This window comes from Rhinopithecus roxellana, chromosome 4, assembly GCF_007565055.1.
Source record: "Rhinopithecus roxellana isolate Shanxi Qingling chromosome 4, ASM756505v1, whole genome shotgun sequence".
Lineage (NCBI taxonomy): Eukaryota > Metazoa > Chordata > Mammalia > Primates > Cercopithecidae > Rhinopithecus > Rhinopithecus roxellana.
Genome location: NC_044552.1, coordinates 163,200,958 through 163,444,750, shown reverse-complemented (window position 1 = coordinate 163,444,750; position 243,793 = coordinate 163,200,958). Strand labels below are relative to the sequence as shown.

The 243,793-nt window shown below is 37.0% G+C and overlaps 1 protein-coding gene and 1 pseudogene across 1 annotated transcript; one reads left to right on the top strand and one right to left on the bottom strand.

The window, feature by feature from the left end:
- The first annotated feature begins 16,166 nt into the window (after positions 1-16,166).
- On the top strand, positions 16,167-131,341 carry FRK (fyn related Src family tyrosine kinase). Its single transcript, XM_010358153.2, has 8 exons — positions 16,167-17,090; positions 75,049-75,170; positions 111,815-111,978; positions 112,840-113,008; positions 117,709-117,867; positions 128,449-128,630; positions 129,677-129,842; positions 130,243-131,341. The coding sequence occupies exons 1-8, from the start codon at positions 16,747-16,749 to the stop codon at positions 130,452-130,454; spliced, it is 1,518 nt and encodes a 505-aa protein (XP_010356455.1). The 5' UTR covers positions 16,167-16,746; the 3' UTR covers positions 130,455-131,341.
- Positions 37,434-38,500, bottom strand: LOC115896887 (annotated as a pseudogene).
- Positions 131,342-243,793: the final 112,452 nt, after the last annotated feature.

The window sequence follows — 243,793 nt, the reverse complement described above, 5'->3', positions numbered from 1 at the left end:
ACCTAGAATTTCATATCCAGCCAAACTAAGTTTCATAAGTGAAGGAGAAATAAAATCCTTTACAGATAAGCAAATGCTTAGAGATTTTGTCACCACCAGGCCTGCCTTACAAGAGACCCTGAAGGAAGCCCTAAACATGGAAACGAACAACCGGTACCAGCCATCACAAAAACATGCCAAAATGTAAAGACCATCGAGGCTAGGAAGAAACTGCATCGACTAACGAGCAAAATAACCAGTTAATATCATAATGGCAGGATCAAGTTCACACATAACAATATTAACCTTAAATGTTAATGGACTAAATGCTCCAATTAAAAGACACAGACTGGCAAACTGGATAAAGAGTCAAGACCCATCAGTCTGCTGTATTCAGGAGACCCATCTCACATGCAGAGACATACATAGGCTCAAAATAAAGGGATGGAGGAAGATCTACCAAGCAAATGGAGAACAAAAAAAAGCAGGGGTTGCAATCCTTGTCTCTGATAAAACAGACTTTAAACCATCAAAGATCAAAAGAGACAAAGAAGGCCATTACATAATGGTAAAGGGATCAATTCAACAGGAAGAGCTAACTCTCCTAAATATATATGCACCCAATACAGGAGCACCCAGATTCATAAAGCAAGTCCTTAGAGACTTACAAAGAGACTTAGACTCCCATACAATAATAATGGGAGACTTCAACACTCCGCTGTCAACATTAGACAGATCAACGAGACAGAAAGTTAACAAGGATATCCAGGAATTGAACTCATCTCTGCACCAAGCGGACCTAATAGACATCTATAGAACTCTCCACCCCAAATCAACAGAATATACATTCTTCTCAGCACCACATCGCACTTATTCCAAAATTGACCACATAATTGGAAGTAAAGCACTCCTCAGCAAATGTACAAGAACAGAAATTATAACAAACTGTCTCTCAGACCACAGTGCAATCAAACTAGAACTCAGGACTAAGAAACTCAATCAAAACCGCTCAACTACATGGAAACTGAACAACCTGCTCCTGAATGACTACTGGGTACATAACGAAATGAAAGCGGAAATAAAGATGTTCTTTGAAACCAATGAGAACAAAGATACAACATACCAGAATCTCTGGGACACATTTAAAGCAGTGTGTAGAGGGAAATTTATAGCACTAAATGCCCACAAGAGAAAGCAGGAAAGATCTAAAATTGACACTCTAACATCACAATTAAAAGAACTAGAGAGGCAAGAGCAAACACATTCAAAAGCTAGCAGAAGGCAAGAAATAACTAAGATCAGAGCCGAACTGAAGGAGATAGAGACACAAAAAACCCTCCAAAAAATCAATGAATCCAGGAGTTGGTTTTTTGAAAAGATCAACAAAATTGACAGACCGCTAGCAAGGCTAATAAAGAAGAAAAGAGAGAGGAATCAAATAGATGCAATAAAAAATGATAAAGGGGATATCACCACTGACCCCACAGAAATACAAACTACCATCAGAGAATACTATAAACGCCTCTACGCAAATCAACTAGAAAATCTAGAAGAAATGGATAAATTCCTGGACACTTACACTCTCCCAAGGCTAAACCAGGAAGAAGTTGAATCCCTGAATAGACCAATAGTAGGCTCTGAAATTGAGGCAACAATTAATAGCCTACCCACCAAAAAAAGTCCAGGACCAGATGGATTCACAGCTGAATTCTACCAGACGTACACGGAGGAGCTGGTACCATTCCTTCTGAAATTATTCCAATCAATAGAAAAAGAGGGAATCCTCCCTAACTCATTTTATGAGGCCAACATCATCCTGATACCAAAGCCTGGCAGAGACACATCAAAAAAAGAGAATTTTAGACCAATATCCCTGATGAACATTGATGCAAAAATTCTCAATAAAATACTGGCAAACCGGATTCAGCAGCACATCAAAAAGCTTATCCACCATGATCAAGTGGGCTTCATCCCTGGGATGCAAGGCTGGTTCAACATTCGCAAATCAATAAACGTAATCCAGCATATAAACAGAACCAAAGACAAGAACCACATGATTGTCTCAATAGATGCAGAAAAGGCTTTTGACAAAATTCAACAGCCCTTCATGCTAAAAACGCTCAATAAATTCGGTATTGATGGAACGTACCTCAAAATAATAAGAGCTATTTATGACAAACCCACAGCTAATATCATACTGAATGGGCAAAAACTGGAAAAATTCCCTTTGAAAACTGGCACAAGACAGGGATGCCCTCTCTCACCACTCCTATTCAACATAGTGTTGGAAGTTCTGGCTAGGGCAATCAGGCAAGAGAAAGAAATCAAGGGTATTCAGTTAGGAAACGAAGAAGTCAAATTGTCCCTGTTTGCAGATGACATGATTGTATATTTAGAAAACCCCATCGTCTCAGCCCAAAATCTCCTTAAGCTGATAAGCAACTTCAGCAAAGTCTCAGGATACAAAATTAATGTGCAAAAATCACAAGCATTCTTATACACCAGTAACAGACAAGCAGAGAGCCAAATCAGGAATGAACTTCCATTCACAATTGCTTCAAAGAGAATAAAATACCTAGGAATCCAGCTTACAAGGGATGTAAAGGACCTCTTCAAGGAGAACTACAAACCACTGCTCAGTGAAATAAAAGAGGACACAAACAAATGGAAGAACATACCATGCTCATGGATAGGAAGAATCAATATCGTGAAAATGGCCATACTCCCCAAGGTTATTTATAGATTCAATGCCATCCCCATCAAGCTACCAATGAGTTTCTTCACAGAATTGGAAAAAACTGCTTTAAAGTTCACTATGGAACCAAAAAAGAGCCCGCATTGCCAAGACAATCCTAAGTCAAAAGGACAAAGCTGGAGGCGTCACGCTACCTGACTTCAAACTATACTACAAGGCTACAGTCACCAAAACAGCATGGTACTGGTACCAAAACAGAGATATAGATCAATGGAACAGAACAGAGTCCTCAGAAATAATACCACACATCTACAGCCATCTGATCTTTGACAAACCTGAGAGAAACAAGAAATGGGGAAAGGATTCCCTATTTAATAAATGGTGCTGGGAAAATTGGCTAGCCATAAGTAGAAAGCTGAAACTGGATCCTTTCCTTACCCCTTATACGAAGATTAATTCAAGATGGATTAGAGACTTAAATGTTAGACCTAATACCATAAAAACTCTAGAAGAAAATCTAGGTAGTACCATTCAGGACATAGGCATGGGTAAGGACTTCATGTCTAAAACACCAAAAGCAACGGCAGCAAAAGCAAAAATTGACAAATGGGATGTAATTAAACTAAAGAGCTTTTGCACAGCAAAAGAAACTACCATCAGAGTGAACAGGCAACCTACAGAATGGGAGAAAATTTTTGCAACCTACTCATCTGACAAAGGGCTAATATCCAGAATCTACAAAGAACTCAAACAAATATACGAGAAAAAAACAAACAACCCCATCAAAAAGTGGGGAAAGGATATGAACAGACATTTCTCAAAAGAAGATATTCATACAGCCAACAGACACATGAAAAAATGCTCATCATCACTCGCCATCAGAAAAATGCAAATCAAAACCACAATGAGATACCATCTCACACCAGTTAGAATGGCAATCATTAAGAAGTCAGGAAACAACAGGTGTTGGAGAGGATGTGGAGAAATAGGAACACTTTTACACTGTTGGTGGGATTGTAAACTAGTTCAACCATTATGGAAAACAGTATGGCAATTCCTCAAGGATCTAGAACTAGATGTACCATATGACCCAGCCATCCCACTACTGGGTATATACCCAAAGGATTATAAATTAGTCTACTACAAAGACACATGTACACGTATGTTTATTGCGGCACTATTCACAATAGCAAAGACTTGGAATCAACCCAAATGTCCATCTGTGACAGACTGGATTGAGAAAATGTGGCACATATACACCATGGAATACTATGCAGCCACAAAAAAGGATGAGTTTGTGTCCTTTGTAGGGACATGGATGCAGCTGGAAACCATCATTCTTAGCAAACTATCACAAGAACAGAAAACCAAACACCGCATGTTCTCACTCATAGGTGGGAACTGAACAATGAGATCACTTGGACTCGGGAAGGGGAACATCACGCACAGGGGCCTATCATGGGGAGGGGGGAGGGGGGAGGAGGGAGGGCTTGCATTGGGGAGTTATACAAGATATAAATGATGAATTGATGGGTGCTGACGAGTTGATGGGTGCAGCACACCAACATGGCATAAGTATACATATGTAACAAACCTGCACGTTATGCACATGTACCCTAGAACTTAAAGTATAATAATAAAAAAAAAAAAAAAAAAGAATAATTGCTGAAACTCATCAATTAAAAAAATAAATATTTCTCTAGTCAAGATCATTGCACATCAAATTTCTGTTACATGAATTAGTGCTCCGTTCTTGAATTTGTAAGTCTAAAATTAGAAGTATACTTGGCAGAACTGATAAGACACATTTGGAAGTCCAAGACAGCGAAAAGAAACTTACTTAGAGCATATAGAATCTGAAAAAAGAAACTGGGTGTACCAAGCAGATGATCTTCTCACCTTAATATATCAGCAGGACCCTTTCTTCTTCTTCCCAAAATTCTGCAATACTAACTCGTAATTAAAATCAGGGTACAGTGGAGACATTGATACGTTCTTCTGGTGCCACTCTTTCAATATTTTAAATGTCACACATACACATAATGCCTTTTTATAATTACATAACAAATGTCCTCATGCAAACACATTACATTTTCTAGCATCCATTTCAGAGGGATATTTTATTTTCCAGGGAGCACCCCACGCCTTTTGCTAATCTTACCAGCAGTTTACTTACTATTTCTTTGGATGTTTTTCTTCCTTGTTATACTTTCCACAGATATCTCACCTTATCTAGGTTATCAGTTAGTATGGGTTAGGTTAAACTCCTACAAGAAACAACCCTTAACTCTCTGAGGCCTAAAACAACAAAGGTTATTTTTCAATTAGGTTATATGTACCTATCAGGTCAGTGGAAGCTCTTCCATGTTTTGCTTAGCCAACAATGCAGGCTAATAGATCACCCCTCATCTGCAACATTGTCATCATGGTAGGGGAAGGAAACATGTGTAACTGCACATTTCCTCTGAAAGTCATCTGTGTGTGTGTGTGTGTGTGTGTGTGTGTGTGTGTGTGTGTTTAACCTGGAAGTGAAGTAATCAGTTCTAACATTTTATCAGTCAAAGCAAATCATGTGTCTTTGCTTATCTTCAAAGGGATAGGAAAGTACAATTCTACCATATTTTAGAAGATGAGAAATGGAAATATCTTTGAACAGCAAGAATGAATACCATGTCTAGTCATTTTGATTAATATTTTTGTTTATAAAGAGTGACATTTCTTACCCCATCCTCAAATTCAGTACTCAATCACTCAACATATATTTATTTAAGCATCAATTTTTCAGTGTTCTTTTCCAAGCTCTGTGGGTGATACAAAGATGAAACCAGTATAGATCTAAAGACTCTTGTGTATAATAGAGTGCAATAGCCCTCTTATAGCACCTGATACTTCTGCTTCATAGCTCTTAGCAGGATAGTTATTAATTATTTCTACAACTATTTGTCTAATGCTATCTAATGCTCTACTAGTTTTACAAATTCTATTTAGGTTACAGGCTGTACCTCTTTTCATGACTACATCCTCAACAGCAAATACCCTGCCTGATACCTAGCAGGGGATGTTCGACAATTATGTGTTGAATAAATTATAAAAGAAGAAAACTACTATGGTAGTCAGAGAGGGAGACACTGTTTCCAAACAAATGTATGCCTTCTTTAGATTTGTACCTCCTTTTGCACTGACAATATTTATCTGGTCACATTATTGTTTGCAATGAGAGAGACTCTCCTTGTATAGGAGACACTATGCTTGTTTTATTTAATTTTATATCCCCATGCACTAACCTAGTGCCTGACACATAGTAGGAGCTCAATAAATATTTGTTGAATCAGTGAAGCAAAGGAGGTAAGCCTCAAGGACTGCTGAAATAAATACTTTTTAATAGGCACACCAGAGTGTGCTTCCTTTAATTGGTCTATTAATAGCATGTGATTTAATCATTTTTAAGAGCACTGACAGACTAGCTGATAGGTGTTTTTGTTATCAAACAAATTCTGATTGCATCTGTTACGAACTGGGCAATGAAGTTTCAGCAGATGACCCCCAGTGGCTGAAGATGGCACATTTGCTGGAGGCAAAAGTGGAGAATGATGAGGTTTTTCACATTCTATTAATGTAGGGCTAGGTTTGTTGAGTGGATTTGTAACTCAATTCATATACTTTCTTTTAAAGTTGATATTCTGAAATTTCTATTGACCGTGAAGGTATAAAAATGTGTACAGTCAACCATCTGTAATAAATACTTTCCTTTGTGAAGATGAGTAGAGCACATATTACAGATTTTCTGTGCTAAAGCGAGCCAAATGCATACATATCATTGATATGTACAAAGGGGACAAGGCATGACTTGTGGTTTAACTTTGAGGAACAGCAAACTGCCTTGTAATAGGCTCTTATTATATACTGACCATATTGACGTTGATAATTCACCAAGAAACAATAAGCTCCTAAGACTCAGTTACTTTTCCAAAATGAGCTACTCTATCTTCCAAGGCCCAGGACACCAATTACATGTGTGCCATACATGACAGTATGCATTATAAGTTTAACAGATTTTCAATAAAAACATTGCTAAAACATCATTATTATGAACTTAGTTATTAAAATACCAGGTACTTAAAAATGTCCAATATCAAAATTAAAAATGCCAAGTATACTTCTTATGTATCAAGAGACAAAAAAAAGGCCTAGCTGGACAAGAAATTCTTGAAGCTCTATCCAATTACTTGGCATGGACATAGGAAAAATCTTAATCTGGAAAACTTTGGCATAGGAATTTTTTTCTTTGTTTCTATAAAAAACCATGTATATATAAGTAAGAAATGGTACATTTGTTGTTGCTAATGACTAAAATTTTTACAACATGGGTGATAGAAATTAACCTATTACATATCTCTTTTAACTGGAAAATACTGATTGGATATATGACTTTTTTCTTCTTCTTACGTTAGGATTTTTTAATACTATTGAGATTTTGCAAAAACTGCATCCTAAATGCAGCATTCTGAGAAAGGAAAGCCCGTGGTTCAGGTTATATGATTTGTGAACATCATAATTCAAAGGATACAAAATAAATTGTTGTTAGCACAAGATAAACCTAGACTGAGAATCAGGAGCCTGGGGTCCTAGTCCTGGGATCTTGTTTGGGTCACATTATATGTAAAAATGTTCTTTGGCTGCATACTTTTCTTCTTCCACTCCCTGAGTTCTTTACCCATGCAGCCCCCCAACCCTGCCACCTATGCTAGCCAAGAATTGTCCAGAATCTGCTTTTGACTGAACTTTTTGAGAAGAAGCAGCTGTGTAGTAAAGAGAAGATTCTCTTGTACAGGGTTGGTTATTTCTGATTTTATCATCACCAATAGCTGTAACCTAAAACAAGTCACCCTAGCAGGTTTTTTTTTATTTTATTTTTTATTTAAATAATGGGCTGTTTTCTTCATTCTAAAATGAGATAATTAGATAAGTTGGTCTTTAAAATCTTTTTTCAGAGTGAAAACTCCAAGGGATTAGATGACCATGCTTTCAAAGGTGGGTGATAGTCAGTGAGGATTTGCTGATCTCTCTCACTCAGAGAACCAAGCTATAAATTGAGTCACTAAATTCCTGCCACACAAACTGTGGTCCTAATATCAGCAGTATGGACATCATCTGGGAGCTTGTTAAAAAGGCAGACTCTCAGACTTTACTCCAGAGCTACTGAATTAGAATCTAAGTTTTACAGGATCCCTGGGTGGTTCATGATGCTTTGTGTCAAAGGTGAGAGAGACAGGAGGAAGCTCAAATCCCCAAGGAATTTCCCCTGACCATCTGCAGGTCTTACCACCCTGAATCCTTTTTGTTTTCCCCTGCTCTAGTGCAGAATGGCATTTATCCTTTTTTGTTTGATCCATGAAACTAAGCAGAATTAATCCACTTTTATACCTGGATAAGACCGTCTAGGAAAACCAAGTGAGATTGATTTTTAGTTTTTAAACTGGTTAGAACCCTTGGCCTCAAATGATCCTCCCACCTCAGCCTCCCCAAGTTTTGGGATTACAGGTGCAAGCCACCATGCCTGGCCAAATGCACATTTTAAAAATATTTTTCACAGTAATATTGAATAATATTAATCTTTTAATAGGAGTTAACTGCGAGAGAGGCATGACTCTGCTCATCTTGCTTTGCACATAGAGTTTGGAATTAGCCAAGAAACTTGAAGATGAACAGTAAGAACTATGCTGTCATACTGCATATCCTCATGTTCAGTCAGTCCAACCACAAATTTTATATCCAAATTTGGTGAAATATCAAAAGAGAAATGCTAGAGAAAAAAATCCCCAGAGACTTCAGGTGCTTCTACTTTCTGTTATTTTGGGGAACTTTGATAGTGTCTAACAGATTAGAGAGGCTCTGTGGCATTGCTAAAATAATGTTGCTGCTAGGTAGATGTGAATCTTGATTGATGAATTATCTGCTTAATAGGCAAGAACAAATCACCTAGGTAAACCATGGATAACTATATTTTAGGAAAGACTTATCAGCTGCTTCTGGGAGACTGTATATACAAGAATATTCAGTCTTTTTGGAAAGCAAGTTCTCTAATCCCATTTGCGGGTATTGCTAGAACTTTTTTTTCCAGTGTCTTACTGAAATCTAGATATACTATGCCTGTTTTGTGTCTTTGACAGTGCCAAAAATGAAACAAAAAACTTTAAAAAGTTTTTTTTTTTTTAAAGCTGAATTGATATACTTACAAGTAAGGGAACTCAGATCAGTAAAGACATTTACTGAGTAGCTGTGGTTCATTGAGAGTAAAATTCATGGGTTTTCAAATATAGAAATAGGGTTTCATGATTATGCTCCTTAAGTATTGAAAACACACCTTCTGTATAGGAGAGAACGGGTCCAGCATCCCGTGTTGGCTGGATGTTTAATGTAGTCCATCATCATTGGTCAGGAAAACTGCTACGGTTATGAACATTAAGTACGTGGCATGCCAACACCCCTCAAAATTCATGTTCTTCAACAGTTTCAGCTGGTTAGATAGAACCAGTTGTAAAATACAGCATTTGGCTTTGACGTCTTCTAAGTTCTGAAGTAATTAAACAATTTTTTATTTACAATAGTGATTCTATATGAAAAAGGAAATTGAGGTTAATTCGGCATCTTTGTTTTCTTTGTAAGCCCATATTGGCTTCTAATAATCATTGCTTTTCTTTAAATTCCAAGATTTACTCACATATATCTGGTCTTCTTTTTCCAGTCTGAGGATTATACTCTTTGGCCAAGAAAACTAGAATAAATTTAGAATTAAGTTGTTGCCATCTGTTTCACATATTAAAGGCCATCTTTTCATCATCATGATGATCATCGTCATTGTTTTCCTCTGATTATAACTTAAGAGCTCCATATTTCATTTCCTTTCATTCGTTTTAACAGATTCTTGTCATTTCTCCTAGTGTCAGGCTAGTGTTTGGTCCTACAAGAGATGACTAAAAGAGGGATTGGTGAAGGTTAAGATGAAAGAGATGGAGGATCCCAAGGTACCAAGCTGTGTTATAGCCAAAGGAAGTATCTAAATTTTGTCTGGAAGAGAATAAAACATTAAGCTGATGCCAAGACTCTAGTACAAGTGATAAGATGAAATTGTTTGGGATCTGCTTATTTAATGCCATCAGGGAAGATAGCTGAAGCCTGAAAAAGTTTCCATTAAACCTCAGAATAATATACATCCCATCAGCAGCCTCTCAGCAGTAATAACCAGACATTGTCATTCAGCCTTTGGTATAAAATAATCTTTAGAGACATTTCACTCTGTTCTATTATAGAAAACAACAACAACAATAAGACTCTTACAATTAGTATAAGTGGCCCCAACTTTCCTTCTAGAAATAGGAATTTTCCACTGAAATAGCAGTGTCTTTGTATCTACTGCATTTGTAGTGATATTATTTTATCAGTAAAAATATGTTTTTTTGGTATTTTTACCATTATGTAATGATTATTGGTTGTCTATTACAGGTTAAGCTCTAGGGACATAGCAGTGAAGAGGGTAGATGAAGCCTCCATCTCACTGGAACATTTTCTAGTAGAGGAGACTGTACTCAGAAGGCAAATAAATAGAAGACGTAAGTACAGAGTGTGATGAGTGCTGGAAAAAACAAAACAAACAAACAAGCAAAAACCCATAAAAATAGTGACATACTATAGTAGTTCTTTTGGGCTGCTGTAATAAAGTACCAAAGACTGGGTGGCCTAAAACAACAGAATTCTATTTTTCCATAGTTCTGGAGGCTAGAAGTCTGAAATCAAGTTGTCAGCAGTGCCATGGTGTATAGCTAGCCTCTTCTAGCTGCTAGTGTTTGCTGGTGTTCCCTGGCCTGCAGATGCATTACTCTGTTCACACGGCTGGCTTCTCTCTGTGTATCTTTGCAGGTGTTGTTTCTGTGCCTGTCTGTGTCCAAATTTTCCCTTTTTATGAGGACACCTGTCACACTGGATTAGGGCTCACCCTGATGAATTCGTTTTAACTTAATTACCTCTGTAAAGACCCTATTTCTGAATAAGGTCACATTCTGAAGTGCTAAGGGTTAGGATTTCAACATATCCTTTTGGAGGACACAATTCAACCCACGAGACATGCTAAGAGAGAAGCTAAGTTGGGCAATTATGCTACTTTAGACAGAGTGGTTAGGGGTAACCTTTTTAATGATATGTTATTTAGATTGAGAACAGAAAGATCCATCCAAATGAAGAATCTGGACAAGAATGTTGTTGATTAGAAGAATAGTGAGAAAGAATCCATGGTCAGAAAAAAGGGCTTGGCTGTTGCCTTGCTGAACAGAAAGGTAGCCACTGTGGCTGGACCATGGAGAGCCAGAAGAGTGGTGTAAGATGGAGGGAAGGGACAGGCTGGAGACAGCCCCAGCAGAGCCTTGTTCCCAAAGATAAGGAATTTGGAATTCATAAGTGCAATGGGAAGCTATTGAAAAACACATATCTGATTGATATTTTACAAAGATTATTTTGGCTGCCATTTGGAGAATAGGTTGCTGTATTAGGATTCTCTAGGGGCAGAACTAATAGGATACACACACACACACACATATGTGTATGTGTGTATATATATATAAAGGGGAGTTTATTAAGTATTAACTTACATGATCACAAGTTCCCACAATTGGCTGTCTGTAAACTTGAGGAGCAAGGAGAGCCAGTGTGAGTCCCAAAACTAAAGAACTCAGAGTCCAATGGTCGAGGCAGGAAGCATCCAGCGCAGGAGAAAGATGTAGGCTGGGTAGGCCAGTCTCGCTTTTTCACGTTTTTCTGCCTGCTTTTTATTTGCTGGCAGCCAATTAGGTGATGCCCAACAGATTAAGGGTGGGTCTGCCTTCCCCAGCCCACTGATTCAAACCTTAGTCTCCTTTGGCAACACCCTCACAGACACACCCAGGATCAATACTTTGCATCCTTCAATCCAATCAAGTTGACATTCAGTATTAAACATCACAATTGCAATCGAACAAGAGTGAAAGTAGGGAGAGTTCCTATGCATATGTCAGATTCTAGATTTTCCTTATGATACAGAGAAATATAAGATATATTTCTCTGCCTAGGATATAATCCTCTTTTCTGTGTGTGGGGGAATATGTCACTGTGTGAGTTGGGGAGACAGAGTCCAATTTTCCTTTATGATCGCTCTCTCCAAGGCCTAGTGCTGAGGCCTAGCAGGAGTTGGGGATGATTAATTTGTCCTACTATAAAACTGAATAGCTGTGGGATTTTCTGTAGCAGTATTCAGCATACCAGGTATAGGAGTATGGTTCAATTCATTTAATATTGTGTATATTAGGAGTGGGGATTGTGGGAGCTAGACAATTCAAGGAAGACAGAAGTGATTTTTTGACTGGAATGGTTAAGGATGGTCTAAGGAGGTGAGGGATTTTTATTCAGACCTTGAAATGCAGGCAGGAGTAAGTAGACTTACTGGGATGGGAAGTTAGCAGTGGAAAGAATACTGAGTAAAAGAATGGCAAAGGATACAGGATCAGATGTGGGAGCAGATGAGGCATATGGGAGATCTAATAAACCAGTCTGGCTAACATAAAGCCATAATGGAGGGGATGTTGAAAGGGTACATCTGATAAAGTTTGGATAAAGTACAAATTCCTTAGCCTTGAATTCTAAGTCATATCTTCCAGGCAATGAGGATCTGTTGAAGGGTATTCTGTAGGAGAGTGATTAAGATTAATGTGGTGGCTATAAGAACGAGAAGAAAATTGACTCCAGGCAGGAAAACTGGTTTAGGAGGCTGGCAAAGGAATCTAACATTCAGGGAACAATAAGAGAGGAAAGAAAGGGACTGAGAAGCAATAGACAGAATGTATTCTCTCCTCTGTGCTTCTGGCTCTTTTCACACTATAGAACTTTCACTCTCAATCATGAATATTCACATAAATGTTTATCTCTCCCCAGTGGCTTCTTCCTCCCTCCCTCTATTTCCTCCCCGCTTTTATCTCTGTCTCTTCCACACTGTTTCTTTTTATTTCTGTGTTAATTATTTAATTCATCAAATACTTATTATTTACATGATGAACATTGTACAAGACACTAAAGGTTCAGAGAAGGGAATTCTATTCTCCTTGGAAAACAAATAAGGAACCAAGAAGGGCTCAGCAACAAACCAAGTAGAAGTTTCTGCCAGAATTTAGGGGTGCACAGAGGCCTTTCATCTATTATGACAGAGAAGGCGATGCATGAACCCAACCTGAAAAATGTCAAGGAAGTCATCAGGGGAGAAGGTAGAGGAGGATGCAGAGGTACAGCAGGGAAGAGGACCTCAGAAACTGCTGGTCATTTGCACACTATGTCACAGGACCTGTGTGCAGGAGTGATGAACCGTGATTGGAGAAGTTAGCAGGGCCTTGTGTGTCATGCTGTAAAACTAAGGTTTATTCCAAATGTGTTGGAGGTTCTTCCAGAATTTTACATAGAATAATAATATCAGATATTTTTAGCGTCAGCAAAACTGAGGATTTATATACTGCCAGGCTCTGGAGTCAGATTGAGAACAGAATGTTACTCATGGTTAGCCACTTGGTGGCTCTGTGACCTGGGACAAATTACCTAGCCTCTCGGTCTCAGTTTCTTCTCTAAAATACTTTTTTTTTTTTTTTTTTTTAATACTACCTTCTTTGTAGGCCTTGTTTTTTATTTGGTGAGAATTAAATGATATATTATTTGTAACATTCTCTTATTTTTACCTGATATTGACAAACTATTACTGTATATTTTATGGGGTACAAAGTAATGCTGTGATACATGTATACAGTATAGAATGATTGAATCAAGCTAATTAACATATCCATGGTCTCGAATGGAATACTTATCATTTATTCCTCCTGTCTAACTGAAACATTGTAGCCCTCAGCCAACATCTCCCCATTCCCCTGATTCCCCAGCTTCTGGTAACCATCATTCTGCTCTCTGCTTCTATGTGTTGGATTTTTTTTAGCTTCCACCTATAAGTCAGAACATGCAGTATTTGCCTCCATGTCTGGTTTATTTCATTAGCACAAAGTCCTTCAGGTTCATTCACATTGTCACATATGACAAGATTCCTTCTTCTCCTTCTTCTTTGAGGCTGAATAGAATTCCAATGTGTATATATGCCATATTTTCTTGTCCATTCATCGATTGATGAACGCTTAGATTGATTCCATAACTTGCCTATTGTGAATAGTGCTGCAATAAACATAGGAGTTCAATATCTCCCAGGCTTCCTGATTTCAAATCTTTTGGATACATACCCTGGAGTAGAATTCCTGGATCTTATTTCTAACATTCTTAGTACAGTGCCTGGCACATAGAAAGCTTTCCAAACAGATATTTACTTTTACTAGTAATGACTAGGAATGTCTTATCACCTCAGTCATTGTTACTATTATAAAAACTGCTTTATAAACTATTATGAACACCACTCATCTTGGTGTGCAGGAACAGCCAGAGGCAGGAATAAGCTGGAGGAAGGGAGATCAGTTAGGAGGCCTCTGGAGTAATTTAGGAAAGAATATTCTGTTTTCTGTCTGGTGCCCAGCTGTCACTCAGAAGGAGCTTAAAAAAAAGTTTGTGGAATAAATGAAAAGGAAGACTGAGCAGAATTCAGTGATTGATTAGCTCAAAGAAACCAGGGAGCAAATAAAAGATGACTGCAAGACTTTGAGATTGGGTGACTGGAGGATTCTGGTACTATCGACACAAAGAAACCCTCTCTCTTTCCACCCCTTGGCTCTGCGTTCTCAGGCCATTGCTCACCTGACATCTTTGGATGGTTGGCCGCTTTTTGAATTTCACTCACTTGCTCAATGACTGTGGTGTGCAGGTCTGCTGCTTTGTCTTTCTCCAGAATGCCTTGTCATAACCATAGCAAAGGCATATCCGAATTTAGAACTCCCACAATTCAAAAATCGAAAACCCTACTTACAAATTGGGTTTCAATACATCTCTCAGGTTGCTTCCAGATCTTTTTTTCTTTTTTTTTTCATTTTTAAATCATGTAGATGTCTCAGGAAAGACTTCAGCATGTGTGCCTCTGTCAGGGGCACTAATAAAATCCTATGCTTTTACATCCATTATTGTATTTGGAACAAAATGTCCTTTATGGTCATTTGATATTATATATTTTCTGTTTTGTATATAATATAAAATTACATATACATTCTATTTTAGGTCTCATCTCATTAAAAAACAAAACAACAACAGCAACAACAAAAACTGGGCTCAGCTTTTGGCTTTTCTACTTCTGTCAACTTGTTATTTGTACTCTGACTCCAAAGACGATTGGAGAAACTTGGGAGCATAACACAAGATTTTATTTTTACCAATTGATCTGTCCAGTGCTATGGACTGATTTTTGCACAAAGTAATAGCAGGTTGGGCTGATGCCATGGTTCTCTGATTTTCTTTCTTTCTTTTTCTTGAGTTTGATTATTCTGATTACTAAATGCCTTGCAATTTGACAAAGAACAGAAGTTACGAGCTTGTACTAGGAATAGGTTAGCCAGGTTCAAGGAACTCACAACATTTAGAAAGATTGTTTTTAAGGAAGAAATTTAAAAAAAAAAATCTTATAGGGAAATCAGTGACATATCATAAACAAGTTTGCAATGCTGTCTACTAGTATAAATGACTGCCAGACTCATTGTCCAGCTGTTTTTGTGATCCAGGGCACATATTTGCGAGACAGCTGCCCTGAACTAGGGAAGGTCAAGCAAAACCCACTGCCTGTCTAGAGATGGCTGTCCTGATGTCAGTCTCATTAGTTCCTGAGTCCTTGCCAAGGAAGCTAGCAAGAACTAGTATAGATCTGGAGGTCAAAGTTTAGCAGAAAGAGTCCCCACAGCAGTGCTCAAAGAGCACTCTGCCCTACTCTTTTTTTCTCTACTGGTCACCTAGTTGGTGTGGTGTGGTGTGTGTGTGTGTGTGTGTGTGTGTGTGTGTGTGTGTGTGTGTTTCCAAAATAGTACTTGAAGGATAGGAAATTAAATGTCTGTGGGAAAAAGCAACGTTTTGGGTTCTCAGCGTTTTAGTCAGCTGCTTTCTTACTTTTCCAGACTGTGACTATTCTTTGAAGCTATTAAAATCTATTCTTGGTAATGAGAAAAGGGAGTGACTTGATGGTTCTTTTCCAATTGCTCTGTGTCTAACAAGAAATACCTAAATAATTTGCCGTTTTAAATTTCCCCTAGTGGTGGCAAAACAATTCTACTCCTATTTGTGGGGGAAAAAAATCTCTGCCGTGAATTTCAGTGTTGGGAACATAGCAAGACAAAAAGCTACCTGGGCTAGCCTGTTTCTCCAGGATGAAACAAAAGGAATATAGATTTTGGTGGCTGCTTTAACAGTTTGGTAAAGGATCTGGTCTATCTTGGGTGTGGGAGATGGGAGGGGTAAAGAAGTCAGAATCCCATTTAGATCACAGAAAGAAACCAGGAAGTAAGGGGAAATTATTACAGTCTGTTCATAGCTCAGAATGTTAAAGGCAACAACCTCTGCTGGTTGGTTATTCATTAGCAAAAAGGAGAGAGCCGTCCAGATCCGGACTGGTCCAAAGACAGGAGCAGACTTGAAACAGGGAGAGAGCTCCTGGCGAAAGCAAGATGTGGAGGTTTTACCAGGGGTTAGTAGCTTCCTCTTGCTAACTTTTTATTGGGACAAAAGGCAAGATGGCACCATTCTGTTCTCAGATATTTGTCTAAATAAAGCCCTTTTAATTTTATTTTATTTTTGCTGTGGGATTCTTAAGCAGATACGAAGAAAAGACACCTTCCTACTGAGCAGCTGCCCAGCTCCTGCTCAGTTTTGCTTGGGAGTAGCAGCTCCGGCTACAGAGAGCAAGCCGGTAAGTCTCTCCAGGTAGGACTTGCTGCAACCCAGCTGCTGGACTGATTTGAAATGGGACTTTGCATACTCTCCAAAGTATGGTGAGTTGGTGCTGACTTCAAAGTTGCCTGGTGAAGGAAGAGAAGGTGGATCGCAGAGACTAAGGGGAGAAGGAGAAGCCCTGCTCCTCTTCTCCCCACCAAGGCACAATGAGCAACATCTGTCAGAGGCTCTGGGAGTACCTAGAACCCTATCTCCCCTGCTTGTCGACGGAGGCAGACAAGTCAACGGTGATTGAAAATCCAGGGGCGCATTGCTCTCCCCAGTCACAGAGGCATGGCCACTACTTTGTGGCTTTGTTTGATTACCAGGCTCGGACTGCTGAGGATCTGAGCTTCCGGGCAGGTGACAAACTTCAAGTTCTGGACACTTCTCATGAGGGCTGGTGGTTTGCCAGACACTTGGAGAAAAGGCGAGATGGCTCCAGTCAGCAACTACAGGGCTATATTCCTTCTAACTACGTGGCTGAGGACAGAAGCCTACAGGCAGAGCCGTGAGTAGTACAAACTTCTATTTAATTTCTGAACTGTCTGAGGGCTGGGTAATGAGCTTTCCTTTCTACTTCTCTACAACCCCCTAATGCCCAAAGAGATGAGGAAAGTATGAGGAAGTACTGGCAAGAAACCACTAATTGAAACACACCTCCCCTGCTGAGTGAGAGTGAAACTGGTGGGTAATTGTTGTTGAGATGACTTCAATTACAGTATGTACACACACAGGCCCAGGGTGTATTTTCAACATTAAACAAACGATGTGTTTAATACTCTTACCTTCTTTTTGGCTGTGAAATAACTCGTGCCTCACTTTAACAACAAAATTGCATTTTGTTTGAAGGTAAATTATAGGACTTCCCTTAAGGATGCTCTCAAATCTAAACTTCAGATCCTTTTCTTAAAAAAACTTTTGAAACATTCCAGGGTAATATATCAACTCTAGCCCTAGCTCTCATCCTAATCCCTTTCATTCTGATGGGAATGCACAGGGCTAACGTAGAAGATAACACTTAGAAGATACTAATGTTCTCAGTGAAATCATGATATAGACTTTTTTTTTTTAAATTCCCAGGTCCTAAGATATGCTACCCAAATTGTGCTATCTTTTTGTTTTTATTATGATTAGAAACTGGCCAGCTACAGACATTTACTAAGTTTTGATAGGAAAAATGACAACATCTCCTTAGAAGAGGAGATAAAGACTTTATCGTGGTATTTGAATGAAATATGAATTATAGTGGAACAAAAGAGGAAAGTTTTTACGTACTTATTCACTCATCCATCCATCCATCCGTCCGTCCATCCATCCATCCATCCATCCATCCATCCATCCATCCATCCACGCATCCATCCATCCACCTACCACCCCTCCAAGTGCCAGGCATAGACAGTAACGGACTGAGTCGGGGAGGGTAAAGGAGGTTATTCTAGTGGTGACTGAACACAAAGTGAATAAAGCATAGTCTTGACAATGTATACTTGGGGTCTGGTGGGAAGCAAATGGAGACTCTTATTGGTCCTGATCTCATTGCTGCCTGGATCCAGTGAAACCTTAGACTGGGAATGTCTCTCAGAAAATGGACTCATTTTATAGAATGGTTTCTTAATAGGGAAACCATTGGAGATTCTCTTATGTTCTCATGTAAGTGTTTCTTACTTTTATGTGACAATCCCTTACTGGTCCAGGGAATAAAATAATAATAAATAGCCATAGAGCATTGTTGCTACTTTCCAAACTCATGCGTCACATATGAAGGGAGGTTGGATGATTTTTGATTTTTGAGATTCTTTTCAACACCAAGAGCCTATAAATGTTTAGAAGGATCTTAATTTATGCTTAAATAGAAAGGAATTGAAATATACTTTTGATGAATGGAATTGATCAGTTATCAAGTGGGAAAATCACCTGTATGAACATTTGCTTTCTGTTATAATTTACAGGAAATATCTTTATACATTGGATACACTTATGTGCATTTATGTGTTTTCACTACTATATGATTTCTATGTCCTATATGGCATTATGCATATTTTATATTTGGCATAATATGTATAGAATAATAATATATTATTATTATATATTAATATATAAATATTTAATATTAATTAATTATTATATATTAATATATAAATATTTTATATTTAGCATAACATGTATATAATAATAAATATATATTATTATTATTAATGTTTCATGCCTTGAATTCATAATCTGTTAGTTTTAAATATATTCAACTCATATAACTACTTAGGACCTCAATTTCCTCATCTGCAACTCCCTGGGGTTGCCAAGACCAGTGGATTTCCTGACTATCTGGAAACAGGAGCTCTTATGTTCATATGTAGTGGTTCAGTTACATTCATGCTTGACTGTATGAGAAATGCTGAGGAAAGCAAATTGACTGAAACAAGTCAAGCAATCCGAAGGTATCATATTCTGGGTAAAAGGCTTAAGAGCAGTGTTCTTATTAATTTAGATTTTCCTTGCGTACAAACACAAAATAAAGCAACTAAATTATTATGGCTATTTTTGATTCTCAGAGCCACTTATAGCCAATATTTTTTCCCTCTGCACATTACCTTGACCTTTCTTCTTGGAATTGGTTCTCAGCAGCATTCCTACTTGTCACTACCATTCTAGATCTCTGTAGTTAGCTTTCCTCGGGATCTTCACATCACTGGAATAAAAACATGATGCCCAAAAGATGCTGATACTCTGCCTCCTGGCTGGAACAGGCTACTTCTTTTCTTTTAAGTGCACACCACGGTCTTCACCTGTGAACCTAGCTTACTTCTGAAGTTTCTTGTCACCAGAAGGCAAAATTGCTTCAATACTCCTAGTGCAAGTAGCTGTAGCTTCTAGAATTCCCCTCCATCTCAAATAGAAGCGATTTTTACTGAACAGCCTTCTGTGTGAGCGTGCCCAAGTGGCTCACACAGTACTTTAATACTTGAAATATTATACATAAACACCTTATTTTAATATTTTTCTTCAGTGAATTTTTTCAAAAGTGTATTTTTTTCTCATGAATGTGCAAATTAATGTAATTTTTTAAAATCATGAGCTCAGTACATAGACTTAAGGAAACATTGTTGTTTATATCCACATATATGGGATGAGTAGGCAATGGGAAACCAATGAAAGCTGTCGTCTAATTCCTAATTAGACCAGTTTAATGCAACGTATGTTAGTATTTGTGTTTTTATGTCTTTATTCTTGACTTGGATCTATAAGAAAAAACTACAAATATTTCTGGAGTTATTGGTGCCAGGGAAAATTAGTTTAAGGCTTTAGTTTGCAGTTTATTTGTTTTCTTTATACTTGGAAGTAGAGATGTTGAAAAACAAACTTGTTTAAAAAGTCTAATTTACTAATTCTTACTCCACTTAGAAATGCTTTTCACCTTTACTGAATATCTTACACTAAGTGATACAGTAAACCGAATCTTGAAGATTTATTTTGTCTTTATGAAGAATCATTGAATTTATCTTATCTTCAACTTGAATTTATTCCTAGCTCATTTTAGAGATGAGTCTTTTCCTTCAACATCTTCGATGTGAAATCCCTCGAAAACCTTATCCTTAAGGTCTTATTAATCAGAACTTTCTTTAATATTTTATTCATGGTGTTTTTAAGGATATAAAGTTCACATAAAAATAATCATGTGGAAATAACATATAAATATTAGAACCAAAAGTCATGGCTTTAAATTTCATTGCTTTAATTATAAAAAATTCAAATATTACAAAATATTGATAAAAAGCAAAATGATCAGCAACAATATTACACGCAGCATCATTTATCAGCAAAGAGTTTAAAAAGTTTTTTGCCTAAGGAGGATCACCTGAGTCCAGGAGTTCAAGACCAGACTGAACAACATAGTGAGACCCAGTCTCTAAAAAAAATTAAAAAATTAACTAAGCATGGTGGCACAAACCTGTAGTCCCAGCTACTCGAGAGAGTGAGACTGGGGCAGGAAGATTGCTTGAACCTGGGAGGTTGAGGCTGCAGAGAGCTATGGTTGTGCCACTGCACTCCAGCCTGGGTGACAGAGCAAGACCCTATCTCGAACCCCCCCGCACCAAAAAACAAAAACAAAAACAAAAAAACCAAAATGAACAGTTGTTTGCTTAATTGTTTAAGTGTACCTTAGGTGTTCTCTAACATACTTTTGTGTTCAATTGAACTAGGATCAGAGATGAGATCCGTTTAATCTCCCAGAAAGGGGATTGGTAGGAGGGGAATAGGGTGGACATAACCACATAAGCCAACCACTGATGATTTCTGCTTTGCCAACTTGACCACGCAAGCCAAGGGCAGCAGTTGAGATAACTGATTTGACTCCCCTTTGGATGTTAAGTTTAAGTTATGATAACAACAATGAAATGTGCTGCTGAACTTCTGACTCCATACGCTTCTCAAAGACATAAATGAAGGTTCTATTAAGAAAATTAGATCACTAGAATGATCTCTAAAGTTTGTTGTTTATTAAGCTCCACATTTTTCTAGGTCATATTCTTATGTATGTTCTTACTTGTGAATCAATAATTTTGTCTTAAGTCCATTCTATAGGCCTAGTATTGTGCTAAGTGAATGACTCAGCAAAGTCAGAGGAATTAGTATTTGCTTTGTTTATATATAAAATTTGGCTTTATGTTAAGAAATATTTCCACACTTATATGTGAAACAATAAAGGTCATGAAGTTTATTTCTGCCTCCTAAATTTGAGGATGGCATACCTTCGTGGGTAGGGCTAGAGGAGCCACCCATACTGACCTACAATGGTGTCTTTGTATCTCTTGTTAGCCCTTTAGCAGGGGAAGAAGCAAAGTACTGGATTTTGTAGAAAGTTTTTCTTCTCCTGTTATTACTGTGAAAGGTAGATAATTTCCAATTTCTTATCTATTCATCATTTCAGTGGCTTCCTTGAAAAAGAAAGCAATAATAAATATTTGTAACTTGTAGTTTTGTTGGTAGTTTATAATTATGGGATAAAAATGTTAGAATGTTCTGAAGTATAAAAGTAATAGGATTTTCCTCCTTGTATTTAGGCCATATTTTCCTACTTGCATTCCTCTTTAGTGTGTCAGACTAGAGTTCTTTGAAGATTTTATCTAACCTATGATGATTGCCATTGTCGGGCTTGAAGAAAGCAGCATGGCAAAATAAAGTGGTATATTCTTGGAAAGATTTTTATATCACTGTTTTAAAATAGAGTGAGGCTTTGCTATTTTGTCATTTGAATACTGTGGAATTTGATAATTATTGAATACAAATTGTACATAGTGTTTCTAATCATTTTCAACTTAAATGTCAGCAGATTTCTTTCTCCGCTGGGATATGAGACCAGCTTTTGAATCTTAACTTAATTATAGGTATAGAAACAATGTGGTTTAAAAATTAACATTACCCTTAATATGTTTTAAAAGTCATCAGAATATTCATAATCCACTCGACATATAGATGTTATCTACTTTGAGAAGTTTGAATCATTAAAAATCACCTGTGTGCAATCAATTCCACAATTGTTCTTTATCTAGATCATTTATTGTGTTCCCTTTGTGTAAGTTTTCAAGGAAGACTAAATGCCCATGTGTCAAAATGAAAATAGTACCTAGTAACAAATGCCTGAAAATAATGCCTGGCATTTCTGGGTTCTGTCCTCTAAGACAAAGTATACTTACTACAATTTTAGAAACTAAATAAAAAGAGATTTATATATATAAATAAAGTAAAATACATTATAAATATACTATAAATATACTATATAAATATATATACTATATAATATACTATATAAATATATATATACTATATAATATACTACATAAATATATATATACTATAAAAATATATATAAATATACTATAAATATCCAACTATGGTTGTCTATCAAGTGTTTTGGATGAATCAAGATAAAAATTTTAGCACAAATCATTTAAGTCAACCAAAAGCATATTTAAATGCCATGAGATTAATTAGCATTACTGTCCCCATCCTTTGAGTTATTTTTCATCATATGTTATTTATGATGATGTAAAATAAGAATATGACAAATACGTTTTTAAAATAATTTATCAAAAAATTTCATCTCAGGTATAATATTATATGACTTTTCATGTTAATATAATTGTACTGTTTATGTTAATATCACTCTAACTCAATTTGTTAAATAAATTTTTGCATAAATTGCCACTATTTTAAGAAAATAATAATTAACTACTAAGTTAGAATATATTTTATAAAAATAATAGCAAAATCATAGATGTGAAGAAAAGAGCAACCAATTCAACTATGTTAAAATCCCAGTTGAAGTTTAATTAATAGCTGTGTAAAGTAATTAATAGCAGTAAAACTTGATTACGTGCATCTCAAAGTACCTTTGAGAACCAATGAAGTGACACAGTATGGCATCATTAAAATGAGTTAGGAGTCTTTTCTAGGAAAAGTAGCAACATGGATAATACTTCAAAAGTTCCAATTGCAATATGTCATTCAGAAACACTCTCTCTTTAGTAAAAGTATTGATTAGTTTTGCTTTTCAGGTTTTCTACAAATTACTAGCAACGGAAAAAATTTTATGTGAGTGAAATAAATCATTAACTACTGAGCTCCAGTCTTAAAGATTAGAACCCAAATTTTAACTTGATCAGATTTATTCTTTGAGAAGAAAATGTTCTATTGGATTCAAATTGGTTTACTTTTTTTTTCAAATGAATTAATTTAAATCCATGGTTTGTCTCTGCAGATACATCCTAGTGTTGCTTTTTGATGAATAGAAGTCAGGAATCTCACCAAACTGACACTGTCAAAGTAGACACAACCTTCCATACAGTAAAGTAGGACTAAATTCTGTTAGCAGCTACTATATATGCTGTGTACTTTCATTGCTCTTGTTAATGTAGCTCTTGAGGCTATCAAAAGAGGAAAAACAAACAAAACTTTGCCTCAATTAATTCTTGTTGCAGCTCAGAAAGTTCCCTTCAGATTTTTTAATGATCAATACAACCGTGAGAATCTGTATGGACAATATAAATCAGAGCAGTCTTTGGGTTCTTCTGCTGAATGTTTCAACTAGGTCCAAACAGTGGTATAGAGTTTTACTGAAATATAATGCTTGTTACCCTTTTTGACCTAGCCTATGTTATGCCTAAGAACATAAAATAAAGGCTCAGATGATCTAGATTTGAATTTGACTCTCTAATGTCTTAGCTGTGTGAGTCTGAGCAAATTACTTGACCCCTCTGCCTCAGTTTCTCATCTGTTAAATAGGAATCACAGTGACACCTATCTTATAGGATCGTTATGTGATATAAATGAGACTGTGCAGAAAGGGTGCACTGTAGAGAACCTGACACACAGTAAGGTTTAATAAATATTATGTTTCATTTAGTTGGCAGCTCCTCTTTTACTTCTGTCTAAATGGATCATACTTTACACCCCCATTCTAGTCTGAGCTCACAATGTTCTTTCCCTATAACAGATATCCTGCACATTGAGTGTCTTTCAGTCTTCGACAGTTCTGCACCCTCCCTCACCTGCAGCCTTGGTCTTCAGATGGGCTATTCTCTCTGCCTGTAACCCTCTCCTTCCTCTTTTTTTTCCTGACCAGCTTAACTTATCCTTCAAGTCTCACCTTATTTGTTCCTCCCTCCCCAAGCCTTTCCTGACATACTAGACTACATTAGGTGTTCCTGCCTAGAGTTGTTAGCACCCTTTGTCATTACTGCTAATTTGTTTTCTGCAGTGCTATAAACTATGGATGTGGGTAGTGGAAAGGTGAGCAATTGCTCCTCCCAGAGCTTAGTGTGATACCTAAGAATAGTAAGCACTGATTGGGTAGATGAATAACTAAATGAATGATTGCTTATCTACAAATCTCAGGTCTTTTTTAAAGAGCAGCCCACAGAGCCACCTCTTCTTTAACTGTTCCCTCTGAATTGCATTTTTACCTACCAGAAAATTCTACATTAAAGGCATATTTTTTATTCATTTCTCAATGAAATTGCTCACGCCTTAATTTTTGGTTAGACTCACAGTCATAAAAGCATAATTCCCAGGTTCTCAGAAACTAGTTGCTCTAATCCACCCCGGGGAGAAAATACTTAAGGGTCATAGACCAATTCAAATATTCTTTGTAATGTAGACTGAATATCAAGTCAGGAACAGACTGTAAATCTCATTGACATGGCATCTAAAAATCACATATACACATATTAAACCATACTATGGTTATATTTAAAGTAGAGGATTTACTGGCCAGAGCTTTTAAATGGCCAGCAAATCTAAATCCAATTTACAGAATTAATGTTGTGGGGCCAGACTTGTAATTTCAGTTTTTATGCTCAATATACATAATTTCTTATTATTATGTATATGAAATATTTTTCAGCTTACATAAGCTGAAAGCCTGACTCTTTACTGAATATTAATAGTTTTTACTGTATATTCTAACATTACCAAAAAATAATTTTATCTTTTTTTTTACTAGTTTTCTCACTAATTAACTACTAATTTCTCTGCAGCATTCTCTGACTCCCATTTTAAATATGGGTTCTTAGCTCTTCTTAGCATTGAAAAGATTGAGCCAGTTTCCCTAGGGAAGGTAGTTATACAGATTAATAGCAGTTTTAATGATATTGCAGGGTTCCTTACAGCTATTTTCCTAAAGACTGAAACTTTAGTATTAGTTTATATGGCTGTTCCCTTGAAGATTAATGTAACAGAAGAAATTTGCTAAAATGCATAGATGCAAATGTAGATCATATACTCTGGATCACCTACTTTTCTGCTTATTTGGCTAAATTCAGATACTGTCATAGACTGTCCCTTGTGTAATAAATATCTTTCTGTCATGATGCCATTTTTTTCTACAAAGATTTTTAGTTGAATATTTTTCTATTTACCAATTGAGTTGATTGCATGTCAGATTCTTTAATTTTTTAATGTCTTTTTAATATTCAGATGGCACGTTTTATAGTGCCTTTAAATTCAGACTAAATTCTCAATCAAATACTTTTTTCATGATTTCTGTGCCTTTTTATGGGTAAAATAAAAATGCAATTCAATAAATTAATAGGAACTTTTGAACTTTATACTAGGTATCTTACTTGAAAGGCATTTAGAATACTATTTCACAGTAAATATTCCTGTTAACACAAATGTTGCATACCACATTGGCAGCATGATTTGGATGATTCAGAAGAATCCCATTTTAAGGTTCCTCTAAAAGGCCAGTATTGTCGATAGATATAAGGTAACTGTAATGCTAGTTTGATCTCACATATATCTTTTTACCATTTCTGAATAATGATTAATTCTGACATACCAAGACGCCACCCTGCAACTTCCAGCATTGTGCTGCCTGCAAAGTCACTGCTAGAGCATAGTTTCTTGATACTCCCAGTTGCACATCTGAGAAGCAGGATTCGGGACACTTTCTCCAGTGTCTTTTTACCATTTCTGGTCATTGAAGAAAATAGTTTCTATGAGATTCAGTTATCCATTCAACAAACTTTTTGTGTGTATTTACTCTATTAAAGACATTGTTTTTGTATAGTGGGAGACATGAAAATTGATAAGACAATGCTATTCTCCAGAGAATTTTACAGTTTCAGCAGGTAAGATTAGCAAGCCAAGAATGTTGTGACAATGCCCTTTGTCAAAAGTGCATCAGGAACACATCTGTAGTGTTTTATTATTCATTGCAGGGAAGGAGAACACACACATTGAGAAGAGTAGAGCACCTCAGTAAGAAGGTGTTAGATAGGACCCACTATTAGATCTGGAGATGTGACTTTGGGGAGATTTTAAGGAAGCAGGCATTGCTTTGTTTTGGATACTGTTAAGAAATGGGAATAACTGTATAATTAGGTATTTAATAAATCTTATTGAGAAAGATGGAAGACTAGTTTGGGACTAAAGCTAGAATTGGTCAAGAAACATCAGTCACTCAGGTTAGCCAAGATAAGTAGATGTTTGGTCATTCTTTAGGATGGACAATATCCATGTTTTTGTGGGTGTTGAGACTTGATTATGGAGTGATCTGATCTTGTTTTTGTCTCAATCCATCATAGTCACGGCGTGGCCTTGTCTGAAGTTGATGTTTTGTAAGATTGTTTACATTCAACAGAAGACAGCAAGGTCCAGCCGTAAGTGCTAGTCTAGGTCCAGGATGTCAAGAGCTAATTCTCATTTCCTCAGTTAGCATAGACAGATACTGATAAATGCCATGAGTATCACAAACTGTCTGCCATGTAGTATGCACGTAAAAAACAATGCTCAACTCATGAATGAAGACACAAATAGTTGGAAGAATGAGTGCAGAAATAGAAGAGATCAGTCCTGATTTGGGGGAAATCATACCTTCCTTTCAGGGTTCAGCTCATATGACCCTTTTCCTAAAAGTTTTCTAAGCTTCATGGAAAGAATTCATAATTTGTTTTGTTTTCTCATGATTTTGTATTTATTGTTAGTGCAGCAATGGTCACTGACAACTGACATTTACTGAGAGCTTGCCATTATGTTACCTACCATACAAATAACTTCACTTGCATTGTCTTACATCATAATCCTATGAGAGATGCTTTTATTACCCCCATTTGCAGATGAGGAGACTGAAGCTGAAAGAGTTTAAGTAAACTGCTTAAGTCTACACAACTAGTAGATGATGGAAGTGAGATTTATCTGGTTGCTCTCAGAGCCTGTACTTTTATCATATAACAGCTAGCTATAAAAATTCTGTCTTATGAGGCTGAAAAGTCTTTGATTGCCTGGGAAACTATGCAAGACTGTTTGTGCCCCAGAGAATTTATAATCTCAGAAAGTGAGATTATCTATTTTCTCCTGAGATTGTAAATTTCCTGAAGCAGAAAGACTGTCTTATTTAGTTTTACTCAATGCTTACCGAACTGAATTTCTAAAAGCTTAGAGAGATGAACAATTCAATACAACTCCTTGAATAATATACAGGAGGGAAAGTAAAAGTGTATTCAGGGAATGACAAGTTGTAGAGTTTAGTTGAAGCATTCATGGAGAAGAGCAATGGGAAGCAAATCTGGAAAAATAGCCAGGAACAAGTTTTGGAAAAGAGCATGTATGATAGTTTAAAGAGTGGGTTTTATCTAATGCGAAATAGAAATAGATAGAAAGCAGGGCTTTGAAAAGACTATGAGGAGGTAGGAATGGATTAGAGAAGAGATAAGCTAGTTATAGAAGTATTGAGAAATTATTTCAAAGGTCCATGGCATGAGATTATAAGGGCTTAATTTTAATTTGTGGTACTGTTAAAAAAAAAAAAAAAAAAAAAAACAGAAGTGTAGGGATGTGAACAATCCCAAGAATGAAGAATCAAGAAGACTTAAGGGGAAGAAAATGACATTTTTGAAAACATTCAATGTGCTAAGCATACAAAACTAATTTAATCCTTCTAATAGCTCTGCAAGTCAAATTTTCTTATCACTGTTTTTAGGGTAGGGAAATTAAAGCTAAAATTTAAATAAATTAATGTATTCTTATTTGGTAAATAGTAGAAGTAAAACTACAAATTAGATGTAGAAGAAGAGAGGAAAAAGAGACTGACATAAAAAATATGTACATTGGGGGCTCAGCTCAATGGCTCACGCCTGTGATCTCAGTACTTTTGGAGGCTGAGATGGGAAGACCACTTGAGCCCAGGAGTTTGAGACCAGCCTGAGCAACATGGCGAGACCTCATCGCTACAAAATTACAAAAATTACCTGGGCCTGGTGGCGCTCACCTGTAATCCCAGCTACTCAGGAGGCTGAGGTGGGAGGATCCCTTGAGCTGAGAGGTCAAGGCTACCGTGAGCTGGCATCATACCACTGCACTACAGCCTAGGTGAAAGAGCAAGACCCTGTCTCAAAACAACAAAAAATGAAACTTGGGACCAGGTGAAACATTAAGATAAAGACATGTTTTATATGGTAATTTTTATTGAAGCAGACAAGAAGGGAATGACTGAAACAGAGAGGAAGACAATACATTCAATTTTAGTTCATGTAGAATTTGAAGCCCTAGTAGAACATCTCAGTGAAAATGTCCAAAGGAAATTTAGAAACACAAAAGGCAAGGCAAAGAGCCAACTCTATTCTGTAAAAATTGATTTTGAATTCATTCACACCAAGGTGTTGTAGATGTCACAGTAATATAAGAACTGCAGAATATTTTAGACTTCACAAGGATTCTAAGAACCAAACAGTGAGAGTCTAACAGGAACAATGAGGCAAAGATCAAATCTTTAGATTTAAATAGCTATAGTTTAGATGAATAAGTGGTGTGTAAGTTGTAGTAATTGTCCCATCTTTTTGTGCTTCCTTGCATCTGCATTCTTGGGGTAGTCTCCTCCCACATTCATTCTTGGCTTTGCCAAATCACTTGCTTTGGCCAATGGGACAGTTGCAAATGTGACAGAATTGGAGACTTAAAAAGCACTTGCACATTGGAGTTTTCTTTCTTAGTTCTCTTGGAGTTCTGCAACTGCCATAAAAATCCGAAGCTAACCTCCAGGAGGATGTGAGACTATGTGAAGAGATGTCCTGCTGGCTCAGCTGACTCACCAGCTGACTGAGCAAGCCCAGATAAGATCAGTAGATACTATCCCAAAGTGGTAACCTTTAGACTCATGAGCTAATTAAATAGTTGTGATGGAGCAAAGCCTAACTAATACAGGGAAGAAAAAGGACCACTGAAGAAAACAATGATGAAAAATTCATCAAAGTGGAAACAAATCAAAGCATCTTTTTCAAAGCAAGGAGATAGAATGTCAATAAAGAGTTTTTGAGTTAAATACTAAAGAAAGGTCAAGGTACTGAGAAGGAGGGAAAGACCATTAGGTTTGCTGGATAATTATTTGGTAACACTGAAAGCAGTTTCATAAAGTAATGATGGGTGATAGCCCGTAGAAAAGAGAGTTATAAAGGGCAACTGGCTGCTCTGTCTGGAACTCTTCAGTGGGACGTTTAGGCTGAGTTGAACCACAGGAAAATAATTGTATGGGAGGGCTTCACATGTGGAACTTAGGTCCATCCTGATAATCAAAGCTGAGAGAAAACAAAAGCAAAAGAGGCAGTGAATCCCAGCACTTTGGGAGGCTGAGGTGGGTGAATCACTGGAGGTCAGCAGTTTGAGACCAGCCTGGCCAACATGGTGAAACCCCATCTCTGCTAAAAATTCACTACAAAATTAGCCAGGCATGGTGGCACACACTTGTAATCCCAGCTACTTGGAGACTGAGGCAGGATAATCACTTGAATCCAGAAGATGGAGATTGAGTCACTGCACTCCAGCCTGGGCAACAGAGCGAGACTCCATCTCAATAAAAAAAAGGAAAAAAAAAAAAGGAGACAGTGGAAAACAGCTGCCTTCATCTCTGTGTAGAGTCTGCAGGTTCCTAAAAAAAAACTGCACATGTCTGGTTGTGATTCATCAAAGGCTTGACCCTTTCTAGGGCATCAGATTTGGTAGGTATTCAGTATCCCCTGGTGGGTTGGATATTTGGAGGTTGGAGTAGAGTGAGGCTACTTTGAAGGTTCATCTTTAGCTCCATGGATTTGGCCTTCCCAAATGTATTAGAAAAATCCATAAGTTTTTCTCATGGGTGACCTCTCACATTTTGAGGTCATGTTGTGGGAAGAATGAGTTCAGTCCTAGGTCTTAAAGTAGAGGTAGCAAATGTATATATATATATATATATAATTCATGAAGAAGTTTGTGAAGGAAACTTCACAATACAGATATAGGACAGTAGATTATGGGGGCATTAGGATCACAACTTGGAAATACTGAGTCAGGTGTACTTGAATATTTAATTATAAACCTTGTATCTACATTTTAAATATCTTTCCCTCTCTCTGGTATACTAGTAGTATAAGTTAATAAAATAAAAATAATGCACTCAGATGTATCTATTCAAGGAATCTTTTTTTAAAATTATTATACATTAAGTTCTGGGATACATGTGCAGGTTGTGCAGGTTTGTTTCATAGGTATACACATGCCATGGTTGTTTGCTGCACCCAACAACCCATCACCTACATTAGGTATTTCTCCTAATGCACATTAGGTATTTCTCCTAATGCTATCCCTCCCCTAGACCTCCACCCCCCTACAGGCACTGATGTGCGATGTTCCCCTCCCTGTGTCCATGTGTTCTCATTGTTCAGTCCCTGCTTATGAGTGAGAACATGCAATGTTTAGTTTTCTGTTCCTGTGTTAGTTTGCTGAGAATGATGGTTTCTAGCTTCATCCATGTCCCTGCAAAGGACATGAACTCATCCTTTTTTATGGCTGCATAATATTCCATGGTGTACATGTGCTACATTTTCTTTATTCAGTCTATCAACAATGGGCATTTGGGTTTGGTTCCAAGTCTTTGCTATTGTGAACAGTGCTGCAATAAACATTTTGTGTGCATGTGTCTTTATAGTAGAATGATTTATAATCCTTTGGGGATATACCCAGTAATGGGATTGCTGAGTCAAATGGTATTTCTGGATCTAGATCCTTGAAGAATCACCACATTGTCTTCCACAATGGTTGAAGTAATTTGCACTCCCACCAACAGTGTAAAGCATTCCTAGTTCTCCATATACTCTCCAGCATCTGTTATTTCCTGACTTTTTAATGATTGCCATTCTAACTGTCATGAGATGGTATCTCATTGCGGCTTTGATTTGCATTTCTCTAATGACCAGTGATGATGAACTTTTTTTCATTTGTTTGTTGGTGGCATAAATGTCTTCTTTTGAGAAGTGTCTGTTCATATCCTCCACCCACTTTTTGATGGGGTTGTGTTTTTCTTGTAAATTTGTTTAAGTTCCTTGTAGATTCTGGATAGTAGCCCTTTGTCAGATGGATAGATTGCAAACATTTTCTCCCATTCTGTAGGTTGCCTGTTTACTCTGATGATAGTTTCTTTTGCTGTGCAGAAGCTCTTTAGTTTAATTAGATCCCATTTGTCTATTTTAACTTTTGTTGTCATTGCTTTTGGTGTTTGAGTTGTGAAGTCTTCACCCATGCCTATGTCCTCAATGGTATTGCCTAAGTTTTCTTCTAGGGTTTTCATAGTTTTAGGTCTTATGTTTAAGTCTTAATGCATCTCAAGTTAATTTTTGTATAAGGTGTAAGGAAGGGGTTCAGTTTCAGTTTTCTACATATGGCTAGCCAGTTTTCCCAACACCATTTATTCGATAGGGAATCCTTTCCCCATTGCTTGTTTTTGTCAGGTTTGTCAAAGATCAGATGGTTGTAGATGTGTGGCATTATTTCTGAGGCCTCTGTTTTGTCCATTGGTCTATATATCTGTTTTGGTAGCAGTACCATGCTGTTTTGGTTACAGTTGCCTTGTAGTATAGTTTGAAGTCAGGTGGCATGATGCCTCCAGCTTTGTTCTTTTTGCTTAGGATTGTCTTGGCTATACGGGCTCTTTTTTGGTTCCATATGAAATTTAAAGTAGTTTTTCTCTAATTCTGAGAAGAAAGTAAATGGTAGCTTGATGGGGATAGCATTGAATCTATAAATTACTTTGGACAGTATGGCCATTTTCATGATATTGATTCTTTCTATCCATGAGCATGGAATGTTTTTCCAGTTGTTTGTGTCCTCTCTTATTTCCTTGAGTAGTGGTTTGTAGTTTTCCTTGAAGAGGTCTTTCACATCTCTTTTAAGTTGTATTCCTAGGTATTTTATTCTCTTGGTAGCAATTGTGAATGGGAGTTCACTCATGATTTGGCTCTCTGTTTGTCTGTTATTGGTGTATAGGAATGCTTGTGAATTTTGCACACTGATTTTGTATTGAGACTTTGCTGAAGTTGCTTATTAAACTTAAGGAAATTTTGGGCTGAGACAATGGGGTTTTCTAAATACACAATCATGTCATCTGCAAACAGAGACAATTTGACTTCCTCTCTTCCTATTTGAATAGTCTTTATTTCTTTCTCTTGCCTGACTGCCTTGGCCAGAACTTTCAATACCATGTTGAATAGGATTGGCGGGAGAGGCCATCCTTGTCTTGTGCCAGTTTTCAAAGGGTATGCTTCCAGCTTTTGCCCATTCAGTATGATATTGACTGTGGGTTTGTCATAATTTACTCTTATTATTTTGAGATACATTCCATCAATACCTAGTTTATTGAGATGTTTTAGCATGAAGGGGTATTGAATTTTATTGAAGGCTTTTTCTGCATATATTGAGATAATCATGTGGTTTTTGTCATTGGTTCTGTTTATGTGATGGATTATGTTTATTGATTTGCATATGTTGAGCCAGACTTGCATCCCAGGGATGAAACCAACTTGATTGTGGTGGATAAGCTTTTTATATGTTGCTGAATTCAGTTTGCCAGTATTTTATTGAGGATTTTCGCATCAATGTTAATCAAGGATATTGGCCTGAAATTTTCTTTTTTAATTGTGTCTCTGCCAGGTTTTGGTCTCAGGATGATGCTGGCCTCATAAAATGAGTTAGAGAGGAGTGCCTCTTTTTCTGTTGTTTGGAATAGTTTCAGAAGGAATGGTACCAGCTTCTCTTTGTACCTCTGGTAGGATTCAGCTGTGAATCCATCTGGTCCTGGGGTTTTTTTGGTTGGAAGGCTATTAATTACTGCCTCAGTTTTGGAACTTGTTGTTGGCCTATTCAGGGATTCAACTTCTTTCTGATTTAGACTTGGGAGGGTGTATGTTTTCAGGAATTTATCCATTTCTTCTAGATTTTCTAGTTTATTTGTGTAGAGGTGTTTATAGTGTTCTCTGATGGTATTTTGTATTTCTGTGGGATTAATGGTGATGTTCCCTTTTTCATTTTTTGTGTCTATTTGATTCTTCTCTCTTTTATTCTTCATTAGTCTGTCTAGCAGTCTATGTATTTTGTTAATCTTTTCAATAAACCAGTTCCTGGATTCATTGATTTTTTTTGAAGGGTTTTTCGTGTCTCTATCTCCTTCCGTTCTGCTCTGATCTCAGTTATTTTTTGTCTTCTGCTAGCTTTTGAATTTGTTTGCTCTTGCTTCTCTAGTACTTTTAATTGTGATGTTAGGGTGTCAATTTTAGATCTTTCCTGCTTTCTCCTGTGGGCAGTTAGTGCTATAAATTTCCCTCTAAACACTGCTTTAGCTGTGTCCCAGAGATTCTGGTATGTTGTGTCTTTGTTCTCATTGGTTTCAAAGAACTTATTTATTTCTGCCTTAATTTCATTATTTACCCAGTAGTCATTCAGGAGGAGGTTGTTCAGTTTCCATGTAGTTGTGTGGTTTTGAGTACGTTTCTTAATCCTGAGTTCTAATTTGATTGCACTGTGGTCTAAGAGACTGTTTGTTATGATTTCTGTTCTTTTGCATTTGTTAAGGAGTGCTTTACTTCCAATTATGTGATCACTTTTAGAATAAGTGCAATGTGGTGCTGAGAAGAATGTATATTCTGTTGATTTTGGGTGGAGAGTTGTATAGATGTTTATTAGGTCCGCTTGGTCAAGAGATGAGTTCAAGTCCTGAATATCCTTGTTAATTTTCTGTCTCATTTTGGTCTGTCTGATATTAACAGTGGATGTGAAAATCTCCCACTATTATTGTGTGAGAGTCTATGTCTCTTTGTAGGCCTCTAAGAACTTGCTTTATGAATCTGGGTGCTCTTATATTGGGGGCATATATATTTAGGATTGCTAGCTCTTCTTGTTGCATTGATCCCTTTGCCATTATGTAATGCTTTTCTTTGCCTTTTTTGATTTTTATTGGTTTTAAGTCTGTTTTATCAGAGACTAGGATTGCAACCCTCCTTTTTTTTTCTTGCCATTTGCTTGGTAAATATTCCTCCATCCCTTTATTTTGAGCCTATGTGTGTCTTTGCACATGAGTTGGGTCTCCTGAATACAGCACCTCAATGAGTCTTTAATCTTTATCCATTTTGCCAGTCTGTGTCTTTTAGTTGCAGCATTTAGCCCATTTACATTTAATGTTAATATTGTGTGAATTTGATCTTGTCATTATGATGCTAGCTGGTTATTTTGCCCGTTAATTGATGTAGCTTCTTCACAGTGTCGATGGTCTTTACAATTTGTTATGTTTTTGCAGTGTCTGAAACCAGTTTTTCCTTTCCATATTTAGTACTTCCTTCAGGAGTTCTTGTAAGGTAGGCCTGGTGGTGACAAAATCTCTCAGCATTTGCTTGTCTATAAAGGATTTTATTTCTCCTTTGCTTATGAAGCTTAGTTTGGCTGGATATAAAATTTTGAGTTGAAAATTATTTTCTTTAGGAATGTTGAATATTGGCCCCCCACTCTCTTCTGGCTTGTGGGGTTTTTGCAGAGAGATCTGCTGTTAGTCTAATGGGCTTCCCTTTGCTGGCAGGCAGGAATGTATAAGTCTGCTGAAGCTGCACCCATAGCCGCCCCTTTCCCCAGGTGCTCTGTTCCTGGGAGATGGGAGTTTTATCTATAAGCCCCTGATTGGGGCTGCTGCCTTTCTTTCAGAGATGCCCTGCCCAGAGAGGAGGAAGCTACAGAGGGATTCTGGCTATAGCAACTTTGCAGAGCTGTGGTGGTCTCTGCCCAGTTCAAACTTCCTGGTGGCTTTGTTTACACTGTGAGGGGAAAACCACCTACTTAAGCCTCAGTAATGGTGGATGCCCCTTCCCTGACCAAGCTCTAGTGTCCCAGGTCAACTTCAGACTGCTGTGCTGGCAGCGAGAATTTCAAGTCAGTGGATCTTAGCTTGCTGGGCTCTGTGGGGGTACAATCTGCTGAGCTAGACCACTGGGATCCCTGGCTTTCAGCCCCTTTTCCAGGGGAGTGAACAGTTCTGTCTTGCTGGTGATCCAGGCACCACTGGGGTATGAAAAACACTCCTGCAGCTAGCTCGGCGTCTGCGCAAATGGCCGCCCACTTTTGTGCTTGAAACCCAAGTGGCATAGGTACCCGAGGGAATCTCCTGGTCTGTGGGTTGTGAAGACTGTAGGAAAAGAGTAGTATCTGGGCTAGAGTGCACCATTCCCCATGGCACAGTCCCTTACGGCTTCCCTCAGCTAGGGGAGGAAGTTCACTGACCCTTTGTGCTTCCCAGGTGAGGTGATGCCTCATGCTTCTGTTTGCCATCTGTGGGCTGCACCTACTGTCTAACTAGTCCCAATGAGATAAGCCCGGTACCTCAGTTGGAAATGCAGAAATCACCCACCTTATGTGTTGATCTTGCTGGGAGCTGCAGACCGGAGCTGTTCCTATTTGGCCATCTTACGCAAGACTTGATCCAAGATGCTTCAAGGAATCTTTTATACACAAGAACAACACATGATCCTCTTTGCACTTTCCTAGAAGACAGATAGGGAATGAATTAGGAAGCCCTGATTTTCTTTTCTGGTATACAGTGGTTATAGAGTATTCCTCTGTTTAGCCTTAGGCTGTTATAATCCAGAGAATACAGTGATATTTCATATAAAAACAATAAAAAAAGCAACTCAATACCTTGCATTTGTGTTATGCAATAGTTTATAGCAAAACAGACAGGTACTTGTTTTGATGCTGAATCACTTTGAACTCTGTGCTATCTTATCAAAGTCTAACAGGGAAGTGGTAGTTTAGGAAAATGGAAAGTCATGCTATTGATTTCGTAGGTCCTGGGAAAATGATAGAAAACATTGTTACATAATAATTAGTGAAGACCAAAGAATCCCCATAGATAATTTTTCACTTTTGAAAATTTTGGTGTTTAAAGAAATTTCTACTATCTTTTAAAGCATGAATCTCCATTATTCAAAATTTTTAGTATTATAAAATATTCTAGTTTATTAATTTTAACTTAAAAATATATTTTATAAATACAAAATAATATATGTAACTTTCAGGTGGGTTCTAAAGCATAATAATTAATGAACATCCATATAACCAGCTAGCCCAAGACTTAGACTATTACTAGTAGTGAGCCTATGAGTTCTTCCCCTGTTTCCATTGTCAGAGTAAAACCTTTTTCCCAGAAGATGTTGATAACACCTAAATTTCTAATAGCAAAATACTAGAATCAATTCAAATGTCTATTAATCGGTGAGGAATAATTTATGGCTTATTTATTGAATAAAATATTATACAAGATTAAAATAATGACTTGAGTGATGTATAACAACATGGATGCAATTTGGAAGCATAATGTTGGGTGAAAAAAGTTTCAAGAAACTACCTGTAACATGATTCTATTTTTATAAAGTCCACAAATAAGGAAAACCAAATAATATATTGTTTGGCAATGTATGTTAGTAAACTATAAAATATAGTAAGAGAATTATAAATGGATTGCTATTAGATTTACTTATTTGAGTATTATAGATTCTATACTTCCATAGGACATTATTAGAAGAAATTATTAGATGTCACTTACGCCATGAAAAATAAAGGTAGCTAGTATGCTGGCCATAAGGTCAAATATAGACATTGTGATTGCACATATGTAGTTCATAACTTTACCTTCTTTACACAATTATTTTCACTAAATTATCCCTTAATATTATGCTCTCAACATAAATAAGAAAGACATAAAAACAGGTTTTGCAGTTTCTGCTGTCATTATTCACTATGACTTTTAAAACTTCCCCCATGTCCATTCTAATGACAAGAATCCTTAATATGTAGATCATGGACTCCTAGAGGTTCCAAGGATAGGCTTGAAACAGTTCATGAATCTCTGAAATGTCTATAAAATTTCTGTGATTTTCTTTTTCCTTTTTTTTTTTTTTACTGCCAGGTGTTTATTCCCTTACATGTGGGTGGTTCACATACACAGCACACACAGGTGCGGACACTGTGGGAAAGGGCAGCACTCCTGGCTTCAGAGGGGAGGATCTTAGCCTCAGGGTGTAAGAAGGGAGAGGATGGTTTCTCTCCTGCCCTCACTAGGGCCTAGGGGACCCAGCAGCAAATTCCACCCCTTCCACCTCTCAGCCAAGGAGAAGCCACCTTAGTGACATCTAGTTCCAAGGTTATACTAAGCGTAGAAGGGAGTGGCCTGGTCCCAACCATTACAGGGTGAAGATATAAATGGTAAAGGAAGGTATAGTTTGGATGAGGCCACAAGAAGGGGCAGATGACACCATCAGAAACATGCGCAGGAGAGGGGCAGTTACTGGGTTTCTGGGCTGCTTAGTCCCTGGCTTGGGAGGAAGGACAGGGAAGATGGATGGGGCTCATTGGCATTGATGATGTCCACGAATTTGGGCTTGAGGGAAGCATCACCCACGAGGAAGCCATCCACCTCAGGCTGGCTGGCCAGCTCCTTGCAGCTTGCCCCGATCACAGAGCCTCCATAAATGATACCGGTGCTCTGAGCCACCGCATCAGAGACGTTGGACTTAAGCCGTTCTTGGAGCTTCTCGTGTATTTTCTGGGCCTGCTAGGGTGGTGCAGTCTTGCTGGTACCAATGGCCCACGTGGGCTCATAGGCCGGGATGACCTTGCTCCAGTCCTTCACGTTATCTGCGATGACCTTCTGCTCGAAAACTAACTTCTCAGTGATGCCACTGCCCTTTCAGCTAGCTTCTCCCCAGTGCAAGCGATTACTCTGAGTCCCTCTGCCAGAGCATGAGTCACTTTCTGCTCAATCAGCTCATCTGACTCCCCAAAGACATGCCACTCTTTGAGTACCCCAGGACCCCAGACTGGCTTCGCAGTCTTTGATCATGCCAGGGTGATCTCCGCAGTAAAGGCCCCGTTAGTTACTTTGTAGCAGTTCTGCGCAGTCACAGCAATCTTCAGCTCTGGCTTCTGGGGCAAAGTCGATATAGGCAGCGTGGGTAGCGCAAACCACCTCAGTGTCGGCCGGCACCTTGGCGGCGATCAGAATGCCGATGAGCGCCACCACTCTTCTTCCGTCCGTTCATCTTCCAGTTCCCCCAGGAAGAAGTTCCTGGAGGGCGCCATGGCGCTGGAGCTGAGGCGCTGAAGGTCAGTGCCAGCCTTCTGTGATTTTCTAGGCTGGGGATTATAGGTTTCATGATATTCTAAAAGGAATCATGTTAAAAAAAATGTAAGAACCTGTGTTGTAAGATTAGTATGGACAAAAGTTTAAAGTTCGTTTCTCTTGAAAAATTGATTTGCTTCCTCATAGCAGATACTAAAAATTTATTACACATCACAGTTTTCTTTATTCTTAGCCACTAGGAAGCTCAGAGTTCACCTAATGCTTATTCATAATAACCATATTTGTCTTTAAGTCTGGCTTATTTTCTTCCTTTTCACACTTCCTTTTTTTTGAATTCTTTTAAATTCTTATTCTATAGAACATATGTGGAGTTTTATAGGCATCTGCTGTTTTAACCTGCTGTAATACATGAATAATAATGATCAGTCTTGACATGTTTTACATTTTAGAACCTTAAATTATAAAGAAAAAGGAATATTATATCTTAATCTATACACTAATTAAAAAATACATTTTTAAATTGTCTTTCTGAGCTTGGTTGGAAGACTAATTGTAAACCAAACATGACAGGCTGCTTGATAGAATTGTAATTAATGAATGTTGGCCAGAAACCTCCTCTAGCTACTTCCTTACTTGGCTCCCATTTTGCTTCTCTGGCTCTCATGCTGGTTGGTGCTGTCTCTTCTGCCTCTTACCTTGTTTATCCCATTGCTTTTCAATTCTAACTGTGCACATCTTTGCTAGAGAATTTGACACAAGCTCCCTGCGCCTTTCCCTCATTTGTGGGTTTGTACACATGTGTAGCATTCATTCTGTTTTCCTCCAAATCTGCAAAGCAAGGCAGGAAAGTGCCTTCAGTTGGGCCTTTCTTTACTCTACCTGAATGAGACCCAGGTGCAGTAGAGGAGAAATACGAGGTGTAGAGAAAACAATCAAGACAAAGAAAAAGAGGAGACACATTAGCTTAAAATGTGATTTAAAAAGGCAGGTGAATTTTTAGTAAACATCAGAAAAGAAGATGTTTATTAAACAAATGACCCCAAAGGCGAAAATAAAAGAAATAAGCTAATGTTTAAGGAAAACGAGTAAGGTGAGAATGTGTGAGAAACTATAGAGAATAAGAAAGGACTTACTAGTAGACAGATAATAGTATGCATTAGCTGAGGGAAGATTGGATATGGGTATTGTGCTCAGTATGGAAATAAGTCAGACAAATATGGGCATGCCAGAAAGTTCATGATTCTCTGCTTACATTATTTTAATTATATTTTTAAAATCCCTAGAGCTTTTGCTCCTTTACTATTGGGTCTGTAGTGTAGAAAATGAAATTCTAATCATTGTCATTGAAAGTGAATTAAGCCCATTTCTTTCCTCATTCTACTTTCTTTATATCAACCAAATGATCTATTACACTTTGGTGTTGTTTATCTTTCTCAATGTAAAAAGAAAGCTATGCACAAAAATACAGACACCTATTGTACAGGCAGTGGAACCAAGTAAGAGACTTCAGGGACCTAAAATTGAATTTGTTAAAGCAACTTAATAGTAATATAAAAAATCTTTTACATTTGCTAATGGGAAATTGGCTGTACAGGCATTTTAAAGGCAGTAAAACTAAAGACTTCTGTAGGGAATTAGAGTAAGTTAATAGCTTTGCTTGGCTGAGTGATTAAGAAAGTCTACAAAGAAAGCACTGATACATTTGGGTGTGCCTGACATTCTCCATTAGGACAAACCTGAAGTATGTGTTATTTGCTGATATTCAAAGAAATACTTGATATTCAACGAAATACTATGTTAATAATACTAAAAGTAACTTTTTTTCCATTGGCATGCTCACATGTACAATATGAAATTGCTTTTTGAGGAGTTAAAGGAATACATAATTGAACTCGGATTGGAGAAGGTTTATATGTTTCTGCACCGTTCCAATGTTGACATAGGACAGTGCTCATTGAATTTGCTCAATATATCTGTACATTTACATTTACAGTTAAGTACATTGATATCTATGTTTTAACATTGTTTTACTTATTTAATGAATATTTTTTTTTTCCTTTTCAAAAGGATATTACCACCTTGTTTGACTTTGAAAGTCACTTCCCAGAAGCTAATTTTCTCAAATGCAAGGGAAGACTCTCTCCCAGGAATCTTTGCGCAACAGTTTTGGGATGATATCTCAAAAAGGATTTTGTTTTACCATTTCTATCACATCATTGTACACTGACAGATCATTGAGCACACTTGGGTGATTCAATTTGGTACAGAGGATATTATGAGAAAAATGATCCCAAATTATTTTTCAAACTGATGTTTTTTGTTATCCATGTGACATTATATTTTACCAACTTTTGTTTACTATAATTTTGTACCACAGTATAAATAATGAATATTTTAGTTTGATCCAGCAGTAAGTAAGTATATTTGCTGAGGGCAATCCAAGTAATTGGCTCACTGCATTCCTGAAGCTTATCTTATCAAACAGATATCAGACACTGCTGAAAGATGGAGGTGGGAGGAACTATCCCTGTTACTCAAGGATTTGTTATAGAAAGAGGCTTTGTCTAAGCAAAGAAGGAAACTCTGTCATTTCTTCTTAAGTTGCTGATCTAGTTTAAGAAACAAAGTATATTTGCTCAAACTTATTTTTTAAAAAAGTGCAGGCAGCTCTCCCACTGTTTGTTCCTTTTCCGTCCAGACATTTTTCCTAGAATGGAAAACTGAAATTAAATCACTTTTAATGGAAGTTAGGGTAATGGTGATTGAGAAAGAGAGCCAGATGAAGAGAAAGAAAATAGATAGCATTACAGGATGGAGGAGAAGAAGGATAAGAATGGGGAGAAGGCAATACTTAAATTTCTATTATAAAAAGAAAGTAGCAAGTGTTAAACAATCTCTCTCTACTGTAAATAGAAACCATAGAAACAGACATTCACCTGCTCTCTATTTATTTGTGGGTAGTTGTTGCAGCAACTGAGTACTTGTTAGCCAGCGATGTTGAAATAAAAATGAGTACAGTAGTGATTAAGGAAAACATTTAAGAATTAACTCTACTAATAAGCCAATGAGTTGATAGTTTGATTTTAAGGAATGGCTACACAAAGTGTATAACAATTTTCCTTGCTTCTTCATTTTTTGATTTAGGCATTGGTTATATTTAATCCAAATTTATTACCTATCATGCGCTAATACTTTGCTAGTGAGTTATATTAGCAGATTATAACTTTGAAACAGAATTTTCATTCAATGTTATTATGTAGAGAGTTTCTGAATGTGTGTTTTTGATGGATATGTAGGTGTGAGTAATGGTTGTAGTTATATTGGGAAAGAATAAGACTGTTAGAAATTTTATAATGTGGATGATTCTTAAGCATTCTGTGACGTCAACTGAAGTTGGATATTTGTGTATTGATTTCTTAGAACAATTTTTGACCTCTCTTAAAGTCACCACTATAACTTAACTTCTGATTAGTAAAGAATTAAATTATTTGTCAGAACTAAATTCTTCTTGGAAGGCCAAGCAGCAGCAAACAAAATCGGTATTCTTAACTCTTAAAAACAACTCTTGACTCTACTTCCCCTCTGATTACTGCACGTGAATCTCTACTATACAGCAAAACTCTGAAAAAGTTGTCTATACTCAGGGTCCTGTTTTTTTCTTCTCTCTCTGATCCCCCACACCACAATTTTAAAATTTTTATTATAAAAAAGTTCAAACATATAAAAAGGATAGCGAACAGTACCACCAGGTACCGTTACTCAACTTCAACAATTCTCAACATATGGCAATCTTATCCCATCCTTATATTAGTATTTCTTCTTCCCACCCAATCTCTACCCACTATGGTGTTATTTTGAATCACATCCTAGACATCATATAATTCTATCTGTAAATCCTTTTGTAAGTGTATCTAAAATACACGAAATAATCTTAATAAGCAAACGTAATTATAAAACAATCACCCCTAAAAAGTAAAAAAAAAAAAAACCCTAATATTACCAAGTATCCAGGGTAAAACTTCTCACAGTTTTAGTTTGTTTTTTATGATTTGTTTGAATCCAAATTTTTGTGGGTATATCTTGTTGTTGCTTGTTCATCCACATAAAGTCCATTTGTTATAATTGGTTGATTTGTCTCCTTTAATCTCGTTTAATATGGATCTTCTCTCTGCGTTAGTTTCCTTGCAATTTATTTCCTTTGCCTGTGGAGTTTCCCACAATCTGAACTTGCTAACTCATTCTCTCTTGAGCACACTGCAGTTAGACTATTCTTACTACTCTGGGAAGCTGCTCTTATCAAAAGTCACCAAGGAAATTTCACATTGTAATACCTGTTGGTCAGTTTTTAGTCCTCATTTTAGTTATCTACATTATTCTTGATGTATAATAATTATACATATTTATGGTGTACATGTGATATTTTGATTCATGCATACAATATGGAATGATCAAATCAGGGTAATTGGGATATCCATCACCTCACTGATCGATTCTCCGTGTTGGGAACATTCCAAATTCTCTCTTCTAGGTATTTTGAAATATATAATTACTGTTAAGTATAGACATCATACTGTGCTGTTAAACATTAGAACTTATTCCTTCTGTCTAACTGTATGGTTTTACCCAATAAACCTCTGTTCATACCCTTCCCCACTACTCTTCCTGGTCTCTGGTAACCACTGCCAACATTGTTTACCACTTGATAACTCATTGTCTTTAATAAACTTTCTTTAATTGATCTCCAGTACAGCTGATCTCCAGGTTGCCTTCTATACCACTGGCTGAGACATTTTTTGCTGATTCTTTCTGTTTTACTACTAAATGTCAGAGTGCCCCAGAGTGCTAACTCTGGTTCTCCCCTCTCTCTGTCCTCACTTTCTTGGTCATCTCATTCAATTTGAGACATGTATACTCAATGATCTACTTGACATTGCCATATGCAAATGGAAGTTTTCAAATTCCAGACATTTCCAATAACTCTCAAACTGAGCTCTTGCATTCATTCCATGACCCAGTCCCGCAAAGTTTCCCCCAGCTCTGTCAACAGCAAATATCCTCCATTTGCTCAGGTCAAATACCTTGGAATCATTCTGATTTCCATTTTCTTTTCATGCCTCATTTCCAGACACATTGCTTTGCCTCTTCCTTCGGCAGTATCCACAAATGAACCGTCTCTTACCAGCTCCTGTCCCCATCTGGTCCAACCCACCTTGACCTTTCAATCTGGCTTAGAGTGATAGTTTCTGTAACCCTTATCTTAAATACAGGCTATGCTTAACCCGGCAGGCAGAGTGACCCCATTAAAATGCCAAAAAATTAAAATTACTTCTCTGTTCAAAATCCTCCAGCAGTTTTCTATCTGACTTAGAGCTGAATTCTGAGTCTCCTTGCAGGGACTTTCAAGGCCCTAGTTATCTCTCATTTACACCATCACTTCTCTGACTTAATTCCTCATTTCTTTTTCCTTGGCTTTTTCGACTTCTGCCACAGGACTTTTATGGGGCAGAAAAGTAGACACCAAGTTGAAAAATGATTTTTATAAAATTTGTTTAGAGCCTAAATTTTAAACTTTGTTGTTCAATAAATTTGTACAAAATAAAGAGAAAAATAACTGACTCAATTAGAATTTAAAAGCTGAAGAACTATTCTCATAGGTGTCATACCTTGCTCTATCCTGAACCACTGATCTATGGGCTTAGGCCAAATTAACCCTAAGTAATTTACTTTTATATTAGAGGGAAAATGTCTTCTTTTGGTCCATGTATATGTACATTTATCCTGAGGATATTGGTGAACATAGCCAGTTTCAAAGTCTATTGGTATTGTGGGAATGGCTATTATTCTTACTTAGATATTTGAATTGAAATGTAACCTTTTAATCACTTGTGCTGATGTTTCATCTCTGCCTGGCAGTTCAAATTGATTCTTATTAATAAGTGGCTGCCTGTGTTCCATCATACAGTGTGGAGAACACAGTCTTTCTTGCTCAAGGATGCTGAGTTCAAGAAAGGACAATCTGAGAGGTGAAAATAGTCTCTAGTATTTCTAAAAATGACATCAAAAGGCTATGTTATTAATAAACAGATTTCTAGATTTCAGTCCTAGGCATTTCACAACCCTCAATTGCATTTGTTTTTCTCTTTTTTCCATATTTTTTAAATTTTTATTTTTATTTTTGCTTATCACAGGCAAGAATTCCATTATATATGTCTGCAAAGAAGAATTTTTTTTTCAATGAATTGAATGCAAATATATACACACCTAAAAAGAAAGTTGTAAACATGGAAAAACAATGTGAATCAATTCTGTGGTGCTATTACATAAAATTGCTCTCTGTATCTCAAAGGTGTTTCTTTTGAGAAACACCTCAAGAAATTAAACATAGCCATGAAATATAAATGAATATGTGTTTGCGATAATGCTACTTGACATTTTAGTTGTAATTAACAGAACTTCCAATATTAACCAACATTAATTAACAATGTAAAGTGTTTAAACATAGATCGTAATAACAATGCTGAGTGGATTATGCACATTCATCAATACACCTCATGTTTATTAAATATTTCTCTTCAAATTCTGTATTATTAAGCAAACTTATTAAACCTGCCATGTGAATGTTGATTTTTTTCTATACTTATTCTCTAATGATCACTCCTTCCTTAGGATATTGTGGTGTTGGAGGTAGGCTGCATGTTTGCCCCTTTTTCTCTTGGATGTTGATCTTTTCTTATTTACATGTAAGAGAACATTGTAAAGAAAGCATCTCTTTTTTCTGACGTGTTGCAGATAATGTTTTTCAGTTTTAGCTTGCCTTTTGTCTTTTATTATGATTTTTTTGCTACACAAAATTTTAAAATATTTCTATAATGTTGTCTATTAGTCTTTTGCTTTATGATTTTTACCTGTGTTGATTTTCTCAGAAAAAATTTATTGTCTTACATATGCTCCATATGTGGAAGACTCTGAGAAATGATATACAGTTCCTGACACTGTAGGCCTTAGAATACAGTGAGGGATTCATTTTATTAGGAAGGAACCTTGTGTTGGAAATTTTTCTACAGCTTCCTCTTGTGTATATTTTGGATATAAATTTAGTTATAATTTCAGAATTATGGTGACGGTTTGTTAGAATGAAGTAATGATAAATCATTGTCTGTAAGTCTGGGAAAATCTTTTAGGAATTTAAAATTATCTGAGAGCTTGGGATAGTTTTCATGTGAATGATCATATTGTTTCTCAAAATAAATTTTATTCCTAATCTGTTGTTTCATATTTCACAGGTAAATTGGTTAAAGATAACCAAGTCATGGTGTATTTTTATAACACTTTCATCTTTTAAGAAACAAATGGACAGAAACCTAACCGAATCTATTTCTAGCTGATCTTAATGTAATTTTGATGTCAGACTTGGAGGTCATATGGCTTTGTGGGAGTCCATGGACTCTAATTCTGATTGACTAAGACATGTACAGATCCATTGAGTTTATTTCTTACTCCAAATTGGGGTGATGTGGAGTTTGGAACATAAATTAAAATTATTGTTCTGAATGTGTACTCGTTTCTCTGCCATCCAAATTGTTCAATGTCCAGTTTAAACCTAACTTCCTGCATGACATCTCTTCTCAACCATTAGAGCTAGATGTGATTTTCCTCCTCTCTGAAATTCACTGAAGTATTTTTGGCACAAAGTAATATGTTGTGTTATAATGACATTTTTGAATGTTACTAAAATATATTTTTCAGGCGATATATGTATAAGAAATTTATTATACAAAAGTAAAATACCTTAGTTTGCATATGCACATGTTTTCTGCATGAAAGTAATCAGTGTACATATTCTACTTTTATACTTCTATGCATTTTAAGGTGCTACCAAGTCTTCAGATTAATTTTTCTGATTTTCATATTTCTGTCAGTGAATGAATCATAATTTATTTAACCCTCATCTTAACAGTTAGCATTTAGACTTTCTTACACTTTTTATTTTTCTAATGTTTTGAATAGCATAGCAACAAATTTCCTTCCATATAAAGATTTGTCCATGTTTTACATGATTTCTTAAGGATAGAGTCCAAGAATCTGAATTATTGAGCCAAAGGATGAATGATTTAAGGCTCTTACTGCTTATTGCCAAATATGTTTGTAAAGGATCTTACTGACCCCACAGGTTAAGGACTTAGTCCCACAGGAGTGTCCTCTACTGCAGATACCAGCTACAATCCCCAGGTTGTGACCTATGCTTCTGACCAACTAGCTATAAATTGGGTGCTTCCCATGACCCACTCTTGGGGTTTGATTAGTTTGCTTGAGTGACTCACAGAACTCAGGGAAACACGTTTACCAATGTATTCCAAAGGACATTGTAAAGGATACAGATGAACAGTGTGATGAAAGAGATTCACAGGGTGAGGTATGGGCAAAGCAGTGGAGGGTTTCCACACTCTCCCAAATGCACTACCCTCCAGACACATCCACGTGTTCAGGGATTTTTTTATGGAAGGTTTGTCACTTGGGTATGATCAATTATTAGATCTCCAGCTCTTCTCTCCTCATGGCTTGTTCTTTCTGGTGACCAGCCCTGATCCAGGAGCCCACCATGAGTCACCCCATAAGAACAAAAGATTCTATCACCCAGGAAATTCCAAAGGATTAGGAACTTTGTATCAGGAGTTGGGGTCGAGGACCAAATATTAAAACAAAAGATGCACCTAGCACTCCTATCACTCAGAAAATGATAAGAGTTTTAGGAGTTCTCTGCCAGGAACTGGGCCAGAGACCAAATATGTATTTCTTATTACATCACAATATCACAGTTTCCAAGGTAGGGGCTATGCAACATAATATGAGAAGATTGTCTGCTAAGGTACAAAGACATTCAAGCCAGAAGTTACTTGAATACAAATTAATGGTACAGATACTGTGAGTGAACAGAATCCATAAACAGCACCACCTGGGAAATGATTTGGGCTGAGTTCTCGGATTCCCTGAAGTAAGTTGGCAATACCGTGAGTAGTCAGGCATACTGGACCAAGGGAAATAGCATTTTATGGGACATCTGAGGGATCATCCTCTCTTCTTTACCCCTGTCCCCCACTAAGGATCAAAAAGAAATTATTTGAGAGGGTCTGAACTGTGGAGTGGCTGGCTCATTATAATCTCAAACTCTGTTCTACTATGAAGCCAAGAAAACACCTGGCCTCATAGTTTCAGGTACCAACTCTATACCACAGAAATATGGATTATACTTTCTTCTGAGGGATCTGTGGCTCATAAATAAACACTGATCATTGTAGGCCATGAACAAATTCAATTTCAAAGAGTAAGAATTTATACAGTACTTATTGAGATGACTAGAAAATAGGATCTGGAATTAATAAACTAAAACAAACAAAAATACCAAATAATGGGAAAATAAAGTTTTCCTTAAAAATCAGACTAAAAAAGGAATTAAGGACACAATATCAGAGTATTTCGATTTTTAGATAGATGATGAATGAAAGAATCTTTAGATAGGAAAAGGGGTGACTGACAGATCTGGATTTGTATTCTAGCACTGTGGCTTGCTACTTTGACCTCAGAAAAGGCTTAAAACATCTCAGTTACCTTGTGTAGGAAGTGACTGTAAGAGCGCTTCCCTTATAGGGTTGTTCTGTAGAATAGATAAATAATTAATGTAAATAATTTGCACAGTGCTTGGCCCTTAGCTTATGCAATAAAATGATATTGAATTAAATTGATGATTTAGGAAGCTTTTATTCTGAAGAGCAGAGAGAATAAAAAAAGAAAGTGAATTTGATACGAATCACTACTACACAAGCAATACCTAAATAGGTGCTCAATAAATGTGTGTAAAATAAATAAGAGAATATTGAACTTAAACCTTAACACTGTAGTATCTCTCATAGCACTTAATCCATTGCATCATCATCATCTGAGCATGATTTTAGGCCCTGGGGATACAGCAGTGTGCAAAACAGACAAAAATCCCTATCCTCAAGTTGTTTAATTCTAGTGGGGAGGCAGACAATAAACAAAACAAAGAAGTAAGTTATAGACTATATTAGAAGATGCAAAGAATTTTTGAGAAAATTAGAAGGAGAAATAGGCAGTGTGAGATGAGTAGTGTCACTATTTTAAATGGGATAGTTAGGGAAGATCTCACAGAGGTGGCGAATTGAAGGATCTAGTGAAGAGCATTCCAGGCAGAGGAAAGAGAAGATGCCAAGTCCCTGAGGAAGGGGCTTGCTAACTGTGCCTAGGAACATGGAGGAGCTTGGTATGGCTGGAGCAGAGTGAGCAAAACAGAGTGGCAGGTCCCACATCTCAACTGTCTGCTCAGTGAGGGCAGGAACTGGAAGTTTCCTCTCTCCTTCCAATGGTTAGCATGAGGCTAAACATTGTAGGATTCATAACATAAATGTTCTCTGCCTAAATGTATTGATACGTGAATTACTGAATGCTATGAGTTGAAGTATGTTCCCCCAAAGTCTTTATATGGAACTGCTCCCCAACTGCTTTTACCCTCAGAATGTGACCTAATTTGGAATTGAGACATTGCAGATCCAGTTAGTTAGGAGGAAACCATACAGGCATAGGATGGAGCCCTAATATGTACTTATAGAAAGGGGAAATTTGGAGACTCAGACATACACACAGGAAGAATGCCATGTGAATGTGAGGCAGAGATTGGGGTGATACATCTACAAATTAAGGGATGCCAAAGACTGCCAATGAAACACCAGAAGCTAGGAGAGAGCCGTGGAATAGATTCTCCCTCACTAACTGCAAAAGGAGCCAACATGCTGACATGTTGGCCTCAGACTTGTAAACTTGAGAGCTGTAGGAAGATACATTTCTGTTAAGCTAACCCATTTGTAGTGCTTTGTTACAGCAGCTACTAGCTAACTAATACAATGAATGACTGTTTTCTTTTGATGGATTCCACACCCTATGTTAAGAAAAAAAAATCCAGTTTTTAAATAATTAAAAGACTGAAATTTTATTGGATAAAAATGCAATTAGTCAAGGAACATATGTAGAAAATTTAAATTTGTTAGTATAGGAAATTAAAAAAAAAAACTGTGATTTCCTGTCAGAAAAATTAATGATGGTACTGAGTAGTGACAAAGATTTTGTGACAATATAATCAGTTAACATCAGAACTGAGTTAAATTGTAGAACACCTGGTTGGTTTCTGCTGGTGAATTGCTTGGTGTGTGGGGAAAACCTTCTACACATCTGGTATCAGAAGTGGTGTATTTTATTGAGTGTTGACTGTGCAGTAAAAGGAGTCAGTTTCTACCTACCATATAGACACTTATTGTGAGCATTTTAATGACTCAGTTTTCTTTTCCTGTAGATACTGGATGATTTCTCCTCTGAACCCTGACTTTGTCTCTGAACAGTTCCTCACTTCCCTTTGGCCAGCATCTCTAACTGACCTGTCCACTTCTGTATATCAGCTTTTTCTTTTTTTAAACTCAAAGCTCATGTTTCATTTTGCATTTTTCTTTTAATATCTTTTATCATATACTTTCTAATCATATCATTTTTTCTTCTTTAAGCCCTTTTATAATTTTTATTTATTGAATCTGTTGTAGACGTATAGGACTGGATTACAAATGTTCTGTTTTCCCTTTTACTTTCGAATAGTTCTTACTTTATGCTATATTTATTTATCCTATTTTGCACATATTTACATTTTTGTGAATTATGAGCTATCAATTATAATGACCTTTTACAATTTGGTGCTTTTAGAAAAACTCCAAACTCCAATTTTTCTAAATTTACATTGTTGTGCCTAGTTTTTAAAAAGTTAAATTGATAAAAATTTATCTAGCACTGTACTTTGATAATTTCTGTATCTTTTCAGCTTTGGTGCCTTGATAAGAAATATACACTCAGATTCAATTTTTTAAACCAATCTTAAATTCTATGACTTAGAATTCTATGATGGGTGCATGTAGGCCACTTATATTCACTATGATAAGTATTTTCATCTGTCAACCTATTTGACAGTTTAAAAAATTATGGTGTCTTGTCTCTTTTCTGTTAAGACTCTTTATTTGCGACTATGTTTTTGTTTTGTTCTAGTAATATAATAGGAGGAAGTTATTTCATATTAAAGAACAACAGTTTGAACATTGTTGGATGATTTAAATATGCTCTCTCAGCCCTCACAATCACTATGTGAAGTAATTAGTAACAATTACTTTCAACTCATTTAAGTTTTCCAACACATCTAACATATCTTTCCTAATGCATTTAACAGTTTCAGATGGCCCACAGGCAACTCTTTAAGACCTGATCCTATTCCTGTGGGAACATGCCAAGTTATACATAAAGCAATAGCCAATACTTCAGAGATTTATTATAAATTCCTTATCATTTCTCCCCTACTTTATACCTTATTCCTTGCCCAATTTTGACACATCTTTCTTCACTATTCAGTTTGCCCCATTTTGGTATTCAGCTGATGACATCTCCAGGTGCTGGTTACTTGCGTCATTCACTGATGCTGCATTTCCTTCCTTCTGGTAAATTCTTTGTAGAATTAGTAAGTCACCTTTTGGCTTCTCAAAGCCTTTCCTTGTGGACAAAGCAAACAGCTCTCTCTAACTTGGATCCCAAAGAATTTTATTTTATTTTTTTATCGTCAGTTTAAAAAAACAAAACCGAATGGTGGGTGGGTGGGTGTGTTATGCATGTCTTTCCTTCCTTCCTCCCCTCCCCCTCCCTCCCTCCCTCCCTTCTTTCCTTCCTTCCTCCCCTCCCCCTCCCTCCCTCCCTCCCTTCTTTCCTTCCTTCCTTCCTTCCTTCCTTCCTTCCTTCCTTCCTTCCTTCCTTCCTTCCTTGTTTAACTTATCATGTTTTTCTATTGTGAGTCATACTTTTCGTGTCAAGTCTAGGAACTCTTTGCCTAGCCGGAGATCCTGAAGGCTTTTTCCTTGCTTTTTACGTTAGTACAATTTGATTAGAGAATTATTTGCTTCACACTTCTCAACTGAAATCAGAAGTCTTGATTCCAAAGTTCGAAACTATGTAAATGAACAAATGGATGACAGACTTAGCCATAGTCTATACAGCTAGAGTCTTTCCTTTTAAAAAATATTTTTATGGCATTTAGCATTATAGAAACACAAAATTCCTCTTCTGTGGGTACTGTCATGAAGGAGGGAGGAACATGGAAAGATAGGGCCACTGTTCTCTGTGCTTTATTGAGTTATTGGTAGATTACTTTATAGAGTTATTGGTAGAATCCAATTGAAATGTCAAGGAGATATTAAGGTGCTGAAATTGTTTCCATTCAATTCTACTTTACTCTTTGAAATAACCCTGTGAAGAATGTACTATTATTACCCCCTTTTTAACAGATGAGGAAACTGAGGCCAGAGGCCATGCAACATGTGGAACATACTCCTTTACAGTGAGTAAATGGCGAACTTTGGATTCAACATAAACAGAGAACTATAGCTTGTTTTCCTAACACTGTTTATCATTCTGTATTATGGAACCAATGACAGATAACTCATATTATTAACAGAGGATTATAACACACAAATATTAGTAATAGGAAGGACATTGTTAAGAAATAGGCTATAACAAATAAAGATATAACCACATATGTTGGGTGCTTTTAGGTCTTCTAATAAGTCTAGCTTTGTAAAAGGTCAAAATGACAAGAGTGTGGTTTCAAGCTTTATCATTTCTAGAAAAGACTTATTTAATTTGAAAATATATTTATGGTCTAGGTATAAGTTCATGATGATTTCACCATTAGTGGCAGGAATTTCCTTTTACTGCTGAAATTCAATAGAATATTTCATAAATACAGAGTATATTCCTTATATAGATTTTAAGATAAAATTTTAGTCATTTTTTGAATAAAGTAAAAGCAAGCAGTACATTTTTGTTGACTTTTCAATCTGAATATCTTTTCCAAAAACCTCAGCTAATTGGGAGCATAACTTTTCGTAACAAATATTGCCAATTAGATATTTACTTTCTTGATTCCGGGATTTAAGCTTCATCCAGCTGGTCTTCTGCAATGTGTGGCTATCTCTATACCTTTCTAAACAAAGAAGCAACGGCAGTCTATGTGATATCTTTTGACAGATCTTCTGGGGCCTCACTAATTCTAATTTCTTCCTTTCATGGGGCCTGCAATTCTTTCTATTCTTTGCTTTAAAGCCCTCTCTCCAGAGACCTTTTTTAAAAAGGTAAGTATCTTATCAGGAAAGCAGATATTCTCCCCAAGCAACTCACTGTCATTTCTATACCCCCCTTGATGGTAAGGAAGCAGGAGCCAGGAAAGTTATATTCACATGGGTCAGTCTAGTGTGTGTGTGTATGTGTGTGTGTGTATGTGTGTGTATGTGTAGGTTCTCAGGATTCTATGGCAGCAGATAAAAACTTTATGAAAAGATTTCTGTGATCAAACTTTTCAATGGAATTTTTTTTTTCAAAAGTCAACCTACTTATTTTCAAGTGTAACTAAGAAAATATTAGGGCTATAAAATTAAATGTAGCGTTGAAAAATTATTTTTTCTTAAGTACAGTTTACACACAGTAAAACAAACAGATTTTAAGCTTACATTTCAATGGAATTTGATAAATGTGTATCAAGTAACATGACAATAACGATGTAGAACATTTCTTGGTTATATAAATGAGAGGTTTCTATGTTGCCCAGGCTGGCTTCGAATGCCTAAGCCTCGCCTCCTTATGCACCAGGACAACAGGCCTGAGCCACTGTGGCTCCCAATGTAGAACATTTCTATTACCTCAGGAAATTCCATATCCCTTTCCAGATACTCTCCCTTTCCCTGCCCCTGTGATTCCATCACCATAGCTTAGTTTTGCCTATGCTGGCACTTCATATAAATGCAATCATATATCTATTTTCTGCGACTTGCTTCTTTGGCTTGACGTAATGGTTTTGAGGCTCAATCACATTGTTGTATGTATCATTAGTTTGCTGATTTTTGGTTCTGAGTACTAGTTCACTGTATGACTATATTGTAATTTGTTTCTTCATTCTCCTGTTGATGAACATTTTGGCTGCTTCCCATTTTTGTCTATTACAAATAAAACTCATATTAACATTTTTGTGCAAGTCTACTTGTGGACATATGCTTTCATTTTTCTTAAGTAAATACCCAAGAGTGGAATTCCTGCATCATAGGGTCAATGTATGTTTGACTTTATAATATATTGCCAAATATTTCTCCAAAGGCCTTATACTATTTTGACTTTACATATGAGAGATGCTCCACATCCTTGCCAATATTTGGTATTGTTAGTCTTTTTGTTAGCTATTCTATTTGTTATGAAATGCCATCTCATGTTGGTTTTAATTTGCATTTCCTTGATGACTAATGATGTTGAGCACATTTTCCTATCCTTACTGGCAGCTTCATATTTCCTTTTGTGAAGTGTCTCTTTAAGTCTTCTGCCCATTTAAAAATTCAACATCTGGACATACTTGCAGTTTGTTTCTGTTGACTGCCTTTTTGCCTGAGTATGGGTTACTCTTCAGTTTCTTTGCTATGCTGCTATTTTTGTGATTGGATATAGGACATTGTTGTTGCTACTCTAGATTCTGTCACATTCTTCGAAAATTACTGGTTTTTTGTTTTTTTTTAGATAATTAAGTTGCCTGAATCTAACTGCAGACTTTGTCTGCATCAATGTATATATAACTGCTTGTAGCTCTTGTCTGTTCTTAGTTTACTGTTGCGTATGATGTTAGGCGAAGGGTTTATATTATTGCCCCTTTTCAGAATGAGGAAGTTTTCTTCTATTTCAACTTCACTAAGTGTTTTTGTTTTTAAATCATGAATACATGTTGAATTTTTCAAAACTATTTTTCTGCATCTATTGAGCTGCTGATTATATAGTTTTTCTTTTTTTAATTCATCAACATGGTCAATTACAACTGATTTTCAAGTAGAAAAATCAACCTTCTAAATGGGATAAATCCCATTTTGTTGTGAAGTATTTTTGATGAATTTGATTTACTAGTATATTTTAGGGATTTTCGAATCAGTGTTCAGGAGAGGTATTCATCTGTAGTTTCCTTTTCTTGGAAAAAGATGATTGCCTATGATTTTGGTATCAGGGTAACTCTGGGTGTCATAAAACAAATTGGAAAACATTTTTTATTTCTGTATTTTCTGAAAGAGTTTATGTGTAAAACTGACATTATTTCTTCCTTAAATTTTGGTAGAATTTACTTGTGAAGCCCTGAGGGCATGGAGTTTTCTTTGTGTGAAGCTTTTAAATTATGAATGTAATTTCTTTAAAAAATATAGGGTTATTAATATTTTCTGTTTCTTCTTGTGTTATTTTGGGTACTATATATTTATTGGGGAACCTGTCAATTTCATCTTAGTTGTCAAATTTATTATCATATAGTTGTTAACAATATTTCTTTATTATTATTTTAATATCTGAGAATCTGTGATGGTCTCCTCTTTAATTGCTGATATTGATAAATTATTTTTTTATTTTTTTCTTGAACAGCCTTGTTAGAGGCTTATGACTTTTATTAATCTTTCTAAAAATATCAATTTTTGTCTTTATGCATTCTTCCCATTGTTTGGTTTTCCTTTGACCATTTTTTACTGTTCTCTTTACTATTTGTTTCCTTCTATGTCTTTTAGGTTTACTTTGTTCTTTTTTCAAAACGTGAATTGAAAGGGAATATATGGCTTTGAAAAAGCAATAGAAAGATTTGCATTAGGGCATGCTAAGAAATTTTATGTTGAACAGATTTCTTTTCTTTTGTTTTTGAAACGGAGTCTTGCTCTGTCGCCCAGTCTGGAGTGCAGTGACCCGATCTCAGCTCATTGCAAGCTCCTCCTCCCAGGTTTACGCCATTCTCTTGCCTCAGCCTCCCGAGTAGCTGGGACTACAGGCGCCCGCCACCTCGCCCGGCTAGTTTTTTGTATTTTTTAATAGAGACAGGGTTTCACCATGTTAGCCAGGATGGTCTCGATCTCCTGACCTCGTGATCCGCCCGTCTCGGCCTCCCAAAGTGCCGGGATTATAGGCTTGAGCCACCGCGCCCGGCCTTGTTGAACAGATTTCTTAATCATCTTATTTTTGTTATCAAGAGATTTTAAAGTGACATGACCTTTGCTGTAAATTTAATTTTAGATAATTACATACAATGGGCATGAAGACTGCAGGCAGCATAAAGAAATCACAAGGCAGAAAATTCTTGCTCTCTACTTGTCAAGCCAAGCTCCTATTAATAGCACTGTAATTTGAAGGTGAAAGTATAGTTATGTATTCCAGGCAATTGTACTGTATCGGTCCATTTACTCATAACCTTTGAATGATCAGCCATTATATGTGAAATTTTGTCTGCACCATTTGACATATTGATCATATATGTCAATTATGAAACATTTCCTCATGATACATTTCTCTTGAAATATATTTCTCCAGTTATCTGACATCAAAATGATGTATTGCATGCTCAAGAAGCTTATATTTTGTGACCTTTCTTTTCTGTTTATACTGATCTATTTTGTGTTTTTCCAACTATAATGTGAACTTGTAAGCAAGCATGGTCTTGTGTGTGTGTGTTTTTTTTTCTTCAGCTTATAGTAGGCCTCCATAAATATTTATTTATTTTCAATATATTTTAAAAACGTTTCTCAGCATGTAAAACATTTATAATTCATCTTTTTAGTTTCCAAAGAACAGAAAGAACTTGGTTTTAAAAGTTAATGGATCATAAAATATTACATTTAAAAACAAACATGAAGCCACTGAAATTTTATTAGTCCTTTTTTTCACTTCAATTTCCCAACAGAGGTTTAGAAATCAACCACAGTTCAGAAATCTGTATTCATGTTAAAAGTAAACCACAAGAAATACAATTAGAAAAATGATAATTGTTGCAGTTGGATGTTGGGTAAAGTGATTATACTATTGTGTCCACTTTGGAATATATTTGGAAAGTTTTATGGGGCAAAGTTAAAAAATACCTATTATGAGCTCATGTATGGAAACTCAAGGAGTTGGAAAAATTGTGTCTTGTCATTGAGATTTCCTGTTTACAAAAATATTTCTGAACACAGGTGAATCTAGAGGGCCTACAGAATATATAATTTGTAGAGGAAGCTCTCTTAAGGAAAAATAACACAAAATGATGTTTGCAAAATTTGTTGAGAAAAGGAACTTTGGCCCAGCGCAGTGGCTCACACCCGTAATCCCAACACTTTGGGAGGCCGAGGTGGGTGGATCACCTGAGGTCAGGAGTTCAAACCAGCCTGGCTAACATAGTGAAACCCCATCTCTACTAAAAATACAAAGTTAGCTGGATGTGGTGGCGTGCGCCAGTAATCCTAGCTACTTGGGAGGCTGAGGCAGGAGAATCACTTGGACCCAGGAAGTGGAGGTTGCAGTGAGCTGAGATCATGCCATTGCACTCCAGCCTGGGTGTCCGAGCAAAACTCCAAAAAAAAAAAAAAAAAAAAAAAAAAAAAAAAGAATATTGATCTAGGACAAAAGAAGAGATCACTTTAAATTATTTAGAGAATAATAAAATATTAATGAACTGTCTTTTAATAAATTTTTTTATGGTAGTCTTTGACTTCATTCTCTTTGGCTCTTCATGTCACAATGACTTTGTAACACTATTTTCTATAGATGGAATAAATAATTTGGTTTTATTTTTGAAATGTTTGATCAATTATGTTGTTGATAGTTTAGAAAAGTTTCTTTAAGATCATAATTCATTATTGGTAATATCTGCAAATTTAGGGTTGCTTTACTTATTTAAATATTTATTTGAATCTCATTTTGCTTTCTATTTTCAATTTTAATCCTTATGCAACCACCAAGCCTACCTCTAAATAACAAATAAGAAATAATGTTTAACTTCATAAACAGATATTCTGTTATTCTACAGGAATATTTTTAGAACCTGAAGTTTGGGTCTTAATAAGTCATAACTGTTGGCTATTTCTGACCCACTCTGTAGTGTGGTATGATTTGAGGACAAGTCTATACTCCCCACTTTCTATTCTGTACAATTTTAGTGAAGTCACATGTAACTGCTTTGCACATCTGCCAACACACTGGTTCTGCTTATTATTTCTGCATGACAAATCGTGCAATTTCTTTCATTTCTAGTTCCCTTCTCTACAAAGTGGGGATTTTGAAGCCCTTGCTCTGACTATTCCCAAGAGTTGCTATGAGAATGAGTGCCATACTCTAGGTGATGGCACTCAATTATAAAGTGGAATCCAAATGTTATTCTTTTCATGCTTGTTATAATTGTCATCTTCCTCACAGGACTGTGATCATCTGATTGGCTATGAGATTATTTATTACTGGTAAAACTGGACTTGTTCTTTTGCTCTCTGTACCAAACCTTCAGTATATTCTCTCTATATTCTTGTCCTATGTTTTGAAATTATATGGTCAACTTTTTAACTTTCAAGTGAAAGACTCACATCCTCAAATAATCGTCTGTTTATTCATTCAACAGTATGAATGCAAGTTTATTTAATACCAGGTGTTGTACGAGGCTCTTGGAATTCCAGTGATAAGTAAAAGATAAAGTTCCCACTCTCTTGAGCTTACATGTATAACAGGGAGTAGGAATTAATCAAATAATACTAAAAGCAAAGTAAACTAAGGAAAGGGCTATGAAGGAAAGGAACAAGGTGCTCAAACTCATTTGATCTGGAGAGGAAGACTTTCCTACCACAAGCCCCTTGCCTTGTCATCCAAAGGATGCATTGGAGATAAGTTAGAGGGGAGCTGGCTTGTGTAATGAATCCATTATCACTCACTTTCAGATAAATATGTTACTCAAGCTTACTTGAGGTTCTAATTCTAAAGTTTTAAGATGTTCCTTTACTGTGCCCTCTTTCCAACAGCAGGTCTCTTCAAATCTATAAGATTTTAAAATCCTTTCCTGGGTCACAATGAACAGGTCTGAGTTTATTATGCTCTGAGTATTTCAATGATTAAAAAAAATTATCCCAGGCAAAGAGCATAGTGGAAATGTCTTTGTATCACTAAAATTCTGGAAAAAATTTTTATTTGATTGCAACATGCTTATTAGTAAGGCAGTTACTGAGGCAGGGAATATTTCAGTTTCTCGAAACACTTTGTAAGAGAGCAAACATTTTAGTCTAGTTCAAAACATTTATAATTTTAATAAACTGAATTATTTAAAACACAAATATAACTGGAAGGACTCTGCCTTTCACCCTTGCTCCAGGGTATAGACTTGTTCTGGACCGCGAGAGGGTGCATAATTCTGTTGCTACCATCTGCTATGGATAATGGTGTGAGAGGTGCTTTGCCTAAGGATTTGATGTGCTAAAGAAAATTCTATTTTCAAAGCTCTGGCTGTTCGTGCTGCTGAGAATAAAGACATGGAGTAGATGGGCCTTAATTGAGCAGAACAATTTAACAAGTGCTAGGGTATGCTGAGGGAGACACAGAATCTAGTTTGGAGTAAGGGTTGGGTAGAAAATCAAACTGCTTTGCATACAGAAACATGGAGAATTTTGTTGTAAAATCCCTGGCACAGAGGAAGGAGGAAGAGGAGTGGATTCTCAGCAACCTGTTAGGGGACCCTAGGCATAAGGAAAAAAGTTTTGGGAAATTCCCTCTTCAGAGGAAAGGGCATTACATTTCAATGAACAGAAATTTCTGGTATCTGTTTGAACTTGTTTTCTACTCTGGATTGTACTTAAAGCTTTGCTCTTCACAAATTTTATACAACATTTGGATTGAATTTGTAATGTTTTGTAAGGGTTGAAAATAAAGGAGTGGGGTCCAGTGTGAGGCAGTGTGGGGCAGAGTAGACTGGAGAGAAAAAGGTGCAAGGTGGGCTATGGCAGGATGACTCACGATTTAGGAGAAGATGTTAAGAGAAAGTACCCCTCTTCCAAAAACAGCTGTGCTTTTCAAACTGCAGTACCTGGGTTACCTGCCTCCGAATTTCCTGTGGCACTTGGGAATCTACAGCATCCTGAGCTCTACCTCCGACCTTCTCAGAATATTTGCCCTGTACACACTTCCTGGGACAGTCTTCAGAAAATGGAATTTGAGAACTGAGGCCCTAGAGAAGGTTAATCCTTAGGTGGCGTTAAAAGAAAAACCTCAGACAAATTAAACTTAGCAGAGTTTAACTGGGCGAAGAACTACTGGCAAATCAGGCAGTCTCCTGTGCCAGAGTGTGCTCCGAGAGAGTCCAGCTTGTGGAAAGGGACTTATGGAGAGAAAAAGGAAAGTGATGTACAAAAATTGAAGAGAGGTACAGAAACAGCTGGATTGGTTACAGCTCAGTGTTTGCCTTATTTTGAATAGGATTTGAACAGTTGGCCACCTTTGATTGCTCAAAACTTGGTGATTGGCACAAGAGTAGGTTATAGTCTGTTTGCACATCCATTTAGGTTACAGTTCACTGTGTACAGAGAAACCTTTAGGCTGAACTTAAAATGTGTAAGGAGACAGCTTTCAGCTTGATTTAACAGTAACACTGGTGTGTGTTGGGAGGTAGGGAGGTGGGGGCTCTTTCTTCTCTCAGTCTGCCTTTTTCCACAACAGTTCTGAGGAATAAGCTTGTAATATATTTGTGCAACTGCTTCTTCCTGTAATTCTAAGCAGGAACAAGCAGTAAACTAATTTTCAGATTTCAGAAAAGTCCACCAGCGCAGGCAGAGCCTTCCTTTTGTTTCCTGACAAATAGTTTGTTGACACTGAAAACAAAAGATGTGTTTTCTGGCACTGTTTTTGGGCTGTCTGAGAACAAGCTGCTCTGTGGAAGTGTTCAGTTTCTACTATTTCAAAGTCCAGTGGGTGGCATTTACATGGGTTTTAAACAACCTTTAGTTATTAATATTGGTGTTATTATCGATAATTATTCATGATAGTAATGCTTAGTGAGTATCTGGGTATACAGGGCTAAATTATTAAAAAGAAAGAAAGAAAGAAAAGAGGAAGGAAGGAAGGAAGGAAGGAAGGAAGGAAGGAAGGAAGGAAGGAAGGAAGGAAGGAAGGAAGGAAGGAAGGAAGGAAGGAAGGAGAGAGAAAGAGAACATGTGTGCTTGTTCTGACCTTTAGCAGACCAGGTCTCACAGCTTGACTCTCTGGGGGCACCTGCTTCATTTTAATCTCCCAAAAGCAGTAAAACTAGTACATATCTGTACATCCATGTTTGTATGTGTAGCTACACACACACAAACACACACACATCCATCCACTCATTCACATATATGTGTGTGTGTCTCTGTGTCATGTATGGATTAAGATTAGACAGTATAGTTTTCAAAATTAATTTTTATTGGTACATTATAGATGTACATATTCTCTGGGTACATGTGATAATTTCATACATTAATATAATCTGAATTGGAATTGTAATATCCATTACCTTAAATATTTCTCTTTTCTTCATGCTAGGAATATTCAAATTATTCTTTTCTAGCTATTTTGAAAGGAACAATAGATTAATGTTAACTATAGTCACCTGACTATATTGTGCTCTGCATTATATGTTTGCCAAAAGTGAAAGATAATTTCATTTAAACATTTTGATTTTTATATGAATTTAAGAGTTATCTATGAAAAAATTCTACCTTAAACATTCCATAATAATTGACAACATTATTTCTTTTTATATATAACTATTTTTCATAAAACATTACTCTATTAAACAGATTCTTGCCATTTCTTTGGCTAAAGAACTGTAGCCCCACTGAAGAGATTCTTGGAGAACAGTTGTAGCTTCTGAGTATTTTGCATTTTCATGAAATGAGTAAAGCTGATGGGCATTGTTTATTTCTACATTAGAAATAATGCTAATTAGAAATAATTGCTAATAGATCTTGGGCAAACTACAGTTGAGAAATCTAGATGTTGGCTCCAATCCTAGAGTGGTGTATGATCCTCACTCATCTCCTCCTTTCAAAGATTTCATCCAATTTTTCTTTACATCTCTATTCTGCTGTTTACTTTGACTTTAGGAACTCATGGGAAAACGCTCTGGAATTCCACCTGCCATATATTGCTGCCTACTAAGAGCAATTAAAAAAATTCACTCTTTCTCCTCCTTACTTTGCTTTATTTTTTCCACTTTGCACCTTTGAACTACAGTATATTCATTTATTTTATCTGTCATCTGTCTTTCGTCATTGGTAAATGAACTTCAGAAATAAAAGACTTTTTGTTCATTCTATTTACTGTACTGCTTTATTTCTACCAACTAGAACTGTGCCTGGCATATAGTAGATGCTTGGTAAGTGTATTAGTCCGTTCTCACACTCCTATAAAGATACTGAGACTGGGTAATTAATAAACAAGAGGTTTAATTGACTCACAGTTTTACGTGGCTAGGGAAGCCTCAGGAAATTTACAATAATGGCAGAAGGTGAAGGGAAGGCAAGGCACATCTTACATGGCAGCAGGAGAGAGAGAGAGGGTATAGGGGAAACTGCCACTTTTAAGCCCTCAGATCTCATGAGAACTCCCTCAGTATCATGAGAACAACATGAGAGAAACTGCCCCTATTATGCAATCATCTCCCACCAGGTCCCTCCCTTGACATGTGGGAATTATAATTTGAGGTGAGATTTGGGTGGGGACACAGAGCCAAACCGTATCTTTCTGCCCTGGCCCCTCCCAAATCTCATGTGCTTTTCACATTTCAAAACACAATCATGCCTACTAACAGTCCCCCGAAGTCTTAACTCATTCTAACATTAACCCAAAAGTCCAAGTCAAAAGTCTCATCTGATACAAGGCAAGTCCCTTCCACTTGTGAGCTTGTAAAATAAAAAATGAGTTAGTTACTTCCAAGATACAATAGGGGTACAGGCATTGGATAAATGTAATTGTTCCAAATGGGAGAAATTGGCCAAAACAAAGTGGCCACTGGCCCCGTACAAGTCCGAAACTTGGCAGGGCAGTCATTAAACCTTAAAGCTCCCAAATCTCCTTTGACTCTACATCTCACATCTATGGCACACTGATACAAGAAGTATGCTCCCACAGCCTTGCGCAGCTCCACCTCTGCAGCTTTGTGGGGTACAGCCCCTGTGGCTGATTTCAAGGGCTGGCATTGAGTGCTTGCTGCTTTTCCAGGCGTGTGGTGCAAGCTGTCAGTGGAGCTTCCACTTTGGGGTCTGGAGGATGGTGACCCTCTTATCACAGCTGTACTAAGCAGTGCCCCAGTGGGAACTCTGTGTGGGGCCTCCAGCCCCACATTTCCTTTCCACACTGCCGTAGCAGAGATTCTCTATGAGGGCTTCACCTCTGCTGCAGACTTCTGCCTGGACATCCAGGCATTTCTCTACATCCTCTGAAATCTAGGTGGAGGTTCTCAAACCTCAATTCTTGTCTTCTGTGCATCTGCAGGCCCAACACCATGTGGAAGCCACCAAGGCTTGGGACTTGCACCCTCTGAAGCCATGGCCTGAGCTGTATGTTGGCCCCCTTTAGCCACAGTTGGAGCTGGAGCAGCTGAGACATAGGGTGCCAAGTCCAGAAACTGCACAGAGCAGCAGGACCCTGTACCCAGCCCATGAGACCATTTTTCTCTTTTAGGCCTCTGGGCCTGTGATGGGAGGGGCTGCCATGAAGATCTCTGGCATGCCTTGGAGACATTTTCTTCATTGTCTTGGCTATTAATATTTGGCCCCTGGTTACTTAAGCAAATTTCTGCAGCTGGGTTGAATTCTTCCCCAGAAAATGGGCTTCTCTTTTCTACCACATGATCAGGCTGCAAATTTTCCAAACTTTTATGCTCTGCTTCCCTGGTAAGTAAAAGTTCCAGTTTCAGATAATATCTTGGTGAATGCATATGACTGACTGCTTTCAGAGTCAGTCAGGTTACATCTTGGATGCTTTACTGCTTAGGAATCTCTTCTGCTAGATACCCTAAATCATCTCTCTCAAGTTCACAATTCCACAGATCGCTAGGGCAGGGATGAAATGCCACATGTCTCTCCAGTTCCCAATAACTTCCTCATTTCCATCCGAGACCAACTCAGCCTGGAATTCATTGTCCACATTACTATCAGCATTTTGATCAAAACTGTTCAACAAGTGTCTAGGAAGTTCCGAACTTTCCCACATATTCCTGTCTTCTTCTGAGCCCTCCAAACTGTCCAACATCTACCAGTTACCTAGTTCCAAAGTTGCTTCCACATTTTCAGTTTTTCTTTATAGCAGTGCCCCACTCTACTGGTATCAGTTTTCTGTATTAGTCCGTTCTCACACAGCTATAGAGATATTACTGGAGACTGGGTAATTTATGAAGAAAAGAGGTTTAATTGTCTCACAGTTCTGGATATCTGGGGAAGAATCAGGAAACTTACAATCATGTTGGAAGGGGAAGCAAAGCACATCTTACATGGTGGCAGGAGAGAGAGAGAAAGAGTTCAGGGAAACTGCCACTTTTAAACCATCAGCTTTTGTGAGAGCTCATTATCATGAGAATGGCATGGGAGGAACCACCCTCATGATCCAGTCATCTCCCACCAGGTCCCTTCTCCAACACATGGGGATTATAATTAGAGAGAGATTTGGGTGGGGACACAGAGCCAAACCATATCAATAAGTAAACATTGAATAAAAAATGAATGATAAGTGATTTTCAAGGTGGTAGGTTGTGGTTATGGCCTTGGCACCAGCTCTTGTAAATACAGAAGAAACACTTGGCCTTATTGAAGGAGTTGGTTAGTTTCTTTCATAGGCATTTCTGAGAATTTAATAAAACAATGGATTATCTCCCCAGAAAAAAAACACATGTACTCATTAAAACACCTTTGCCTGCAGATCCTTATGAAAATTTCTTTTCACCTCTAAAGTTTGGACCAAGTCTCTTTTTTGTTTCTAGTCATGGAAGAATTACTATTTGCTTTCACCCTCCACATCTCCATCTCATATTTGTTTGTGAAAGAATTTTTAAGGAACAAGTCACATTTTCCCCCCTCATAGTGCGGGTGCATGAGCTCAGGGCTTAAAACTCCTTTTGTGTTAAATATTGAGTGGAGTATCTTAAAACCCTTCTTTGTAGTTTTCAAATTCACCAAAGATCTACTTCTTTCATGGAGTTAGTTTCCACATGGAATTATCTGTAAACACCAATGGCCCATATTTCTTGTTCCCCCCCCCCCCCCCACCCAACCACTGCTGTTCATTAAACCAATCTTCTCACAAATACTTTTTGGTTTCTTCACTTGTGTGCATACCCTTGTCTTTCATTTTTTTCTATTTCTTTATCTCTTTCAAATCTGTTCAAAGTATATTTTTTTTAAAGAAGACTTCCATCCTCCTTACAGCCTACAGTTAATTTCCTACTACACACAGTTGATGATTAAATGATTTTTAAATTTCTCTTTCATCACTTTTTTTGAATTGGTTATGTAAAGTGGTCTTTTATCTCTTCCTTGATACTCTAAGATTTTCAAAGGAAAAGTTATATACTGTTCTTTTGCTTTATCTTTTCTCCCTATTGTTAGTATGAATTTAATGTTTCTAATGTATTTCAGCACATAGAAAATGATGTAATTATTACCTTGTAGGTAATGAAGTTAAGATACCTTCAAGAGGTTTACAATATTTTATTTGAGATAAGAGATTTAATGAAGCTCAGTGACATCATAATGCATCACTGAGTGTTAAAATGATGAGCCCCAGGGCTGAAATTTAGACATAAGCCTCTAGTTTTGCTGTTGTCTTTTCCGATGGTGGGTGTGTGTGCTATATCAGTCATAAAATATTTTGAATATCACCTCTAGTATAAGAAAAGAGAAGAAAGATGCTCCTTCTTTTTTACTTTTTGCAAGAGAAACCTGGATCCAGGGAATACAGAGCAGGCTGCATTTGACATTATTGACCCTTCTTGAATGGTTTACATGCAATTACTTTAGCTGACTAAACTCAAATTTAGTATTTGAGTTGGGACTTGAGTTTGGTCTTTGGTCTTTGGGACTATCATTTCTGAAATTAGTGTCCTGTATATCCATATGGTGTCCCATATAAGAAGTATACTACTGCCCCAAAGCTTATTCATATAGAGAATAAGAATGAACATTTGTGGTATTTTGTAAAATAAGGCATTTTCCTGGGCATCATAAGTCAATTGCATTTACTTTCTTTGGATGTGACAAAGTTAGAAATTAATGATTAATGCTTTCAACTCTAACCCATCTATATTCTTCTAGTTTCTGGGACAAACATTATCATAAATGTTGTACAAAATCAAAGCAGATGGGTTAAAATTTACATTTTTATTTCAGGCTTGATGATTGGAAATGTCATTATATAGGCACACATTTTGTTTTTTATTTTAAAAGAAAAATCAATATTAGCTGTCATTTCCTTTTCCCCAAATAGAGGATAGTTGTGAAACAAAAAAAGTGCCCTGAGATTGAATACTTATATGAACTTTGTCATATTCTTTGTAAACTGCTTGTGAGGAATTGCATACTTTAGATTACCAGACTTAGGGAAGTGGATTCAGACTATAACAAGATTCTTTTATAAATAGTCACCTCCCCCAGTGAAGAAAGCACAACTTAGTTCACCTTACTTCCCCTCTAAATAAATTCCTTCAAAATTTCCCACTTATGATGACTATAAGGGTAAACAACAGCAACAAAAAACTTTATCAAATGACCCAAGCAAAGGATTTCTATGTGACTACAAGTCCTACCTCTGATACTTAATTTAACATTGTCACTTTATCACAAATTTTTTACATGTGTGCAGCCCTGATATGCTTGTATTTTAAAGGACAGAAAAGTCAATTTCATTTTTGATATTTACATTCATATGAAAGTGTTCTCTTTGGGGAAAGAGAGAGAGGTCAGATTGGAATCTGTGATCTAAGGCCAATTAACATTAGAAACTGTGCTGCAACTGGCCCATAGCAGATAAGCCTTCTCCCATAAACACTTTATACTGCAAGCTATGTAGCAAGCTCAAATAAAAGACTACATAAAACACAGGCATTATCTAAAGTTCAATGTTCAGTATAAACCAGAAGACTATATAAAATGCCCACATTGAAGTACAATGTATTAATGTTTCATCAACAAGTATTTATTTAACAGCTCCACAGGGCATGTGGCCAGTGCTTCATGCCACAGATAGGTGAAGTTATCAGACTCTGTCCTTATGCTGAGGAGGTCTGTAGCCTCAAGTGTACACAAAGAATAATCTAAAAAAGAATTTTAAATGCAGCGCTAGCTTTTGTATTGCTACATATCAAAACAGAGGAGTAGTCACTAAATATTGTAGGATTCTGAGCAGGCAAGTTTTAGTATTGCCAGTATAAGTAGTGATAGGAGTGTGAATTAAGCTAGAACAGAGAGCTGATATAGGGAAGATAAAGTTGAAGAAATGGCTTGTGTCCAGATGGTGGAAGGCCTGAATTTCCAAGTCAATAGGGGTTTTATTCCATAAGCAAAATATCCCTTATTTATGTGTATGTGGTGAGACGATAAATCTAGTGGTGGTGATGTGAGCAAGGTGGAGAGACTGAGATAAATGCATGTAAAGCTTGTAGCAACAGTGCCTGCCTCCTTTTATGTGATCGGTAAATAGAAGTTGTTAATGTTAAAGAGAACAGGCAGTAAAATATTTCCATAATCCAAGAGGCGATGTTGAATTATACAAGGGTTATAGTGAGGGAAATGGAAAGGAAGGAATGAATAACAAAATAATTGCAAGCATTATTTTTTTTTGTTTGTCCTTATCATTCCATGTGAGTGGGAGTGGCAGGGCTAACTTCCTGGGAGCCAAGGGGGATACTGAGCCGAAGAAGGTTTTGGGAAAAGGGAGGGAAATGATTACCTTGACAGGAAGAACTCTCACAGAGATTTTCTTGGTAATGTTGTGGAAACACAGGTAGATGCAGGTGAGTCATACAGAACGATAATAGTTCAAGGGGCATGAATCAAGCCTTTCATTTAGATACCATAAATGACTAAATGTGATTATGAGTGTGCCCTGCAAACTGAAAGTGTTTTGCCAATGTGGGTGACACCGATGCCTGCCAAGTCACATTCATGAGGACAATAGGTGGTTTTACCCATTATAACATGTGTAACTGTGATGAAAACATGAAAGACACTGCTAACCCTGAGCTCCCACAGGGAAATCATCCTAGCTTAATTTCCTCATGATTGGTCAGGCCGAGTTGATTGACCTAGTTTCCTTTCTGCATTTTCTGGAAGGATGTATTTTTTTTTTTTTCTCCTGTAACTAGTCTTAAGAGTTTATTTTTTCAGGATCTGTCTATAGTACTTGAAGGCTGACAGCCTTGGTCTTAAGGAGACATTACAAAAAGAAGTCATATGTTAACTTTTGTAAATCCTAGCCAGCAGTTGCTGGGCATGAGTTTTCTCTTTAAAAAATGTAAGAGAAAATGATCTTCATCTGATGAGAAGTACGAGTTACCTAGGAACCTACTTTGTACATGTCACTGAGGCACAATAAGATTCTATTAGATGAAATGACAAAACCTTAATCGAGGTACCACATCTATTTACATATTGATTTCCCTAGATTTTGATTGATAGTTAAGATATTTATCTTATGTAAATGTTGGTATTCATTTATACTTTTTTTTAAGGTTAACTGCTTTTTTCATAAAATAAAGTATGTACAGTTCATCACAGGACAGTTCTCCTTTGCCTTTTTGGATTAGTAAAATAGCCTACTGCCACCTGGTGGCAGCATGTCCTAGTCAAGAACAGCAGGCAGGACAGAAGAGTCACTTGGGATGAAACTGTTAATACAAACAAAGAAATAAGGTCATGCTCACATATTTACATATTCACATGCTCACATATTCACCTCAAATCCAACATGCCTAAAACAAAATTGATAATATCTGCCTTCAATTAATTATCTTAAAATCTCTACTATTTATTGAGCATGAATGTGTCGAGATATCAAGCACTTTACATGCGTCATTTTTCTTAATCTCAAAACAAGGCTATAAGGAAATTTTTATTATTCTCACTTACAAATGAGGAGATTGAGTCATAGAGAGGTTAAATAACTTCGTAATGAGCTGCTGTCACTCTTAACTGTTATTATACTCTGCCTTCTGACATGTTACAGGGCATACTGTCCTTTAGTCATTCAGATTTGAAATCCTGATGTCACATCATCTCTTCCATCTGTTTCGCTGCTCATTCATAATCACTTGTTTCATATTCCTTTGGGATTTTTCCTGTATCTATCAATTCTAAGTGCCAAAGTTTCTAGTCCAGACATTTACAACATATAAATTTTTGTAGCATGTTCCTGATTGACCTCTTTTAATTTTTTATATTTAAATACATTTTAAAGTAATCTACAACTACATCTTATCGTAAACAATACAAATTATAGAGAAGAATGCAGAGTAAAAAGTGAAACTCCTCTGTCATTACTTTCATAATCTCTCACTAATCTCCAGGTAAGTAAGCACATATAATTTTTAGTTTGTGGATTTTTTTTTTTTTCAAGACAGAGTCTCGCTTTGTCGCCCAGGCAATGGCACGATCTCGGCTCACTGCAACCTCCACCTTCTGGGTTCAGGCGATTCTCCTGCCTCAGCCTCCCGAGTAACTGAGACTACAGGCGTATGCCACCACACCTGGCTATTTTTGTGTTTTTAGTAGAGATGGGGTTTCACCGTGTTAGCCATGATGGTCTCGATCTCCAGACCTTATGATCCGCCCACCTCGGCCTCCCAAAGTGCTGGGATTACAGGCATGAGCCACCATGCCTGGCCAGTTTGTTGATATTTTAAAATATAAATAAACCTGTAACACTCCTAATGTTTGTAATTTACCTTTTTATATACAACAATGTCCTACAGATCTTTCTGTGTTAGTGTTATATAATTTACATACAGTAGACACTTGATAATATTTACATAATTTTAGACTTAAATTACATGCTCTTTTCATCTATAACAGAAATTGTATTTTTTGTTTGTTTTTATCTAATTGAAGTATTTGTTTCTTCCAGGATTTCTTTTCATATGATGAGTCTAATCTTCTTCTTGATTATTGTTAATAAAGATATATTTCACAGCATGGTATGTCAATAAAGATTATTTCTTTAAATATCAATAAACTGTGTGTGTATGAGTATGTGTGGTATTATTTTACTGGATACTTTTTTGCATGTAAGTGCCAAACTCAAACATTCTCAGCTGCCTTGTACAGATTTCTAATTGGTTTCCTATTTTTATACCTCAATAGTTCTCAAACTTTAATGTGCATTAGATTCAGCTGGGGGACTTAATAAACCCCAGATTGCTGGGCCAACCCCCAGAGTTTATGATTCAGTAGGTATGAAGTGATACCCAAGAATTTCCGTTTCTAACAAGTATTAGCCTAAAGCTATCTCCTTGCATATTTTAAGTTCGAGCAGACAGTAACCTACTCTTGTGCCAATCATTGAGTTTGGCCAATCAAAGGGGGCCGACTCTTCAAACCTTGTTCACAATAAAGCAAACACTAAGCTGTAACCAATCCGGCTGTTTCTGCCCCTCACTTCTGTTTTTTTTTTTTTTTGTTGTTAGTCACTTTCCTTTTGCTGTCCATAAATCTTCCACCAAGTGGCTGCACTGTACTCTCTGAGCATACTCTAGCTCGGGAGGCTGCCTAATCCGTGAATCATTCTTTGCTCAGTTAAAGTCTGTTACATTTAATTTGTCTAAGGTTTTTCTTTTAACACAAGTTTCCATGTGATACGGATGCTCCTGATCCGGGAACCGCAGTTGGAGGATCGCTGATCCGTATGACTCTTTTGTGATGCTTTATACTCCTGGGATATCTTGAGCCCTTCTCAACCCTCTCTGTTTACTGCACATAAGAACTGTAGCTTAAAGAGAGAGCTGAAAATGGCTGTGGTGAACATCCAGGCCTAGGGTGTGTGTGCCCTTCCAGAATGGTGCCAGCAGAGGCTCTAAAAGGCAGACTTGACCGGAATGGCAGTCCTGCCAATGGTTCAAACCTCAAAATTAAGAAACAATTTTCATAGATGCAAAGGGTGAAACAAGCTATTGTTTGTCCATCAGTCTCTACAGCAGCATGTGCTCTAGAGACTGCAGTCCGCAGCAATTGCATCACCTTTGAGTATGAAGGATGATGTTATAAATGCCAATACATGCAGAAAACATTTTTAAATTTATATTCTTCACCTCCTGATCAGAACTCAGCTAAGCAAAATTCTAGGAGTTAAGTGAATTGATGCATTCAGTCAAATATTATATTTATTTCATGGTTACTATGGATTCAATTGTAGTGTGATTTGCCTTGTAAAGTGATTGTACCAATCTATTATACAAAAGTCCGAAATTGTTGAAACAAAGAAGGACTAAAAAATTTTGCTATAGGGTTTTTCTACAAATGTAGTAAAATTGCTTTATCTTTAACCATTTGATTTATAAAACCTGCCTGTTTATATATATACTGGACAGAGGAAACACATCATTTATAGACTTGATTAGCCAAAATACAAATGTAACATGTGTACATAAAACTTATGTAGTGGAGTATTTGGTTTTGAGAATGATATATAGGAGATATAATAATAATTCTGGGGAACTTAATCTGCTAGATACATTGTAATTCTTGCAAAGGCTTACATATTTATATTTTGTTTAAACATTTTATTTTTGAACCATCATCCCTTTATTTTTTCAAATAAAAACATACTTAGAAGTAAATTAAATATATTTTCTAAATACATGCATTAAAATTTATGTACCCCAACTTTCAAATGCTGTGTTACGTTTCTGAACATATATGCATTACTGTCACCTCTAGAAAGTTATTGAAACTATTAAATTGCCTGGATGGTTGAAGATTAGAAACATTATAGTCTATTAATAGGACAATGCCATTCTGAGTGATCTTTGGAATATGATACTTTATATACTAATTCAGCTTTACAACCTGAAGGTAGAAACCAATTATATGGGACAAAAACTGCTTTGATGTATTATTTCTTATCTAAGACACTGTTAAAATGCTCAAATCTTACTAGTTTAAAATAAGAAATGAGGACCAAAATACGTGGTGTTCTTTATCCTAAATTCCCTTTGCCTGGTGCAAAAATAATGGTTCATGTTTTATCTGAGTGTTCCCAAGCCATCCTCTTCACATTACACTTCGAGGTACCGCGGTGTGCGAAGAAGAAGTCTGGCTCAATTTCAGACTCAACCATCAGCTCTCCATGTGGTCTCAAGTTAATAAACTTTCCTGGGCCTGAGTTTCCTCATCTGTAAACTGAGAGCATGTGAGAGTGCTTGTAAAACATTATTTGAAAAGACTGGAGAGCAAGCATGAGTGAGTAGTGTCCATTGAAGGGTTTGTCCCAGTAACTAACTGGAGAGTGTTCATGCCTTTCATTCTGTGAGCTAGCAAAGATGGAGGGAAATGAACTAATGAAAGACATATTTAGATGAATAGGTTGCGTAAACATTTTAGTGTTGATGCGTAATCAATGCACTTTGAATCAGGAAAATGCATTGAGTTGATCAAGATATTTCATCCATGTTGCTCCTTTGCTTGAAATATTTCTGTGAAAAAGTATTGCCAGTTCTGGAAATAGTTAAAAGAATACATGAGTACTTTATTAGCTTTCACTAAACATGCATGTAGTCATAAAAATTATGTACAGTTTTCTAATGTGTTTTCTTAAACTGTATACAAATGCTACTACAATAGTATGTATCATTCTTTTCATTCTTTAACTTACTTTCATCCTTGAACAATTTATTTTTAAAAATTTAATTTATTTTATGAGAGATGGAATCTCTCTGTGTCACCCAGGCTGAAGTGCAGTGGCTATTCACAGGTGCGATCATAGTGCACTACAGCCTTGAACTCCTGGGCTCTAGTGATCCTCCTGCCTCAGTCTCCTGAGTTGCTGTGACTATAGGTGCATACCACCATGCCCAGTTATTGTTTTAATTTCTATATAGTATTCCATTTTATATCTATAACTAAGTTTATCTTTTCTCCTATGATGGACAGTTAGGTTGTTTCCAAATTTTCAATGCTAGAATTCTTTAATGGATGTTCTTGTAGTGTGTCTTCTTGTGCTCATACAGCATGTAGTCTAGAAGTGAAATTGAGTAGTACACAAATACTCAGCTTTATCAGATAATGCCAAATTGCTCTCTAAATTATTTGTACCAAATTGTATTACCACTAGTACTGTATAAAAGCTCTTGTTTCACATTTTCCTCAATACCTAATAATGTGAGCATTTTAAATTGTAATGTGAAAGTCTAACATAATATTTCATTGTGGTTTTATATGTAATATTCCTAACACCAGCACGTGTAGAGGCCATGTTCCTGTCATTTTTATTAATTATTTGGGGTTTCTTTTTATGTGAACTGCCCAATTATATCCAGGCATCTTTATATCCTATGCCAATTTTTCTACTGTGTTGTCTTTCTCTTATTGATTATAGGTCTCAACATAACGTGAATACTAATCCTATTTTGGGTTATATACTTTGCAATTATTTTCTCCAGGTTTTTGGCTTATATTCAAATTTTATTTCATGGTGACCTTGTTGGTGTAGAAGATTTTAACTGTGATGTAATAAATATTATCAATCTTTTCCCTAAGGTTTTTATGTCTTTTTGTTTTTGTCTTGCCTAAGAAAACTTCCCTAGTCCAATGTCCTCAGGAAGTTTTGAAGTTTGCGTTTTACAGTAGGCCTTTAATCTATGTGAAATTATGGTGTATGCTGTTGGTAGCATCAGTTTTTTTCCCATATGGATTATTAGTGGTACCAGTGTTATTTATTGAATCATCCATCCTTTCATCACTAATTTGTATATTTAGGTCTCAGTTTTTTACTGAGTTCAAGTCAGTAAAAAACTTGTATGTTCAAGTATTCTATTGACTAGTTTCTGCAATAATCAAAAACATGCATTTCTGTTTTTCTGTGAATTCATTACATGTCCACTTTGGAATGTTTCCATGACTTGCATGGTTTCGGTTGCATAAACAATAGTCCATGGACATTGATTTGCTCCTGATACTGACTCAATGCAGAGTCACTAGTATAGTCTACCAAATGTTTCCAATTTTCTACCTTCTGGGAAATGGTGGGATTGGCTCTTTCTACTCTCTTTATATTTAGGCATGACTATGAGACTTATTGCCAGTGGGTTCATTCCTGAGTAGAATCTTTAAATAGAAGCTCTAGGAACCAACCTGTGATTCGCCATGTTTTCCAATCCTGGCTCAGCAATCATGGAAGCATGGAGATAGAAACTCCCTGAGTGAGACTGACGTCAAGCAGAGCTCCAAGCAGATACAGTTAATGTCTGTAATTTACAATTTGATAATTGGGGAAATGATAAACGAATACCCTGCATTTGTTAGAAGGTAATATTTATATGTTAATGTCTCTCTTTTCAATTCCTTCCCCAAATGCCTTTCAATGTGTCATTCTTAGGGCACTCATATTCTCTAATACCCATGACCTGTCAATCAAATTCAAGTTAAATTTTGATAGCACACATTTTTTTTTTTTTTTTTCTCCCAGCCTGTATTTCTTCCCTCAAGCCTGCATTTCTTCTCTTGGAGTGTTTACATTTTTAAAGAAGTTACCTGAAAAGATCAATGTTTTACCTAAAATCTTTAATGATGATGATCATCTTTATGGCCCTACAGTGAGGGGTCATTTGTGAAAAGCAAGAATTCTCAGCTTCCTCTTATTAGGACAATTGATTTCTACTAACGTGATATACATGTGACAGTGGCTTTGATATTAATGATCCATAATTCCTTGTTGATGATGATTGCATTCACAAACTTGTGTGTTCAGTATCTGACTTTTATATATCTGGAATGGTAAAGATAAGAGGGGAAAAGATAAGAAGTGGAGGTGTTACTAAAAGGATATTTCCTGGACAGACGTATCTTTTTCAGATAATCTCTCCACTGCTTAAATGTTCCTTTATATTAATAAATTCCTTCTAGATATGCAAAATCATCTCATCTTATGGCAGGGTTGGACAGTGGTGGAGGTGGGAAAAGAAAGGAACTAATATCCAGAGAACTACATTTTTAACCCGTCATACTTTAACATAAAGTACATGAATCCTTTGGTTGGAATATTTGCCTCCTAACAGCTAGGAGGTGTTAGGGGAGGCAGTGGACGGTTGGATGGAGATGATGAGTCATTTTAGAGCCTGGGATGTGGCACACATACATGGCAGGCAGACAATGGAGCTTTGGCTTTGATAGAGGGAAGTCTCAGGACCTCTCAGAACATAGCTGTAAGAAGGGATGTACCACAGTCAAATTCCTGCTTTGTAGTTAAGAAAAAATAAATGTTGGTGTGGGTTACAGGCATTCTGAAAAATCATCTCACGTGTCAGAAGCTACCACTTATACCTGTAATAGTTTCACTAAAGAATGCCAAACATTTCTGATATTAGAATACTATCTTGCCAGGCTTTTTCCTCTTTAAAAAATGAATGTTAATTGGTTAATTAACATTTACGTATCTCTCTGTTTAGGTGGTTCTTTGGAGCAATCAGAAGATCAGATGCAGAGAAGCAACTGTTATATTCAGAAAATAAGACGAGTGCCTTTCTAATCAGAGAAAGTGAAAGCCAAAAAGGAGAATTCTCTCTTTCAGGTATGGGTATTGTTTTGTGTCATTCAATATGAGCTTGAGGGTCTGCAGTCATGAACTTTCTGTGTGAACATGGACATGATAATTTAAAATTTGCCTTATTTTTTTATCTTTACTGTAGCACCAAAATTAATACTAAACTACTGAAGAGTAATATAAAAATTAGCCAAAAGATACTGTCTATGGCTAGAAGTCTCTATAAACAGTTTCAAATATATATGCTCTAGATATGAAATGGAGAACATTTCTGGTGACATTTTCTAACTTTTGCATTATCTAGGATTCTTTTAGGGAAATGATAAGGAAGAAACAAAAACTACACTGTTGTCAAAATTAATCTTGCTACAATATATTTTTTTCTTCTAGCATTTCAATTTCTTTGTTAAACACAAAATGAATTGAAATGATTAATACAAATATATGTAGTTAACCCCATATTATGTAAAATTTGGTCAAATGTAGTTTTTCACCTAAGGATCAAGTACATGTTTACACTGCCCTAGGAAAAAAGAAGCACAGGGGACCTGAAAATGTACTCAGTAGTTACACGTACCTAAATATATGTCTTTGCTTTGAAAAAGCTATATTTTTAGGTATATTGCCAGGTTGCAGAATATCTTTCCTTAAGACTTCACACTAGGTCATCTCTAAATGTGAAGCTTTATCTCTTCTTGCCCCATTCTGTTCTCTGTATTGTCTAGACCTATCATTTGTGTTATCATCCCCTTTAAACACATATTATTCTGTTTCTCCAATTAGATGTGAACCTTGTGGAGGGAAAGGCTTTGCTTCCCTATGTTCCTATTGCCCTGGAATAAATGCTGATTAAACATGATGCCCATTTACCTCATTGTGTCTGCTGTGCTCACTGAGCTGGAAATCAGGGCAGTCGTCATGATGCCACATGAAAGCAGGCTGTAATTCCACGTGTATTGGAAACTTTGATTTGACCTGAACTCTGGCCAGGCTGTGTGTATTTGGTACACATTATCCTTCTCCACACCTGGTAGTTCCAAATATCAGGGCAGATGGGTTGGAGCTGGAGAGAATCAGGGGCAGTGGTTTTGAGGCAGGTGTTGCAGAGTTTCCATAATTCAGGTCCTGACTATGCTGACACTGAGTCAATGTGGTACTCCAGAACCACATGGATTCAACTTCACTACTATCTAATTCCACGGATAAGAGGTTAGAGAATGCTAGTTCTTATGCTCATTCTTGAAATATGATTATGTGAGATGTGTCAATTACCCCCCCCCCCTTTTTTTTTGAGACGGAGTGTCGCTCTGTCACCAGGCTGGAGTACAGTAGCACGATCTCGGCTCACTGCAACCTCCACCTCCTGGGTTCAAATAATTCTTCTGCATCAGGCTCCCAAATAGCTGAGACTACAGGCGCGCACCACTACACCCAGCTAATTTTTGTATTTTTAGTTGGGACGCGGGTTTCACCATGTTGGCCAGGATGGTCTTGATCTCTTGACCTCGTGACCCACCCCGCTCGGCCTCCCAAAGTGCTGGGATTTCAGGTGTGAGTCACCATGCCTGGCCTGTCACTCACCTTTTAAATGTTGTTTATACCCAAGATGATAATCAGAATATCTAATGACTGATATGGGATGGGCATTAGCCACTCAGAACAGATGCTCCACCCGGCTGGGACTTCACACCAGTCTACATCTGTATATCCAAGTGATATAAGTGAATATTTCATATAGCATTTTTTTCTCATTATGAAAGAAACATAAAACTTTTCTATAAGCAAACAGCTTAAAGAAGAATAATCTAGAATAAGACTTTCTAAAGATGCATTTTAAATATCGGAATACTTTTCCTGTCAGGATTTTTAAAAATTCTTGACCTATAAGTATATTTTTATGGACATATACATACATACTCAGACCCCCATACACAGAAAACCAAATTTTTGTTTTGAAAAATAGTGTTCTGAAAATGAATTTTCAGAGAGATTCTGCATCAAACATTAGCTTGTAAATAATGAAATACATGTGTGTTTTGTAAACAAAATTGAGCAAAAAGGAATTTGAAAGAAAGAGACTTTATTCCAGTGAAGTTTGCAGACCCAGAAGATGCAGCCTTCAGTGTAAAACAAAGGTGCATTCCAGACAACAAAGGGAGGACTATGGTTTCATAAAAAAGTTACCACCCAGGTTCCCAGTCAGGTTCATTTATGCAAATGAGGGATTAAAACTTGCTTAGTTCTGAGTGGTTAATACAGCTGACACTTGATTGATTGTTAAAGTTGAGTCCTGATTGGTTGATACAGCTGAGTCCAGATTGGCCAAGGCAGGTAAGTTCTGAAAGTCCCAAAGTTAAAGACCTGTGGATTTTCAGGAAACTCAGAGTATGTGTGTGACCTCTATCAGCAAATGGACCCTTGGTTCTATTTTAAATTTAGGACCAGTTAGCCACTTGGGATCCATCTTGAAGGACTGACTCTTTCAGGTTAACTTTTGTTAATAGTGTATATATCTATAAATCTATGTATATATAGATAAATATACACACATATGTATATACATACGTGTGAGCATGCAGGTATGCATGTATGTGTATAACATGGATCCAGGCTCCATTTTTCTTTTCTTTTTTTTTTTCAGACAGAGTCTCGTTCTGTCACCCAGGCTGGAGTGCAGTGGCACCTTGTCAGCTCACTGCAACCTCCGACTTCTGGGTTCAAGCAGTTCTCCTGCCTCAGCCTCCCCAGTAGCTGGGAATACAGGCATATGCCACCACATCAGGCTAATTTTTGTATTTTTAGTAGGGACAGAGTTTCGCCCTATTAGCCAGGATGGTCTGGATCTTCTGACCTCGTGATCCACCCTCCCTGGCCTCCCAAAGTGCTGGGATTACAGGCATGAGCCACCACGCCCGACCCAAGCTCCATATTTCTTATTTCTGTCTTGCAGTATCTTGTGAACATTTTTGCATGCCCTTTAATATTCTTCTACTCTATTACTTTTAGAAGTTGCATGGGTATATCATCATTTATTTGACTTATTTTATATTTCATACATTTTAATTATTTTGCTGCTATAAAATATGATACGGTGGACATCCTTACCGATATTTGAATATTTGAATATTTTTGTGGTAATATATTCAGAGGAAGAAAAATCTTTTTGAAATCTTTATGCTTAATAAGAACACTTATAAGAGAATTCCTTGTTTAAATATATCCCTGTTTGTTTATTTGTCTTTGGCAATACGTATCAAATTAGGTGGCAGTTATTTAGTCAAAAGCTAGATCAAATGTTTTTAGATTAGCATTAAAAATACAGAAGAATGAGGCTGGATGTGGTGGCTCATGCCTGTAATCCCAGCACTTTGGGAGGCTGAGATGGGTGGATCACTTCAGGCTAGGAGTTCGAGACTAGCCTGGCCAATATGGTGAAACCCTGTCTCTACCAAAAATAGAAAAATTAATGGAGAATGGTGGTGCACACCTGTAATCCCAGGTACTAGGGAGGCTGAGGCACGAGAATTGCTTGAACCTGGGAGGTGGAGATTGCAGTGAGCAGAGGTCATGCAATTGTACTCCATCCTGGGTGACAGAGTGAGATTCTGTCTCAAAAAACAGACAAACAACAACAACAACAAAATAATATTTTCATGAGGAAAACAAACTCAAAGCAGAATTACCTGAATTATGTCTTTGAATAATGTCCAGGCTACAGTGACTGTTCAGAATACTCTCTAAGTAGAATATTATGGAACAAAACAGCTTTATAGGCTTAGAACAAAATTACAAGGATATTGGCTGTTCTATGCTGTGAATACTCTAGAGCTTGCTTATGGATTTAGGAAGCTCTGCAGGCCTTGCTTAGAAACCAGCATATCATTATAAGTTTCTTTTCAATGAAGTCAAACAATTTAGTATTTTAAACAAATTATCTGATTGCTGTGTATTCACTGGGGGACAAAGTAAATGCATACCATTATGATCTACTGAAAGGAAATTTTTCTTATTAGCCAGAGGGAAGTCTTTACAGGAGAAAAATGGAAAGAAAAAGGGCTTTCAATATATCCACATTAAAACAAACAAACGAACAACCCAATTGCTGACTGCTGATTATCAGTAAGGATCTTCAGATATACCACTCATAGATTTATTTCTTAGTGCGGTTGTCTTCTTAATCAGTCTGAATTGATGGTCTTCAATTTTGCTGACTGCTTTGCTGCTAAAGGAAGGCAAATAATATCCCTTTTCTATCTCTTTCTTTCCCACATGGGTTTCCTTAGAAGTATTGTCTTTATTCCTTGAGCAACAATGGCTTCGAGCTGTCAGAGAAGACCTTCATGGGGGTGCATGATTTATTGATGCTGAGTGGGCTGAGAAGTAGCAGCCCAAGGTTGGGTGGGTGCTAATTGGGTTGTTGTGATCCCTGCATGGCTGTCTGCTCTTGTGAGGTCTGAGTAGATCTGAAAGGAGAGTTAGGGCCACGACACCTCTCATAACGGCAAGACACTAATTAGCTGTGAATTACAGCAGCGCTTTTGGATATTACATATTATATATGGTAGCCAGAGAATCTGTCTTCATTAGATGCATGACAGGTAGTTTTAGTGACCCTACTCTTATTTGTCATTGGCAGTGAATTGTTTTTCTGATGAAAAATACCAAATTCTAACTGCATGTCAACTGGTTTGGCTATTTCTTGATTTCAATCAATTACTTTAAAGGAAACTATTATTGTTATTACCATTAATATTAATTTGCTGGTTGGTATCCTATAAGCAATAGTATTATTCATTGTTTAAAGTACACTTTAAAGAAAATGCACTTTATGGTCTAAAATTGAGCTGCAGCTGAGTTTTTCAGAGGAGATTCTGCATTGAATACTGTGATTTTACTTGAGGCAACTATGCACGTAAAAGCCTGCAGAGTACTAGAGCTTTCAGATTTTTCATCAGTGAAACCCATTCAGCACTAAGTAATAATATATTGAAGATAATTGAAAAACGACTACATTGAGGACATAAGGCAAAAGAGCTCATTAATAATATTCAGGGTGGTGCATCTAGGAGTTGACATTTACTTATACCTTTGTTTATTTCTTCAATGGCGTTCAGTATGCCCACCGTGTGCCAGGCCCTCTGGTAAGTGAAAGGCAGCCAAGAGCAGCAAGGCACAGTCCCTGAACTCAGTCTAGAGAAGAACTACAATACAGTTATTTTGTTGTGAGACAAGAGAGGGCAGGGGCCAAGTCTCTGAGGGAAGTCAGGGAAGGTATCAATTTGTGTTATAAGGCGGCTGTGTATAAATGATTATTTCTGGCAAAGACAAATGCACAGAGATGTGAGTTTTTCTGGTGTTTTGTGGAGTAGTTGGAAGAGTGGAGGACTGTGCAGGTGTGTGGGTGCATGTGGGGAGTGGATGAAGGCGAGGAGGAATGGTAGAAAATAAGCATGGAAAGGAAAGTTGGAGCTAGACTGTTCACGACCTTATATATCACTCTGAGGAATTTAGACCTTGTTCTACAGAGTAAAGTTTTAGGCAGAAAGTAATTGGTGTAATCTGTTGGATATTACCTTTGATGTCGAAAATGGATGAGAGATTTATAGGCAATAGCCTGTCGGGAAACGAGAGGAACACACACAGTGGAATCACTAGTTGCTGTTTGAAATTATAGGTGCAAGATGAGCAGAGTCCGTCAGCATTCTGAAGAGAGAAGCAACCGACCCCAAGCTCAGCTGGCTGCACTGTCTCTGCTGTAGCAGAGGGTATGCCCAGAAGCATAGGGCCCCTCTGTTGCTCTTTATTTTTTATGGACAAGTATGGGAGTCGCCCAAGGACTGGGGATAAAGACTGCTTTGGTGCTAAGCAGTCTGAGTTTAGTTATCAGTTATTTGCAAGGTTCTTTGGAAAGCCCAGCACCTATGAGCTTCAAGTGCTGTGGGAAATGGCAGCTCCTTTTGCTCAGAAGAGGAAATCACTTGGCCTGTGGGAAGCTGAGTTCAGGTGCAGTCCCTCTGGGGTGACAGTGGGACAGGCCTAGTGAACCCTTTGCTTTGCAATCCAGAAAGAGTTCCCAGGGTTCTTTTCTACAGTCTCCTTTCTCTATAAATGAGAGCCTGAACCAGGACAGAGTTAGGAGGAATGAAGAGAAAAGAATAGAAGTGAGAAATATCTAGAAGATAAATAGGACAGGAACTGATGACTAATCGGAAATGGGGCAAAATAAGGGAGAATGAGATTCTAGAATGGATGTCAAATCTCTGACATGAGGGATTAGGGGATAGTGGTGCCTTTGGCCAAATGAGGTGTTTAGGAGGGGATGATTTACAGAGAGAGGGGAGGGAACCAAGGGAAATAATCTCAGAGGTGCTTGAGACACATATGAGTGAACATAAAAGTAGCCATTCTCTTTTTTTGGTTTGTTTGTTTTTGGTGAGGGAGACTTGTTTGTACTGATTTTGAGCAGCGTACTTTCTATGATAAAATTTCCTCACAGTGAACTCGGAGTTCCCATGGAGTGTGCAGGACTTTTATAATAGAAGTTTGTGATCACTGTGAAGTCAGTTCTTGAGAATATAATAGGCCTCTCTAGTGAATAATTTAATTGAAAAATAAGCATATTAGAATTTTTAGAACCAAATAAATGTTTTGCTCTTCAAAGTAATTGACTACCATTGTTCCAAGTATTGCACAAATGGTAGAATTGCCTTTTTAGAAAGACCACTACTTTATGTGATAATTATTTGATATCCCTTAGCTGGGATAATTATGTGTTCATTAAGGGCAGCTTTGATACTTGAAAGTAGGCAGAATAATCCAAAGCAACTTTCTGAATAATATGGATGATTAACTTGAATGATACTGTGGACTTGTAACTTTGTAAGTATTTCTGCATGCCTTGTGATTAATTCTAAAGGCAATTCAAAAAGTAATGAGAACAGTAACAGCTTCCTTAGGAAAATTGTGTCTCCTTTCCTGTGGACCTTGTATATCCTTCATGTTGAACTTACAAATTAAAAGACTCATTTAAATTTGAGAGGCTTTTTCACTGTAGGTAAAAGTGTGCATCTCAAACTAGATTTTAAACTCCTTGAGTAGAAGAACATGTTTTTATTGCTTCTATTTCATGTTTCTTCTCTGTCTTCATAGTTTACAGTAGAGTTGTGTAAAATCAGTAGCCACAGAAACACCTCTTTACATTGTAGTCTACAAGGCGCAGAGATAATCAAGGTCATTGTCACTGCCTTAAACCTTAGAAGTCTAGGCCATGTAAGATCACAAATAATCCTCCTATCTGTTGTGTTTCAGACTTATTTTAGAAAGACAGTTTCACATCTTGACAGGTCAGTTTCTTCCAGGTAATAAGACTTTTGTAGAGGAAACACACTCAGAAAGACGTATCACTTGTTAGTGTGACCCTCTATGTCTCCGCCAGGCACAGAGTTCAGTCCCAAACTCACTTTATACAGACTCTTCAGCTGCCACGATTCCATTCAAACTTTTGAGATCTTCAGAGTCATTCTAATGTGACTCAGTCCAATCACAAAATGTTCTAAATTTCATCATCAGTTCCTTGAGCCATTCATTCATTCTTCATTTAAAATTAATGCGAACATTGTGGCCACTAGTGTTTGTCAGCAATTCTATTACCATTAACTACAGATGTAAATACAATTGTATGTCCCAAGTAGAGACACGTATTAAATGACTGGAAAAACAAAAAATATTGCTGCTTGAATTTATTATGTACTGAAACTTCTATGGATTCTGGGAGCATTTTGATATTGGTTAAAGATGTTTTGCTTTTTAAAAAGTGCACATGCTGCAGAAAGAGAATGTTATGTTAATAACTCCAGTATCTCATATAAAATGTATTAAATTTTAAACATGTTGGTGCCATCTTAGAAAATGCCTTTTAATTAAAGTCATAATTTAGTTGTGTTCAGCTTAATTGCAAATATCATTGCCTATAATTGCAAGTGACTTTTTCTGTGAGTTATGGTATGTACTGCCTTTTCTTAACATTACTAGTGATAAGTTATATTTCAAATGTTTTAAATACTCTATAAAGTTAAATTAACATTTTATTATGTGCACATATATCTGTGTTTGCATCTGTACACACACATATACACGCAGATGCACAGGCAAAGAACCTTTTTCTCTAGGGCACTGGTTCATGAAGAAATCTTATATCTTACTGAAAATTCAAAACTAACATCTCTAGAAATATGTTTATAAGGCTTGTTCTCCTTTTTTTTTTTTTTTTTGCTCTTTTGCTTGTCTGTGAACCCCTCATATTGGCTTGTCTAAATTTTCTTTTCTTGTTTTGCTTACTTTGGTTTGTTAAAAAGACTTTTTTGTGTTGATATTTTGAGCAATTTGGAGGAAAACATAACAAAGAAATAATGCCTATTATCACCCTTTGGATGCTGCTTTATAATAATCCATTTCAGATATTAAATAAATAAGGAAGTTGATAAGTCATGTGAGAAATTGCTATCTTTTTGTAATTCATGATATATTCTACCCCCTTGATTTTTTGATTTTATTAACAGCTAAAGTAAATTGACCCTTTATTTACATTTTGTACTTTTAGATTAAGATGGTGGCTGGAGTTAGCATCCTCTTACTTCCTATTCAACTATTCAAAACATACATAAGAGATGCAGAATCATAGTAGCTCTATGAACTAAGTCTATCAACCAATGATTTCTTAGAAGCTGGGTAGATATTCTCACACCTTCAGTGTGAATGTAGGTTGAGATGTTAGGTGGCTGGAATAGACTTTGACCTGTGCATCAGATCAGTGCTAATCAAGTTGAAGATAGGAGGATGCTTTCATTCATGCTCTATTTTAGAGCATGTTTTAGAGAGGCAAGATGTGCAGTTAGCGGAAAACCTGGCAGCTTCTGCCCTCCTAAGTGGAACAAATTCAATGATCTGACCCTTCCCTAGGCACCACTTAACTCCCTTCGTTTCTATTTACAGATTTGTTATCTGGTGAGGGCTCTCTTCCTGGTTTGCAGGTGGCCACCTTCTTATTGTATCCTCACAAGGCAGAGACAGAGAGAGGGCTTTGGTCTCTTTTTCTTCCTGTAAGGACATTAATCCCATTATGGAGGCTCCACCCCCATGATCTCATTTACATTTAATCGCCTCCCAAAGGCTTCACCTCCAAACACCATCACATTGAGATTTAAGGCTTCAATATATAAATTTTGAGCAAGGAGCAAGGGACACAATTGCAATTGCAGGTCATAACATTTGCAAAGTATTAAATTCTGTTGCTTTCTTTTTTTTTTTTTTTTTTTTTTTTTTTGAGACAGAGTCTCGCCCTGTTGCCCAGGCTGGAGTGCAGTGGCGCAATCTCGGCTCACTGCAAGTTCTGTCTCCCAGGTTCACGCCATTCTCTTGCCTCAGCCTCCCGAGTAGCTGGACTACAGGTGCCTACCACCACACCCGGCTATTTTTTTGTATTTTTTTTTAGTAGAGATGGGGTTTCACCCAGTTAGCCAAGATAGTCTCGATTTCCTGACCTCATGATCTGCCCGCCTCGCCCTCCTAAAGTGCTGGGATTACAGGTGTGAGCCACTGTGCCTGGCCTAAATTCTGTTTCTTATTGTCAGTGGCCATACCTATAAAGAAGGAAAGATCAACTCTTTTTCAGGCAAAATCATAGGGATTGAATATTTGTTAGAAATTGCTAATATGTTTAGAGACTTAATGCATTTGCAGCCCTGCTGTGTATGAGTTAACAGAGGAAAGTGTAGACTCATCCAAATGCATAGCGAGGAGGACAGGTGCATGTTTTTCTAAGTACCAGGTTTCTTTTCATTCAAAGATGAGTATAATGACAAAAAAAGAAAAAAAAAAAAAAAAAAAAGCCGTGAGATCCTGGATACCCAATAATAGAATTTCCCAACTTATCTTCTAGGACCCCAATTCCTTGATAAGCCAACAGTGTTTCATTGGAAAGAGGGTTCAGCAGTTAAGTGCACTTGAAAGTACCCCATGTTACATTATCTCTGCTTTGACTTGACAAAGCATATTAAAGTCTCTGATAAGTCTTATGGCAAAGAAATAGAACTTTTTCAACCCTGAATATCTCAGACTACTTGGTTATAGAACTGTTAAGTTTTCTATAAAATATGGTTTGGGAAAAAGAATACTATAAGAGATGATAATAACGTGAAGATAGAGAGAAAACTCCTACATTTGAGATATAATTTACTGAAAGGAACAGTAGATAAGTTTTGAAATCATTTGATTTGAAATCTCAAAATACAAGAAAGCACAAGTTCTATGAAATTAAGCATAAAAAGCAGCATAAAAAGGCAATTGATGGGAGATAACACTTAGTGATAATAAAGAGCATACTTAAGATGCTCTTTGGGGAAAAAGAATAACAGATTAAAGTTTGTGAGGACAGACGATGCACAAAGAGAAGACATTTCTTTGAAATTTATTAGAATAATTAAATGCAAGCAATAGTTAAATATGTAGCATAAGAAAGTTTTCCTGAGTTCTTTTTTATTTTTCAAGAAAGCATGCTTACATTTGCCCTTAATTTTTTTTATTTGTATAAATTACAGGGTACAAATATAGTTTTGTTACATGAATATATTATGTAGTGGTGAAGTCAGGCTGAGCCCTCTTTTATATTAATATTTAAATTTGTGTTGACAGATTGAAAATATGCACAATATTTCAAGCAAAATAAGTGAAAATATTTATACCTAGGGTATCTTTTCAAGATATTATAATACCAAGGAAAAATGAAAAAAAAATCTGTGAATAACCAGGGAAAAAATAAGTTAATCACAAAAGAATGAAAATTGAATTGACTTCAGAATTCTTCACAGCATTAAATACCAAAACATAATACAAACATATAAAATCTTTCCTATTTTTCTCATAACTTATTTAAAAAGTTGATAAGTATACATTCTGCCTGACTGTTGATAAAGTTGATAACTACATACTTCCACCTAAAATTACTAAATGTTAACACTTTGTGACATTTACTTTCTCCCTCTCTCTCCCTTATTTGTATATCTACATACATCTATGTATAGGTTGCAGATATCATGTCACCTCTACTTTAAAAACTTTAGCATTTGTATTTATGTCCTATGAATAAAGACACTCTCCTACATTATTACACTAACATTATTAAACCTAGAACATTTCAGATGGATATAACAATATTATCTATTATAGAGTTCATACTCAAATCTCTCCAAATGTCCTTTTTGGTTCTCTATTTGCTTTTTGATATAATAGATAGAAGTTTATGCATTGCTTTGGTTACCGTATCTCATTCTGTTTTATTTAGAGGAGTCAAAAGCCTCCAATAGCTCTCCTTTACAAACCTCATACATTCCTATTTACCTTGACATTTAAACTGTTCATAGCCTTGCTAAAAGCCATTTCTTGCCTAATCGTTTGTATTACTTTAAGTCAAATTATGCTATGCTATGACATAAGCTATTGCATGATTAAGACTTGCACTTCTCATCTTCTAAAACTTTCTCTTTACTTTCTTTGAGCAAGGTACTCAAGACATAGCATGGTGTTTTGCATGTTGAAGTGTTTTTCTGACAACTATTTTCTTATAAAGGTTGAATTGTTTTAATAAGAATAGTACTTTTTTTTTTTTCCTGGCGTCAGTTTGTCTTTATATAGAAAAGACATTTTCAAAAATATTTGGAGAAACACTTTGAACTATTTTTAACCATTCATTTAATCATTGATTCATACATTTACTCATTTATCATAGAACTTTCATTTGTGTTTACTATGTGACATAATTATGTAAGCAAATAAATAGCTCACACTATGACAAGCATAATAATCAAGTTATATGCAAAGTAATTTAAGACCCAGAAAAGAGAACAATTACTTCTTTTGAAGGAATTAATAAGGGAGGACATTACAGGAGATGAGACAACAAATGCCACTGTACTTAGTAGAGAGTACAGGCAAATGGAAAATAGTGGCACATAATTTGTTTTTCTGTTAAGACGATGTTTATTATTAAGAACCTTTCTTACTCTGAAAGAGCAAAGGATGAATGAAATGAAAAAGTTATTTCTTTGAAAGGGTAAACAAAATAGATAGACTATTAGCTAGGTTAACTAAAAGAAAGAAACAAAAAGAGAGAGAGAGAAGATTCAAAGAAGCACAGTCGGAAATGATAAAGTGACATCACGACTGGGAAATAAATTTTTTGGGAAATAAAATTCCCAAAATAGACCAATAATGCATACTGAAACTGAATCAGTAATAAAAATATCTACCACCACCAAGAAAAAAGACCAGGACTGGACAGATTCACAGCTAAGCTATACCAGACATACAAAGAAGAGCTGGTATCAATCTTACTGAAACTATTCAAAAAAATTGAGGAGGAAGGATTCCTCTCTAACTCATTCTACAAAATCATTATCATCCTGATATCAAAATCTGGCAAGGATAACAAAAAAAAAAAAAAAAAAAAAACTGTAGGCTAATATCCCTGATGAACATGGAAACAAAAATCCTCAACAAAATAATAGCAAACTGAATTCAACAGCATACCAAAAGATAATTCATCATGATCAAGTGGATTTTATTTCAGGAATAAATGGAGGATGATTCAACATAAGCAAGCTGATCAATGTAACTCACCACATAAACAGAATTAAAAACAAAAATTATGCAACCATCTCAATAGATGCAGGAAAAACATTCAATAAAATCCAACATCCCTTCATAATAAAAACTCTGAACAAACTATGCATCAAAGGAACATAACTCAAAATAATAAGAGCCTTAGATGATAAACCCACAGCCAACATCATACTGAATGGGAAAAAGTTGAAAGCCTTCTTTCTAAGAACTGGAACAAAACAAGGATGTTTTGTTCCATTCCTATTCAATATAGTACTGGAAATTGTAGCCAGAGTAATTAGACAAGAAAAATAAATACAAGTCATTTAAATTGGAAAGGTGGAATTCAAATTTTCTCTCTTCACCAATGACGTGATCTTACACCTAGAAAACCTGAAAGATTTTTCCAAAAGACTCCTAGACTTGATAAATAAGTTCAGTAAAGTTTCCAGATACAAAATTAACATATAAAAATCAGTTGCATTTTTATACACAAACAGCACTCAACCTGAGAACCAATCAAGAATTCAATCTTATTTGCAATAGCCACAACAAAGGTAAAATACTCAGGAATGCATTTAACCAAGATAGTGAAAGACCTCTACAAGGACAGCTATAAAACACTGATGAAAGAAACTGTAGATGACACAAACAAATGGAAAAACATCCCATGCTTATGGATAGGAAGAATAATATCATTAAAATGACTATACTGCCCAAGGCAATCTACAAATTCAATGCAGTTTCTGTCAAATTACCAATGTCATATTTCACAGAATTAGAAAAAAAATTCTAAAATTCACATGGCACCAAAAAAGAGCACAAATAGCCAAAGCAATTCTAAGCAAAAGGAACAAAGTTGGAGGCATCACATTACCCAGCTTCATGCTATATTACAAGGCTATAATAAGTACAACAGAATGGTAATGGTACAAAAGTAGGCACATGGATCAATAGAACAGAATAGATAACCCAAGAATAAAGCCACATAGCCAAAACCAACTGATCTTCAACAAAAGTTGACAAATTCAGCAATAAGAAAAGGAAACCCTATGCAATATATTGTGCTGGGAAAATTGTGTAGCCATATGCAGAAGAATAAAACTGGACCCCTCTCTCTACATACAAAAATTACACCAAAGTGTATTAAAGACTTAAATGTGATACTTGAACCTATAAAAATCCTAGAGGAAAACCTAGGAAAAACTCTTTCAGGCATTGACCTAGGCAAATGATTTTTTTTTTTTTTTTTTTTTTTTTTTTTTTTTTTTTTTTTTTGAGACGGAGTCTCGCTCTGTCGCCCAGGCTGGAGTGCAGTGGCCGGATCTCAGCTCACTGCAAGCTCCGCCTCCCGGGTTTACGCCATTCTCCTGCCTCAGCCTCCCAAGTAGCTGGGACTACAGGCGCCCGCCACCTCGCCCGGCTAGTTTTTTGTATTTTTTTAGTAGAGACGGGGTTTCACTGGGTTAGCCAGGATGGTCTCGATCTCCTGACCTCGTGATCCGCCCGCCTCGGCCTCCCAAAGTGCTGGGATTACAGGCTTGAGCCACCGCGCCCAGCGGCAAATGATTTATGATTAAGATCTCAAAAGCAAATGCAGCACAAACAAAAATAGACAAATGGGACTTAATTAAACTAAAGAGCTTCTGCACAGCAAAAGAAGCAATCAACAGAGTAAACAGGCAACCTACAGAATGAGAGAAATATTTGCAAATTATGCATTCAACAAAAGACTAATGTCCAGAATCTATAAAGAACTCAAACCAATCAACAAGAAAATAACAACTCCATTAAAAAGTAAGTAGAGGACAGGAGCAGACATTCCTCAAAAGACACAGAAGCAACCAACAAACATATGAGAAAATACTCAACATTGCTAATCCTCAGAGAAATGAAATTTAAAACCATAATACAATACCATCCCACACCATTCAGAATGGCTACTATTAAAACGTCAAGAAATAACAGATATTGGTGAGGATGCAGAGAAAAGGGAATGCTTGTACACTGGTAGTGGGAATGTAAATTAGTACAACTCCTATGGAAAACAGTGTGGACATTTCTCAAAGAACTGAAAACAGACCTGCCATTTGACTGAGCAATCCCACTACTGGGTATTTACACAAAGTGAAAGAAATGGTTATCCCAAAAAGACACCTGCACCTGTATGTTTATTTGCAGCAGAATGCACAATAGCAAGGTCATGTGGTATCAACATAAGTGTCAATCAATGGTTGATTGAATAAAGAAAATGTGGTATGTATATACCATGGAATACTATACTAAGAAAGAATGAAATCATGTTCTCTGCAGCAACATGGATGGAACTGGAGGGCATTATCCTTAGAGAAATAACTCAAAAACAGAAAACCAATTATTACATGTTCTCACTTACAAGTGGAAGCTAAACAATGGGTACATCAACATAAAAATGGAAATAATAGACCCTGGGGACTCAAGAAAGGGGTAGGATGGGAAGGGAGTGAGGGTTTAAAAATGTATCTATTAGGTACAAAGCTTACTATTTGGGTGATGGGTTCACTAGGAGCCCAAACTTCACCATTATGCAATATATCAATATAACAAACCTGCATATGTACCCCCTGAATCTAAAATAAAATAGATTAATAAAAGAATTGGGAACTGTTTTCTGTGATGCACTTTTGAACCATTTAGGAAATAAAATGGAGATCTGTAAATTGTTAGTCTATTACCACCATTATGCTTGAATAACTAACAAAGGTACTGGATTGTATATGTTATCAATGTGGCCATGATAAATCCAATATGGATAGTTTTTTTTGGATAGCTGGAAAGTGCCAGAACTGAGATTGACTGGTCTCTCTGCTTCTCAGGCCTAGATATCATGTAGACATAATGATCTCAAACTGAAAAAAAGGGGAAGAATTTTAAAAATTGAGTGGTGGAAGACAGAGGGAGATGAAGAGATTCTTTGCTTCCTTCTGTCTGAAGAACGTTTGAGAAGAACTGGTGCCGAGTTTTGGATTGAACAGGAAATTAAAGCTCTTTGACCCTGGTGATGAAAGTCGGTCAGAAACAGGGCATCCAGTTCCTCTTTCTTTCCACTAGGCTTGAGAAATTAAGTCCAGTTTGTATTTCAGGTAAATAACAAATAAATAAATGTTTGAACCTTAAGGCTGCCTGATTCTTAAATAAGGTATGTAAGAAATTTATTTTTGTTATTCCAAGTGGCAAAAATATGGTATTGAAAAAATACTGTGAAATGAAGTCCAAGTAGCGTATTGCATAGACAAACAGGGACACTGTGATGTTGAGTGCTACTCAACTCTTCCCTCCATACTCTTGATTTACCTCTGTGGGCCACTGGAGGGCTTTCGCTCAGACATGTGCTCCCTCTTGTGGCATATCAGAAATAACATGCCATCATGTAGACAAAACACAGAAGGTTTTTGTTAACTTTTTTTGTTTTTAGTTTTTATGACCCATTAATTCATAAAAAGAAGAATATCTGATTTTAGTTGAAAACAAATGTACAATTTAAAAGCATTTTTAGTAATTTATGCTATAAATGAACCACTTCCATATGGTAGCAGTTTTGCTTTATGAGCGTCAAAAAATTGACCAAAGCTTAATTTTTCTTAATGGTTTAGGCATCTAGTTTTTATATGGTGATAGTTATACAAAATGTGTTCATGATATAAAAATGAATGAAATAAACACAATTCAATAAGTTATTATTTCTAATTTTAAACCATGTATCTAAAATGATACATGCACATTAGCTGCTTTAAAACTATTCATCAGCATCCTGTCAATCATGAAGTCATTTCTAATGCATTTTAGAAACATGCCTTGCATTATATTATTAGAAATTTGGCACAAGAACTGCAATCTGAGAAACTATTTTGTTGTCTTAAAAGCCTATGCATTGCAGGACTTTTATTTTCCTATTTGTTTCAGCAGAGCAGGGACTTTCTTTCAATCCCCTCTCCCTGAAGAGCTATCTCTTTACCACCTGCAGATGTTTGTATAAAAGGTTTTGTGAAAAGTAATGTAAGTAGGAAGCACAAGCATAAAAGAAGGAAAAATAAGCAAAAATTATACTTTCATTTTTATGTAATAATGAACAGCACTTTCTATACATCTGTTGTATGTATAGTCTCGAACAAAGAGATGATCCATACCTTAAAGAACTTGTGATTCACTCACAAACCCATCCATTCATTCATCAAATATTTATTTAATGCCTACTAAGTACCAGTAAGTATTCAGAGGGCTGGACTAAATGGCCAGCGACAGAGTTCCTGCATTGTGAAGCATATGTTCTAATTGACAGTGGAGGGGAAATGCCAACTAAATGAAAAGAGGCACTCATATAGGAAAGATATTAATTTGTTGTGTTACTCTGGTTTTTATAAGATAAGCTAACGGTCAAAATCAAGGAAAACATTTAATTTTATGTATATAATAATAATGAATTAGAGTAGAAATGAAGATTGCTTTCTTATGTCTTCAATTTGTAAGAAATCTGAAAGCAGAATTTTATGCTAAGATTATCTTGGTTGGAAGGATAAGGTCATCAGAGCTCCAAATGGATTCTGCTATTAAGAGTATTGCAGTTTATGATAATGAACTCTGCAGCCAGGGTGCTTGGGTTTCGGTTCTTTCTCTTACTAGAACTGTGGCTTTAGGCAAGTCACTTAGCCTCTCAATGCTTCAGTTTCCTTTTCAGTAAAATGGAAATAAAAAATAGTACCTACCTCTTGGTGGTGGTGTTTGGATTAAATGAGTTAATGCATGAAAACTGCTTAGAACACAGCCTGGCACATAGAGAGCAAAACAGTATTTGCTATTAGCACTCAAGCCCTAGCAATAAAAAGCCTTCATAGAGCTCAAGTCTGAGCTATAAAGAGCCTCAAGCCTGAGCAATAAAGAGCCTTCATAGAGCTTGTCCCATGATTGTAGCTTGGCATTCGTGGCCTATGAGGAGACTGAGATGATATGATAATTGCCTGTGGGGAGGAAGGAAGAAGGTACTGGATTTGTTCTTTTCTTTCTGAAATTTGTGATGTAGCTTGAGCGTTTTGTTTTGTTTGTTTGGATAATTTAGTTTGCAAAAAAATGAGAATTAGGCAAATTAATGGAGCTGCTATCAGGGGTAGAAGGGATGTCCACAGAGCAGAATCCCAGTGTCAACACACATTACTCCATGTATAACCCACCACACTTCCCTGGATGTGCCTTGTCACAATGATGAGTCTCTAGAATTTTCAGATTTCATCTAAATGTTTGTGGTTCAGTTTTCTCTTTCAGAAAGTAGAGATCATAATTTTTCTCCCCCACATTTGAATGTTATAACTTTATTTCTGTAAACTTTCTTGCTAGAATCTTAGAGGTAGAGAACTTGAACTGGAGAGATCACCTCATTAAAACACTGTTTTCATAACTGAAGGAATTAAAGGCTGGATAGAGTGTTACTCATCTGTGCTAACATGACTAGATGTGAGCAAATAGCTCTAAAACAGGATTGGTTGATTTTTTAAAACATTATTCAGAAGTCACAGTGCTTTCTTTGAAATGTCCTGTATTAATCACTTTTGCCCATAAATCTCAGTGGTTTAATCAAGCTATATGATGGCTGCTGGTTTGGTCATGGCTCGACTGGGCTCTGTCTAAGGTAGACAAGCCTATGGTAACCTACATATATCTTTCATTCTGGAAGTCAGGCTAAAGGAGCTGCTGCTGTGTGAGTCATGGGTTTCTCATGGCAGAGAGCAGAAGACTAAAAAGAAGCAAACCAAATTAGTTAAAGCTTCTGTGAAGACAGCCATCTGTCATGGTTGCCCCTACTCAGTTCACCAAAGCAAGTCATTTGGCCACATCCTGAGTAAGTGGGATGGAGAAGAATGTTGCATCTAATTGAGTCATGACAAAGACTAGGAGAGAATGAATAATTAACCCCATGTTTCACATAAATAGTCCCAGACATAAATTTGTACACATATTAATGGTATAAAAATAGCCTCAAATAACTGTTCCCCTCACCAAAAGGCAACATCACTGTGTTGCAAATTTGTCTACTATAAAATGTATGTATGATATAAGCACTTAGCATTCTAATCAGAATGATTTTGCTGCTTGTTGGGAGAAAGTATTGATACTTTCCTCTTTATCTTTTTTCTGTATCTGAAAATCACTCCAGATTGGAAATCAGAAGCTCTGGGCATCCACTGCGTGAACCTCAGTTTCATCATCTATAAAATAGTTGTAGGATCAGTCCTGTCTACGTTATTGGTTGATGAGAATAATATCTACAGAGTGCTTCCCTTGTGGTAGACACTGTCCTGAACACTTCTACATGTTTTAGCATATTTATGTGCAGTAGGTACCATTATTACCACTAATTTACAGTGGAAGAAACTGCGTCATGGAGCAGCTTGTCCAAGGTCACACAGCTAGAAAGTAAAGAATCTGAGGTTTATAGCCAGGCTATCTGACTCAAAACTTATGTGGACATCCACCCCATCACACAATAAAAAAGAGTATGTGAAAATTCTTTGCAAACTCTAGCAAAGAAATATAAGATTGAGATCTCATTCATCATTCTTTTTAAAAACAAACATTGTAGCATTTAAATATTTAAACACATTACTAAAAATTGTAGTTGCAGTGTTTTGCCCTCACCCCTGTCTCTATCCTTGTCTTATATCCTAGTCCCTGAAAGGAAAAGTAACCACCCAAAGAGAGCTTATGAAAGGGCCTGGCTTAGTAATGCCATTTGTATGGGGTTTTGGAAACAAGTAACAGTAGTTACTATGCATGGAACGCTCACCCTGATGTAGGTGTATTTATTAGAATCTTTACCATGATCCTGCAGAGAATATTCTTTTCAGCTTCACAGTGAGGAAACTGAGGCTTAGAGAAGATGAGTTAATTGATTTGCATGTAAGTAGCTGATCTCATTTCCAATCCAGCTGTCTGTGACACCACACCCACCATGCGCCTTTCAAGTACAAGGCTCAGGATGATGTCATTATAATCGTCAGATGGTATTCCACCCACAAGGATGTGCTTATTGAAGCTTTCTTGAATTGTGATAGAAAAATGCTCTGTGAGCTTCCAATGAAGATCTCTAAATTATCACCTAATCTGCACATCAAAACAAATTTGTTTCAAAAAGTAGGTCAGATTCATTCACTGAGCTTTAGTAAGTTCACAACAGAAGTGGATACTGATCATGTGATTCAAAGTCTAATTCAGAAGCTATTGGAGTTTTTTTGTTTGTTTGTTTTTGTTTTTTATATCTCCCCTTAGACTTTGTATGAATGGGAGAGGGAAACAGGTATAGAATATTTCAACTGAGATTTCAGGAAAAAACAGAAAAACAAGAGGAATAAACATCAAAACTCATGGAACAGGCCATGTTCTGCTTGGGACTTACTTCTGTAGATTCATTATTAGTGCATCCATTTGTTTATCTACCTATCCATCAAACATGTGCTGAGAACTCTTATTGAGTCAATAGATTGCAGAGTACAGACATCAAACTATTTGGGTTTCAGTCTCAGCTCTGTCACTTAATAGTTAAGTGGTCTTGAACAACCTGTTTAAGCCATCTCAGCTTCACTTCCCCATATCAGGACTGATGTGAGAATTCACTGAGATAATGTATGTGAAGGTCTTGGCACCATGTTTGACATACAATAAGAGTTCAATAAATATTAGTCATGATGATGATGAGAATGATAATGCTGATTTGAAAATTGCATGCTAAGTACTAGGATAATAAAGAAGGCATGGTCTCTACAATCAAATGACTCAAAGTCCAGTAGGAGAAGTACGGGTTAATTATATAAGCAATGATGTGGAATGAATTCAATAACAGAGGTAGATACACAATGGATACTAAAGACGAAGTGCGCTACTCTGCTCGCTTACACCAGGTGGTTTAATAAAGGAGGAGATGCGTGAGCTGGGCCTTGAAAAATGAATTACCCCGTAATATGTAAATAGAATGATATTCTACTTTAACAGTTTGTGAAAATGCACAGAGATAGAAAATACCATAGTACATTCAGGGAGCAACAAACAAACATTTAAACCCTGAGGATAAGATGCAGTGGAGAATTCTGTTATGGGGTCTGAACTTTAGGCAGTAGGGAAACACTTGAAGAGCTTTAAAGGGGACAGTAACAAGGTCAGATTTGCATTTTAGAAAGATGATGTTGGTGACTGGAAGATGGACAGTGAGACTGGAGACATGGAAGACAGACTATGAGCCAGTGAAACACTCTAGGCAGAGAAACAGCAAGGTGGTGGTAGTGCAGAGGACAAATGGATAGAGTATAATGCCGAGTCAGAGGTAAGAAGGCAGGAAGACAGGAATCCAGCTTTAATGTCTGGGTTTCAGAATAGTGGTGCCATTCACTGAGAGAGAGGAGTCAAGATGGGGAGGACACTTGGGGCATAAGATAATGTGAATTGAAATTTTGGTTTGTATCTGTAAGACTAAGGAAAATGGAGTCGTGGTATTAGATGGAGAAAAATACTATAAGAAGGTAGTGTGCAACCTAGTATTTCCCTTTAAGGGGTGTCAGTTGTGGAATAGACCTTATCCAAAGCATTATCATCATCTTGTTAAATAGTAGCTCCAAGGTTACTTGCTTTTGGAGCTGTGAGCAGTGCCTTGTGATAGCTGCCTAAAAGTACTTGCTGGTTGACAACAGAGGGAGACATGTAGGGATTAAGAGTGTGGGCTTCAGAGTCCCATTACCTGGTTTTGAACTATAGCACACATAGTTATTTGCTCTGTATCCTGGGACAAATTACTTGATCTCTTCATAAACTAGTTTGCTCCACTGTAAACTCAATCAGGTTGTTATGAGGATTAGACAAAATATTACATAAAAAAGCACTTAGCACAGTGCTTGCTTAGGTCAGGTGCTCAATACAAATTCAATAAAATTTTTTTGTTTCTTTTGAGATAGAGTCTCACTCTATTGCCCGGGCTGGAGTGCAGTGGTGCAATCCTGGCTCACTGCAACCTTCCCCTCCCATGTTCAAGCGATTCTTGTGCCTCAGCTCCCTAGTAGCTGGGATTAAAGGTCCATGCCACCATGCCTGGCTAAATTTTGTATTTTTAGTAGAGATGGGGTTTCACCATATTGGCTAAGCTGATCTCATACTCCTGACCTTAAGTGATCCACCCACTTCAGCCTCCCAAAGTGCTGAGATTACAGGCATGAACCACCCCACCAGGCTTCAATTGCTTTTATTATTACTCATAAAGAATGCTATGTTTTACACTGAAAGATGGAGCTGTTAACCCACCTTTCATTGGAATGTGTACTTTGAACTGTTTTTCTAGGAATAGTGATGGATAGGACTGCGTAATTCACAGTTGTTCACCTGGTTCACCCCTGAATGATTAAGGGTCATTAGGAAGATGATTAGCCAGCCTTCAATGTGCAGGCTGCAATTAAGGGGTGGTTTGTCTTTATGTGAAGTGTTTACTTGTACGTGACCTGACCTACATTTTCACCAAACAATGACAAATAAAAGTAAACAGAGTCTACCCTCTTTAATTGTATTAGTCAGGGTTCTCTAGAGAAACAGAATTAGTAAAGTATATATATGTGGAAATTTATTATGGGAATTGGCTCACAAAATTGTGGAGGCTGAGAAGTCCCATGATCTGCCATCGACAAGGTGGAAACCCAGGAAGGCTGGCTGTGGTGTAATTATTCAGTCAGAGGCCTCTGAAGGCCTGAGAACTGGGAGAGCCAATGGTGTGAGTCTTAGAACCCAAAGGCTTGAGAACCAGGAGCTCTGATGTGGAAGTGCGGGAAAAGATGGATGTCCACCAGAGAGAGTGAAGTTGCCCATCCTACCTTTTTTGTTCTATTCAGGGCCTCAATGGATTGTAGGATGCTGGCCCACATTGGTTAAGGGAAGATCTTCTTTACTAATTCAAATGCTAATCTTTTCTGGAGACATCTTCACAGATACTCCCAGAAATAACACTTTGCCAGCTATGAAGGTATTTCTTAGCTCAGTCAAGTTGACACATAAAAGTAACAATCACAGTAACCTTTGTCTAATCCTTATCTGAAATAAACAGCAGGAACATCTTATATCATGGGTCCTCATTAAATATGAAATTTCCAAGAAAGAGAGTTATCTGCTTGTAGAAATGAGAATTAAAATTATCAAATTACCAATAGTTGTCTTGCATATGTAGAAACAAGGTGAAAAAATGAAATACAGTAATCTGCTGTGAAAATAAATTAGCTAATACAAAAAATACTCCTTTATATTTCCAAAGGAGACAAAAATTGATTTCAAAGTATTTTAATTACCGTTTGTTACCTTTCTGTATGACTTTCATGTTTACCCTGTTCAGCATGTCTACTTATTACTGAAATTGGGTGGGGGAAAAAGAAGAGGAATTGAGTACCGAGATTTTCCCTCATTATGGGGAAGGCTTTTTGAGAGTTTTAGGAGAGTTTTGAGAGAGAAGGGAAAGATTTCACTCAGAAAACTTTGGAACATATAATATCCTACTGAGAAAATAGTAAGTTATTACCTTTTTTCTTTGATCAAGAAATAGGAAATTAGTGGTTAAAGGTTTCTGTTGTTTCTACTATCACTCATATGGCTAGACTTAGATTCCGGCCCTGAAAACAACTAACAGTGTACTTCAGACTTCTAGACTTTGTTTTTCTCATCAGGAAAATAACAAAAATTAAATCATCTTTAAAATTTCTGATAGTTTCCATATCATATTCTTTTCTCTCCATTTCTTTTCATTAATAGAATAAGAGAAGTTGTGAAGAATGTCTAGTCTACTGCAGTTTTGTCTTTGCTGAGGAATCTCTCATAATTCGAAGCTTCAAACCTCCCATAAACAAAAATCCCGGAGAATCAGCCTATTTTATTGTTGGGCAATTCAGTTCATTAGACATTCTTTCTTATGTTTAATAAGTGTGCCATGTCATTTGATTATCTTTTCATTTGTGCATGTATTTCCATATATCTCTAAAAGGTTTTAAGTCAGCGTATAATGCTGAAACATAATATAAAATATAGCTAAACATAAAAAAGACAAAATCAATGAAAAAGAACAGAGGAATAGATCCTGCTGAGCCTCTAATAGAAGATAATTATCACAGTTTAGAAATCAGTTTAGCCAGAGGTTCTCTGGCAGATAAGGCAAAAAGGGAAACCCATCGTGCATCTCACTGGCTTATATATATGGGGAGACACATTATAATTTTAAGGATTAAGTTCAAAGAGAAATGAGTTCATGAGGTCTTTATGTAAAGACCATCAAGTATCACACCAGACAGTGTCTTCAGCAAAATGTGCAGACATTGTCTTTAGGTTGTTAATTCTCATACTGCTTTTCTAAAAAAGCTGAAAGCATTATGTGTGTGTTTTTATTTTAAAGGCAGTATAACATTATTACAGTTGGTTTGGAAAGCAGAGGGAATAAAACATCCACAAATCTGCCAATCTAACACAATTATTTTCATGTTGGCAAATTTAATCATCTTTACTCATATGCAATTATGGTTTCCACAAGGAACCTCAGCTGGATTCCTTTAGCAGTAAAGGGCTCCAGGACATGTGAGCTGCCAGATGTATCCTCATGTTTCCATATGATATTCTCTTAATTTTGTAGCCCACCATTTCACTTAATACATTTTACATATTTTTCTTGCCGCTAGATAATTTTTACAATTGTATGATTTTAAAAACCAACTCTCAATTTTCAGATTTACTACATTTTAACAGTCATTTAATCCAAGAAAAATACTGCAGTGAACATTCTTGTGCAAATTGCTTTTCCTCTTCTGGGTGGCGAACTGCGTTGTTGGAGTTTCCCATACAAATGCCTTTATTGAATTCCCTGTTGGTAACTGGTCCATATTAACGGACATTATAAGAGTCAGTTCTTTGCAATGTACTGGTGTATTTACTTTTTTTTTTTTTTTGAGACGGAGTCTCGCTCTGTCGCCCAGGCTGGACTGCAGTGGCGCCATCTCGGCTCACTGCAAGTTGCGCCTCCTGGGTTCACGCCATTCTCCTGCCTCAGCCTCCGGAGTAGCTGGGACTGCAGGCGCCCACCACCTCGCCTGGCCAATTTTTTTGTATTTTTAGTAGAGACGGGGTTTTACCGTGTTAGCCAGGATGGTCTTGATCTCCTGACCTCGTGATCCGCCCGCCTCGGCCTCCCAAAGTGCTGGGATTATAGATGTGAGCCACCGTGCTCGTCTCTTGGTGTATTTACTATTAAGAATGTTAATGATGATATTGCTCATTGTATTTTCTGTGTTTTCGTTATGAGGACATATGTGATAAATTTCTCTTTCATTTTAATATCAGAAATACAGTCATGCATGACTTAACAACCAGGATCTGTTCTGAGAAATGTGTCATTAGGTGAGTCCATTGTTGTGTGAACATCACCAAGTGTACTTATACAAACCTAGATGCTATAGCCTACTACACACTTAGGCTCTGTGGTACAGCCTATTGCTCCTAGGCTACAAACCTGTACAGCATGTCACTATACTGAATACTGTAGGCAACTATAACACAATAGTATTTGCGTATTTACATCTAAACATATAAAAGACACAGTAACAACATGGTTTAAAATTACTAGAAATGTTACACCTGTATAGGCCACTTGCCATCAATGTAACTTGCAGGACTCAAGTTGCAGGACTCTGGGTGAGTCAGTGAAGGCCTGTGATGTTACTGTGAAGGCCTGTGAAGTTATTGTACTTTATGATAAATATTGTACAGTTAGACTACATTAAATTTATAAAAAAAGTTTTCATTTTTCAATAGTAAATAAACTTTAGCTTACTGTAACTATTTACATTATACATTTTTTAATTTTAAATAATATTTTGACTAGTTTGTAATAACACAGCTTAAAACATAGACACATTTTACAGCTCTACAAAAATATTCTCCTTTGTTGTGTCTTTATAAGATTTTTTCTATTTTAAAGTTATTCCATTTTTTACTTTTTAAACTTTTTTGTCAAAAACAAAGGCACAAACACATACATGACCCTTGGACTAGACAGGGTCAAGATCATCAATATTACTGTCTCCCACATCCACACCTTGTTCTACTGGAGGTCTTTAGGGGCAGTAACACCCATGGAGCTGTCATCTCCTATGATAACAATGCATTCTTCTGGAATGCTCCTGAAGAACTTACCTGAGGCTGTTTTACAGTTAAATTGTTTTATAAGTGGAAAGAGTATACTCTCTGTTTGTTTGTTTTGCACTTTTTTTTTTTTTTTCTTTTTTGAGACAGAGTCTCACTCTGTTGTCCAAGCTAGAGTACAGTGGTGTGATCATGGCTCACTGCAGCCTCGACCTCCTTGGGCGCAGATGATCCTTCCATTTCATCCTCCTGAGTAGCTGGGACTACAGGCATGTGCCACCACACTCAGCTAATTTTGTTCATTTTTTGTAAAGATAAGATCTCACTGTGTTGCCCAGGCTGATAGAGTACACTCTCAAATAATAACAACAAGTATAGCATAGTAAATACATAAACCAGTAACATAGTTGTTAATTATCATGACCATATATTATGTACTGTAAACAATTGTATGTGCTATACTTTTATATGGCAGGCAGCAAAGTAGGTTAATGTACACCAACAACACCACAAACACGTAATAGTGCATTGTGCTACAACTGATAGCACAATGAGGTCACTAGGCAATAGCATTTTTCAGCTCTACCGTAATCTTATGGAACTGCCATCACTTATGCAGGCTGTTGTTGACTGAAGCGTCTTTATTTGGCACATGATTGTAGTTGTGTGTGTATGTGTTTTGATTAATAGTTGATGATTAATATTTTCTTCATGGAATTCGGTCTCTGAATGTGTTTACTTCTTTACTGTGAGCGCTAGAAAGGCACAGTGCCAATTCTGGCCCACATCGCTTGAACATGGATTGGCATCTGAAGATATCTATGTAAAGCATACTAGCCAAGTTCCTGGAATCATTGTCTGTTTATTTACCTTTTGTCTTATTTCCTTCATCTATTTATTTTAAATTTTATTATATTTTGAGGCATTTTATAGTTTATGCAATCCTTCAAACATTTTTAGAACAAGGTAGGGATGTAACTAAATAAATGCATGTAAATAGTTAGATTATTTCCTTAGAGTAAGTTTTGAAAAGTAGATACACTGGGTCTCATGTCTCATTATATCTTTACCCACTGAGAGATTTTCTGTAGGAAACTGAGATAATATAATCCAAGTGTGTTAATTCCTGGTGATTTATTGCATATATAATACCAAGTGAAGAGTTAGAGTCTCGAGAGGAATAAAGAGTCAAGTTATTTCTTTGAACATTTCCCTGCAATATCAGATGCTGAAAATGCTATTTTCAAGGGAAATTGTACTTTTCATGGGAAATTGTAATTTTCAATTAAATTAGCTGACAAAATATTGAATGTTACAATTATATATTGTTAAAGAGGTACTCATCTGCTTTACATACCGAATATATAAACAATAAAATTGACATTGTGTACTGAACACTTAATAGCCAGCTTTGATAAGGAGTTGGTTTATTTCCATAAGGGGTTGGATTGTTGGGGTCTTTAGAATAAGACTAATTTTTCTTAAAAAATGTGATCAGTATTTGAACCAATATATGGTTCAGGCTCACAATTTCTATGCTATTCCATATGGAAGAGGTAGTGAATTTTTGCCTACAAAAGTTGTTGATTGTTGCCGCTAACTGTAAAGTAACCTCAGCTGGGCTTCTTGACTAATAACAACCCTGACAGACCCTAGGACCTGGGAGCTATCAGATGTATCCTCAAAAAGCTTTTTTGGTAAGCTTTCTTGAGTAAACTAATATAGACACTTTCTTAATGGATCATCATCTAATTCAATCCACAGTTTAACAGCAAAACTTACTGACCAATGTCCGCAGCACACAGAATTTTCGTGGTTGGGAGCTAAGTGCCCTTTGAGACCCACAGGTTGAGTTGTATGGATAAAATGAAACAGCTGTGTTTTTTCTCTTTAGTCTTAGTGGATGTTTTTCCCCAGGGAAGGAGAGAACAACTCTTCTACATGATGCCACTTTAATAATTTAGACAGATGTACTTTCTTCTCTCAAAATAACTCGTGCTGGAATCCTACTCTATTTGCTGTAGAAGAGAATTCAGTGTAAAATGAGCATGTGTCTTGAATTGTGTTTTAATGAGAGATACAACATAACAAATCAATTAATGTTATTCACTTATTGGTGTAGAGCTATCTTAGCATGATTTCTGAGGTAGTGGTGTAGGGAGAATCATCATGGTTGTCTTCGTAATGGTTTTGCAAAGAATAAACAAATCTAAAAACAAACCAAATAAACAGGAGTTTACAAATGCCAGGAGTTTTTCCACACAGAATTAATAGCAATTTCTTAGCTTAATATGCTTGATGGCCACTATGTTAAGTTGCCATTACTCTGTAAGGAGTAGAAAATGTTACTGTGAAACTGCCTGTCTTTTGTTGACAATGCTATTTGACAATACTGATATTGTGATACAGTATTCACATATTGTACATTAGAAATATCTATCATCCTTTGTGAACAATGACACTCAAACTATCCCTCTGGGAGTATATAGATAAGATCATTATTCTCATTTTCTAGATAAGGAAACTGAAATGAAATTCCTTGCCTAAGGTCAAAGAACAAATCACTGGCAGAATAAGATTAGGGGAGTGAGTTCTTGATTTTCATTCCATTGCTCAATCAATGAAGTCATATTGTTTTACTCAGTATGGGAAGAGATTATTATCAGTCAGTAGGAATAAGGCTATGCCCAGATGATGCCAGAAGACCAGCTGAAAAACAAAAATCTGCACAATCAACCATTTGTTTTTCTGTAAAACACCAAACTAATTGTTATACCAACATTTTTCACTGAGCCGACTCGACGTCTTTGTGTCTTGCAGACACAGCCTCTGACTTTATGTTTATGTTATATTCCAAAGTTAATTTCTGGAACTACTGTCTTTTAAAAATCTAATTTTGGAATATCCTGAATTTCATAATTGTTTAATATGTTCTGATTAATATGTCACACATGTGATAGAATTGGGGCAGAGTTCTTTGAAAGTGCTTTATGATAAAATCTCACAGCATTCCTTATATAGTGACAGAGAAAACACTTTTCTACCTCAAAAGCTCCAAGGTGAGAATTACTTAAGTTTTATGAAAGGACTGCAAAATAAGACCTTACCATGTTAGAAGAAAGCTGGGCTTCTATATCTGTCACCAACTATATATTACATAAATGCATTTGGGTTTGGCAAACAGGACGGAAATCATCAGACCCCATCTAGATCTCTCCTGAATCAGTTACTCTGGATGTGAGGGTTGCCAAATAATCAGGTGACTTGTGGTATAGTCCATATAGAAGTTAACATGCAGAATAGCTGAGTTCTTTCAACATGCAACCAACATTTATTGTACTCCTCATACATACTTACCTGCATCTCCGCAATCTATCCTAATTCTTCGACATGTTCTGCTAGATTAATCAGTTGACAGGTGAAACATTTCTCCCTAGGTCAAACAGCATGTAAACTCAAGATCTTTGATCTTTTAACTCAGTTCAATCACAATGCCAGCAACTTTTTTGATGGATGGTTCCAGTTTATTTTAGTTAATCTTATATATTTTTTTGCAGCTGAAATACTAAAATACTTAACAAGTATGAACTCATAGTATTTCACAAAAAGAATGGCACAAGCATTCACTTATAGTCTGTAGGAATTGGAATAGGCTTGGTTCAATAATAAAGATCACAAGCCAGAAAAGGAATGGAAAATTCATTTCTCTCTAGTTCTGAGACACGTGAATTCAACCTTCATTAAGAACGACAATTTGCAAGCATATGAACTCACCACTAACAAATGAAAATACTTTTAAAAAATAGTTTGCATTCTCTATTTGAGTATTTATGAATATATGCAATATTAAAAGTGCCTTCATCCTGACTACAATGTATTGAATTTCCCTGATGTAGCTTTTGTGGTCTTATTTTTAAATAATACATACCTTTCAGTTTTGTTCAGATTGAAAACTTGAAGGAACCACATATAAATGCTCATGATGCCAGTAAAAGATGAAAAAAAATTTCTGCATTATATTTTAAAAATCAAGAAATTAGATATTGACTTGACTGACTATTCTCTAGTAGTGTTTATATCCTGAGGTTTTTTTTTTTTTTTTTTCTTTGCCATTTTAAAATAAGATTCCAGGGAAGTCTTGTAAGTCCCAAAAGTACTGCTATAATTACCTATTTAATATTGCAGCAGACATCTCAGAAATTTATATTTCACTTAAAATCCAAGAGTTAGTGACATCATTCATTCATTCAGTAGATGTTTATGTTAGTTATTACTCTGTGCCAAACTCTCTTTAGTGGATGAAGACAGCAGAGCCCCTGCCCTCACAGAGAGAATTCTACTGTGATAAATACCATCACAATTAAACAGGTTTATGTGATAGAAAGGATGAGCTCAGGTGGATAGAGAAGGCTGGCTCTGAGGATTTAAATTGAAAGGAAAGGAAGGGGCCAGCTTCTAGAAGATTCACAGGAAAAGCATTCAAATGGGGTTCAAAAGCTCCAAGGTAAGAATTACGAAAGTTTTACGAAAGGACTACACAAACAGATCAGAATTTAGGGAGAGAAAGCAATGGTCATCAGAAATCTTTGAATGCTAAGATGGGAGCATTCGGAAATTTGGAGATTTTTTACAAAGCCTACTCTTTTATTTTAATAATAAAGAAATCAAGGCCCATGAGACTGGCATGTTTTTGGTTATATACTAATTAATTGTAACCTGGGTCTGCCATTTCCCAGTCTGTTGCTTTTTCCGTTAAACAAAATACCTCTCTTTGTGCTTGAAAACTCTAGGTGCTATTGCCAAGCATTGGGTTTGACAGTTGAGAATTTAAACCTGCATCATAAAGATCTGGCAAACATTTATTTAGGCTTTCTTTATATAATCAGTAGCAATTTCCAAAGCCATATTTATCACTGTGATTTGCATCCCTTATTCAGAAAATCACAAAGCACACTTTAACCCCTCTGCCATCTATTGACTTTAGTCTCTAGCTTGGAGACGATTAGATCTTTTGTGGTGCACTACAAATTTGTAAGTTTGTGTTTAATTTCCATGTAGCCCATTTCCATTTGGAACTAGTAGATGGTTCATCTTGTTTATAAAAGGGAAATTCTTTTTATTGCTTCCCATCATTTCCAATTACAGATCTATTGGCTTGCTAGACATCTCAGCTTTAATTTATGGACTTCTCTTTTTGATAGATGTCAAGACTTGAACATTTAGGCCAAGACTTTATATAAATAGCAAGTATATTTTATATTTGGATATCCTTCTACTTCTTATATTTTTGTAACTTTTTGGAGAAATGAATTGAGACTAACATGATACTGTTTACAGCTGTCTTTGACTTTTTGTTGACTTTTTTTTTCTTCCGAGACTGAGTCTCACTCTGTTGCCCAGGCTAAAGTGCAGTGGCGCAATCTTGGCTCACTGCAACCTCTGCCTCCCGGGTTCAAGCAATTCTCCTGCCTCAGCCTCCTGAATAGCTGGGATTACAGGCACATGCCACCACACCTGGCTAATTTTTTGTATTTTTAGTAGAGATAGGGTTTCGCCATGTTGGCCAGGCTGGTCTTGAACTCCTGTCGTCAAGTGATCTGCCTGCCTCAGCCTCCCAAAGCGCTGGGATTACAGGCATGAGCCACCATGCCCGGCCCTTTGTTGGCTTTTTTTTTTTTTTAATTTTTAAAAATTATACTTTAAGTTCTGGGATACATGTGTAGAATGTGCAGATTTGTTACGTAAGTATACACGTGCCATGGTGTTTTGCTGCACCTATCAACCCATCGTCTACATTCAGTATTTCTCCTAATGCTATCCCACCCTTAATCCCCCATCCCTCAGCAGGCCCCAGTGTGTGATGTTCCCCTCCCTGTGTTCATGTGTTCTCATTGTTCAACTCCTGTTTATGAGTGAGAACATGCAGTGTTTGGTTTTCTGTTCTTGTGTTAGTTTGCTGAGAATGATGGTTTCCAGCTTCAGGAATGTATTATGAGCTAAGTTCTATATCCTAATAGAAGTCCTTTATTTGATGATTATTATATAGGGCAATTAACGCTGGCCTAAGAGTCATAGCCAGTAGGAATTGTAGCTTCTTGACAAATCAGAGTACAAGGATGTGTTCCAGAAACACAAAAAAGTTTAAGAAAATGATATTGCTCTTGAAGGAACTAAACGGACTCTTGCCTTTTGTATTTTAATGTAAAGGAAAATATTAAAATGAATGAATGATATCGCTGCTGAAAGTAAAACATTTTCCTGAATACAGATGACATAATATTATTGTCATGAACTGGAGGTGTGTCTTATTAGACATTTAGATCTCCTATGTGAAATCTGCTGGTTATAGAGCATCTTAGAGTCACAAGCCCCAAGTTGAATTCTGGCAGTGCCATCTACTCACTTTTATGAGAAATAAAATGGACCTAATAACTACCTTATATAACTGTTATAAGATTACAACAAAATAATGTAAAATAATGCTTAACATGGTGTTGGGGTCAATACATGTGAATATAACAATGTTAAAATTGAGTTTTTGGTTGAGGTTATGAAGACACAATAGAAGTAAAATTTCTAAGTCAGATCTCCATGCAGTTGACAAGGGAATCAGTCAAAGATAGGTATGGCTGCTCTTGGATCTCTCAGCTTGTTAATAATTTAGAAAGGATACATGGAGTGGAATGGAGGAAGAATTTGCTGATGGCATTTTGCTTTTGAAGAAAGCTGTTGGCACACTATGGGCCCCCCTGTATTCCTGGGCTAATGAATGGGACCCCAAACCTAATGAGAGGGTGCTTCAGGAAGACCACTCTGAGGGCTAACTCTCCATCCTCTGCAGTTGGAAGGATAGAACACAGGTGCCTGACTCAGGTTGAGAAGGCTAAAGCAACCTATGGAAGTAGGATAGACGTGACTTAGGACACCAGCCTCTGTTTCCTCCTGGTAATTGTCAGGGCAAGGGATGTGTAAATATTATCTTAGGACCATAAGTGGGTCTCCTAATGAGCAAAAGTGCCATGGCACTGTAGATGGACGGTCTGGAGGAGTTTTGGGTTTTGCCCAAGAAAGCTTCTGCTGAAGGATAAGAGGAGACCTGTAAGGGAGAATGTGGTGGGAGAACTGCCCAGGAAACAGAAGCTGAGAGGCGACCGGGTGCAGGCATCCTAGAAATGTCTGCATCTTAGCAACTGCAGTGAGGGTTCCTTTAGAGATGGGGAAGCCCCAAAGGCCCTGCATGAGTGTCCCAGAGAGGAGTCAGCTTGAGTTTCTGCCAGCAGGCTCAGAGTGGGAAGTCGACTGAGTGTGGCCTTCTCATCTTTACCCCCTCTTCTCTTTGCTCTTAGCCTGAATGCTCAGAACCCAGCTGGGAAGGAAAAGTGGGGAAGCAGCTGTAGTAGAGAAACAGAGAGGAAACCTCCCATACCATGTTTCCACTGCTGCCTTTTGGCCTGAAGCGGGCCTGAGCTGGGGAAGGAGAGAAGATTTGACACCTGATCACGTAGCAGTAGAGTGTTTTGGTTATCATCTGGGACTGGGCATCTAGGCTTGAATTGAGACTGTGTTTGTGATTTTAAGTGGAAATAAGACTGTCTAATACCTAAAAGTGGGCAGAAAAACTTTGCTGGAGCTTTCATCTAGGGACAGGGGAGTGTTATTCTCACAGACTACAAATTAAAGACCACTGGGAAGAACATGAAAAGTGTATGCTTTTATTATTCGTTGTGCTTGTCTGCTGTATTGGTTGCATTACTGTGGTTGATGTTGTGTTAGAAAGGCCAGGCGCGGTGGCTCATGCCTGTAATCCCAGCACTTTGGGAGGCTGAGGCGGGCAGATCACGAAGTCAGGAAATCAAGACCATCCTGGCTAACACGGTGAAACCCCGTCTCTACTAAAAATACAAAAAATTAGCCAGGCGTGTGGCGGGCGTCTGTAGTCCCAGCTACTCAGGAGGCTGAGGCAGGAGAATGGCGTGAACGCGGGAGGCGGAGCTTGCAGTGAGCCCAAATCGTGCCACTGCACTCCAGCCTGGGCGACAGAGCCAGACTCTGTCTCAAAAAAAAAAAAAAAAAAAAAAAAAAAAAAAAAAAAAAAGAAAGGTTACTTTCATATTCACTGTTGTACACCTAAAGTCTTGATTTTTGTTTGATATTTCCCTGCATATTTCTGGCTTATAGCAAATACTCCTATACTGCAAGTCAACTCAGTTATTTAGGAGGGCATTTTGTAGCCAGATTTCTCACAGCCCTTACTAGAAAACTTATTTGCTTAAAGTTAATATTCTACGTGTATATTACTGAGTATTTTTATATCCAAGGTGAAAATTAGGTAACATTTACTTTGATAACCTTCGATACTGAAATAATGCAGCATGAACCGTAATATAGCAGTTTGGAGACTTGATGTCCCATTTGCTCATAAACAGAAGCAAAACACCAACATTTTAAAAGTATTATTTTAAATTGAAGTGTGATACACATAATAAAAATGCACAATTGGTAAGAGTTTAGTTTGGTGAGTACAAAGTGAATACATCCAGGTAACCAGCACCAAGTTATGAAACAGAATAAGGTTAGCATCCTAGTCACTGACCCCTCATATCAATAGTTTTGCTTGTTTTTGTTATTTATTTATTTATTTATTTTAGAGACAGTCTTGTTCTGTTGACCAGGCTGGACTAGAGTATAGTGGCGCAATCATTCCTAACTCACTGCAGCCTTGACCTTCTGGGCTGAAATGATCCTCCTGCCTCAGCCTCCCAAGTAGCTGTGACTACAGGCATTTGCCACCAATAGTGGTTAATTTAAAAACAATTATTATTATTATTATTTTTTGTTGAGACAGGGTCTGCTACCATTGCCCAGACTGGCCTTGCACTCCTGGCCTCAAGCAATTCTTCCATCTCAACCTCCCAAAATACTGTGACTAAAGGTGTGAGACACCACTGAGCCCAGCTCAGCCTTGCTTTTTATTAATGAGACTGTATATTTGAGTTTGCGAGATTCATTCATATTGTTGTGTGTAGCTGCAGTTGTTGTTTATTTACAAGTCTGCATTCAACCAGATGACAGTTTTTTAGCTAATTCAATTATTAGTTGATAGACATTTGGATAGTTCTATTTATTGGTTGATGGACATTTGGATTGTTTCCAGGTTTAGACCCTTACAAATCAGGCAACTAAAAACATTGTTAAACACATGTTTTGGTGAATATATTGTGCACTTTTATTGATTTTATGCTTAGGTGTGGAATTACTGTATTACCTGTATGACTATGTTCAACTCTAGTAGATAAGGAAAAACGGTTTCCCAAAGTGGTGGTAAAAATTACTCTTCCATCAACTGTGTGTGGGAAGTCACTCCACTTCCTTGTTAATACTGTCTTTTTTCATTTTAGCTTTTCTGGTGTGTGCCAGTTCCTTTTTTTGAAAAAAAAAAAAAAAATTTTTTTTTGTCCTAGCTATTGGCATGCCCTCAGTAAATCTCCATATGGGAAGTGGGATGTCTTCTTTCCTTTCATAAGACCATTGCACCAGCCTGACTACTCATTGAAGCATAAAGTCCTATATTTAGCAAGGAATGCAGAATAACATTCTAGTGGTAAATGCTGCCCAATACTTATCAATAACTTTGCTAAGTGAAAGCATAGGTACAAAGTGCATTAGTCAATATTTTGAATGTAAGTGCAGAAATCCCTATTCAAAATAGTTTCACCAAAAAGGTAGTTAATTGACTCTTGTAGCTGAAAAGCCAGGCTTGACTGGCTCCTGGGATTAAGCTTCACTTTCCAAATCAAGACTGCCTCCCACTAGGCTGCTTCTCTTCTAAGGCAAGCTTGCTTCCTGCCTAGAGGCCAGGATTCTGCCAGTAGCTCCAAACTCCCATCAGTAAACCAAAACCAAAACAGCAGCCACACCAACAAAACTCTTCCTGTCTTTCTGGAACTATCAAGTCCTGGAACTGGGGTTCCTTGGCTCTTATTGCACTAATTATGTCTTTTTTGGCTCCAGGTGGCTATCAGGTCCCTCTGGACCACTTGCTTTTAGAGAAGCAACAATTCTCTGAGGAAAATTGGGGGTGCTGTTAACAGAAGAAGGGTCAATGGTAGGGGGGTGGCAAGAGTAACAAAATAACCACTGCAAGTCTGACTAGATAAAAATTAACACAGTCTAGTTATTCCTGTAGATCCTACGGGACTCACCCTTGGATTAAGCAATACTGCTGGAACATTGCATGTGTGGACTGCATTATTTTAGGCTCTGTGGAATTGCTTTTATTGAACTGTGTTAGGACATTCTGTTACCAGCCTGCATTGAGGTACGATATAATGAACAGTCCTGTGGAATTCCATGCATTATTGTAAGATGGTATTGAGCACACTGTTTATTTCCATTGCCACATTATAGGATTTCATGGGAGAAATTTCTCCCTGGTCTCTGCACCAGGAAGAGTCAAACTGTTCCTAAAAACCTTTCATGATTTTATCTTATGGATACTGTGATTCCTCAAAATGGTAAGGTTTCCTTCTTTGCATTGCTAGAGTGATAGAGTCAATTTTATGGCTTGTTTTAATCAAGTATACTAGGCTTTGAAGCATGGATTCTTTTAGTGCTAGCCTCACCCCTTTATTTTTATATTTCCTTCAGTATTATTTCCCAGTTCTCACACTCTCTCTTTTGTTCTATATCCTTTGGAAACTTTCTTAAATCTTTTCTGAGATGAAGTTGAGAAGTACATATAATTTTATGTATATTTCATTTTATGCATTGAAAATGTCACCACAAAGTAAATAAATCTGCTTGGCTTTAGCAAGAAGTTTATTAACAGGAATTATTTTGGGTTCCAGTTTTAGATGGAGGAGTTGTAAAACACTACAGAATTAAAAGACTGGATGAAGGGGGCTTTTTTCTCACCCGGAGAAGAACCTTTTCAACACTGAACGAATTTGTGAGCCACTACACCAAGACGAGTGACGGCCTGTGTGTCAAGCTGGGGAAACCATGCTTAAAGGTGAAAATGCTTTCAAGCTGTGCTTGCTTATTGAAGTTAACTTTTTTCCTTCAGATATCTGAGTATTTTTCATGGAATATCAGTTCGGGAAAAAAATTGTCATTTTATTACCTGAGGCAGGTATAGGCAAACCATGGCCCATGAGCTCACACTGACGTATGCTTGTTTTTGTAAATAAGTTTTATTTGCGCAGATGCTCATTCATATATGAGTTTTCTTTGGATTTTTTTGTGCCATAACAGCAGAGTTTAGAAGCTGCCACAGAGACCATAGGGCAGGTGGTAAACTAGAATATGAGTTCTTGGAGGGCAGGGGTCTTGCTTGTTTTGTTTATAGAAAAGCACCTAGTCAATGCTTAAAACAATTTTACTTACTAAATGAATGAGTAAATAAATGAATGAACAAATAAAGAAATGAAAAAGTGAGTTTGAAAAATATAAAACATTTAATTATGCAAAATAAATGATACATATAATAAAACTATAGCCAAAGAGTTTGGGAAGGATTTGTGGGTGAGATGAAACTTCAACTGGGCCTTGAAACTGAGAGGATTTAGCTAGGTGAAGAGAGACAGAGAAGTCATTCCAGACCTGAGTGACGATGGCATTAGGTATGGGATCAGACAGGTTGACAAGAAGGTGTCTGACTTCCCAAGATTTGGAAGATCAATTTGAAGAGTTAACAATGCAGATTCTCCCACCATACTTTTTGTTTTTGAAGCAATAATAATACAGTTTACAATATTTTGTTTTAAAAAATGTTTTATTTAAAAGTACCTAGACTATTATTTTCAACAAAATAATATTAAATATACCCCCTCCCTTTTTTTTTAACAATTGCTTTTATTATTCTATGGAACAGATCCAGGTCCCAGCTCCATTTGATTTGTCATATAAAACCGTGGACCAGTGGGAGATAGACCGCAACTCCATACAGCTTCTGAAGCGATTGGGATCTGGTCAGTTCGGCGAAGTATGGGAAGGTCTGTGGAACAATACCACTCCAGTAGCAGTGAAAACATTAAAACCAGGTGCGAGAACAATAAAGGTTAAATGGCATATATTGATTTTTATGAGCTCAATTTACCACTGTAAATATCTAAGAGGTCATGGGGTGGCTAATACTGGCAGCAAGCAGGTGTTGTGGTCATTCTCTCTAGCCCAGGTGACCCCAACCTATGGATAAGGCATTAAAATATAAAAACAAGAGCACACTTCCTGGTTCAACTGCATCTTAAAATATTGCTGATTGGAGAGTCTGACAACTCATCTCTTCTCTGGAGTTAGGATTCAGTCTTCCAATGTCCTTCTTCCCATTTTGTTCTTAGCCTTAGTTAACAGATACTGACTTAACTGAAAATATTTAAAAAATCAGAAGGAATCTTGATACTATTCAGGAAACAACTATTTCTAAAAGTATTAATTTTCTATGGTTCAAAGGCAAAATGGTCCATCTAAGGAAACTTGTATTTGAAAATGTAGGAACATTTTTTTCCCTACCGTCTTCCTTTTTCCTGTGATGGCAAGTAAAATGATACTGAAATCTGTATCTATTCAGCCAGGCTTTATTCCTTCTATTTAGAAGAGAGACTAAGTAACTTCCCAAATACTTTCTAGTTATGTGATCTTGAGCAAAGTTTGGAACTGTATGCTTCAGTTTTGTCGTTTGTAAACCAGAAGTAGTAATAAGACCAGCCAGGAAGATAAATCAGGTCATTAGTGGAAATGCTTTGTACAGCACCTGCTTTACAGTAAGTGATGGATAAAAACTATTAGTATAATAATGAAAAAGTCAGTAAATGGCATGGCTGGGATTTGAACTCACATCTATTACTATTGCATCACACCCCATGGAAGTGACAGTCTATAAAAGTGCAACATTGCTGTAGTAACCTCATATATACCTTTGTAACAGAGGTAAGAATAATCAACATAGGCTAGATTGTAGTTTTCTGGGAGACCTGCATTATTTACCTAGCCCAGAATTCTTAGAGGTTTGGTAATTCTTAGAGGTCTGGTGGCAGAACTTGAGCACTTGGGATTTGATTGCTGGCAGGATAGGGTAACACTATGGTTCCCAAACTGTGTGCCAAGGCTCTTGAGGGCACCACGGTGAATTCACAGGAGTGCTGTGAAATACTTAAAAGTTTTGAAGTTAACATCCTGAATATTGTACAAGCTGCTACCTTTAAGTAGTTCATGGTTTCAACTTTAAAACAACATTTGTTTTGTTGACATTGTATCTTTGTAAAGCTGGGCTTTTGATGGTTGCTATGGTCAAATGCAAAATCCACACAAAAATCAATACGGACCAGAAAATGGGGGTAGCAGTGCTCCATCTGATTCTAAGATTGGAGAAGTTGCGCAATGTCCCAGGAATGCATATATCACTTTAGTAAGCACTTGTAGTTAAGAATTAAATGAAAAATTATCTTTTCCTTTCAATTTACCAGTGTTACTTTTTCAAATGGCTGTTACATTGTTAGGATAAATACTTCTTAACTTGTTTGGATCTAACCCAGTAATCAAAAGAACTGTTAGTTTTTGTTTTTTTTTTTTTTTTCACTTAGAGACATCATGAAACAAGTTATGGAGACACTAAGGGTTCCATGAACTGAAAATGTTGGGATCCTCTGATGTAACAAGTTAATAGTGTCAAATTTGACATAACATAAATCTGCGTTTAAACCTGGCTCTGCCCTCTGTGACTTTGGACAATTTTTTAACCTTTTGGAATCTTCTCATCTGGAAGTGGGAAGCATAATAATTCCTATTTTCTAGGGTTTTCTGAGGACAAATGGAGCCAATGTATGTAAAGTATATGCAGCAAGTTCTTAATAAATATTAGCCTCCATGGGGCTGCTGACAGATGTGTCCACTGAAGTGCAAATTTACTAGTGCAGGAATTCAGTTTCAGCATTTTCATCTGCCAGATGAAGCAAGAGACAGGCACTTTTAAGTGGCCAGATGCTATATGAGTGCTCCAGGTGAGGACATTCTATTCTAGCACCTGAGATTTTCACAATCACTGTGTGTATATGCTTTTAAACCCTAATCTTGTTAATAAATGGTGGCTAAACTTTATTGTCCAACCTAATAATTCTTTTTAAGAAGAGGCAGCTAGCTAGCCTTCCTAACAATGTTCTCTAAGGAAGCCCTTTGGGAAGTCAAAAGACAACGAAAAAGTCAGATTTCTCATATTAAAAAAAAAAAAAAAAAAAAGATAGCTTTCTCTCCAACAGGAATAATTATTATTGATTTACAGTGTAATAGCCACAAACAGCTTTTGTGATTGGTTAAATGTCTTCACTTCACTGGGGCCATTAATCAGTCTCAGCAGCTATTTATTGCTTAGCAGGCTACTACGCAGTAAAGATGAGCCTGAAATGAACTCCTACAGTAGCTTTGACAGGAAAAAATTAATATTTAATGTTACATTACTAGCTGAGTTGAGATTGGGCTTCCTTTACTCTGCAGCTGGTGAGCTATAACCAGCATGGCCATGAAGGAGTGCTCTGAAACAGTCTTCACCTGAAGAGGCTTCTGACCTACTGTGGTTTCAGTTCTTGTGCATAGTCTGATTTGGGAATGAGTTTGAGTGTCCTACATTGCTTGAATCTGATGGCCACACAACATAGAAATTTCAGTAACATAAATATATATTGTATATATAATTTTCTTTTTCTTGTCTTTTTTTTTCTTTTCTTGTCTTTTTTTTTTCCCAGGCTGGAGTGCAATGACATGATCTCAGCTCACTGTAACCTCTACCTCCTGGGTTCAAGTGATTCTTCTGCCTCCAAGTGATTCTCCTGCCTCAGCCTCCCGAGTAACTGGGATTATAGGCACCTGACACTACGTCTGGCTAATTTTTGTATTTTTAGTAGAGACATGGTTTCACCATGTTGGCCAGGCTGGTCTCCTAACTCCTGACCTCAAGTGATCTGCCTGCCTTGGCATCCCAAAGTTCTGGGATCACAGACATGAGCCACCGTGCCCATCTTCATTTTCTGTACGGTGGTCATAATTGCTGCTATCACTGGAAGCTTATATTTTTTGGGTGGTAGTGGGGGGAATCCCCACTGTGTTGATATTTGACCATAGGCCAAACTAGTTGTAACTATCAAGAACAAAATCCTTTATTATGGTTTAGGTGTCTCTTATTCTCAGCTCCATTTTGCAGCTATGATTCCAAACTTTAATCCTATTTGACTGTGTGGAGTAAACCAGTGGTAGAGATGGAATTGATGGAGCTCAGAAACATGTAACGGAAAAGAGAATCAGCCATTTTCTCCTATTCTCTCTCTTTAAGTCCTTGTCCCTTTTCTTCCTTAGCCTGTGAAATATACTTACAGCTGGTCTGTTTGGTTTTTCCGAGACTATGCATTATCAGTGATAATATAAATAATAATCAACAGTCACTGAACACATACGTGCAGGCATTGCTGTTATCTTGTTAATGATCTTATGATGTCAGTAAAATTATTAGCCATGTTTTACAGATGAAGAAACTGAAGTTTAGAGAGGTTTGATAACTTGCTCAAGATCACACAGAGCGCTAGTGGCAGAGAGCTGAGATTTGTCTAGAATGCAGAGTCTGATCAGTCCAGGTCTGAACTTCTGGGTTCTCAAAGGGGAGACTGCTCAAATGTTTTATGTGAAATGATGTGCAGGTGACGTGTAACTAACTCAACTTCACATTAATAAACAAGTCACAGTGTTGTCTTAGAATGTCAAAGCTTATCCATGCCTGGGTTTAAATATCAGTTATAAAGTCTTCAACACTGAGAGGATGATGAATGTAGTAGTCTCTTGGAGCATCAATGGAAACCACATTTGCATTATTCATAGTGAATACTAAGATGTGAAATGACAATATTCCTTTAATTACAGTAATGCCTCTGAAACATCATATTCTAAAAGAAAATATTTTAAAATTACTGGTGAAATGTAAACTCCAGGTAATCTTCCTCCCCTTAGATTTTATTTGATGGCAACTACTTGACACCTTGCATGGTGAGTCAGAGTGGAGCCATTAAAATATAATTTAATTGCAGACAAGTCTTCTAAATAGGCCTTAATATTGTCTCTCCTCCAATAGCCATGCTATTAAGGCTCTGACTGTGGAAGCAGATAGTACAGGAGAAAATATTAAATATCAGTTTCAAGTTGAACATATAAAACAGGTGAAAAAAACCCCATTAACTTTTGGGGATGGTCTTGGATGTTTTCCACTTGGCCTACACACTATGTTCCTACAGAATTAAAGATAAAATTATGGCAGAATGTCACTGTTTTAGGTTTTTTCCAGCTGTTCCCATAGTGGGCACCAAGGACAGGGCAGCTATCAGTCTCTGGCTGCAGTAATTAAATATTCAGTGACCTTCAGTGCTCATGTTAATAGAATGTTTTCCTTTTGTGTTAAGATGCCTTGTTTTATCAGTTAGATTATCAGTCTCTCCTTTTTCCTTCATTTTTCATGTAGACCTGAATCTACCTCTCTTCACCTACAGGTCATAACATATAAACCGTATACTCCCGATGCACCAACACATCCAGTTATTAGGTTGCTCTGGCTGAACTGATTCTCTTCTTGATAACTCTGAAGACTTGTGACACTGATGCTCTTACTCTACTGAGAAGCAGGAGGCAATCTTGATGATTCCCACCAGGCTGCTGTGAGGATAGGAATGCCTCAGTAACATAAGGTGATTTCTGCCTCTTCTTGTTTCAGGTTCAATGGATCCACGTGACTTCCTGAGGGAGGCACAGATAATGAAGAACCTAAGACATCCAAAGCTTATCCAGCTTTATGCTGTTTGCACTTTGGAAGATCCAATTTATATTATTACAGAGTTGATGAGACATGGAAGTCTGCAAGAATATCTCCAAAGTAAGCAAAGACTTAATAAAAGGAAAAAAAAAAAAAAGAGGAATTTAGTTTAGCTAGTCCTATAAATGTCAATTTAGCAAGCCTTCTGTAACCCAAAGGATATTTACTATGTGTATGTCTGTGAGAATGAATGTCTTAACATTGAATGGCTCAGCTACTATTTAATAGGTTATATACTATATACTCAAAAGGTGGAAAATACTTGTGCAGTGGAAGAGAAAATTTTTCACAACAGATATATTAGAGTAATTGAATGTAATGTGGGAAATTAAAGAATGGATGTTTTGCATGATGCTTTATTTCCTACACTAATTGAACATTATCAGTTATGGACCAATATTTTCTATGGCACAGAATTCGGGGACATGGAATACATTTGGGGCAAAAGGGAGGGAAGTATCCTATGTTTATTTTCTTTGCCAGTAGTTGACAACATTGTACTTGTTGCTGTTTAAAATACTTCCACTGCTAGGCAACATAAGAATTGTCAGGCAAAAAAGCAGAAATATACTATTGCTTTATTTCTCTATTTGTTTCCTGTAGTCAGAGAAGACTGAAGGGCATTGTGAAATTTTGATGTTTATTACAAATGGATAATTTAGTAAACAACAATACAGTATAATGAACATTAAAATGAGCTGTTCAAAGACGGTGAGATCAAGTACTGATGAATAATTGAAGCTTGAAAAGGAGACTTCTATAATTTCTTGAAATGTCAGGGTGGGAATGATAGAATGTATAGAGGTAAAGGGAGGTGAGAATGATGAAACAAAGATTTCAGAAACATAAGAATGTCCTCTGATTTCAGGATGCCTTGTGAAGCTGGTAACATTAAACTATAAAACAAGATAAGAAGAACAAAGAACATAATAAGGCCTGTTGAATGCCATTAAAAACAGAAATATACTCAGCTTCATTGCAGAAAAATATTGAATTTAACAGCATCAGAATATGTTACCCACCATAGAAAGATTAAACTCAGCTGTTAATAACCCCTTTTGCCTTATTCCCAGGAGGACAAAGTGCAAACGTCATCTTGGGTCATATCTAGCAAAAAAATGCTTTATAAAGGTCCCTAATAGTATTCACATAATTACATCTAATGGCCTATTCCCCATCCTCAGATCTACCGACAGCATTTAATTCAATAGACACTTTCTCCTCTTGGAAATATTTCCTTCATTTGGCTTTCAGGACACTTCACTCAATGGCATTTCCTCCTTCCCTTCTTGGTGATTCTTTTCAACCTATGTGATTTCCTTCATTCCCAGACCTCTCAGTATCTTGGAGTTCCCCAAGACTGTTCATAACATCACTAGTTCCCTTATTAATTTCATCTAATCTCATTGTTTAATTTTTGTGTGTCCTGACAGTTCTCCAAATTTTATTCCCCCTTTACTTGAGAATCATACCCAACTGCCTTCTTAACGTCTCCACTTGAATATTGTATCAGTCTGCATAATGTAAATATGCTGCAATAACTAACAGTCTCCAAATCCCCAAGGGCTTAACACACATGTTTATTTCTTATCCATGCTACATTGCAAAATACATTGGCTGGTGGCTCAGTTCTTTTGATCACCCTGGCAGAGAAAGGGGATGAGACTAATCTCACCCTGATTCTTAAAGCTTCTGACCAGTAGTGACAAAGATAATTCTGTTCCCTTTCCATTTGGACAAATCAAGTCAAAGAGGGTAGGGAAGTACAATTCTGTAAAGTGCTTGAAAGGAGGAAAAAATCATTGTTTGTGAACAGCCCTAATTTCTACTATAGTAGAAATGTCTATTAGACATCTCAAGATGACATGCCCCAAACTGATCTCCCTGTATTCTCCCCAGTAATCTGCTACTCTTGCAGTCTTTCCTTCTTTGACCATATCAACACTCAGGCCTAATACCTTGGTATCATCTCTACTTTTCATGTTCCATCTCTAACCTGCTAGCAAAATCCCATTGGCTGGCCTTCAAAATATATAGAGGATTTTACCTCTCCTCAATGCTCCTACCCTGATCCAGGCTGCCATTGCCTCTCTCCTGAATTCTGCAGTAGCTCCCTGCTGGTCTTCATCTTCTGGTTCTTGTCGCCTTCAGTTTCTTCTCAACACAACAGCTAGAGAGATACAATTAAAATGTAAATCAAAGCATGTGTAACTCATGAAGTCCTGCATGGCCTGGCTCTCTGTTCCTTCTCTGATCTCATCTTCTACAACCTTCTTCTTGCTCAGTGTGTGTCAGCCACACTAGCCCTCTTTGCTATTTTTCCTACCCTCTGAGCATACTTTTGCCTCACTTGTTATTTCCTCTTCCTGAATTTTTTTGTTGTTTTGACATTTATCCACATGCTCACTTCTAATTTCCTCAAAATCTCTACTTAGATGTTTCCATCTTGGTGAGTGCTTCACTGGTCACCCTCTGAATTTTAAAATTTAATCTCTTTCTACTGACTCTTAAAGTATTCCTTTTCCCTTGTTTTTTATTTTATCTTCTTGGCTGTTAAGCATCTTATACTGTGTATCTTATTTATCTGACTTGTTTTTAGTATCCTCTGAATATAACGCAACACAGGCAGATAGTGTTTTCTTTGTTTCAGAGTTAGAGCAGTGTCTGGCACATAAGAAAGTATGTACTAATTAGGTATTGAATAAACAGATTAAGTTGGGACCATCTTGAACCTAACAAGATTGGGACTTGGAGTCAAGCTTGTTTTGAGACTCTTGATATCGCTTGAAAAGTTCCACTTGGTACGTGGCCAACTCCTTTGGCATTGAGGATTTTTGTGGCTTGGTAATGTGGTTTACTCGGGGCTAAGTATGAACCCTATCAGCTTCAGGGTTAGGCCACCATTAGGGTCAAGTTTACCAGTGCCTTCATTTGTGAGGATGATGCTTAGCAGCCAGGAGGAGTAATGAACATGTGCTCACTGCAGACAGCTCCTTCCCCAATCAAGAGCGTTCACATTCAATAAAGCGATCTTAAAAATGGATGTGCCACTCTTAAGCAGCCCATCATAATGAATATTATTAAGCTGAAAGATTCTTGAGTAATGGAATATATTTGAAAATATTTTCTTGCTGCAAATGTAAATTATCATAGATTTGTGAACTTTTACATCAGTTTTGACCTCTGTTGGTTGTATGAAAAGTATGTGTTGAGGTTTACTTAGGCAGTACTGAGGTTACTGCACCCTTCAAAGTAGGAAATGTGTGTCACTCAATTTCCTCCAGTATTATGCCTATCAGTGCAAACCTTTTTCTGTCCACTGTAATAAAATTAGATGTCATATGTGATAGCTGAAATAACATACATATTTTTTCTATATAACCATTTTTGTAGTTTCTAAGCTTGGCTGGATAATTTTTGTAATACATTTCTGCAAAATGAGAGAGATCTGTAAAAAAAACTTTAGTATTGAGGGTAATTAATGACAGATACATCTTATTACAGTTTAAAGAGGATAAATAGCTTCATTTTAAAAAAGTTTAGTTTGACTTGTTTTTTCCCCAGTAAATACTTATAGAACATCTATTATCTATCAGACAACTTATTACCTATTCCTTTGAGTAATAGGAATCCCCATGAAATGGGCGAGAATAATTGCAATACTTACTTCATATAGTTGTTCAGAGTATTAAATTAGGTGATTGACTGGAAATGAACTATACAAGATAGTGATAGGAGAGGATCATATATATACTTTTTTTAAAAAAAAAAAACACTGTAGTACTTTGTGACAGACAATTTCTAAGTCTTTTATAAATATTAATTCATTTTTCTTTGTTTTCAATTACTTTTATTTTTTAAAATTATACTTAAAATTCTGGGATACATGTGCAGAATGTGCAGGTTTGTTACATAGGTATACATGTGCCATGGTGGTTTGCTGCTCCCATCAACCTGTCACCTACATTAGATATTTCTCCTAATGCTATCCCTCCCCTTGCTCACCACCCCCCAACAGGCCCTGGTGTGTGATGTTCCCCTCCCTGTACCCATGTGTTCTTACTCTTCAGTTCTCACTTATGAGTGAGAACATGCGGTGTTCGGTTTTCTGTTCTTGTGTTAGTTTGCTGAGAGTAATGGTTTCCAGTTTCATCCGTGTTCCTGCAAAGGACATGAACTCATTCTTTTTTATGGCTGCATAGTATTCCATGGTGTATATGTGCCACATTTTCTTTATCCAGTCTAACATTGATGGGCATTTGGGTTGGTTCCAAGTCTTTGCTATCGTGAATAGTACCGCAATAAACATACATGTGCATGCGTCTTTATAGTAGAATGATTTATAATCCTTTGGGTGTATACCCAGCAGTGGGATTGCTGGGTCAAATGGTATTTCTAGTTCTAGATCCTTGAGGAATTGCCACACTGTCCTCCGTAATGGTTGAACTAGTTTATACCCCCACCAACAATGTAAAAGCATTCCTATTTTTCCACATCCTGTCCAGCATCTGTTGTTTCCTGACTTTTTAATATCCCATTCTAACTGACGTGACATGCTATCTCATTGTGGTTTTGATTTGAATTTCTCTAATGATCAGTGAGGATGAGCTTTTTTTCATATATTTGTTGGCTGCAAAAATGCCTTCTTTTGAAAAGTGTCTGTTCATATCCTTTGCCCACTTTTTGATGAGGTTTTTTTTTCTTGTAAATTTGTTTAAGTTCCTTGTAGATTCTTGGTATTAGCCCTTTGTCGGGTGAATAGATTGCAAAAATTTTCTCCCGTTCTGTAGGTTCCCTGTTCACTCTGATGATAGTTTCTTTTGCTGTGCAGAAGCTCTTCGGTTTAATTAGATCCCATTTGTCAATTTGGGCTTTTGTTGCCATTGCTTTTGGTGTTTTAGTCATGAAGTCTTTGCCCATGCCTATGTCCTGAATGGTATTGCCTAGGTTTTCTTCAGGGTTTTTATGGCTTTAGGTCTTATGTTTAAATCTTTAATCCATCATGAGTTAATTTTTGTGTAAGGCGTAAGGAAGGGGTCCCATTTCAGTTTTCTGCATATGACTAGCCAGTTTTCCCAACAGCATTTATTAAATGGGGAATCCTTTCCCCATTGATTGTTTTTGTAAGGTTTGTCAAAGATCAGGTAGTTGTAGATGTAAGGTGTTATTTCTGAGGCCTCTGTTCTGTTCCATTGGTCTATACATCTATTTTGGTACCACTACCATGCTGTTTTGGTTACTGTAACCTCGTAGTATAGTTTGAAGTCAGGTAGCATGATGCCTCCAGCTTTGTTCTTTTTGCTTAGGATTGCCTTGGCTATGTGGGTTCTTTTTTGGTTCCATATGAAATTTAAAGTAGTTTTTTCTAATTCTGTGAAGAAAGTCAGTGGTAGCTTGATGGCAATAGCATTGAATCTACAAATTACCTTGGGCAGTATGGCCATTTTCACAATATTGATTCTTTCTATCCGTGAGCATGGAATATTTTTCCATTTGTCTGTGTCCTCTCTTATTTCCTTGAGCAGTGGTTTGTAGTTCTCCTTAAAGAGGTCCTTAACACTCAATAAGCTAGGTATTGACAGAACGTATGTCAAAATAATAAGAGTTGTTTATGACAAACCCACAGCCAATATCATACCGAATGGGCAAAAGCTGGAAGCATTACCTTTGAAAACTGGCACAAGACAAGGATGCCCTCTCTCACCACTCCTATTCCACATAGTTCTGGCCAGGACAATCAGGCAAGAGAAAGAAATAAAGGGTATTCAAATAGGAAGAGAGGAAGTCATATTATCTCTGTTTGCAGATGACATGATTGTATATTTAGAAAACCCCATCATCTCAGCCCAGAAACTCCTTAAGCTGATAAACAACTTCAGCAAAGTCTCAGGATACAAAATCAATGTGCAAAAATCACAAGCATTCCTATACACCAGTAATAGACAAATAGAGAGCCAAATCATGAGCAAACTCCCATTCACAATTGCTACAAAGGGAATAAAATTCCTAGGAATACAACTTACAAGGGAACTTCATTCATTTATTTAACCACCTTATGAGGTAAGTATTAGTAGTCCCACTTCACAGTTGAAGAAACAGGTATGGAGAGATTAGGTAACTCATCCAAGTCGGAAGTTTGGCTTCATAGTTCATGTTTTTAACTATATTCATAGCACTGATGTTATCTTCGTAACATCAATCTGTATTAGTTGTCTATTGCTGCACAAAACAGTACCACAAAACTTAGTGGCTTAAAGCAGCAAATGTTTATTATCTCACAGTTTCTGTGGTTAGGAATCTAGGTGTAGCTTAGCTGGGTCACCTAGTTCAGGGCCTCTTACAAGGCTGCAGTCAGGGTATTGACAAGTACCCAGTCATCTGAAGGCTCTGATGGAGGTAAATCCACTTCTAAACTCACTCATTTGACTCTTGGCAGGAGTCGTTTCCTCCTGGGCTGTTGGACTGAGGAAATCAATTCCTTTCTGGTTGTTGGCTGCAAGATGCCCTTTGCTCCTTGCTACACGGACCTTTCCATTTGGCAGCTTGCAACATAGCAGCTTGCTTTATTAGAGTGAGCAAGCGAGAGAACAACAGGGTGGAGATTATCAGTAAGGCAAAGTCACAGCCTCTTCTAATTTAATCCTGGAAGTGATATCCCACCTACTTCTGCCATATTCTGTTGTTAAACATGAGTCACTAGGTCCAGGCCACAATTAGTAGAAGAGGCTTTCACAAAGGCTTGAATATCAGGAGGTACAGATAACTGGGAGCCATTTTAGAAGATACCACGTAACTCACGGTTAGTAACCAGCTTGTCTTAATTTCCATACATTTCTTTTCTTATTGAGTGAATTTGATATCAAAAGGCCTAGCTATTTTGGCTATCATAGCAGCAATGTTTTGCCATTATGCTGCATACTAAGTTATAATTTATTTTCATGCTTATATCTTGTATTAGACTGCATAATGTCATCTGCTATAATATAGAATTCAAAACTCTCTATGACTTAATACAAAACAATGTTTTTTTTTTTTTGATATGGGCCAGACTGCTCTGCTAGGTGACTTTCTCTAAAGGATAATACAGGGATTTAGACTCCTGTGGCTCTACCATTTTGAAATGCATCCCTCTAGCCATAAAGATGTGGGAGATTTTAACACCCAGGCTTGTAAGTGATGTTCATCATTTCTGCACACATTGCATTGCCCAGAACTAGTGACAGGGCTCAACTTAACTCTAAGGGAAGATGGGAAATGTAATCTTCTGTCTGTGCTCAGGGATAAAAGAAAGGACAAAAGGATTGGTAAGCAGCTAACTTCACCTCACAACTTACTGAGGTATGCTACTTGCCTTGAAAAAATAAATATATATGTACACATACACACTGCTTAAGTGTTTCCCTTAAAAATTCTTTTGGCTCTGTTTATTTCATTTTTTATTAAAAATAGCATATGTGTAGAAAACAAATAATCATACAATATCATTTAACATGTAATTGTAAAGCAAACAAATAAGCAACCATTCAGTCACTGCCCAGATCAAGCACTAGAATGTGGCCAGCACCCTAGAAACCCCCTGAATACTTTTTTTTTTTTTTTTTTTTTTTTTTGGAGACGGAGTCTCGCTCTGTCGCCCGGGCTGGAGTGCAGTGGCCGGATCTCAGCTCGCTGCAAGCTCCGCCTCCCGGGTTTACGCCATTCTCCTGCCTCAGCCTCCCGAGTAGCTGGGACTACAGGCGCCCGCCACCTTGCCCGGCTAGTTTTTTGTATTTTTTAGTAGAGACGGGATTTCACAGTGTTAGCCAGGATGGTCTCGATCTCCTGACCTCGTGATCCGCCCGTCTCGGCCTCCCAAAGTGCTGGGATTACAGGCTTGAGCCACCGCGCCCGGCCAACCCCCTGAATACTTTATCAATTACAACCCCTCACTATCCCAAATTTTATGATAATTGCTTTCCCATTACTTTATGTTTACGTCTACCAGAACCTTCTTGTTTTCCTTCTTGATTAGGATTTTGGAATTTGCCAACTCCTTCTTCTGTCTCCATGTCCTCCACTCGTATTTAGCCCTCAAATCCTTATACCCACCTGATCTCCAGTCAAGATCCTATCTCCAAGATCACCAGGGACTCCCTTATTATATTTGACAAATGTCTTAGTCCTTTTCTTCATGGACTTATTTGTGGAATTTGACTACGATGGCATTTTCTCTTTCTCAAAACCTTTGACACGTTACAAGTTTCTCTAGTGGTTTTCTTCTCATATTCTTTTGGCTGATTCTTCACAGTTTTCTTGTAGGTTTATCTTCCTCTGCCCACCTTCAATATTGGTGTTTCTCTGTCATTTCCTAGCAATCTCACCCACTTTTACTGTTTTAACTCCCACTTATAACTTATGATTGTTAAATCTATATCTCTTGCTGCATATTCTCCCCTGAGTTCCAGACCCATAGCTTGTCTTCCTTCAGTCATTTCCACATGGGTAATTCATATGTATCTCTAACTTAGCAAGTTCTATGTTTTATCTTGATTAGATAGGAGCAATGATAATAACAGATAGGATCCACTGAGTTCTTTCTAGGTGCCAAGCACTGCTTTAAGTGCTTTACATGAATTAATTCATTTTAATTTTCATTTTAACAAGAAATACCATAAAGTGGTTACTATTATCATTGTACAGATGAGGAAACTGATGCATAGGAATGTTAAGCTGCTTGCCCAAGGTCACAAAGAAATATCAGGCATATCCTTGATTGAAAGTCTGGCCCTCTAGCTTCAAACCAGATTTCCTGACCCCTGTAATGCATACAGCTGCCTCTCAAGTCAGGGCTTGTGTCTATGCTTTTGACCATGAGTCTAATGGACTTTGTGTAGTATTCAGCTTATTCAGACAGGGATATATAAGAGGAATATTAGTTTGAGTTGATGTGACATTATTTTAATTCTCCAGACATCTGAAAACATCTGTCAACAGTATGGCAGCTAAATCCTACCCAGGGATGACTCACCCCATTTCAAAGTAGAAGGAGTCAGTATTATTTTGTGTACAAATACAAAATAGGTAAGTCAAATGCAAATACAAAGAGTCGGTCACCACAAAATAATGCTGACCCCCCCTCTACTAATAATAATCAAACTGATTGTACTATATAAATTTTTTAATACTTAGTTATAAAGAATTCCCAGTAGGAGAAACTTTGCCTATTGAAGGTATGTCCATGTCTGGAGAGATGAGCAACCCATTCTAAGAATAACAGATTAAGGCAGAGAAAAAAAATGTATCAAGCTTGGTGGTACAAATGTAATATACATACTTTATAACTATGGATAGACCTTTCATTTGTATTAGTGAGCTAGTTTTTAAAAACAACATGATGGAAGAATGAGAAATTTTCATTGGCTCAGCCATAAAAGTTAGTATTGTTTTATTGGGTCAATGACTAAAACAAAGTATGCAATGCTTGAAAGAAATTCAGTAGCAGTTAAGTAATAATTTCCGTGAAGAAATTAGTCAGTGACATATGGTATTGAAATCATGTGGAAAAAAATGCTCAACAGCACTTATCATTAGACAAATGCAAATCAAAACCACAATGAGATACCATCTCTCACCAGCCAGAATGGCCATTAAAAAGTCAAAAAATAACAGATGCTGGCAAGGTTGTAGAGAGAAAGGAATGCTTGTACACTGTTGGTAGGGGTGTACGTTAGTTTAATCATTGTGGAAGACAGTGCAGCGATTCCTCAAATATCTAAAAACAGACCTACCATTTGACCCAGCAATCCCATTACTGGATATATACCCAAAGGAATATACATTGTTTTATCATAAAGACACATACACATGTATGTTTCTTGCAGCACCATTCACAATAGCAAAGACATGGAATTAACCTAAATGCCCATCAGTGGTAGAATGGATAAAGAAAATGTGGTACGTATACACCATGGAATACTATGCAGCCATAAAAAATGAAATCATGTCCTTTGCAGCAACGTGGATGGAGCTGGAGGCCATTATCCTTAGCAAACTAATGCAGGATCAGAAAACCAAATACCACATGTTCTCACTTATAAGTGAGAGCTATGTTCACCCACACAGAGGGGAACAACACATACTGGGTCCTATGAGAGGGTGAAGGTGGGGAGGAAGGAAAAGATCAGGAAAAATAACTAATGGGTACTAAGCTTAATACCTGGGTGACAAAATAATCTGTGCAATAATCCCCCATGACACAAGTTGACCTATATAACAAACCTGGAAATGAACCCCTGAACTTAAAATAAAAGATAAATAAAATTAAAAAAAAGAAAAAAGGCAAAATAGCCACAGTCTCAGATAATTGTAGCCATGTTTGAATCATGCGATGACTTGTTACTTGTAATACTCATTCGAGGAAGAGAGGGCCTTGGAATATGTTTGGACTCTGAAAAAACTGTTGCCTTATTAACCTTTCACAGCAAACTAAGTTGTGTTAATGATATATATAATATATATATATAGATATAGATATATAGCTCGACAGATCAGTGTCATTGTACTTAATCTCACTGATAACTCATTCATCGAAAATTCTCAGAATTCACTTTATAGTTCAAATGTTCTCTAAAGTAACTTTCTTACTTTTCTCTTTTTGCTTAGGTGATGCTGGGTCAAAAATCCATCTGACTCAACAGGTAGACATAGCGGCACAGGTTGCCTCTGGAATGGCCTATCTGGAGTCTCGGAACTACATTCACAGAGATCTGGCTGCCAGAAATGTCCTTGTTGGTGAACATAATATCTACAAAGTAGCAGATTTTGGACTTGCCAGAGTTTTCAAGGTGGATTTGGTTTTGTTTTAATTAGTTTTCGTAATAGGTCAAAAGTCTAACAGTTAGTAAACCAATAGATATACTGTTATTCTTTCAAACAATGTTTCTCCAAGTTCTGTAGTCCATAAACTACTTCAATAGTCTAAAACCTTACAAACTGCCTGCACATTCCTATTTCTTTATCAAGGAGACACAAAATAGAGAAAACAGTGACCAACCAGATTGGAAAGTATGTACTTAAGTATATAGTTGAATTAATGATCTATTTTTCAGTTAGTACCAGTCACCTCTGTTCGCCTATATTTCCTTTACAAAAGCTGTACACTTTGTGCAGTGTTAACCTAACCACCATTACTCACTGTATGCCAGACTAATTTGCATGCCACCAGAATTCTTCAGCAATCATTGGCTTTTTGATTTCCCAATTTTTACCTCAGTCTGAAAGGTACTCTATAGGAGATGTAATATTAGGTGTTTTTCTCTTAAATTAATTTGAAATTTCCATATTGTACCCTAAAAATATGGATACAGGGCATGAAAAAACAAATAAATGATTCTCTTTTAATCTTCATGAATTCATCATTTTTTTTCTTTTTGTAAATTAATTAGTACCCCAGTGAGTTTATATATTAATTTAAAACACTTAGATCCTACTTTTCATTATTAGCAAGTGGTTACATGGTAATTATCAAAGTCAGTGGCTTTTCAGTATCATCAGTAAATCAAACAATAGACAGACTTTGCTTCCTTTTTTTTTCTCTCAGGATCAGATGTGAAGCCAGAATCATGTATTAATTCTCCAAATGTAGTAGTATGTTTCTTTCAGTGCTATTCTTGGCACATAGTAGGCTCTTAAATAATATTTTATTAATGACTTCCCACATATTTTTCAGTCTTGTATACCAGATTCAGAATTTGCTAATGTAATTGTCAATTGAACTAAGCTCATTTTGAATCCTTTTTCTCTAAATTTTCATCTGAAGCAGATTATAGATGAATGAGGGTAGCAAAAAAAATTGCTTTAACTTGGCCTGGATTCCTTAATGCATTAACAGGTAGATAATGAAGACATCTACGAATCTAAACACGAAATAAAGCTGCCAGTGAAGTGGACTGCACCCGAAGCCATTCGTACTAATAAATTCAGCATTAAGTCCGATGTGTGGTCATTTGGAATCCTTCTTTATGAAATCATTACTTATGGCAAAATGCCTTACAGTGGTGAGTAATTAATTCTGAAGTGGACCTTTCTGCTGCAGGTCACTTACTTAGGTGTGACTTTAACTGCTTCTCCCAGACTTAGAGGGCAGAGTTATGAGGCTGACCATACCAAGTACCTGCGGGAGCTTGATAGATAAAATTTGATGATGATAATTTGCATTAATGAGGTGGTTTATTACTTCCCTCTCCTTTCCTAGTGAATTGCAGTCTTATAGACATCATTTGCTGCAGGACTTAGTTTAATCTGTGTAACCTGGGAAGGGGATGGTAGACCTCAAAGCTTTGCCAAGGAAATTGACTGACTTAGTAACCTAGAGTATAAATGGCTATAAGTTTAAGACTCTGAGCTTTAACTTGGATTTTTTTGTTGTTGTTATTGTTTCCGTTCTGTATTTTCTAGGTATGACAGGTGCCCAGGTAATCCAGATGTTGGCTCAAAACTATAGACTTCCCCAACCATCCAATTGTCCACAGCAATTTTACAACATCATGTTGGAGTGCTGGAATGCAGAGCCTAAGGAACGACCTACATTTGAGACACTGCATTGGAAACTTGAGGACTATTTTGAAACAGACTCTTCATATTCAGATGCAAATAACTTCCTAAGATGAACACTGGAGAAGAATATCAAATAATAAAGTAGCAAAGCAAATTCAAATAGTCGGTTCCAAAGTACAATGTTATCAACCAACTCCACAATCAGTTTATCCTGACGTATTCAAGTGATAGGATAAAGTTGGCCATGTATTATAAAAAAGATTATTTGTGCATTTTATTGACTGGCCAACACTGCAAGACAATCAAGGTGATATATAATTTCCTCACTCCCTGGTAAAATTAAGCACACTAAACAAAGTTATTTTTCTTTTTAGGGGATACTTACATTTCAATTTATTGTTTGAAATGCCGATCAAGAGAATCAACAGATGATAGTCAGTTTTTACTCAGTGACTGTTGTAGCATCTTCCTGTTTACTGATTAGAGTGGTTATTCATTATCCCTCAGATTGCTGAATCCCATCAGGATGTTATTATAAAGGAATTTGATTGCTTTGCTGCACAGCAAGACCTGTGCTTTGAGATTTTTTTTCTCTTTTAAAATATGCTGTAACTACAATGATGGTAAAGCCATGTTAAATGACTTGATTGTACTTGGAGTAATTGCACATTTTTTTCTATGCATAAAAAAATGATGCAGCTGTTGAGAAAATGAATTAAAATCTTTTTCATTTTGCAGAAGGAAATGATGGAATTTTCCTATACTTCAGTATGTGTCAACTGAGAGTCATATACATTAGTTTTAATCTCTTAATATTGAGAATCAGGTTGCAAAGCTAATGAGTTATTATCTATGGAAATGTGAGAAATATCTAATAGTCTGTAAAGTCTGAGAAATAAGTATCAAAATAGTTTAGGAAAATGAGAGGAGAACAGTAGGATTGCTGTGGCCTAGACTTCTGAGTAATTAATAAAGAAAAAGAAATACCCTTTGGCCTACAGATCAGAGTTTTATTTATTTTTATTTTTTACTTTTTATTATAGTTTAAGTTCTGGGGTGCATGTGCAGAAAGTGCAGTTTTGTTACATAGGTATACTCGCGCCATGGTGGTTTGCTGCACCCATCAACCCGTCATCTACATTAGGTATTTCTCCTAGTGCTATTCCTCCCCTAGCCCTCCATCCCCTGACAGGCCCCAGTGTGTGATGTTCCCCTCCCTGTGTCCATGTGTTCTCATTGTTCAGCTCCCACTTATGAGTGAGAACATGCAGTGTTTGGTTTTCTGTTCTTGTGTTAGTTTGCTGAGAATGATTGTTTCCAGCTTCATCCATGTCCCTGCAAATGACACGAGCTCACCCTTTTTTATGGCTGCATAGTATTCCATTATATATATGTGCCACATTTTCTTTATCCAGTCTATCATTGATGGGCGTTTGGGTTGGTTCCAAGTCTTTTCTATTGTGAATAGTGCTGCAATAAACATGCATGTGCATGTGTCTTTATAGTAGAATGATTTATAATCCTTTGGGTATATACTCAGTAATGGAATTGCTGGGTCAAATGGTATTTTTAGTTCTAGATCCTTGAGGAATTGCTAGACTATCCTCCACAATGGTTGAACTGATTTACACTCCCACCAACAGTGTAAAGGTGTTCTTATTTCTCCATATCCTCTTCAGCATCTGTTGTTTCCTGACTTTTTAATGATCTCCATTCTAACTGGTGTGAGATGGTATCTCACTGTGGTTTTGATTTGGATTTCTCTAATGATCAGTGATGATGAGCTTTTTTCCATATGTCTGTTGGCTGCATAAATGTCTTCTTTTGAAAAGTGTCTGTTCAAATCCTTCACGCACTTTTTATGGAGTTGTCTGTTTTTTTCTTGTAAGTTTATGTTCCTTGTAGATTCTTGGTATTAGCCCTTTGTCATATGGATAGCTTGCAAAAATTTTCTCCCATTCTGTAGATGGACTGTTTACTCTGATGATAGTTTCTTTTGCTGCCTAGAAGCTCTTTAGTTTAATTAGATCCCATTTATCAATTTAGGCTTTTGTTGCCATTGGTTTTTGTGTTTTAGTCATGACATCTTTTCCCATGCATATGTCCTGAATGGTATTACCTAGGCTTTCTTCTAAGTTTTTTATGGTTTTAGATCTTATGTTTAAGTCTTTAATCCATCTTGAGTTAATTTTTGTATAAGGTGTAAGGAAGGGGTCCAGTTTCGGTTTTCTGCATATGCTAGCCAGTTTTCCCAACACCATTTATTAAATAGGAAATCCTTTCCCCATTGCTTGTTTTTGTCAGGTTTATCAAAAATCAGATGGTTGTAGATGTGTGGTGTTATTTCTGAGGCCTCTGTTCTGTTCCATTGGTCTATATATTTGTTTTGGTACCACTACCATGCTGTTTTGTTTACTGTAGGCTTGTGATATAGTTTGAAATCAGGTAGCATGATGCCTACAACTTTGTTCTTTTTGCTTAGGATTGTCTTGGCTATGCAGGCTCTTTTTTGATTCCATATGAAGTTTAAAGTAGTTTTTTCCAATTCTGTGAAGAAAGTCAATGGTAGTTTGATGGGGATAGCATTGAATATATAAATTGCCTTGGGCAATATGGCCATTTTCACAATATTGATTCTTCCTATCCATGAGCATGGAATGTTTTTCAATTTATTTTTATCCTCTCTTATTTCCTTTGGCAGTGGTTTGTAGTTCTCCTTGAAGAGGTCCTTCGCATCCATTGTAAGTTGTATTTCTAGGTATCTTATTCTCTTTGCAGCAATTGTGAATGGGAGTTCACTCATGATTTGGCTCTCTGTTATTGGCATATAGGAATGCATGTGATTTTTGCACATTGATTTTGTATCCTGAGACTTTGCTGAAGTTGTTTATCAGCTTAAGGAGATTTTGGGCTGAGATGGTGGGGTTTCCTACTTATACAATTATATCATCTGCAAACAGAGACAATTTGGCTTCCTCTTTTCCTATTTGAGTACCCTTTCTTTCTCTTGCCTGACTGCCCTGGCCAGAACTTTCAATACTATGTTGAATAGGAGTGGTGAGAGAGGGCATCCTTGTCTTGTGCCAGTTTTCAAAGGGAATGCTTCCAGCTTTTGCCCATTCAGTATGATATTGGCTGTGGTTTTGTCATAAATCTGTCTTATTATTTTGAGATACGTTCCATCAATACCTAGTTTATTGAGAGTTTTTAGTATGAAGGGGTGTTGAATTTTATCAAAGGCCTTTTCTGCATCTATTGAGATAATCATGTGGTTTTTGTCATTGGTTTTGTTTATGTGATGGATTGTGTTTATTGATTTGTGTATGTTGAACCAGCCTTGCGTCCCAGGGATGAAGCCAACTTGATCGTGGTGGATAAGCTTTTTGATGTGCTGCTGCATTCGGTTTGCCAGTATTTTGTTGAGGATTTTCGCATCAATGTTCATCAGGGATATTGGCCTGAAATTTTCTCTTTGTATGTGTGTGTGTGTCTCTGTCAGGTTTTGGTCTCAGGATGATGCTGGCCTCATAAAATAAGTTAGAGAGGAGTCCCTCTTTTCCTATTGTTTGGAATATTTTCAGAAAGAATGGTACTAGCTTTGTACCTCTTTGGACCTCTGGTAGGATTCGGCTGTGAATCTGTTTGGTCCTGGAATTTTTCTAGTTGGTAGGCTATTAATTACTGCCTCAATTTCAGAACTTGTTATTAGTCTATTTAGGGATTCAACTTCTTCCTGGTTTAGTCTTGGGAGGGTGTATGTGTCCAGGAATTTATCCATTTCTTCTAGATTTTCTAGTGTATTTGCTTAGAGGTATTTATGGTAATCTCTGATGGTATTTTGTGTTTCTGTGGGGTCAGTGGTGATTTCCTCTTTATCATTTTTTATTGTGTCTGTTTGATTCTTCTCTCTTTTCTTCTTTTTAGTCTGGCTAGTGTTCTATCTCTTTTGTTGATATTTTCAAAAAATCAGACCCTGGATTCATTGATTTTTTTGAAATGTTTTTCATGTCTCTATATCCTTCAGTTCTGCTCTGATCTTAATTATTTCTTGTCTTCTGCTAGCTTTTGAATGTGTTTGCTCTTGCTTCTCTAGTACTTTTAATTGTGATATCAGGGTGTCAGTTTTAGATCTTTCCTGATTCTCGTGTGGGCAGTTAGTGCTATTAATTTCCCTCTACACACTGCTTTCAATGTGTTCCAGAGATTCTGGTACATTGTGTCTTTGTTCTCATTGTTTTCAAAGAACATCTTTATTTCTGCCTTAATTTTGTTATTTACCCAGTAGTCATTCAGGAGCAGGTTGTTCAGTTTCCAAGCAGTTGTGAGGTTTTGTGTCAGTTTCTTAATCCTGAGTTCTAATTTGATTGCAGTGTGGTCTGAGAGCCTGTTTGTTATGATTTCCATTCTTTTGCATTTTCTGAGTAGTGTTTTGCTTCCAATTATGTGATCACTTTTAGAATAAGTGTGATGAGGTGCTGAGAAGAATGTATATTCTGTTGATATGGGATGAAGAATTCTGTAGATGTCTGTTAGGTCCACTTGGTCCAGAGCCGAGTTCAAGTCTTAAATATCTTTGTTAATTTTCTGTCTCATTTATCTGTCTAATATTGACAGCAGGCTGTTAAAACTTCCCACTATTACGGTGTGGGAGTCTAGGTCTCTTTGTAGTTCTCTAAGAACTTGCTTTATGAATCTGGGTGCTCCTGTATTTGATGTATATATATTTAGGATAGTTAGCTATTCTTGTTGCATTGATCCCTTTACCATTATGTAATGCCCTTTTTTTGTCTCTTTTGATTTTTGTTGATTTAAAGTCTGTTTTATCAGAGACTAGGATTGCAACCCCTGCTTTTTTTTCTGCTTTCCTTTTGCTTGGTAAATATTCCTCCATCCCTTTATCTTGAGCCTATGTGTGTCTTTGCATGTGAGACGAGTCTCCTGAATACAGCACACTGATGAGTCTTGAGTCTTTATCCGATTTGCCATTCTGTGTCTTTTACTTGGGGCATTCAGCCTGTTTACATTTAAGGTTAGTATTGTTATGTGTGAATTTGATCCTGTCATATGATGCTAGCTGGTTATTTTGCCTGAAAGTTGATGCAGTTTCTTTATAGTGTTGATGGTCTTTACAATTTGGCACATTTTTGCAGTGGCTGATATTGATTGTTTCTTTGCATGTTTAGTGCTTCCTTCAGGAGCTTTTGTAAGGCAGGCCTGGTGGTGACAAAATTTCTCAGCATTTGCTTGTCTGTAAAGGATTTTATTTCCTTTGCTTATGAAACTTAGTTTGGTTGGATATGAAATGAGGGGTTGAAAATTCTTTTCTTTAAGCATGTTGAATATTGGCCCCCACTCTATTTTGGCTTGTAAGGTTTCTGCAGAGAGATCCTCTGTTAGTCTGATGGACTTCCCTTTGTGGGTAGCCCGACCTTTCTCTCTGGCTGCCCTTCACAGTTTTTTTCCTTCATTTCAACCTGGTGAATATGACGATTATGTGTCTTGGGGTTGCTGTGCTCAAGGAGTATCTTTGTGGTGTTCTCTGTATTTCCTTAATTTGAATATTAACCTGTCTTGCTAGGTTGGGGATGTCCTCTTGGATAATATCCTGAAGAGTGTTTACCAACTTGGTTCCATTCTCCCAGTCACTTTCAGGTACACCAGTCAAACGTAGACTTGGTGTTTTCACATAATCCCATATTTCTTGGAGGCTTTACTAGTTCCTTTTCATTCTTTCTTTCTTTCTCTAATCTTGTCTTCTCCTTTATTTCATTAAGTTGATCTTCAGTCTCTGATATCCTTTCTTGCGCTTTATCGATTTGGCTATTTATAGTTGTGTATGCTTCATGAAGTTCTCGTGCTGTGTTTTTCAGCTCCATCAGGTCATTTATGTGCTTCGCTATACTGGTTATTCTAGCTAGCAATTCCTCTAAACTTTTTACAGTGTTCTTAGCTTCCTTGCATTGGGTTAGAACATGCTCCTTTAGCTTGAAGGAGTTTGTTATTACCCATCTTCTGAGGCCTAGTTCTGTCCGTCTGTCAAACTCATTCTCCGTCCAGTTTTATTTCCTTGCTGGCGAGGAGTAGTGATCCTTTGGAGGAGAAGAGGCATTCTGGTTTTTTCAACTTTCAGCCTTTTTTGCTGGTTTCTCCTCATCTTCTTGGATTTACCTACATTTGGTCTTTGATCCTGGTGATGTTCAGATGGGGTCTCTGAGTGGACATGGTATTTCTTCCTGCTTGTTAGTTTTCCTTCTAAGAGTCAGTCCCCTCTGCTGTAGGTCTGCTGGAGTTTGCTGGAGTTCCACTCCAGACCCTGTTTGCCTGGGTATCACCAGCGGAGGCTGCAGAACAGCAAAGATTGCTTCTTGTTCTTTCCTCTGGAAACTTCGTCCCAGAGGGGCACCCACCAGAGGCCAGCCAGAGCTCTCCTGTATGAGGTGTCTGTTAGCCTCTACTGGGAGATATCCCCCAGTCAGGATACACGGAGGTCAGGGACACACTTGAGGAGGCAGTCTGACCCTTACCAGAGCTTGAGCACTGTGCTGGGAAATCCACTACTCTCTTCAGAGCTAGCAGCTGGGATATTTAAGACTGCTGAAGCTGCATCCACAGTCACCCCTTCCCCCAGGTGATCTGTCCCAGGGAGATGGGGTTTTATCTATTAGCCTCTGACTGGGGCTGCTGCCTGTTTTTCAGAGATGCCCTGCCCAGAGAGGAGGAACTTAGAGAGGCAGTCTGGCCACAGCGGCCTTGCTGAGTTGTGGCGGGCTCTACCCAGTTCGAACTTCCAGGCAGCTTTGTTTAGACTGTGAGGGTAAAATGCCTACTCAAGCCTCAGCAATGGCAGCACCCCTCCTCCCTCCAAGCTCAAGTGTTCCAGGTCGACCTCAGACTGCTGTGCTTGCAGTAAGGATTTCAAGCCAGTGAATCTTAGCTTGCTGGGCTCCATGGGGGTGGGACCCGCCAAACCAGACCACTTGGCTCCCTGGCTTCATCCCCGCTTCCAGGGGAGTGAACGGTTCTGCCTCACTGGCATTCCAGGTGCCACTGGGGTATGGAAAATAAAACTCCTGTGGCTAGTTTAGTGTCTGCCCAAATGGCTGCCCAGTTTTGTGCTTGACACCCAGGGTCCCAGTGGCGTAGGCAACAGAGGGAATCTCCTGGTCTGCGGGTTTCGAAGACCAAGGGAAAAGTGCAGTATCTGGGCCAGAGTGCACCGTTCCTCAGGTACAGTCCCTCATGGCTTCCCTTGGGTAGGGGAGGTAGTTGCCTGACCCCCTGTGCTTCCCGGGTGAGGTGACACCCCACCCTGCTTCAGCTGGCCCTCTGTGGGCTGCACCCACTGTCCAACCAGTCCCACTGAGATAAACCAGGTACCTCAGTTGGAAATGCAGAAATCACCCACCTTCGGCATTGATCTTGCCGGGAGCTGCAGACCAGGGCTGTTCCTATTAGGCCATCTTGCCAGCAATCAGACCAGAGTTTTAAATGGACTACAAAATAGGTCAAACTCTATTTCAGAACTAGAGGCTAGGAATAATGTCTAAACTTGGTTATGAAACTTTTTTTTTTGGTCTGATAGGATAAGAGTGTTTTTATTCATCTTAAGTTTGCATTAACCTTTGTAACAAAGTTATCGTTTTTTTAAACAATGAATGTATCAAATTACCTGTCTCATTAGATAACTAGGTAGACTTTTCCAAGGTGGTTTCAAAATCAAATATCTATTCAAAAATCTTCCAGTGTAAAGCAATAGGAATGAAACAAGCCACGAGAAAGCAGGATATTTTGAGTATATTTTCATACCTTTCTTTAAAGGAGAAGTGCCTATCTAAACAGTTACGGAAACCCAAATTCAAAGTAGATTAAACAAGAAGTAAATTTGTAAACTCTTTTAACTGGGAGACAGGAAGTAGGGAGGGCTTCAGGCGCAATATCATTAACAGTTCAATGATGTCAACAAAGACCCATGTCCTTTCCAAACCTCCCTCTGCCATCAGCATGGCCCTCCTTCCCAGGGTCACAGATGGCTGTCAATGGCAAAACAGGGGTTCTGCGTTCTCTTCTCCTCATCTGGCAAGAGAAAATGGAAAATCTCCATCCGAAGCTTGGATTAAGAATTATTTTCATTTTTGTGTTCTGGCAAACTTGTCCTATGCCCAGCCATGGACCAATAATAGGCTTAATGTGAATGCTATGTGCTGATTGGATTGGAGTAAGTTCTGACTCTGAATCTGGGAATGTGGTCACCTTCTTCAGAGATAAGTTGGGAGGTTGGCTTATCTGAATAAAAGTAGAGAATATGAGATGCTGGAGAGGTGTTCATTAAGGAGAAAATTCCCTGAGATGAGTTAACAATTAGAATTATCTATCTCTGTATCTATCTATCTACCCATCTATCATCATCACCTCATCTCCCTTCTTTCTCTCTCTAAATATATACATGCATGTATGTGAGTCTGTATATATTTATTTTTGTGTGTTTATGTGATGTATGTGTGTGTGTGTGTGTGTATTCCAGGCAGATGTGTGCATATATACCCAAACTTTCCTGAAGACCTTGGAATGAAATGGGTCGTGCAAAGCTAAAGATTATAGAACCCCTTGATTCCTTTATAAACAGAAACTATTTCTAAGATAAGATCAAGACTAATCTTTTAAATTAGTTGACTGTGTATAGAACAACTTGTTTATTTAAAGTCGTCTAATGCAATCAAGGAGTAAATTATAAATAACTAGTTAGCATAAATGGAAAGAAAATAGTTCTTTTTCTTTGAATTCATTTCTTCATGTTTAATTTTTCTTATGCACATATAGAAATGAATAGAAATATTCCCATTTCAATGTGCAAATTCAGCTACTCTATAGTTTGTTTTTTAGTAGCTAATAATAATAAATTTTTTAGTAATATCTGATTTTGAAATATGAAAAGAAGTTTATCTTTTCCTGTTTTAATACAACCTGAAACCCATTTAACTTGCTGTGTTTGATTCTTGGGGACATTTATGTTCAAGGTTCTGTCAAAGCAATCTATTATTCTTGTTTTTACCTGATGGATCATGGAGAAAAATAATGGATTCAGTTATGAGAAACAGTAATAGATTTTTTTTTAACTGCCATAAATTTCTCTCCCTATATTAAATAAAAGGATCAGGAAAAGATAAGTTGAATTTTCCTGCAATGGGCCAGCTCTTCTTAAATTTACCTCCCATAAATTGTAGCAAAGCACTTTTCATATAATGTTTTATTTATGTAATTCAGTTATTTGGAGATGGTGGTGAGGAATGTGAGTACATCATTTCATGTTGTATTTCAAATCTCTTTTGACAGAAACCCTAAGAATTTGCAATAGAGGAAATTCAAGGTTCTATTAAGTTTTTCTTTTTCTTTTTCTTTTTTTAAAGAGGCTGAGGAAGGAAATAAGGGAATAGATTTAAGTTACCTAAGGTCAAAAGAGGCACAGGGTTGACTCTGAATAGTTGTGGAACCTGAATATTTTGTCATCAAAAACAAAGTTAAAGTCAGAGTGACCAGGAATCTGCAAACTGGCTGTGGGAATGGGTAGACTTGAAAGACAACAAAGAATAGCCTGTGGGGTAACATCAGACTAGGGTCACCCTCAACTTTTACTTACAATATCTGTCTGTATAATGACCATGCGAATCTAATGAACCAGGAGGGGCCCACACTCTTCCGACTCTGTGGAAGCCTAAAGGAAACTGTTGCCATTGGAAGGATGCCATACCACCACCTAGCTGGAGCTTCTTGGAGGAAGCAGAGCCCAGCTGGTGTTCCATGGCTTGTCAAGCATATGCCATATTTACAATCACTTGTTTCATGGTCTGGTTGAGCATATGATTTCTGAACCAAAGAGCCTTTCTGGTATTGTGTCTTTGGTGACTCATTATGATCCTTTACAAAGACACATTATGTGAGCTAGAATGGTGATGATTTGGGTACCTTATTCAAATCGCATCATCATTTAATTCAAGAGAAAGACCGTTCTTCAAGTAAATGAGGTTTGTACACCTGGGTATTGGAATTGCCAGTGGGCTGATCTGACAATGTTCGATTCTTGTTTTTTTCTGGAATTATTATGTAGAAGATTCAGTCTATAATCTTCAATATGATGCAAATATTCAGTGTCATAGGATCAAAAAAAAACATGCTGGAAAGTATCTAAAAATCTTTTAAATTCATATCTTAATTTTCAGTGTTATCCTTTTACTGCCTACATTCCCCCACTAAACTATTTTAGATTTTTCTCTGCTTTTATTGAGAAAGTGATGTGAGTAGGGCCTCTCAAGTTATTTATGAAATTTAGAAATATACTGGAGAACAAAATAGTATATAAACCCTGAATTTCAGAACCCTCAACAAGTTTAGCTTCAATCTGCATTCAGATGACACTACAGAGATGTTATAAGATTAAATTACAAGAAAAGAGATGCCCAAGCATTTCCATTTACTCTTCTTGCCTAGGTAGTTCATTTATCTATTATTCATTTGAAGCAACAGATGTCAATGTAACATCTTTTTCATTTTCATGGAGAATAATCACCTCTTCCAGAAGAGGGTACTACATCTCAAACACACCTCAGGTGTCCAGTTAGAAGTATTACCATGCAGGGTATTCAAGTCATATTACCTAATAACCATGAAATTGTATGTTAAGAAAAAATGGTTAAAAGCAACTAAAACCGCCCTGTTTGGAAGAAACTAAATATTGCTTTATAATGATTTTCAGATATTTTAGAATAGAGGCTTCAATTATACTACTTGTGAAAAAGAAAACTGCCTGGTATTAACCAAGTTACATTTAATTTTTATGGTCCACAAAATTTCAGAGTAAAAATATATCATAACTTTTAATCAATTTTCAAAATCTACATTTAATTATTGATTTAAAAAATAAGAAATAAAATCAATTAGCCAGATTTGTATAATTTAAAGCTACCACAGTGAGATTTTTGTCTCTTAAAACATGCATATTTTATATTGTATTCTTTAATATTTATATTATACAGTTACATGTGACACATATTATATATGACTAACTTATATGTAGCAAAGGGATTAAAGAAGACCTCTTTTAATTGTACCACTTATTATAATGCTATTATTTACCCTGATTCAAATGTAACTACTTATAATTTTTAAACATTTTTATTTCTGTATTCTTTAAAATATTAAGGCAATGGTTTTTCTTGAAATTGTATTTTACCCTATGTATTCTATTTTTATTCACACTGGATTTGTTTATTATGATAGTTTTATCAAAGTGATTATTTTTACCTTGACTTTTAAAAGTTGACTTTTTCAGAAGTCGAGTTGGTTGTGGATCTAAAACATAAGTTCAATGTGTTCAGAGCAAGTGAAATGTCTACTCAGTTGACTATGTTAAGAGTTTGCATTTGTATGATGAGGAAAGTAAGTGTGAATCCAGGGGATGTGATCTTGCTGATGCCATTTACTGCAGGTCATCTGCTTCATGTCACCTTTCTCAGAGTCCCAGGCTAGAAACTTCCAGCTTAGATGTTATTGGTTGCTGTGGCAGTAGGAACGAAAGCTGTAGCAGATCTCATGTTGGCAGTTACATCCTTGGGCCCAAAAGATACACATGTCACTTTTGCTCCCACTCATTGGCCACAATTATGTGGCTTCACCCAGACACAAGGAATGATGGATATACAATCTTAACACGTACCCAGACATTGAGCTCTCCAGAAATACTCACTAAGGAGCACTAAAGCCTGTTGCACTGTGTTAAAATATCAAGTAAACTCTAAGTGAGGCTGAGTGGTGGAAGGTCACAAGTACTCAGTTATCCATTCTTTCTTCATTAATTATTTTATTTATTCATTCAGCATATATTGATTGCTTACTAAGTAGAAGACATTGAACTAAATGTTTGGATATCATTGTTAACAACAGAGAAATACACTCTGTTTTTCTCTAAGCGTACGATCAGGGGAGACCGACTGGGCATGTGAATCTTAGCTCACAAACCTACATGCACACTTTTACCTTCTTGTTTTCCTCCTAAGAATTAAATTATTGTCTGAGGATCTATTCTCACTTTCCTCCTTAGTAGCAGAACCAGCTGAAAGATCATACTGCCCTCCCTCTTTTACAGCTAGAGGTTGCGAAAGATATGTAAGAGAAAGTTGGTTTGCAGGACTTGTAGGAAGTATGTACGGTAAACAGAGAGCTGGCATGGGACATTCTTTGTCTTTTTCTCCTTTGTTAATTTTTAACCCTTAACCCTGGCAGCCATCTTAGATCATGAGGAACATGTAGAGATGGAAGTCATTTCTTTTTTTTGTTTTTTCTCTTTCGAGAGGAAGTCTTGCTCTGTCGCCCAGGCTGGAGTGCAATGGCAGGACCTCCACTCTCTGCAACTTCCGCCTCCCGGTTTCAGGCGATTCTCCTGCCTCAGTCTCCCAAGTAGCTGGGATTACAGGCATATGCCGCCATGCCCGGGCTAATTTTTTTGTTTTAGTAGAGATGGGGTTTCACCGTGTTGCCCAGGCTGGTCTCGAATTCCTGAGCTCAGGCAATCCACCCGCCTTGGCCTCCCAAAGTGCTGGGATTACAGGCATGAGCCACTGCACCCGGCCTGGAAGTCACTTTTAAATGGGATGTGGGTCATTTATGAAAGGGAAGTTGCCATGCCATCCTTGGATTGCTGACCTCAGGAATTCTTGTATAGGAGGACTGAAATGCTATGCTATTTAAGCAACCTTGATGCCTAATCTCTATTTCTAGAAACTGGAACACCCAGTTTCTGAATAACACATTATCTACTTAAAACCTTAATTCTGCCAGGTATTGGAAAATAAATGTTATTTCTAGGATTTTTCTCTAAGTGCTATGTTAGGGCTTTGGGGCAGGAGGAATTATCTGGTGCTAGTATCAGGTCATTACATGTCTATGTGGCTATCTGCTAAGATGTCTTCTCTCCCAACTGAAGTGAATGTGGTCTCAACTGTTTCTAATCCATTTCTGTATCCTTCTCTGGTCCAAAGGAAGAATTCAACCCCTCTGCCTAAATGCTCCCACAACGGGGAGCTCTTCTCCCCTCTACCATGCCATATGTGAGGAAGTACTTGGGAGCTTTCCTCCTCTCAGCGTCTACTTGGGAATGAACATAGGTACACTCTGCTCTCAGATTCCCCCAGCTCACCCGGAAGTTGTCCCATTCTTCTTCTTCACATTGTAGAGCAGGGCCTACCAAACTGTGAATGTTCCTTTAACTCCATTCTTTCCTGTGCACTTGAAATCTTTAGTCTTTTATGATGCTGAGCTTAGGTAGAGTGGACCAGAAGACTGATAAATTCATTTCAAAAGCCTTGGATTTTAAAACTCTCACGACAAGAATTTGACTCGTGTTTTCTATTTTTCAACTGTAATAATCCTCCCTTTAGATGATAGAGCCTCATAGTCTAGTAGTCCAAAGAGGGAGGACTAAAGCATAACAGCAAATACCTGGGAAAGACTTTAGCTAATATCTTAAAATAGTATCCTGCAACATATGGAAGTTAAAAGTCACACAAAAAGTACTTAAGTAGGTTATGCTGAGTATTATAGAGAAGAAATGTGGGATGCTGTGAGAGTGAATAACAAATACTCCTAACTGGATCTGGGAGTTAGGGAAAAACGAAGTAAGTGGTGTTTACCTGTGATCTTAAGGATGAAAAGGTTATAAGTACCCCTAGTCCGAAGGTAGGCATGGCGAAGACTTAGACCCAGTTTGATGGGAGTGTGGGAGTGAGGGGGAAAGGACTCACATTAAGGCTGGCCAGGCATGTCCAGTCCCAATCATAGAGGTTCATATAGTTGGGGTTAATAATCAGAATCTTAATCCCACTGGGCAGTCACTGAAAACCTTGAAATTGTTAATATGACCCAATTTTTACCTTAAAATATTATTTTCTTTAAAGTATGGCTTCGATGAGGATAAGAACGGATATGGAGAGATAATTTAGGAGGATGGATTGTCTGGTTGAGAGGTAATAGTAGGTCAGCTTAGTGGAAGGGAGGAGATAATGAAAACAATGATGCACATGAGACATTTGGAAGTGGAACTAGCAGAACTTGCCAACTGTTAGGCTATGTGGGCCAGGAAGAATTATGTATCAAGGATGTCCTCCAGGAGTAATTAAAATATGGGACTATAGAAAGGAAGCTGGTGGGTAGCGGTGATCATAGGAACTTGTTAGTTAATCAGTTTAAGATGTCGTGAAACATTTAATTTGAGATGTTCACTAAGGAGTGCTATTAGCTTTGGCAACGTTGAGGCCCTAAGGAAGAGAATTTTCACCTGAGAAGTGGGATCAACAGTAGACTGCTGTGGGTTGAGGCACAAATGAGAGATATGTGGTTGGGGGCAACATTTATTGGACTGGCAGCTTTTTCCAACATGGAGCTGTGAAGTTGAGAGGAGACATAACAACTAACTGTGACTGTGAAATTCAGAGAATGTGTGTGTGTGTGTGTGTGTGTGTGTGTGTTTCTAAAAATGGGAGAGACTAGGTCTCGTTTAAATGCTCTATAAATGGTTGCCAGAGGTTGTTTCAGCCAAAATAGAGTACATAGAATAATGTAGGAACCTTTGGTGACTCAAATCTGAAAGAATAACCAACTGCTATCTTGTTTATTGAATTTGTATGGATTGCATAATATAGGCCTTCTTTGTTAAAAAATATTTCTTTGCCTTAGGGGAATTTAAGCCTGGAATATAGTAAAAACATATTTTGAAATATACATCTCCTATTCCAGGACTAACCATATACTGAGTTTCATTGTGACATTTTCCTACCTGTTTCCCCAAGATTGATCTAGTTTGTTAATATTCTGAGAGTAAGCAATTTGCTTTTCTTTAGAAATTTGTTTTATCTAGATTAGAGAAACAGGTAAAAAAAGAAAAGTTTCAACTAAATCCAAGTAAAATATCTTTTCATTTTTCTTGAATATGGATATTAGGTCTAATTGAAACATTATGGCTTATTGCAGATGAAGTGTGAAATCCATTTAAGAGTATGTTAAAACAATGTCAAAGAGGTAACAAGAAGCTGAAGTTTTAATGTGTCAGAGAGAAGATATTTGAATCATCTCAAATAATATAATTATAAGAAAAATAAAAGGGAAAAGGAAGGAAAAAGAAAACAAAGAAAAGCAAGGCTATTTTAAGAAAACATATCATCAAAGTCTTTGGAGAAATGTTTCTTCTTTTATCTGGTTAATTGGCTTATGAATAATGCAGAAGTGTTCTTATTTGGCTTTAAAATATCCTTAGTTCAAACCCTAAGTTTTAGGGGCTGAGTCAGACAGAAGTGATTTTGCAATAAAATCTTCCTTGGGCATTATCTTCATCAATCTATTTTCATAGAACTGCAGAATTGTAGAACCGATAGGAACCTTGGAAATCATGTAGTCAGGGTATCAGGAGCGCTTTCCTCTTATGGAATGAAACTCGGAAACAAGAATAATAACAAGCAAGGGATATTTAGTAATTCAAGAGACATTTTTCTTCAAATGAGTCTACTTCATAGACTCTCTAAATCCTAAAGAAAAGGCATAAATAAGGTTGTCTCAAATTGTTTTTTCCCTGTATTTTAGAGAAATGTATAGTGCCTAATTTAGAGAATTGTGAAGATAAAAATTCAAGATTTGATTTTGTAGCTGCACATTACAGATACTATTGTAGGCATGATGTGCAATGTTGCGCAAGTGGGGATGGGTACCAACAACAAGTAATAGCAAAAATTAAAGCAACAGATAAATCAATTTCAGGAGTTCTCAAGCTGACCAGCAGATGGGGGCTCAGATTGCTGCCAAACACTTTATGATCAAAAGAAAAAAAAAGGACCTTAAAAATAATTTAAAATTCTGATATAATATTCAGTGTATAAAAACAATACTGAAAATGTGCTCCCTTAATTTTAAGTACCTATGCTCAGATCTGCAATGAAGGCATTGATTATAGATTACAACACAGTGCTCTACATTTTAAAAAATGCAAAATTACGTAGCTCACGACTCACCAAACTCTAATTATCAAAATAACTGAGTATTCCTCACCAAAACAGAGTTAATAGCATATAGCCCTCATGGATTTTCCTTTTTTACTATATAGATTCTAATATTTCAGCTTTTATTTTTATATGTGTTTTTATGATGCACATTGAATATCTTCCCACATGCCCAATTATACTTCAAATGCATTGAAATGCTCTTTATAAATCTTTGCTGTTTTTCTTTGCTTATTCACTCTTTTAACAAAGAAATATGAATAGACCTCTGTGAAATTAATTTTTTAAAATTACAGGCATTTGAATTATTGTTAACACAAAAAGTAAAACATTTTTAATACTAACTCAAAACTGACAACTAATCATAGTTCATTTTTTCAATCATAGGAGTCTTAAATTATTATTATACCAGTGAAAAACTGCATGACTTTTTTCCCACTGTGCTTTAGAACTTTTACATCAGGAAACAGTGAAAATGATATGTTGTTTGTGGCGTGAACTCTACTTAATTTGGAACCTTAGAATAATTTTATTTTCTTCCATTAAGCCTTTAATGCATTTCAGCATAAAATTTGAGTATATTAATATGTCAAATATTGATTTTGTGTTAACACTTTAAGGTTGTCTAAATTCCATTGATACTTTTTGGTGGATCTGAAAACTAGTTGATCTGTACTTTATTATCTGCTCAATATTAGGATTATAAATCAATGTGTCCAATAAAGAAGAATTATGTCCTGCAGGTTCATTCTATCCTGATAAACACATTTCTAATGAGATGAAGATGTAGAAAGATTTATGTACTTTTTCTGCACAAATGATACAATTATATTTTCTCATATTTTTGACACTGCTTGGTTAAATTCTGGCAGTCTCATGTCCATGTGTCCTCATAGCAAGAAGATTTTAAGAAAGAAAAGTACTACTTGGTTAATGCTGGAAAAAATGTCGATGGAAGGTTGACTTCATGTCTTGTTTGTCTTATTTTTTCTGGGGGTAAAAATAGATGCAAATATATGGAATGTTAGAATCCCAATGTGGTTCTGAGACACTGCTGGGCAAAGAAAGTTTTGATTTTGAGTCTATTTAGGAGAACATTTTATTTACCTACAGAGTAAGCTTTCAGTAATACTTTTATAACTACCAAGTTATAAAAGTTACCAAGCAGGGAAAATGAAGGTAGCAGAAAGGGAAAGGGTGACTGTTCTCTGAGGAACTGAGGAATTTTCTGCTTTCTGACTTCTGCAGGGATTGTTCCATTTTCTCTACTTCATTCTTTTCTGTTTGGCAGAGGGTAGAAATGGGATCACATGAAAAAAGAGAAGAAAGGGAACCTGGACGAAGACAAAAAATGTAGCTAAGCAGAGAGATAGTGAGGTTGTGGGAGAAAACTCATTCTTCCCTGTTGAGACTACAGAGTTAGATTTACAGCATCTATTTTAGTCTTAGCCAGAGATTTACTGACAGGCCTTTGTCAAATCATATCACTTAATTTTATAAGCATTTTTTTTTCTCTTGGTAAAATATTGTTGTTAGCATTTATGAATTGCAATGAGGATTTTGTGAACATAAAGCTATGAATATTTCATGAAGGTCTTGAGATATTTGGATCTAAGTATGTGTTATCAAATATAGCCAACTCTCAAATACCACTTAGTGGGTTATGTGTGAGGAACTTAGTTCTGCACTGATATTCCCTTGCCACATAGCATATTTCTGAGCTGTCTCCTTTCACAAGTTCGTCAGTGTGTAGTTAAGAAAAGCAATCTAATTTAATTTTAGTCTGGGCAGTAAATCTCCTGCTGTGAAGGTTGAGATATAAGGAGGTGGGTGAGTGCCGGTGGTGGAAATGCTTTGGGCTTTCATTCAGTCTTCAATCCGACACCTATTGAGCATCTGCTCTGTGCTAGGGACTGGGTAGCATTGGGAATAAAAATATGAATAACAGAGGAAGACAGTGTGGTTAAGTGATTAAGCTTTGGAGCTAGATTTATTGGATTTAAATTCTAAGTTTGAATTACGAGTTGTTGGTTTTGGTCATGTAACCTAATCTTGTTTACTCCTTGTCTCCTTGTTGTTGTTGTTGTTTGTTTTAATCTGTAAAATGAGGATATTACCTAGAACACAGACCTGTTTTGAGAATTAAGTAAGAAAAGCATTTTGAGCAATGTCTGGCACTGGGCTATATTCTCAAAACATGTTAGCTCTAAAGATTCAGTTTCTGTCCTCCAAGGCTATCATCTATGGGAACATGAATGAATAACCAATGAATATAATATAGTGTAAGTGCTACTACCCAGACATGCATGGACTACTATGAGGGCTCAGGAGACATAGTGAAATCAGATTTGAGGGTTGGTCCAAGTTGGAAGAAGAAATAACCACCAGTTTTGAAGGGAATTGAATTTTATGCCAAGGACCTGTATTCTATCTAGCCTGAAAAATAATTGGCACACGCATATAGGCTTCCAATCTGAGTTTCAAGTTTATGGGACTTATCCTAGAAACTTTAATTGAGGTTTTCAACTGGACCCCTCTTTTAGGACATGAAATAACTTGACCCTTTAGGTTCATCAGAGATTCTGTTTAGTTTGTAGGCATCTGTTTACATTTAAAAAGTTAGTTTTTGGTTAAATCTATTTTTAATCTACCGTCATTTGCCATATTTCTTAAAATACTATAATCTTTGAATTTCATTCCTATTTTAAAACTTTGTAGAGAATTTTGAAATTTCTTGGTTCTCATAAAATGCATTTATTTGCCTCACATTTTTCTTCAAGTTTGGCATATATAATGGAAGAGAAAACACCAGTGCAGTGGAGCCGATTCCACGGTAGTAAACGTAGCATATAAAAGTGAGTTTTGGTAGAGAGAACTCAGTGTGTGAAGAAGAAGGCTTACTCCATGACTCTGTGATCTGGAGGTGACTAATCCGGTTGTCTCATTTTTAAAAAATTGTAAATATGGGTATCACATGCAATAATTAATATAAGAATGCCCAGCACACAGAAGGTTTCTGAACAATCTGAGTTGAATTCCAGTTCATGCTCACACACAGAACCCACTCGTAGTTTAAAATGATCACTTTCTCCTAGAGGTAGTTGGCCTCACATCACATAAGATCAACTATTAGCGGAGTGCCTGGCATGCAGTAGGCAACCAGGACATATTATTTTCTTGAATAAATGAAAAAGAGGACAGTCCAAACCTTCACAACTGAAAACACAGATTTTGGCTTCTTGGCAGATGGCAAGAGAAACATTTTCTTAAAGGGATACTGGAGATGGTGTGGTTTGCCTGTATCTAGATCAGCTGGTGGCCAAGTGGTGAAACTTTCTGCCTCTGGACAAGACATCCACAGAGCTGGTGCCATGAATGAATGTGAAGAATGCAATTTGAGAGCCAAGTCAAAAGACATTCTCTATTAGTCGTCTATTCACTGCTCTGGTTCCGTAGATAATCAAGTGGTGCTGAACCTTTCCTTGAAAGCTTTCTGCAGAGAAGCACAGGAGAGAGCTCCCAATTCACTAATTAGAATACTTGTCTCCAAAATAAATAAAGCAAATGGATTAAATTCATTTTCCTTTAGGGCTAAAATTTATAAGGATTATTTATCTCCACTTCTCTCTCAATGTGAAATCAAAGAAAAAATTACCTAGGGTCGGGATCATAAGAGACTGGATTTAGGGTGAAGATGGGATCATCTCACTTACCTAACTAGATAAAAGAAGAACACTGTTGTCTCAATTTCCAGTCATGCAAAGAACAAAAATTGACAAATATTCCTAAAATACACATGAAGCCTGATATAGTTAATATCAGTTTTTAAGGCTTGTGACTTAAAAATGTGAGGAGACTTGGCTGTCAAGAGAGAATTGCTCTGTTAAATCTTAAACTGAGAAGTTTCCATGTTATGGGAAGGTTCTATAAGGAGGGCTTCCTGAACCATAAAGGAAAATTTTAGATCAAACAAATTTATTATTATAATCGAAATTCAGCTACCCTCAGGCTGTCTGCACTCAAGGTTCCAGGATGATTCGCTACTTACTAATTTTCTCCATCTCGAGATGAGTGTTTTAGATCAAGTTAAAGTGATGATTCATTCATTCATTCATTTTTATTCAGCAGCTATTTATTGAGTGCATATTAGGTGCCAGATATTATCTAGACCCTGCGGATAATGGGACTAGAAAAATCGACTAAGTCTCGGCCTCACATTCTAAGGATGATTCACTCTGACCAAGTATTTCTGTCTGAATACTGCAGTTTTTGTAACCAAAAGGGCAATATTATGGGGATAAAAGGTAAAATTGTGCTAAAGTTCTAATTATGTCATTAATCTTCAGAGCTCTAAAATACTTTCAAATTGTCTGCTAACACTGCTGTATGGTTGAGGTTTTTTCTTAAACTAAATTCCAAGGGCTTGATGATTATTTGAAATCAGTCTCAATTTCCCTGGACCTGGAAAATAGAGAACTGACAAACCTATTTCCTTGCTAAATAAAAATTATCAGGTTTATTTTCATCCTAGAACATTTCTAGAGATGTTTCAAATAGGACTTATATGAAATAATCTGAGTGCCTATGTTTAAATAGTTTTATAAAATATGAAATATTTTGGGTTTTAGTTGTCACAGTTTATATTAGGAGAGCTATGATGGGGCACTGTTGGCAATTTTAGATCTTATAAAATAGAAACTGTGAAAGTATAATTCCTAGTAATGCCTGGACCCTCAGTTCTGTGAGGTGGATCCTCAGTTCTGTGAGGGTCCACCTGATTTTTGTCAATTGCAGTGTTTCTGTGTGTGTATCACCACCACTACCACCACCACCATTACTGCCCACCACTAACAACAAAAACAACACAATCTCTGTCCTCTTTGAAACATCTCATCAACAGACCACAGCTTCAAAGAGCCTAATGAGTCCTGTTGTTACCAAGAAACTTAGATCTTATCTTGGGTTGTGGGTTGCCAAAGGTTTGCAAACATTCTGAGTAACTCTATATAGATATTATACTTTCTGTAGGGAATGTACTCTATAAGTAAAATTTGCTTAGAATGGCTCTGTGTGTAGCCTACTCCATGTCCAAATATGGAAACTATCTCCTTAAAATCTGCAAGTTTGAAACTGACCTCCCTTTTTCATCTGTTATGTTTTTTTTGTGATTTTTCACTCTTCTGCTTTTCTGACTTCTCTGAGAAGGGAGGACATTTTGACATCTGCTTAGTTCACCTTTTCTAAGTCTTATCTACTTCATCTTTTCTAAGTTTGTCTTAAAGTTCCTGAGAGTACTTTGCTTAGAGATATGGTGACTGTAATCAATTGACACATTTTATTTTATTTTGTAAAGACAGTAGTAGAAATCAATAGACTTTCTCCTCTTTTTTATTATATTCATCTTTTTTTTTTCCCTACCAATAGACTATCAAACGCAGAGCTCTACATTTTAAATAGGTCAAATGAACACCATAAACCTCAAAAGGAATGGGAAATTTGTCTCAGTCAAAATGTGGGAAAGGAAAATTGCTTATTAAAAATATTTACTATTAAAGTTTTAGCCCATGGAAAATAGTGATGGAAAACTAGTGACCCTCAGCAAATGTCATATTTTTCTCTTGAACTTACATTTTTTCTCATTGCCTCTATAAGGGCCTTTTTAAAATAGTTGCTTCTTGATTTCTTGTTCATATCTAATCACACTTTGGCTAGAGTTCTTGTCTGTTCCTTCGGTGTTAACGCTCACGTATACGTAGGTTTAACAACCACAAGTATTCATTGAGTGCTGTGCTGGTCATTCTCTGCTTGCTGCAAATCCTTCTTTGCCCTGCTTTGTGCCACGGGAGGATGACTTCTGCAGCTGCATCACTCAGCTCCCTTGTTCTCTGGTATTGGATTGAACTTGGATAATAGAAGGATGGGAGAAAAGTGAGTTGGGGTAATTATTTCTCCTCTCATCTCCTCACTGTTGAACTGAGATCCTGGCTTCAGCTCTTGTCGTTGGCTCCTTTTCTGCCACTCTAGAGCTCAGGTAACATCTAACATCACTTCCTCCTCCTGCTATTTTTACCTACAGTCAATGGCACCTTCCATCTGTTGCTTTTGTGTGTGCCTTTCTATTCCTTTTAAGTCCCTTATTCCGGCACACTCTTCTGATTTTAACAGAGGCAACTTCTCATTGGGTATCAGGAACCATATTAAGTGCCAGAGATTCAGTAGTGAAAAAACAGTGAAACTATGAAAATATAAATCCTAGTAATGCCTGGATAAGCATTTCATTCAGTTCTGTGAGGGTCCACCTGAGTTTTATCAATTGCAGTGTTTCTGTATGTGTATCACCACCACCACCATTACCACCACCACTAACAAAAACTTTTTGTCGTTTTGGTGCTCATATCCTAGTATGGCATCCTAGTTTGTGAGAATAGTAAACTAATAAACTAAAAACAACAATTACCATTGGGTAAGATTTCTGATAACAATAGGGTGGTATGAAGACAAACTGACGTGGAGATTTTGAATCTGAGCTAATTTAGACATGTAAATGTTTCTGTAGGTGTAACAAGAGAGATAAGGCCTGAATAATGAAAAATAATCTAGTCCTTTGAAGGACAGGAGAAAAAAATAAGCAAATACAGAGAGCTTGAGCCAGTAAAGAGGTTGATGATACTCAAATCTATATCGGAGTTGAAAGCCTCAGATTTAAATTATCTTCTTACACTTGAAACTGTCTATAGATAATGTATTTACACATTGGCAAAGACTTAGGTGATGCTTAGAATATCCCAGACACTGTTCTTAGTACTTTATATTAACTCATTTAATTTTCATTAAAATTTGAAAAACAGATGCTGTTTTCTCCACTCTATGGAGGAGGAAACTATGTACAAAGAAGATATGTCCTTCTGTCATCTAAGACTAGGCAGATCCAGGGGCAGTTTAATTGTTTCTAATATTTCTATCAATGGAATCTTCATTATCTCAATCATACAAAGTAGAAACTTTGATATTGCACTTTATCATTTTTCTTTCATTCTGTCAGGCATGAATCCTTATTACTTGCAACTTCAGGACATCTATTCTATGTGTCACTGTCTCTATTCTCACCAGTAATGCCCTAATGTAAACTCATGTCCTCCCACCTGGCTCTTTGGATTGCATAAGGTAGCACTGGTATGGTTTGGCTGTGTCCCCTCCCAAATCTCATGTTGAATTTCCACGTGTTGTGGGAGGGACCTGGTGGTAGATAATTGGATCATGGGGGCAAGTCTTTCCCCTACTGTTCTCGTGATAATGAATAAGTCTCACGAGATCTAATGGTTTTAAAAAGAGGTGCTCCCCTGCACAAGTTCTCTCATGTTTTACCTGCTGCCATCCATGTGATAAGATGTGACTTGCTCCTTCTTGCCTTCTGCCATGATTGTGAGGTTTCTCCAGTCACGTGGAACTGTAAGTCCAATTAAACCTCTTTCTTTTGTAAATTGCTCAGTCTCGGATATGTTTGTATCAGCAGTGTGAAAATGGACCAGTATAATTGCATACGGTAGCACCCTCCCATCATTTCTCGTGCTTCAGAAGGGGAGAGTCTGAAGAAGCTGAGAAATTATTTTTATCTAGAAAACAGATTCATCACGTTATTTCTCTTCGCAAAAATCACCAAAGTCTCACAATTCCAACAAAAGGAAGTATCATAAGAATGCTTTGTAATTTAGTTTTGGGTTCTCTTTATCCTTTATCTCTTGTTTTTTCAATGTGAGTCTTCTGTCCCTGATTTCTGATTACTCCACAATTTTCTCCACATGGATGAGTTAGAAATTCTGTGTGTATCTTTGCCTTCACGTATGAATTAGGTGAACACAGTTGTGGGGGAAAACATGTTAACTTAGGAGTCTATTAATACTTGGAAGATTTAATTAATATGCTTTGCAAAGTAATTATGCACCTGTGACTGAGAACACATTTATAAGTTTGAGAATTGACTCCCTCTTCTCACCTTTGCCATGCTGATTAAATAACAGCAAGGTAGGGTGGTGTTTTAACTGGTGTGTGTGTGTGTGTGTGTGTGTGTGTGTGTGTAATTATCTATCAAAATTTTATTTTCTTTACTCAGTGGCCCCTCGGCTAACATGACTGTTGAATTTAACTATGAGAAACATATTTAAGGAAATTAAATTCATTCATTTAGTGTGCATTTGTTGAGCCATTATTATATGAAAATCCTACTTAAGAGCCATGGGGAGCAGAAGAATATGATATGCTTTTTTTTCCCTAAAGGAACTTTAGAACTTCGTTTTCCACCAGAGTGCAAAATGAAGCTTATATAACTTTACCTGGGAGGTTACTGGTGAGTGGTGGAAGGAAGTATTAGAGGATCCCAGGCATCTAGATGTGTAGAAACCACTTGTTAATTTATTTAGTACTTGGATTTCACTACTTTTATAATGGAATTTGAATTTCTTTCTCTTTAGCCCAAAGTTGCTCTCTGGCTCAGCGCTTAATCTTCACTTATACCTCTTAGCATTAAGGAACAGTCAATATTTGTCTAAAATTAAGGATTGAGAAATCAATGTTTTTAAAAGCACATAGTAACCAGTGTCCTTGGGTATTTACTCACTTTCAGAATCAATTCTATTCCAATCAATGCAAAAGTTCTAGAATTTATTGTTCTGCCTCAAGATCAAGCCCCTTTCCCCCAACACTACATGTCCCTGTGTCTGCATAATTCAGTCTAGAATAATGCCCCAGGAGTTCCAGTAAGACAGTCTGTGGTATCCTTTTGCCACTCTCTGCATCTCAGGATAGCCAGGGGATAGGAAGAAGGGATTTTGGTGTTTCAGATCCTTTAAAATTCATTAAGGTGGCTATGTGCACTTTTGATTTCAGTTCCCTTTGAAGAACTGTCCATTATATAAGTTGTGTATATGTCTCTTAGTTTTTCTCATTGTCTCAAAGGTAACTATAGAAATATACACATTTATACATGCACAAACCTCTCAAAGACCAACATCAACTCTAATTAACAATACAGCTTCAATTGGGAGGTTCCAGATTCAGATGTGTGCAGAGGCCAGTCGAGAAAATCAAGTGAGAGCAGGACACAGTATCACAGGACGGGGTGAGGATGGTGGCAACCTCTATCTTCTCCACTTTTTTGTTACTACATAGCAATGAGTCTGCCCTGCTGTAATATTTGAATTATGTCAAGAGGAACTAGAAATGTATATTTTAAAAATGAAAATAAATGGATTTTAAAAGCCTTAATGGTTAATTTCATGTGTCAACTTGACTGGGCCATGGAGTGTCCAGACATTTGGTCAAATATGATTCTGGGTGTGTCTTGAGGGTGTTTTTGAATGAGATTAGCATTTAAATCAATAGATTGAGAAAAGCAGATCATCCACCTAATGCAGATGGGCCTCATCCAATCAACTGAAGACTTGAACAAATAGACTGAGTAAAAGGGAACTTCTCCTGCCTGACTACTTGAGCTGGAACATTAATCTTCTTTTATTATATATATGCATATAATAAAAAATATATAAAACTATATATGTATATATAGTTTTAATGTTGTGTTTTGGAACATTCATCTTTTTCTGGCTTTGAAATCAAAGAAAAAATCCACTTTTGGGTTTTGAGCCTACTGGTTTTCAGACTGGAACTTATACCATCATCTATTCTGACTCTCAGGCCTTCAGACCCATACTGAAACTATACCATTGGCTTTCCCAGGTCTCCTACTTGCTGACTGCAGATCTTGGGACTTTTTAACCTTCATAATTGAGCAAGAAAATTCCTTATAATAAGTATACGGTCCATTACTGGATCATATACTTGTCAGTGACTGCTCTCCTCACAACATGAAGGCTTACTGAGGCAAGTAAATTCTTAGAACAGGGGCCTCTTTCTCCCTGGCCCCCATTGAAGGTGGTATTGAGGAAACTGGGAATGGTGGGGTTGGTAGTCTCATTATTCCAGTTAAGTAAGTAAAGAGACTCTATTTTTAAACAAACCAAATCATATACATTCAAAGGGATGTTGACTTTCAAGGTAGTCTCCTTAAAAAAAAAACTATACGTATTTTAATAAACATGCTGACATTATTCAGATAATATTTTAAATTTCTTTTTGCAGATTTGCCTTAAAGCAGTTTCACAGGAAAATTAATCTACACTGTAAATTGCTCTCTGTTTTTTACTAAAAACATGATTAATCAAATTAAACTTTTACCTTTTCAAATAACTTTTGGCTAAAATGTGGATTTAAATATACTCTTTAATGGAAAAAGATTTTCTACCCCTAAGATTACATTAAAGGATGCATTAGAGACAGATTTTTAAAATATTTTGAGCAATGGCCATACTCTGGAATAAATGCATCTTATGCAAAGGCAATTGCTTTGAAGGGGTCATGTGGAGGTGGTTTTGGATAATTTGTCTAGAACTCAGTCTTGTTTACCTCAAAGCAGGAATCACAAAATCAGAAGCTTTCACTGAGTGTATTGGTTTGGAAGGAAGGCAACAGGAAGTATGCTAAGTCTGTCAAGATCAGGCATCCACTACTTAGCAACAATCAGAGGTTGCCTGCAAGGCATTTGGGCCTTGTGTTGCAAAATTGTTGATGTTTCAACCCCCATGGAAGATGGATGAGTTGAGGGTGATTGGTGAGTTGAGGGTGATTGTTACCATTGGTGGTCATGTGGTATCCAGAACAGGAGAGAAGGAAGTAGAAACCTTGAGTACAGACCTGCATTTGAGAAATTTTCCTGTGAAAGAAGAAAATAAATTAAGAATTTAGCAGAATCCAGTGGAATTTAAGGTGGATGTAAAAGGAAAGGGAAGTATTCTGAGGATAGCATATGAATGATATGAATAGAGAGGGAAAGTGGAGGTGTTGTGGAAAGCAGGACTAACTGAGGGAACATGCAACCAGCAAACTTTGAAGGGATGAAATCAAGGGTGTAAGAGGAAGGATCTCCTCCTCTGGGAAAGAGATTTATTCTGGCAGAAAAAGATCAATTATTTGGATAAAAATAGAAAATACGCTTATCAAATTTGTATATGCTACCAATCTGCGAGGAGCAGCAAATATGATTGATAATACAGTCAAGATTCAATAAGTCATGTTGGAATGTGAAAATGATGAATTGAAACAAACAAAAATGAAGTTTAGTGGGTGATACATGTAACATTTCTCCTTTATACTAAAATCAATCATTTAAAGTAAAGAATGGAGGAGAAATAACTTCATACTATTTCATGTGGAAACGAGTAGCATTTTTTTATAAAAGCTTGCATATTAATGATGCCAGCAGGGTAACACAGTTGCTTTAAAGCTAATGCAACCCTAGGTTTAATTGGGAGACTATAGGGCTGCAGCAATAGCCAAAAATTGGGATACCAATTTAATAAACTATGATACAGCCTCATAATGAAATAACCACTGTTATTAAAAAATGAATGAGAAAGGTCTCTAAGTACTAATTGGGAAAGATTTTCAAGCCATATCGTTAAGCACACAAAAAATGAAGGTGCACAATAGTATATACAGAAAGTTACCTTTCATTTATTTAAAATGGGGGAATGAAATATATGTATTTGTTAATTCTTTATTTGCATAAAGAAATCCTGAAATAATAAAAATGAGTTTAAAATATCAGGTTACCCATAGCAGGCAGAGTGAAAATAATGTAGACAGGGACAGGGGTGGGAATAAGGTTTCTCAGTGCATCCTGTTTAATTTTATTTTGACTATTTGAATGTATTATCAAATTTAATAAATATTTGTTTAAATGGAATTGATGAGGTGAGGGGTTGGAATTTATAAGTGAGAAGGGAAAACCCAGGAAAACTATCCAAAATTATAAAATTTTCAATGGCAATGTTTATTCTTTATTTATTCTTTTCTATAGTAGCTACAATTACAGTTTTCATGTAGCAGACTATTAATCAAATATTTGCTGATCAATTGAACAAATGAGTGAATATTGTCCTCAAATGTATGAATGACTCGCCAAAGAGGAAGAGTCTTGTTTTTAGTTCTATGTGATCAAAGTTGTACCAAAGAATGATAGTTACAGAAGGAAAAAAATGAGTTTGTTCTTTCAGCAAGCATTTTTGAGGGACTATTTTGTAGCAGGCACTGTGAATGTCAAGTGGAATAAGACATGGCTTACGCTTTCAAGAGGGTTACAGTTTAGAATTGGGGTGTCAGGTGCATAGATGATCACAACAACCTGAAATGGGAGAGTAAAACACTAGGCATAGGCACAGAAAGTTTGGGGAGTGCTGAGCAAACCTTAGATAAGGATGTAGGAGTGGGTTTGGGGTGATGGGTTTGCTGGATAATCTTTGATTAGGCTTCTGAACCTTCACCTATGCTTACCTGTGGACTTCCTTGCAAAATGCAGTTTTGGCAAAGAACTCTGCTAAAGTAGTTTAGCAAGAACCCCCAACCCTTGATATCTGATCACCATCCATATCTGATTGGGTTCCTCATCCTCTACCATCCACCAGGTCATGTCTGACCACCCGGTCTTATTTTTAGAATGTGGTTAAGTTGATTTAGCCAGAATCCGCCTTACCCTTGGTGTTTCCTCCTAGTAATTTTCTATTACTGACCCTTATCCTGTTCCTTGGCTATAAATTCCCACTTACCCATGCTGTATTCGAAGTTGAGCCGAATTGCTCCCTCACTGCAAGACCCCTTTGCAGTGGTCTCTATACCTATAGCAGTGGTCCTGAGTAAAATCTTCCTTACTGTACTTTAACAAGTACTATTGAACAATTTTTTTTTCCTTTGGGGTGGTCATGGTTGGCATCCTGGAGAGTACCCTGCCTGAGATCAATCTTAAAATAAGCAAGGAAGGAAAGGGGAGAAAGGAGGGATAAGCCAGAGGGAGGGACAGCAAGAGCAGTTTTGGGGAGAAAAGAGGAAAGTGGGTTGTGGGGGGCATCAGGAAATTTGTCTTGGTGGAGCATTAGCAGGATATGTGACATGAAATGCACAAAACCAACCTTAAGTTCAGTATAAGGAAGAGATTTATAGCAGTCTGCCTGAGCTAAAGAGGGAATGGTGCTTAGTGGAAGCTGGCATGTTCAAGCCCAGGCAGGCTACATGACCACTTGTTAGTGCTGTGGAAAAGAGAACATGCACTCAGAATTTCAAACAGAAGCTGTCCTTTATAAGAACCACATTGCAGGAAGAAAGGAGGATGAGACCCTTACACCAGAGTTGCCTGACAGATGCAAATTGCAGGTTTTCTCTCTTGCAAGTGCTACTTAAGATTACCTCCCCCAATGCCTAGTGGTTGGCAGGGGAGGAGAGGCATCGTGACATTCAGAGAAAGGAGAGGAGACCTCATGGTACTGAGCAGTAGGGGAAGCACTGAAGTGAAAAAAACTTGAAAAAGACTATTTGAAAAGGGTGCTGATAACATATATTTGAAAAGGGTCTTGTAACCAGTAATGCATTAAGCAGTAATCCTTTTGTGGAAGCTTGAATTTCTCTAAGGATGGTAATTTTGAGCTATCTTACTATAGAGGGTGTTGATATTTTTTCCTTTGGTAAGGACGGTAAAGAGAAGGAACCTAAACAGTATAAAGGATTGCACCAGATGGTCATTTATGATGCTCTGTAGCCCTACAGTTAGTAAATGTGAAAGACTGTTGTCAAAACCTGCCTTACAACTGGATAGTTTCGTATCACTCCTACAGAAAGAATTTCTTTGGGAAGAAGAAAGGTTTTTTTGTTTGCCTTTTCTCCCTAGGATTGATACAGGGGCTTACTAACTAGTAGGAACATTAAATAAGTTCTTTTTATGAATGAATGTGGTAAAGGAGCACTCAGTTCTCTGGTGTCTGATCTGTGCACTCAGAGTTCTGTGATTCAAGGATCTTCTATGAATCTTAATACACCACACACACACACACACACACACACACACACACACACTTTTACAGATCAAAAGCAGAGGAACAGCAAAGTTAGGTAACATGCCTGAGATCAGTGATGAAACACACAAGTCTTTCTAACTCACAAGTTCATGATCTTAGACTACTGCATTGAGAGATTTATATGGCTTGTTTTATTATGTGGTCTGTTTCTATACAAAATATAAGGAGATATATATATATATATATATACACACACACACATACATACACACACATATATAAATGAATTTTTAAATTTCCATATATCTATATTATAGATATGTATACATACACATGAATTTAAAAATTTCCAAAAGCTACCCAGAGAAAATAAGGTGACATTTGTTTCTCCCCTTAAATTTAGTGATGAGGTCCTAATGCTTGTTAAGAAGAAATTTCAGGGTAGCAGCCTACCTTTCCCATGGGAAGCCCATATATGCTTTAGAGATTTGTTCTATAATTTGGAGAACGAGTAGAGGCTGACAGTGTAGCAAGAAGGGTGCAATCAGCTTCCTGACATGGGAAGAAAGCCCCTGAAGGGGTCAACTCCCTGGAGACCCTGGGAGCCAACTATAGCACAGAGCTAACAACTTCCAGAGGGAGTTGGGCCAGCCTTTCTTCTCCAGATGGCTCATTGCAGGATGGAAGACCCCACGGTGGGGGGCCTGTAGAAGGGGCTGTCCCGGAGGCAGGAACAAGCGATAACAATGAGGAAGACTTCTGATACCAACTGGGGCACACTATCCCTGAAAAAGAAGGATCCAAACTACTGTCACCTCACCGTGGGGAGCTGCCTCTCACACTGCTCAGCTGGGCTCACTCTGGTACTCCTTTTGATGTGAATAATTATAAACACACTACGTACGATCTTGCATATGTTCCATTCTTTGGCAAAAGCCATTATACTAATTACTAGCATTTTGAGGGTGTGTCAAACACTTGAAGTGAATTTTTTTTTTTATCTTGTAAGAGAAGCTGCAACACTGTACATATGGTTCTGTATTAATGAGTTACCAAGAATATAATTTAAAACTTTTGGCTGTTTTCCTCTTATGTATATTTCCTCCCTACTTACCTGAGCATTTATGCTTGCAAATTCTGCAGTAAATGTAACCTTGTACCCATGATTTCTTGAACTTCTCTCTCAAACAAGAAGCAAAAGCAAAGATAAGAACCACTAAGTTGATTTCCCATCACATAGCTATGATTTTCTTTTAAAATAATTATTTATTTCAAATCAGTGTACTTGGGACATCACCTTATACATTTGTCTTTATGCTGGACACATTTGAACTATTATCTTCTAGCTATTTTGAGATACACAATAAATTCTTGTGAACTATGGTCACCCTATTGGTCTTCAAACACTAGGTCTTATTTTTTTCTAGCAAACTGTATATTTTTACCCATTAATCAACCTTTCCGCACAATTTTCTGTTTTTCTCTTATGTGTCTTCCTTATACTGACAAAATGTACAACAACATTACTTTTCAAGAACATTTATTGTAGTTTTTCTAAAATTGTGATATGACAGCATTCAGATTTGTGTGTGTGTGTATGCCACTAACCTCAAAGGCTGTGTGCAATTGCTAAGGCATTAAAGTTAACCGCATTTGGAAACCGCTATTTGACTCATCATTTCATTATTGCTAATTTGTTAAATTGCGATCACATTGCATACTTTTAAAACAGCTTTTAGCACAGAAGTCATTTGTTCATTAAAATAATTAGTCCCCTTTTACAGCTAAATTTTACTCAGTGAGGTTAAGTGACTTACAGGTGGGCAGGTGGTGGGTTAAGGATTATCAGCTGGCCTCTGCTGTTTAGTCCAGGGTTTTGGCCATTGTGTTAATTTGCCTCTCTAAAGTAAAAAAAAAAATCTGTTACTAAGAATCCCAACACAGGCCACCTTCCTCTCTCTCCACAGCTGCTTCATGTACTGCTGTTTAAAATAGACAGGAGAAGAGCAATAGGTGCATCCAGTGGGGAGGAAGGGTACATGGGTATCTGGAGGGGTCAGTCCTTGACTGATATCTCTGCCCCCCAGGAATACTTTTTTGGTCACTGCCATTCAGTTGGAAGCATCATTTCCTTCAACTAGTTGCTCATTTGGTTATTGTAGAAGAAGTGACAAGGATAAAGGGGAGCTGAAAGTTCAAACAACCTACCTCCTAAATGAATTGGGGATGTGTCAAGACAAGTTTACTCAACCCTCCAGAATTTTCTGGGTCACATATACCATCTTCTCTTCTACAATCTCTGCCTCCTCTCCACATTCTCTTCTCTCTTTCTCTTTCCCTTTAGTTCTATATACCTTTCTCTCCTTCACCTGTTCAGTGAGTCTCTCACTCTTTCCCTTTCTTTCCAGTCTTTCTGTGGTACTCACGGTATATGTCATTTGTTCTTGGTAGAATCAAGAGTCTGGGTCCTTGTTGAAAATGTAGTGAAGTAGCCAATAGCTTAGTGGCCACAATATGTCGTGTCATATTTGTCTGTGTCAAATCATTATGGCCATTAGTACCTCTTCCTTTTACCAACAGCCTGTTTAACTAGAGTGGACAAGGTAGTAAACACTTAGCTATCTCTATCTGCACTGGCCTCTCCACTTCTATTTCTGTATCTTCATTTCTGTGTCTGTATACCCATGTTTCTCTCTTTTTTTCTCCTTCAAAATGGAAAGGAGAAAATTATCAGTTATATTTTGATTGTACACATCCAAATAAAAGTTATTTTCTTAATTCTCCTAAGAGCTTGTAAAATAAGAGTCACATATAATGACACCAATAAGCAATATGTAGAAATTCAAAACATAATATTTAATAAGAAAATTGGAAACTGTTACAGCCAGGCTGGGGAGGCTGAGAGGTGTCTAATTCTCACTAAACAAAATTCATCTCAAGAGATCCTAATTCCAAAAGTCCAGATACTTGGTAGTCACTAAACTGGAAACTTTGCCCCCTTTTAACAAATTTCCTGTTCAAGTTTCTAGAAAATTTTCATAAAATATGTGACACTTATTGTTGAAATCAGTTATAAATTCTATAGATAGTAATATGACTTTTTCTTTTTTCCTGTAGCACTGCTATGAACTAAATGTTTGTGTCCCCCCAAATTCATACATAGAAGTTTAATCCCCAATGTGATGGTCCCACCCTCCTATTAAGAGATAATTGGGTCATGATGGTGGAGCACAAGTGGATTGAACAAGGACTTGAAAAGTGCAGCTAAAGTGCCAGAGAACTGGATGGCAAGGAGGACCTTGAAAAAATTAGAGTTGCTTAGTTTTGTCAGCCAAGCTGGAGGAGAAATAGTTAAAGGAAACGTAAAGGAAAGAAATAAGTGTCATTCATGAAATTCCAATCCCAAGTACAAGGAACTGTCCATTTTAACCTGTTAGAGGTAAGTTTCATGTAAATGTAAGGATGTAATATAAAGATTTCAATGGTATCTATTTAAAACTTATTGCCCCAACAAACACATGGGTGCTAACATCAAATCTGAGAAGTCTAGGACTGAACAGAGGAATCCTCTCGGTGCAGCATTAGGGTGGGGTTTAGCAGGAGATACAAGGTGAAATTATGTTATAGATGATTGAGTCTCACATTACTTCAAGGAGCTACTGGCAGAGACAATACAGAAAGAATTATGAGAACTAAGGTTGAGAAACAAGACTGTAGCACCAAGACAGAACTGGAAAGGAGTGAGGGGAAAAATGGAGAGACAGGAAGGCAAGAAAAGGATGCTGGGAGGCCTATCTCAGGACCTTGGGCCTAAGGCAATTACTTAACTGCTGCTAGAATATGGTGTAAGAATAAAAGAGAGGATTAGCTGTCGATTCAAATATTGGTTTAATAGATGATCATATTATTCCCGCACTGGAGTCAAATTATTCTTAAGGCTTGGACAAGGCTGAACATATAGGTATGCAGTATATGGCCCCAACTCTAGTTCTTGGAGTGCCATTGTAGCAGGAAACCAAATCCTGGAAATGACATAGAAAACAGACTCCAGAGTGAAATGCATAGCCTATCTGCATCTATAATTTGTGAACACTTCTGTTTATTTATGCTTATTAAAGCAGTGAGAAGATATGAAATATAAATAACTCCACAGAAAGTCTAAATAAGTCATTTTTTGATCCATAATAAGTAATTTAAGGAAGCTAGGCTATTTGAAGTATATCAATTACGTTTTTTTTAGTTGATTTCTATGGAACATTCACAACTCCCATGAATCTCTCTTGGTGTCACTCTCAGGAAAGGGCACTAAAATGGAGGAACCATGAATCTAATCTAGTTTATCAATTTTAGTTTTTAGTTACATGAGCTTGTAAGAATTGCAAGAAAGAAAAATATTTCACCGTAGGGTGTTAGCATTTAGAATCATAATAATGGCTAACCTACTTATTTGTAATTTGACTTTCTCCTTTGGCTTACTTTTTATATAAGGAGAATTTGAAGAATCGCATTGCCCTGCTGCCCATTTTTATACCAATGTGGCAGAACATTTGTCTACAAAATTGTCTCACCACATCTTGATGTTTATTTCTATGAATGCCCTGATTTTGCAAATTTTCTAGGCAATACTCTAAAGAAAGATATTTTGACATTAATAAAACTTTCCTTTGAGAAAGTATAACATGGTTGAGCTACATTTTAAAAATCCCAAGTGCTGTGTATATATGTATGGATTGTTTTTATAGAAATGGGCCTGGGGCCAATGGATTCACACTCAGAGAATTATGGTATGTTTATGGCAACAAATGTGTTCTCATTAAAGATGGGGACTTCTTGGAACTTGAGTACCTACATCCAAAAAATGATTCTGGTTTCTAGGGGTGATTATTTGGTGAAGGACACATTCTGTGGTAGGTGGTCTTTTGTCAATATCCTTCATGATGGTCTACATGAAATTTAGACTAGCCTTGCCTATAAACCAGTACTGAGAAAAATCTTTTTTTTTTTTTTTTTTTTTTTTTTTTGCTAGCTAAGGAAACTAACACTTTTATCCTGTATCTTCTCTAGTCACAATGAATAAACACATTAATTCATTGTGTACAAAGGACATGCAGCTTAATTATTTTCTAGGGGCATAAATTAAATGCTGAGCATAGTTTAGGTGGTGGGGCATTTTTCTTGAAAGAGAAAAGTAGGGAAAAGCCGTGGATGCTTCCAATCCTGCCTGTTCATAGTATAGTGAACAAATCAAGTTTAATCCATTTCAGTGCTGGGCTTTATATTTTCATGTTTTCTTCCTGTTTTTCAGTGGAAGCTGGCATACAGACCAGCCATAGTGCTTGTTTTTATCTGAACAAATGTCTCCATTCCCACCAAAGGGCTTGTGTATTTTTTACCCTTTCTTTTCCAAACAACCTGTCAAAACTCAGAAATGTCATGTTAATGTTTTTATGGACAGACTATCCCAGCTGCTTCAGGAAATGGCAGCACCACTTCAATAATTTACATTGTTTTTCTGCTTCACTCTTTCTGGTATCTCTAAAGTTTCAGCAGTGAGAAACCAAACAGCTATAGGGTTTCTAGGCAGCATATCTGTCTCTAGAGCTTTGTCCACTGCTAATCCTGTTCCCTGACCTCCTCCTTCAATGAAAGAGTCAAATAATTTCCATTTTCCAGTGCTAGTGGGATCTCACACGGGAGCTGTGTTTCATGTTGTGGTTGAACTTTCACATTTGTTTTTACCTATTGTGTTTATTGACTGTATTCCATAATTACCAATCTATTTTATATTTACTTGTTCACTAAGAATTCTGTTTATAAATGTCTTGGCTTCTTACCTCAGTGAAAATATCCTGGCTAAGAATTGAATTCATACTTCTTTTGTGCCGCTTTGATATAATCATATGAAATCTGGCACAGACTTTATAAAATCTGACAAGACTCTTAAGTTCTTGTCAAGTTTTAAAAATGTCATAATGAACAAAAGTTGCCTTTTGTTTAATATATGGTGTGGTGGAAAGAGAGGCTTGACAGTCAGATAGCTTAGAATTGAGGCTCGGTTTTCCCTTGGCCTTTATTGGAATTATAGTCAAGGAGGTCTTTTTTCTCATCTTGAGGCAGGATTTCTAGTACTTGTCTGGTACTTTACCTCACAGGGTCATTGTGAAGATAAAATGAGATGTTGTATGTAGATGTTTCATCAACAGACAATCTTTAGCCTGATCCTCACAGTCTGTAAATGACTTTAACACATTTTGTTTGAGTTTTAACACATTTCACCTCTACATCAACCTTTTGAGACTTCCGTGCTCTGAATCAGGAAAGGTCCAAGTGGCAGTGCCTACTAGAAGCAACACAACCTCTTGTCTTCTGGAAGTGTTAAAACACCTTCCAACAAAGGTGTTCAGCCAGGAAAAGTGCCTATTGGTGCAATCCTGTGTCAGAGAATGTGAAAGGGGTTTGTGTAACAGAAAATCATTTCTGGGCCAGGCTCAGTGGCTAACTCATATAATCCTAGCAGGTTGGGAGGCCAAGGCAGATGGATTGCCTTAGCTCAAGAGTTCGAGATCAGTCTGGGCAACTTAGTGAAACCCCATCTCTACTAAAATACAAAAAATTAGCCGGGCGTGGCAGTGTGCACCTGTAGATCCCAGCTACTCAGAGCTGAGATCACGCCACTACACTCCAGCCTGGGCGACAAAGCAAGACTCCGTCTCAAAAAAAAAAAAAAAAAAAAAAAAAAAAAAATTATTTCTGTTGGTTCTCATCTAATAAAAAGATGCCCTAAACAAAGGCCTGGTCTTTTGCTAAACACTCATTGTGAGACTGTAAAAGACACATAATTTATCAAACAACCTTAGGCTTACAGATATTTTCGTAAAAATGTTTCAAATACAGAGCATGTACTTTCTTTAGGGATCAATTTCTAGGACAAGTCCACTTTATGCATAATCTAGCACCTTGGAATTTACAAAACAAAAATCCAGCACCCATCAAGAGTGGTATATTTTTGATCTTGAAAGTGGATATTTAGAATTTATGAGTAAATTATTTTTAGATATTGTACTAAGTCCCCGTAATGGAAATTGTGGAAGAATTTGAATACAATATAATATCTTGAGTCGTGTTTAATTGACTGAATCTAAATGACTTGTATGTAATAGAATCTCAGACATTTCCCAAATTTATATCTCATATTCTGTTGTTTCCCTTATCACATGGGTTATTTATTGCCTTGATATAAGAATGCTAAGTAGTGAGTTTTAACTTACATACACCTTGGGTTTATTGTGTGTCTTATATTTTAGTTGTTTCCAGGCTTATCTTATCTCTCTTTTGATGCAATGGACTCAATTATGTTTTCTTTTCATAAGCCACATAATTACTTGAACATACCAGTTGCTCAAGAGATGCTAATAGAAGGAGTAAGTATATTATATATTGTCTTGAGAGAACAATTTTTCCCAAATGATTTCATAAAGTTTTCATTTCAGCTATTGACTATGACATAACTTAATGATCCAAACTCTTTGGCCTGTTCAGTCTGACTTCATGAAGCAAGTGATGTTATGTCTGTGGGCATCAGTTTATCACCTGTGGAAAGTGAAGATGCTGACGTGAACAACTCCCAAATTATCATAAGCTGATCTTCGTGTCTTTCTCATCACTCAACTCAATCCAAGCTCTCTGATTCTATATGCTTTTACTCCCACCTGGAATCTCTCCTGTACTTTAACACACACACACAATCATATGAAATTAATGACATTCTTATTCTGTGTCTAATTTCCCTAGAATTTCCTCTCTCTTTTGAAGCAGAAATTAGGTGGAAGCAAGCGTGTGTGTGTGTGTGTGTGTGTGTGTGTGTGTGTGTGTGTAAGTAGAAATGGAAAAACATTTGTAAAAATAGACATTCTTTATCTGTATGTGGACAGATTTCTTCTTCTTTAACCAGAGAAAAGGAAATTTAGTTTATAGAACCAGGAACGGATGATTTGCAGAACTCAGGAGAATTCTCCTACTGTTTGCAAATTGGGATGTTGGGAGAGGGAGACTCAAAGCATCTTGGAGAAGAGACTAGAAGGGAAGCTATACACAATTTGGGGGAGGATATTCTTAAATACCACATTCTTTATTCCAAGAAAATGACTCTTATCAGCCTAACCTAAATAATGTTAGTAAGTAGAAGCAAGTGCCATGACTTGACTTAACATGTTTGTGTGGAAACTGTAATTATATATGAAGCTTATTATTTTTCACTGATGGTTATTCTTTACCTATAGCCCATGGTGATGTTTTACAGCACTACCCTCCTTCCCACATTATGGTGGAGAGGGATGCATCCCTGGCAGGCAACACGAGGATGTTTACCCTACAGTGTGTGGGTGCCAAGCCTCTTGTGCTGCAGAGTTCCAACTGTTCACTATCAATTTTGATCTTGGCTTAAAGAAGGACCACCCTCTGTCTGCTACTTGCAGACAAAAATGAACTGCTTACCACTGTTGCATGTCATCAGCCAGCAGATGTTAACACTCTCTGTAACAGGATAACAGGAATGCTTCATAAAAATAATTTAATGTACTAACTAGCTTTGGAAAATAGCCAATTATTTGATTTTCTATATTATGATTTATTAAAGAAACAAGCAAACAAGACAATTCTCCTTTCCAGAGGGAAGTAAAATGGATACAGTTACCACGTTGAGTATCTGTTATACTTAAAAAAATCAAACCTGAAAGAATAATATTAATGGTCACGATTACATATAGTTGGACATAAATCTTAGGTATTGAGGGCTTCTTGAATGCTAAAATATGTGGTATGACATCCCTCTTTTGAAGGAAGCTGGGCACTAAGAAATGTGCTATGTTTTTGGCAGGAAGTCACTGGCTCCATCACTGAGTGGTTCTTCGGTCCCAGCTGCAGGTTGATTGATGGCATCACGTCGAAGAACACTCTGGGGGGAGCTGTTTATCCCTATCTTCCATCTGGAGCTGCTGGGATATAGTTCACTGTGATGATGGCTACTGAATGAGCTGCACTGGCAGGACCTCTGTGACAAGGAAGGATTGTGGCTAGGGAGCCAGGCCCAAATCAAAGGATGTCAAGGAAATGAATGGAGCTAAGCAGAAAACAGCCAACTCTTCTCAAACATGATGGGACAGCAATTCAAAAAGAAAGACAGTGCACAGCTTTTCAAACTACAAAATGGGAGAATATTATGTTCCTTTGTTCTTTCACTTACAGAGGTTACTTTATAGATACGTGTTTCAGATCAAATAAGCATGCTACTTATAACTGAAATATAATGACTCTGTTGACTGCTATGTACTGTTTAAAATATGTTTAACCACATTAGATTATAAGCCTCTTTTAGGGAAGGTATCCAATATTTATCTGGGCACATCAATAACCAGTACAAGAGAAGCATTCTTGATCCACAGGTCTTCTCAGAATCTGCAGTTACTATGTGTTTAGAAAATGGCAGAACAGAAAAGCCATGCACACACACACATACACACGCACACACACATACACACACACACACACACACACATACACTCCCTTTTAATGGGGGATAGTACAGAAAAGTCCATAAACGTAGCACAGAAAAGCACCTGCAAAGAATGGACAAATGTAAGCACACATCCCACCAACCACAGTCATAGCTGGAATAAGTGCTAAGTACCGCAGGGGTGGGAGGCTTCACGAGAAGTGAGGGCACGTCTGGGAACACAGCCAGTGAGAGAGTGTCTAGAAAACCTCTGTGGAAGAGAGTTGTAAGCAGATCTTGAAGGGAGACATGCAATTTTCTGGGATTTTGTTTTGTTTTGTTTTTACTCTGCTGCTTATGGTGATGAATTACCACTTTGGCAGTCTAGTTTTGTGCAATGTTATTGTAAAACTTTTATTCTTTATAATAAAATCCATTTCAAAAACTATGCTAATAGTTACAGAGCATGAGATGCAAAAATATCCCAGAGATAAAAATGGGAGAGTTCTAAGAAGGGTTACTACTCAGGCTAGATTCTGAGTTGGGTTAGAATTGGGGCCGTTCTGGCTGGTGGGTTAAAATTTGTGAGCATTATTTGTAATTTGACAGAAAGGATAAGTGCAGTGATGAGATAAAAGGACCATTGGGGAAGGTACAGTTAGCTGTATTATTGCTTCAGGAGGTTTGATGGAGGGAAAAGTGAAATAGAGAATACACATGAGGCATCTGCACACCTTATTTCTGACATAAGCAAGGAAAAGACCAACCTGAGAGAATATATTTATTAGTCAGCATAATTCTTTCATGAACATCTTGTTCATTTTGCTACATGGAGTTCACAGGTTGATTCTGTGACTCTCACTCTTCTGGTTATGAGTAGGTATTATCACTTTGCTACCCTGTTTTTACACACAGTTAATGTAATGTTTTTATTTTTTGCAATAAAATCCATTTATTCAACTATGCTGACTAGATTAAAAGTGTGCTTTTTGGAATCAGAATTGCACTGTGTATTCTTTTGCTTTATAGACAATATTCATTTAAGGTCTGAGCTGATAGACACTGAGATTCTTATTAACTGAGGCAACCACAAAAAGGCTTGGAATGATTAACACTTGGAATCAGGAGAAAGCACTAACTAGGTACCTAACTCATGCCCATTGCTTTATATTTGCTTTTTCTTTAATATCCCCACAATAGGGATTGAAATGATATAAGGATATAGGGATTAAAATAGATTAAACAAATTGCTCAAAGTTATATAGGTAATGAAAGAATGAACAAGGATTTGAATTCAGCTCTAAGTGGGATCCCACTGTTTCAGTTCATTTAGTGTTACTATAAAGAAATATCTGAGGCTGAGTAATTTATAAAGAAAAGTGGTTTATGTGGCTCACAGTTCTGTAGGCTATATATGAAGCATGGTGCTGACATCTGCTCAGCTTCTGATGAGGGCTTCAGGCTTCTTCCACTCAAGGGGGAAAGCAAAGGGGAGCCAGGGTGTGTGAAGATCACATGGCAAAAGAGGAAGCAAGAGAGAGAGGTGAGGTGCCAGGCTTTTATTTTCACCAACTGGCTCTTGCAGCAACTAATAGAGCGAAAGTCACTCTCCCACTATACCCAGGGAGGACACTAATCTATTAATGAAGGATCTGCTTCCATGACCCAAACACCACCCACTAGGCCCCACCTCCAACATTAGGGATCCAGTTTCAACATGAGATTTTGGAAGGAAAAACACCCAAACAGTATCACCCATCCTCTTTTCATTACTCAGTTTTGCTTGGATTTTCATGGAGCTTGATTATCTAGGTTTCAAGTTGCTCAATTTTTTGACTGTCCTATCAGTTTTGTGTTAGCAACCCATCCCAGGGAAAATTAAAAAAATGTGAAGTATACAATTTATCAGTCTTGTTAGTATAGCTCTTATAAAAAGTTTTGCTGAAGAGGAAATTGAATCAAATGCCAAAAATTAGAAGTCTGGTTAGTAACCATGGTTTTAATTTTTAAAATTCTCTCTCTGATGTAGAGCATTGTGACTCAAAAGCAGGTGTCATTATGTAAAACCTATATATCAAAAGTCAACATATTAAGGGAATGGCATTTAAAAAATTCTTTCTTATGCCATTGTAAACTGTGACTGGCACAGTTTTATAAACTACATATATTAATTTATTAAACATTCTAAAGTATTTAGTTCACATTACAATGCTTTTTTAAAAAGAAATTTTCATTATTAAATGAGCTGTTGTCTCAGTTAACTTCTGGAAAATATTTTAAAATATCATTTTAAGTTGAGAAGACCAGTGCCATTAATGGATAAGTTTAATTTGGGGTCTATGTAGTCTTTTGGGGGTCAGGTATTTTGGGCTGAATTGTTACACCTCAAAATACATGTTCATGTTCTCAGCCCTGGCACCTGCTCATGCCTTTATTGGGAAATAGGGTTCTTACACAGGCAATCAAATTAAGATGAGACCACACTGGATTAGTGTTGACCTTAATCTAATGACTGATGTTCTTATCAGGAAAGAGAAATTTGGACAGAGACATGTAGAGGAGAATACCAGATGAAGATGATGACAGAAATTAGAGTGATGGGTCTATAGGCCAAGGGACATCAAGAATTGCCAGCAACCACCAGAAGTTGTAAAAGAAACATGGAACAGATTCTCCCTGAAAGCTTCAAGTAGAAACCAATCCTGTTGACATCACGATTTAAGACTTCTAGCCCCAGGAGTGTGAGAGAATACATTTCTGTTATTTCGTGCCACCCAGTATGTGGTAGTTTGTTCTGGCAGCCCTAGGAAACAAATACCAATAACAAAAAATAATCAACCACAGAAAGTGCATCTTTGTCTTCTAGTGAGTATTTCCTTTCTTCCAAGTTACAAGTTTTCCCTGTGGATACCAACAGACTCCTAATAGAACAACATATGTACATTCCTTAACATTTTTTTTGACAGCAAAATGTTTTCAAGTATAAAGTCACATCCAATTTCATGGTTCTGAGTCTAACTGGAATGTATTTTTATTTAGTAATGGCAAAGAAAGATTTCTGGTTCAAGATCAAAGGATTTGAACAATTCCTATAGATTCTTGGGCTTCCAATGACATCTTCACAATAATATGCAGCAGATGTGCTGCTGTTATGAACCAATGTGTCATCATCCTACCTCTGAAAAAAAACAAGAACACAGAACGGTGTTTGGGAGAGAGGGGATGGGCAAGGACTAGCAAGGAGACACACTCATTTTTAAAAGTTTCTGGGTGCCTGCACTAAACTAACTTCACTCTCATTTTATCATAATAACTGGGGGAAAAAACCCTTTCACTTTAATGTTTTTTAAAGAAAAAAACTACTAGATAAAATTCAAGATACCTACGAAAAAGGAGAAACTCATCAAACATTTAAAAAAATTACTAACTTGAGTACTATATACCTAGTGCTTTTGCATAAGTAAGTGATCTTGTAAATCCTTCAGTAAACTCTGAGGTATAACAATCATGGATTATTTCCCCTACATTTTTCAGCCAAGGAAACAGCTTCTAGGATGATTTTTTTTACTCCATCAAGGTCACATAACTTGTCATTTTTAGAGTTAGGATCCAAACCTCTAAGTCAAGTCTTCTGACTCAACAGGAATAACCAGCTGCCTCTCATGGTAAACTGCACTAACAGAACCTCTCCCGACTAATCCGGAATATGAAATATATTATGAAACACATCTAGATCGAAATAAAACTCAGTAAAAGAGATGCAAAAATTGTTTCTTTCCTGGGAACCTGAAAATTGATATTGAAGAGTCAAATGCGGTTTTTGTAATTCAGACACCTATTTGTATTAAGTTGACCAATTTACAAAAAAAATTTGAAAGCCTGAACCTATATTCACTAAAAAAAGTAGAAATGATAACAGACATTTAAAATGAACAGACATGCAGTGGGTTTTGATATTAATCTGCAGTTTTTACTTGGGAAGGGGCTGCCGATAATGCTTCGTTCATGCTGAGAGCTTTGTCTGTAGCTGGTCCTGTGGGATCCTGCACGGTGTGCCCCAGAGAAATCTCATTCTGAGGGTGTGGTCTGCGCTGCTCCAGAATGCTTTGCTAAATCTCTGCGTTAAGGTTTTCAATGGCCCCAACTATAGACAATTAAGTTCTGGGTCTTAACTCTTTGACTCCCACAATGGTGGCATCATATTGGATTTGCTCACGGATCATGTTGCAAATTGTGTAGGAACGTGTTAACAAATGGCCTTCAATCCTCTATCTGAGATAGAACTATTTACAGACCCTTATTTCTTTTTAGCTTGTTGGTGTATTCTCTAATCTACTGACCAAAGAAAACTCATCTGGAATTTTTGCTGCAGCAAAGATATATTGACAAAGGAAAGATACCTTTCTTTTACTCTTTCTCTTTCTTATGCAGCCTTTTTGATTTAGTGGTGTTTATAACAAACTTTTCCTTGCTTTACTTTAAATGTATCTCACAGGAGGGGTACTTCTAGTCATCGCGGTCAAGCTGTATTGTCAAAACCATCTCTGGGGAGTCTGAGTGGGGCATTACAGCTGAGGAGGAGTCTTCTTTTGCCATTCTGAGGTCAGTGTGCGTTTGTATACTTTTTATGATTCTAAGTTCATCTTAGATACTCAATTTCTGTTTTTTAATTCAGTCTTTCACTGAGAACACATTAATCATTAAATCACGTTTTTCTTATGAAATGTGCAAATTCTCAAAATGCCATTTATTTTAATTGAGGATAAAGTGGAAATTAAGAGCAATTTTTTCCTTCTCAAAATTACAGCATGGAGACTACCCACTAGAGGGTGTCATTGTGCTATTATGGTATGAACTGACCTGCTCCCACAGAGGGTTTGCTTCCTGGCAATTTTGCGTCTTGAGTGGATAACGTGGATTGTCTGGTGGGTAAGGGAGAAAGCAGTGACGCTTCACGGATTCCTAAGGTTCTGTGTGTCCAAATGGATAAAAAGAAAGAAAGAACACACACATATATATGTGTGTGTATGTGTGTGTGTGTATATGAATTTGATAAACACAACATAAATAATTTCTCACAAAAGCACCTTAAAACAAAACTCCATCTTTAATGACCTAAAGATTACTGCCTTTAGTAGAAATATTATCTTTTTCCAGCATTCAATAAACTGAAGACCTATAGTACTGCTTTTGATCGCACAGATTAATGTGTTTTTTTTTTTTTAACCAGAAGATTCATGGGACAAAACATTTCCCTTAGCTTTACTGGGTTTTACTTGCCATTACCCCTGAATATGAGATTGCGCTAAAAATTCCAATCTAGAACCGCAGCGTAAAATCAGATCAACACCCACAGGACTCCAAGATAACTACAAGCATTACCATTTGTTCTTTAAATGTTCACATTTAAGATGCTGGTTTGTTATTCTCCTTTTCATCTTTGGGGGTTGTTAACTTTATAATATTTCAGTGTGTCAATACAATTTTGTAACTGCTAGCCTGAGTCCTTTTAAATATTTTAGCATGCTTCCTTTAATTAGGTTTTCAGATCAAATCAAATCAATGTGTCCTTCTTAACGCTGGAAGACTGTCATTAGAAAATAATCCAAGTTTTTCTACCTTTGCTTATAAAGGTTATTTTCAAATTCTTTATCAATTAAATTTTCTGATGTTCCATTTCCATATTGTCTATTTCTTGGCTTGAGTTGTCAGAGCAAATTAATTAATGCCACAGTCTTTCTGATTGGTAATTGTATATTTTATTTAAGAAACTCAGAAGTGTTTAATTGGCCTGGAATGTGGCCATTTGGATCAAGCTGTTCAGGTGCATGTTTTTGCTTGTTCCTACTTTGGCCATGAAGAGACATCTATTAAATACCAAGTTTGACTGTAGAGAAAATAGTGAAATTGATGTCCCTCAATTATCCCTTCAGTTAGTTTCAAAAGTTTAGAATTTTCCTATCTTCCCTGACTTTCAAGGAACTCTCTTTTATAATTCCTTTCTTTTAAATCCTTTTGACTATTACCACTCACAGGTTAGTAATAGTTTTAATTAACTTCTTATTGAAGATTACTTAAAATAATGTTCTCTCTTGTCAACGGCTTTAGTTACCATATGTATTTTGATTAGTCTTACATATACCAGTTCAATATACCAGTTCAGTGGTTCTCAAATATTTTTTTCTTAGTAACTCTTTACACTTCTAGAAACTATTGAGAACACACCAAGAGTTTTTAATTATGTGGTCATATCTATTGCATTAAGTATAGAAATTGAGACGGTTCTATAATATTTACTAATTAATTTAAAAGATCCACTACTTATCCATTAAAGTAATAGATCCATTACTTACCAACGTAAAAGTATTAATATTACCTACTAACATAAGTAATAGTTTTTTAATGAAAAATAACTATGTTCCCAGACTAAAAAAATTAGTGACAAAAATGACACTGTTGTACATTTTTGCAACTCTCTTATGGCCTGGCTTTGTAGAAGACAGCTAGATTCCCATCTGCCTCTGCATTCAATCTGTTGTGATATTCTGTTTTGGTTGAAGTGTATAAAGACAATTTGGCCTCTCACAGATATATAGTTGGTAAAAGAGGTATATTAGTCTTTTCATGTAACTATGAATATTCTTCTTTGATACTATACCAAATATCAATGAGATAGTTTCAAAAAAAGTAATTGCAAGGTAGAATTCAAAACTGTAGTAAATAACTTCTCATACTTTATTGCATTAAAATCCACTGGTCTACCTTGCACTTTGAAAGGATCTTTTAACCAGGCATGATATTATAACATCATGTATTTGTTATTTGGAAAAATATTGATTTCTTGGGTTACACATTTTCCGAATGTTGACAGCTTTTATTGTACAACATCAAAACAAGCCAACCAATCACATTTGAAACATCATCAACCTGTTTTCTCAGAAAAGTCTTAAAGTGTTCGAAAGCTGCCAGGCTCCCCGTAGTAGATGCTACTGCCTATACATGTGCTAAGGCACCAGTAGTATTATCCATCATTGTTTTCACATCATCAGTGCAAATACCAACACAATGAAAAAGGCAAATATGTTCACGTCTTAGTGATGTTATTTAAATAGTTTTGACCTCAGGAGTTTCTCAAAAGGGTATCAGGGTCTATGGGTAAAATTGATGAACAGTGAGGAAATTCCCCAAAATTCCTAAAAGTATTCACCATATTCTGTGAATGTCACCTATGTATTTTTTTGGTGGTGGGGTTATGGGGAGGATCTATTTCTTTTATCAGATTCTCAGAAGAGGTCTGTGACCCAGACAAGCAGTAACCACCGTCATAGAAGATGTCAGGGAACATAGGGCCAGGTTCAGGATTGCCTAGGGAACATAGTACTGTAATACCAGATTGTCAGACTCAATCAGATGTATTTTCCAGTGGGGAAGATTTTTAGAACATGCCAAATCACACAATAAAGGCAATTGTCCCAGACTTAGGATTGAACTTTCAAAACAAATTATCTGAAGTCCATGACCTTAAACCCAAGCACCTGACCCCTGCGCAAGAGCCAATAAATAACATCATTAACTCACAGTGCCGACTATATTCATGTTTCTTCCATGTCCCTTGGGTTTGTTGGCTGCACTGCTGCGGCTTACAACAGAGCCTGTGATGATCACAGCCCTGGGTTTAGTTTCTTTGGTGTAAATCTCCTGAATGTTTCTTTCATTTTTTTACATGTTCTCAATGTGGTGTCTTTTATTTTTTATTTTTAGAATAGAAATCCAAATGGCTCTAAAAACAGAACATCATGGCTTCTCCTTTTTAAAAAGCCCAAGCAGAGAAAAAAGCCATTCTTTGACCTTATGACATCTTTTGAAAACATGTTTATTACTAGAATTTTTTATCATGCTCCTTTTAAACTTTAAATTGACTCTACAGAGATTTTAACTAAAACTTAGTAAAATATTGGAAGATTCACTTTGATGAAATATAGTGTCTAAATATAAGACCACAGCCAGACAGTATAGGAATAGGTAAAGGAAAAGGTAAAGAAAGAAAGTGAGGGAAATGCCAGAACTATCCAGAATAGAAGTTTTAACTGGCTTTTTTTGATCTGAAATTTCATATGTTACATTTGTAAGTACAAGACAATAATAGGGTCTGGGATCCAGTCCCCTCTTTATAGGCCACCAAACATCCCCAACTGTCCGGGAAAATCTCATTTTACATCCATTGCCCAAGAATCTTACTAGTTCCTCTTTCACTTTCAGAAGTATCTGTTTGGACAACAAATTATATGGACCTGCTCTTTGCCACTAACAATGTTATAAGTGAGATACCTCTAGAATTAGGTAAATACACACTACTAATTAAAATCAAAGAAGCAAAGTGAGCTACTTTGCTTTGCTTTGCTTCTTTGATTTTAGATGGCCAGGCATTATGCTCTTTTACAGAAGGATAAACTCATAGCCTACAGGAAAAGTCCACATATTGTGTTGCTGGAAAGATTCAGTGCTGTATCTGCAATGTGAAACATGCCTGCATAGAATAATCTGACCTCATCATTCAGTATATTCTTGGTGGACAGCCCTTAGCTCAGTGTGTGTGCAAAGAATTATAATCAAGATCTTATCAGTAGAAAATGGATACATGCCTCAGAAATACTATGGTCATTTTTTTCACCCTGTGATATTTTTTATTACTGGATGTGTGCAAGTTTGCCTAATTAACCCACAAGGGCTGAACCTCTGATAAGGGTGTGGGACCACAGATGACACCTGATGCTTGGGGCCATCTGATTGATAAGAAATGTGTTTTAATCTGAATTCCTGACTATTCATTTTTTACATTTTTAGGTTTTGCAATAAAAAGTAGAACTCCCGGCCGGGCGCGGTGGCTCAAGCCTGTAATCCCAGCACTTTGGGAGGCCGAGACGGGCGGATCACGAGGTCAGGAGATCGAGACCATCCTGGCTAACATGGTGAAACCCCTTTTCTACTAAAAAATACAAAAAAAACTAGCCAGGCGAGATGGCGGGCGCCTGTAGTCCCAGCTACTCGGGAGGCTGAGGCAGGAGAATGGCGTAAACCCGGGAGGCGGAGCTTGCAGTGAGCTGAGATCCGGCCTCTGCACTCCAGCCTGGGCGACAGAGCGAGACTCCGTCTCAAAAAAAAAAAAAAAAAAAAAAAAAAAAAAGTAGAACTCCCTTTTTAAATGTATCAAAATAAAATATGCCTTTGAATAATGCTGTGAAAGAGGTTGATGAAAACAGCACCCTTTGTATAGTATGATACCTTCTCTCCAACCCTTACTGGTCCTTAATGAATTCTGGTCCTTTCCCTTTTCTCCATTTATGGTTTCAAAGAGACACATGTTGGGCTTTTCTCTCTGTCAATTGCTTACTTATTAAAATCTTCTGGTGTATGCATGACCTATATTTGTGAATGTCCTTAGATCATGTCTCACTCTGATGACACTCATCCTTCAGCCACACAAGTCAGGCATATGGGTGAGTAAGAAGGTTGTGGTTACTGCTTTGCTGGAAACACTTTCTTAGACTCACTTTATTTTTTGCCATGAAACTAGAAACAAAATTGATACATCATTTCAAAGAAACTCTATCTACCTCTCAGAAGCTTCACTGCAAGTTTTCTTTCTTTCTTCCTTTTATGAAGAGAGAAATATCTTCCCACTCTTCATGTTTTCTTTTTTTTCCTTCACTGTCTGTCACTGGAGTTCATGTACATTGAAGTTCTTTGCAATAATCTTAGTCACTGACTGTTTTCAGAAAGTTTTTGACACAGAGCTTCTAGTTATAGGAACAAGATTTTTAAAATAAATAACTTTAAAAATTGCTTGACTTAAATGTGTGTTTTGAACAGATTTCATACTGTTTTCATGATACTTTGTTTTCTTGAGCTATTCTGTCCATACTTCACATTCTATGAATAGCTAGAATATATTCCTTTCCTTTTTTCTACTTTTGCTCCACTTATTCATCTTAGTACGTAATGGCTGTAAAATGTGTGATTTAGCATTTTTCATGTATCCAAAAGTGTTTCAGGAATAGAAGGAGTGGAAGAAACGAATAAATAAACATGGGAAATATGGAGTGATACTAATTAACGTGTTGCTTTAATGACGGGCTGGCTAACGCACATTGAGAAACTGTAAGAGGTGGGGGTTATTGCGCAGTATTCCCTAGTATATTACCTCATGGGGATTGTGTCCACTGGACATTTCTTTGGCTTTAAATATTTCATGGGAACAATGGTCCATGAAAGAGATTTCGGGAAGTGCTATTCTTGTCCTATTGAATGAAGACAGGTGTGGTTGCACATGTATGAATATCTCTGCAAGTATCAATATGAGGCTATGTGTGTCCATGAATGTGTATATCTATCTGCGATTAAGGCCTGGCTGTGGGAGGCACTCTTCTATCAACACGCTGTCTGTATGTATGGATTGATGCCTGCGTGGGCGATGTGCCACTCCATGGATGAGTGTGCAGGTATGTGTATATGAATATACTTTATGTCAGTAGTTCCTGTGTAAGACAAGGTGAGAATCAGTTTTTTCAGCATGATTGGTTTCAGGTCAGCATAAGGTGGTGATTGGCTTTAAGCCAAGATTACTATTTCCTTACCAAATTACATACACAGATCTGCTGGCATAAAGAACTTACGTTTTAAAAATTGTGAGAAAGTTAACTGTGAGCTTAAAGTAAAAATTGGAATTGCTGATGAAGGAACCATGCGTAATTGAGGTGCCAGGAGCTCCAATATCGTGGGTAATTGTAGCTTCATTGCTTAATGTATGCGAAATCTGTGTAGAGTAGGTCAGAATTATTTCTATTTGTGTATTCTCTTTTGCTTGTATTGGGCAATGACACACCAATTATCATCGTTCAAATCACTTAGTGCTCCAATTACCATTTCCTCCAAAGTGTGTGCTTTTGATTTCAGCACCTAAGATCAGAGAGGATAACTCGGAAAATTATGTTTGGCTAATGGCTAAGAGCTCCCCCACCCTCTTTTGATAACAATGCCGCCCTCACGGTATGCTTTTGTCCATGAATAAAAATACGGAATTTCTTCTAAGAGGGAAGCAAGGAAGTTATTTGACATAAGGGCTTCCAATGCCTTATCCCTGGTGAAATCTCAGTGTCCGCCTGTATTTATAATTCCTTCAGGTCTGTGACAGATTATATAATCACAACTGAATCTCAAGAGGACCACTTCTTAGATTATCACCGTTTTAAAAGCAGATTCGTGTCACAAAGGGAGCAGAGTTAAAGTGACCTGAGTGGAAGCTGACAGGTCGTGAAGGTGAATTAGCCACTCTGGTGTCAGTGGGTGCAAATCACTGCAGGGGACGGTGACCGTGGAAGGAAAGGTCTCTTCTGAGTTAGCTGCTGGGTCAATTAGGTATTAATGACAGCAGAAAACTATTCTTTTGGTGTCATAAAAGGCCTGCTGAGATCAGTGTCAGTAGAACTGCAAAGATGAGCATTTTGTCATGATATGGAAACAATAGTTACTTTATAAGCTTCTCCTTATACACCACCTACTTTTACCATTAGTCTATTCTGTAACATGCAATTCAGACATGCCCGTAAACGACTGGCTTTATGGTAAGATTCTGGTTTTGAACTATATTTTTCTACCGATCCACTCAGAAAATTGAAAATGCCTTCTCCTAGAAAATGAAGTGTGCTCAAATCATAAAGAAATAATATAAATGTGATTAAAATGTACCTAATCCACTTAAAAATCGGGAAGATCAATTATTTTATTTTGGTAAATTAATGTCTTATGGCATTAGCCAAATAAAATAATTACGATAGCATAAACAAATTCCACAACAAAATACTATATTTAAATTAAAACTTGTTATGTTTTCCATTCAGTAACATCGGTTAGAAATCCTTGGAAGTTTGCTTCCAGGGACAGCACTGGGCAAGGGAGTAAATATTTTAATCTCTGATTTCCATTGAGTATCTTTTACTTTTGCATCATTTTGGCACTAATTGTCCCACAAAAGGAATATGACAAGCATATTAATCTGACAAGGAGTAAGTAGATCAATGTATAAAACAGATTATTTTGAATGTTAAATGGAACCAAAAGGAGGACGATGCTTAGGCCAGAGGAATGAATCAACACAAACACTATTGGGTAAATATATTCAATCTTTTTAGTAAGCTTGGGATATATTGTTTAAAAGGCATCTCTAAATCTTTGAAATTAACCATCCATCAATATATGTACTCTCTTCTAATATAACTCAATTATAGTAGTCCCAGGAAAAAATCAAGTTATTAAAAACTGCATCATAAAAAAAAATTATTTCAATGAGAAAAAGCGGAAAAGGGCTAAGTTCTATAACGTGACAAAAATGAAGGTATTGTTTTCTGTTAGAAATTTCAATAAATTTCTGAAGCGTCTTTAAATAGTTGTAAGTGCAAAGCTTTGAGACCTAAACATCAAGGAACAAATCCAGCTTTTGATCACATCAATTTCTGCTCAAGAGTTATAGGTAACTGCTATTCATTTTTAGTACCTGTATCACTCATTGTTGGGAGAAACAAAACATGTCACCTTAAATTCAGTAGCCCCACTGCAGCAGAACAATTTTTTAACTAGCCCCATTCTTAGTGGAATTGCATTCTAATATGTTGTGGTTAGCATAATGCAGAACATCCCTAATTAATATCTTCTGTTATAGTCAGTTCTTGTTAGGAAAGTTTAAGCTGACAGAGACATTATTAATATTTTTTAATGGAGAAGCATTCATGATAGACAACATGTGGTAAGTCAGATCATTCCAGAAGGTACATCAGGACTTGGCAAAGACCATCAAAGAAATTCCCAGTTTGGGCTCAGAAACCTGAAAATTTATGTGTCCTGGAAATGAGGTCACAATTTGTGTAAATTATACTATTATACTTCCTTTCACCTAGAAGCAGGAAAGGGAACAACAAGCCTCCTTTTGTGTCTTCTAGCAAGTGTTCTGATTGTGTCTTGTGAACTCATCTTATTCATTTCTGCTCTGGTTTGATCTTTGCCTTTGAGAGGAGGGTATGTGAGCATGTCTACAGTTTGGTAAGAGGCGTCCACAGACTATGAAGAGAAACATGAAAGCAAATACAGGAGAACCATGACATTGAGAAGAGAAAGAGAGAAGAATAGGTCTGGAAAGAGAGAAACCAAAACAAAACACAACCATATTGTCATTTCCTTTGCATATTGTGGTGAAGAAATTGGGGAACTCTTGTGTTCAATTCATTACTTGCTATCTATGAACAACTATTCCTTTTTATGTATGTTTGACAATTTTATCCTGATCTTTCTGATATATTTGTTGCTGGAGGCTCCCCAGCTCACTCTGCTGGTCAGCACACAGCCTGCTGCTTCTGTCACTTGCTTGTCATCTTCATACATAGTGCCATGAGCATTCACATCTTGTCAGTCATGTCATTACTCTATACCTGTCAGCATTAAAGGTGTCACCTTCTTGATAGACACTTTTAGAAATTGGTTAACATTTCACTTTTGCTTTAAACCAAATAAAAGCATCCCTTTGGACCAAGTAGAAAAATATTAGTTAAGAGGAAACCGGGAAAATGAAGATGACTGGAAATAAAATTTTGCTATTACATGTTGAGAGTTATTGAAACCAAACTGGATAGATAAAAAGTGACCCCAACATAATGTACCCCAATTAAGTCTCTGAAAATGTATTCAATTACATTTCCATAAAAACTACCATCTTGTGTGTGTCTATATTCTACTCCATACAATCAGGTCATATGTTCCCTTCAAGAGCGTTTATATTTTTCATTTATCCAGAAGAAAAAGAATTAAGTATTAACAATGATTGCCTTGTGTTGGTAAAATTATGGGTAATTTTGTTGTTACTTTTATTTTCTTAAGTTTCTAATTTTCTACTCTATAAGCCTTAAAAGAGTACTGTTCTATGATTATAGAAGTAATGTTTGTAGTCATAGGAAATTTTACTAAGAAATGAAAGTGATAGAGCAGCATATATACAGTCCACTATCAATGTCACATTCTTTTCATCCACACACGCAGTACCTCGGGCATTCATATCTCCTCAGCAATGTCACTATCACTACTCTAAGCTTTTGGCTGGGCTAGAGGGTGGGGCTATGGCAGCAGTAAACTGTTTTGCAAATGGCTTGAATCTTTTTGTCAAAGATCGTGCATTATCCATTTCCATAATATTTGTAGAAGACTATCAGTTTTTCCACCTACATAATTTGCTATACACTGGACTGTGATCTTCAGGGCAATAATTATTTTATTTGTATTTACTTTTAATACCCTTAGCATCTAAGATATATGGAAAAATAGTTTTTAAATTATTGAATGAATGAATTTAACGTGCTTGAATTACTTTGTAATTACAGTATAGGATTTTGGCAGTCTGGTGTACTTTTACAGAAAGAATCTGCATTCTTGAACTAATAGAATTCACAGATTTTATAATATTGGCACAAAATTTATCACCACCTGGATATTATATGCTTTTCTTATGTATTTGTTATCTGTCTCTTTCTCTTCTACCCTCACTAGAAGTCAACTTTTAAGAAGGCAGAAAGATAATCTGTTTATGTGATAATTGCGCCTCAAATGACAACTAGCCCAGCTTAGGTACTCACTATATATATATACACACACACACACACACATAAAAAAATACATATATACATATAAAAACATATATACACATATTAAAAATACATATATACATATATACACATAAAAATATATGTGTATATATATTTTTGTATGTATGTATATGTATGTGTATGATGAATCATACATATGTATGATTCATATGTATGTATATGTGTATATGTGTATGTACATGTGTGTATATATATACATATATGTATATTTATGTACATATTTTATATATATATATATTTTTTGAGACAGAGTCTTGCTCTGTCACCTAGGCTGGAGTGCAGTGGCGTGATCATGGCTCACTGCAACCTCTGCCTCCCAGGCCCAAGCAATTTTCATGCCTCAGCCTCCTGAGTAGGACTATAGGCACACGCTACCATGCCCGGCTAATTTTTTGTATTTTAGTAGAGATGGGGTTTCACCGTGTTGCCCAGGCTGGTCATGAACTCCTGAGCTCAGGCAATCCACCTGCCTCAGCCTCCCAAAGTGCTAGGATTACAGGCATGAGCCTAAATATTTGTTAGATGAATGAATACAATATCTTTTTATGAATTTATAAATGTAAGGAATGCTTATGTGAAAATCATTAGCATATACAAATCACCTACAATTATTCAGAGATAATCATTGTTAAACATTTATTGCATTTTCTTCCAAGATGTTTCCATGTGTGCAATACAAAAATGCAATTATATGTATTTTAATGTAAGCTGATTTTCCCCATTTTTGGTGTGAGAAGAACATCATCAGTTGTAATGGATTCTTAATATTTTTCTATTCTTTTTTTCAAAATTTGTGACATAAGCTTATACTTTGTGGAAAGAGCAGAGACTTTGGAATTAGCCTAGGTTTGAATTCTGGCTCTTCTATTTATCACCTGTGTAATCTTGGATATGTCCCCAACGCGTCTGTGCTTTTGAAGCAGTGTAGGAGAAGAGATGAGAAAAGAATAACAAAGAAACCAAGAAGGGAGAGAAGACACAGTCCTAAAAAGGAGGCAGAAGGAACCCCCATGCCACTCGCTGGGTTCTGATGCTACACTCAGCTCTCTCAGTGCAGAACGTCTTCCTCCTTTGCATTCAGCTGCCAAAGGTACGACACCATCACAAGGGAGATGGGAATGTTTTATCCTAAGTCTCAAAACCTTTTCTGCCCTCAGCTCTCATGGCCAATAATAAACACATCACAGATAAAAATTTAAGCACAATAATCTTCCTTGAAGGAGTGGTGTGTGCAGAGGTTTCGGCATCAGTATCTCACTACACGAGCCTCGTGCTGAGACGAAGTGTCAATGTCAGCCAAGAGTGATTTACAGTATCCCCCAAAATGCCATTTCGTTTTACACCAGTTTGTTTTCTGCCTTTATTATTCAGGTTTTTAAAAAACTTCATAAGGTTATTATAAGTTATTTTCATTTGTCAAGGGCTTAATCACTTCCTACATATCTTCTCTATTTCTCCTTTCTTTTATCATTTAGGACCCCATGTGTTTTTAGAATCTATTTTTCTAGGGCATTTTTAGTAGGTCATTTATTAAGAAACTTGTGCAAACTTCCTAGTAGGCATAGTTGATAGTGGTGACCTTCATGGTGTAATTTTTTTTTTTTTTTTTTTTTTTTGGAAAGTTCAACCCTTCACCCCTGCCCATTTCCTAAAATATCATTCTTCTACTTCTGCCATTCTGATTTATAGTCCTCGCTGAATTTTCATTCTTTGGGATAAACATTATATTAATCAAATAAATATTTGCCATTACCTACTTGGTGCCAGTATATATTTTAAGGCTAATATGTGCATGATTCATCAGGAAACAGGTTATTAAAGTGGGGCCTCACTGAGGTTCTTTTGTGATTAAGGTGTTAGCTGATGACAGGTTCTCAAAATATTTTGTACAGAGAATTTTGGAGTAAAATCTCACTTGCCAATGTTTCTGAGAGATTGAAAGTTTTTCCCTTGAGAAAACCCTGGCTTTTCCAGGACAGGCCAGGTGCTTAGGCCCGAAGAGATCACAGTTTTATTTGAGAGAAAAAAGATCCAACTCTCAGACTTTCACAATGGAAACTTTCTCTCTCAGCCTCTTTGTTTTGGTTTTATTCTCAGGAAGGATAGCTTCTTCCCAAGAGATGGCCAAAAGGCAAATGGCCACAAAATAACTCCTGGTTTATATCCTACCAGCTAAGTGATCTCAGCGGAGAGAAGACCTTTTCTCCAAAAGCTCTGAAAACAGTTTTGAACTTGAGTCCTTTTGGTCCAGCCTGAGTTACATTTCTATGGCATGAGTGGTGTGATACACACACACACATGCACATGCACACTCTTTCACACACACACACACACAAAGAGAGAGAAAGAAAGAGAGAGAGAAAGAGAGAGAAAGAAAGAGAGAGAGAAAGAGAGAGAAAGAAAGAGAGAGAGAAAGAAAGAGAAAGAGAGAGAGAGAAAGAGAGAGAGAGAAAGAGAGAAAGAGGAGAGAGAGAGAGAGAGAGAGAGAGAGAGAGAGAGAGAGAGAGAGAGAGAGAGAGAGAGAGAGAGAGAGAGAGATTTTCCCTGGTCAAAGAGAAGGCTCATGACTCAAACTGGGCCAACCAGTATCTTTTCTGGGAATTTATATCTTCTGTGGGGACACACAACACAAATGTGCAAAATGATAGAGGATGATTCATCCTGGATGATGGTACCCTAAAAATGGCCCTTTTGTTCCTGTGCTGCTAAGAGCCAAGGGCTGCTTGGTTACAGCCTTCTGCTATCCTCTGTGCAATTATACTAAGAGAAAACGGAGCATTTTTATTTTTGGATACCTGGTAGCCTTCCTTCATAACAAAATAATTTGGAAAAATCAAACTATAGTGCTTAAAGGAAGAGAGAAAAAGAGCTTCCTAAAGTTCAGTAGACATGCTGACAGAATTTTTTCAAGCCTGATTGCTTTTAGGACTTTGGACCCAGACAGGATGGTTAGAATTACTTTTCAGGGTTGGATTTAGAACATTTGTATCAAATTCAAACCAATATTATTTGATTAAAAAGTATGCAATTATTAAGAATTGTGATAAAAAGCCCTATGCTGATAAATTTAAAACATTTTCTCTGAAACTGAATTAAACCAATTATGTAAAAATAATGTGATTATGAGATATAGTATAATTCATTGCAATATAATTGTATTTCTGAATCTCTCATATCAAACTGACTGATATGGAAGATAAATACAAACTCAGTTTGCTATTATAATATTAATATATAACCAAACCCATCTGAGAGGTTCACTACAAAAAAGATGATACATAAGAGAAAAATAGCCCTGAATGGGAGGTGGTTATATTCTCTGTTGCAGAAGAACAGTATGACACAAAATACAAAGTAAAAGTCAAGACAACCAGTTCTCTTGCAACGGGAATGTCAAATTATTCTATGTCATTTCTAAATTTATTCTTCAGTCTGATTGCTTCTTTCTGAGTTATTCATGAACCATCAAACAGAACACAGAAATTACTACATATACTAACTCAGGTATCATTCTATTATCAGCTAAGGAAGAGGGTTTGATATACTGTCTCCAATGGCACTGGAAGAGATGAAGCCAATCCATGATCTTTTTGCAGTCTCTTATGTCTGACACGCACGGATCTATTCAAACACTTTTACAAATTACTTCAATAACTTACAGCAAAATTTACATATATAATAATGTATTTATTATTCTACATATAAAGTAGGACTCTGTGTTTTATTTTTAGTTTAGTTTAACATTATTTGAGCATGTCCTATGGGCTAGGCATTGTGCTAAAAGCTGGGATGGCAAGATATAGAAGATGTCCCTGTAGTTTGGTTCATAGTCTGGTAAGGAAGATAGACAAAGTAGGAGATAAATCTGGTGTAGTGGGATGAGGGTGGTAATGATAGTGGCAAAGTTTTTGAGTGCCTAGTGCCACAAAGCTGGTAGGTTATACAGCCAGGAGTCAAATGCGGTGTGACCAATTCTGCAGTCCATTCTCTTAACTACTGTGATAATTAAGCAGAGAAAGTGCTATGGATATGTATGGGAGAACAGAGGAGTGGCATCTACCCAGCCTATGGGGTCAGGGAAGACTTTTTTGTACAGTCCCCCAAACTTAGGATAATTAGGAATTAGCCAAGCACAAGTGAGAGAAGGGCTTTTTAAGGCAGGTGAAAGAGCCTAAGAAGATGAAAACATACCACGTGTCTGGTGTGAAGCACCAGCAAAAATTTAGTAAATTAGAAACCTAATATGTAATGGCTCTGATTTCTGCAAAAACAAAAAGCAATTCACCCAAAGCAAACCAAAACCCAAACTAAAATGTGTTGGAAACACTGTTATAGGTTAAGAGGAGTTACTGATAGTTTTAGAGCAAGGGAGTAATGCTTTCAGATGCCCATTTTAGAAGGTGTAGTGAGACAAATGGGTTTGAGGTAAATTTGAGGCAAATAAACCATTTAGAAAATTCCTGCAGTAGTCTGGATAGGAAGTGACACATATTTAACTAAGATATGACAATGGTGATGAGGGAATGGAAGAAGGAATCAAGAGATATTTCAGAATTAGAACTGATAAGCTTTATAAAGATGTCATATAATAGAGTCAGACAGGCTAGGTTTAAAAACTGATTCTGCCACTTGTTAATAGGTGACCTTGGGCAAGTTGCTTAACCTCTCTGGTTTTCAGTATCTTAACCTGTCCAATGGGGGTAATAACAGAACCTACCTCATTGGGTTGCTGTGAGGATTAAATGCAAATGTGTGGAAAATATTTAGAAGAATGTCTGCCACAGTATTATTATTTCTGATTAGATGTGAGTGATACAGAGGTACTCACTGGAGATTTGGTGGATGGTGCTACAACCATTTAAAATAGATAATACAGAAAAAGGAGCTGGCTGGGCAGGAAAATTTATGATTTTAGTTTTATATTTGTTGGATTTGATGTGCTTGACTTGCATTCTCAGGTTGAGATGTGCAGTAGGCAGTTGCAGGTATTGGTTGGGAACTCAGAAGTGGCTTGTGAGAAGCAGATGCAGATCTGGGAGTGGTTAGTATTTCTACATGGATGCCACTGGAAGCTATAGATATTGAAGAGATTGTCCAGAGAGCACTGACTTCAGAAGAGAGGAGAATGAAGAGCAAGACCTAAGAAAATCAGCAATTAAACTGAAGGAGGAAAAGCTGATGGGAGAATGGAGGCAGGGCCAGGGAGAGATTGGTGTCTTCGTGTGTAACCAGAGACACCTGATGATCCTTAGATCATCTAAATCTCACTTTTCCTTTAGAGGGAACGAAGAAAAAAACCATAAATCTCTGAGCATCTGTGGCTGATAGGACAGAAACGTTTCATTTTCAGAAAGTTCTACAGACATGAGGGTGAGCAAAATTCTCATTTTTTCATCTCCCCCGTGATTTAACCCCACTTTCTGTTTTTCATTCTCTGCCTCACTTCTCTTCTTTCTGGTAGGTAGTCTCTACTTTCACCATGTACTTTTTTTCACAGCGGCATTAAGAACTAACACAACTATTTAGATATAGATGAATCACAGCTTTGTGTGAATAAAGATACTATTTTCTGTTTATTTCCAATGTTCAAGACTTTTTCAACCTCATTTAACTCAAGGACACACGGTCATTCTGATTCTGTAAGAATCTAGCTCTCTGCAGTGACTCATGATTCCTTGACTAGGTGGTAAAAAAAAAAAGCTCCCAACCCTTTACTTTATTTTATATGCCCTTTGCAGCATAGATAAAAAACAAAAACAACAAACTTCTTCACTGCCTCTCAGGAGAAATTCTTTCTCTCGCAGAGCTTCCCTCCCTGGTTTAGGATTGCAAACTTTCTTATCTATTTGAAAAGTTTGAACAATGACCAGATAATCTCATTTTTATTTTTCATGTCTTGTGGATTACTTAGATAAATGAACAAATGAAAGTGGTTTGGTCATGTACTCAGTGGTGCAAATTATACATAAACCATATAATGGAATGGGACATATTTCTATTAGTGAATACTTCAATAGAGTTTGAGTTCATTGTTTTATTTGTATCACTAAACTGAATCTTTTGACTTCAACTCAGAAACGTTTGATTTAGTTTTCATATTGATTCAAATACTATGAAAGCTGTCTGCAATCTCAATGAAAAGAGCATTTTAATATAAGGTAAATGTCATCTTTGTGTCTAAACTGTTTTTCTTCTTCGTTAGGTTTTATTTTTGAAAAGGAATAAGCCATAAAACAAGAAAGTATCTGGGAAAAACTGTTTAACAGCAGTTTCAAAAAAAGGATTCTTTTCACGATACAAAAACATTTTTCTTTCTTTTGTGAGAACTGTTGAATCCATGTGCTTTTCTCTTGATTATATATGCTTTCAACCTGTGATGTAAACTTCAAAATATAAGATTGTCAGATGCTCTTTCTTGTTTACCATCACTGAGCAACTACCACAAATACCGCTTGTCATCTTTGAGAGACTAGCGTGTGTGCTTACACTATAATTATTAAGATTTTGGCTCCTGCAGTTTTTCTACAATGATGATTTGTTTTTCCACAGTGAGAAAAATGAGCCCATAGCAAAAGACTGGAGACTGAGCAATATTAAAAGTAGCTTCAACTTGTAAAATGCTGAAGTTGTCTATAACTTCAGATTCCTGAATGTTATGAAAAATCCATTATCTCAAATATCCATTTTTACTTTATTTCTTTCACTTAATATAGTTCAATTCTATGCTTTACTTGATATTACAAATAAATGTTTAAAAGAATATAAATAAGAGCTTTTTCCCCATAGCTTTTTAAAATTCAGTTTAGAGTTTTTTGGGCTTATTTGGATAATTTCTTTCTTTGACAAAACAAATTTTTTGAGTTAAAAAAATAATTATAATACTGCCAAAGAAACCAGTTGGTAATCAAATGATATCATTATAGTCAAATTATCAATAAAAGAACCATTTATATGTTCACATATAAATAGAGAAAATTATTAAAAATTACATGCTTATTTCTAGTTCAATGATAAAAGCAGGCAGGGAGAGTGGAATACGTTTTCTTCAAAGACAATAAAAATCTTGCTACATCTTCTTTACATAAAGAAAAAGAAAAGAGTAGCTTATTAACCAAGTGCTAATTTAATTCTTTTGATAAATAAGATTCTTTAAATTTTGTGAGAAACAAAGTTTCTAAAAAAAAACATTTTGTGGTCTGTTGAGTTTAAGGTAACTTTGGTGATATTTGTAAGTACAGTGAGTGCAAAGGGGCAAATGAAAGAGTTTTTGTCATTTTAAACCTTATTCTATCTAAGTATGCTGTTTATTGCAAAGCAAGAGTTTTGGTACTGCCATGTTTTGCCTGTAACAGTGAGTGAATAGATCATGCTGTAAATAAATTACCCATAGGATCCTTGGTCCAGGAACTGATCAAGATGCTAAAATATTGTGAAAGCTAGGCACGCAGAAGAATGTGGCTACCTTAACAACAATCAAAGGCACCATCAATTCCAAACTTGAGTTCAATCGTATTATGCAAGTCTCATTAACAGCAACTGTAGTCCGATATTTCATCCAGGTTTCATCCTCAAGTATACTACTATTAACTGTGGCCTATTTCACATTAATATTACCATTACCTACTCTCACTATAGATGAAAAGTTATTCTTTCTTGAACATTCATTTAATACTATGATTTACCAGTTTTACTATTCTAAATCCATTTTTAAATGGTTATTTCACAAGTATTTCTGTTGATTAAGGTCACTTTCTCCATGGATACATACTATACATCATAACTGGATAAGATCTGTATTATGGCCAGGTGGTGGCTCACGCCTGTAATCCCAGCACTTTGGGAGGCCAAGGCGGGCGGATCACAAGGTCAGGGAATCGAGACCACGGCGAAACCCAGTCTCTACTAAAAATACAAAAGATAACCAGGCGCAGTGGCGGGCGCCTGTAGTCCCAGCTACTCGGGAGGCTGAGGCAGGAGAATGGAGTGAACCCGGGAGGCGGAGCTTGCAGCCGAGATCCAGCCGCTGCACTCCAGCCTGGGGGACAGAGCAAGACTCTGTCTCAAAAAAAAAAAAAAAAAAAAAAAAGATCTGTATTATGAAGTCCCCTCCACTTAACAGCTCTTCAAATTTATTGGCTGAATGTAATGACCATTTTTAGGCTCTAAAGTAATTTCAGTTTAATGTTCCCCATCTTTGTGCACTATTTTTAGGATTAGATGTTATAGAGTTGCTCAGGAAAGAGCACGAGTTTAGAAGATGTAAGAGAAATATATTTATATTTACCAATTCCTTCATCTGAATAGCTTGGCATTAAGATTTTTCCAAGATCTCACTGGTAACTGCTCAATAATCATCACTGATGAATTGGGTAGTAATTCCACCCCAGGGTCTAGTCTCATCAGCTGTCATAGGTTAAACAGAATGGAACCGGCCACAGTCAATAAGGCCGGCAAACACCCTCAAGGTCCTAACTAAAATGCTGTTATTGATTCTGTAGGTGGCTCATCTTTCTACACAGTTCAATATCTTTAACTAGCATTCCAGTCTAATAGTTTTAGATAACACATCTTTTCTGGGCTATTTTACTCGAGGTAAAAAGACAAGCTATTAACATTATAATTTAATATGGCTGCATTGGTACAATCCTAAAACAATTAGATGTAAAAGGAAATATCCTAACGGTTTGAGTGTGTGCTGGTATGCTTGTTTCATTCCTTTCCTCTTTTCTATCCCCTTATAGTGTGACTATAACTGGCATGATTGTTTTCTTTTCGTTGACTTGACCATTTGATGGAATTCTCCTTCTCTTTGAATTTTGCCTGTACTTATGATCTCTAACATAAATGGAATTCTAGAGAAGGTGGGGAGTTTTGAGTTCATTAAGTCTGCAACTTCACAGCCTAAGCAAGAATTCCCTCTGTAACATTTTGGAAAATGTTCTTTGGGCTCTATTTAATGCTTTCAGTAAGTTGGTTTTCATTTCTTAACAGGGCAGCCAATTTTGTATGTATACATTCTTTCTTACTATGAGCCAAGTTCCTCTCCTGTATTCTCCCCATCTCCCACTGCCAGCCCACTGCTCCTTATTTGGTGCTCTACCACACATGCGAAATGTGTTTACTTTTCTCCCATGTGACAGCTATTTCAGTGATTTGGGATTAGCTTTATTTAAGACTCTTATAGTCAAGACATCAACAATTCTTTTAACCATTCCTCTCACCTCCTGGTTATCAATATTTAAGAATCCAGGTTATTTTCAAAATGATTACAGGGTAGCTCTCATACTTATTAATGTTGTCAATAAACAGTTTTAGAACACTCTACTTTTTAGTAAAGTTCTCAAGGGCAGTCTCCATGTCTTTCTTGAAATTTGTCTGAGGGTCTAGCACAGTTTGTATCTTTTACATAGAAGTAAGTTCAAAATAAATAATTTTTTAAAAAAATGATGTAAATAATATTACTAAAATAGAATTGATAACGTTTAAAATCAATGAGTTGTCTAAAGTAGCGGTCCCCACCCCCCAGGCCATGGACTGGTTAAGAACCAGGCTGCACCTGCAAAGCTTCATCTGTATTTACAGCTGCTCCCCATCACTCACATTACCGCCTGAGTTCCACCTCCTGTCAGATCAGTGGCAGCATTAGATTCTCATTGGAGTAGAAACCCTATTGTGAACTGTGCATGCAAGGGATCTAGGTGGCATGCTTCTTATGAGAATCTAATGCCTGATCATCTTTCACTGTTTCCCATCACTCCAGATGGGACCATCTAGTTGCAGGAAAACAAGCTCAGGGCTCCCACTGATTCTACATTATGGTGAGTTGTATAGTATTCATTATATGTTACAATGTAATAATATTAGAAATAAAGTGCACAATCAATGTAATACACTTGAATCATCCCAAAACCACCACCACCATCCCAAGGAAAAATTGTCTTTCACAAAATCAGTCCCTGATACGAGAAAGGATGGGGATGATTGGTCTAAAGCAACTGGTTGTTTTGACATCCACTCTGATGTATTCTCATAGTATATGCATAGCCTTAGAGAGTTGGAAGAGAACTTGGAAATGTATCTGGTCCAGGTCTGTTAAAATTGGAACCTGACATTGGCTGGACGCCTTGTTTACATGGAGGACCACTGAGTCCCTATGGATTTAAGTGGATATTTCTCTGCCCTTCTTCACTGGGTTTGTAATTTTAGAAGAACAAGGATCTAACTGTATTAAAGTTGTTATGATTCCATGTCTTCTTACTGTTATTTTTATAGCTTGAAGTAATTTGTTTATATTATCATGCCCAATCCTCCTTTTCTGATGCAGAAACTGAGGCACATGCAGGGTTAGACTAAGTACCCAAGTTCAAACAACTATTAAGGGCAAAGATGGGTCACTCAGGATTTATGGTCTTTCATTCCTAGCACGATATAGCACTTGTCTTTCAATATATGCTTGTTATCTCATAAGGTGATCTCCCAATAATTGAAGAAAAAATATATTGTTTTTAAAATGAATTAAATTTGTAGTTATATTATAGTTATTTATATACAGAGCGTAAAGGCCAAATAGTTCTATAAAACATATAATGTAAAAGTAGTTTCTCACCTGTTCTTCTGTATCCTTAATCTATAATTGACAAGGACAACATGCTTATTTTGTTACATTTGAATTTTTGGTTTAACTTCTTATTACGGAAGATAAGGATTTAGCTTTCTCACTTCCTTTTCACCACATATGGGTATTCACTTCCCCTCCCTCATCTCCCTTGTGTAGGTGTATCACAACTTTTATTAATTCATTCTCAATGGAATTACATAATAAATTCATTACTGTATTATGGCAATGTTAACTTTTTTTTTTTTTTTTAATAACTGAGCCTCATATTACACTAGGGTTACATTTACTATCCTACACAACATTTTTGTTTTTCCAGGAGTCAGTAATTTCCTTCCACATAAGAAATGCTCAGCTTGGTTTTCTATGTATCACCATTTCATCCTCAAACTCTATGGTAAAACTGAAGGTCCCTACAAATACCACCAATGATCCAGATGATCATTTCTGTTTTTTCTAAGAAATATTCTGTCAGAGTCTTGTTTACTCTTGTTCCAGTTTGGACTGGTTTTTATCGAGGCTTGCAACACACATGCCATGTAACAATGTCCCTCTTATCATGTGGGACTCTCATATCTTCTATCTCGTGTTGAAACTCCTGATTCTTGCATCCCATGTTTTATTTTTTATTAGTTTGCTCTTTCCTTTTGTTGGAGCAGTTCCTCCAAGAGATTCCTTAGAAAGGATGCATGGGGAAGTATATTTTTCAGATTGATTATTTGAAAATATTTTGTTATCCCCTTTTCTACTTGATAGATTATATATTACATTTGAAATTGGAAGATATTTTAGAAATTAGATTTTTAAAGGTATTGCTCTATTGCTTATTAGCTTCTACAATTTCCATTGAGAAACACTATCCTTGTCTTGTAAACTCATTTCCTCCCCTTTGGAAGTATTTTGAAGTTTCTTTTTGTCCCCATTGCTGTGAAATTTTATGAAAATGTATTTTAGTGTTTTCCCATTTCATCCATTATACTGGGAATTTGATAGGCATAGTACTCAATTCAGTAAAGTTAATTTTTTTAGATTATTTTCTTTATTAAGTTTTCTTTCATCTTTGTTTCTTGAGCTCCTATTAATTGCATGTTTGATTTCTTAACTTAATCCTCTAGTTTCTTATGTTTGTTCTTTCTTCCGTGAGATTTCCTTATCTTTATTTTGTATAATTCATTTTTAAAAATTGTTTTATTTTTAATTTTTAAGAGTTCTTTTGTGTTCTCTGAATGTTTATATTTGATATACTTATGTTTTTGTTTTATGAAGGAAATATTTTCTATTATCTCTCTGAGGATATTCTTATAGTTTTAAAAATAGTTTTATTTTCTTCCTTGGAATTTCTCCTATTTCTTTGGATTTTCTTTTTTTTTGAGATGGAGTTTTGCTCTTGTTGCCCAAGCTCTGGAGCGCAATGGCATGATCTTGGCTCACCGCAATCTCTGCCTCCCATGTTCAAGCGATTCTCCTGTCTCAGCCTCCCAAATAGCTAGGATTACAGGGATGCACCACCACACCCGGCTAATTTTGTATTTTTAGTAGAGACGGGATTTCTCCATGTTGGTCAGGCTGGTCTCGAACTCCCGACCTCAGGTAATCCACTTGCCTTGGTCTCCCAAAGTGCTGGGATTACAGGCATGAGCCACCACACCTGGCCCTTATGTGTTTTTTAAAACTTGTTCCACTTTAAGTTTATCCAAATTGCTGATGATCTTGACTACCCCTTTATTTTTAAGGTTATAGTGCTGAGAAGCTGATTTGTACAATTATGTGGGTAGAGCTGCCCACTGATAGACTTTCCTGTAAGATGAGTGATCCAAATGAGACTTTTTTGGTGTGGTTTCCTAGATGATTGGAATTTGTGTGGTTTTTCTCCTGGGTTTGTTCTTTTCCTTAGAGAGAAATCCTTCATTCATCTGACAGGGTGTATGGGCTTCTCACTGTTTGATGTCTCACTTTCCTTAATCCACCTGTGTTTAGTATAATATCTTCAGTATAGCTGAGGATGGTACCTTTAAAACAAAAATCTCTCTCCAGAGAGAAAATGCACATCATCAGGGAGGGTAGAAAGAGAGGTAGTCACATAAACATGAAAAGTGGAGGATTCTTGTGGTCTATTTGCTTCTCATTGTAGACTTCCAGTCAATTTGGTCTAGAACCCATTTTGCAACCACTGTCTGAGGTAATTGCTGCTTTTCACTTTATCCCTTCTGGAGCTCTGTGGTGTGAATCAAGTGGCCAGGTCACAAATGCTTTGAGTGAGGAAAAATGGGGAGGAGTCTGTCTGAAGAATGTTCTAGGCCCAGAGAATTGCTTCTGTAATACAACGTCAAATATTCTTTTTATGTATTTTATTGGCCTCATAATATTATATCTCTATTATATCATTTAAGCAGACACTTGTTACTGAGTATTTACTTGGCTTCAAGTTTTTCTTCATTGTAAATACTACTGTAATAAACATCTTTTTACATATACCTTTGAGCATTGTTTGATGATGTTTTGCGCATAAGTTCCTAGAAGTGGAAAATCTAAGTTAATGGCTATGAAACATTTTAAAGCCTGTGGTAATGAAATGAATGGGATGGAGTGAGTTTTTCTTCTTTCTAGGTGCCCTTTCACTTCTTATCTTGAACAGGGATCTGAGTTGTTCACAGAGGAGAAAGTGAAGTAGGTAAAATTATATTCATAAATATTTTAAAGGGGACGTTTGGAAAAGGGGAGCCTTCGTGCTGCATCATTTCTTATGTTCCTCTAGAGAAGCTTTCAGGTGAGGGAAGAGTGAATTCTACTGAGGAATTTTGATACAACTAACGATATCTTAGTTTTCAATTGAAGTCTTTATTTGGAATTAGAAATTCTGATAAACTTACTTCTTTCAGATAACACAGATGAACCGGCACTAAACTTTTTATTTCTTTAAAATTACTTGCTGATTTCAACTGAAAGTAGATGATAATTCTTGTTTATTGCTACAACTGGTATTCTCAACTAAACTGACTTTTATGAAGTGAAATGTTATTTGAACAAATTTAATTCAAAAAACTATATGGAAAAATTGTCCCTAATTTAAAAATATTTTGTAGGTATAAGTACCTGGACAATTATTGTACCTGGCCAGGTAGTCTTCGCACTGTTTGTGGAGGTGTTTTCAGCTGCTCAAGTCTTTGATATACAGCCTACCTGGAGCTTCTGCTTAGATTCAGAAATCACTTATTTTCATGAAGCAATATTTCAAAAATTCCCTAGAGTCAAAGAGCTTAGATTTAAACTTGTGGTGAAAAAGAAAAAAAAAAAATGAGTAGTTGTTGAGTTGGTAGAAATGGAGGTGTTTCATGTACATGAAAATATCATAACTGACTTCCTTGGTGAGGCTGAATTCTTGGAGACGTCTGGAAATTTACACCAAAAAAGGTAACATGTGATAAAAAATACAATTAAATAAAACAATAAATGTGGATTTAGTGTGTGCTGTAGCATATCATGAAGTAATGCTGCAGCTTAAGCAAAGTGATTGTAGCAGCATCATTTGCTTAGAATAAAGTTGTTTAACAGTGCATATAGAGAATATGCTGGCATTTGTGATGCATAAATAGAATGTTCCCTACAACATCATAATATCACATATAAAAAATGTTCTTTCTCGGATGGTCTTCACTGTTATAGACTTTGACTGTATTTTTCCCCCTTTTCATTCTAAATTGGTTTTGACATTCTGCCTCTCAGGGACAACTCTGGGTAGCTGTCAAAGTAGACAATTCCTTCTATGATAACCAAATCTAAATAGAGACAAAAACAAACCCTTCAATATCCTGATGGATTAATGCTTCTTGGAGATGGTTCCTTCAATAATTGATTATTTGCTACAGTTTGACCATATGTGTTGGGGACAGCATGTCTGTTGCCATAACAAACTAATTGAGCAATTCAATTGACGTGGCTTCTGGTTCCTGCGGCGTGGTGAACTTCAGGCATGGCTACTGAGCACAACTGTCCTCTTAGAACAATACGTCTGGGAAGTTTGAGACTTTTCCAATTCCCTTCACCTGTGACCCACTTTATGGATTTTAGACGTGTGAATCTGATCCCAGAAGGGACAGCTCACTTCAGTACCCTGTCCCGTAGGCAAAGGGAGTAGACCATCCATTACCTTCTCCTTCTCATTCTTAGGTTAATGACTACATTAAATATTAAACGGGTTTCCGTCTCCAGAGTGCCCATGTAAGTGATTTTACATTAGCTCATCCACTTTTGGCACTGTCCTTTCTTTGATTTCTGATAAAGCATGTTGCTTCTGTGTAACATAACTCAGAGGAAATCATGATTCATTTGACAACCATTAATGTGATGCTTAATATTAACCTTCATCTTTAGAGACAGAGTAGGATGGTGAAGGAGGAGGAGAGGGAAAAGAAAGAAGAGATGGGGAGGAAAATGTGTCTTAGACTTTTTTAAGGCAACAGGGACCAAATGATCTCAATGACCTACTACAAAAGATTTAACAGTTTTCCTCTTCCCCCCCCCCCCTTTTATTTTCTTTGAATCATCTCAGGATTTCTGATTGCTTAGATACTGGTTCTAACTCCTCCCTACCACTGAGCAGGAAAGTTTCATTTGGAAGCAAAAATATCTTGGGAATAAAATCTGCTACAACTTTTCAAAAAGGGTTAGAGTTCCACCTTTAACTAGTTTATAGTTTAACATTTAAGAACAGGTAATGTAGCAGAGGCTGCAAGAAGAGCAGAATTCAGATATAATCTTTAGCCATTGAGATTGTTACCAGAATGGCCAAACAGACAAGACTCATAGAAGGCAGGGAGCGGAGGTGGAGGAAGCATCAAAGCAGGTGGTTCCCTATGTGACTGTAGCTGAGGGAGTCTAAGGAGTCTGTAAGCAGCTGTTTTCAGAGGCTTCAGCCAGTAAAAGAAAGGTTTTTCTGAGATTTTACTTCTGAGGGAAAGTTAATCTTAAAAAAAAAAAAAACTAGCCTCTTTTTTATATGTATGGAAGCATAGTCACCCATACCTCTTCTGGCTATTCTTTTAGGTTTAGGACTAGATTTGTATATATTTTTTGTTTCCTCTCAGTGAACAGAGAAGAAATCCCTGCGTAACTGCAGAAGTCTGTGTTTTTTTTTTTTGCAGTCCATTCTCTGCAATGTGGCAAAAGTCCATTTTCACTCTAAGTTGTCAGAAAGACAGTAACAGTGATTTGGGGCTTTATGACAAATTTATCCTTTCTCACTTCTCAGAGACAATCTGATACATCTTTCAACAGGGTTGGGAAGATGGAGGATGGGTCCAACAATGTTCCATGCTATCTTTCTCTTTGTTAGGGCTTGATTATTCAATGAATTAGGTGTGGATATAAACTTTTCTTGCATTTGTATAAACATTACTCCCAAAAGAGACAATATATTAAAATGTTACCTAAGTATTGAATATATATGTAATATACATATATGTGTATATATGTAACATACATATACGTGTGTATAACATACATATATGTGTGTATATGTAACATACACGTGTGTGTACATGTAACATACGCGTGTACATGTAACATACATATCCGTGTGTATATGTGACATATGCATACGTGTGTATAATTGTATTAACTTTTAAGACAGGAAAAGAGCTTTTAACTAACTCAACTTCCCCATTTAGCCCATGAGGAAAGTGATATCTTTATTGCTAAAGTGATCATCAAAGCCTTTCCAGCTGGTGGTAGACGGTTGAGGAGGATCCAACCTCAAGACCCCAGTTATTACAACATCATCCTGGAGATGAACACAGATGATTTAACATAGCAGGGAAGAGAAAATGCAGTCAAGGGCCAGCTAGCCAGCTTCCAGCTTGTGAAGGAAAATGTTATAGATATTCTTGTAGAACATATAGAATCAGACTGCATTTTGTAAAAAAGTGTATATCACCACCGACCCCACGGAAATACAAACTACCATCAGAGAATACTATAAACAACTCTACACAAATAAGCTAGAAAATCTAGAAGAAATGGATAATTTCCTGGACACTTACACTCTCCCAAGACTAAACCAGGAAAAAGTTGAATCTCTGAATAGACCAATAGCAGGCTCTGAAATCGAGGCAATAATAATAGCCTACCAACCAAAAAAAAGTCCAGGACCAGATGGATTCACAGCCGAATACTACCAGAGGTACAAGGAGGAGCTGGTACCATTCCTTCTGAAACTATTCCAACCAATAGAAAAAGAAGGAATCCTCCCTAACTCATTTTATGAGGCCAACATCATCCTGATACCAAAGCCAGGCAGAGACACAACAAAAAAAGAGAATTTTAGACCAGTATCCTTGATGAACATCGATGCAAAAATCCTCAATAAAATACTGGCAAACCGAATCCAGCAGCACATCAAAAAGCTTATCCACCATGATCAAGTGGGCTTCATCCCTGGGATGCAAGGCTGGTTCAACATATGCAAATCAATAAACGTAATCCAGCATATAAATAGAACCAAAGACAAAAACCACATGGTTATCTCAATAGATGCAGAAAAGGCCTTTGACACAATTCAACAGCCCTTCATGCTAAAAACTCTCAATAAATTCGGTATTGATGGAACGTACCTCAAAATAATAAGAGCTATTTATGACAAACCCACAGCCAATATCATACTGAATGGGCAAAAACTGGAAGCATTCCCTTTGAAAACTGGCACAAGACAGGGATGCCCTCTCTCACTACTCGTATTCAACATAGTGTTGGAAGTTCTGGCTAGGGCAATCAGGCAAGAGAAAGAAATAAAGGGTATTCAGTTAGGAAAAGAAGAAGTCAAATTGTCCCTGTTTGCAGATGACATGATTGTATATTTAGAAAACCCCATCATCTCAGCCCAAAATCTCCTTAAGCTGATAAGCAACTTCAGCAAAGTCTCAGGATACAAAATCAATGTGCAAAAATCACAAGCATTCTTATACACCAGTAACAGACAAACAGAGAGCCAAATCACGAACTTCCATTCACAATTGCTTCAAAGAGAATAAAATACTTAGGAATCCAACTTACAAGGGATGTAAAGTACTTCTTCAAGGAGAACTACAAACCACTGCTCAGTGAAATAAAAGAGGACACAAACAAATGGAAGAACATACCATGCTCATGGATAGGAAGAATCAATATCGTGAAAATGACCATACTACCCAAGGTTATTTATAGATTCAATGCCATCCCCATCAAGCTACCAATGAGTTTCTTCACAGAATTGGAAAAAACTGCTTTAAAGTTCATATGGAACCAAAAAAGACCCTGCATTGCCAAGACAATCCTAGGTCAAAAGAACAAAGCTGGAGGCGTCACGCTACCTGATTTCAAACTATACTACAAGGCTACAGTAATCAAAACAGCATGATACTGGTACCAAAACAGACCAATGGAACAGAACAGAGTCCTCAGAAATAATATCACACATCTACAGCCATCTGATCTTTGACAAACCTAGAAAAACAAGAAATGGGGAAAGAATTCCCTATTTAATAAATGGTGCTGGGAAAATTGGCCAGCCATAGGTAGAAAGCTGAAACTGGATCCTTTCCTTGTTCCTTATACGAAAATTAATTCAAGATGGATTAGAGACTTAAATGTTAGACTTAATACCATAAAAACCCTAGAAGAAAACCTAGGTAATACCATTCAGGACATAGGCATGGGCAAGGATTTCATGTCTAAAACACCAAAAGTAATGGCAACAAAAGCCAAAATTGACAAATGGGATCTAATTAAACTAAAGAGCTTCAGCACAGCAAAAGAAACTACCATCAGAGTGAACAGGCAACCTACAGAATGGGAGAAAATTTTTGCAATCTACTCATCTGACAAAGGGCTAATATCCAGAACCTACAAAGAACTCAAACAAATTTACAAGAGAAAAACAAACAACCCCATCAAAAAGTGGGCAAAGGATATGAACAGACATTTCTCAAAAGAAGATATGCATACACAGCCAACAGACAATGAAAAAATGCTCATCATCACTGGCTATCAGAGAAATGCAAATCAAAACCGCAATGAGATACCATCTCACACCAGTTAGAATGGCAATCATTAAAAAGTCAGGAAACAGGTGCTAGAGAGGATATGGAGAAATAGGAACACTTTTACACTGTTGGTGGGATTGTAAACTAGTTCAACCATTGTGGAAAACAATACGGCGATTCCTCAAGGAGCTAGAACTAGAAATACCATATGACTCAGCCATCCCATTACTGGGTATATACCCAAAGGAATATAAATCATGCTGCTATAAAGACACATGCACATGTATGTTTATTGCGGCACTATTCACAATAGCAAAGACTTGGAATCAACCCAAATGTCATCAGTGACAGACTGGATTAAGAAAATGTGGCACATATACACCATGGAATACTATGCAGCCATAAAAAAGGATGTTTGTGTCCTTTGTAGGGACATGGATGCAGCTGGAAACCATCATTCTCAGCAAACTATCGCAGGAACAGAAAACCAAACACTGCATGTTCTCACTCATAGTTGGGAATTGAAAAATAAGATCACTTGGACTCGGGAAGGGGCCTATTATGGGGGGGGGGGAGGGATTGCATTGGGAGTTATACCTGATGTAAATGATGAGTTGATGGGTGCTGACGAGTTGATGGGTGCAGCACACCAACATGGCACAGGTATACATATGTAACAAACCTGCACGTTGTGCACATGTACCCTAGAACTTAAAGTATAATAATAATAATAAAAAAATGAAAAATCTAACATTTGGTGCACAGGCTGGGAAAATCAAGCAGTAGGATTTAAAAAGAAATCATTTAACACAGAGATCCCTACCTGAAGATTCAAGGTATCTAATTTACTTCCTTCTCTTCCCAGGAGTTTTAATTGTTTGCATATCAACAAATAAGTCTGTAGTGAAACTCAAGTTTATCCAAATGAATTAATGAGAATTGTGTAAAGAAATTAATGACTATGGGCAAGACCTTAGCAATGTGATCACCGTCAACAGCTTTAGATCTTAAGAAATCTTTCTCTGACCTGTAGTAGTCAAAAGCTACAGAGAGCATCCAGCAGTGTGAAAATGTTGGGTTTCATATCATTAGATCAGTTTCTCAATAACAGTATTATTGACACTCTTGGCTGGATAATTCTTTTTTTTATAGAAAGACTATTTTATGCATCTGTAAGGTGTTTAGCAGCAACCCTGGCCTCTACTCACTAGATGCCAGTAACACCTCCGTCTCTCTTGCAACAATAAAAAATAAATATCCCCACACATTGTCCTTAGAAGCAGGAGTGAGAAAAAATATCCCCCAGTTGAGAACAAACACATGAGATAATAAATTCACTTCAGAATCAAACCGCATAATCTATTTGTTCTAGACCACAGAAATCTGTGTCTGTTTCTTTAAAACAGGAGATAGCACCTGGAGTGAAAGAGTATGTATGTATGCATGTGTGAAATAAGGCAAGCTAATCAGGCACTTTCTAAATCAATCAAATGAAAGACAAGAAGACAAAGGGATAAAGAAGATCACTGGGCCAGTCAGATCTAATTAGGAAATTAGAAACTGCAGAGGAGTAAGTGAAGGGAATTGCTACACTGGTGATGTGTTGAGCTGAGTTATATAAGAAATTTCAAGTAATCCCAGAAATTATTAACAACTATTACTTATGCTAGAGTGACAAAGGAGGGGACACTATTACCTGGTACCCCAAGGCCAAGATCACTCCAAAAGAGGCTGGGAGTAGGATGGACTTCTCTGGTGGGAATTAGAACCATGTAGGAGGCATAAACGTGCCCCAGGCAGAAGGAGGGGAAGAAATACCCTGGCTTCTCCCTTCAATCTGTTGCGGCATCTCTCCATTTCAAGAGCTAGTCTTCTAACCACCAAATGATACATGGTATTGTGTGCACATGATTTATCTATGCATTGTTCCATTTCAACCAGCTCCATTCCATGCCAGGCACTTTCCTAGGCCTTGAATCATGAAGATGACAATGACACAAGTGGGAAACTTATCATTCAGTTGAACTTATCATTTAGTGGAATGCTTACAAATGCATAAACTGATGATGATTTCATGTGACAGGTACTGTAAGATAAGGTCACCCTTGGGAAAAATGAAGACAGAAAGGAAGATTGGGAATTTTCTCTGCATGAGATGGAAAATGGCAGCTCCATAAACAAGAGTTCCATGAGAAAGCCAACTCATAAGATGTATTTTCACTGCAGAAGTTGTACAGTTGTAAAGTAGGAGACAAGAAAGAAAGTGGAAACGGAAAGAATATTCATTGGCTAGAGGGTGGGAGTCTAGCATACAGAGGAAAGAGGGCAGAATAGACAAGATCCAGATCAAGAAAGGTCTTACATGATCCAGTAGGGAGCTGGGAGACTTTCCTTTTATGGTGCCTTTAAAATTCTTTATGGAATGTGCTGATTTATTCTACGTTCTCATCTTCTACCAGCTTACATTCTCTGAAGTCTTTACAGTGCACATTGCTGGAGAAAATGAATGAAGTCTTTCTCTGACCATACATTGTTGTAGCTGTTTTGGAAGTGATGTGTGAAAGCTCAGAGCACAGTCCAGCTGGCACTTAGGAGGCTCTGGTGACCTGAATTTGGAGCAGGCCTGACCTAAGGCAGTAAAAGCCCTTATGGAAAGATTGCTGTGAGTGAGCTGCTGAAATGTCACTCTAGCCTCACTCCCTGCTTCATCGCTGTCCAGTTATTTCCCAAATGGCTTTCTTTGGTGGTTGGTTTCAGATTGAATATTCAGGTCCAATAGATAAAGTGGAAACCTAAAATTTGTGATTGAAATGCATCGTTGGAATTTTAGCCTGAAGATATCACAGTTTTCATTTTTAGAATATGCATAACATAGAAAGGTAATTAAATTTCCCCATCATGAGTGCTGTGCTTGGCTCAGCATTTGAGGAGGAGCTGTCCCGGGCAATGTCGCCTCTGTCTTGTCCACTGGGCATTTCTGTGACTTCTCTAGCTTTCCAAGCCCTGTGGGGACTTGGATAGATGGGAAAGTGGGGGAGGCAACCTTGGCTTGAATGAGATTTTAACTGGATGTCATTGGCTCACTTTTGACAAGTAGAGCAATCTAATGAGCACTATTACTTCTTTCACAAACTGGAATGCTTTTGTTCCTTGGTGACTGATGATAATATAGTGAATTAGAGAGAAATACTAGTATTAAAACAGTAGAGAGTACCAATGGAAGTTAGTCTGTCAGAAGATGGATTTGAGTGTGTCAGCTCTCCTGCTTTTCTGTTGTATTACCACTGGAATATCATTTAATCTGTAAAATCTGTAAATTATGGTTTTCTAATCTATAAAATAATTCCTGTCTCCTGCCATTGGTTTGAGGAGTAAATGCTTTTATGCATATGACAATGATTTATAAACTATGAAACATGTATTTCTATTAATAAATTGGCAAGGTCAATAGTCTGTTAGCACTATTTTCATCACATTGTGACTTGTAAGCATAATATTTTGAAAGTAGCAAATGCATCTGTTGAAAGTGTGTCCTTTTTCATAAGAAAAATTTTTCTAATAGCCTGCCCTTTGTTCTTTTGTTTGTAACCATGGTCCAGAGTTGGCCAAATCGCAGAGAGTATAGAAACTGTTATTGAACTCCATTAATCTCACCATGTCAGACAAATGATGTGCGAGTACCTTGTAAGACTCTGTATCTGCAAAAGGATAATATCTACTGCAGGGTAATTTTCAAAATTAAGGAAATTAATTCTTGTGAAACCTTTAGCATAACATATGAAACAAAGTATTCAATGAATGTTAGCATCTATTTTTATTATCATTATTACAATGCCCACAATCTGCAGGCTAATATAAGAAATGTTTAATTTCTTCCTGGGCATAGTGGTAAACCACTAAGGGATTTTAAGGCATTTTTGAATCAGTAGTTTGTATCTTGAAAATCACCTTTATTTTGCGCAGCACAAGGTACAATTACTATCTGAACACGTCTCAAAAACTGCTATACTTTGTTTTTTGTAGAAAATAACGTGACTTTGTAAATCTACTGTAAAAAATAACTTCATGAAGATAATTCATATGTTAAATAATGAATGGAAGCTGATAATTTATGAGAGTCCTATGAGGAATTTTTAGAAGCTGTTCATAAATTTTTTTATAGTCTTCTGCCAACTTATTTGAGTATGTTGACATTTTATTGCAAAATCAATCCATATTTAATATTGAAAGATTAGAAAGAAAAATTAGCAAGGAGAAGGAAATTAAAAATCTCTCATTATCTCACCATTCAGAGACAATCATTGTTGATATTTCAGTAAATAAAAGTTTTTGGTTCAAATTTTCAAAATTGCACTTACATGAATTGGGCACATGTCCTTAGCATTTAACTATGAGAAGATAAAAGGCATGCCATGAGAACTTTATTTCAGCATCAAAAGAAATATGATTAGAATTTTTAAAATCCAAATTTAGTCCAGAATTCCTTTTGTAGCCCTATTTAAATATGTAATTCATATGAGAATGTTAGAAATTTTTTGTGGATCGCTTTTCAAACCTGGAATAACAACTTTTCTGTTTTACCTTCTTTGCATCATAAGCAATAAATCACAAATTGCCACCTCTCTATATATGGCTTTCTAGATAAACTATCCTGCAGGGAGAGCTATTCAAAGAGTGATTTAAAAGAGGAGAGTATATACGTGTTAAAGATGTTTCATAAAATGATTCACAGAACACGTATTTGGTAATGCTTGAATATTATTTTGAATATATTTTGTCTCTATCTTGTTTGTTGGTTTTATCCCTGAACTCTTCCAAATTGCTGAGGATTAGTATTAACATGCCTGGCCTGATAACTTACTATTTGCTCTTTGTTTGATACTATAGACATTGGAAGAAAATGGGCCAGAGTATCCTACAATTTAGGAATTATGGAAAATCACACAACTATGCTGTCTTGTAAATTAATCGTGTCATTCTCTTCCCCTAAACTGTAAAACCCAGTTAAAAGTAAATCAAACATGCTTTCATCAAGCATTCAGATATAATCAATTATTACAGCATTAGTGTAAGAAAGAGATAGTTATATTTATAGACAGATTCTATGAAAAATTTGAGAAGTGGAATACAATTAATTCCTTCAGCAAAAATTACCATTTGTATTTTTGAAACTATTTTTTTATTTGAATTTAATCTCCAGAAACAATAAGGTAGGATTCCTTTTTTCCCATTTATCCTTTGCATATGGTCATAGGATCATAGAGGGGATGAACATTAACAACCTGTCATTCCAGTTTAACTCTCATCAAAGAATAACAGAGGATGACACATTAAAACTCTTCTCACTTAACTGGGCAGCAGCAGTGCACTAGCTTGCTCAGCTTGTCATGTCAAGGAAAAATTGCACTGGACAAGTGAAACAAGCAAGGAGGACTTTGTTTAAGACTATTACAATAGGGTTCAAGATTTTCAAGAGGAAAGAGATTGAACTGAACTCCACTGAAACAAAAGTTCTGAGAATTTCTAAGTGCTGGGGTGAGCTAGTGAAAAAGCACCGGAGGATACTACCAGAGAGGTTGGTCCATGCATTAGGCCGTTTGCTAATTGGTGCTTATTGAAGTTAGGTTTCTACCCTTTTATTGAGATTGGGAGACAGGATTACTATGTTTCTTGATGATTACATTTCAAAGGAAAGGCTGCCCAGTCCTTCAGAAAGACCTTTCTGGGTTGTAAACTGGCAAGAGGCTGGGAGATTTTATCTCAAAGGAACAGAAAAATAATTTACAATAGCAAGTTTTCTCAAGTACATGCTCTAAAAGGGAGGTCAGGGACATGCAGTTAGGAAGAAACCTGTATAAAGTTTAGTCAAGCTGAGGGAAAAATTTTAAGACCCCCTTGGCTATCGTCAGAGCCATATATTCAGGGAGGTTGCCTAGCAGTCACCTTGTTGACTTCTCCTATGCTCCTAGCTCTTGTTGGATTTCATTGATAAGTATGACATGAGGTGGGTGTGAGTTTTCCAGAAGCGATGACTTACGTGTCTTGGATCTGTATACATACACATATATGTGTATATGTATTATATATACAAATAAATATACATATAGATTTTGTGCTTGTATATGTGTATATATATGTGCCTCTATTTCTGTCTTTATTTGTCCATAAGGGGTATTCCTGGACTAGAGTCTGTCTTACGAAAAGCCCACTTCCTAAGAGGGCTTTGTGCCCTGGTATAAGAGCAACTCTGTGTCAATTAAATGCTAATTCTTATCTGAAACATTTAGTGTTGAAATATTTAATTTTCTGGTTTATTACAATTGTTGCAAAGTCTACTTTTTAAAACTTTTAGGATGATAAATGATCTTACAATAAATATATTTTAACAATAACTTTATTGAACACAAGACTTAACAGGAAAGAAGCAGGTGGTATAGCATGTAGACATTTTAAATTTTATTTATCAAGTAGCGTAATACAAGGCCTGGAACATACATTTGAGAAGAGAAAGTGACAAAGCATTAGGAGCACACAGAAGGAGGAATGCTTAATTCTGATTGTGGATGAAGAGAAAGGCATTAAGGAGATGAAGAGGAGGGATGGGGTAGAAGGTCTTGAAGAATGACAGGATTTTAAAAGTGTGAAAAAGGAAAAAGAGCCATCCAGGTAGAACTTGCTTATAGGCAAGAGTAAATGGAATAAATTTGAGTCATAGGGTATTCAAGGGATGGATTAAAACTGAGTTTGGCAGTGATACTTTTCAAGGCCTATTATAGACTGAATATTTTTGTCTGCCAAAATTCATAGGCGGAAACCTAGTCTTTGATGTAATGGTATTTGTATGGGGAGCTTTTGTGAGGGGGAGGTTATTAGGTCATGAGAACAGAGTTCTCATGAATGGGATCAGTATCTGTATTAGTCCATTCCCACGCTGCTATAAAGAACTGCCGGGCACTGGGTAATTTATAAAGGAAAGAGGTTTAATTGACTCACAGTTCCGCATGGCTGGGGAGGCCTCAGGAAACTTACAATCATGGCAGAAGTCAAAGGAGAAGCAGGCATCTCCTTCACAGGGTGGCAGGCTGGAGTGAGTAAAAGCAGGGGAAATGCCAGACATTTATTAAACCATCAGATCTTGTGAGACTCACTCAGTATCATGAGGACAGCTTGGGGGAAACTGCCCCCATGATCTGATTATCTCCACCTGGTCCCTCCCTTGAAAATAGGGATTATGGGGATCACAATTCAAGATGAGATTTTGGGTGGGAACACAGCCAAGTCACATCAGTTTCTTTGTAAAAGAGGCTCCAAAGAGACCCCTTTCTCCTTCCACCATATGAGTCCACAGCTAGAAAGCACTATCTATGAATTAGGAAACAAGCACTCACCAGACACTGAATCGGCTGGCAACTTGATGTTGGATTCTCCAGCCTGTAGAACATTGAGAAATAAATTTATATTGCTTATAAGCCAGGCAACTTACGGTATTCTGTTATACGGGGCTTAAATACAATAAGACAGGGTCAGATCAGAAATAGCCTTATACGCTATTCTAAGGAATTCTAATTTCATCTCTTTAAAGAATTTTTTTTTTTTTTTTTTTTTTTTTGGACAGAGTTTCGCTTTTGTTGCCCACGCTGGAGTGCAATGGCACAATCTTGGCTCTCTGCAACCTCTGCCTCCTGGTTTCAAGTGATTCTCCTGCCTCAGCCGCCTGAGTAGCTGGGTTTACAGGCAGGTGCCACCAGGCCTGGCTAATTCTGTATTTTTAGTAGAGATGAGGTTTCTCCATGTTGGTCAGGCTGGTCTCGAAATCCTGACCTCAGGTAATCCACCCGCCTAAGACTCCCAAAGTGCTGGGATTACAGATGTGAGCCACTGTGCCCAGCTTAAATGTTTTAAAAATTGAAAATAACAGCAGTCCATTTTCAAAAAATGATGGCTGGACTTGTGGATTCCCGGAAAGTGACTGGAGAGTTTTGACAATGGGGGCAATGAGGAAGCTATGAGTGTATTCACTGTAAGAGGTGTGGTCTAACCTAGGGAAAAGGATAGCACAGATCTCGGAAGATCTAGACATGATGGTCAACAAGTATTGACCGAATGTAGGAATGCAAGAAAAATTAAACTGGGTATAGGAAAGTAATAAAACAGACAAGTGAGAAAAAATAGCTCAGGTGTGTTTTGCCAGAACTACTGAAATGGTGGTGATATAATCATTACACAGATTTAACCAAGAGTTTGTAACATGCTATGGAACCTTGGAGGAAGTAGCAACTCCCTCTGCCTGAGGGAATCAAGGAGGATTCAGTATGGAGGAGGGCACATGTGGCCAAGGCAAGTGAAGGAGTGGGCACAAAGGTGATAAAGCAGAATGAGAAGACAGGTGATAGGAGTACGGGGTTTGTTGTCAGGAGTGGTCAAAGATGGCCTGGAGCAGAGCTGTATTTCCATGCAAAAGAGCTTTGTAACAAGTTGTTATTATTATTATTTTTATTTATTTATTTATTTATTTATTTATTTATTTATTTTTTTATTATACTTTAAGTTCTAGGGTACATGTGCATAACGTGCAGGTTTGTTACATATGTATACTTACATGGCATAAGTATACATATGTAACAAGTTGTTATTATTATTTACTATTTGCTTAACTGAATTAAGCCTATTAATTTACTAAATGTCCTTTAAAACCTCATAGTGAGGGAGAAATTCTCCAAATAGCTGTGTTAGCACATAATAATCAATGTTGCTACCTACTCCGCTACCCTGTAACTCCAGTTGACAAGAAAGTAACTGACTTTTTTTTTTCTTTTTTTTAAAAAATTATACTTTAAGTTCTGGGATACAAATGTAGAACGTGCAGGTTTGTTACATAGGTATACATGTGCCATGGCGGTTTGCTGTACCCATCAAGCTGTCATCTATATCAGGTATTTCTCCTAATGCTATCCCACCCCTAGCCTCCCACCCACCAACAGGCCCCAGTGTGTGATGTTCCCCTCTGGGTGTCCATGTGTTCTCATTGTGCAACTCCTACTTGTGGTTTTCTGTGAAGAAAGTCAATGGTAGCTTAGTGGGGATAGCATTGACTCTATAAATTACTTTGGGCAGTATGGTCATTTTTACGATATTGATTCTTCCTTTCCATGAGCATGGAATGTTTTTCCATTTGTTTGTGTCCTCTCTTATTTCCTTGAACAGTGGTTTGTAGTTCTCCCTGAAGAAGGTGTATTCCTAGGCATTTTATTTTCTTTGTAGCAATTGTGAATGGGAGTTCACTCATTATTTGGCTCTCTGTTTGTCTATTATTGTTGTATAGGAAAGCTTGTGAGTTTTGCCCATTGATTTTTTTATCCTGCCACTTTGCTGAAGTGATTTATCAGATAAGGAGATTTGGGGCTGAGATGATGGGGTTTCCTAAACATACAAATATGTCATCTGCAAACAGAGACAATTTGACTTCCTCTCTTCCTATTTGAATATCCTTTATTTCTTTTTGTTGCCCGATTGCCCTGGCAAGAACTTCCAATACTGTTTTGAATAGGAGTGGTGAGGTCATCTTTATCTTGTGCCAGTTTTCAAAGGGAATGCTTCCAGCTTTTGCCCATTCAGTATAATATTGGCTGTGGGTTTGTCATAAATAGCTCTTATGATTTTGAGATACATTCTATCAATACCTAGTTCGTTGAGAGTTTTTAGCACGAAGGGTTGTTGAATTGTATTGAAGGCCTGTTCAGCATCTATTGAGATAATCATGTGGTTTTTGTCATTGGTTCTGTTTATGTGATGGATTATGTTTATTGATTTGCATATGTTGAACCAGCCTTGCATACCAAGGATGAAACTGACTTGATCGTGGTGGATAAGCTTTTTGATGTGCTGCTGGACTTGGTTTGGCAGTATTTTATTGAGGATTTTTGCATCGGTGTTCATTAGGGATATAGGCCTAAAATTTTCTTTTCTTGTTGTGTCTCTACCAGGTTTTGGTATCAGGATGATGCTGGCCTCATAAAATGAGTTAGGGAGGAATCCTTCTTTTTCTATTGTTTGGAATAGTTTTGGATAGAATGGTACCATCTCCTCTTTGTACTTCTGGTAGAATTCAGCTGTGAATGTGTCTGGTGCTAGGCTGTTTTTTTGATTGGTAAGCTATTAATTACTACCTCAATTTCAGAACTTGTTATCGGTCTATTCAGGGATTCAACTTCTTCCTGGTTTTGTCTTGGGAGCGTGTATGTATCTAGGGATTTATCCATTTCTTCTAGGTTTCCTAGTTTATTTGCATAGAGTTGTTTATAGTATTCTCTGATGCTTGTTTATATTTCAGTGGGATCAGTTGTGATATCCCTTTTATCATTTTTTACTGTCTCTCTGATTCTTCTCTCTTTTCTTCTTTATTAGTCTGGCTAGTAGTCTATCTATTTTTCTAATCTTTCAAAAAACCAGCTCCTGGATTCACTGATATTTTGAAGGGTTTTTTGTGTCTCTATCTCCTTCTGTTATGCTCTGATCTTAGTTATTTCTTGTCTTCTGCTAGCTTTTGAATTTGTTTGCTCTTAGTCCTCTAGTTTTTTTAATTGTGAGGTTAGGGTGTTGATTTTAGATCTTTCCTGCTTTCTCCTGAGGGCATTCAGTTGTATAAATTTCCCTCTAAACACTGCTTTAGCTGCGTCCCAGAGATTCTGGTACATTGTGTCTTTATTCTCATTGGATTCAAAGAACTTATTTATTTCTGCCTTCATTTCGTTATTTACCCAGTAGTCATTCAGGAGCAGGTTGTTCAGTTTCCATGTAGTGGTGTGGTTTTGAGTGAGTTTCTTAATCCTGAGTTCTAATTTGGTTACACTGTGGTCTGAGAGACTGTTATGATTTCTGTTCTTTTGCATTTGCTGAGGAGTGTTTTACTTCCAATTATGTGGTCACTTTTAGAATAAGTGCTATGAGGTGCTGAGAAGAATATATATTCTGTTGATTTGGTGTGGAGAGTTCTGTAGATGTCTATTAGGTCCACTTGGTGCAGAGCTGAGTTCAAGTCCTGAGTATCCTTGTTAATTTTCTTTGTCATTGATCTGTTTGATATTGACAGTGGGGTGTTAAAGTCTCCCACTACTATTGTGTGGGAGTCCAAGTCTCTTTGTAGTCTCTATGCACTTGCTTTATGAATCTTGGTGATCCTGTATTGGGTGCATATAAATTTAGGATAATTAGCTCTTCTTTTTGTATTGATCCTTTTACCATTATATAATTCCCTTTTTTTAATCTTTGTTGATTTAAAGTCTGTTTTATCAGAGACTGGGATTGCAACCATTGCTTTTATTTGCTTTCCATTTGCTTGGTAAATATTCCTCCATCCCTTTATTTTGAACCTATGTGTGCCTTTGCAAGTGAGATGGTCTCTTGAATACAGCACACTGATGGGTCTTGACTCTTTATCCAATTTGCCAGTCTATGTCTTTTAATTGGGGTATTTAGCCCGTTTACATTTAAGGCTAATATTTTGTGTGAATTTGATCCTGTCATTATGAATGCTAGCTGGCTATTTTGCCCATTAGTTGATGCAGTTTCTTCTTAGTGTCAATGGTCTTTACAAGTTGGTATGTTTTTGCAGTGGCTGGTGCCCATTTTTCCTTTCCATATTTAGTGCTTCCTTCAGGAGTTTTTGTAAGGCAGGCCTGGTCATGACAAAATCTCTCAGCATTTGCTTGTCTGTAAAGGATTTTATTTCTCCTTTGCTTATGAATCTTAGTTTGGCTGGAGATGAAATTCTGTGTTGAAAATTCTTTTCTTTAAGAATGTTGAATATTGGACCTCACTCTCTTCTGGCTTGTACAGTTCCTGCAGAGAGATCCACTGTTAGTCTGATGGGCTTCCCTTTATGGGTAACCCAACCTTTCTCTCTGGCTGCCCTTAACATTTTTTCCTTCATTTCAACCTTTGTGAATCTGATGATTATGTGTCTTGGGGTTGCTCTTCTCAAGGAGTATCTTTTTGGTGTTCTCTGTATTTCCTGAATTTGAATGCTGGCCTGTCTTCCTAGGTTGGGAAGTTCTCTTGGATAAACAGTCTGAAGAGTGTTTCATTATCACTTTCAGGTTCACTAATCAAATGTAGGTTTGGTCTTTTCACATAGTCCCATATTTCTTGGAGGCCTTTTTCCTTCATTTTCATTCTTTTTTCTCTAATCTTGTCTTCACGCTTTATTTCCTTAAGTTGGTCTTCAGTCTCTGATATCCTTTCTTCCCATTGATTGATTCAGCTATTGATAATTGTGTGTGCTTCACGAAGCTCTCATGCTGTGTTTTTCAGCTCCATCAGGTCATTTATGTGCTTCTCTATACTGGTTATCCTAGTTAGCAATTCCTCTAACCCTTTTTACAAGGTTCTTAGCGTTCTTGCATTGTGTTAGAACTTGCTCCTGTACCTCAGAGGAGTTTGTTATTACCCACCTTCTGAAGCCAACTTCTGTCAATTCATCAAACTCATTTTTCTTCCAGTTTTGTTTCCTTGGTGGTGAAGAGTTGTGATCCTGTGGAGGTGAAGAGACATTCTAGTTTTTGGAATTTTCAGCCTTTTTGTGCTGGTTTTTCCTCATCTGTGTAGATTTATCTACCTTGTTCTTTGGTCTTTGATGTTGGTGACCTTCAGATGGGGTTTCTTTGTGGAAGTCCCTTTTGTTGATGTTGTTGCTATTCCTTTTTGTTTGTTAGTTTTCCTTCTAACTGTCATGACCCTCTGCTGCAGGTCCGTTGGAGTTTGCTGAAGGTCCACTCCAGACCTCGTTTGCCTGGGTATCACTGGCAGAAACTGCAGAACAGCAAAGACTGCGGCCTGTTCCTTCCTCTGGAAGCTTCATCCCAGAGGGACACCCACCAGATACCAGCCGGAGCTCTCCTTTATGAGGTGTCTGTCAAGCCCTGCTGGGAGGTGTCTACCAGTCAGGAGGCACAGGGGTCAGGGACCCACTTGAGGAGGCAGTCTGTCCCTTAGCAGAGCTCAAGCACTATGCTGGGAGATCTGCTGCTCTCTTCAGAGCCTGCAGGCAGGAACATTTAAGTCTGCTGAAGCTGTGCCCACAGCTGCCCCTTCCCCCAGGTGCTCTGTCCCAAGGAGATGGGAGTTTTATCTATAAGCCCCTGACCGGGGCTGCTGCCTTTCTTTCAGAGATACCCTGACCAGAGAGTAGGAATCTAGAGAGGCAGTCTGGCTGCAGTGGCTCTGCGGAGCTGCAGTGGGCTCCATCCAGTCTGAAGTTCCTGGAGGCTTTGTTTACATTGTCAGGGGAAAACTAAAACTGCCTACTCAAGCCTCAGTAATGGTGGATGCCCCTCTCCCCACTAACCTTGAGCATCCTAGGTTGATTTCAGACTCCTGTGCTGGCAGGGAGAATTTCAAGCCAGTGAATCTTAGCTTACTGGGCTCCATGGGAGTGGGATCCACTGAGCTAGACCACTTGGCTCCCTCACTTTAGCCCCCTTTCCAGGGGAGTGAATGGTTCTGTCTCACTGTCATTCCAGGTGCCACTGGGGTATGAAAAAAAAGTCCTGCAAGTAGCTCAGTGTCTCCTCAAATGGCTGCCCAGTTTTGTGCTTGAAATCCAGGGCCCTGGTGGTGTAGGCACCTGAGGGACTCTCCTGTTCTGTGGGTTGTGAAGACCATGGGAAAAGTGTAGGAACTAGAACGCACAGTTCCTCATGGCAAGGTCCTTCAAGGCTTCCCTTGGCTAGGGGAAGTTCCCTGATCCCTTGTACTTCCCTGTTGAGGTGACGTCCCACCCTGCTTTGGCTCACCCTCTGTGGGCTGCACCTACTTTCTAACCAGTCCCAGTGAGATACGCCAGCTGGAAATGCAGAAATCACCCGCCTTCTGCATTGATCTCTCTCTGGGAGCTACAGACCAGAGTTGTTCCTCTTTGGCTATCTTGCCAGCCTCTGTTGAAACTTTCTGACTTTTTTTTTTTTTTTTTTAAGGCATCGTTGTGCATAGTTTTCATTGCAGAGTTATTGGCTATCTGTCAATCATTTATGAACCTTATGATGCTGTCTCATTTGACATATGAATAATAACGCTTTTTACTACGTTGGTTCCTCTAAACCATTTCTTCTACCCTCTTTCTAGAAACAAATGTCATGACTCTGAAGACAGCTTTGCAAAATTACTGTACTGATACTCTTACTGTATTTCTAGTATGACTTATGCAAGAAATGAGCACACTGAACTTCTCAATCTCCATAGAATCTTTTAACATTGGCTAAACATGTCACATTATGAATTTAGAAAGAAACAGGTGGAACTTTTACTCAAAAAGTGCTCTTCCAGATTGATTTTTTTGGGGTGTGTGAATGAACAGTTACTTTTGTCCAGGTAAAACTTCTTAAAGGGCCACACGGTAGGGGATTCACTACGAGGCTGTTAAAAATATTTTGTGTTGGCCTGCCTCTAGAATAAAACTAATCAAATTGGTTTATGTTGCTCCACTAATTCAAAACTTGAATGTATTTGTTTTCAGGTGTTCTTCTCTCCTTAGTCATTTGTTTCTTAAGAAAAATAGAAAAATTGTCTAAATTTTAAATTATACGCAACATGTTATTTTGGACGGAGGTAAATGTAAAGTAAAAAGGCAGACCACATGAACCACAGGGAATCCTTATGGTTGCAGGGCTTGTATCCCATCTGGACATACCCTGGCACCTTGGCAGGAGTCTCATGAGTACATGGACTCTGAAGGGGAAGGCCTCCTATAGTTGTGTGCACACCCTCCTAAGGAAGAATAAGAGGCTTTCACGTGCGGTTTACATCTGCAAGTTAATTTTAACATGACTTCTTGCAACTTCAGAGCATCTTCACTAACCAGTATTATGAAATAATCTGTTTCTAAGTCTAATGTTCAATCCAGGACTTACACCTTTGAGAACACTGAGACATTTCTGCCACTGCAATTGCTTGGTACCATCTGGCTTTTCAGTGTGACTGCTTCCTCATCCCTCCTCCAAACCTACTCTCTTCTCTGATATTCCAGACCTTCAAGATGATCTCAATAATCTTCACCTCATCCAATCTTATTCTCTACAGCCACTAGTTCTTATGATTCTTTGTCATGGACTGACTCCTCATGTAATCCATTCTTAGATAACCTGATATAGAAATCCCATACATTCTGTAAGAAGAACTTCAGATAAATTACTTTTGTTCAACAATGATAGTATTAGAAAGCCAGCAACTATGAAATGATTTAACCTGGAGTCCTTGAAATCATATGATTATATTTAACCAGATGCTGAGAATATTCTGGGACATACCTCCTAAAGACTAATTCTTTTTCTTGGATGAGGAGTTAAAATCACCCATTTGCTATAGCTCTGACTTTTAAAAAAGAAATTTTGTCACTTCCAAAGCTTCTAATTACTTCTGATTCTTATGAAAATTTAGTATCACAGGAAACAAACATGGATACTCTTTTCTGATTGCAGATAATATAGGAGAAATAAGTTCTAAACTATACACCACATGTGATAAAATGTTTTTCTCCTGATCTTAATCTTGCTTCATAATTCACACACACACACAGATGGAGAAATATCTAGATATCTACTTCGATGACACATGTATGGACACTTCTTTTTTTCTTCTTAAACTCTTATTTTAAGTTCAGGGGCACATGTGCACGATGCGCAGGTTTGTTACATAGGTAAATGTATGCTATGGTGGTTTACTACACAGCTCATCCCATCACCTAGGTATTAAGCCTAGAACCATTAGCTATTCTTCCTGACACTCTCTCTCCCCCTGATAGGACCTGGTGTGTGCTGTTTCCCCCAGTGGGTCCATGTGTTCTCATCATTCAATATTTGCTTATAGATGAGAACATGTGATGTTTGGTTTTCTGTTTCTGTATTAGTTTGCTGAGGATAATGACTTCCAGCTCCATCCATGTCCCTACAAAGGACATGATTTCATTCCTTTTGGACACTTTTAAAGTAGCTTAGTTTAATTTTTTTCTGTGATTTCTATATGAGATGTTCTATGGTTTTTCTGAATACTCAGACTTTGCAGACTTCTATTGAAATAAAAGATTTAATATTAATTCACCTTTATTTGGCAATATCTTCTTAGTGATCTGTTTTCTTCTACCGCTTTAGGTACCGTCATTGAAAATGGTTTATGCTAGTTTACATAGTTAAATGGTTTCAGAGTATGTAGACAAGCGCATATTCTCTGGGAATACGTGCAAATGCTCTATGCAAAGCAGCATTATTATCTAGTGTTAAAATTATGGCTTCATGAATTTTTAAGACTTTTAAACATCTTTTCACTATCTTATGTTTGTTCTCTTTTATTTTGTTCCATTAGTTTCCTTGCAGCAATTATTAATAAACTCCTAGAAAGAGAATATGTGTTCTTAAAACACAGGAAGAAAAACAGGCTTGGAAGATGTCTCCCTCTTCCCAGCTAGTCTATGAATGGGGCAAAAAGAACTCTGAAACTCTGACAGTGGATTTGGTGTGCATAGCTTTAAAAGATGCAAAGAAGCAGGTTGGGCTCATAAGTGTGTCTTTTCACAGTGGCAGAACTAATTGACATTCCCACCACCAACGAGTGTCTCCTTTTCTCTGCAAACTCATCAGCAGCTGTTATTTTTTGACTTTTTTTTTTTCTTTTTTGAGATGGAGTCTCGCTCTGTCGCCCAGGCTGGAGTGCAGTGGCACAATCTCGGCTCACTGCAACCTCCACCTCCCAAGTTCAAGCAATTCTCCTGCCTCAGCCTCCCAAGTAGCTGGGACTACAGGCACCTACCACCATGCCCAACTAATTTCTTTTCTTCTTCTTCTTCTTTTTTTTTTTTTGTATTTTTCGTAGATACCAGAGTTCACCATGTTGCCCAGGCTGGTCTTGAACTCCCGACATCAGGTGATCCACCCACCTTGGCCTCCCAAAGTGCTGGGATTACAGGTATGAGCCACCGTGCCTGACTTTTTACTGACTTTTAATAGTGGCCATTCTGACTGGTGTGAGATGGTATCTTCATTGTGGTTTTTATTTGCATTTTCCCAATGATTAATTACATAATTACATTGAGCATTTTTTCGTATGCTTATTGGCTACATGTATGTCTTCTTTTGAGAAGTGTCTGATCATGTACTTTGCCCACTTTGGGTGTTGTTCGTTTTTTGCTTGTTGATTTATTCACGTTCCGTATAGATGCTGGATATTAGACCTTTGTCTGATGAATAGATGGCAAACAATTTTTCCTGTTCTGTAGGTTGTGTCTTCATGCTGATGAAAGTTTCTTTTGCTGTGCAGAAGCTGTTTAGTTTAATTAGGTCTCACTTGTCAATTTCTGGGTTTTTTGCAATTGCTTTGAGAGTCTTTGCCATGAAGTCTTTGCCAGAATGGTATTTCCTAGAATATGTATGTACATCCAGAATGGTATTTCCTAGACTTTCCTTTAGAGTTTTTATAGTTTTATATTTTACATTTCAGTCTTTAATTAATCTTGAGTTGATTTTTGTATGTGGTGAAAGTTAGGGGTCATGTTTCAGTCTTCTGCATATAGCTAGCCAGTTTTCCCAGCATCATTTATTGAATAGGGAGTCCTTTCCTCAGTGCTTGTTATTGTTAGCTTAGACACCATTTTTATTTCTGTGCATCAGGAAGACCAACAGGCAGCAAATAGAATATCATCCAAACATGAAACAGTACAAAACAAGAGTCTCTATGCAAATAGGAACAAAACATCTACCCAGGCCGGTAGAGATGTCCATTTGCAGGTGTCAGGTTTTAGAGACTCTAGAGCAGAATTCGGATAGGAAGGGCTGAGGAAGGCAGCACCATTACAAACACATTTAAATCTTCTTAGGATACAAGGAAGGTCATTATTACAAGTCTAGAGGCACGAAGGATGAAATACGGTTCAAATCCCTAAATTTGGCTTATGATGCTTCACTTCTCAGAGTTAGGGAGAAGGTGCGGTTAATCTGTGAGGGTTATCAGAGTAGAACCAAAATAGCTCTAGGTGGAACTGAAAGTGAATTTTAGATCTTGTCACATTCTCGCACAAAGTGGTACTTCTTAGTTGCAGAATCTTAAGTTTTCCTAGGAGCTAAAAATGAATGTAAACTTGAAATTAGGGAAACAATTTATCTTGATGAACATATGAGTCATTTCTTCGGACTTAATAGATGCTGTTTTTTTTTTTTTTCTCATTACACCTGTAAACCTCTAATTCCATATAACATTTTCCACTATGGAGTGTCCTGTCCACATCCTCCCAGCAATCTGCCTTCGTTAGGCTGACTCAGAGGCAGGTCCTCCTCTGTTTTTCTCCTCTCTGCTCTCACGAAATTTTCTGCTTTATGGGACTTTTTAATGCTATTTGACCACTTTCTAAAGTATACTCGCTGAAGCTGACATATTAATGGGTGCCATACAAAGAACATTTTTCATCAAATACACCTGAAGATTTATAGGTCAATGATAGTTCCTTGCTGCATACTGTTTCAGAAACTTTAATTTGCCATTGTCATCATGAATCGCTAAGATACAGTATTGACCGTTTTCAACTCTCATTCTCAGGACGGGATCACATTTTATGGGCAGGAGTAATATCTGAGACACTGGTGTTCTCTAGAACAAACATTAAGAAATGTTCCATATTACAAGCATCTTTTATTTCCTTTAGTAGTTCATGTGAGTTATTTTGAAGATCAGGAGCATCTCTTACTCATTTTTCTTTTCCCCAAACTGAATACAAGTATTTAATCATAGAACAACTTAGTATTTTTTGATTGAATTATTGAAAATTAATTCACAGTTAAAGAGGATACCTGAAAGTGTGTCCGGAATTGGTGGGTTCTTGGTCTTGCTGACTTAAAGAATGAAGCCGCGGACCCTTGCAGTGAGTGTTACAGCTCTTGAAGATGGTGTGTCCGGAATTTGTTCTTCAGATGTTCAGATGTATTCGCAGTGTCTTCCTTCTGGTGGGTTCAAGGTCTCGCTGACTTCAGGAGTGAAGCTGCAGACCTTCCCGATGAGTGTTACAGCTCATCATCATAAAGGCGGCGTTGACCCAAAGAGGGAGCAGAAGCCAGATTTATTGTAAAGAACAAAAGAATAACACTCCCATAGTGCTGAAGCGGACCCAAGCAGGTTGCCGCTGGCTGGCTCAGGCAGCCTGCTTTTATTCCCTTATCTGGCCCCACCCACATCCTGCTGATTGGTCCATTTTACAGAGAGCTGATTGGTCTATTTTACAGAGAGCTGATTGGTCCGTTTTGACAGAGTGCTGATTCGTGCATTTACCATCCCTGAGCTAGACACAGAGTGCTGATTGGTGCATTTACAATCCTTTGGCTAGACACAAAGTGCTAGACAGAAAAGTTCTCCAAGTCCCCACTAAGTTAGCTAGATAGAGTACTGATTGGTGCATTTACAAACCTTGAGCTAGACACAGAGTACTGATTGGTGTATTTACAAACCCTGAGGTGGACACAGAGTGCTGATTGGTGCATTTACAATTCTTTAGCTAGACACAGAGTGCTAGACAGAAAAGTTCACCAAGTCCCCACTAGGTTTACTAGGTACAGAGCACTGATTAGTGCATTTACAAACCCTGAGCTAGACATGGAGTGTTGATTGGTGCATCTACAATCCTCCAGCTAGACATAAAAGTTCTCCAAGTCCCCACTAGACCCAGGAGCCCACCTGGCTTCACCTAGTGAATCCCACACCAGGGCTGCAGGTGGAGTTGCCTGCCAGTCCCTTGCCCTGCAACCGCACTCCTCAGCCCTTGGGTGGTCCATGGGACTGGGCGCCATGGTGCAGGGGGCTGCACTCCTCAAGGAGACTTGGGCAGTGCAGGAGCCCCAGGTGGGGACCTGGTGCACCCTCTGCAGCTGCTGGCCCAGGTGCTAAGCCCCTCACTGCCTAGGCCAGCCATCAGCTGGCCACTCCAAGTGCGGGGCCATGGAACACACGCCCACCTGGAGCTCACGCTGGCCTGCAAGCATGGTGTGCGGTGTCCATTCCTGCCCGTGCATCTCTCTCCACACCTTCGCACAAGCAGAGGGAGCTGGCTCCGGCCTCGGCCAGCCCAGAGAGGGGCTCCCACAGTGCTGTGGCAGGCTGAAGGGCTCCTCAAGTGCCGCCACAGTGGACGCTGAGGCCGAGGAGGCACTGAGAGTGAGCGAGGTCCACCAGCACGTTGTCACCTCTCAAGAGGAACACTGGGGATGAAAAATATTAACACTTTAATTTGAAAAATATTTATTTATGCATATGGTATAGTTACCTTAACTTCCCTTTCTTTCATTTATGGACTCAGTGAACATTCATTAAGCCCTTCATAAGTTCCACGTATCTAGATCAACCCTGATCTTCAAAGATAAATAAGATAAAACATCTGTTTCTGAGGAATAGTTGCAAAGAAGAGCTTATTACTTTTCTAGAAAGGATATTTTCTTGCCAAAAATTAATAACAAACAAAAATTTCATTATTTGTTTAGAGATTTTTTTTTAATTTGCAAAAATGAGCTTCTCAATCTCATATCTTTCATGAAGAGTAAGAAAGTTTTAAGTATATCAATTCTCCTGTTGACCATTGTTATATCACTTTATCTTTCTGTGAAGTCAATTAAAATCAAAGGAAGACTTTTTCTCCATTGATCCGATATGTACTGCTGATTCCACAGAAAGTATCTATGCTCTAAATCCTATGCGCTTGTATGGAATAATTTATACATTTATTTCAACCCCTATTCTAAATTATTGATAGATAATCTGTAAGGATAGGAATAGTCTTCAATTTTAAGTACAGCAAATGATTATTTTGTTCCAGTTTGTTATGTTTTAAACACATATATAAATGACTTGGTTGCATTTTAGATGAATTGGATCCATGCCCTTCGGCTAGGGAAAGTTGAAATAAAATAAGTTTGCTTTATAATGATTATATTATGTATATGTTTGTGTTACAAGTGTTTATTGAGTAATTAATATTGCAAGGTACTGCAGAAAAAATCACAGTTAAAAAATATATAACATTCAAGCACCTCACGTTTTATTGGGAGATAGCAACCAGTAAAATAAAATGACATTACTTTAAAATACAAAGCAATAAAGGAGGTGTGGGCAGAGTGCGGTGAATGCACAAAGGAGGAATAATAAGACTTTGTAAGGAAAAGAAGACTTCATAGAGTTGTTAGCATTTAGTATTTTTAAAGATATGAAAACTTCCTATGTGGCCTATGCTGGTCTTGAACTCCTGGCCTCATGTAATCCTCTTGCCTTAGCCTTTAGAATTGTTGGGATTACAGGTGTGAGCCACTGTGCCAGCTTAGTTTTTAAATTAAAAGTAGCAATTTTCAATGACAACGAAGTGTATGAAAAGGTGCTCAACATTACTGAGCATCAGAAAAATGCAAATTAAAACTACAATGAAATATCATCTTACCCTAGTTAAAGTGGCTTTTATCCAAAAATACAGGCAATAACAAGTGCTGGTGAGAATGTGGAGAGAACAGAACCCTTGTAAACTGTTGGTAGGAATGTAAATTACTACAACCACTATGGAGAATGTTTTCCTTAAAGAATTAAAAATAGAGCTACTGTGTGATCCAGCAATCCCACTGCAAGGTATATGCACAAAAAAAGGAAATCAGTATGTTGGAGAGATACTTGCACTCCCATGTATATTGCAGCAGTATTCACAGTAGCCAAGGATTTTAACCAATCTTACTGTCCATTAACAAATGCATGGATAAAGAAAATGAGGCAAATATACAATATGGAGTACTATTTACCCATAAAAAAGAATGAGATCCTTTCATTTGCAACAACATGTATGGAACTAGAAGTCATTATGTTAAGTGAACTAAGCCTGGAACAGAAAGACAAACTTCACATATTCTGTCTTTTTTTTTTTTTTTTTTTTTTTTTTTTGAGACGTAGTCTCACTCTGTCGCACAGGCTGGAGTGCAGTGGCGTGATCTCGGCTCACTGCAAGCTTGTTCTCCTGGGTTCACACCATTCTCCTGCCTCAGCCTCCCAAGTAGCTGGGACTACAGGTACCCGCCACCGTGCCTGGCTAATGTTTTGTATTTTAGTAGAGATGGGGTGTCATCGTGTTAGCCAGGATGGTCTTGATCTCCTGACCTTGTGATCTGCCGACCTTGGCCTTCCAAAGTGCTGGGATTACAGGCATGAGCCACCATGCCCAGCCCACATGTTCTCATTTGTTTGTGGGAGCTAAAAAATTAAAACAATTGAGCTCATGGATATAGAGAGTAGAATGATGATTATCAGAAGCTGAGATGGGTAGGTGGGGGGAACTGGTGGGGCAAAGTGGGGATGATTAATGGATACAAAAATAGAATGAATAATATGTAGTATTTGATAGCACAACAGGGTGACTACAGTCAACAATAATTCATTCTATATTTAAAAATAACTAAAAGAGTAAAATTGGATTGTTTGTAACCCAAAGATAATTGCTTGAGGTGATGGATACCCCATTTGCCCTTATGTGATTGTTGTGTATCACATACCTGTATCAAAATATCTCATGTAGCCCATAAATACATACACCGACTATGCACCCATGACACTTTTTAATAAAAAGTAGAAATTTTCCTACAAAAGAAAGAAAAGGAAAGACATTTTAAATAGAGGGACTGGAATATGACCAAAGCATGAGTTATATGGCAGGAAAAAGTGTACTATGAGATTGAAGACGCATGTCAAAAACTGATTGTGAAAACTCATATGTAGCATGATAATGCATTTTGGACAGAGTAAAAAGAAATCAAAGAAGGATGATATGTAGGAAGTTAACCAGATCATATTTATATTTAGAAAGATCTTCTGATGGTTGGGTCACAGTGTTGTTACCGTAGTAAGAGATAGCAGAGATTTGAGTCAAGGCAATGAAAGTGAAAAGGAAAGAATAAGAAATTTTGAGATAGGACCTAAAGGTTGATTGAGTGTCATGGTTGTGGAAAGGTAAGAACAGAAGAAAACTAATGCATTTCTACTTTGGGCAAAGGTGATAACATTAACCCATATTTATAAATGCAGAAATGAGAAGAAGGAACAGAGAATTTTTTTTCTTTGTGTCTTCATTAATTGGTTTTGAAAGGGGAGTGGAATGAATAAACTTGATGTTGGTGAAGTGTATGAGATAACTAGAGTGATCATGGAAATTAAAAGTGAAGCAACAAAGTGTGGAAAACTGATGGTCAGAGTTTAAGACATGTGCAGAGAAACAGGAATCAAGAAGGAACTGAAACATGAATATTTGTGGAAGTAGGAAAAAGAAGACTATAATAGTATTCCAGGAGCCGAAAAAAGGAGAAAATTTTAAAGATAACAGGAAGATGTAGTAGCAGATGTTGAATAATGTGAAGTCTGAAAATACATCATTGTAGTTTTTAGTCAAGTGATAATTGGGGATGTTTGTGGGGAAATTTCAGTGAACTGGAGGAAATGAAAGATAAAATAGGATGGGGCATAAATGGAATTGAGAAGGCAGACACACTGAAGGAGGCTACTTCTTCAAGAGGGGTTTTAGTAAATAAAAAAGAAAGACAGAAGTAAATTGAAGGAGATAATGGGGCATGGGTAGAGTTTGTTTTTTCCCCTCATAGAGTGGAAAATTAAGTTTGTTTCTGGGCACAGAAAAAGGATCATGAAAGAATTCAAAATCAAATCAATCTGTTGGCTTATCAGAGTTAGAAAGAAGAGCTCAACATCTCCTAAAAATTGCTTTTTACAATTTTCTAGTATTCAAAAGGAAAATAATACATAAACCTATTCAGCATGTTAATATTTTCAGCAGTGTGGGTAAGTATTCTGCTATGCTCAGATTTGGAATAGTAAGCAGATGTTCATCAGGAAGAAAATATAAGCCCATTCATTGGTCTGGACTATAAGGGAAGGACCAGAGGAGCCTGCAAACTATGGAAACTGAGGTGTGACTGAACTTATTTCAGAGGGACAAATAACTTCACTGTGGGGTGAAGAAGGATGTAGAGACTAGAACTGCAAAGCAAAACTGACAAGAATAAACTGGTTTACACACATATTTGTAAAACAGTAGACTACTCTTTAATGTGATTGACATCTAAAGATACAAATGTATTTTAATCAATAGCACAGGATATCTGCCCTTTTAATAAATAGTTGAATCTTCAATTACCTGTTACTCAGCTCTTGTTGAAAGTGGGTTTGATACACTAGATATTTGAGAGAGAGAGCATTAAGACAGGACTCTCAACTGATGGTGATTTTGCCTGATAAGGGAAATTTGGCAATGTCTGGAGACAGTTTCAGTTGTCACACCTTGAGTAGGAGGCTGCTCTGGTATCAAGTTGGTAGAGGGTAGGATACTGCTAAATATACACAGGACAGCCTCTTTCACCCTGCTCCAAACAATGAATTATTAGGCCCAGAATGTCAATAGTGCTGAAATTGATCACAGGTATTGTTCTTCTAGGTTCTCTAACTTTTTTTCTTGTATCAAGTTAGATTATTATAAAGTACTTACTCTAAGTAAGCTTAGCCATTAATGAGTTTTTAAAAATTAGTATACTTTTTTTAGGTTTACAGAAAAATTGAGTGGAAAGTACAGAGATTTCTCATATCTCTCCTCAATTCCCTCTATTTCTCACCCCCAACTAATTTCCCCTATGATCAACATTTGGCATTACTGTGGTCTATTTGTTACAATTGATGAACCACAAACAATACACTATTATTAACTAAAGTCCACAGTTTACATTATAGTTCACTCTTCGTGTTGTACATTGTATTGGCTTTGACAAATATACAATGACTTGTGTTCACGATTACAGTATCATACACAATAGTTTCACTGGCTTAAAACTCTCCTGTGCTCCACCTATTTATTCCTCCTCGCTTCCACTTCCCTCGTGAAACCCTGATCTTTTTATTGTTTCCATAATTTTGCTTTTCCCAGAAACTATAAACTAGCTTTTTAAGATGGGCTTCCTTTGTTTTATGCTATACATGTAAGGTTCCTTGGTGTCTTTTTGTGGCTTGATAGCTAATTTATTTTTACTGATAAACAATATTCCTTCATATGAATGCACTACAGTTTATTCATTCACACAGGTGTATTGAAGGACATTTTAGTAGCTTCTAAGTCTTGGCAATCATAAATAAAGCTGTTACAAACATTTGTGTTCATGCTCTTGTGTAGAAGTTCTCAGTTTATTTGGGTAAATATCAAAGGACATGATTGCTGGATCATACTGTAACAGTATGTTTAGTTTTGTAAGAAACTACCAAACTCTTTTCCAAAGTGGCCATACCATTTTGCATACCCACCAGCAATGAATGAGAGTTCCTTTTGCTTTCCATCGTCATCAGCATTTGATGATATCAATGTTTTGAATTTTAGCCATTTTAACAGATGTGTAGTGGTATCACATGATTGTTTTAATTTGCAGTCTTCTGGTGTCATATGATGTTGAATATCTTTTCAAATGCTCATTTCCTATCCTTTCCCATCCTATCCTATCCTATCCTATCCTATCCTATCCTATCCTATCCTATCCTATCCTATCCTATCCAACTTATTTCCTATATCTTCTTTGGTGAGGTGTCTATTCAGATCTTTTGCCTATTTTAAAAACTGGGTTGTTCATTTCCTTATTGTTCAGTTTTAAGAGTTCTTTGGATATTTTAGATCCTACTTTTTTTTTTAAATTAGTTTGTGTCTTGGAAATATTTTCTCTTCAGTGTGTGGCTTGTTTTTTCATTCTTTTAACAGAAGCTTGTAATTTTAATGAAGTCAAACTTTTTTTTCTTTCATGGGCAGAGTAGACGTTTGTAATTTTTTCTTTCATGGGTAGAGCAGAAGTTTGTAATTTTAATGGAGTCAACATTTTTTTCTTTCATGAGTTGTGTTTTTGGTTTTTACCAATGATTTCTTCATTGCCAAACCTGAGGTTTTTAATCTAGTGAATTTTGTTGTCTTTTGTTAAGCCAATGCATAGAATTAGCATTTGAAGTATGTTTCTTCAACTTCTGCAAACCAGGTGTTGAAACAATGTCTTAATATTTTATTCATTTTTAAAAATAAGAAATCACCCTGTAGATTCCTCTTATAATTTAATTCTGGGGAAATATTTGCTTCTCAGGTGTCTGTTTAGGCTTTCCTTTATTTATTAATGTCATTTAGGTTACCTGTTACTGAGAAATTCTAAATCTATAACTTTTTGTTTTGACTTCCCAATGACAGTAATTATTTCATTCTTATTTTCATATACAACTTTTTCTTCATTTCTCTATGTTTACTCTTGGCTTCTTTTTATTTTTTTTTCATTGTTTTAATGTAGCAATCTATAAGAAATGTTTTTAAGTTATTTAAATTATTTCTGGAAGAATGGGAGCATAATATTACTTATACATAAATAGAATAGTATTAATAGCATAGCATCCCAAAATATAAAACTTACTATTTTTCTCTAACTACATGATACCCTGGAAATGACTGCATAAATCAGTTTAATTGTTTTAGCCAGGATACCAAATTTTAGGTCAGAAAAAATGGTTGAACAATAGATTTTAAAACAGCGTAACTCCGTTTTAATCAATAGCTTATTGCAACTGTCTGACTGGAGACCTAGGGCATATTTGCCTGTCAGAACGTGTGATAGATGAGTGCTGTTGTGATGGATCTGAAGCCAGGAAATCCTAACCTGTGACGAAGAGATTTGAGATTCCTTTTGAGGACTCACTAAAGGAAGTAATTTATGTTATTCATCTGTTGTGTATGCTCCAAATAGAAAGTATTCTCTAAGAGCTTCAAAATATGTATGTTTTTGGTTAATATTTGGGCATATATATTTATTTCTTTCTCTTGCTCAGACAGCTCTGAATGAGGAAGATAGTGTTAGACAGAAAATAAATAAGGAATTTTAACCAATATCCTAAGTTCTACAATAGGGCTAAGCAAGGATGCTAGCACACCTTTTGCTGGAAGCTTGTGATGTAAGAAAAGATCTATGAAAAGATCTAATACCTATACAGAACTAACAATCTGCTGAGGAGATGGAAAATTATAATAAAATGTGAAGATTATTATTATGTAAGAAAGAGAAGAGGAAATGCTGAAAACCATAAAAGAAAAGAGTACATGTGATTTCATAACAATGGACTGAAAAGGAAGCGTCAACGCTTTAGGTTAAAGGCAAAAGAAAATTTCCTGAGAGTGAAAGCTGTGAACATTTCATGTGCATGGAGGGAGTTTGTTAAAGCATCCTGGCTGTAAAGTCTTCTAAAATCAGAGGGATTGTCACATGTCTGAGAGGATAAGTGTGGACCTGCCTGCAAGCTGAGGGATGAATTGCATGACCTCTTAAGAGCTCTGCAGGGCCAAGAGTCTCAGATTCTATTCGAGAATTTAAAAGTGGAAGATTCATCTTGCGTATTAGAAGTTACATTAAAAATGTTAAATCTGTCACCAAGCGATAATCAGGGAAATATTTCATGCTCTGTGAGGCAAGAGCAACCTTGAGGCTCTTTGTGAGCCTGAAGACATGGAATGATAGCTTACTCAAGAGTCGGATGCACAGCTCCGGGGTCGTTCAGACGAGTTAGAGAGATAATAGTTTCTGCCTTGGAAGCTGAAAATTTGACATTCAAATGGCAATTTGCTATTTGTGCTGTTCTGGGTCATTCATCAACATCAGTGGCATTGATTATTTCTGCATAATAGGCTTGCATGATATGGTATCACTGTGTCTTCCATGATGATATTTTTGTTTGAATCGTAGCTCATGCATTCCACATTGTATTTTGATCTGGAGGCTAACTTAACAATGTACTGGATATGTGGCCTTTCACTTGTTTAGGTGTTTTTGCCCTGGAAAGTATGAATACTCAAATAGCAAAAAAGGTGTTAAAGTACTTTCCTATTATGTCATCCCATTATGGGATATAGGCAACATTGGATAGGCAGGATATTTACCAGGGGCAACGCAGGAACTTGGCCAGTCAATAAAGGCCTCTCAGGAACTCCATTCAAAGAACCAGATGTTATATCCTGAAGAATGAGCAGGACTGGAATGTGGTGGCCACTACAGGCTCACATAGGTAGGTTTATTCTGCGGAAACCAGTCAAGGCATGAGAGGTTGTAGGCAGGTAGTAGAGTAGTTGTCTGGGAGAGTTCAGGCACAGGAAGGTAGCTGTCAGGAGATAAGTCACAGAACAGCAAACTTTGAGGCAGGAACAAGGGCCATTTTCTCTCTCCTTGGCTGAGGCAACCCAGAGTTTAAACTTAGCAATAGAAAGATGGAGGCCAGAGCGTACAGGTGATTGAGGGAATATATGCTCTCAGGGTCAGGCTGTGATAATGAGAGACCACTGGGATCAGCAAACGTGGGCAAAAAGCCAGCTGTGTTGTTCGCTGCTGTGTGACCTCAGCCAAATAAATTGACCTCTTAGGCTTACAGTTTTCACATCTGCAAAGTAGGGAGAATACAACTCGCTTCATTTGGTTGCTGTGATAAAACAAAAGTATAGTGTATGTCATATTCTAAGTGCCCAATGAGTGGTAACTGTACATATACACACAGACACATACATGCATATTTAATAATGTAGTACATCAGTAAAAGCATAAAATGTAAAGTCAATGAGTTATAGTTTGAGACCAATATATGGCATATCTTGTCCTGGCAGGTTACTTTAGAATCTGAATTTCAGCTCTGTTTTATGTTAGAACGAGATAATAATTTAAATTGCAGAGTTGGCATATGGATTAGGCTAATAAGAGTAAAGGGACTGGTGTAGTGCCTGATAAGTAATAGGTGCTCAGAAAAAGACACTGTTGCTTCTGGTGTTATTGTTATTATTGTTTAGTGACCATGAGACGAACTGTTAGACTCTGTCCATTGGAATCACGGAGTTGACTGAGTGCCAGAGTTATCATTTTTGAATATGCAGTGTTGTAGCAAAGCAATGCTGAACTGCAGGCCTGACAAATTTAGTCAGAAAGAGTTTGTCCTGTGAGGCCACAGAAGCTGTATCAGAAGCTTTATCTGTGTTATCACCACTTAGGAAAAGCAGGACACATATGCCCAAAGTGGCTTTATAGCAAAGTCCCCTCAGAGCATGCAGCTATGGCAAATTGCACTGGTCTTTCTAGGCTTCTTCTAAGAGTTTTAATTAAAATATTTTTTCTGGTGACATATATATATTTTCCAGTGGCATATACATATATATATATATATATTTACATATATGTAGCATGCTTGATAAAAAGTATAAAGAAATAAAACATAATCTCCAGTCATCCCACACCAACAAAAAATTATCACCATTTAGATGCATGTATCCTCACCATTTTCCAAATCATATATACCATAAATATGATAAAGTTCTATATTTTACATAATCTTTTATAATTTGTAATAATTGTGCAATATTTCATTGTATGCTTATAATAGCATTTACTTAAATTATTCATGGTTAGAATATTAATATTTTCTAATTTTTACTTGTATCCTTTTTACAAATCTCTCATTAGTACTGTAAAATACAGAATTATTCTGAAGTGAAATTCTATTTAATCATGTGCAGAAAATCACTAGTAAAATATTTTTACCCTCTTTATTCACACACACACACACACACTCACACACTGAAAAATACTACAAGAAACGAGCTTAGGAAAGCTCTGTAAGCAGAATGCCATTTGTTTGATGCTCCCTGAATTCCATGCTGGGTGAGTAAGATTCCCTTGGATCACCTTGCACTACAGAAACCAAAACACATCACAATGTCACAATTTGATGAATATAGCACATTCAGATTCTAAAAATGTAGATTCGTTCCAGCATAGTTTTTTATTATTGTTCTCCAGTTGGAATAGACTGCATGTTAGACCTTGCCTGCTGAAAAACAACAGACTCAGATGTTGTGATTAGGGGCAGGCCATCCCCTGACTTATTCATGGTTGCCTTTGGCCAAAGAATCAGAGGTTTCCCCTACAAAGATTAGATACCCAGAATCCCTATTTTTTGGAACCTTCTTTATCAGTTTTTTATTGCTGCTGTCACAAATTACCATAAGCCTAGTGTCTAAAAATGATCCATATTCATTATCTTACATTTCTGGAGGCCAGAAAACCAAAATCTGTCTCACTAGGCTAAAGCCAAGGTGTCAACCTGGCTGGTTCTTTCTGGGGACCCTGGGGAGAATCCATTTTTCACCTTTGCTGCTTCTAGAGGTGGCCTGAATTCTTGGTTGTAGCACTTTCTGCATTTTCAAAGCCAGCAGCATGGCGTCATCACATCTCCTTCCTCTGACACTCCTCTTTCCTCTTACAAGGACCCTTATGGTTACACTGAGCCTGCCTGAATAATCCAAGCTACTCACAAGATCCTATCCTTAGCCATATTGGCACTGTTTCTTAACATATTCCCAGGTTCTGGGGATTTGAACCTGGACATCGTTGAGGGGCCAGTACTCTGCCTAGCACCCCTCTTCTCCTTGGTACCCATTTTGTGACCACATGCTCAAGAGACATTTATATTTTTCCAGCAAGGTGAGAACATCTTTAATAGAAATTATGTCATTAAAGCACAGTTTAAACTGAGAGTCATTTTACCCTCTGTGATATTTCTTAAGTAAAACAGAACATGTTCTCATAGCTCTCCTGTCCTCTTAGGAATGAAGGTGCTTTCTGTCTGAGCCTGAAGTATATCCTTTGACTGTAGGCCAAAGTGATTTTTTTGCATGCAAATGAACCCCAACTCAGTAGCTTCTTTGTCATCTGAACACAGTAATTTCCAATCTTTGGGCTCCTCCCCTCTCACAGCTCCTGTGTTTGTGGACATTCAGATGTCAACATATCCTCTGCTTTAAGCTGCTGCTTCTTTTAAAACTCTGTCAACATTCTGTGGCACACCAGCAATATTAATTAACTGGCTTCTTCTTGTTTCTTAATCTGAAATTGTCTCTAAAATCTTCTAGCATACCCAAAATGACCATAGCTTTTCTACATTGCTGAGGATTTTGCTATCTGAGGTTTATTAGTAGATTTATACATGGTTTTTGGTGAGAGCATTTCCAAGAAGTCTCCCAAATGTTGTAATGGCCACTATTGACAGAACACCTGCTCCAGGACAAGCAGTTAACATGTCTGTTAGGTGATGGAATTCTCGTCATCTCGTTGCAGGAGCAATAGCATTTTATACTGATACCATTTTATGAATGAGTCAACCGAGGCCCAGAGAGATTAAAATGAGCTTGAAAGTCTTGAAGGTCACACAGACTATGTCAGGGGTGGGCTCGCTGTGATTCTGAACTCCATGCTTTTTTCACTAAACCGCAACTCTTCTGTTGTCCACACAGATGTTCGTCCCCTCCAAATCCTCATTTTACTTCTAGGCTGTACCACATTTTGGCCCTTTGATCTCAAATGTGCATATTATCTGTTCACTTTTCATTCTGTGTTAAACTGTAAGTCTCTGGTGGTCAGGAGCCTGTTTTATGCTTCTTTTGTACAGACTGTACTGGATGCTGTACTAGAAAGACTATGTATTCCAGAAACACTGAGTGGTTATTAAAACTGCAACTTCTGACAAAACTCCAATACTCTAGTAAATAAGCATTTTCCTGCTGTTGCATATACTATGGAGATATTTCAACATACATTAAAACTTCCAGGACAAATTTATGCCAGCCCCCTCTTCCCTTTATGTGTTGACTGTACAGCCAAACCACACAGAGTAAGCATTATCTTACTCAACCTTCACTTGGCTGCTGTGAGTGAGCAGATGTAGAAATTCTCTGTGAACTGTCAGTGCTCTCACAGCACACTCCATAAATGCTAGTGCTTGAGATAATAACAATGTTTTATTATTAAAGAAGTTTGGGGAGAGTTAATTTTAAGAAACAACACAGAAGTGCAAAAGGCTGCATTACAAATAAGAGGATTTTGGATAAGTCTCTCTCATTTCCCAAGAGATTTAAGGCAAGGCATTTAGTCTTCTAATTTCAGAGTGCTCATTTATAAAACAGATATTCTCTCTTTATTAAGGAGGTAAAAATAAGTAAGAATACCTGAAACTACATATAGGCTTCTTAGTAGAAAAGTGTTATAAATTTCAAAGTCTTTTTATCGTTATTAAAGTGATACTCAAAACTGCCATAATATGAGGAAAGTGTTAAACTTGATCTTATTTCTGGGAATGCTGCATTAAATCTTCCTAGAATTTGCAGGGAGTAGTTTAGGGAAGCTGATGGATAAGATGTAAAAGGAATGAACTGGATCCTCAGCCCAGACCTCCATCAACCCCGTGAGGTGTCTGCACCACAAATAGAGCTGTCACTAACAGGGTCCCACCATTAAATCTTTACAGCCTGCAAATTTATAGCTCTGTCAGTGAGGTGCAGGCTTAGCCACATACACCAACTGAATATGGAAGGAAAATAATTGGTACTGTTGTCAGTAGTTGGCAGAAAATGTGAACTTGGCAAACAATTATTTTTAGGGTGACTAGGAAAGGCCTGCAGACTTGCTTCTATCTGCTGGTTTACTGTCAAATTGAAAATTCTAGCATAAAGTATCTTATATGAATGTGCAATGGTCATTTCAGAGCTTGAGTCTGGGTTTGTTGGCTTTAAAATCTACATCAGATTTTATAGTTCTTTTTGCAATTTTGAGTTGAATATTTGAGAAAGCTAGTAAAATGATGCAAATATGTGCTTCCTGGTTTCTTCCATGACTTACATTGTTCCTATGCTTATACATACATGCGAATTTAACAGTTTCAGTGAAAACAAACATGTAAACAAATATTCCTGGGTTGTCAGCTTGCCAGGTAGAGTTTTAAAATCCTTTGGGTTCCAGTTATAAAGAAAAGTTTTAAAATCCTTTGGGTTCTGGTTATGAAGAAGTTGTGGACTTGAAATTTTGGGATCTTACCTTTGATTGTTTCTATTCTAAGATTAGGCAAACTCCCAGCCGTCTCAGCAAATTGACTCTTATCAGAGTGATTGATAGACATTTTTAAGACTTGTTTTCTCTTTATAGTTTTCAAATTGCTTAAGTTTATTAGTGGTAGCAGATTGGATAAACTGGGTATATGAGATTTCTTATTAGGAAAAGTATTAGGTAGGGTTTGATGAAAGAGGCGAAACCTCTCTGAGTGATATAGAAAAGAATTTATCATAGGGAGTAGACAATAAGCAATTCTGTGAGTAGGTTAAAACTTTCATGAAAGGAAGGCTATTGTCTATGCATGTGATGTGGCCTAAAGTAGCTGTAGGCCTGCAGGGCTGGTGGTCACACTCAGCTTAGTGATTGTGAAGATGAGGAGGGCAAGGACATGCTGGAAGCCCATGAGGAGGATAAGGATGGACTTGAACCTTAGTGATGCAGGTGACCACTAAGAAAAACTGGCATCCTTCACCAGATACATAGAACCTGGAGAAGTTGATGAGATCTGGCAGGAGCTGGAGGGGCTGCCCCACACAATCAGGGTGAGCTATCGGATCATACCAATGTGATTGTGTTGCAGTGGGACCTCACACCCTCCACAAACTGCAGAACATAATGGCTATTGCTCCCCTCCTCACATCTCTCTTGTTACCCAGCTACGACACAAGGAGTGAGATTCTAGGTAATATAGCTCCAGCTTATCTCAGTTGACACAGTCAAAACTACCACAGGGAATTTCCAAGATATCATGGACTGATGACTAAGATCATCAAATAGTCAGAATGAGTTACATGCTAGACACCGTATTAGGTCTCTCAGAGACAGCAATGAACAAACAGACCTGATCTCTGCCATTAGGGAACTGACGGTCTTGTGGAGGAGACAGATAATGCACAAACCATAAGCAAAAACACCGAACGGTTATGTGCACCAAGGGAACTGAAAGAGTGCTGTGATAGAGAATAATAGAGGGGTGATTATTCTGGAGAATAAATTAAGTGGGGCAAGAGTCAAAATTTGGGGAACAGAAAGGAGGCTATTGCTGGGACTATGTCAGAAATGGTGACAAGATGGTGACTTGGATTAAATCAGTGTCATTGAAAATAGGATGAAGTGGAAAGCTCTGTGTATGTTTCAGAAGAAGAAACAACAGCATTTTCTATTGGATGCGGAAGGCAAGGGGAATAAAAATTCAAGGACGATCTCCAGGTCTTTGGCCTGAGGTTATTATGTGGGAAGTTCAGAAGAAGATTGGTTTGGAGAGGTGGAATTAAGCATTAAGTTTTGTACATGATAGTTTAAAGACATTTAAGTAGAAATGTGATATATGATTATCTACAAATTCTGAAGCTCAGAGATAAAAATTTGGGAGTTAACCTTATAGAGGTAGAACTTAAGGCCCTGGTAGTAAATATGATTGCGTAGGAAGGCAGATATAGAAAAACAGAGGATCTTGCCTAGAGCTCCAAGTAACTCTACAATTTAGAGAATTAACAAACAAGGAGGATCCAGTGTGAAAAAAAAAAAAAAAAAAAAGAGGATTAGTGAAGTAGAAAGAAAATAAGTAGAGTGTAGTGTTCTAAAAGAAAAAAAAACAAGGGTGAGTTAGACCAGAGGTAAGTTTCCAACCATTTTGAATTGAAGAGTCTTTTACACTCCCAGACATTACGGAAATACTAAGAAGCCTTTGTTTATATGGGTTATATCTAATCAACATTTATCATACGAGAAATTAAAAGTGATAAAATTTTAAAATATGTATTCTTAATTTAAAAATAGCAAAAATTTTATAACAACATAAAGACAAACTTTTATAAAAACAACTTTATTCATCAACACAAAAATATTGAAAATAGTGACATTGTTTTATATTTTTGCACATCTCCTTAATTTCTTACTTAATAGAAGACGTCCAGATTCTCATGTCTCTCTGCATTCAATCTGGTGTGCTCCATTGTTTTTGGTTGAAGCATAAGAAGAAAATATGGCAAGTCTCTTTAAAAACAAGGTTAGAAAAGAGAGTAATATTTCAGTAGCCTTTTAAGATAATTGTGGATATTCTTTTATACTGTACCCAAACTTGATAAGAGACAATTTCTTAATGATTAATTGCAATATGGTATCTGAAACCATAGCCATAAACTTTTAATACTCAAATACTAAAAATAGACTTTATTTCATGAACACATAGAAAGGTTGTGAGTACCCCAGGAACGCCTGGACCACATTTTGAGACTAGCTGCTTAGACAGTGATAGAAAAATATTCACTGGATTTGGCAACTTGGTGGCTATTTGGTGATTTTGGTAAAAGCAGTATTAATGAAATGATAGAGACAAAATAAAGACGGGAATGAATGAAATGAGGTAAGGAAGTATAGATTTCATTAGAGATTATTCTCCAGAGACATTTATTTGTTAAAAGAAACAAAATATTAGGACACTAGCTCAAAAAGAGGTGTGACTAAAAATATTTGCTTTGCTGTGTTTTGTTTTTAAAATACAACCATGTATTTGCATGTTGATGGAAATGTTTGAGAAGACTGGAAGAGATAGCTGGTGTAGGAGAAAGAGATAATTCCAGAGACAAAGCCCTTATGAAGACATGAGGGGATCATATTTGATAACATGGATTTGCCCTTAATAAAAGGACCTAAGAAGAAGAGAGTGGGTTTAGATGCAGGTAGCCTTGTGGTTGTGGTTTTAGATGGCTTTTATTTTCTCAGTGAAGTATGAAGTGATAGTACCAGTAGAAGTTTGGGCTAAGAGGAAAGGGGTTTGGAGATTTAAGAAAATATACAAAGTATGAAATGTTTTTCTTGAAGGAAGAACATAAGCTTATAAGAGAAACAACAAGATTGCTTGGTTATCTGGACAGGGAAGGATTGTGACCATAAGTTTGAAGTGAAATCAAACTACTTGCTTGTGTGATTTTTGTCCAGTGGTGTTCAGCTCTTTGGGTACCACATGCAGAACGCTAATGCAGGATTGGGGTATTTGTAAATATCTTCAGGTTACTTTCCTTCCCCTGTTTTTCCACCATCTTCAAATACCCCAATCCTGCATTAGCACCGATAATTTCTAAATGAAAGTTATCCTTATAGACGAATCAACCGAATTTGTTCCCATCAGCTGGAACTTACCAACTAGACTTGAATGTCTTCCATGTTTTACTATTTGAAGCTTAATGCCTTAAATTAGTAATAAAGACAAAGAAAATAAATTCAGCTGGCAAATCACTTCACATTTCTGGCTTCCAATTTCCAAATCTTGAAAGGATTAGAATAGATGATTTGAAGCTTCCAGTCAACTATTAAGTAGCTGGAATTTAAGGGGAAAACACTGGAAAAACATAGGGTGGAAGATCAAATTTAGAAAAAAATAGCTCAAAAACCATTTATCCTGCTTACGTATCACATTATAAAGATCTTTAGAAATCGATAATACACATGACTACCAAGCTTACACTGACATTTTGAATGTGCCACTGAGAATGGTTCAGTGCTTATGGAAATGTGTTAATAGCTATTAAAAACCCTAAAATTACTCACTGTCTTTGACTCTGTTCTGGAAATTTATACTAAGAAAATAATTTTAAATATGGACAATGCATTATTCAGCACTGTGTTAGGATATATAGTGTACTATTTTGAAAAAATTAGAAACAGACTCAGTTCATTTCTGATGGAAACTATGGTAACCCCAGTAAACAGAAAGCAATGTCTGCAAAGAATATTGTTTATTATAGTATTGCTCACAAAAATAAGACTTACAGAAAATATTTGAGATAGTAAATTGAAAAGACAAGATGAAAAATTAGACAATAAGATTTCAACCACATATAAAGCAAGACCAATGTATGCATAGAAAACAAAAGACCAAAAAAACCCTCAGAATATCCAGAGTGCTTATATTTGTTAAGGGAAGCTACAGATTATCTTTCTACTTTTGTGCACTTCTAAATTTTCTTTAATGAGATGATGGCTGTAAAAGCAAATATTAATTGGTATTTAAAACAAAAGAAAATGGAAGCTCTTTTAAAAAACCGTGTGTCTGTTCTGCAGTCAGAAGCAGAAGGTCTTCTAGGTAGGAAAAGGCCTTTATTCTTTGCCAGGGATTTAAGGTGATTCACTCTAGTTGACAGGTGGCAATTACATATTATTTCTCTTTGAGGGTTCACATAAATACTCCTCCTTCCATTTAAAAGCAATTCATTGCAAACTCAATACGTCCTGTTTAATTGAGCAGGTATAATTAATAAAAAGCAGAGGGGACTTGGGAAATTGGAATGTGTGCTCCATTTAAAGACCTTCAAACAGATTTCCTTTTTTTCTCCCAAAACACAACACAGTTCACATAAAATAAATCTGACATGCAAGCGGCTTTTGACTTGCCAGTTTGCAGTCATAGATCTAGAATTCCCTATTTCTGTTGTTGGCTATTTAAATGGTTCCAGGATCTTTTATAGAAGATGAAAGCTCTGATAAGCCTACACAGTCAGCCCATGTATATGCAGGAAGGTTATTCAAATGTTTCTATTCTTCTTTTGGATTGGAAGAAAAAAGTTAAACCCATATTTTATTGAGTTCCATGTTATGTCTCTCCATTGGAATTCAGGTTGGGGCCAAATAGAAAGGGCTAGCAACAGGATTCTGATTCGAAATTGTGCTTTTCTTCAAGGAACCCAGGTTTTATGCTTGGGAAGTTAAATTTGCTTTATTATTTGGAATCAAACTCTGCTCTGTGCCCCTGGGCTGGATAATTATTATTTTAGAGAGAATTAGTCTTCTGATGACACATTAAGAGGTTCTTTTAGAAAAAAATACATTTTAAACATTGGACTAAGTCCCAGGATATTTGAAATTAGTGTAAGTAATGGTTGGAATGTCCCCAAATGATGGCTGTAAATGACACGCAGGGTGACAGGCTCAATGGAGGCAGAGACTTAATGGGCACAGAGACTTAATTCTAGAAGCAGAATACCATGCTGAAGGATTAAACGACCAGTGTCTAACTGGTTGGATGCTACCATTTGAGATTTATTTTGGCAATTCTAAGATGGTTTCCTCAACATCAACATTGGCATTCCAAAAAGTGCTTCCAGGGGGTTGACTTACAATGATATTACACTCTGATTGACCAAAACATTTTAGATTAATGCTGGTTAGAAATACACTTACTTTATATTATTCCGTGTGTGTGTGTGTACGTGTGTGTGTGTGTGTGTGTGTACTTTCTTCCCTGAGGGGTAGATGCTGTGATACTAAGTGAGCATTATTCTAGATCTATGAACATGAGTTCTATATTAATGGAATCCTTGATAGGCTGTGAGAATGCTTGTAAGGAATGTAGATTAGAAAAGTCCTAAACTGTTCTTATGTTGAGGGGTGTTTTACAAACATTAGGAAGTGTTGTATTATTATATAATTTATTTTTAGCTTTTCATATTAAGTGCCACGTATTAACATGTGAGCTAGCAACTGATGACTGGGTAAAACTATGATAAACATATTCTGCCAAAAATATGATGTCAAAATGGGACCCCAAAGGAAGCAATAATTCATACAATCATTGTATAATCCCATTTATTCCTAGGTTTGCTAAAAAACTATCCTTCTCTGTTCCTCAGAATAACTCCTTCCTTCCCATTTACTCATTGTGAATATTCATTCCCCAAGGCTTTAGCCATCATTCTGCTCTATTTCCTTCTCTATCTGCTCAGCTAATGCTGCTAACTTTCCATTACAAAAGGGTAAATAGTCATAACCTAGTATTTTGAGACTCTGGTGCCATACCTACGGGGAAAATGGAGAGGTGATGGATTTTCTGTGAAAGTCATAACGTTTGTGCACTTGCTTATATTCTCTGAAAGATTTTTTTCTCTAATATGCATATAGTTCAAACAAGTGCATAAATATATATTTATGAATTCTAAATGGATCTAAGGGTATGTATTAGGATATAGGGAAGGGACCTGAGAGATTGTTGATTCTAGATTTAGTTGAATCTCTTATGCTAGTCTTACAAATTTTTTGTAATAGTTCTCCATTTGTATTTATTTTATAGTATAATTTGGCTCAATAAATAATATTTACATCCAGCAAAAATTTAAATGGCCTTAGAGAGTCATATTTTCTACCTCTTCATGTCTTGGTGCTATATTGAGAATATTGTGAGTTTTAAGAAATGAGGGTGTAATTAGTAAATCAATACTTCCTGAACACTTCACTAGGTTCTAACTGGGAGGAGTAAAAGGGAGAAAGACAGTAAAGAATGGCAATGATATCTGAGGTATCCTTTGAGCAATTCAAAGCTAAAAACTTACAGGTACAAAGTTGCATCTATGAATGCAGATGAAATGCAAAATTGAGGGGACAGTGAGATCTTTGTAAGAGTCACAGCAATATGTTCCCATAAGTGATCAAGAATATCCCAATTTTTTATTTGACTTATAAGATCCTTCATAATCAGCTATTTCCTTATGTATGCAGTCTAATTGTGCCATTCAATTCTTAATTTGCTCTAAGGTGAGTGAATTAAAAGCCATAGGAGAAATGAAAGTTATTGACTCAACAGATCACAGAAGGCGTCCTCTTAGGTAGTATTTATTTATAACCTCTTTCCTTTCCCCTTCCTTTCCCTTCCCTTCCCTTCCCTTCCCTTCCCTTCCCTTCCCTTCCCTTCCCTTCCTTTCCCTTCCCTTCCCTTCCCTTCCCTTCCCTTCCCTTCCCTTCCCTTCCCTTCCCTTCCCTTCCCTTTCTTTTTTCTTTCACAGGGTCTTGCTCTGTCACCTAGGGTGCAGTGTAGTGCTGTGATCATAACTCACGGGAGCCCTGACCTGCTGAGTTCAAGCTTATCCTCCTGCCTCAGCCTCCTGAGTAACTGGGACTATAGGCATGTGCCACCAGACCCAGCTAATTTTTAAATGTTTCTGTAGAGAAGAGTTCTCTCTATTTTGCCCAGGCTGGTCTCAAACACCTGGGATGAAGTGATCATTCTTCCAAAGTATTGAGATTACAGCTGTGACCATGCCCAGCCTATTTATAACTTTTCCACTTAAAGGAAAAGCATACATACCCAATACGTTTTCTTAATGAAGGTATGACTTCAAAATTCAGTTACTAGAAGTAGATAAGGTCACACTTGGCATTTAGACACACTTGCAATTTTAACTATACCAAACAATTCTCTCAGCTATCCGGGATCATAAAACAACATAATCCTACCCTGTCCTAAGGAGAACTGGGTTGCTAAGTTTGAATTGAGATAATGGATAAGCTTCTGTTAATAGGATCTTTGTCTGTGTCTGAGTCTGATTAAATTTTCAGGGTCGTTAGTCAACTGAGTCCTGGAGAGGGGACTGGAACTGGGGAAGAGGTATTTGTAAAAGGAGCTTCAAAAGGACTGATTGAGGCCTGACGTGAATAGACCTGAGAAATTGCTGGAGAGAACATAGAGAACACCAGTAATGGGTTAAGTTTGTTTGTCTGCATAAACAGTCTAGACTTAGAATCAGAAATTAAATTTTGTTCTGACAATATTAAAGCTTTTTCCACCTCAATCAGTAAATAAAATTTTAAAACTACACAAATACTTAACACTACATGCTACATAGCTTTTTACTTAATGCTTTCTAATAGCGATAATAATAATAGCTAATATTGAATGCTTACTATGTGTCAGGCCCTGTTCTACATTCTTTATGTGGATTAACACATTATACACCACAACTCT

Bases quoted from the DNA above. Each gene is read 5' to 3' on its own strand.
- FRK (XM_010358153.2), top strand. From the start codon at position 16,747: ATGAGCAACATCTGTCAGAGGCTCTGGGAGTACCTAGAACCCTATCTC. The intron at 128,631-129,676 runs GTGGATTTGGTT...ATGCATTAACAG, and splicing joins GACTTGCCAGAGTTTTCAAG to GTAGATAATGAAGACATCTA. The intron at 129,843-130,242 runs GTGAGTAATTAA...TGTATTTTCTAG, and splicing joins TGGCAAAATGCCTTACAGTG to GTATGACAGGTGCCCAGGTA.